Source organism: Marmota marmota, unplaced genomic scaffold (genome assembly GCF_001458135.2).
Source record: "Marmota marmota marmota unplaced genomic scaffold, marMar, whole genome shotgun sequence".
Classification (NCBI taxonomy): domain Eukaryota; kingdom Metazoa; phylum Chordata; class Mammalia; order Rodentia; family Sciuridae; genus Marmota; species Marmota marmota.
In genome coordinates, this window is record NW_025999977.1 from 36,722,750 (window position 1) to 37,011,107 (window position 288,358).

At 46.1% G+C, this 288,358-nt stretch overlaps 1 protein-coding gene, 2 long non-coding RNA genes and 1 pseudogene across 4 annotated transcripts; 2 read left to right on the forward strand and 2 right to left on the reverse strand.

The window, feature by feature from the left end:
* Positions 1 to 23,581: 23,581 nt before the first annotated feature.
* Positions 23,582 to 226,030, forward strand: Galnt14 (polypeptide N-acetylgalactosaminyltransferase 14). 2 transcript variants are annotated; one of them, XM_015479484.2, is made up of 15 exons: positions 23,582 to 24,336; positions 149,092 to 149,261; positions 176,142 to 176,240; positions 183,899 to 183,966; positions 186,171 to 186,236; positions 186,342 to 186,463; positions 194,582 to 194,669; positions 195,370 to 195,454; positions 198,108 to 198,211; positions 208,852 to 208,978; positions 210,927 to 211,019; positions 213,951 to 214,034; positions 214,525 to 214,666; positions 224,697 to 224,816; positions 225,449 to 226,030. In XM_015479484.2, the coding sequence occupies exons 1-15, from the start codon at positions 24,208 to 24,210 to the stop codon at positions 225,605 to 225,607; spliced, it is 1,656 nt and encodes a 551-aa protein (XP_015334970.1). In that variant the 5' UTR covers positions 23,582 to 24,207; the 3' UTR covers positions 225,608 to 226,030. The 2 variants fall into 2 exon arrangements, with proteins under 2 accessions (XP_015334970.1, XP_048660544.1); XM_048804587.1 differs by lacking the exon at positions 23,582 to 24,336 and adding an exon at positions 78,994 to 79,017.
* Positions 82,569 to 84,237, forward strand: LOC107136953 (annotated as a pseudogene).
* LOC125617213 lies at positions 166,805 to 177,454 on the reverse strand. The gene is made up of 3 exons (XR_007348132.1): positions 177,390 to 177,454; positions 173,787 to 174,150; positions 166,805 to 172,040 (listed from the first exon to the last, which is right to left on the reverse strand). It is a non-coding gene; the product is annotated as an uncharacterized LOC125617213 (long non-coding RNA).
* Positions 226,031 to 247,959: 21,929 nt separating the features above from the next.
* On the reverse strand, positions 247,960 to 253,049 carry LOC125617214. The gene is made up of 3 exons (XR_007348133.1): positions 253,039 to 253,049; positions 252,987 to 252,992; positions 247,960 to 248,210 (listed from the first exon to the last, which is right to left on the reverse strand). It is a non-coding gene; the product is annotated as an uncharacterized LOC125617214 (long non-coding RNA).
* Positions 253,050 to 288,358: the final 35,309 nt, after the last annotated feature.

Sequence of the window (288,358 nt, forward strand, 5' to 3'; positions counted from 1 at the left end):
CTGTGACCTGCACCACCAGCATAAATGTCAACACTATGAGAAAGCAAAATAGCATCTCAGAACTATTATTGAAATAGTTGTGATCCTTCAGTCCCCCTGAAAGGATCCTGAAGCCCCAGGGGTTCAAGCACCACCCTTACATGACTGAGTTAAATGACTTGTCCAGACTCCAACATCAGGAAGCCACAGAACAACAATTTAGTCATTGGACTCCTAGCTTCAAACCCTGAGATCTTGCCATCAAACCTGTGGGAGTCCCTAATACATAGCTACCTCTTGCTTATCCAAATGCTTAGTAAGCTGACATTAACAAGTTAACATCATTCTTATATCTTGAAGAGACCTAGCTGGAGGATGTAGCATTAGTCTGCTAATCAAGTGGGCATGTGGGCTGATTATTGCAAAGCTCCATCCGTCAGCAGTACTGGTCTGGGATGAGGAGAGGGGCTGGGGAGGAGCAAGGCCCCAGAGAAGCCAAGCAGAACTGGGCCTCTCTGCAGCTGCTCACCCCCAGGAGGTAGGGGGCAGAGCTGAGCACGGTCTGTTGTTCCTAAGTTGGATAAGTCTCTCCACCTTCACAAAATACAGAAGGAAACTCAGCCTTTGCATAGAGTTTCCAGATGCTTCACTTTCCAAATGTCTTCACTTGCCATATTTAAGTGTTTCCTTAACTTCACCTCTGTATCCCCACCCTGCCTGGCCAAAAAAATGTCCCAGTCATTTCTTAGAGATGTTCAGCATCCTTTCTCTTCTTTTTGCAGCTTTTGACATCATCAATTTAAAATGATCACATACTTGTTGGGACAGATAAAAGACATCGGAAGGCCACAGACAATCCCACCCTCAGTGAGAGACCATGGTGAGATGGGAAAGAGAAGCAGGCCAGTGCCCAGATGGGCCTTCAAGGGGCCAACCTGTGATGGGGGACTTCACAGCTCCAGGCTTAGCTGGTCAGATATGCCTAGGTTAGGGCACCAGAAATGGCCAGTCTTTAGAAAACCGGGTCCCCACCTGTCCTGTTCCCATTCTTATAATGCGTCCTGAGCATTTGGTCCATCAATTGTCAATGGATGCTGCCGCTTTGGAGTGACCAAATGTTTACATCTCCTGCTAAGAAGAGCCACCTCTGGGCACCTGGAAAAGTAAACAAATCATTAGATGGCTAAGCAGACTTAAAGCCTTGGGAGTGATCGGCGCAGAACTGGCCTTTCTAGTGATTAAACATTTGTGCTGCCAGATGCGCACTGCCCTCGTCCCTCTGGACAGTCCTCCGCAGAAGCAGCAGTGAGCTCTGCTTTCCAAGACTGCACAGCGATGGGCTGTCAGTAGCTTCCCTCCATCTGCCTGTGCTCTCTGTGACATTGCCTCCTTCACTGGAAAACAGGGGGCTTCCACGGCAGGCCGCCCTTCCAGGTTAACGGATCATTTCATGTTGACTGCATCTTCCAGTGGCTGCTTTCTAGTGGCTCTCTCCCAGCCCACAGTCCCCCCTCCCCCCAGCATGATTGACTCCCAGGAGAGCTTCCTTTTAGACAGTTAATCCCTATCAGGAGCGTGGGTTCCCATTAGGCCTGATCAAAGAGCTTCCCACACCCTGCTCTTCCTTCATGTGCCACAACTGTTGACTTATTTAACTAATAGCTGCTGCCTTGAATGGTGCTAGGAGCCCAGGGGAATATAAATGTCTTTTAAGTCAAAAACAACAGATAGAATTCAGGGGGCTTAAACAGAACCAATCCTTTGAGTTTAACAGTTTGAGGTTTTAAAACAGTTTCCTATCCTTTGCTTAGACTTTGTGAAAAGGTAAGCAAACAATTAAATGTTGAGAATAGGTATTTAAGAGCTAATCTTTTTTTAATATTTATTTTTCAATTGTAGTTGGACACAATACTTTTATTTTATTTATATATTTTTATGTGATGCTGAGGATCCAACCCAGGGCCTTGCATGTGCTAGGTGAGCACTATACCGCTAAGCCACAACCCCAGCCCCTTAAGAGCTAATCTTTAGAAGAAACAAAACTTTTGTGATAAACCCCAGGACTTTGTCTTTCAGTGTGAATTATCCTCCCGTATTTAAAAAAGATTCTTTTGAGGATGGTCTGTCTGCTCCCTGTAGCTTAGTGTTTGAATTGTTTGTAAGAGTTTTCACTATAAAATCCCATTCATAAGGCAAGTGATTTAGAAATGGCGGCTCCTGACTTAATGGATTACTTGGTTTTAAAGAGTTGCCCTAAAGGGATGAAAATGGAGAACATCATGCTAGGTGAAGTAAGCCAAGCTCGAAAAGTCAAGGATCGAATGTTCTTTGAGGTGTGGAAGCTCCAGCAAGATAAGGGAAAGATGTCTGTGTGTGTTGGGGGTGATCAGATACCATCAAGATATAAGGAAGATCTAGTGGAGTAGAAGAAGGAGACTGAGAGGGAGGGAGGAAGGACAGGATAGGGGAGGAAATGTGGAGTGAATTTAACAAAATCATGTTCTATACAAATATGAATATATCACAGAAGATCACCTTTATGTATATGTAGGAAGTGCCAATCAAAAATAATAGATAAATAAAAGAGTGAAAGGAAGATGGATAGAGTAGAGAAAGAAAAATAGGGGGAGAGAGGAAGGGAAGTAGGGAGAACTGGTAATGAATCAAATTTCCTGTGTGTATGATTTTATCAAAATGAACCCAATTACTATATATAACTATGATGCTCTAATTAAAAAAAAAAAAAGAGTTGGCTCAGTGGGTCTGGGTGAGTATCATTTTGTCAGATACCCAAATGCCTTATTGGGTTTCACCAGTGATAGCAAAAATCAAAATCCCTGGGAAGGTTTTAAATAGCTTCCGGGGTTCCATAGATCAACTTTTCATCTGAATACGATGCACCTCCATGGCATGTTGTTGAGAGCCACAGCCGAAGGGGCCCCAGCAAACTTCCAGCTGCTAGCAAACTTCTAGCTGCCAGCTGATTGGCTCCTCTGCAGTGATGCTCATTGGGCTGTTTGCCCGCCCTTTCAGACCATGGAGCTGCTCATTGGGGGACTTTTTCTGGCTCCGCCCACACGACCCAGCCAATTAGCCTCAAGAGCAGGAGGAGTGAGAGGGTTGAGAGGCTTGTGGGAAGCCGGTGGTGGCAGTTGGGCTCTGAGGGAATTCCTGAAGAGCTCCTGTGGTGTGGCCTGTGTGTTCTTAAAAATAAAGTTCGTTTCTGCTTGGTAAGTGGCTCCTGAATTGTGCCCAACCAGACTGCGGCAGCATGTTGCATTCCTCAAGTTTTCAGATGATTTTGTAGTGGCTTAATTTTAAAGGGGCTTGTTCCCTGGGTGTGCAGGGAGGCACCCTAATTCACAAAAAGCTCCTGAATGATTCTGACTCACGCAGAACCCTGACAATGCTTCAGAAACCACCAGACAACTTTTCTTTGTCAGTTCTCATTTCTTCTATCCCTCTCCAAGATGGGCTGCAGCCATAGGTTTCCAGGATGTGACTTCTGTAAAATACTTAGCAGGTGAGCACTGGCAATCCTGATCTCTTGGAGTAATGCAAAGCACCAAATAAGTTATGCACGTCTGCATTCTTCTTCCTGCTCTGCTTTCTTGGACTTGCACTTTCTCCAGGACTCCCCAGCCCACCCCTGAAAATGGATCCCAAGATGCTGAATCTGACCTGAGGGCAACGCGTGTGCATTATGGAGAAGAGAGGGAAGGAGTAGGAGTGGCGTTCGGTTCGGTTTACGGGTGCTTGCATACACATATTAATTTTAGGGTCTTCATCTGCTTTGGTAGACAAATCACAAACATTTCCATGAATAACCACGTCTGTTATGCAAATTGGTTTCCGTCTGCTGGTCTGTTGAGAATAATCTTCCATAATTACAACAGTTATTTACTTCTGGGCAAATCAGCTTTCTTACCACCTTCTCCATTTGAGAGAGGCCTCCAACTGTCGCAGGAGCCCAAGAGTCTGGACAGTCTCTGGGCTCTGACTTGCTAAGCCTGTGGTCTGGGCTGGGGGTCCGGGGACAGGAGGGCCCTCTCTGCCTTCAGCCAGAGAGTGGGAATTAGGTTCTCTGGTGCTTCTCTGCAACTAAGGTGTCTGGGTCCTCAAGGGTTTCACAGCTAGTTGAAGAAACAAGTGAAATGGAACAAAAGGAAGGTAATTAAAGCCTAAAAGGTGTAGTTCTGTTTAGAATTAGCACAGTGAGTACTCAGCAAAGAAGACAGAAAGAAGACAGAAGCATGGCCTAAGAGTTCCGAGGTGTCTTCCTGGAAAGCAACATGTCCTGCCTGCTCTGCTGAAGATGGGCAGGATCCCTGGAGGGGCCTCCCAGGGGAAGGCTGTGCTGGCCCCCAGCAGAGGCTGGAGGAAGGAATTAACATAGCAAGGCCTACCTCTCTCAGTCTGGAAGGAACTGACATGTACTGCACAACAGCCCTCTGACCCATGTCCTGTCAGGTTAGTTTAGTTCACCGCTAACAGTGAGGTAGGCGGGGAGAAGTTGGAGTAGAAGTTAACTTGGATAGCCTAAGGTACCCAAACCAGGAAGGCTGAGAGACAACGTTGAAAACGTCAGCAGAATCAGAAGACAATGAAAGTCCTAGAAATCTAGGAGTACAGTCAGCCTTCCATATCCACAGGTTCCACATCCTTAGATTGAACCAGGACTGAAAATACTTAGAAAAATTTTCACCTGTACTGAACATGTATTGATTTTTTTCTTGTCATTATTCCCTAAACAACACAGTATACCAACTCCCTACAATGTATTAGGTGTTGTAAGTAATCTAGAGATGGTTTAAAGGACACAGAAGCATGTAAGTTACATGCAAACACTATGCCATTGACAAGAGGGTCTTCAGCATCCAGAATTTAGCATCTGTGGGAGATCCTGGAACAGATGCCCCACGGACACAGAGGGACGACTATAGTTGGAACATTACTCTTTAGGATCTTGATCTAGAAGGAACAGATTAGAGGTTTGGGGTGGGGGAAGATGCCGTGCTTTCTCTTCTAGATCTTTCGTCTTCCCTCCTCCCCATGTTTTTCACTTTGATTTTATAAATTGAGCCCCATGAGAATATCAACCTATAGGACAGGACAGAACTTATTCTCTATGTTCTACAGATAAGGAAAACGAGACCAAGAGGTGTGTCATCGTCATCAGTCATTTGATCTGTTACGGGATGACCCTCCTGGGATGTGGTCTATCACCCTCAGTTATAATTATTAATAATACTGATAACATACTAAACTAACCATGGGAGATTTGCTTCAGACTTTCTTGACTGTCCTTAGTATCTGATGAGATATATCCTTGTTTCCAAACAGCTTCCATTCCAACATGAAGATTTCAATTTTCATTGGACTGGGGTTTGGGAGAGCTACTAGATCATCTCCTGAGGAACCCTTCCTTTCACCTGGCTGCCAACTTGGGGGGGGAAGGGTCAGAAATCTGAAAGCTTGAGGAACCCAAGGGCATTACACGACATAAAGAGGCTGCTAACAAATCAACTACAATTTGAATGAAATGAACTAATCTCTTTCCTTCACTATCTAATAGACAGAAGGTAGGATTGAGAAGGGGAGGGGGCTTGTGAAGAAAATCAGCTCAGCTATAGAGAGATGAAGGATGGATGTGTTTTTTTGTGTAGTGGAGTTGTAATGTCAGTAGCTTTTTGGCCAGATCACACTTGAGCTCAGGCAGTTTTATGGAAGGAGGGATGTATACATTATTCACTTATATGTTAGCTCAGTGAGAATTTATTGAGCACCTACTTTATGCCAAGAGTTGTGTAAGACTGGGTATGTAGAGAGAAACAGACACAGTCTTTGCTATCCATGATTCAGTCTAGTCAAGAAGACCCAAACCCTCCCAGGATTAAAGCTGGTGTAGTGCTCTGGTGAGAGGAGAATGTGAATAGCTATGCAAATCCAAGGAGGGCCCCTAATGCAGGAGAACTTCCAGGAGGAGGTGACATTGACTCTCTATAAAGCAGCCACACTGTTCACCTGGAAGTTGCATGTTCTTCCCCTTTCAGGGCATTTGCGCTTGCTGTTGATTCAGTATCAAATGCTGTCCCTCCTCCTTGGATACTCCCACGTATCTTTGGGTTTTGTCATCACCCCCATTTTCTTGAAGAGGCTTCTCCTGACCTCCCTCCCCAGATCTAAGTGATGATTCCTCTGTATTTTCTCTAATATCTTATTCCTTTCTTTTACAACACAAATATATCTGTAACTCTGAATTTTTAAGCAATTGTTTCCTTTCCCCACTAGCCTATGAGCTCCTCAAGGTAGACGCTCCTCTACTCTGTCAATTACAGTGTCTGCCACACAGAGAATGCTCAGTAAATATTAGTGGGACACATGAATAAAATTACATGCAAAAGCAAGTTAAGGAATGCTCCGAATCCCAATTTCTTCATCTATCAGTGGGATTTATGTTTCTACTTCATAGTTTCTGTACCATGGTAGGCTGAACAACAGCCCCCCCCCAAAAGGTTCCTATCCTAATCTCTGGAACCCATGAATACATTACCTTCCATGGTAAAAGAGACTCTGCAGATGTGACGACATGAAGGATCTTGAGGTAGAAGCTTCTCCTGGATTATCTGGGTGGATCTGATGTAATCTCAGGTGACCTTCTAAGAGGGAGGCAGGAGATCCTAGGGATAGAGGCAGCATGATGGCAGAAGTAGAGACTAGAAGATACATGAATGACCTTAAAGGTGAAGGAAGAGGCCAAGAGAGAAAGGCTGCAGAATGGAAGAGGAAGAATCTCCCCCTTGAGCCTTCAGAAGGAACCATTCTGTTAACATTTTGATTTAGCCCTGTATGATCAATTTTGGGCTTTCTATCTCTGGAATTACAAGAGAAAACAGCTATATTATCTTAAGTCTCTAAATTTGTGGTAATTTGTTACAGCAGCAACTGGAAACTAATGCATGTAGAGATCAAATAAGATAAAGTGTGGGAAGACTCTTGGGAAAACACAAAGCCAGCAACCATTATTAGTTTATGACAGCTCATCCCTTGTTTATTCCATTTCTGCACAGTGCCGTGTAAGTTCCAGCTACCATAATGAGGGGGAGATGCTTAAATAATAGCCCTACACCTCAAGGAGGGATATTTTTTCATAGTTTATAATTGCCAAAGAGCTTGAAACTCTTCCAGGTCTTATAGTTCTTAATTATGTTCTCATGCATATGCATCAATTACCCACATGCTCCTACCTAGCTTGTTACTGCAAAGATAATTCTAAATATATGTATATTTGGAATGGTTTCCTCTGCATGCATCTCCCTCTGAAAATATCCTATGAAATATTTCAACTCCATTGCAATAATCTGCTCCACTTGGGAGGCACTTGCCAATCTTCCCCTGCACAATGGAATTAAACCTCCACTCTCATCTGCTCTACTCCCAGTGCCTGTTTATTTGACCTGGCAATTTTCTCCTTATAACTCCCAATGATTGAAGATTTGGTTCTCTAGGCTCATGTCTGCTTTGCTGGTAATGGTCTGTGATCTAGGAAGGAAAAGGGATGGTCAGACCCAGGAGTTGATATTTAAATGGCAGTAGAGGGGGAAGAAAAGGTGTTAACACTTTCACTTGCTGCTTCATTTCCTGTTGGAAATGGCTTTGTTGGGACTCTGCTTCTGGCCCACTGAACTCCAGCTGTGTCTCAGTGCTAGAGAGGCAGCTTTATCAGCAAATCCATGGCTTTGCCAACTGATGGCGTGGGAATTTCCCATGTGGCCCTTCTGGAAGCTTTCAGTTCCACATGGCTCTGTTTATCAGTCTGGAAGTCCACCCCCCTCTGCTTTCTGCTCCTTCTCTGGAGGTGAGAGGAGCCCATAGGAACTCTACCTGCTGGTTTGTGTTGGGAAAATCATGGTGGATCTTCATGGGGGCTTTTTTATAAGATAGACTAACATAGTCCTCTTCATGAACTAAAGTATGATAATCTGCCCTCAGTTTTTGACTGCTAGAGGACTTGATTTTTTTTCAGTGTCAGATAAGAGATTTCTCTTTTGCAGACTGCACTTAATAACACATGAGCTATATTGTTAGGTAAATCCCTTAGCCTCTCTGCATTTTTGTTTTCTTTCTGTAAAGTGAGAAAATGTAAACATGGGAGTGTCATAGGGAGGATTAAATGAATGAATATTCAAAATGCTTGTCACATACTGAACACAGTTGCTCTGAAAATGCTTGTTCCCTCCTCTGCCCCTCACTCCAATCTTCATCTTTGAGAAGGTATATGCACCACCACCACCCCAGGGGTTGAGAAAGACTATGGATTCTCTGGACAGAGAGGCAGGATCAATTGGTTTGCAGAGAAGGCTGGTGATGTGCAATCTGAGCAAGCTGCCTGGGGCACATTGATGCTGATGATCATCAGACTGTACTTTTAGAAACAGTTTCATGGGCTCCGAAGTGGGTGAGCTTGAACCATAAGAATTTTTAAGGTAGCACCTGTGTAGGGTTACCTGTGTATCGTCTCAATGCCTGTCATGGAGGAGACACCCAATCTATCTTGACTAATGTCAAATGAATATCTCTGTGCACTTTCAATATTACCTGACTTATTTCTTCAAATTTTACTCCTCACTGGATAATTGGAAGACTATGCATAAAATACAATATTGCGGTAACCCATCATTTGAACCTTGTAACATCTTCCTAAGGGATAGCTAAAGCTCCCCTTCTCCCACTTTATAGCAGCTCCAAATCTAACCATCTTTCTGTGAATCTCAGTCCAAATATCATGTTCTCTATGGAAACTTCCCTAGTGAGAGCTGGCCCTGCCATCTCTTCTAACCAGTTTCTCTGAATCCACCCAGAAAGCTCCTGGTTTCTCTAAGTCCTGGGAATCAGAATTAGGCAGTTGGCCTCTAGTTTATAAGTCAGACTTGAAATTTTTGTGAAAATTAGTATATGGCTTAATTAGGACTCTGAGTAACTACTCTGAGTAATTGTGATAAGACAATCTTCACTGCGCTGAAGCCCTCAAATTCTCTAAGAAATTATATTTTGATGACTAAATGACTTAAGGAACAGAATTTGGTAGACAGATGGCTATAGAGTACTATGACAATGTGAATTTTGGAAACAAATGTTTGAAAGAGATGGTGACAGCTGTGATTAGGAGTGTGTGTGTCTGTTTGTGACTGTGTGTGTGTGTGTGTGTGTGTGTGTGTGGTGGTGGTGGAGGGAAGACGTGGAGTCTCTGGATTAAAATCACATACCCTGCATTCAACTCTGAGATCTAGCAAAATAATGCAAGAGGAGATATGGCTGGCATGGGTAATGAGAAAGTTCAGGGAAAGTTCAAGTTGTATAAAGAAAATGTGGAAGAATAAGAAGGGGTGTTGAATGAAGGACAGCTGTGCACAGAAACAACAGGAAATGGAATGGGTCAGGAGGGTCTGATCATGTAACCTGCAGGTGAAATAGGTTGGGGTACCTGCCCTCACCCACAAACTTCCTTCTCAGGGGATTGTTCAAAGCAGTCCTAACTGCGACCTGCTCTGGGCCCCTGGTCTAGAGCAGGTTCCTGAGCAGAGTGGAGTCAATCAGGCCCCTCTCTTGAAGTATGGAATTGGACTATCAAGGGACTGAGAGAGTTATTCATCAGAGAAGCTGGGCCTGGGCCAGAGTCAGCTCCAGGCAAGCCAAAACTGAAATTATGGGAGCATAAACCACAAGAGGAAACAGTTCTGCAGAAGAGAGAGGCTGGCACAAGTCAGAGAGAGGCAGAGGTGCTGGCTTACGTTCATCGGGCACAATAGCTGCTTTCTAATTCCTTGGATTCCATTTCCAGGAGGCCTGCCTGGGTCAGGTCACTGTTACTATATCTCTTTGATAAGCCCTCCTTTGCATGGTCCAACTCAAGTGGGCCTCTCTGTGTTCTTACAGTCAAAAGATTTGAGAAGCAGTCAGTGATTATGTAGGCAGTAAGAAACTACTTAATTTCACTTTGGATTTGGGATGTTCTTGGGAGGACCCAAATTTGCCAAAGTCTAGTGCTAAGAACACAGCCTTAAAAGAAAGGAGGTAAAACTATCATGCTTGTCTGCTACTAAGCTGAAGGTTAGGTCTGGTGTTTGAGTGAAGGAGGTGATCCCGATTGGACATCTGACCTAGCAGGAGTTGGCCTACTGGCCTGGGAAGGAGGAGCCATGCTGTGGCAGTGCCCCCAAGACTGGGGTCCAAAGTGGAGAATCATCTCTGTGGCCTTGAGAGTTGATAGTGGAAGTGACCAGCTGGAAAAGGACAGCTCCAACTTTTCCCTCTCTCCCCAAGTGGTGACCTGGCCAAGCAAAGATCTTGTGATTCCTTCCCTGCTTTTCTAGGTTGTTTTCAAGGGGTTAGGACAGATTGGGACTCAAGTCACACTGGCTGCTCTTCTCTGTGGATGAAGGCTCAGCCACCAGCTAAATGCCCTCAGTAGTTCAAGACTGCAGTCTCGGCACCTACCTCATTGGTCTGGGTGTTGCTAGCTGGTCAGAAAGTAGTTTGCTAAACATCCCCTGGGTGCTCATTTCTGCAGGAATTGGCTTTATGTGTGAAGAAAACAGTTGACTGCTCGGTGTGCTTTCTCTTGGAAGGGTTCTGACGCTTTGGTGGGCATTGCCAGGGCAACCAGGCCAAGAGTCTAGTAACTAATTAATGCTATAGCAATTGCACCCAACCCTAGCTAAACACAAGAGGAAATGGGTGGAAATATCTTTCTTCTTGGTAAGGGATGGGTTAAAGAGAAGCACAATTTAAGAGTCTGGGTCTCATTTTAAAGCTATTAGGAAAAAAAAAGACACAGAGAAAACTAGTGTGGGGGAAGTTATGGATGAAAAGAGTTTATCTTATAAGGAAGCAGATGACCAGCAACAAAAAATTCAATCATTCTCTTAGGAAAGAAGGAAACCCCAGCATCAAAAGGTCTGTCAAGGGCAAAGCTCAATTGCTGAATTCAGATGCAGGTTCACTTCAACACTGACCATCTAATCAGGGATCCTGAGAAGAGCCACTTATAAGGGCTTTTATAGAAACATTGGGAATTCAGGAAGAAAGACATGCATATATATGTGTACTCTATGATTTCTGTTTTGTTTGAATGTGTGTGTGTGTGTATGTGTGTGTGTGTGTAATAACTACTCTTGGGAACTGTGAGATACCCTGCTATACATTTAATAAATTTCTCCTTTTTTGATTAAGTCAGTTTGAGGGGTTTTCCTTTTCTTGCCGTTAACAGATTTCATTTTTCAGTCGACAAGGAAAATCTAAAGCGGTTATAAGCTATCTAGAATTTCAGCCAAGGCTTCCTTATCAGTGCATGTGACTCTTTATCACCACCCCATGGCTATATCCTTAAAGTGCAGGGCCTGTAACAAGGGCAAAACCCAGCCTGGCAAAGGAGATGTCAGGAGATAATAATTCTGCAACTATTTCTTATTCCAGTTTTAACAAAATTTGAAATAGAAAGGAATTATATTCTCAAAAGTGTTCAAATACCATGCATTTGTGCCAAGCTTATTCCATTCCAGCTGGAAGGTTCAGGGAATCTTGGAGAAATGAGTTGCAATTTCTTGAATCAGGGGCCAGAACTGGTCCCTATCCTGACTTCAATTTATACAGTTGACTGTCTTACAGTTCTGAGCAATTCTACTTGTAATCCTGGGGAATGCTTTATTCCTGCTCTTCTCATGTCCCTTTCACTAAAAAACAAACCAATAAAGTGGGTTGTCTCTAGAAATATATGAATCCTTGAGGTACACAAACATCAGCAAAGAATATAAGTAGCACTGCAGCCTGAGGTTATGATTGTTGCCAAGCTTGTGTTTCGGGGAAAAATTTATTGAGTACCTTGGTACCAGACCCTGGACATACACTCAAGGGATGAACTTCATTCTGAAGATGAGGAAACTGAACTGCAGAGAAATAAAGTTCTGTGATGGATCAAAACACTTCTGGATTGGAAGCTACTGAGGATTAGTCTGGCTGATAAAGCAGGAGCAGAATATTAAAAGGATTTGGGGGAGCTCTTGAGAATCAGGGCTAAGTTTCCAATGCTGCACTGTAGAATTGCTCTGATTAGCAGGGTGTGAATCTGGGCTCTAGCTGCAAGGGAGGCTGGACAGGAAGTAGCTAGCCTTCTCAACTCTGCTGGGAGAGGCTGTGTGAGCCCCTCATTAAGGATGGGCGATTTTTGAGATAGGAAGCTGTTCAGATGTCAGCAGCCAAAAAAGTGTCACTTGCCCACCAGAGTTGCCAACATCAACATGTCCAGTGAAGGGAAGAGTTGATTTCCCAATCATTCCTCTTCATACTTCCCTCCGTAGGGCCACTGAAGTTGAAGGAGATTCTTGTTTTAAAACTATTCCTTGCCGTGTGCAGTTGTGCATGCCTGTATATATTCCCAGCAGTGGGAAGGCTGAAGCAGGAAGATCACAAGTTCAAAGTCAGCCTCAGCAAAAGCAAGGCACTAAGCAACTCAGTGAGACCCTATCTCTAAATAAAATACAAAATAGGGCTGGGGATGTGGCTCAGTGGTTGAGTGCCCCTGAGTTCAATCTCTGGTATCCTCACTCACCCCCACAAAAAACCAAACTATTCCTCAAGCATACTGTCCAATATTTTCAATGGGCCTGATGTCACTAAGTGATGGGGTTATAAAGATGCAAAAGACATGGTCCTTGCCGCCCCCCCCCGCCCCCGCCATGATAGCCTGTTCATCCTCACCTATCCTGAGCAAGAGTAAGGGTGACTAGTCTATGATGATCTCTGCGCCAGGTGCTTCCTGTACATTATCTCTAAATTCTGACAGCAAACCTACAAGGAAAGGTTCCCAAGGTCATTTCCCCCACAGATAATGAAATTGAGGCTCATAAAGGTATACGACGTATCAAGTCACACAGTTACTAAAGGTCAGATACTGGCCAAGAACCCGAGGTCTGTGTGATCAACTCCTAACTTGAGAAACAAGAATTCAGTGGCTTGGGGAAAGCCTGTGGGTTGTGGCAGGGCTAAGCCTGGAACCCATTCCTCGCCTGCCCCTTCTTGCCTTCATTGTTCTGAAAGCCTTCTATTTGGTCCTAATGTTTTAAAAATCTGTCTTTCTGGATCCATCTTTTTGAGGGATGGTGTTCACCTCAGCTGATTCTGAGTAGTGAGGTGTCACGAAAGTTAGAATACCCAGAGACCCACAGTGTCAGGCAAGAGAAAAGAGGTCCTCAGCCAACTGACCTCAAATGCCTGCCTCTCCATGAGGAGGGCTTGAATCTAGGCATGTGGGTCATGGAGAGAAACCTCAGGATTTCAATTTCCCTCTGTGAACCTGCTGGACTTTATGATCTCAGGCTTGTCACCCTGTTTCTGGCAAGTTCTTTCCCTAAAGGACACAGAGAGTCTACTACTGGTAATTAGCCTCCTAATGAAGGAAATGGACTTTCAAGGAAGGAACTTGCTCAATGAGCACATTATTGTCACTTGATAGGAGTATCATAAGGGACATTATGAGGGGATGCATTTCAGAAGTGTCTGGCAGGAAAGACAGTATTCTGAAAGAGGTCACCCGTGGCCAGCAGAAATAGGTTAGATGGGAGGGGGAAGGAGAAGGGAGGAAGAGGAGGAAGAGAAAGGGGCAGAGATAGAATATGAATGAATTAGTGGAGTTAGGTTTCATTTCAGATGTTTCTCCCCTGCCTTCCACCACTGGCCAAGGTTTTCCCATGGTTATCCAACCTTAGTTTTCATATTCCCGCTTAATATGCACCTGGTCTATATTTAAGAGCTTAAATATTATTATTGTTGTTGTATTGGTATCAATGGACCATTATCATTTGGCTCCTATAAATGGGATCCATATCACCTCTCTTCCCCTAATACACACTCTCTCTCAAATACACATACACACATCACCAGTGAAAACTTCAGAGCCATTTGCAGCATCCTGGAGATTGCTTTGTCTTTCAGAGACCGGAAAGAAAAACCTATCAGCCGTCAAGGATTTTAATTATTTATTTTTAATTACACAAGCAATGCATGAATATGCTCTGGTAGTAAAAAATTCACACAGTACATATAAAATGAAAGTCTCCCTGGGTGAAGAATTTTATCTAGCTCTGGTCCTCACCTGTCAGCCCTCAGCACAGCTGTGGAAAGTCAGTGAACCTGGCAGGGGTTTAAGGAGACAGAAAATTTATGTATGGGGAAAGGTTGGGGAAGCTGGGGTTACTTGGGAGATAAAGCAGGGGTTGTTGCAGAACTTTTCCTTCCTGCTTACTAAGTTGTTGTGACTTTGTTGGTAATGCACTCTTAATTCTTCGTTTTCTTCCAAAGGAGTGGAGAAAAGGAGGCATAAGCTCCAGATCCCTCTCTCTCATCCTTAAGGCAGTGAGCACTGGAGGCAGATGTTTGGCAGTCTGGCCATATTTGGCCATAGCAAGTGGGAAGGTTATTGTCAAATTCATCTCTTCCTCAATAACATTCTCATAGCAGGTATTTACCTTTTGACTCAATAAGCTCCTATATAAATTCGCTCTGGATCCAAATGGAGATGGATAAAGAGTTTTAGAAAAGGAGTCAGAAATGCATTGAATGAAAGATCGAGATGGAAAGGATCTTAGAGGCCACTGATTTAGTTCTTTGCTTTACAGATGAAGACATTGAAATCTACAGAAGTTTGATCTCTTGCTGCAAATCACACCGGCAGTGATACAAGCATAGTAAAAACACCCAGCCCCGCTATCTTTCCATGGCACTAGAGTTGGGATCCAAGCTGCCACTGTGAGCTACCTGGAGGACCTGGGGAGGTGACAACAATTCTTGGCTCCAATTTCCTCCTCACTCCTATTCCTTAGGGGGCCTTCACAAAGAGCATCAGAAGAAGTAATAACTGCTAAGTGCCACGCCAATAGCCAAACAATTTTCAAGCACAAAAGGTGCACTTTCAGTTATTGGGAAAACAAATATTCTTAGTCATCTAGGGCAGTGTTTCTCAAAGCACAGTCATCACTTAACTGAATCAAAATTTGGGAGAATCTGGCCCAGGGAGCTCTGCATTTTTTTTTTTAGTTCCCTAGAAACTTGATTATGATATATGATCTTTAGGCATTGCTTTTAATTAAGTAAACTGTAATAAGGGGATAGGGGTTGGGTTGGAGGATGTCATTAAAACATGCTGAGATATTTCTGGGTTGTTTAGGGTTATTTTTTGTTCATGTGTTGCCATAGCTTGCATGTGGAATATCCACCACAGGCCCCGGTAGTGCCAGTGTGGTGCTGTTGAAAGATGGCAGAATCTTTAGGTGGTGAGAGGTCTTTAGGTCAGTAGGGGCATGCCCAGTGAGGATATTATGAGACCCTGGCCCCTTCCTCTTTCTCTCTCTTTTGTTTCCTGGTCATGAGGTGAATGGTTTTGCTCTGCTATAGGCTTCCACCACCATGTGCTACCTCACTGCAGGCCCAAAGCAATGAGGCCAATTTATTATAGACTAGAACTTCCAAACTGTTAGCCACAATAAAACTTTTCTCTTTATATGTCAGTTATCTCAGATCTTTGTTATAGTAATGGAAAGCTAACAAGGGTTTTATGTACCATAATGCCTGTAATTATCTTTTTTTTTTTTGGTGGGGGGTACTGGGGATTGAACTCAGAGGCACTTGACCACTGAGCCACATCCCTAGCCTACTTTGTATTTTATCTAGAAACAGGGTCTCACTGAGTTGCTTAGCGCTTCACTTTTGCTGAGGCTGGCTTTGAACTCATAATCCTCCAGCCTCAGCCTTCTGAGGTGCTGGGATTACAGGGTATGCACCACCACACGCAGCTATAATTACCTTTTAATAACTCAGAAATTACATACACATGCATGTATGGGCACATACATATCTGCCAAATGCCGATAATTTGTGAGTCTGGGTTGGAGGTATATTATGCGTGTGTCTGAGTGTACTACTATTCTATTTTTCCACATAGATGCTTGAAAAACTTTAAAATAAAATGTCCAGTAAAATAAGTTCTCCAGGTGATTCGAATTCTGATGATTTGAGAATCACTGATGCAGAGTTGTGAGCCACTGACCAATGGCAATCTGTGAGTGGTCCCCTTCCATACAACTGATCATGAAATGTGATTGTCTATACTCCTGGTTCTAGTTTAAAAAGAAGATAGAAAATCTTTGAAATCTCTGCCTTTGTGTCTCATCAGAGTTGGAATCACTTTTTCTTAGCAGTGAGTTTTTGTTTCCCTTGGTTTTGTTTTCCCTGAGTTGTCACACTAAAATGCTGACACAGTAGACCATCTCCCCATTTCCAGAGCCTACCTACTCGACTTGAAGGTGTCAATTAGACCAGTGGGGTGCTAGGGAATGAATTCCCACACTGGGGTGCTAGGGAATGTCACCCATAAAATTTCAGTGGGCTTAGGGTGAGACGGAGGCATGTGATTTTTAACACACACACAGATAATTCAAATGTACAACTAGGTTTGCGATGGATTACTTAGATCACGGTGACGACAAAGCCAAGGTCATGGGTTTCATCCCGAATTTCAGAGCTATTTAACTCTATGTGAAGAAGATGTTCCTTGGTGACATTTTTACCCTATCTTTCAATTGAAAATCGGGTTCCTGGTGGAAATGGGAACCGGGAGAAAAAAAGGCAAAAAGAATCAGAGCCATGGACTAATGCATCAGGGCAATCACACCATATGTATTTATGTTATTATAGAAAAATATTTTTTTTCTCCTTGTGAGAAGCTGGCACATTCTCTTGTAGCACTGACCGCAGGTTATTGATGGGTGAAAAGAAGCTTTTATTCTTTCTTCTCTGATTACAAATGTATCAACTACCTCAGGAATTTTGGATGAAAAGGTAAAAATGTTTTGTCAGCATCAGTGAATCGTGATCAAAATGAGTGATGTTTTTAATGAGAAATACTTGATGAACACTTACCAGGCAACCATAAAAGGAGAAATTGAACCTCAGGAAACAGAAAAATTACTCCCTGCCATCATCTTTATTGTTAATACTTTCTAGGGCCTTTCATGCTGTAAGGAAGACAAGAGCAGCTTGTAGGCATAGCCTGGTTTCTGCTGCAGGAATCAGTAGGGGCCTTGGCTGGCCTGCCGTGAAGTAGTCTCCCTTGTTCTTATGTAATACGTCTTTGCAGCTTAAACCTTTAATTAACCAGAGATGTCATCAAGAAAAGTTTGCCAAGGAAGAGGATGCCTGGTTTAATTAAAAAGATCTTTAATAGTTATTAAGGAAATCAATTTGGAATTCAGGCCTGAGAGCAGTGATGGGGGAAGAAATCACTGAAAGGAACTTTCCCATCTCTGGGTTGGGTAATGGATTTTAACCCTTTGATGTGCACTGCTTCAAAATCCCCTAGGGTGGTGGTGGTCAGGGCACGGAGAGGGATGCCTATCACTCATCATTTTTGAATCTACATTCCACACCCAAGAGGCAGTTATGTCTTATACAAGGGAAGTCTAACCTTTCTGGAATGCAGTTATCCTGGTAATCAAAAGAAATAGGAAACCTTTATAAATTGAAAATCTCCTACCTCATAAGTATAAGCGATTTCTTTCCCCCAAAGAGATGTGTTATTTCTCTCTGAGGATTTGTGCCTGACTGTACATGAGGCTTCTTTCCATTACAGCTCAAACCAGCCTTCATTGGATCAAACCAGAAAAAGGGATTTGGCTCTTTGGAGCACAAGAGAAATATTATTTTCACTTGTCTCATGAAAATGATGACACAAAAGGTGAGATAGCCAGAGGATGGGCAAAATAAATTGTCTGCATGAAGGAAACTGCAAAAGGGAAGGCGTTTTTATTCAAAAAAAAAATCACAGCATTCTGCCAACATGGGGTTGATATTAATATCATTTTCTGATGCAGCCCAGTTGAGTTCAAATGCTAAAAGCACTTTTCAAATAATCTTATGTTTAATTAATATTTGTATTGCACTTAGAGAGGGAAATGGAAGACAGGTGCAGGGTATGGCTCCAAAAATGACTTTCCTGTTGCAACGTAGCTATTTCTCAGGTGGACTGAAGCACCTCCATCTAGTCATAACATCACGCAACAGAAACACAAGAAGAGGAACAAAGTTCTTTAACACCCAAGCTTTCTTTCAAATTACCAGCTTATACTTTCTGAAAATGCTGGGGGCAAGCCGTATATTTATTTGCAGCAAATTGCTCCGAGTGTGTGCTCATAATGTCTTTGTTGATTGTTTTGCTGACTATCTGGAAATTTCTGGGCTTAGTAGCCTCCCTTTCCCTGAATGTCTCAGCTCCCTGTTCTACTTGGCCAGTGAAACCTAGGGAGGGATGTCACCCAGGAACATTGGGGGATAAGATAGACAGGGTACAATCCAAGCTCTACCATGAATTTATCTTACCGTGGGCACATCATATGTCTGTATGTTCCTCAAATATAAGATGAGTAACTTGAACTAGATGATCTCCAAGGTCCCTCCTTGGAGCCTAAGATAACCTGGTCCACTTTCCTCTTTGTCCCAGCTAGGTGCATCTGTTCCCAAGGTCGGAGATGGTATCCAAGACTATCTCAGTGCTTATTAAACCACGTATAGCTGAATATAGTTTGTAAACTGGGAAGCAGCAGGTTGGATCCAGATTGTGGACTTGTTTAGTTTAGTCTACCCATTTGAGGAGGAAAGGGGAGAGGTGATTGAATTAGTTAACAACATTTAAATTCTAGAAGATTCCATAGCATCATCTGGACTTTTCTGTCTTTTGGGAAGGTGGAAAACTCTGGAACACTTGATCGGCAATGGCAATGGTAAGTTGGAGCTGATTTCTTGCTAGTCGTACATGGACACCACCCCTCCCTACTGTGTCCTCATCATGAAAACAGAGTAACCAGGTCCTTTGTTTTTGCTGTGGTTATGTTGTTGACTCCTTGATGACACTCCGTTTCATTCATTCACGTTTCTTCCATAGCCCATGCAGGCACGTGGGTGAGAGGAAGTGGTGCTGGGAGATGACTAGAACCTGAGATCAGGAGTCCCTCATCTCTGAAGAAAATCAGTTGCTTCTATGACTGGGTGATCTGCTACATGAGTGAAATATCTTCAGCTGAGTGGGTGGGATCAGATTACCATTGACTCATGTGCGCAACAGAGTTATTCCTTTATTTAAACCTGTCTTAATGTGTCCACATTGTCTCTTTTTTGAAGAGACATTTACATCATTTACTCAGATTACTGTCCCTCATGAACACTTAGCATACCCCAAACTCAGCACAAATATAACACAAACAGCAAAGAGTCATATTTTCAGTCATCTAAAGAAAGCAATCTTCCTTCTAGAAATATCACTGGGATATTGGAGCAACCATCTAACTTATTGTCTAAAATAGGAGTTTCTTGAAAGTGAAAGAGGCATTATTAATAATGAGTAGCAACCAGGATGGTCCCAAGCAAACTTGGGCATGGGGTTACCCTGCTCCATCTGTAACGTAGTGACATTGGCTTCCAGAAGTTGTCCTGGTTTTGTTATTATCTACTCCTGGGGCATATTTGGTCTCTCTTTTGGATGCAGTTCCAGTTAGATTGGCAAGGTCCCTGAGCCGTTTTGTTCCTTCTGGGACTTCAGTTATTCTTTTTCCTTTGACTCAGGCCTCCATGTGAAAGCCTGCCAAGAAGAACTGCCTTGGATCACCAGAGACGATGCAGGGGCTGTTAGACTTGGTCATCTGACATGTGGGACCCAGGGCATGACTTCCGTCATCAGATCCCTCTATTTCTTCTTCTGCTTGTGCTCTGCTCTTTCAGAGTCCCCCTTAGATAATTCAGGTTAAAGAATTTTCTTTCACTTTTTGTTAAGCTAATTGGGTCATTCCTTTATGCTAGAACTTTGCATTTTCTGTCTGGGTGGAGGAACACTGTCTCAGATCCCTAGGCAGAATACCATCACTGAAGATCAAACCACTCTCCACAACCAGCAAAGACCTATCATTGTAAAGGTTGTTAAGTTTTTACACTTGGCATTTGGGTGAGGAACAAAGAAAGTTTGGGGCATTTCAAATTAATGGAAGAAGCAGGGTTTTGAAATGCAAAGATATAAATCCCATTCAAGGAAGCAAATTATACAGTGGTACATAAGGAAAAAAAGGTGGAGGGAAGGGTTGATGGTAGCAGGAGGGTGAAAGGAATTGTTTAATGGATAGAGAAAGATCCAGAAAGGTGACAGTCAGACCCTTTAGACATCCCTTAGATAAACTCTCTCATCTACTCATCAAAGATGAGAGAGAAGTCGGCTGGCTTTATTCTGTTGACAAAGACGCACCCATGTGGCAGAAAGAGGGGGCACTGGGTTGATAATGGCACATTCTCATTTACCACTTGGCTTTAACTATTTTGTCCTCACTGTATGTAAAGCCCTTGCAGGAAAGCCGGGACATGCAGTTTTGACAGGATGTACAATGGAAAGAAAAGGGAGAGGAACGCAGAGTAAAGGGGGCCGATGTATTATTTACCACTGGAGAAACTAAACTGAGCCGAATTCAGGGGTTGGCCCAAGGACTTGCTCCTGCAAGGCTGTGGAATAAAGACAGGCGTCTTTGCATTCTTGGTGCCACTGCTTTTGCTGATGGGGAACACTGCCAGGGCTGGGCCAGCGTGTGGGTCTCATCTCTTCACTGTGCTGCCATCTGCCCGACCACTGCTTACCGTTCCCTATGGCCCAGGAAGGGTTAAGACCTCCACAGAGAACAGCCTGGGCCTCTGTAGGTGAGATTTCATTAGGCCAGCACTGAGGGCATCTTGCTGGGTTGGGACAGTTCTTATAAGTGTGCAGATGGCAAGATAAGCACACAGCCACATGCGCAGGAACACACACATACATGCTCCCTGAAGTGGCGCAGTGGGCAGACAGGAGGGACTCGGGAAATCTGATCTGAGAGGAACAAAAGGTGCAGCCTCTGCAACGAGAGTGATGGGAGGACAGCAAAAGGAAACGAAAAGCAAAGTGTGAAAACCTACAGCAAACGCCGCTAGGGAGCATATGCATCGGACTTCACAGCTTCCTCCTGTTTCCAGCTTACATTTGCTCCATATGCTGCCTTACACAGCTTTCCGGGGCCATAATGGGTTTTATTCCATAGTTTTTATACTAACATGAATGACTCACATCTGCTCCAATACCCAATTTGTTCTCTAATGTCTTCGGCTGTGAGGAGAGAGCAGCTTACCCAGGACTTGCCAATGGCAGGAGTGGAACAGACTCCTCATCCAGGGACTAGGAAGGTTACATCCCTGAATGGGGAAACTGAGACCATGAGAAAAAGGGCAATTGCTCAAGAATATCATGCCCAGGGAGATAGATCAGTTTTCAGGCTCCAGGATGGTCCTCATTCAGAGCATACTAATTTTTCTCATTTTCTGTCACGTTAAATCTTTTGCTAGGAGCTTTTGCTTCCCATATTGGCTGGGATGAGAAAAAAAGGAACTTGGATTAACCACCAATGATAGCTAATCTCCCGCTGGGATCAACTGTGCTGTGTTACTTAAGCTGGTTATAAAGAGTTTTGAATATCTTCCTGAGCATAGGGGACCCCTGGATAGGCTGGGTCCTGGGACAGACTACAGGGCTGTGCCCCGTCCCTGGCTTCCAGATGTTTGAAGATCCACCTAAAATCTACTTCAATCCTAATGTCACTGGTTTGACAACACCAATATGTCCTTTGGCTGGATAAGGTAATGGCACTTAGTGGATTCCTTGACAGCTTCCAGAGGCCCAGGGAATCTTCCTCACATGAGCAGAGCACAAAATGATAATTCAAGAAGCACGCACCTTGGAATGAAACCTCCACTCTCCTGGGCATTATAGGCCCCACATGGAGCTGCTGCAACTCCGGGGCTTTGGTTTCCCCATATGCCAAACAGTCAGAATGAGGCACCTCAGCACCTCAGCAGCAGGCTGTGTGGGGCTGCACCATCTCCAAAGCTTGGCGGTGGTGTTGTGTAACTGTCTGCCATCTGTTACTCAGAAGCGGCATCACAAAGCACTGAGCAATGGACTCTGGTGCTGCAGCTCCTGCCTGGAGCTGACAGCAGCTCAGTGTCTTGCCTAGGGGTCCCCTGCAGAGCCTGACGCAGAATGCTTTGCAGGCCTAGGCCTGCAGGTCCAGGGGGAGGCTCCTGGAAGAGACCCAGGGAGCTCAGGATGCTGCAGGGGTGGGTCCTCTTGCTCCCCATCTCCCTTGAAAGTGATTTACCTGGGCCTTGGCTCAGCAAAGCAGTGATTGGGGAGCCTACCCGACCTTTCAGTAGATGGGATTCTAATGAAGGCAAGTGCTGGACCATCCCCAGAGTTCAGTGTGGTGGTCTGCGAGCTCAGCTACGGCTGGAGATGGGCTGGCAAAAGTGCTCAGCTTTTTCTGGCTGTTTGATTTTCATGGCTGATCCTGACTAAAAACTTCTCCATAGCCTGGTCAAGGATTTTTGAGGCTGTGAGGCAGATCTGCCTTGTGGCTGAACGACAAGGTACCAAACACCAGAGGCTTTGTGTAGGCTCCTCCATTTCTGAGTAGGTCTTAGGGGCTCCATCTTACTGGACAAAGAATTCTGGGGCCTCCTGATTTATACCTGTCTCACCAGCAGTCAGGTATGGAAGCTTCCTCTATGCTGACCCTGCAGGGACAGAGAGAGGCAAGGAGAGCCGCTGCAGTATTGGGTTCATCGTGCTCACCTTCAGAAACTTGAGGCAAGCATCCCTACAACTAAAATGACACGGTTTTAGAGGCCACTGCTCCCCAGGCAGAGCAAGGTTTTCAATTTCCCTCTTTGAGCTCTCAAATAACAGCAGCATCCGGCATTAGGAGTTCACAAATATTGACACTCAGTTGTCACAGGAGCTATTGTCCTCCCCACTTCACAGATGAGAATCCCAAGGCTCTGGGAAGGTAAAGGGCTTACCCAGAATTCACACAGTTGAGCTAGATCAGGAACCCCTTGTCTAGTGATTTCACCATTATTCCAGCCTAGTCCAGGCCTATGTTGGAATTGCATTCAGAATTTTCTCTCTAGATTCAAGTGGTTTTCGACTGCCAGTGGAAAGCGGATGTACTTCCTAGAGGCAGTTGGGAAAGGGGCTTTTGAAAGATAACCCTCTGCACCCAGTATCCCCCTGCTCAGGATCACTTTTTAAGACCCCATACGTGGCTAGTCCAACTTTGCACCCCCTTTCTGGCAAGCACAAATCTCTGATGCTTACAGGGAGAGAAAACCCTTCAGGGAGATAATTGCACCTTAATTTTTAAGAGGATATCTTTAAAGTTAAATTTAGACCAACTCAGATTTCCATTAAGCAGAAAAAGTTGCCAGGCACCCTGCACGTATGCATAAAACACCCTGAGGTGTTGGCTGAGCTCGACCTTGGCTCTGAATGGCTGAACCCAGGTTGGGGCAGTAACTCTGCCAGTCTCACCATCCCAGCGACCGCTGCGAGCGGGCGGACACGGGTGTGAGCGCCACGTGCAGTCCCCAGTGGTGAGCGGGAACTCCTCCTAGGCACTGACCCGCCTGAGCGGGCCGGCCCTTCAGTCCGGGTTTGCAGCTGGGATGGCGTGCGTCCTGGATGTACCTATCGTTCCTGTCCCACTCTAAACCAGGAGGGCTGCAGAGCTGCGCTCCGGGTTTGGCGCGGGTGGCCCCTCTACAGCACCGTGTGCCTCGGTCGGCGGGCGGCGGTAGCGCCCCCTCCCAGAGCCCCGCTCGCGCCCGCTTGGCTCCCTCGGAGTCGGTCTGTCGGTCGGGCCCGCCCTCCCCCGCGCTCCCTCCTTCTCGTACTCCTCCGGGGGTGCCCGGCACAGCCTCGGATTCCTCCCTCCCGCCGCTCGAGTCAGTTCCCCTCTCCTCGGCATTGGGCTAGGCGGCGGCAGCGCGGCGTGGGGAGCATCTCTGCAGCCACCGCGCTTCTCCCGTTGGAGCCGGCGCCCAGCTTGACTGCCCCTAGTCCCTTTCCTGCCGCGTCTCGGGCGCCCGGCAGCCCCCGCCCCCGGCTCGATTCTCTCCTAAGCCGAAAGGGCGCCCTGCAGGATCTTGCCCCTCTCCTCTCGGTTCCTGGGGCTAGTGCTCTCCAGAGAGGGGCGCTCTCGGATACTCCTGCCCCGCCGCCCCTGACCGCCGGGGGGTGCCCCAGGGACGTCGCGTCGCGGAAAGGAGGAGGCAAAGGGGACCATGCGGCGCCTGACTCGCCGCCTGGCGCTGCCGATCTTCGGGGTGCTCTGGATCACCGTGCTGCTGTTCCTCTGGGTAATCAAGAGGAAGTTGGAGGTGCCGCCCGAACCTGAAGTGCGGACCCCCAAGGTACGTGGTTTGGCGGCGCGCTAGGCATGGGGCAATGGCTTGCGGGAGGACGCGCAGCCCGCTCTTGGGGTTTGCGGTCTCCGGGAAGCCAGGGTTGGGGGTCTGGGTGATGCGAGCAGGTAACAGACTCCAGATGCGGCCACCACGAGGTTGTTTCTTGAATTTAACGTGCTCCGGGCGTCTCCGGACCCGTGGTGTGTCTAAGTGGCAGCGGGTGTGGGTGTTGGGAGAGCGCGCTCGCGGGCGGAGCGGGGCTCCCAACTTGAGCGGCGCGCTGGGTCCCACGGAGGAGGGGGCGCCCAGGGGTTGGCGGTGGGCGGGCGCAGCCGGGGGCCTCTGGCGGTTGGGGCAGATGGCACCGCCTGCCAGGGTCGGCGCCCAGGAGAAGTCTGGCCGCTGTGCTGACCTCCTTCCCGCAGCTGCCAGTAGTGAGCTGGGGAGGCCGGAGGCCGGGGTGCGCTGCGCGCGCGTGAGCGTCGCGGGCGAGCGCCCTGCCGCCTCTGCGGCCCCAGCCCACCCGGCCTGTTGCTACAAATATTCCCCAGCCCCTTGGCTGCATTGGAAGGTGAATGTGTTGGAAGCGCTACTAAAGAGACTGTTAAGAACAGCCGCCTTGGTATTGGTGGGGAGTTGGAGAAATGGAAATCTAAGTGGCTTTTCCAACTCCTGCCCAGTCGGTGCATCTGTGAGGAGCAGGAAGGTTCTCCCTACAGGATCACTCTTCCCTTGAGCTTCAGGGCTCCTCTTTCTCCTTCTCTTGCACAGACTTGGTGTGGGACACAGAGGGAGGTCTCTGGGGGATTTGCTGGCAGCCAGGCAACGTTTATAAACTATGTCCAGAGCAGTCCTCTAGGGACTGGGAAAAAGCCTGGGAGAAGCTTATGGTCTGAAACTGGAGAGTGAGAAACAGGAGTGTGTGTGAGAATCCCCTTAGTATGCATGGAAATCCTACTATGTGCCTGCTTTCTTCATAAGTAGTTGTGTGGATTGGTATTGTTATTCCTATTTCGTAGATTAGGAAGGAGGTTGAGGGTCCTTCCTAACTTGCCTTAGTTTAACTTGATGGTTTGAACTCCAGCCTCCACACTCAGAATCTTTTTCGCTAAATCAAGTTGTTTCACAGATTCCCCTTTTAACTAAGTCCTCTGGGCACTCATATCTTGGAATCTTGCCAATGTTCAGCTGTTGTTCAAGCATTTATTTAGCACCTGCCTTGTGCCAGGCAGTGTGCTAGGTGTTACGGGTACAGTGATGCAGAATTTGCTCCCTGGAAGAAGGGGATTCATTTGTCATGGACCAGGACACGCAGGCTGGAGGGTTCAGATGGTTCATTGCTCTGGGCGTTCTGGGAGCCCCTGGGGACTTACAGCACGAGGTGTACTTAATGGAACAGAGTTGAGAAGGAGGTACAGGTTTGCCAGAAGTTAGGAGGGCATCTCAGGTAGAGGTTTGCAGGGGCAAGGAATGACACAGCAGTTGCGTCAGCCTGGCATAATTTGAGTACAAAGTATGTGGCCACTGAACCAATGAAGGGTCAAGCTGGGGAGGACCTTGTGGGTAGGATCTTGTGATGTTAGGGGTCATGGTAGATGTTAAGCAGGGAAGTGACAGGGTCAGGTTGGTGACTTCAAGTAGCTTTTATAGCATCACGTCCATTTTCTCACTCATCTCAGATCTAGAGAATTTTTTCTACCTTATCCCTAGGTGATTCTGCTCCTTGTGATGCAGTTAATGATGCCTGCAGGGACATGAACTTTCTGTTTTGCGTTGAACCTCATTACCTTAAGCTTACTTATTCTTAGTTTACTCCAGGGATCTAGGACAAGAGATCTGTTTCCTTCTGTGTGTTCTCTGTCCGTCCTCCTTTCCTACCTCTTCTCCTCCTGGCATGATTATTTTATTTTTCTCAAGTGTGCTCCTGAACCCAAGCTTGTGTGAGCATATGCACATGAGCTAAATAACAATTGCTGGCATTTGTATAGTGCTTTACAAATTCACAGATTCCATTTCACATATATTACCTCATTTAATTTTCACAACAACCCACATAAAGGAGGTAATACTTTTATGCAGATGAGATTGAGCGACAAACATTTGGCCCAAGTTAACAAGGCTCTTCAAGTGGGAGCATCAAGACTAGAATAAAATGGAATCACTCTGGTGATTGCCTGCTCTGTGTTTCTTTCCTGTATGGCTCTGCACTTGTGGGTGATACAGCAAGGTTGGAGATGTTTACAGCATGAGCTCCCCACCCACTTTCCAGAGCTTCCTCACTCTTGGAGAACTGCAAGGGGTTGGCATAATTGTTGAGGTGCTAAGACAGGAACCACTTCAGAGGGAAGTCCTTCTCTGTTCTCAGAGGAGTTCACAGGGGTTCAGGGGGCTTTTCTGCTTTACAGAGTGCACATTTGCAGGAAGGATCCTTCTGATGGGTGGTCGGATTCAATATTTGCAGCAGCAACATTGCTTTAGGAATCATCTGCCACTGCAAAGATAGTTCCCTTAACAGTAGGAATTCAGATGGTACACTTGCTGATTGTAAGGACCAAATTCAGGTTTTGAGTGAATTCAGTAGACTAGGTTTTTCTAGGAAATGCTCATACATAGTCGTGGGGAAACTTTCTCCGGGACATGCCAAAGTCTTAGGGAAATTTTCATGCTACTGAGGTTTCTTCCCAGGGTAGAGGTGAAAAAAGGGGAGGGCCATTTCCTACCCATCATAAAGGGTCATGGCTGATGCCTCTGTAACAAAAGGCAGGTTAACAAGAGAAGAGCAAAACACATTTATTTGATCATAGTTTTATATGATATAGGAGCCTTCAAGAGTGAAGACCTCCAAACCCAGGGTGAACTGTCTATATTTATGTTTAGATTTGGGGGAGACTGGGCAGCAGTATAGAAAAAGGACTGGACTGAAAGGGTACAATGTAGTGCTAATGATGGAGTGGGGAAACCAGCAAGACCTATTTATATGGCTTCTTTGTAAGGTTTTCTTCCCTCTTAGAACTTCTGGAATGGGGGTTATGATCTATCAGAAAAGGTAGGTCAGATAATTTTTTTATGGTCATCTTTAAGTCAGAAAGGTGGGGGAAGATAAGAGTAGTATTTTTGGATTTTTGGCTTGCTTTGGGGAAAAGGGGTTCTAGTTTCTATGAACTACCTTGGGGAAGAGAAATTCTAGTTTCTATAGCTTGCCTTTGGTGGGGAGAATGGGGAGCAGGAGACAGGAGGACAGAAAAATTTCAGAGAGAGACTCTACTTCTGAGACCTTGACTTTGGAGTGACATTTTTTGAGCCCCAGTACAAGTAGTGAAGAGGGGCAGCTGATTTTCCAAAGCAAAAGCAGTGGGCTTCCTGTGGAGATGGGGAGAGGGCTTCTGGGCTGGGGACTGCCATCTCTTAGGGCCTGAGGGACATTTGGTTCTGGTCTGGTTTCAGGCTCTGAGTCCCTGTCCTCTTTTTCTCACCGTGCTAGGACATACATGTCCCATTTAACCTAGAATTGGCACCCTCCAAGGAGGCCCCATACAACCTATGCCTAGTTGGTCACAATTCAAGTGATGTAAGGAAGGCATGCTGAAGTCCTGGTTTAAGAAAATTATTTTTTTTCCCTTAGTTTTAAGAAGGGTTGGTTCTATTAATAGCGCAGATAAAGATTTCTTTAAATTTGACTTTTTAATGTTGATTCGATTTTAATACTGGTTCCCCATTTCCAAATTATTCAGCAAAGCTCTAATTTCTAATTGGAAATCATGTAACAGGTTTGATGTTTTAATTCAAACTGTGTTTTAATGATAAATACTATATCACTGAAAAGGACCCGAAAAATGTTTCCATTTCTTTTTCTCCTGTCATTTGGAGAATTATATAATAACTGTCAGAATTAAGGGGGAAAAAAAGCAAATTTGTCTCTTATTTCCAAGAAACTAAATTTAGTTCAGGGGCTTAGGGCTTAGTACAAGCAAAAGAATTTTAGGCCCGAGGGTAATTTTTGAGAAAGGTATTAGAAACGTAAAAGCTTTGAATAAAGTGCCTCGGGCCCATGTAAATGTATTGGTCCTGTACTAGAAATATAGCAAATGTTATTAGAAAATAGCTTGTCTTTCTGTAGCATTTGCATACCACCAGTGTCTTAAGTATATGACACTGTTATTTTATTCCCCATTTAGTAGATAATTTCTCCCATTAAAAAAAGTTATGAATTTTAGAGGGAGACCCTATTAATCCACTGATGCTCAGTACGTGCACATTGGATGCTGTCCAGGGAATTTTGACTCTGGCATGAGCAGAAGAAGTATCCCAGTATCAGATGCATGCTTGGCCTTTGGTTTTCTGTGCTGATGCCCATGCAGAGGTCTGTGCTAGTTTCCCTTCTAACATGGATCCCTGGAGCAGGTGTTGCAGGTGATATCACCTGGTGGTATGGAACACTGCTCCTTTAGCAGTCTGGGTAATAAGCAAATAGGTTGGATTCGTTTTTAGGGAATAGCAAATCTTCACTTTCTAGATAGTAACAAGCTTTTATTTATTATTTATTTTTTAAACCCAGATGCCTTATTCCATCGGGATGGTGGGAAATTCACTTTGGGTCATATTTGGCCCACCCAGGGTTGTCCCAAGGGCCAAGGAGTTGCGCAGAATCCAGGAGTCAGCTCTTTAGAGTCTCTGCCCATGTCCCTGCTCACTCTGGCTGTCCTGGCTCCCCCTCTTTCCCAGGTCCAAGTGAGAGGTCCTATCCTAAGGACCCAGGGATCTCTGTGGTGGGGGGATCTCTGAGTCAGCCTGGGGAGCACCTGCTCTCCTTAGCCTTGTTCTCCCCTGTGACCTGGTGTTTTCTGGAAACATGGATCAGGCATTCATCTCTCACTTCCTCTCCAGATGCACGGAATGAAATCGCTCAAGTTAGGGAGGAGCAAAGCAGGAAGGAAGGTAAATTAATGCCCCTGTCACAAGCCTCTCCAGTCTGTCCAGAGAGTCCCCTTCTTCAGAGCTACCTGTCTGTTTGTAGCATTTAAAAGTGCTAATTTCCACTCATCAGAGTTCATTTATAAATGAACAGAGACAGAACAAGGCTGCCGTTGGCCGATGCCTAAAGTCTGGGATTTCTGCACAGCCTCGTTTCCATGCCGTCTGATTAGCTTCTTGCCACACCTCCCCATCCCAAATTTCCAAGAGTCTCATTCACATCAGGCTCCCAGGAACCAATTTTGAAGAAATGTGTTGCTTGTGCCTTTGTTTGATTTCTAATGTTTACAGTTTTGTCACTCTTCCAGAGTGTCTCAAAGTCCCCGATGCATTTTTGGAAAATAGTCTGAATTAGAAAGCAGGGATGGATCCTTGGCTCCACTGGTTTTTGGGGAGAGTGAGAACCCTGCCATGGCTTTTGCACATCTCACCCTAGAGACCCAGAGTGGTAGCCTCGCCATCTGTTTGGTAAAGTGAGTCTGGATGTGCATGGTGCCCTCTGCAGCTGGCTGCCGCCTCTTCCCAGGGCCTGAGTTATCCTGAACTGGTGGCAGGCCCTTTCCTGCCAGGGCCCTCAGGCACTCACTGCTCACTAGAGGCAGGAGACAGAGTCTGGCCCTCTCCATAGCTCCCATCAGATCCGAATCAAGCATGGTTTCACCTTCCAGTTTTTCTCATGGACGTGGCAGTCTGGGTGTCCCTTTTTGTCCTTGGCTATGCTAGGGATAACTCAGGTTCCCCTCTTCTTGGCTCAGTCTCCTCTCCTATGAAGTGGGAGCAGCACACTGTAGTACGGCCTGCCTCCCACCTGCCGGCCAATAGTCTGGGCTGGTTCAGGTTGGCTGTGAATACCTCTGAAGGAGACCTTATGGCTATAAATAATCATACCACAGATACTCTGTGTCTATTACTTATCTTTTAATTATTTTTACCAGAAACGCTAGATTAACCCAAAAATAAATCAGTGTCTGAGTCCTCAGATGTGGAGCTGATTAAGAAAGAACCCCTTTGGGATACTGAAGAATGAACACACACACAAACACACACACACAGGTACCCTGGGGAGTTTTGCAGAAGCTCCTGAAATTTGCTGGCTCTGGTATTTTGGTATTTCAGAATAAATGGCCTGATATGACCTTCTTGGGTGCAGTCTTTGCATTTGGCAGCAGCTGCTGCCATCACAGGACCTAATGAGCACTGGATGCTGCTGGGGGCAGAGAGGAAGAGATGTCTGTGGTGCGAGAAATGTCCGTGTCACCGGGCGTCCTCTCTCCTCCTGCGTTTCTGTTGTCACTCCCTGCTTGCATTATACATCCTTCCTCCTCCTCTTACTCATGTCTCCTGAAAAACTGGTGCTGCTGTAGAGCCAGAAGCCCTGGGGTGTTGGGTCGGGAGTGTCTGGAGGGACAGTGGTGTTGGCCCTGTGCTCTGCAGGAGCTCCCTACTTTCCCCGCAGGCTCCAAGGTCAGGAGCAGCTGCTTTGCTGGTTCCAGGAGTCACAGCACTGTTCTGGACACAAAGGCAGCTCTTTCTGAAGTAAGTTGGTTGCCTCTCTGGGCCACTCTGAGCCATTCAGTCTTTTATCAGCGGGAGCCCTTATCTCTGGAAATAAGGAGCCATCTGATCCACTGCCTCCTGGACGATGCTGATTTCAAGTACAAAGCCTCTCCTGCATACCGTTTCCTGGAGACAAGATTAGACACTTAAAAAAATAATTAAATTCTCCTTGTGTCACTTGTCTTCTTAACCGTGAGCACTACAGAGATCTTTTGAAGGAAACACAGGACAGCAGAGCACACACATGTTCCTGCCATTGGTTTGAATGCCCGGATGAAGAGAACAACCGCCCCATCTGCCTTCTGCCTAAGGACCCTGCTGTTTAAGCCCATTTTGCATCTCATTCCAGGCCTGGAGAGAGTGGGGAAGCATCCACAGAACGGGTAGAACCGTCCCATCTTGACAAGCTCTCTTCAAAGAGGTTCACTTACCCTTGCGTCTGTCCTCACAAAGGCTTGGAAATTAGGATTTTCTTCCACAGTTGTCTGGGTTGAAGATTTATGTGGCTTCTTGTATTCCTCTGAGAACACTTGAACCATTCATGTTAGAATGTTCTTTCCCCCCAGCCATAGAGAGACTGGTCCAATCAATATTTATGCACCCATCACTTGCAGCTGCCACATGCAGGCAGAATGGATGCCAAATTCCTTGATGGCCATTGAAAAATTAGCGGGTGCCTGTATTTCAGGCTCATTGTTTCCCAGGATCTTGGGGAGATCAGATCATGTGATGCACAGATTAATTAAGCTACCCTGATAATTGGCTATTAATAGATGGCCAATTGATGGCTGACAGCTGGGTGCCGAATTGACTAATGTCCTTATGGTGGGCAGGTGGTCTTCGCCAGATGAGGAACTGGCTGAAAGACTTGACTAATTAAAGGGCGAATCAGGAAGAGGCAGATAAGAGGTAGCTTCTTCCCCTGCACCGTTCCTGTGATGTTTTACGGTTTACAAAGCATTTATATTCACAGATGCCTCATTTGATCCTTACTGCACTCCTGTGAGGCGGATGTTGCCCTTCCCCTCTTGTGAAGTCTGAGGGATCCGAGGTTATAAATAAGAGGGAGGAGAGTGGCTCGCTTGCCTAACCAGCACGTGGGCTTGAGCCTGCTCTTTACTATGAAGCATGTGCTGTTTCCATTATGGCCCTGCTAAACTTCTTGTTTGTTTCTTTATCCTGAGAAAAATGAAATACCTACTGTACATGTGTATGTATGTATGTATATTTTCACAAAAACACTGGTGCTCCTGTTGAGAAATGATGCTCTGCTTTTGATAAAGCACCAGTGTTGCTTTTTTTATTCTAAATGGAAGTGAGGAAGGGATTAAGGGAAATACAGAGCCTGTCTCTGGAGAATCAGGAGGACTGTGGGTTTCTTCCAGGAGAGGCCAAATTTGACACACTCTTGGGGCTGAAGTTGTACACTTTGTGATGTGAGAAGCAGATAGATACTGTCCCACCTACATCCCCCATTCCATCCTTAGGCATCAGCTCTGTCCTGTGCTGGGAGCTGGCCTGCAGGGTATGACCGCAGGAAAGGAGGCTCACTGTCATTCATGAGTACATCAACTCGTCAACTCGGAAGTCAACAGGATTGTAGAATGAAGACAGAAACCACTGATTTAATCCCTTTCGTGATGAATGTGGTCCTTAAACAATCAGAAGCACTTCCCTTCTAAGAGGAAAAGTGTCATTTGAAAGAACCTAACACATCCTGTTTGAGATGCAAGGCAAGTGCAGGAGAATGACTCCAGGGAAGGGGCTTGGGAAGACACCCAGCATCCCCTTAGCTCCAGCCTTTTAGACTGCAGAGGGCTGGTTAACTGCTGGTTAACCTGGAAGGTCGACTCTTGACTGCTCAGTTCTGCATAGCAGACAGACTGCTGGTTCTACATGAGGCTGGTGTGGAGGTTGGGTGTGAGTAATGTATGTACTTAAACTTAGGAAAGCATGAAGCCAGGCAGCTGCTGGTGTCTTCTTGAGCATTTGGTCTGCAATTAGGGTAAGCTACCAAAGGGCTTATGGTAATGCTTTGTTAGGGAGGTTAATGACAGACAGGGTCCCTGCTCTACCCTGAGATCCTGGGCAGAAGCATAACTTTTCACTCCTGTGCACATGTCCCTAGCCTGGTAACAGTAAGGGGTGCTGTGTTTCTTGAAGACTATTATGCAGAGTAGGACTGAAAAGAAATGTAAACCAAGATAGCTGCTCAGAGGCCCTGATGGCTTTCCCATCATTTGCTCACTTCTGGGTCAGATCAGCTCTGTGATTCTCCCTGCCGCTCTTTAAACTGAGATTATGGCTTCTGCTCCAGGTTTAGCTTTTCTTTTTAAACTGAGCATATATTTTGGAAAACTTCTTGGCAGTGTCTGCTACAGCTGAACATATCTACAACCCTGCGATTTTACTTCTAGATACAAACCAACGATTTTATATGCAACCAAGGGTAGACTGTGCTCCAAAGAAGTTGGCAAACTTTTGTCAAGGACCAAATAATACATATGTATATATCTGTATGTGTGTGTATGTATGTATGCATGTATACACATATACACACATATATTTTCATTTACATGGTTTCTTTTGTAACTACTCAGTTCTGCAGTTGTAGGATGAAAGAGTATGTAAATGAATATGGCTGTGTTCCAATAAAATTTTTTACTTATGGACAATGAAATTTGAATTTCATGTGTTTTTCACATCTTTTGAGATATTATCCTTGTCTTTATTTTCAAATATTTGTGTATGTAAAAATCCATCCTTAGTTCACAGGTTGTATTAAGCCAGGTGGGGTTCTATTTATTAAAGTATAAATAAGCAAAACTGATCTCTGGTGTTGAAAGTTGGCTTCCTGGCTGCTCCTGGCTGGGGTTAGTAATTGGAAGGGGGCCGGGGGACATTTTGCAGGTCCTGGTGCTGCTTGGCTTCTTGATCTGGGTGGGTGACACAGGCATGTTCATCTTGTGAAGAGCTATCGGTGGATACGTATTCTTGTCTCTTTGTGTATTCCACTTCAAAAGGAGGTTCAAAATGAAAAATCCGAACTGCGTGTGTGGCTGGAGTGTGACTTCAGGTTTTATCACCTCATTTAAGGGCAGAGCCGAGCAGCAATCTCTATTCTTTTTATAGCCACTGGTTTCTGTCCCCTGAATAAGACAGTCTTTGGAGAAAGGACTTGGTTTAACTTTGCACTTTTCCAAATCATGCTCCCTTTTGTATACAGGGAGACATTTAACAGCTGGGGTGGTACAGGCTCCGGCCAACCAAATAGGTGCTGGGTATTAGCCCTTTTGTTGCTGAATCAGAGAAAGATGAGGTCCTAGGGGTTCAGAGGGGGCAGCAGGAAGGCATCGTAGGGCTTTGGTATGGTTGCTCTATGGTATGGCAGGGCTGAAATCTACCTATGTTCATAGGTTAAAATCTGTCATCACGCTTGGAGATTGAATGGCAGAGAATGTAATTATATGACACAAGCTAGTGGCTTGCACAAAACCAGGCTCTCTCTCTCTCTTTTTTTTTATGCGTCCAGGAAAAAAGGCAGGGAGCTATCACCCTGTGCCCCTAGTGAGAGCTGGTGCTTTCTGTCTTAGTTGTCCATGCTTTATAACAACCCTATGCAGGAGGTGAGTTATATTTGTTTTTCAGGACAGAAACACTAAGGTTTTGGGAAGTCTAGTGACTTGCTCAAGGTTAGTCTGCCCATAAGCAAGCAGAGGATCTAGATGCCAAACAGATCTGTTGGCCCCGGAGCTCCCCTTCTCTTTCCACTTCACCGTGCTCACCCCAAGCTTGCTTCTCTCCCCACAGTCACACTGAACCTGGTCCCTTGAAAGTGAGGATTTGAATTCACCTTTCCCCTGGCAACCAGCCTCCGGAGCCTGCGTTTGTTCTGCCTCCCAGAATTATATACATCTTGTTTAGATCAGAAACTCCTGAATGAAATCATTTTGTACCAGAGACTGTCTCTTCCAGGGGAAGTCACTTTAAAATGCCATTGGAATTGAAAACTTCACATTTTCAAAGAGGAAGTTGGGAGCTACCACCACTATGTGACCTCCCTTGTGAACACGACTCTGCTGCAGAGCCCTGGGAACGGCTCTGCTCCTAGGCTTAAACTGGAAAAAAGGAAGCTCCAAAGTGTCATATTCTTGAGCGCACCCAGGGGCTTCTGCAATGCTGCACACTGATTGCAGAGGGGCCAGTGAGGAATTAGTCAACAGGTGCTCAAAATACAAAGGCCGTGGCGGATGGCTAAAAACTCCCCAGCATCACCCCTCAGAGAGGACACGTCCTATATCTAGCATAATCACACCAATTATTTGGTTGTTTGTGCTGAGGAGTTGAAAGCTATCATGTGCTGAGGGAAAATACTCAGCATGGAGCAGTAATTATAGATCAGCTGATAATAGAGGATGCATTGGATTGACTGCTAATTAGATTATTAGCACTCAAAACAAATACCTGCTATTAACCATAAATAAGCTGCATTTATGATACTTTCTACTTTTTACATTTATCCCTTTGTATGGTGTGTCATTTATTATCTTTCTGTGCCAAGACGTTCTATTTCCCTGTAATACCAAGCACGTTTGTTTACTGAGCTGCCATTGAATTATTTTCTTGTTTCCTTCCATTCTCAGAAGGGGTTTGAGAGAGCTGGCATATGTTGAGGGTCACATGGTGGGTCCTTGATGAAATGTGAAAGGTCTTCTCGGGAAGGAGAAGGGGCTTCTTTGGGGATGGATGCAGGTCTTCCCTATGGGCCTAGAGTCGTGGTGAGAGGTGAGGGGGTCACAGAGTCTTCTCTGTGATTGGTGCTGGGATTAATTGCGAAGGAAATGACCTGGTTGCTTTTTTTGTGTGTGGCACTCGAGGTTTGGCCTTTGTTATTCTTGGTTCAGGAGGATGGGATGGACATCTGGATTCTTCAGAATGGCCTGTTTCCCCCATCCTTTCTCATCTGGGCACTTTCTACAACTAGATTGACTGTGTGTCCTCTGCAACGTGGGATGCCATCTGCTTCCTGCCCCTGGTGCCACTGAGCACTGTGGGTAGGTGATCTGGAGGAGCCCTGGGGAGCTCTCCGGGATGTCTGGAGAGGGAAGCTCCGGGGATGGATGCTCCCGCAAATGGTTCAAGTGACTGAGCTCCCTGATCTTCCTGCTCCACCTGCTTTCCACCTCACCATGCTCATTCCAAGCTTGAAGTGTGAGAGGGGAACCAGGGACCTCCATAATACACCAAGGGTCCATGCAGAAAGAGGAGGTTGAAGTGGGATGTTACTCTTTTTTACAAGAAGGGCTAGGGCTTCATCTGTGTTAACCTCTGTTGTTTATAACCACCCAATGAGATCAGCAGGCTGAAATTTAGCTGGTGTGTGCCCGGAGAGTCATACTGATTGCTTAAGGCAGGTGCTTTTCTATAAACAGTGTCTGAGCAGTACCAGTTATTAATTTTTTTTCTCTTTTGGATATTATCTTTGGATGATGTATTGATTATCTCTATTTTACTGATAAGTAACTTGAAGTTCCTAAAGGCCCAATAACTTATAAGTGGTGGAGCTAAGACAGGTCGTGTGATGCTGGAGCCCCGGCTAGAGTGCCACTGGAATATTGGACAAGTGAGAGAGACAGGAGAGCTCTTTGAAAGTCTCCCCCTTTGAGTACTTGTGCAATGTGAGAAGATGGGGTGGGCAAATCCGTCTACACCAGGATACTGGGTCCAATTCATCCATTCATTTAGCAAACTCATTCCTGAGTGTGAAACCCTGTATAGAGTGCAGGGTTGCGTGGGCGGGCCTGAACCAGGGTTCTGTTCTGCAGTCCAGGGCAAATCCCAAGGGAGCAGTGGAGTGTGGAGCAGTGGCTCTCACTGAGTCCTCCTTCGACTCTAAGGTGCATTGCTGTTTTACCGTAAAGATAGAATTGGTCCTGCAGACAACTGCTTAATGGAAGAAGGGACTTTAAGATGGGTAGAAATCTTTTCTCTCTTTTGAATCAAAGTAGATTGTGAAGCCGAGGGGCTGGAGAGAATCTTCCTGGGGCTTCATGGGGATAACAGGAGATGGCTGCTTTTGAATTGACTTGGAGTTGTTCTGCAAGGTTGACTCTCTTTCCCTAATCACGTCACTCTTCCGTTAGCTCGGAGAACTGTGGTTGAAGTTTAAGCTCATCCTTAAAGCTGTTTCACTAAAATAGGAACCTGTTATTCCACAGAGCCTCTTATTAGAAGAAGGTCTTAGAGCGGTCTTTTAAAGTCATTTTAGTGATTCTTGAAGAAGAATTTGCCAGGATCCACTTATCCCCAAAGTGTCCATATTTCAGAAGCCTAACACAAGAGCAAGGATATGGGGAAAGGAATTGAAAACAGGCTATCTGAGCATTCCACTTTTATTTAATCAGTCAAGGATGCCTGTTGTGGGTTCTATGTTCTTTGGGGCACCCTATACAGGGGATCAGGTTATGGATGAAATCCAGTACTAATTTCCTCTACTCTTTTTGTATCTGTGAGATAAGAATAGAATGTTTGTTACCTTTTTAGATGGTTGGGAAGAAATTTCAAAGAAAAATATTGCATGATAAAATTTACATGAAATCCAACTGACATTGTCCATCAATAAAGTTTTGTTGGAACACATCACATTCTTTACATATTGTCTATGGCGACTTCTGTATTGTAATGGCAGATTCGAGTAGTTATGATGGAGACTACATAACCCATAAAGCTGCAGTTTTTAGTATCTACCTCTTTATTCAACATGTTTAATAGCCCCTGACCTAGACCTTTGCTTCTCAAAGTGTGGTTCATGGGCCAAGGGTGTTGGTGTCACGGGTATGTTTGTTAAGAATGGCAGAACCTCAGGCCACTCTAAACCTCCAAATCTGCATTGTAACAAGATCTATAGGTGAGCTGTGTGCAGTTGAAGTTTGAGAAGCCCCATGTTAGGTAACACTTTTTGCTTATAATGAGCTCATGTGCTTCATCCTTTTTAAAATGAAACCTTTGGTTGTTGCTGCATTTCCTTATTTTCTGAGTTCATTTGGCTCTTAGCTTCCGTTCTTCCCTGGGTGTGGGGTCTACTCCTCTACTTATAGCTTCACAAGGAGACACGAGCCTTCCTCAATGCCAGGCAGTGTGGGGAGAGCCTGTAGTCTTCCAGGTATTACGGTCAGGGATGTGACGTCATTGACCTAGCCCTAGTCATCCTGCTGGCCCTCTGCTGCTGGGTTCCTGGTGATGCCAGGCCCAGGGACTGGCCTTCCTTGGGACACCACGCTGCCGTTTTTCTTGGGCTGTGCTGCCCCCCTGGGGGATCTACCACTCTCAGGATCTGCTGCCTCCCACTCTTTCTCTAAGCTGAGAAATTATCTTTTTCTCTGTGTGTTCCTAATGCTCTCCCTCTCCCTCCCTCCCTCTCTCCCTCTCTCCCTCTCTAGATCTCAAGAGCATTGCATTTCCCCCCACCCTCTGGGTTTGTCTGTGAACACAGGCTTTGGTAAAAGGTAAAGATGGGGTATTTCCTGACATCTCTGCTCTAAGCTCACAAATATCACTCCCTGGAAGGATCATCAAGTTCTGCTGAGGTTAGGGGGCTGGGGCAGGACCGGTGAATGGAGTGGTTGGGATGAAGTGCGAACAAACACAGACACCCTCATTCCCCTACTGCACCTACACGATGTTAGGATGCAGTTGAGGGGACATGGCCAGCACAATCTAGGACAGAACCTCATCTAGGATATCTTCCTATGGGACAGGAGATCAAGTCTGTAGGAGTTAGACAAAGGGGGGTTGTGTGGGTGCAAGCAGGGGTTGGGGGGAAGCTGTTCCTGAAGTGGGATGCAGCAAGCATGATCAGAGATCCGTGCAAACCAAATTGCAAAAGAGTTTGGAAGTCAAGTCATTTGCTTATTTTTGTTCTTAGATGAGACTCTCTGTAAGTAAACAGATTTCCCTAGTTGGAAGCAGATTGTACTCACTAGGGACTTTGTTCAGTAAAATGTTTAGGGTTTAAGGGCTTTAACTGCTCAGGGTGTGCCAGTTGCTTTTAAAGGGGAGAGTCCATGAAATCTGAACTAAGCCTTGCTTCTACCCCTCTAGTCTAAATGACAGTTGCTATGAATTGTTCCATATTTCTCAGCAATGTGGATTTGGGTTTTCTTGGACTACCAGTTTTCATCTTTAATGCATGTAGCTGCTCTTAGAGAAATGCCCCACGGGAAAGTCATCTTGCCTCTTTTGATTCCCTATAGATGAGGATTTGGCAGAGCCATGGCCAGAAGTCACCTAGAACAGTCTGTTCTGGGAGGGGCGTCTGGACTTCAGAAGTCCTGAGTGCCTGCACATGTTTTGGAGGAATTAAGATGTGAAAATGGACATCTTTCTGCTGTTATCAGGGCCTGGAAAAAATTCCTTCTCCTCATATACACCAGGTCGCCCAAAGCCTGGTGGATCTGCCGGTGTTAGCTGAGATGTGTGACTTATGCAGTGTGCTGTTCTCCAAACTGCCCCTTTGGGAAGCTGGGCCCAGGGAGGACGGAATGTGGCAGACATGAAAATACACATATATGTACCAAGTTAAAAAAAAAAAACAGTAGGATTCAGAGTTGGATCCATAATAGGATCCCATTTTGTTTAAAAGAAGATACAATGAAGAAAATCTTAGAACTCAAAATGGGTAACTTATGTTCATGGGGTATCACGGGGTATCATTCAGGCTCTGCTCCTCACTGCAGTCTATGTATTTATTTTCTTCCTGACTCCCTCCACTAACTCCTCTCCTTAACCCCCAATTGGGCAAACAGCATAACAGTGTGGACATGTTAACGACCATGTCTTTCTCTGTGTAATCAGTTTGTAAATATACATAAATATTTATAAATCTATTTTGCTTATGTTTAAAAAGGAGAGCAAGAGATCCATCATATATATACTTCTTTGCATTTTTCTCTTCACTTAACTACGTGTCCTAGAAATCTCCATCAGCCAGATTATTATTTTTAATGACTGTGTAATAGTCTGTGATATGGATGGGACTTATTCAACTATTTACATTTCATAGGTATTCACCTTCACTCTCTTCTCTTGTCTCTACAGGCGGTGTTGCAAGAAATATTTGGGTACCCGTGTTCTTACATATGGGAGCTCTTATTTTTCCAGGATAAGATTTTGAGTGGTGTGGGAATTCTGAGACAAGAGAGATTTGTAATTTTTATATCATGGATATTGTAAGATTGCTTCATAAAACAATCTACATTTCCAGTGGGAAAGTATGAGAGGACTCTGCTCAGCGTCCCCTTTGGTGTAAATGTTGTTGTTTCATCTTGTTAGTCTCGAGGGTATAACATGGAGTCCAGTTGTAATTTTATATTCCTATCAGAGAGGTTGAGTAAGTTCTCAGGTGTTTATTGAACTTAAGGATCTGCTCCCGTCTGAATGTCTATTCATATCTTCTGCCCATTTTCCCACTGGGCTGTTATCTTTTCATGACAATTATGGGAACGCTTTGAATGTTGTAGATAGCTCTTTATTGGTCATATGTTTTGCAGGATTTTTCTAATCAATTTTTTACACCATTGACCTTATTTATGGTCTATATTGCCATACTATTTTTCAGCATATTTTTATATGGTCAAATATGTCTTTCTAAGAAATTAGGTGATGAATGTTCCATTTTGGTTAAAAAGATATTCATGACTCTTAAGTTCTGTATAGAACATTGTCAATTTCCTCTTCTGTATGATTTTAAAAAGTTTAAAATCTTAGGTTCATCTGGAAGTTATTTTTATGACTTTTTTTTTTGTACTAGGAATTGAACCTGGGGTGCCTAATCATTGAGCCACATCCCCAGCTCTTTTTATTTTTAATTTTGAGACAGAGTCTTGCTAAGTTACTTAGGGCTTTGAACTTGTGATCCTTCTGCCGCAGCCCGCCGAGCTGCTGGGATTACAGGTGTACTCTACCGTGCCTGGCTTTTTATGTCAGATTTAAGGTAGGGGTTCAACTCTTACTTTCTTTCAAGTGGATAATCATTTGTGTCAACATCATTAATTACATAAACCATCATTTCCCCACTCACTGAAATACCTACCTGTGTCATATATTTATTTCCCATAAAATTAGATTCTAGTTCTTAGAACTCCATTATCTTCTACTGACTTGTTTGTTTCTTCTTAAGGCAATATCATATTTTTACCAGAACTTTAACGATTAAATCTGTGGCTAATTCTTCTCAATTAGTCTATTGGATTTCCAAGGTATATAATCATGTCATTGAGCTGGGGTATCGCTCAGTGGTAGAATGCTTCTCTAGCATGCACAAGGCCCTGCCTTTCAGTCCCTAGCACTGAAAAAAAAATCATATCACTATCAAAATAAGTTCAACTTGTCTTTCCTTTTTGAATATTTATTTTGATTATTCAGTGTGTTGCATAAAAATGAGCTACCAGAGCTGTATAGGACAGGATTATTGGTTTTTGATGCATATAACTTTAGTGTTCACTGTTTTTTTTATTAAGTATTCTTATCACATTTAGTAGCTTCCTTTTATTCTTGTTTTTAGGTGTTAAGAATTCTGTAGGAGTTTTTCCATCTTTTGATTGAATCATATTTTTGTTTGATGAGTGATTTATTTTGATTGCTTTGAACCATCCTTGAATTCTCAAACCAACTCTATTCAATTATAGTTTATTTGTATTTATGTCTCTGGATTTTATTTGTTGACATTTATTTGAAATTTTAACATCAATTTTCACATATGATTGGGTTATAAGTTTTTTGTATTCTTGAGATTTAAGAGTATAATTGCTTCAAAAAAGGGAGATTTTTCACTTTTTTAAAATGTGGAGATAGTTTAAATGACTTTGGCATCTCTGTCATTTAATGGCCTTATGACATTCAGTGGTGAAATTAGCAAACCCTTTGACTTCACTAGTGGGAGCCCTTTAATCACCTCCCTGACCTCGGCCATGATGTGACAGATACTTCTAATTGCTCGCAGCATTCCAGTCTCTCCTTTGGGCCCACAGCAAGATTGAATTTTCCATTCTCCCTGCATTCCGTAGAATGGGATGAAAATGGTGAGTTCTATCTACTTCCAGGCCAGGCCATAAAATCTCTCACATGCACTGCCTTGTATTCTTCTTCTGCCCCATTAATGCAGATGACAAAACTCTAGGAAAAAAGCACTGGTCTCCAAAATGATTAATGGAAGAAAACTCTGTTGACCAGAACAGCTGTCTGAGACGACTGCATGAGCAGGAACTCTTGTTGGTCCTGAAACGTGGGCATGTATTTGTTAGCACAGTCTAGCCCATGCTTTGATGACAACTGATATTTTCCCACAAGTTCTACTTATTTCATCAGTTTGGGTAGTACTCGTTTTGCTAGTAAGTTAACCATGTCCTTTGGGTTTTCAAATTTTACCAGTATTGCACATAGTATTCCCTCATAATTCTCATTAGGATTGTTTCTTTTGCATGTAACATGTGCGCTATCTTAGAGATTTTGGCAAGTCTTCTTCTCTTTCAATTTCTTACTAAATGATTTAATTTGCATTTTCTTTTTGTCCAAAAAGCTATTCAGGAACAGAGGGTGTTTCTTAATTTCCAAGTTCTTAGGGTTATTTTGATACTTTTAATTTACTTATTTTTAGTTTTATCAAGTTATGACTAGAGAATAAGGTATATCAAATCTCTACTTTTCAAATTTCTTCAGTTTTTATTGTTAATTATAAAAATCCATTTTTGAAGTATCTTTGGCACATATGTGGGGAAAAAAATCCCTGAACATTCTTTATTTGATAGTTATAAAGTTCTATTTATATACATATTAGATAGATTTTCTGGATTCAATTTATCGTTGTCTTTCTTTGTTTATGTCATTTTTTGGTCTATTGGGTCTGTCCAGTTCTGAAATCGTACACTGTTTTAATTTCAATGTTTTCAAAATCTCTTGCTTTCAGGAGCTTTATAATGTTTTAGTGCCATTTTATTTGGTTTTTAGAAATCAGTGATTCAAGCTGCACCTTAACTTTCTATCTCATCTGATATTAAATTGTCTGTCCTGCTTCATTTTCATTTGCATTTTTCTATTGTTGATCCTTCTTTATTGCATAGGTTTCTTATAAATCACAGCTCTCTGTTGACTGAATACCTACTTTTATTTTTCAATCCTATCTGTTTGAATTGTTTATTTATTTATTTATTTATTTCCAGTACTGGGGATGGAACCCAGGGCCTTGCACGTGGTAGGCAAATACTCTACCACAGAGCTACACTGCCTGCCCCTGTGTTTGGAATAGAATAGGAATGTTCAGCTTATCATAATTAGCAAATAACTAATATGCTATTTACTATTTATTTTACTTTCTCTAGTCCTTTCATTGATTTGGCCAATGACTATTTCAACTTTTTATTTTTTTTATTTGGCTCTTTTACTGCACTATCTGTGCTGATTGCTAACCTTTGTTTTCAGGACATTCAAGTTCATATTTCTATGTAAATAAAATGACTCCCCATTAACTCATTCATTCATTAACATTATAATGAATTGAGTCTTTTAGGGATACTTTACTCCCTGTGTTTTCTTTTTAAATTTTTTTTTTTTTTGTGAGCTGGGAATTGAAAACTAGGAGTGCTTAATCACTGAGACACATCCCCAGCCCTTTTTATTTTTTATTTTGAGATAGAGTCTCCCTAAGTTGCTTAAGGCTTTGCTAAGTTGCTGAGGCCTTGAACTTTTGATCCTCCTGGGTCAGCCTCCCCAGCTGCTGGAATTAACAGGTGTGTGCCATCAGGCCTGGCTTCCTTGGCTGCCTTACACTGAAGGCAGGTGGCCCTTTGGAGTCTGTTACTCATCCCGCCTTCTAACACCCTGACTCCTAGGTTTTACAGAGATCATTTAACACTTCTTGAACTAAATGTTAAGTTTTTCTTTGCAGAATGCCTCATATTTCAAGTACTCCTGTTAGTCACTCCTATTTCCTGTTTCCAGTCCCTTTCATGCTACCTATTTAGATTTAACTGTGCAGATTGCAAGGTTCATCACATCACTATTTCCTCTACATTTTAAGATTTCTGTTTGAATCACACATTTTTTTCTTTTTGGTTGGAATATTTTCCACAGATGGTGCATGTGAGTTACGTTTTCTGCGAACTCTTGTTTCCACTGATAATTCCACAGGCAATGATGCCTGGCTTGGGTATCTGGAAGTCTGTCAGTGCTCTTCTGTTGGCTTCTGGAGGTCAGTTTTGCAGATGGCAGGGATGCTTGAAGTCTAATTACGTTTCCCGTGTGAATTTCTGTTCTCTCTGTTGGGAGTGGGCGAGATCTTATCCTCAGAGCCTGGGCACACATCTTGGGGTGTGTCCTTCTGTGCATCTCCTGCACAGAGCTCAGTTTCACAAGCAGAATTATGTCTTTCTTCAAGTCAGAGAAATCTTTTACTTCCATTTGTTTAATTCTCATCTATATTTATTTGTTCCTTTCCCTCTTTCCGGGAACTGTTAACTCACAAATTAAATTTCCAGAATCCATTTTCCAAGTATCTCTTTGCCCCTGATTTTTATTTCTTTGTATTTTTGTTCTTCTTGTGATATATTTTTCTGCTTGATCTTCCAAGCCACTAATTTAGGTCTCTGCAGCAACCATCCTTTTAATCAACTCATCTGCTGAGCTTTTCAGTTTGAAAACCATGATGTTTGGTCCCAGAAAGGCTTTTTGGTGCTATAATTGAATGTCATTAAGTGCTGTTATTATTTTTTTGTTTGCGATGCCCTCTGTCTCCTCTCGCAGCTCTGTTTCATCAATGGCTTTGCCTTCTGAGTGTTTTGCTCATTCATTTCTCTGACTTGTGGTCTCCTCCGTGGGAGGTTTTTTCCTTTGTCTGTAGGGAGAGGCTCAGGGCTTCCTTGAGGTGAGCTCCACAGACCGTCTTGATGGTGTTGTGGTCTCAGCTCCTAGACTTTGGAGGAGTAGCACCCTTTGGCAGGTGTCAGTTCCCCAAGACACCTGAAAGAACCCCCTGAGTAGCTCAGACTCAGCAGGACTGGTTAGCTTCCCAGCCCTTTCTCTGGTCTATAGAGACAGGATAACCCCTAGAATGTTCATATCCCCTGGAGCTGCCCTCCTCCCAGGGGCTCATCCCCTCTGGGCCAAGCTGTGCTAAGGATTCAAGGATATCTGATCTTGTACCTGTATCTGTGATCTGCTGATTTTCTCTCTGAGACCTCCTCTCAATCTTGCAACCAACTCCTCCATCTAGACTTGCAGAGCCTCCAAAGTGTCTGTCCCACACTCCATGCCACCCCTGTGTGCTGGCCTCAGCAGCTGCCAAAATCAACAGAACAACCTGAATTCTGATTGGAGCCAAGAGAGAGACAACTCCATTGTTATTGGTGGCACCTTTAAGCCACCATTGCCCAGAATTGTTCATTGATTTCTGAAAATTCAACAGAGAATTTTTTCAGAATAATTTTAAGCAAAAACTCCCTTAACATTTCTTTGTGAAGTGATTAAGTTCTAGTAGAAAAATGAGAAGGTGGAATCTTTCCATTTATTTTGGATCCTACCACCTGCTAAGTGAAGGGTTTTGGTTTAGTTTTGAAATTTTTTATTCATTGAGAAGTGTTTCTACAGTTTTTTAGTATCTGCATATGCTAACAACACTATTTTTTTTTACCTGGTTTATTTAGACCAGGATTATATTCTTAGGGGGACATTTGAGGACTTCTAGGTTCAATTCATTGCAAAGTAAGAGTTCCAAAGTTCCATGGTGAGGAGATTCTACAACCAGAGGAAGGTAGATTTGGTGAAGCCTGAGAATCAAATAGAAGAATTTGGGGCTGGAAAACATTTGAGAAGATTTTGAAGTAAAATCAGGATAGCTCAAATGGTGTCATGGTCATCGAGGCCCCTACTGGATCCTGTTCCCTAGAGGAGACTGAGGGCCAACCAGGCACAGGGTGCCAGGTCGACTCTGATTCACTGGCCAAGATGTTATCAGATGTCCTTTCAAGTGAGAAGAACCAGAAAACAACCTAAGTCATGAATGTTGACCTTTTTCTTTGAAGGCTGTGACCTTTGATGAGCTCATGAAAAACAATTCTAGAGATCTCATCTTTTTCAAAACTTAAGCACCTGCTCCACACTAGCTCTTTGCCTGCTTTGCTGTCCCAGACTGCCCTGGGATCTCCCCCCAGCACTCTGTGTTAGGCAGTATTTTTACTCTCCACTGGGAGATGCTGAGATATTTATTCAAGGTCACCTGTGGGTCATTGCCCACAGAACTTCTTATGAGTTGATCAGGAGGCTTCACGCATATGTGTCAGCGTGGTTGGGGAGCATAGGTCTTGTTCAGGCTTTGCTCACACAGTGCTTTGGTTTAGAAAGCAATAGCAGTCTATGTCCTCTTGTTCCTTGGCTTGTTACTTTCTGGGAGGGACATTTCAGCGATCTAATGCTCCCCAGGCAGGAGCAAGAAGGCAGGAGAGTGACTGCTGGCCTTCCCCAGAGGACAGTCTTATGGCATTGGTGATTGAGAGGGGAGTCAGTACCCAGACAGTCCAGGGTTCTCTGTGGAGCAAGGAGGGATAGGAAGGGGAAAAAACAAAAAGAAAAAAACTAAGCAAGTACAGAGAGCTGCAGGGGGAGAATGCACCCAGCCTCAGCATTGGGGACTGTCACTCTTTGTTGGATTATCCTGTTGGTGATAGTGCATCTGATGGCCTATTTTAAAAATCAAAAGATGAATATACAGTGAATAGAGGAAAAGATCAAGCTGAAATTCAGAGTGCATAGGAAAAAAAATGACTAATACCAAATAAGGATCATTGTCAAAAAAAAAAAAAGAATAGAAAAGAAAAATAAGTTTCTTTTTGTTAGTATCTATTTACTTGCGTCATCTTACTTCATTTTAAAAGGCAAAAAGCCCTTACGGTGCACTTTCAACTGTCACAGTGATGAAGCCAGGATTCCCATAGGGATTGGTTCAAGGCTGAGCTTTTGTGCAGTTTGAGGTTGCTTGCTATAGTTTATTTTTGGTTTGATGGGTTGCAGTATGAAGTTGTGGATAAAAGCTACATGGGGACTTATAGGAAAGGTGTCCCCAAACCAGCTTGGAGAGCAAACAGTTAGTCGCCTCTGCCCCTGCCTTGTGGCTTTCTTGCTGTTGATAATGATTAAATTAAACTTTGCAAATATTTAGTGAATAGCTACTGTGCATCCAATACTGGGCTCTGCATTAGGGGGATAAAAGTGTAAGCCACACCCTTTGCCCTGGAGACTTATATATTGTGCAGAGTAATCATCCTGGGAGTCCCCTATCCTGGTGGCCTTAGGGTATACTCATGCACAACCTCTGGGTCTTCCTGGATCTCTGTGGGTTTGTGCCCTGCATGCTGGACAGCTCTGCTTGTTGGCCTTCCCCATCCCATCCCTGATGGTCCCCTGGGGCTTTGGAGCAGAAGCAGGCAGGCAGCCTTGTATTTACCTGATCCAGGTTAGTAAGTTGGAGGCTCTAGAGTTCCTACTGATTTAGGCCCTTGTGGCTCTGTTCCTAGCCTGTATGGGGCACAAGAATGAGGGAAGACAAAAAGTGCTTGACTCCTCGGGCCATTTAGCAATTTGAGGTTACTGTTCAAATTCCCACCTTTTGCTCTAACCCACTCAAGTCAGAATGGGTCATATCTTTGTAAATCTGACCTTTAAGAATTCTTTCTGTATGGAGGCAATGCCTGTGTGGGAACTGATAGAAATCTTGCAGGGGCCATTTCTCTTGCTCAGAGAAAAAGACCAATCAGTTTGATATTAATTCTCCCAAATTTTAGAACAGATGGTTTTCTGAACACTAGGGGATAAATGTGGTAATTACCACAGGGCTAGCTAGCTTGGCTCCAGTAAGAACTGAACATACCATGTGAATCTCAGTTCTTCTTTCCTATAGTCGTTCCCCTGGGAGGCCAGGGGACAGACATAGGGATGGGTGGCTGACACCTGCTGCTCCCTTCCCTAAGCATTTCAGTTGCCTGGTGAGCAGGATGTGTCTCCAGTTTCCCCACAAGCCAGCCCTGTGCTTGATGTTCCCTATTGTGCTTTGGTTTTGCTCATTGAAGGCTGCCCTCTGGGTAAGAAAGATGGTTCTTTCTTTCCACAGCTTTTTTTAAATCCTTGGGCTGTTTAATCTCCAAGATGCACGCTGTTTGGGAACAGTTTCCTTGGAATTGCTTGCTCTCTGTAGGTAGGACACACTTTGACTTGTTTGGCCAATGAGTGGTGAATAGGGTGCCTAGAAATGGGAGCTAGGAGGAGACTACCTGCCCCTGTATTTACAGAGAACACAGGGACTTAGGAGGTGAGAGGGGAAGAAGGAAGGAGCTGGTGTGGTTAATGCAGAGACCTGGAATATTTGTTTCCCAGAAAAAGGCAGTGCAGAAATTAAACCGTTTTTTGAAAGATGGGGCTCAAAGACAAGGAAAGAATGGATCTGTTTTTAACGATTTCAAGTAGAATTGAGGCCGTTCCTGCGATTGTTGGAAATAAAATTGGTTAGAAAATGATGTCAGCAGAGAGTGGGGACTGTGAACCAGGAAAATAAATGAGCTCTGAAATCACCTTCTATTTTATAAATATTGTTTCTGGAGCTGAGAAAATTGAGATAGATTATTCCTTTTTCTCTCTCCCAAGCCATGGGTAGAAGAAGCCCTGAGTATCCCATTTGGACCTTGTGAGGAACATCTCATCTTGTCCTGACGCACTAAGTGGCTTTGTCTGCATTTAGACACACTCCATTTCCCTTTCAAGGACCACTATCAGCAGCAGCCAATTACAAACACACCTCATAACACATTATTGAGACACACTGCACACAAATAAGCCAGAGAGATGTTTAATGATTGTACCACATCGTGTCCATTCCACTCCGTCCTCACTGCCATAGGACAGAGGGGACCGGGGCCCCTGTGTTTCTTGTGTCTGTGTGTTTCTGTGCATTTCATTTTTACTGCGTTGTAATTAGACATAACTCAAGCCAAACCAGTTTAGACTTTCAAGGAAGGGAGAAGAGCATCGTTTCCCATTCTGACAGGCTCCTTTTAAGCAGGAGACTCCTGGTCTTTGGTTTTCTAAAAGTACCCGTGCTATTAGCAGCCTGAATTCATCTGAGAACAAGGGTTGATGCGTTTTCCGACTCAATGGGTGGCTTCCTTCTGTTATCTGTTTCTCGTGGAGAGGAGAAAGGTGGGTAATTTAGAGAAATGTTACATAGGCAGTCACCTCCTCTACTTTTTCATCTGCTGGCTGGCTTTCTGCAGTAAGAATGTGCCATATTTTAGTTTCCCTGAGATTTGCCATTGCAGTTGGTTCTGAAGAGTGATTGCATTTGGCCACAGTGACAGCTGCACTTCAATCCTGGGTGACGCAGCAGCTGACTGACCAAGCACAAGGCCTTCTGTTGTGGTGTTAGGGGTATAGAATCTGGGACTGAGATAACAGCTCAGCTCAGAGGGTAGACCAGCTCCTCCCGTGTTAGCCCGGGAGCTTTTGAATTAATCAAATCCACTTGCCGTGTACCATAGTTGCTGCTGAGACTAGGGAAGGAAAGTTACTTTCTGGGAGTACTTGTCAGGTTAATGCCAGGATTTATCTAGGACCTGTCCTTTTGGTCCCTGGTCTGAGCTCTTTGCAAATGCAAGCCATGCTGTGTTTGCTACTAAAATGCAAAGCTTAGCAGACAGGGGTGCTTGCTGGACCCTCCAGCCATGGCAGCCATCACAGAGCATGCAAATGATTAACACTCCTATAGTCCTCATTCCCCAAGGACACTATTTCCATGCTGCAGAGACTTCTGAAAGGGCATTTGGTTTCAAAGGATTATTTTATCAAAGGATTGTTTTTATCCTTATTCTTTTAGAAAAACCAAATGCCCAGTGCTCCCAGCAGTGTTTCCTTTCTTGTGTGTTGCTCTTGTATTCTGGGCCTTCCTTGAAGAGGTAGCATAAGGAAGAGAACAGACTTCTCTGTTTGCCTGTAAGTCAACCAGAAATGTTTCTGGCCTGATAGAAAACTGGGTTAGGTCTTTTAGAATCTGTTGGTGTAGTTGAGCGGTGACTAGTCCAGCCTCCCAAACTTGGAAAAACTTACTGTTCACACTTCATTCATATGTTCCTTGGTCTTTGGCAAGCAAATTGCTTTTGAAGAGTTTATGTGCCCATCTGCGACTTCTGTAAGTAAGGGTGATATTTGTGACTGGTGTAGTGATGGCACAGTCCTGGGACCCTGGTGATTTGATGTTGCCCATTTGCAGCCTGAGTCTTCAGGGTTCACATGGGGTCAGAGGCAGGAGTCTGGGCTTGGTATTTCCTGAATCAGACTGCCTGGCTGAGGGAGCCTGTGTTTGCTCACAGTCAGGCAGATGGTGCCAAGTAGTGGCATGTTCCTACTGCTGATTTTGCAGCCAGCAAGAGAAATGTGACGGGGCAACTAGCAAATTGGTATTTTGGAGAATCTGCTTTGTCTTTGAGTGTGAGTCTGTGTGTAATAGGTAATAGGAATCTAAGATGTGGAGTAAGGTTCTAGTCGTGAACTAGCTGTTCTGGATGGTGGTCTGAGGAAGAGCAGGTTTCAAGAGCTGGGGGGCAAACTTAGGGAATAATAGGATGAGGCCAGCTGTGGTGCTGCACAGCTGTAACCCCATGATCTGGAAGACTGAGGCAGGAAGATCACAAGTTCAAGCCCAGCTTCAGCAACTTAGCGAGGTCGTGAGGAACTTAGGTTGCCCTAAGCAACCCTGTTTCCAAAAAAGGTATAAAAGAAAAGAAAAAAAGAGCTGGGGATGTGGCTCAGTGGTTAAGCACCCCTGGCTTCAAACCCTGGCACCAAAAAAGAATGAGAGATAACATGATCAGCACCACGGCCAGCACCACGGCAAGCATCACAGACAGCACCACAGATAACACCATGGACAGCACCAAGGTTACTGATGTTTGGGAGACTTTACCAGCTGAGAGACTCAGCCTCAGGTCTCTGCCTTCTCCACTCTGCTTTGATGAACTTCAGAGGGAGCCAACAAGAAGGACAGCAATTCCTTCTGCCCACTTCCTAATGGAAAGACTGGGTCTCAAAGGGTAACTAATTTGAGATGTGGTGAGTCAGTAGACCAGGCAAACAGGACCACCAGGGTAATGTGGCCATTGGTACAGAAAAAGAAAAACAAACAAACAAACAAAAACCCTTTTGCTTTCTCCTCTTGGATTCCATTATAGAAGCAATAAGGAGAATAACAGCAAACACCAAAATATTATTTTAAGTGAAATTAAAGGATAAACGCGATTTGTGGAATCTTAAGTGCAAGGGCTACCCTGAGCGGCTGCATATGAGAGAGGTCAAAAGGGGGATGTGGAGAGGATTGGGAGAGGGGATGGCAGGCTCAGGGGCAGCAGGATACAGGTTCTGGAGGTTCAGGGTGGAGGTGACATTCTAAAGAGCTTCAGCTGTGTTTTTACTCTGAAAATAATGGATGGGGTAAAGAATTGAAGGAAGGTGCCTTCTGAGCCTTTTGTTTTACAGAAGCAATGAAGTACATATCCATCTAGGGTCACCAAGAGGAGATCTGCTTGTAGGGAGTAATGTCCTCCCTCTCTCCCTTCGTCTTTCCCTCCCTCCTTTCTTCTTAAACATGTCTGCAGGGGCATTGAATATATTCAATAAAGTACATAAATATTTCTCACCTTGGCAAGGTTTTACATATATGTACCCTGTGTAACCACAAGCAGTCAAGTTATAGAATCTTCCTGCACTTAAGGGGCCTCCCTGTGCCTCCTCCAGACACTGACCTTCACCACAAAGAAAGCTTTCTAAAAAATAATGAAAGTCTACCCTGGCCCCTCCTCCCATCATAGAAACTTCCTGCAAAGAAGTGGTCCAAGAAAACCCCTGTACAACGATCAGTAACGAAAAAGACATTGAGGCTATCAGGAGAATAGAAGCAGCACTATTAGAGGGAAACATGTTGACAAGAGCCATGAAAAAATTACCCCCAAATAAGGAATGTTCCTGAACAAATATTCTTAGTGCACAGCTGAAAATTGTAATCAACAATTTCACAATGAATTTAAAGAATTCAATGCAGCAATCGTTTCTGTGAAGAAAGACCACAAAGCAGAAACACAAATTCTAGAAAGGATGACAGGATGGCAGTGGGTAGTGAAATGTGAGCTGGCAGAACTCAAGGAGGAAATAGGAAGAAATAGGCAAATCTGTTTCAAAAGTGAAGATAGAGTTGGAAGGCTCTCAAGGGTAAGTAGACACTGGAAAATACAGTGTGAAACATGGTGCAAATGGGAAAGGCAGATGCATGCATTTAAAATAAGGGAAGCATTAATAAAGATTAGAGAGAAAATGGTAGCTATAGGAGACAGGTAGCGGAGATCCAACATAAGCGTAATTTTATCCCCTGAAGGCAAACAAACACAAAATAATGGAATAAGACACATATTTAAAATACTAACTAGGAAGGCTTTCATGATTATAAAAAGAACACTCCAATCTAAATGTAGAAAGAGCACAAATTTTGAGCATCAGGGAAAATTAACTAGAGCAGTTAATACCAAGATAGCCTTGGAAAGTTTTAGCCATTCAATACAGGGAATAATCCCTTCCATCCCCTCACTTCCCATGCCATGAAAGCAGGGTAGAGAAATGGGTATGGAGACGGTGGAAAGGATTGTGGCTAGAATGGCTGGAAGGTTGTTTACAGGGGGCAAATTAGCTAATTTACTGAACAAGAAAATAAATATAGAGAGGATAACAGGAACTTTGGTTTTCACTTTTGAAAGGGGATTTATAAACATGGAAAGGGGGATGGCTAGAAAGAACCTAGAATGCTGGATTGGAGTTAGAAGTATCAGTATGCTTATATACCTACATGTATGCACTAGTGGAAGTATTAGTATGCATACATACACATCATGTACATATAGGTACTTCTTGGCTCTTACTGCTGAAATGATCTAGAGACAGTGGAACTCCAGTGGCAATGACTACATGCTGAATACCCAGATCATGGTTTCTAAATACTGTCCTACACTTAGAGTTACCAAGGGGCCCTCAGAGCAATGGTTGATTGAAGGGATCTGGCAGAACAAGTGTAACAAGTGAAATACCTCATTATATCAGAAAGCAAGAAGTGTTCGATGGGGGTCAAAAGTGCCAATTTGAAGGAGTTTCTACTGGCCAAATGGACAACATGAGCACCAAAATATGTAAGAGTATCAGATTATAAACTACCAAATACGATAAGAATCCATGAGTCTATACTCGTAGGAATGAGCAAATGAATGAATGAATGAATGAATGAATATATAGATAAATAGATAAGTAAGGAAATAAGTACATTGGAGAGAAGGGGAACGTTTTCCTTACAATAGAATTCCAATTGATAATGCAGAAGGAATGATGGAAATAGATATTCACCACTGGGAAATCATCATAATAGTAACTGTTACAGGTAGGAGTTGCCACAGGATGCTAAATCTTGGGGAGGAAATTTCATAAGGAGCAGTATATGTCAAAAGAATATAGCTTCCCACAAAACTGTGATCACATTCAGTGGTAACATGGTGAATTATCAGTGGCAATCGGTGTTGGGATGAGTTGTCCTTGTGTCCCTGGATATGGTGCACTGAGCATAAAGCTTCATTTCCATTGTATTCCTGACAAGAACACATGGCTTATGTCTGGTCATGTGGAGAGGTCTGATAGACACAGGCCCTGTGCAATGAAAGGCCTATAGTTTTTGAGACTTCCAAGGATTTGAGAAGCAGAAAAATCCCAAGGAACTGTTCTAGGTAGGAGGAAACCAGTGAGACTTGACAACTAAATGCTGCATGGGTTGGTTGGTGCATAGGATCCTGGACTAGGCAGGGAAAAGACATTGTTGGGACAATTGGAGAAACTCAAATGGGGTCTCTCTGTGTGCCATATCAGTGTTGACTCCGTGACTAGGATGGTTGTATGGTGATTATATAGGAGACTGGTCCTTGCCTGTGGGAGGCTGCACAGCAGTATTTAGAGGTAATGAGCATTATGCAAAAAATTTTTATCTGTGTCTATCTTTATGTGTGTCTATCTGCAAAAATGGGGGAAATACAGCTGGGGAATTTATGGAGGGGGGTATAAGAGTTTGTGCCTTTCTTGCAACTTCTCTTTGCTTCAGTGAAGGTTACTTCAAAATTAATAAAAGGCTGCTAAAAAAGAACAATAAATAAAAAGAAATAAAGAATCTATGGGGAACTCAGGCAAAGATATGAAGTCACTTATGAGGAGAAAAATACTACATTGGCCCCAATTTCCTCTGCAGCAACGGTCAATGCCCACAGACGGTGAAACAGTATCTACAAGATAAACAAGGAAAGAGAGTGCAAACCAATGACTTATATCCATTCTATCCATTCCTTTAAGTATAAAGATGATTTTGTGCATGCAGTAACTCAGGGAATATTATTCTCCTGAGTCCTTCCTGAGCAAACTAGTAGAGGATGAACTTCAGCCAACAATTGAAGATGGAGGGTGAGCACTGAATGTTTCCAACTGTAAAACTAAACTCAAACTAAGATGGACAGACATGAGGATTAGAACAACAGAGAAAAATGTCAGCATTCTGTGCCCTGATGATGTGGAAATCACACTACCAACAAATCTTGTAAAGAGAAGGGGGAAGAGGAAGTTCTCTGAATGCCTCATTCATAATAGCAGGGAGTCAAAGGATGTAATTAAGAATTGACAGATGAAGTAATAGAAGTAAATTATATTTAACAACGAATGGTAAACATTTAGAAAAATAATCTTTTTGACTAAAATCAGATGGTAGAAGAGAGGCTGCCAGAGTCAGTGGTACCCAGGGGCTATATAATATGTCCTTTCCCTCCCTGCATGTGGTCACCATTGCATTAACATCTCTGTGCACTTTCAGAACTAGCTCCCAAGGAAATATGTATCTTTTTTGTCTCACCCTAATCATGCCTTTGCTATGCATCTGCAGAAAGAAAAGGGGAAGAAGAGAAAATATAACAATTTTATTTTTGCTTGTATTATAGAATTAATAAATCATGTCTAAAGACATAGGTTAAGATCATTGTGTCATATGTAGTTATGAATGCAACCACTGAAAAATAATAACTTAAGCCTTCCTAGAAGGATCACACAGAATAAACAATCATAGAAAGACTAAAAAAATGTCAGAAACCTCCAGAAGACATAATATAAAATGAGAGCCAGGAAAAGCTGGTTTGCCTTATTGCTAAACATAAATGAGTTTAACTTACCTTTTGAAAAGAATTTCAGATTGGATCACAAATCAAAACCCAATTCTATATTGTTTATAGAGCTATCCCTAAAGGAATGCCATGGAGGAAGGTTGAAAATAAAAGGATGAGTAAAGGAACAACTGGTAAATTCTTAACAAGATTAGTAAAAAAATAAATATAGACATAAAAAGTAGTCATCATGAACTTGCATCAGAGAAAGTGGAATTCAGTTTAAAATGCATTAAAGAAGATAAGGAAACTTCAAAATGCTAAAGGGTACATTTCATAATAAAGAAAACCAGCTGCAGTATTGAAAAAACAGATTTCAGGAGATGTGAGTAGAAATAAACAAAACACACTAGTAACAGATCACTTTAATTTACATGTCTCAGTCTCCAGATAGCCAGACAAAAAAAATAAGAATCAATATTGAAGATCTAATTAACATAAGTAATAAAGTAGATCTGATAGATAAATATCAGATTGTGTAGACCAAATGAAGAAAATACATCTTTTGAGGTCCCATGAAGCATTCACAAATATTGACCATCTATTAGGCAACAAAGATAACCTCAGTAAATCTCAAAAGGGAGAAGAAATACAGGCAATATTCTCTGATCACAGAGCAATTAAACCAGGAATTAATAGTAAATCAGAAAACTAAGACCATTTGAATGAGAGTGAAATCAAAATGAAACAAAGCAAAAAACACTAAATGTATGGCTCAAAGAGAAATAAAACTGAAATTAAAGATTTTCTGGAAAACAGCAATTAATGAAAACATTACATATCCAAACAGATGTGCTATAACTAAAGCAATCCTCAGAGGAGAACTGGTGGTTTTAAATATTTACATGCAAGAATGATAGAACATGAATTAATCATCTGAGTAGGGAGTTCTAATAGAATAAAACAGAATATAGTAAAGGGAAGGCAGAAGGAATAGAGGGAAGTAGAAATTAATGAGTTAGAAAACAAAGTGGTTGGAATATATTTCAAAGTTGTTTTTGGAAGAGAAAAATAACAAAGTAGATAAACTTCTAGTAAGCCATATCCAGAAAGTGTAGGGCATGTGCATATACATAGATGAGAATTGACATGTGGGAAAAAATGACATAACCAAGAAATGAAAGGAATCATGAGACTACTTTGCTTAGTTCTATGGAATTACATTTGAAAGCCTGGTGAACTGGATTATTTTCCAAGAAAATAAAATTTACCCCAGTGACACCAGAAGAGACTCCAAATATTTCAAAGAAGGAGCTTAAAAAAATTCAAACAGGTATACCTTGCCCCAAAGAAAAAAAGCAATGATCCAAATGGTTGAATAGGAAAATTTTTAACAGAATTCCAAGGAACATACAATTCCAATACATTCCAGAGCATTAAAAAAAGAAGGGGAACAAGCATAACACTCACCAAAACCTGATAAAGTAAGCACAGATAGAAAACCAAAGAATAATATCACTTATGAATAGAAAAAACATTTAAAATCTAGAAAAAGAATTTCAGCAGTAAAAATAATGTCAGAAAGACTAAAAAGACTATTTGAAGACTAATATTATCACGATCCAGAGAGTTTTATTCCTGGAATGCAGATGTAGTTCTACATTAGTGAACATTAGGAGAAAGAAATATGAATATCTTCCTCCATGCTGAAAAGAACTTTGAGAAAATTCAGTGATCATTCTTTTCTACTAAAAAATACACTCAAGGCAGGAATAGCAAAGGTGATTTATTTAAGATACTTTCCTTAACATGCTGAAATATATCTATCTCAGGTTAAAAGCTGATATCATACTTAAAGGGGAAACAGTAAAGAAACTGTCACTCAGAAATAGAACAAGAATCTGCATTATTAGTACTCTTCATCTTCATACCAGTGAATACTTCCCAATGTGATTAGACAAGATAAATCAATTAGGAAAAGAGAAGTGGGGAAGAAACAATTGTTGCTATATGCAGATTCTGTGATTGCATGGCTATAAAACATAAGAAATTATACTAGAATTATTTCAAAAATAAAAGAATCCTATAAGGCAGGAATATGAAAAAAGTAAATAAACAGATAGCAATGCATTTCATATACATAGACACAAATGAAGTATACTATAGGAAAAGCCTGTAGTTGCAATAACAGCAAAAATATATAATAGCTAATAATTTAAAAAATAAAAACATGTAGATTCTATATAAGGATTTAGGAACATTATGGAAAAATAGAGAAGCTGGGAGCAAATGGAAAGATATATCATGTTTATGGGTAGAAAAGCAATGTCATCCTCTTTCTTATAAATTTAATACAATCTACATAAAAATGCAAGTGAACTTTTAAAAAATTACATAAGTTTATTTTAAATTTCAACTGAACAAAACTAAGAATAATCAGGGCAGTTCTGATAAAGAAAAGCAATGTGAGTGAGCTGGTGCTACTGGACATTAGAACTTCTTATTGTTAATACAGGTACACACATAGTTAAAAAGGAACAGAATGGATGGTTCAGAAATAGACCCAGATGCATTAATCATTTAGTATTTGATAAAGATAAAATCTCAAGTCATTGGCAGAAAAGATTAAATGGTGACATTATGGGGGACAAATAAAATTAGATCCATACCTCACACCATTTATTTATAAGGAAAAAGTTCAAAAGTTAAACTTTAAAATGTAAAAATAAGTCGACAAAAGTGTTAGAAGAAAATACAGAAGAGACCTTTCTAACCAAGACTTAAACCTAGAATCCATGAAAGAAAAATATGATATATTTGACTAGACAAAAATTGGGGGAGAATCATCTGAGTAGCAAAAGAAATCCCATAAGTAAACCAAAAAGACAAATGATAAAGGGCTAATCACTTTAATAGAAGAAGAGCTCCAAAGAATCAATAAGAAACAGAATTTTTATCCAATAGAAAAAGACAGGCAAAGAATACAATAGACAGAGAAGTATGAACAGCCTTAAATGTGTTAAAAGACATACTCAACCGTTCTTCATTAAAAAAATCAAATTAAAACTATGTGGCAATAACCTTATAGCTATATATAATTTCATCTATCAGATTGATTAATGAAAAAAAATAAAAGCAAGTAGCATAACAGTGTGTTTGTTATACCAACTTTAGTACCAAAGGTGGGTGGGGGTGTGTGGAGGGTTGCAGAATTCAAATCAGTATTTATATTTGCATCTATATGCATGAGAAATTCAGGAAGGTAACAATGGTTTACCTTTAGGAAAGGTGGTGTGAACTGGAGATGGGCAAGGGGAGAAGGGGACATTTTCATTGTATACCGTTTTTTTTTTTTTTTAAAGCCATGTGATATATCCATTTAAAAAGGATTATTATACTAATAAGATTCTGACATAGCCACTGATCTATTTATGTCACATTATACACACCTCAGGTCCCCTATCTCCAGAAAAGTATATAAATCTTCTGCTCCCACTAAATGTAATTTGCCCAAAGCCCTGCATTCCCTAATCAGCCATGAAGAATGGAGGCACAGCTCCTCGGAGTCCATTGCAAGTTTTTTGGGTAGAATCAGCCTCATCTCGAATCACTAACTTTTATTAGGCACTGGAGTGTGTGTTTGCAGAATGGCAGTGCATTTGCTGAGGGTGCAGTTTGCTTTTCCCCTGATGATACTGCATGGATCTGGATCAAGTGTTAGATGCTGGTTTTGCAGGTTTTTAATAGAGGTGTACAGTGTGATTGATACCAGCTTGGGATAACTCAGCTCCCAATTATAATTCTGAGAGGTGCTGATCATATAGAGCCTTGGGTGTAATGTGTTGGAGGAGGAAAAATATGAGGAAACCCTCCAGCCCAGGTTTCTAGAAGATACTCGACTAGTCAGTGCTGAGCTGGAACTACAAGCTGAGATCCTGAGCACCACTTCTGGGTTTTTTTCTATCTACCTATTTGCCTACCAGATCAAAGATCTTGGCCCAGTCAATACATTATTACTCCATGGACAAGACAGTGTTAGGGAGGGTCAGCACTGAGGAAATGAAGACCACCTTTGTTAGGTTGTGGACACAGGGAACTCTCCATCCCTATGGTCTTAAAATAAAACTTTAAAATATAAAAATAAGTCAACAAAAAATCAACGATGTACCTAAAAATTCCAGATAATATCTTTGCTTCCTCTCTGCATCATAAACCCAGTTTTTATTTTCTCATAATACTCTCCATATTTTGATAATTTTTTTCTCATTTGTTTGTCAGCTCCATAGCAGCAGGGGCTCTGGCTTATCAAAGTGCCCCTTGCCTAGAGCACATCTTTGGTGCTCAGTGAATACTTGGGGAAGGAGTTAATTCTCCACCCTTGGAGTGGAAGGTGGAGGAGGGAGCAAGCACATGGTTTGTGAGTGGAGAGAGGCATTGAGATGTGGCAGTGGATGCCAGAGGCCAAAAGATGATAAACCTCCACGGCACCAGCAAGACTTTCAGGTAATTTAATAGTCTCTTTTTGTTCTCTCAAAAATGCCTTTACTGTTCATATTCTACTTTCCACTGGAGTTTCTTCCATAACTGATTAGTTACTCTATCTCTCACAAATAGGAGGGCTGGAAACCGGCTGGCACTGCAGAGGACATGAGGCTGTCCAGCTTCTCCAGCTAGAGGCTCCCAGATGTCCCTGGTTTAGGACCAGGACGTGCTGATGGCGGGTAGTCTCTCATCACGGAGGGAAGAACATAGTTTGAGGAAAATGCTTTCAATGGGCACAACCAGACCAAGGACAGGGATCCAGAGTGGGGACCAGGCCTCTTCAGAGACCAGCACCTGCCCGTGCCATGATCAAGTAATGCTTTGGCTGAGAGGTGGTGGAATGTTGGCATTTACATTTTCCCTGTGTGTGCATGTCCATGGTGTTCACCAAAGATTTTCATGTAGGGCATGTTTAGTTAGACGACTTTGATTTGAAACCAGGACTCTTAGGGGATCTTCAATGATCTTGGACAAATCATTTAATTACTTACTGTTAGGTTACATATCTACAAAGTGGAGACCAATGGCAGCATCATCTTCTCTGTCTCCCAGGATTGATGTGAGGATCAAATGCGACAGAGCTTGGACAAGTGCTTGGAAGACTGTAACACACAAGACAGAGGCGAATCTTTTAATGATCTTGGTTTGTGTCCATAAAGTTTCAGATCTTAAAGATCTTCCTGGATGAAAGCCTTTAATATTAGATGAGGAAAACAAAGTGACAAGAGACTTGGCCAGGGCCATCTGCTTAGCTAGCAGAGAAAGTTTTCTCAGCCACAGGTGCTGTATTAGGCAGAATAATGCCTACCCCCCAAAAAAATCCCGGAAACTCTGAATATGTTAGTTCAAGGGGAAATTAAGATTGCAGATGGAATTAAGTTGATAACCAGCTGATCTTAAAATGAGGGGATCATCCTGGATTATCCAGGTGAATTCCTGTAATCACAAGAGTCCTGAGAGTGGAAGAAGGGGGCAGAAGAGGAGGCCAGAGTGATTCAGAGGGAGAAGAACTTGACCCATTATTGCTGGCTTTGGAGATGGAGAAAGAGGGAAGAGGCCATGAGCCAAGGCATGGGGCAGCCTTCTAGAAGCTGGAAAACAGAAGGATAGAGTTTCTGCTCTCCAGCCTCCAGAGGAACACACAGCCCTTGATTTTAGCTCTGTTGGACACATGCTAGACTTCCACAGAGCTCTTTGATGATAAACTTGCATTGTTTTAAGCTACTGAGTTTGTGGTCATTCATTACAGCAGTAAGAGAAAGCGAGTCCAGGGACTACTCCCTCCCATTTTACAAATGAGTAAATGAGGCATAGAAGGGTCAGTAGCCTTTTGCTAAGCCATGGATCTTGCAGTTACTTTGGGAACTCTTTCTAGGGAAAGAGATGTAATGAATATATTCAATAACCCTTCTGTGGGACATAATCTTGGAAAGATTAGGTTATCAAATAACTGGTCTTGGAAATAAATATTCCTTTCTTGTTAGCTAACCTGCACTCCCCCCTTGGAGAAGTAGAATTTTTAAAATTTCTTTTTTCAATAACATGGTGTAATCATTATTTGTCCTGATAAGGAGGCAGGTGACTTTTTTAGGACCTGGGAACATCCTAAGGGGAAGTAAAAAGTAGGAAGTCAATGCAGAAATCACTTTTGTATACACGGAAATGGAGACTTAGGTGTGTGTCATTTTGTGGAAATTATTTCTTCTGTGTTCCAGTTAGGTCTAGGTCAGAAAGGAATGGCTTTGTGCAGAACCCTTGGCATGTTGGAGACTTGGCTTGCAGTAGTTCTGTTGTCGGCACCGAGGTGTATCTTGTTAGCACAACTGGCACAGGGTTGAAGTGCATAGACTCTGAGAACTGGCTGGGACCCTACCGTCTCACAACAAATCCCCACTAAGATCCTCAAATCTCTAATGCATCTCTTGTGTTGTCCTCTCTGGACTTTTTGCCACCTATCTTGCTTTCTTTTAACTTCCATTATTGCTTTCACGACTCAACTGTGCTTTTGGTACGCCTTGGACTCAGCTCATTATTGGCACTCTGAGTGACTCTGCTGAAATTTGGAATGTTCATTGATACCACTGCACACTGGATGTTTGCCTGGTGCTTCTTTGGTCTCCACTCCTAGCCTTTTCCTGATTTTGATACTCTTACCTGTGGCTCTGACCTGGCACCTGGACCAATGTGCTTATTGGATAGAGGAGCCACTGTGCCAGAGAGTGGGATGATCTGATCTGCATGGGTTCCAATTTGATTGAGATAGCAATGGGGCCAGAGCCTGGTTCCTCCTACCCTCTCTCCTGCTCCCCTTCTGACCTGCCCCTGTGAGTCTTGGGAGGGCATTATTGCTGGACCAGAAACAGCGTATACCTTCTAATCTCCAAGCCAGCTTCACATTCTTTAGGAAAATTACTTAATGACATACTTTCATTCTTCATATGCAAAATGGTGAGAGTAAAGAAACAGCGGAGAGACACCTGACAGTGGTGAAAGCTGGCATGCAGAAGAAACTAGATCGAGGGTGGCCCAGAGCGGAGAGTGATAGAGAACATCTGGCTACATATTGTCCATGTCCATTTTCTGTGGCTCTGACCACACAAACAGCTGTGGCCTCCCAGTAGGGCCAGATCAATGCCTACAGCTGGAGTAGATCTTATTGCACCAAAACAAATATGAATGACCTGAATTCGATAGCTTCTCAGCCAACCAACGCACTTGAGGGGGCGGTCTTGAGTCCCGCTCAGGGTGGTGCAATCTAGGATTTGGGAGAACCTGACAGCTTTAGTGTGCTCATGAATGTTTTTCTTTATAGGAGGCTGCAAGTCTGCAGAAGTGTTTCTCAGTCCATTTACATTCCACACCTGCTGGATGCTACAGAAATAAAGTGATGTATACATGATAGATAATAATAAGAAATGTAGCACTTGTCATTTGTTAACGGTGCTATTCATTATTCTTCACTACAGCGTGGCATGATAGATTCGTGTTATCTTCTTCCTAAAGAGGAGAGATGCGAACACGGTGTGTGCACATTGGCATGTCATGGCTGTGGTCCCTGCTCAGAAAGTGCAGTCCTGGACTCCCCAGGCACTACTCTGAGCGTGTGGCGCCTCCCCTCCAGGCTGCCTGATAGAACCTTAGACTCTCAGGGTTGAAAGAGACGAGGCCTCTGTTTTTGAGCTTCCTTTTTCTCATAAAAGACATTAAAGCTTCTGCAACATGAAACTGTTTTTATAGTAACCCCGAAGTGTGGTCATGGAACTCAGCCCTCATGAAGAGATGGAAACCAGAGACGGCAAGGTGCTTGGGAATCCAGGAAGAACTTCTCCATCTCATCCCTCTTCTTCTCTCCATATATCTGCATTGTTCCTCTTTCCTAGCAGATCAGCTGCTTGGCTTCTCAGCCCACATGGTGGGCAGCAAAGTTACACTCCTAGCCACAAGCAGAATACCCTTGTCTTCTCCCTGGCTCTCACCCTGACCTCCACTCAAGCTCTTGGATAAGGGACCCAGGAGACATTCCTGGAACATGGCATCCAAGGGCCTACCCCTGTGGATGTTCATGGTGTAGTTAAGGAGGCCTTTGTAAGAGGAGTAGTTTTCTAAGAGGTGCCTACTGCATCTACCAGATGATTGTCTGGTCCATGGGTCCTACATTGGGATAGTCACAATGTTCTACTTCGCTCCTTTGAATATTGTTAATGACAGGCAACTCATCTTTTGTGACAGCTCAGTCAGCCAGGCTGCATTTTTCTCTTGAGCTGAAATGGGTCTTCCGTCCTGGGTTTATTTCTTGCAGCATAAAGAAGGATTCTTATTTTTGGATATTTGCAGGCACCTTCTGATGATCTGACTGATCATTCTTTCTGTGACACATGCCTGAGTTCCAGCACATTCGTGGTTGCCCTCTTGAATATGGTCCCTCTTGCCTGTACCCTTTGCTGTAGACTGTATGCTTGTGTCATTGCCCCCACCCACTCCCCTGTACACCCAACTCCTATGTTGAAATCCCAATCCCCAATGTGATGGTGTTGGGAGATGCAGATTTGGGGAGATGATTAGGTCCTGAGGGGTGAAGCTCTCGTGAATGGATTAGTGCCTTTATAAGAGAAGCCCCCAAGGGCTCCCTTGTGCCTTCTATCATGGGGGTGTCATAGTGAGAAGAGGGCTGCCTATGAACCAGGAAGTGAGCCTGCACTTCTCAGACTCTGGAATTGTGTGAAACACATTTCTGTTGTTTATGAGCCTCCAAGTTTATGGTATTCTGGTGTAGCAGCCTCAACAGACCGAGACACTCTCTTAAAGAGGAATTCTCAGAATCAAATCCTGATTCAGTCTAGGTTCTTTTCTAGGAAGAGTATTGGGGCAGGTGGAGATATGGTCAATATTAGAAGTTGTCATCTTCTTTTTCATTAAAGAACCAGTTAGTAGTGCCTTTTCAGGTCATGTGGTCTCTGCTGCAACTGCTTAGCACCAAGGTAGCCTCAGGTACTGTGAAGGAGCTGGTGTGGCTGTGTTCTCTAAAGCTTTGTTTGTGGACATTGTAATTTGAATTTCAAATATTCTTTTGATTTTCCCAAACATTTTAAAATGTTAAAACTTCTCTCAGCTCACCTGCTGTACATCGTAGGTGGTGGATAGGATTTGGGTGGTGGCCATAGTGCACTGACCCCTGGCCAGTCTTTGTAATTAAGGGCCCTGAGCATCTGCTCTAGTCCAAACAAACATAATTCCTTCTGCCATACCTAAAGCACCACTGCTGAAGTTTGGAAACCTTTCCCTCTAGAGAAGAGGTCAGAGGCTGTATTTACAATGTGAACTGAACTTTAGGGAGAGGTCATATGATCTGAAAAACTTAGGTCTGAATCAGCATTGACTTATATTTGCAAAACACCTGCCAGGGAATAAAACATGTTTTCTAATCCCATCCTCATAACACTTCCAAGGTAGATATTTTGAAGTTCTCTTCACAGCCGATAACATCCTTGAAAGATGAGGCTCCACAATTTGGACAGAACTAGGGTCTCCCAGGTGGGTCAAGTGTGCTGGCTACCTATGCTGTTGGTCTAGAACCATTTACTGGGGTGAGTGTATGAAGAATTCAGTGACTAAGACACAGCCCAGCCTCAGGGAGCCCAGAAAACAATGGGAGAAAGTCCTAAAGGCATTGGCTGCACTTGGATGGAAGGGAAGAATAGGCTGTGACCAGAAGCTCAGAAGACGAGACCCTCACTCAACCTCATTGTGGATTGGAAGGTAATCTGGAAATGAGGGATGAGTCGGTTTGAAAAATCTGGTGTCTGGAAATGTTGGAAACTTGGTGGGGGGTGGATTAGAGCCCTTGAGGGCATAGAGGAATGGGTACCTTCGCCTGCTTATACTAATGTGCCTGCTATGTCCCTGTTGTCAGGCAACAGCATTATTGGGACCAGTCCCATTTCCTCCACCTAGAACTTCAGTGGGTATTAAAGATGGTGGCCCAGGACCTTCTGAAACTGTCAGGCTGAGTTTCTGAGGCCCACTTGACTCAGCCTGACAGGGCCCCTGTGAGGATGCTTCTTTTGCTCTCTCAGGCATAAATAAGTCCACATAGTTGGGATGGAGTGAGCATACCAGCTGCTTGTTATTTCTGGGACCCCTTGCATGAAATATAGTCTCCCTCGCATCACCTGTCAGATAGGGTGCTTTTTGTTTCATTAAAAATAAAACAGAAAGCCCTTTGAGCAGTGGCATTAAACAACATCTGGAAAATAACCCTTCTGCTTTTCCAGGGAAGATGTCAGTATGTCCAAGGCGGGATTGATGAAAAGAATTTTTGAAGCAGTCAAGAAAAGAAAACGGATCAGGCTTCAGGGGAATTGGCATAAGAAGTGAGAAAAAAAAAATAACCCCAAACCAAAAAATATGTCTGTCTCCAGAAACAATTGTTCTGGTGGCTAACTCTTAACAGCTGGTCTCGCCTGATTTGTTTTGGTCCAAGCCGACACTCTCCTGTAAAAGGAAACGGTGACGAATACTTTTTCTTCTTGAGTCAGTTAACAAATAATTATTAAGTCCCCTCAGCGGGGCCACCACCATGTCATTGGTATTGTGGGGCACTCTGCAGAAGCAAACGACGTGCCTCCCATGTCTCCTCAAGCTCAAGTCCAGCCGACGGGAAGGGATGCTTAATCCTACATCAAACACGGAGAAGTGCTCGTCAAACGTTGGACTGCGGAGGAAGTGAAAAATGCTGTAGGAAGAGGGAGGGTCCTGGCAGGCTGGAGTAGTGAGGATAGGCTTTCCAGGAAAAGGAAGGCTTAGAATTTAGATAAGCAGAGAAAATTAGAAAGCATTTAAGAAAAGGCAAACAGCAGGCAACAAGATATCTGCTCACCACTGATAAAGATACTCTCTGTGGAAGATCTGACTTCGCTCATTGGGATCTGACCCACTCATTTTTCCTTCAGCAAACCTTTAGACTTTGTGGCATCTACACTCACCTTTTCCCTCCTGGTTTGGATGAAGTATGCACCCCTCCTCTTATCCAAAGCCAAACCCTTCGCCTTGTACTCAGGGTCTCATTCTCCTTTGATCTTCTCATGGGCATTGACCTTCCAAGCTCTCTCCCCTTTCTCAGGCATCAGAGTCCTCTCTTGTTTCAGCACACCGTTCCCATTAGTATACAAACAATCTAGTGTCACCTAGGCTAAAAATAGCCCTACCTCACTGTGTGTTTCTCCTTGTGTCAGTCAGCTGTGTCCACAATGATGCCGCATAACAAATAACCACAGCTTCTCAGTAGCATACATCAAGCAGTTCTTTTCTGCCATAGCTATGTGAGATTTGGGCAGGGTTCCACATATTTAAGCTGTTGGTTTTATGTATTGCTCAACCTCTTTCATTTAGAGTCTGCCCAAGTTCTGTTCTTCTTGTGGAGAAGGGCAGGAACACAGGAGGTCAGGCAAGCAATTTTAAACCCTTGGTCAGGCATGTCTGTGCATCCCATTAGCCTTATCAAGTTACTGAGCCACACCCAATATCAGTGGGTAGGAGATATACTCGTCCTGTGGAGCTCGAGGGAGAGAGTGTACGTGCTTAAGACCCATCTACTGTGTTCTTCCACTGAAAGCCTCTATTTTCTGCTTCTCTTGAGAGCCCGCCCATTCCTAGAAGGGATTGCCTTCACATGGTGTCCCCAATTTCTCACTTGTCAAGCTCTCTCCATCCTATTGCAGTTGTTTCTGCTCCAATGACGCAAGGCCCCTCTTTTCCTTACAGGATGCTATAACAGAACACCATAGACTGGGTGACCTACAAACAGCAGAAATGTATGGAGCTAGGAAGTCCAAGATCAAGGCACCAGCAGATCTGGTGTCTGTGAGGGCCCATTCTCACTATAACCAGAGTGTGTGTGTCACAGGAGGTCTCTGGGGCCTCTTTTATAAGGGCACTAATCCCCTTTATGAGGGCTCCACTCTTGTGACTGATAACCTGCCAAAGTCCTCACCTCCTAACACCATTGCATAGGGGTTAGGTTTCAACACAAGAATTTCAGGAACACAGACGCTCAGTCTACGAATTATCCAGATTGCCAAACCCAGTGGATGTGTGTCCATCCTCATCTTGCCTCCTCCATCTCAGTAACATTCCTCACACCCCCGCCTTGAATTCCTTTCTCTTGTGGGTTTTATGACGTCACCAGGCCCTGGTGTTCCTCCTCCTGCCCTGACTGCTGTTCCCAGTCTCTTTCCTGGTTTATCCTCTTCTCCTTCAGCTCAGTAGAGCTGATTCTAAGGACTTGGTCCAGAGGTCCTCCTCCTTCTTCCCCTAGGTCCCTTGCTTCTCACCAAGTCTGAACGTTGAGGACTTCTTCTCAACGTTGAGGACTCCCAAGTGCATGTCCCTACCACAGTCACCTCTGAATTTTAGCCTCTTGTTCAACGGTCTCAGCATTTCCACTTGGATGTCACGCATACTCCTCAAACTTGCTACAGCCCAACAGAATTGCAGCTGTTTTTTCCCTGTTACAATTTGTCCTCTTCCTGAACCCATCGCCATCCATAAAGGTCCTTCCACAGAGCACACTGGCACTGCCTCAGGGCCGTTGTGGGACTTGTTTCTTCTGCCTGGAAAGCTTTTTCCTCCTTCTCCCTGCCACCCTCTCCTCCCATGGCTGGTGGCTTGTCATCTTCCAGGTGGTATGGTCATAGAGCACCACCCCAGAGAAGGCTTCATTGACCGTTCTGTCCAAAGGAGGCCACGTTCCCCATGCTGCCTCATTTCTCCTGGGTTTTTGCCAGGCACCTTAGTTGAGTATTCTCTTCTTCATTCTCTTGGATTTTATCTGTCTCTTTAACTAGAATGTGCCCCTCCTAGCATGTTTTTCGTAAATCTTTGTTGAAATTAATGACCTTTGGAGGTTGTCTAGTTTTCCAGCCCGAAGTGAACCCAGAGGGGATTGTGGAATTATTACCTCGGATCCAAGAGTCCATTGTGTCCCAATTATCCCTTAGGAGAATGGAATAATACATCTCACTCATATGGATACACTAGTCCCCTCTTATCCACATGGGGTATGTTTTAAGACCCCACTGGGTACCTGAAACCTCAAATACACATGCACACAGACACACACACTCTGGTTTTCCTATACATACACACATATGTGTGCTAAAGTTTAATTTATAAACTAGGTATGGTAAGAGATTAACAACAACAACTCAAATAGATCTTAGTAACCTCAGTATGTTATTGAGATTTTTTCACTTAAAGAAAACACGTTATGTCTTTTCTTTGGCATATCTGAATTGCCATCATGACTGCTGTTGTGCCCTGTTGTTATTTTAACTAAAAGAAGGGTTACTTGAACTCAGGCACTGCAGCACCTTGATAGTCAATCTGATATCTGAGAGAGCTAAGTGACTCCCAGGTGGATAGCATACATCCTGTGTTTACACTGCACAGAGGGGGAATTGCTTCCTGGGGGGATGGAGCACAATGGCCCAAGACTTCATGATGCTGTACAGAGCAGTGCACAAGTGAAGTTTTAGGAATTTTTTTTTTTTTTTGGTGAAAATTTCCACTGAATGTTTTCAGATCACAATTAACCCAGGTAACTGAAATTGTAGAAAGTGAAACTGCAGGTAAGGGGTGACCACTATTCTACTACCGTCCGTATGATAGTGTGAAACAAAGGACAGATTCATTTGAAGGTGCTACTAAATTCATAGTGCCTTTTAATCTTCATGTGTTTTCTCAGTTAACATATGTAAAACTATACTCTTACATGGGTTATTTTTCTTTCTTACTCAAAGGTTGAAACACTGCTAATGCAGTTGGATTCCTGTCTTGACAGTGGCAAAAGCTGAGACCCAGAGAGATAGTTACTTGCTCAAGATCACATTCTTCAACTGTGGAAGGTCTGGGGGAATGGTCAGAGCATTAGGAAGCTAGATGCTTGGGTGATGAAGAGCCTGGCCTTGAAGCTGCTCTGTAGGGGACTGCTCAGCAGGAAGGTCCCTGGCTGTAGTCCTATATCCTTGAGTGGTTAAAGGACATGACTTCTTAGGGCAAGAGCAGAGGGAAGGCTTACTGTCTCTGTGCCTATAAACCAAGGCATAGCCTGGAATAAACTGTGGCCCTCGTTCAGAGATCCTGGGACAGAATGAAGGCCTGATGGCCCGTGGGAGTGACAGTGGCAGAGCAGATGTCACATGTGGGCAGGAACTGAGCATCTTAGTTGGAGAAGCATCAAAAAGGCACAGAGGAGCCGACAGGTCACTGTGATGCAGAGAAAGGAAATAGAGTGACTTCTAATGAGCCCCCTCCTATGAACACCGTGACTGAGGTGGCTGAAGTTGGTGTTGGGTTGTCCTGGGCTCTATGGCACCAAGTAGATCAGTGCCCAGGCCAGAATGCAGCAAAAACTTACTTCCCCTCCTTACCCTGTGTGCCCCTTGCCCGTGGCAGTGTGCTTTCCTGTGGCTAAAGCTTCCCTCACTGCCTCTTGACTTGGATTTGAACTCTTCTGTGGCCATTTTGGGAGCATATTTTTGAGACCCCTCAATCACATTTGGGCACCAGCTCCTTCCTCTCTCTGGGACCCCTTGTCATTGTCCTGCCGGCCCTGGGGTGCCCCTGGTGTTCTTGATAGTCAAAGTGCTGAGGAGATCCTGAACCCCTTCCTGGATGTCTGCAAGATGAGGGAAGTGAGGAATGGAGGCTTAGTGTCAGATTCCGAGTTAGACAAATTAGTCTGGCATGGTTACATGCCATTAGTAGGGAGCGGGAGAGCCTTTGTGTACCTTGCTCATTAGAAGTCACTTTATTTCCTTTCTCTGCATCACCTTGCGGTTCTGGTGGGTGAGCAAATATTGGCTTGAATGATGTTTCTCATGTGTTGAGCATGGCACTGTAACTGTACAGGACACAGTATAGCACATGTTATCTTTAAAACTCACACAAGCTGTGGCTTAGCCAGGTTATAGATGGAGACCGAGGTTCTGGAAGGTTAAGTGACTTGATCAAATCTACACACTTACCAAGGAACAGAGCCTTTATTCCAGTCCTCTGTGTCTTGTGTGTGGTGTCCAGACCCATGTTTCTCCTTCATGCTTCAGCTCAGCATCATTTCCAAGGATGTCGCCCATCCTGTGACCTAGGTGAGTCGAGCATTAGATCAGGGTGTTGGAGCCCTTTATAACCATGGAGGAGCTGGACACCTCAGCTGCAGGCTTTACACGTCACACTGGACAGCTGGCTCAGGAAGACTCTTCCCCTGGCCCTTGGGGTCCTGTTTCCAGCATCGGCCATCAGTGCAGTGCCTGTTCCCACTCCACGTCCCGACAGGTTTTCAACCAGCACACCAAGAGCTGAATTCACTGCTCTTCTTCTACGTTGCTATATACAAGTGACAACTAGAAATCACGTTCCTAAATCTGTCCTTAAATCTCTGCAGGAACCATGACATGCCCTGTAGTTTCCTCGACCACCCAGCCTTGCACCAAGAATTCTCTGGTGCTCCTGGCTTTCACCATATCAAGCTTCCCCAGCAGTGTGAGGTGTAGGCTTAAGGTTGTGTGACTGCCAGGTCCTCAGGTGACATGGGGGTAAGAGCTGGATCGTAGCTGGGGGAAGTAGAACCTGCCTGTGAACTGTGACTCTGTGGTGGTAATTCCTAGCTAGGGTCTCGCCTCTCCACAGGAATGTGCCTAGGAGGTACTGTGTCACATGTGGGCAGGAACTGATCATCCCTGCCCACCTCTTAGCTTATTCAGATGTGGTGCACACGGACCAAGTGCCCACCTTGTGCCAGGCTCACATAGTGAGGGGCTGGGTAGGGCTTAGGACTGGGAGAAGGCTGAGGGAATCAGTGGCAGCTCAGTGGCAGCTCAGTGGCCCGCAGTGCAGAGGACCCTGCTTCCTCACCCTCCTCTGACCCCAGTTCTGTTTTCTTTAACTGGAACTGACGCCAGGAAATGATTCGACCAAGCAGCTGGTTAACCATCATCGATTCACTACGTTCCCGTTAGCTGGTGCCTTGAAGGGAAAAGCCGGACCATGATCTTCATAGGAGAGCTCTCAGCTTTACCCCCAGGGAGATGTGGTACCTGGCTCTCAGCCTCTCGCTGCTGCTAATCCCCACAGCCAAAGACACTTAGGCCTCTGCAGGTTCTGTCCCACCCCATGCTCTGTGGTCAAGCTGGGTGCAGTCAGGGATAGAACAGGCAACCATTGGGGTAGCCTGCCTTTTCCTATACCAGTGAATGTCCCTTATCCTGGGAAGCCCCTCAATCCTGGGAATACTGGACAGAGTTTTACTGTAGCAGAGAACAGCATTGTTATTTCATCTTCTTCCTCCTCTGCCTCTTCCTCCTCCTTCTAAAAATGACACCTCTCATAGGCCACACACTTAAATTTTCCTGAAGTAGCTCCGAGAAGGCAGAGAGGATCCAGTTAACTCACCTGATCAACTCTTGCATGGTTCTGTTTCCCTGAACTCCAAGTTCATGCTTCCAGCCTCCTGCTGGGGTTGCCCAAATCTTATTCTGGTTCTATAAACTGGTTTTCTTCAAGCCTCTGCTTTGTCCAGGTCTCTGACTTTCAGCCTTTCTTGGACGGTGACCCATTGACTGTTACAATCCCTGGTGACTGAGGCCAGCCTTGTTCCTGATTTCTTTCATCCCAGAATTCTGAAAGAGCCTGAAGTGCTGAGTTTGAACTCCTATCACTGAGCCTTGGCCTTCACACCTGTTCTCTGAATCCCATGACCCTTGACCCCGCCTGCTGCCCGCAGCCTAACCTACTTTTATGCATTCTCTATCCATCAGGAAGCTTTCTTCTTCTCTGTTGCTGGGACCGTCTGCAGCCTCCTGACCATCCAGGACTTTGCTTGAGCCCAGGTCTTGGCATCGTTGGGACAGTTGGCCAGTCTCTTTTTAATTATAATTGGTGCTTGGGTGGCCTTAGCAGGATTGTCTGTAGTTGGTCCAAGTTTGTAGAAGCCTTTGCTCCCTACCCTGTTAAGGTGACATGGGGAACACAACCCTTTCCGTATCCGTTTGAGCATTTTATAACTTGAAGACAGACCACTGAGAATAACACCTTGCACTCCAAAGACATGTCTAAGTGACTTTTGGATAGGGTGGGCTCGATTAAAATCAAATTGATTCAAATCATGATTTGAATCCCTAGTCAGGAAGAGTCGATTAAATCAATACTCTCCCTTCAAAAATGCATTCGTTTTTGATATAATTTTAATGCACAGGCTTCACAACTCTGACAGAGATAGATGTGGTTTTCATTTTTAGAAGTTACATACCATGCATTTTTAAGCTGTGATTTATTTTGACATTTCGTTGAATCAATTTTGCAGCCACGTCTGAGTCGTGAGTGATGACTTGGTTATTTTATTTACCAAAGCTAATCAAACAAATGTGTATAATTTTCCCAACAAAATAAGCATGTGCACTTTTGAATGTTTAACTATTTTTTGCTGTAAATGTAAAAATGTGTTTTTGCTGAGATAAATTAGACTGTTTCAGGCAGATCCAACCCCAAACACTCGTACTAGTGTATTTTGGAGTTAACCCAGTCTTTATCTTTCCATGCTGCTTATTTACATGTTAGAAATGAAAGGGAAGCTTTTCTACTTGTAGAAAACAAATTTTAAGTTTAGGCAGAATTACAGTACTCTTCTTTCTACATGTGGAGAAGAAATAGCTATAATTACAAACTTGACATTTGTCTTAATCATTGTTGCAAATCCAATGTTCTTGACCTCTGTCAGCTGATTGGTGTAACCTCGTAAAGCCTTATCAGTATCTTCTGTGATTAACTGATCCTTAACATATCTGAAACAAAATTTTCTTCACTGGGATCAGTTAGTTGGATTTTGTTTTCAAAAAGTCTTTTCACAATAAACCAAACATTTGGCATCAGGTCTGATCTTAGGTAGGGTGGTATCATGGAAGGGCACACTTCTTTTGTTACATCAGCCGTAGTGTTGGGAGGGACCCTTACGCCTTGAGAGGTCCAAAGAATCTAAAGAATTGTCTGAGCCAGCTTCTGGCGTCAACCATGACTTATCTTAGTACAGGACCACCTCTCTACCTGCTGGGGAGCCATCATCTTTCAAGTTTATTAGGGTGCCCCTGGTTTTGTTTTCCTAGGACTTAGAGAACAGATAAACTTTGTTTAATTCCCTTCATGGACTGTAAAGGGCAGGGAATCCTAACACAGGGTAGGAAAGAACACAGGCATTTCTAGTCCCATCTTCAAATGAACTCTTTAACATAAAAATTAAGTGGCTTGAACAAGTCACAAAGCCTGAGATGAGAACCATGCCCTCTGAGACTCCCAGAATGGGATGTTTCTTGGAATAAATCATTCTTGGATTTGGGTCATTTCTCCTTCTTTTCTTCCTCCCTGCAAAGTAATTATTTTTTTAAAAAATGTTTTTCATACACCCACCTCATGTTTATTGTTCATCTATGGCTGACCTTTGCTGGACTTTGCAGAGCTGCATTTAGAGTCATGGTGGAGTGGACACCACATAGCTCTCCAGTAAGAATGCATATTTAGCAAATGAAAATAGAGTAAGTCCAGTTAAATTTGAATTTTAGACAGTGAATTGTTTTTTTAAAAAATATAAGTATGTCTCCTGTCATATTTAGGATATACTTATATTAAAAATTAATGTTTATCTAAAATTCAAACATGACCTCGTGTCTTGCATTTTACCTGACAATCCTGATCTCCCTATTATTCAGAGTAATGTGTTCTGTTTGGTTTCCCACTGCTGACCTGGAGGAACTGAATAACATAGTCCACTTTTTAAGTATCCAGACCCACTCAAGTTAATTTTTTCCCTGCATAGTCTGCTTTTTTGTGTCCTTTTCATTAAAAAAAATCTTCTTTTCATCAGCTCTGGTTTTGCATTGTTCTCATTAATTCACACTATTGCTGCCATTTGAGTGGGCATCCTGACACTTGCAGGGTTTATGCTTGCTTAAGCCAACCTGGGAAGGCACCAGGTTGCAGGGGACTAGTCAAAACCAGGATGGCTGGAGGTTGGAGCAGGGCCCACCCCAGATTTTCCTGGGTGCACTAAGAGGGCTCGACCTCCAGGGGTGACCGCCACGAGGGAGCAGCCATGATAGGGGCTAAATGACAAAAAATGTGCCCAGGGTGGAGACCTTTTTGGTGCTGTGGGACCCTGTGTGGATGAAGAAGCCGTAGGGTGCTCTTGCAGGATGCCATCACTTTGCTGGTCAATGGGAGCCTCACCCAGAAGCTATCATCCCTCAGAGTGTGACTTTCTAATCAGGAGAATCTCTTCCTGTCCATCTGTCTTTCCTCCTGATGTGGAGCCTGGGTGATGGCATTTGGTTCACACTGCTAGTGTCCCAAAGGAGTGGTCATCTGAGCCAAATATCATTGCACACATCTCCATGTCTTACTCCTTTATTTTCTAGAATTGAAAATAGTCTGCACCCTGCTCTGGAGCCAATGTGGCTGGCTGACCAGGAGCCCTACTTTGCTCTGCCTGTGTCCTCCCTTGCCTCCTTCTTAGCCCCTGACATTCTCTGATGCTGATGGCTCCTCTACTTTCCTGGGGTCCCACCACTTCTGTGCCCTGATGCTCCATGTGGTCCTGAGAGCTGTCTGCTCTGGCTCTCCTGCAGGGCTGACGCCAGGAGAGCTCCCAACAGCCCTGCTCAGCACAGGGTGAGTGGGACTAATGGATCAGATCCAACTGGTGGGAAGAGAGACCTTTCCCGAATCCACCTAGAACTGCTTTGATGAGAAATTCAGACTTAGGTCCTCTATTCTAAAGCCACTTAGCTGTCTTTAACTCGGGACACAATTTTCTGGTAACCTTTGAAACAATGGGGTTTTCTTATCAATCTATGTTCCCTTAATAAGGAAAAGGCTGATTAAGTTGGGGGCGGGGCCTGACCAGGTGAAGTTAGGATTGTCTAAGGTTATCAAATCTAATTAACATTTTCCCAGCCTTGCTGAAGCCCCGAAAGTTGTCCAGGAGGATCTAAATTACCGTGCGCGTTTTCTCCTCCTAATGAGCCTGAACTTTCCCTGCCGGAGCTTAAGCCTGATGCTTTTCTGCTGTTGTCCCTGTTGACTAATGAATGTAATTGGTCCTGGGCTTTTTTCCAGCCTCCTCATTTCACAACCAGCACTGTCTCCACTGAAGCCAGTCTTTTCTCAAGATCACCCTGCCCCTTCAACTGTCCCTCCTGCCCGTTCACCTCTGGCACACAGCAATGTACCCAGCATCTTCTTCCATCGCTCCCAGCTCCTGGCCTGCCCTGGTCTCTCTCTTGCACAGGGTCAGGCTCCGCAGCCCCCTTTGTCACCCGGTGTACACTTGCCCCTGGACGCTACATGATAAATCTTGATCAGGTGCCTCAGACAGCCCCAAACTGCCCGTTAACCTTGACCGTAACTGGAAAGCTGTGCACAGATGCCGGAAAACAGGAAGGGCTGCAGCTCCCCTGACTGTGGAATGGAGCCCCGAATGGTGGAGGAGTGTGTATGTGCTGCCGCTGCTCAGAGAAAAGGAGGCTCGATTGCAGACCAATAAGGAGGGAAGTAAAGATCTGGGGGATTCTGAAAAAGGGTCTCCAGGGCATTTTCAATGTCATTATTGGATGATGTCACTGTTTCTTTTTTACTTTAAATTTTATTTGACAAAGTAAGCTTTCGTTTGCTAATGGAAGTCTTGGACTTATCAGACAAGATTAGTATCTTTGGATTTTGGTAACAGGAATGGAGATGGGGAAAGAAATGTTTAGAGAGGAGGAAATATTTCCTGAGATGATCAAAAGGAAAAGAAGGACAGAGTTAAAGAGCGAGACAGGGGGCTGGGGCTGTGGCTCAGTGGTGGAGTGCTCACCTAGCATGTGTGAGGCCGTGGGTTTGATCCTCAGCACCACATAAAAATAAATAAATAAATAAAATAAAGGCATTGTGTCCATAATACGGCCCCAGCTGAACTGTGAAAGGTCTAAGATCAGATCCAACTGGTGGGAAAAGGGATTGTGTTAGATTTCATGAACTTCTCAAGAACTAGTGCTGAAAAGAAACCATGGGAAGACCTATTGGCTTGCAATTAAATGAGGTTCTTTAATAACCGGATCATCCTTTGAATACTCAACTTTCATGACCTTGGGCATCTCACTTAGCCCAACTCTGTACCCAGGTTCCTCACCTGTAAAATGGGTCTAGTAATGCCAGTCTCTTGTCATTGTGAGTGTCAAGGGAGATGATGTTTGTAATATCTTAGCACATTTTCTGTGACATCCAATAAAAGTTGCAGTTATAAGACTCATTAATACAAAAAACAGCAGTAACCATTAATCTTTCCTGAAAATTCTACAATTCGTGCTGTTGTCACAGGGATAGGGTAGCATTGTGTAAAACCCAGCACTTGGTAGGAAGCTTGAAAGGAACGTGTGTGACGATGGCTGGGACTGTGACTTTCTAGCTGCAGTGACCTGACCTCCCTGTCCATCCTGGCTAGTCTTAGTTTGCACCTGTTATCCCAGAGCAGGGCCTCTTTTTCATTCATAAAAGCATTCCTGTTTGGATGATAAATCGTGCCATGTCCTACCTATGGCTCTTATTGTCTAAATCAGTAAGACAGTATTATTGCATTATTCAGTTTCCGATTTTCTCAGATAGATGATGAGTTTCTTGAGACCACTAAATAATGTGTATGTAAATATGTGTGCACCGCCCCCCAGGTAGTGTTCCTTTTGCATTTTTACTCATGTTTCAGCTGTGCTCATCACAGAGATGTTGGTGACCTCTTTCTATACCTTATCTTTCTGGGACTCTACCCCCTGTTTGCTGATCAGTGGGCCGCTCCCAAAAGGGGATCTCCTCAGGATGGGGCGGGGGCTAATAGGAGGAGTGGAGACAGCATTCACAGGAGCAGAGTGGGCTCTGAAGTGTGGCACTGTGGAAGGAGAGCATGGATTGGCATCCTTGTCTGTCACTTAGGAGCCCTAGGCTTCTGGGCCAATCAGTGAACGTTGAGTTCCATTTCTCACATACAGAGAATGTGGCTCATAAAAATAGACCTTGAAATCCTGTTAGAAGGATTGCATTGTGCTCCAGGAGTCCAGGAAGTGCCATCTCAGAACAGGACACTTTGTATGCTGATTGTTTTGAACCAGGGCATTGGAGGAACAGCAGACGCAGGCAGAAGCTCACTCTGCACTCCCCTTATCTGCTGGAAGATGGATCCTCCAGAGAAACCAGTGGAGAGACGCGCCTCCCAGGGAATTTTGTCCACTTGGGCAGGGTAACAGTATCTCAGGAGAGGCCACTTGGATTGACAGCATGCCCAGGTAGCTGTTGTCCCAGGCTCTCACCCTTTCTTCTGAGAGCTCATTTATCTTTTTCCACACCATTTACTCCCCCCTCCGTTGCCTATTTCTCCTTTCCTTCTTCTATGAAGAGATCTAGGGACTTCTAGACCTCAATGGGCTTTGAGTGTTCACTTTTTCCTTCATGTGATCCCCCTGGGCACAGGAGGCACTAGTATGCTTTTTCTCCTGTTAATCTGCCTACTGTTGGTTTATTTTGTACACTCGACTGTTAAGCTCTCAAAGGATAGAGGGAATATTTCTCCACCCCTACAACATGATGCCTGGCTATAATGGGTGCTCAATAAGAGGTAGACTTATTGAGACTCTCTAAGAATTTGGGAAGCATCACATCCCTGCCTCCCCCTACCCAATACTCTTCTCTGGCTCTTCCAGCTGTTCTTTGTGCACAGTGAATTCCAGGGCTGTTGTTGACCTGGATCTGCTGTGGGTAAGACAGATTCTGTCTGGGTGGGAGGATTGGTGAAGTGAGTGTCAGACTTGATACTAGGCTTGGAGAATTCTCTGCTAAACTAGATGTGGACTCAGCTCTTAGCGAGTCCCACAGCTGTGAGAATTGTTTCTAAGGGGCTTCAGAAAAATCTCTCTCCCAAATTCATGCATATGTCTGCAGAACCTGCCAGAATGCAGAGCCCAGTGTGGAGGAAGGGTCTTCTTAACTGTGTGCTTTGAACTTCCTGTCTGCCTTGAAATGAAATCATGCTATTCAAATGGAATATTTGTGATTAAATTATCAATTCAACAGTGAAAGGAAAAGGAGTGGCTTGCCAGTCCTGGTGGAGTACATCATCCTGAAAGCGTACAAGGAGCAGCAGCCCCTAATAGCTCTTGTAAACATGCTGTCACTCTCAGGGTTGGGTGCAGGCCAGCAGAAGCCCTCCTGACACGCTCCTCTCTGCTTCTCGGAAGCACTGTGATATCCAGCTGTGACTCACGTTCTGCATCAGTTAAGAAACACTTTTTAAACCCCTGGTCTCTGGGACCGGAGATTGTTTCTGACCTTTTAGGAAAGGCTTCTAAGTGGGGGGAAGCTCAAAAGATGTGTGAGACACATTTGCATGTGGAAGATACATGGGGACAGTCAAAGGAATCCCTGATGTGTGCCCAGTTCTTCACGTATACTGTCACAAATGTTCCCTGCCCCTGGTCCTTGTTAGCTCCATTTTACAGATGAGGAAGCTAAGGTGTGGAGGTCAAGTGACTTCTCCAAGGTCATGCAGCTGAGAGTTAGATGGGGGCTGACTGCAGGCCGTGGTCTCTGGTTGGCACTGTCAGCTGTGTTGGTACTTTAGACCTGTGTTGTCTCCTGCAGTGACCTCCAGCCCTCTATTATCTAATTCCCTTGCACTTCAGGGTCATTGCTCATCCACATTGACCTCTTCCAGGTCCCCAGCTCCCAGACAGCTATTGGCAGTGTCAAATCCAGTTGATGATTATTATGCACAGAGAACTCTGGCCCAAATAGAATGCAGTGGGTAAGTAGCCAGCCAGGTCGAGGACCGTGTGAGGTGTTGGAAAATCTTGGTAAGCCACTACCATCGCTCCCCTGGCTTGTCCTAGTGGTTTCACTAGTGGCCCTTCTGTCTTTTGCCCACAGAGACCAATGATGCTTTAAAATGGGAAGCAGGTCAAACCCTAGCTTATGACCCTCCCACGATAATTTGTCACCTTAAAATAAAATGCATCCCTCATCCAGGCCTCCAGGACCTAAGCTGCTTCACCTCCAACCTCATGTCTTTCTGGACTTTCCTTCCCTCCCCCTGCACCGGCCCTGCCAGCCCGGGTTGGTCCTTGAACTCATACCATGTTGTGCCCCAGGATCTTTGCAGTTGTTCCACCTCCAGGGAGCTGTGTGTTTGATTCTCATTTCACTTTATGCAGAGGCACTTTCCCTTGCACCCACATGCTCTCTCCTTCCTCTCTGCCTTGATTTATTTTTCTTCATAGGGGAAGTAATTTATTTATGTCTCTCCTTTAGAAGGCAAGCTCCATGAGGCCAAAGTCATTGCTGATTTTCTTGGTCACGATGCGTCCCCCATGCCTAGAATGATACCTGCTTGCACTTGGCCTGCAGCACATTTTATATTTACTTAAATATCATGTTTATAACTCACATGTTTTGAGCCCATAAAATCTGCCAGGCTTGGGGCAAAGTTCTCATGTTATTTATACCTCATAAAACCCCATGGAGTGAGTCCTGTAAATATTCCTATTTTGCAGAGAGGGACCCTGGGCCCTGGAGTGTGTGCACATCTTGCCCAAGAGCTCACAGCTGGTTAGCATGGGGAACCAGGGCTGTTTTATTTCAGATCCGAAGTCTTCAAACACTGACCTTGAGTGACCACTTATTGACATCACTCAAACAGTTGGGGGTGGAGTTTTCCCTGCAAAGATTGCCTGTCCCTGTAGTTTCTGGTATTTCCCATGAACTTTGGTATTTCCCTTACCTTTATCTTCTTCCAGGTACCTAGGACTCAACTGTTTAAAAGCAAAAGCCAAATTATCATTGTGTGTAGAGAACATAGGGCTGGAGTAAGGCACAGGTAGGCAATTAGCAAGCCCAGTGTGGGGCAGAGAAGCCATGTGTGGTGGTGGCAGGAGCACTGGCTGGGAGTCTGGTGGTCTAAGCTACCCCGTTGGGTGCATCTCGGCATGGGGTCCTAGTGTGCTGAGCTTCCCTCCCCATCACCCTATCTAGAGGGCTGTGGGGAAGGGAGAGGTTACTGTGTTTCTTTCCATCAAGATGAAGGTTCCTGTTGGAGGGACATATATATGGGTCATATTTGTCTTGGGACCAAATATCCTCTGGGTCTCCTTTGGCTCCAGGAGTCCCAGTCTGTAAGACTGTGGGTCCAGTAGGGAGAAGTGAGAAAGGCAGAATTTTATAAGCAAACCAAAGCCAAGAGTTGTGAAATGATAAGGAAAGAAGGAGAGGATGAAGAGAGAGAAGCCAGGAGGCCGGAGGAGATGAGGATGACACAGAGAGAAGACAGCAAGGACGGAGCAAACAGAAAGAAAGAAAACATGAAGGGAGTGAGGAGAATTATATCTGGGGTGTGTGTGTGTGTGTGTGTGTGTGTGTAAGTAAAATAACCAAGGTGGAGGAAGGTGCCTGGGAGGGTGGAAGAGGAAGAGATTTGTTATGGTTTGAATCTGGAATATTCCCCAAAGGCTCATGAGTTGAAGGCAGCAATTTCCAGAGGTGGGGCTTTGGGAAAGTGATTGGATCACGAGGGGTCTGACTTCATCAGTGGATTAAACCAGTTGATAGAGTAATAATTTGATTGGACCACTGGGAGGTATGGAGACTATAGGCAGGTGGGGGCATGGTTGGTAGTTGCTGGAGGTGTGTTCTGGGGGACCATATGTTGTCCTCGGTCCCTTTTTCCCTACCTTCCTCTGTGTCTCTGTCTCTCTGTCTCTGTCTGTTCGTCTCTCTCTCAGCTTCCTGGCTTCCTTAAGCTGAGCAGCTTTTCTGCACCACCCTTCTGCCATGATGTTCTTCCTGCCCTCTCAGGCTCAGAGGAATGGAGCCAGTCGGCCATGGACTGAATCTCTGAAACTGTGAACCAAAATAAACCTTTCCTCCTCTAAGTTGTTTTTCTCAGATGTTTTGGTCACAGTAATGCAAAGCTGTCTCGCAGGAGCTCCCTCCAGGCCCAGTGCCACCTGTCCCTCCTTTGACCCTGCGGCAGGGGTGGGTGACTGCTGGTGTGTCAACCTAACACCCACCGTGCTCTTCCTCGGCTCCAACTTTGCATATCCTTCTGTGTTCTTCCCTGCGCCTCTATCTGCTCCCCTTTCTGGTCTTCCTCGTTCTCTCATCTTTCTCCCACATGTAGCCGATTCCTCCACAGTCTCTTTGTCCCTGGGCACCGTCCTAACCAGTGGTGGTGGAGCCAGCCTCTCCAGGCCCAGGGAGGCCAGCATCTTGGCTGTGCAGCCGGAAATGCCACAGGCCCTGCTCTTTTCATGCTCCTCTACTGTCTTGAAGTGCTTAGTGATTTTGGAACAAGTAGCCCCAGAGCTCAGAAACCCACTTCAGGGTCTGAAGGAACAAGGAGCTGTCAAGATTCAGAGGACAGTGGGAGAGAGGAAGGAGGCTCAGATAAGGAGGGGTTGAGAAGCAGCTTGGAAACCTTGGCTGGCAGATTCCTGGGAGCAGGTGAGCCAGATAATCTGGTAAGGCAGGAGGGCAGGCCAGAGACACACAGTGTCAAAAGCTTCAGAGCCTGGGCCACGTTGGATCTGGCTGCATGATGCCCTTCTTCCTGGGGTGGGTTGGGGTGGGGAGGCAGCTGGACCCTCTGTAATCAAGGAAAAGATGTTATTTGACACCATTTTCTGAACAATTTTCTCTATTTTCACCTTTGAGTTCAAATCCACATTGCTGTCCTCGAAGCCACTGGCTGTTCATTGTCCTCTGGGCTTTGTTCAAGAACTAGCTGGAAAAGTTCAAGTCTGGGGAGAACTGGGACTGATGATGGGCCTCTCTTTGGTTGACCCTGGTCTTACTTTAATTTTTCCAAGTTCCAGGAAGCCCTGTACCTTTCTGCTAATAAGGACACGTGGCCCTTCCTGCTCGCACAAGCACAGTGCTCATGCCTGAGTAGGGCCAGCCTCTCTGCATCCTTTAAACATCTAATTACCCAAACTTCCAAATTTGCATTTTTGCAATTGTACAAAAGGTCTTGCATCCATGGACTCAACGATTGGGGCATTCGACTATACACGGATATAACCTGGAAAAAAAATCCAGACTTCAGGATGTAGGATTTCAAATTAAAATGAGAAGTGTGGTTCCCAGCGTCGCTCTTGTTTGTTTCGGTGGCACTGGCTCGTGGCTGTCAGCTGCCTCTTCTCTTGCACACTGATAAATTGCTGCAGAGCGTTTTCCAGGCTGGTAGGAAATGGATGAGTCACAGGGATTTGGGAGTCTAGCTGCAAGCTTGTTTGAATTCAAGGTAAAATGGACACATGGAAGAAGATTCCTTTCCAGGCAGGGGCTCACCTAAGGCTCACGAACATGTGTGTGATGGAGGACAGGCCACCTGGGCAAGGCCTGGACGGTGTTGCTATTTCTAGGTTCCTTGTAAAGGATCGCTGGAGCCTACATGGCCCCCTTTGTAACGCTGAACTGATCTTGCAGGTTTGTTTCTGGGCTCCTTTTAGGAAGCCTGACTTTATAACAGACACCTGGGGAATGAATGGGTGGTGGAGCAGCCTGACTCAGCCCCTGGAAAAAGGCCTTGGCCTTGGGACTCCACTGTGTGTCCTGCCATGGGGTGGCAGGGTTTCCTGGGACTTCACTCAGGTGGTGACCGACAGTCTCATCTCTTGCCTCCTGGAGGTGCCTGGAGGATGCGTGGAGGGATTCAGGAGGGAGGGGCGGATGGACGGAGGGAGGACTGTGGCCTTGCTGCTGGTGGATTGAGCTGTTCTCCTTTTCCTCACCTGGGGTTGGGCCAGCCTTGGACATCTCTCCTCCCTGTCACCGTGCCTGCTCCTCACTGGGCAGGACAGTCCATCACCCCATTGGGATGTGGGAGACAAACGACAGCAGGAACGTGGACTGAGCAGGATTAGATAAAACCAAGGAGCTATCACACACACCACCGTGGACAGTCATTTAAAAAGAAATCCATCTCGCCGTTGCCCAGGGCCTTTCCAGAAGAAAAAGATGTTTCCCTATTGTGAGTTTAGCTTTTTCTTCCTGCTGGGTGTCAGTTTCCAGGAAGCTCAGGCCCTGCTGTGCTGGGAGCTGTGACCCTGGATGGCCTCAAGTGAGCTCCCCCTGGGTAGGGGGAGGGGGGAGGGCTCTGAAGACAGTCTTGCTTGCGCTCAGATCCCAGTGTCAATGCTCACTGCCTTCCTGTCCCCCGGCCAGGTGTTGCTGCACAGGTGTGGCCATTTCCTCATTTGTAAAGGGGCGCAGTAAGAGCATTTGCTTCACAGGGCCACTGTGAAGAATACATGCGGGGAACTCTTTCTCTTCTACAAGGCTCCCGAGCAGCCAATGCAGAGATATAGCAGATCTTTGTGAAGACCCTGGTGGGCAAGAGCATCACCCTTGAAGTTGAGCCCAGTGACACTTTCGAGAATGGCCAAGCCCATATTCAAGACAAGGAGGGCATCCCCCCTGACCAGCTGCGTCTGATATTTGCAGGCAAACAAACAGCCGGAGGTGGCTGCACTTTCTCAGATCACAACATCCAGAAAGTCCACTTGGTGCTTCACATGCAAGGGCGCATCATTGAGCCTTTCCTGCGCCAGCTTGCCCGGAAGTACAACTGCGACAGGATCATCCATTGCAGGTGCCACGCATGCCTGCACCCCATGCTGTTAGCTGCCACAAGAAGTGTGGCCACACCAACCTCCGCCCCAAGAAGAAGGTCAAGCAAAGCCCCTCTGCTAGCTCCTTTCCCCAAAAGGTGGCCTCCTGCCCAAGCCCCATATATGGCCTTGGGACCTCAATAAAGTTTCCTTTACACTGACTGGAAAAAAAATAAAAGACTAAATGAGGGGATATAACAAAGTGCTTAGTATGTAACTGGGATGTGATAAATGATGGCTATAAGGACCAGAGGGCAGGTTTGGGCCACCTCACATGTCTCTGGATAATACACTCCAATATAAACACAGTCCTTGTCACCTTCTGTGATTGGCCTTATAAATAAATGAGAACATTTAATGCAGTTTCTGACACATTGACCTTCTCATTGTCCCATTCCAGAAAGGAAGGCAAAGACAATGCATGGTCCTGATTTTTTTTTTAAAAATTGCTTTATTGACATAGAACTTACATACCATCAGATCCACCCATATAAAATGCACAGATCCGTGGTTTCTGTGTTTTCACAGGTCATACAACTCTCACCATAATCTCATTGTAGAATATCCTGGTCCCCCCAGGAGAAATCCTGCACCATTAACACTTGTGCCCCAGCCCCCTACCAGCTCCTGGCAACCACTAATCTGCTTTCTGTCTCCGTAGTTTGCCTCTTTTAGAATCTAGACCTTTCGTATAAACGAAGTATGCGGCCTTTGACTGGCTTCTCTCACTTCCCATGTTTTTGAGGCTCACCCATGTTGTAGCATGAGTCAGCACTTTACTCATTTTTACGGGCAAAGAATGGTCCATCGTAGGGTTATTCTACTTATCATTCACTGGTTGATGGGCAGTTGGGTTACTTCCACCATAAGTGAATGATGCAGTATCGTCAGGGACCCTGTGGTTGCGCTCGCCTACGTGTTCAGGAACATCACTCCTGTCCTCTGTCTGGTTTGGATACTTTGGAGGTTGGAGCCTGGAAGGTAGAACGGAATGTCTCTTGTATGTAGACTTTGTCTTTCCTCAGAAGCTTTCCTGGCTGGCCCCAGGGTCCTGATTAGTTTCTACTTTTGGACTTGGAGTCTCTTTCTGGGCAGGGCATTGGGACAGGATGAGGACCCATCTGGAAGCTGGGAATGGAAATGCCTGAGCTTTGGTTTGGGCACATCAACACTCACAGGAAGAAAGCAGATTTCAGAATTCCAGAAAGCAGATTCACACCTGCAGCCTGTCTGCCTTCTTCTCTCCCGGTCTCAGATCATGGGAGCAGCAACACGGTGTATGCCCACACTTCCTGATTTGCCTTAGCCACTGAGTGACACTGGGCCTATCACTGAGTCCTCCAAGCCTTAATCCTTGTCTGAAAAATGGGGCGACACAAGCCCATTTCATGAATTTGAATGAGAATTTTTAAGTGAGCCTGTGGTAGTGAAAGCAGAGCTCTGTGTCCAGGGAAAGGAGTTTACCCAAGTAGACTCAGGCTCCTTAGTCTTCCCTTAGCCACAGAGATAGGGGCTCCTGTCTTTGAAGCCGGGTAAACTCAGGTGTGAAGTGCAGCCTCGGTGACAGAGACACTGGGGCAGAGCTGGGGATCCTGCCATTTCACAGAAGAACGAGCCATCTGCGTGTGGATCCTTCGTGAGTGTGGGGTCTGTCTGTCTCCACTCTTCTCCAAGGAGGATACTTAAGGAGACATTTGCATCTGTAAATTCCTGGGGACTCCACCCGCAAGCCCATCTCCTGTCCCTGTACCTCCAGACCCATGGTGATGTTCCGGCCTCTTGGGGCCTCCCTGGGGCGTCAGGACTCTCACCCTCTTTGACCCCATGGAGACTTGGGCCTCCTTCCTGGACTCCCTGTGAGGCTGGGAGGCAGGCGGTTCCCACCGCACAGAATGAGAGGTTTGAAGGGCATCTCCTGTGTCCCGCTCACCCTGTCCTCTCCCATGTGACATACCAAACACCACAACCAGAAGGGCAAGGAGCTAGACCAGGCAGAGGTGACACAGATAACACAGCCATCCAGGGATGAAGGTGCCAGGACTGTGGGGCAAAGAGAAAGCTCCTGAGCGGAGACAGAGGCATCATAGGTCCACCGTGTCACGGTCATTGCCAAGATGACAGAGAGCTGGGGTCCACGCACCCCGGGCTGTGCGTGGGGAACATGGGCCTGACTCGAACTGGGAACTGAGTTTTCCGTGGCCTGGGCAGCTTCCCACTCTGACCAGATTTCTCCTTTGTGTTCCTGGAGGGCAGCTCAGGCCAGGAGGCTGGTGACTGGTGACAAGGGGGTGGCTGGTCTCCGGAGTGCCCACCTGGCCCGGCACCTCGGCATGCCAGCAGCCCAGCCCACAGACTGCTCTGCACATGGCTCTTCACAGAAACCAATATTTGCAGCGGTTTTATCTTTCCGCTGGGGTCCCGGATGATGATGTTGGGGCTGAGATGTACTTCACGTCCGGCTCCTGTCGACACTGCTGGGAGGAGCCCTCCTAACAGGCTCCCCGCACGGCCCCCTCCCTGCTTGCTCAGTCCGACTGGCATAAATAAGCCCCTTGTTTCTCTTTCACAAGCAATCTGAGACCCTTGAAGGTGGCTGGAGGCTCCCCCACTCCCGCCTTGCACCCCCTTGCAGCCACAGGGAGTCCTCAGGCAGAGCCGGTGAGGAATGGCCACTGTCAAAGCCCAGCCTTGTGCCTCTGGCTGCTGACAGGCTCCTGGGCTCATTACAGCTTCGGAGGGTGCTATGAATTCTTCCTCCGTCTCCCTCAGCAGTGGTGCTCTGGCTCCTACAGGGGCCTAAAATCTGCTCAGCAGAGATGCTGGCTGGGACACAGCATCCCACAGTTTGCTCACGCAGGATGGAAACTTCCTGTGGCAAAAAGGGGAAATGGATCATGGGAAGGGGTCCTTTCATGTGTGTGTATCCTGCTCTCACCTGGGCATCCATAGCTATTGACCCCTTCCTCCCCCAAGTCAACCCTGTGACTGATATAAGATGAGTGATTCAGAAAAGTTGAGCCACTTGCTTTAGGTCACACAGCCAGGGAAAGGATGGGTCAGGATTTGAATATAAACTTGAAGTCCTGCGCTAGTCACCATGTCTGTGGCCTTCCCACAGGGTGAGGTTTTGGCTGCTCGGTGGGGATGTAGTTAAGTTACAAAGCACAGCGACGGCAGAGCTGAAACCCAAACCTGGCTGCCTCCTGCTTCCTGCCTGGCTCTCCACTCTCCCTGGACAGCCAGGGAGGCTTTGTTGGATGCCCAGGGTTTGCCGGACACTTAGTGGGGGTTATTGCCATCTTTTTCAGGTCATAAAGCTTCACAGTGAAATTTGAATGTGACTCCTTCCACCCTGCTTCAGGTCACACGTAATTTTTTCAGTACGATACGGCGAGTGGTACCCATAAATCTGAGACCCCAAGGGAACATTGTCAAGTGGCAGGGTTGGCAGGCATGCAGCAGCCTCTGCTTACCTAGGTCCCTTCTCCTGGCCTCCCACTGGTCCTCACTTGCCCTCCCCAACCCTGCATCTTGCCTGCTGCTCCTTGCCGGCCACTGAGCTGAGCATTTGACCGATTGCATCTGATTTGCCTTCATTCCCTCCACTCTTCTGAAAAATCTTCTTTCCATTTTTCCAATGCAGAACACGGAGCTCAGCCAATGTGGAAGACTCACCTAAGTCCACACCGTGATGAAATCCTGGGGAGGGATTTAGATTGGGCTCCGCGATGCTTTTCTGTCATCTCAGCTTCGTGAGGCAGGAGAGAGGAAGGAGGAGGCTTGGGGAAAGTGTAAAACATCAGATGCTGGCTCTGCCCTCTGGGCCCTGGGGAGCCAAAGCATCATGTAGTTAGAATAATAAAACACAAGTGTGAACAGTAATGGGCCCAGGTAGACACGTCCACCATGGATTCTCTGGGAGTCCGGAGCTGGGGGGGGTCTTCTGAGCCGATCTAAAGAGAACTCCTTTGGGGTCCAACTTCCACCCTTCCTCCTTCCCCTCACCTTCCTCTTCCCCGCAGAGGTTCAGCCAGCCTGAGAGCCTGAGCGCTTAATCTGCCGCCCTCGAAGGGGGGGAAAGGAGACAGATCACCGTGAACCGCTCCTGGTTTTTCACTACCCCCTCCCTCCTCACCCTTGTTTATTCTGAAGATCGATACAGACAAAAGAAAAGTTATTCCCGGGAGAGGACCTGGCTATGCAGTTTTAAAAAATGCACTTAGTCCTTCTTCCCCCATCCTCCTTCCCTTCCCTCATCATATTTATTTAAAGCAGAGCCATTTCTGAGAAGTGACACGGATGCTGATGTTGGATGGTGAGCCCTGGGGGCTCGAGTCCATCTGGCTAGGGACCCATGAACAGGCGTAGTCTTGTCTGGCCAGATCCAACAGGTTGATCTCCAATTCTGCCAGGGTACTTTGCATAGATTTTGACATGTACACATCCAGTCTTGGCTCTTGCATGACCTGAGAGGTTGAGAATGCACATTAATTTTCAAATGTATTCCCAGTGGAATCCTTTGCGTTTCATTTAGTTCCTAGATATTACTCAGTTAAAAATAGAACTCCTCTGGTTTGGGGGGAACAGGGTTGGGGACACATGCTACACTTCAGTTTTCTTCCTGCACCATGGAAGAAGCAGGGTCTCTGAAGGAGACCTGGAGAGTATCAGAGTGGTTGACCCTGGTGGTGGTTGGTAGATCTGATTCTTTAGGAATTGACCCTCTTATTCTCCTCTCTCTTTTGTGCCTGTGACCGGAGTCTCTAGGGAGCCGGTGAAAGCTGTGTGGGCAGAGATGTTATTTTACTCTTGATTTGTGACCTCACACGCAGTAGGAATGGAGCAGCTGTACCAGTTGTGTTTCAGTCTCCATTCCCACCAACACCACATCTTTGTAGGAAAAGGAAAAGTTGATAGGAAAGAACCACCACCCACCTGTCTGGATATGACACCTATTCCAAGTTTTAGTGGAGCCATTAATGAACCTTTTCTCTTCTCTTGCCCTTTAAAATAGGGTCTCTCTGTCTTCCAGGGACAAGATGAGAATGTCCCTCATTTTGAAAGTGCCCTCCTATGGAGTTGTCTTCTCGAGTCTTTTCCATCTGGGAAAAAGTATACTTCAGTTACCATTGGCAAGACTTCAAACCATTCCCCAGAATCTATTGAGAACATTTTGTTTTAGGCACAGTACTAAATGTTGGGGTGTGAATAAATGTAAACCATGTTTGCATTTCTGAGGACAGTGCAGTGTGGGTGGTCACAGTAGGCACCTGGGGGCAGGTGACAGGAAAATGGCAGGTATGGAGTAGACTGTAATAACTTTGTTCTGAAAGGGGCATGAAACTGGGCTTCAGGGCTAAGGAATAAATGATAGAACATTCTGGGCAGGAGGAATAACATGAGCCAACACTTGCAGGTATTTTTATAGTAGTCTGGGAAACTTGGAGTACTGAGTTTGCTGGGGAAAGTAGCTGGAGGTGAAGCTGGTCAGAGAGTTTGGTTGGGAAGCACATATGAGGATGGAATTTATTTCCAGGATGAGAAATTTATAGTCATTACCCAGTGTTAGGACAATCATCCTCATAGCATTTTAGAGGATGGATATTGGAATGAGGAGAAAGGGGTCTCAGTTGTCCTTGGGAATAATAATAGAAGCCCAGACTGAGATGGGATGGTTTCATTCTACACTAGAGGGAGGAAGAGGGTGGGTGTGAGAGTTATTCAGAAGTAGATGGAGTTAGTAAACCCATAGATGGACATGATAATTAAGGAAAAGTTGGACATGGTGGTGCATGCCTGTAATCTCAAAGACTCAGGAGGCTGAGGCAGGAGGATGGCAAGTTCAAAGCCAGCCTCAGTAACTTAGCAAGGCCCTAAACAACTTAGTGGGACTCTGTCTCAAAATAAAACATAAAAAAGGGCTGGGAATGTGGGGTTGTGGCTCAGTGGTACCAGGTACCAAAATACAAACAGATAATAAAAACTAAGGAAGAGCCACATTTCTGGTTTGAGAAACTATGTCAGAGGGGAACTTGGTGTTCAAATTGGGGCTGGGTGGAGCAGGAGCACATTCCACATGGGAGGTGAAGGCAAGGTTGGACACCTTGAGAGTGAGTGGCTCACCTGTCATTCAGATGGGATGTCTGGTGGGGACTTGAGCTTGGGACATAGGCCTGGTTCGTGGGTGATCCCTGACTGCCTGGGTGTGGCTAAGCAGTCAGGGACAGCTTGAATATGGAAGAGAAATATGAAGATTAGAAAGGGAAGGGAAAGGAAGATCAGAAAGAATGCAGACAGAAGAGCCAGATGAGACCTGCCTTCTCTTAAAAGCCACCTGGAAGGAAGTCTGCAGTTCTCCAAGCAGCCCTAATTGGTCCTGCGGCAATAGGATCCACCACCCTGCCATGCCTTAGAGAAGGGGGGACTGGATGGAAGGCAGGCAACACACAGGGCCACCAAACAGAGCCAGGTGGTTCTGCAGAATCAATTGTCTCCAGGGCCAGCATCGACTTCCCTTGGAGAGAGGTGACCTGCTGGGCCCCAAGCACCAGAACTAATCGAGAGAGTTGTTTAGCTTAAACATGTTGCCCCAGCTGTGCCGTGGCTGGGCCCCGGGTGTCACGTTGGCAGCCACTAGCCCATTAAAGGTACAGCTACTCTGGTGAGGCACGGCTCTGAGGAGCTGCTATTAACAGCATTTAATAGCAGGACTGTAGTTAATGGTTAGCAAATGTTTTATGAACAGGTTCTTCGTGCTCTGTGAAGGCTGATTCAATTTATTTGGAATGGATTTGCTTTCCCCTATTAAGCTCAGGAGTGTATAATCAGTTCCTTCCCTCTTCTGAAGGGCTTTCTCTGGTGGGAGCAGGACTGTGTCACCCTGGTCCTATTTAAGTGAAATGGCGCCTGTTCTGAAGGAGGCCCTTGATGGCGGGCTTGTGTGTGTGTGCTGGGGGTTGAAGTAGATTGTTGGAAAAGTGGAGACCAGAGTGATTTGTTTCTGGTGGACAGAGAAAGCCTGGAAATGCTGGGTGGTTCTGAGAGATTCTGCCTGACCTGGGACCACCTTGATTCAGGTACAGCTGGTGCCACCCTGGTCTCCTTTGTCCCTGGGCAAGCAAGTCAGCCTTTCTGCCTCTGGTCTCCTCACCTGTGAAGTGCAGCTAATAACATCTGTCTTCCTCTCAGAGGCATTGTAGAAGTTAATGACCATGGAGCATTTAAAAGGCTGTGAGGGGAGGGACTCGGGATGGTGTCGATCTCAAGCATCAAAGAGAATAGGAATTTCCCATCACAAGGGTAGGAAAAATATAATCTGCCATTGTCTTTGTCTATGTTGTTCAAGCTGATATAATAACATACCATAAACTTGGCTTAAGGTCGAGTTGTTTGGGGGAATACCCACTTTCTGGCTTATTCATGCTATCTTCTTGCAGTGTCCTAACAGGATGGAAAGGGGTCTCTCTGGATCCTCCTTCATAAGAGCATTCATCCTACTTATGAGGGCTCCATCCCCATGACCTAATCATTACCAAGGACCCCTTCTTGATACCTTCACCTTGGGGAATAGGATTTTTGCATATGAATATGTCTTCTTTGGGAGACCCAAACATTCAGACTGTAGCAGGCATTATCAATGGATCACATGTTAAATTGAATTTCTGATAGTAGTTATTCAGGACGTGTAGCATTTGAGGATAGGTATATGAAATTTTAGATCATTTCTATTTAGAGTAGACATAAGCTGTGGTTTCTGTTTTTAATTCAAGGAGAACTTAGATTGTTTTCTGTTTTGTTTTCTTTTGTGTGTGTTTTTTTCCCTTCATTAATGCCAGATGAGTGAGGAGACACAGCTGCCAAGCTAGTTACTCTCAGCTCTGTAGCCGATGTTAAGAAAACGTTTCCCCTGAGAAATAAAGAGGCTGATATTTTCAACTCACCCACTTGTACTTAAGCATAAGGTGTTTCTTTTTGTCTTTATTTTTGACTGAAATTAATTTTCACTCAACTACACAATTGAACAGAAGCACTCAGTGACGGGTAGGCAGATGACTGTGTCTCTGATGACATTTCTGATTCTCAGTGGAAGGACTTCCTTCCAGCTCCCAGACTACTGGCGGTCAAGAGTTTTGTTGACCCATTTGTTTCTGTCCCCTTAGGTCTTCTGTTAGAGAAGAGTTTGAGACATGGCCCAGAAAACTCAAGGGCTTGGACCAGTTCAGGAGTTTGGCAGCTGTGGGCAAGACTCTGGTCAAGCCTTGTAATATCTGACCGTTCTGTCATCTAGAAAAATAAGTGGTGTCGTGAGGTCTAGTTCATAATGCTGTGGGGGTCAAATGGGGCATTCTATATGAAAACGGTGCATTTGTCAGATGGGAGGGCTCACTGCCAAAGTGGGAAAGGAGGCTGATGGAGAGAGAACCTAGAGAGTGCCCTATAACCCCTAAGCTCCCTGCGCCCTCCCTCCCCTTTCTCCCATGGAGAGTGCCCTGTAGGCTGCTGAGCACTTCCATAGGCCAAAGGCCTGTGAGTCCTTTATACCCGCAGAAGACCACCCCTAGACTGAGTCTGGTCAAGGGGTCTAGCAGATCAGTTCACCAGGATCATCAGCAGGATGACCTGTCCTCAGAGCCCATGATCAGTGACAGTCACCAGGAGCTCCTGGGTCCAGGCAGCCTGCTGGCCCCTGCCCCATCTGGTCCTCACAGCTCCTGTGAGGTGGGTACTGCAGTTCCCCTTCCACAGATGGGAAGCCGAGGCTCAGGAGAGACCCTCACTCCATGAAGGTTGTCTCAGCGAGGATCTTGTCATTGGGATCCACTGCAAGAGATGGCAGGACACTCAGGGGCTGTCTCTGAGGGTATTGTGATGAGGGGCTTTTTAAAGATCTGTGCGCAGGGGTGAGGCAGCTCCTCAGGGACCAGCCATGGCAGGAAGCATTTACCACACAGGGCTGGCAGGACGAGCAGGGAAGGGAGCTGGGGCCATCTTGGACCCCAACAGGAGGTGGAACCGCCAAGAAGAGTCAGGGAATAAATCCCCAGCCTTTCTCTCCTTGGGTTTCCTGTCAGTGCCTCCAACTGGCTCTACCCAGCCCTAAACCAGGGTTAGGATTAGGGAGCCCAAGAATGGGTTTGTTGTGGTCGGCCTCCAGGCCCTAGGGCTGGGAAGGAGAGCCCAGACATGGGGAGGTACCAATGGGTGACAGGATACAAGCCCAGGTTCCTGATGTCGAAGTCACCTCAGCACACCTCCATGGCTGAATTGGTGCTTCCCATCCTCAGGTAGAATGTAGTTTTATTGTGGTGATATAAGACTCAAGGGACATGAAAAATAAAGTGCCTAATGATTGTCCTTCTGGTGACCATGGAAGGGTCTCTGCCTTGGTCCTGGAGCTAGGCCCAGTTGCCTCCGTGGTGAAGCCGGTGCCCAAGCTTGGCCTGACTTCACCCTCACACACTGTGGCTGTTGCAAGGGTTTGGAAAGTTTCCTGTAGCTGTTGTATTGCTTTTTTTTTTTTTTTCATCTTGTCACTTATCTGAAATTGCAGCAATTATTAGATCTTGTGGGCTAATGAAGAAACATTATGAATTACTATATCACAAGTTTAAAAAATATTTCGAAACACTCTACTTCAGTATCATTTGTTTTCTTTGTAGGAATTTTATATTTATTTGTATTTTATTTTATGCACTGATCGGCATCTTTCTGAGAAGGGGTGCCCAGGCTTCTGGGTGGCACACACACAAGAAAGGCATGGAACCCCTGGGCTGGATGACCTTATACCTTCCATAGGCATGCTGACCTGTAGTCACAGGGACTGGATTATGGTGGTGATACCTATGTGTCTGGGTCACAGGGCCTGGCCAGTGGCTCTGGGCCCTGATGTCCCCTGACCCAAGCTCCAGGATATCCTAGGGATGATTTAGACTCTTTCTGCCTCTGGATTCACTGACCTAAACACTGATCCTGTCTCATAATCATGCTTCTGAGATAACTGTCCTAGGAAAGAGAGCAGAACAGATAAGCTTCAATCTACCAAATGGACATGGACAAAACAGAAGACTGCCACCTTCAATTTGCTGTTCCCTCAGTGTGTGAGCCACCTGTCACCTGCCTCCCTCAGCATCACTTGGGAAGCTTACTAAGGTGCAGACTCCCAACACCCCACCCTCAGATCTGCTGTATCAGAATTTTGGGAGCAGGGCCTGGGAATCTGTGTGCTAGGAGCTTCTTGGGTGATTTGGGGCACACTGATACTCAGGAGCGAGAATCTCTGCTGAAGATCGCCTGTACCCCCGGGGGCTTTCAGTTTGACCCGAAGTTCAAATTTTTAATTGGATTTTCAGTAGCACATCCAATTTCTAAACTAAGCTGCACTCCAGTTAGATTGAAAGGAGGCCAGCGAGGAGAGTCACCACATCCAGCCCATCCAAGTCTCCTCACGCTGTCCAGCACGAATAGAGATCTTGGTGTCAGGCTGAGCCGTAGCTCTGGTTGGCCTCTTTGGCTGGGCCACATTTCACAACAAAAATAAAGCCACCAGTGTGAGAAGGATCTTTCCCCTGTGGCCCTGGAAGCCAGGACAAGCAACATCCTCTGTTCAGTCCCCTTCAAGTGGCCATTCCAGTGATCTAATCCAGGGGCTGGCCAGCAGGGAGCCTGTCCCCTTTGAGGTGAGCCTGCTCAAAGCCCTTGTCATCACAGGAGGTTCCTCTGGTGTCCCAGTGCCCTGCTTCGATTGGTGGCACAGATGCTCAGAGGTAGAGGGCACACCAGGGCTCAGAAATCAGATAATGGCATCACGGGCATCTGGAGTCTTAGCTGACCTGGGCTGCTCTGTTTGGACCTTGAGGTTTTGCATTCCAAAGGCCAGTCATTTGATCAAGTGAAATGACAAGGCTGGGCTTTTATAGGACACCTTTAATTCAGGCCTTTAAAGTGCTATCCAAAGGTCAGAGCCTCCAAAGGGAGAAGTGCTTTGTGTCACTTAGGTTTTTAAAAATGTTAGAATAAATGAGAAGCAGCGTGCCGGCACCTCTCTGATGGGTTTATGCTTTCCAAATTTTCATTAGCCCTTCTGAAGAGTGCCAGTGTTGGAGAGAGGAGCCATTTGATAGCAGTGAGCCTGAAGATACGAGCTGTCTGTGCTGCGAATAATAATTTCAGCTTTCATTGAAATTACTCCTTTTCCAGAGCATGATTTTTTTTTTTTTATGAGCAATGTTTTCACAACTAAATCTCTCCTTTGTTCAGACCGGTTGGTGGACTGGACCCTGCTGTGGTTTCTGCCGTGGCTCCGCAGGGCCTAGAGCTTCAGCCTGGCCACCCAGCCTGTCCTCCACTGGGAGGACCTTATCTACTTTATGTTGTACTCCAGGGTCTCCTCACGTCCTCAAAGATGTTCTCCACTAAACAAATGGTTCTGATGTCACTATGCTTTTGTTTTTCCACTTTCATAACCAAAATCTGTTTACTAATTAGTTTCTGATTCGCATGGGAACCAGTAATACCGAGTTGATATCATTCCAATCCCAGGCAAAGAAATGTGACATTTTATTGCTCCTATGGGGCTTTATCCAGAGTAGGCAAACAAGTAAAGCCCGTTAGGCTCTGGAATATATTGAACGTAGCTCTCAGTGCCCTGATGTGACATTCAAAGGCCCCTGGAGGTGGGGAACCGTGGGGTGGCGGTTCTTTCTGTTCATTCGTTTGTGCAGCAAGGCCGCGTGTTGGGTGCTGATGGTGGAGCGTTGAAGGAGACAGACAAAAATCAGCTCTAAGTGGAGGACCCACAAACAAACAAGAAAAGGCCAGACGCTGCTAAATGCCATCATAACAATACGACACCCTGATGGCATGGGGAGTGACAGGGCAGCTTTAGATCAGGCCACTGAGGAGAGCTTCTCAGAGGAGGGGACATTTAAGATGAGACAGGAATGGTAAGGAGGAGCCAGCCACTCCAAGATGATCGTTGGTCACATTGACGGAACGGTCAGGATAAGTCCATACGTATGTTAATGTGACTTCAGTCTCATCTCAAACCACATTTTAAAAAAATCAGTCCAGCCGTTAAGCAGACAGTTCACCCCAGGTGATCGGAACATTTGTCACACTTCCTTGATGCAGCCAGTTTGCTTGTCTGTCTGCTTAAGTAATGGGTGACCTCCTTGTAGGCAGGGTCTGATGCAGTGCCTGGCATACCCTGGACCTTGCTGAGCTGTGCCTGGCATACATGAGGCATGTAGTAAGTTTGGTGGCTGGAGGGGTGACAGCTGGGCTCATTTTCACTTCCCTTGGGCTTTGGAGGACTGCATCCTGTGAGGTTCTTAGCAAAAAAATGGCTGGGCTCAAAGGTGGGTATGAAGTGGTAAAAGAAGTCAAGAGGGAACTTATCAGCCTTGATTAGATTTGTTAGCCTCTTGCCTGCTGTGGCCTACAGAAACACTGATATAAATAGAAGGGTTTAGTCTTAGTAAAATATTAATGCCCTCGTATATCTCTCACTAGAAAGCACAGATGCCAAGGTAGCTGAGAGGCCAGTCCAGGCAGGAGCCTGACCGTTTTTGGACTTGGGCTTCTGGGAAGCAGCAACCCCTTGGGGCAAGGCTGTGATGGAAGCAGGATATTGCTTCTTAGTCGGGATAGGACAATCCTGGGATTTAAGCCACCTAGGATTCAAGAGCTCCAGCAAATTTTGGGATTCCTGGGGTGGTGTGGTCCTTGGCCAAGATCTGAACCACAGCTATCAGAGCTGGTGATGGACAGGGCAGAGCAAGTGGGGGAGATGGGAGTTTGAGGAGAATTGCACTCACCTGGTGGAGAGCTCCCCCCGCTGCAGGGGCCAGGGAGCAGGTTTTCGTCTACAGTAAGCACAGGGTTTGAGGTCATAGCTGTCTTCAATGTCAGATCCACCAGAGAGGATGGTGGTACCCAGAGGAAGTGGCCAGCTGCCTTGGCTGTCAGGGTCTCCCACCTTTTATGCAGGGGCATAGTCAACAGTCACCAGGTCAGGGAAGGGAACCGAGAGTCTCAGGCAGGTGTCCTCTTGTGGAGCCCCAGCAGAGGCATGCAGGTATAAGAAGTGGAACACAAGATGGGGGGGGCCAAGCGGGGGCCAGTTGGGAGCACTAGGGCTTGCCTTGGTGTGGGTCTGGTGCTGGGTCACAGTGGCCCCTCTGCTCAGCTTAGGGTTGGGTGTGGGTGAGTGAGTGATTCCCAGCTGTGAGGAATGAGGCCTCGTTGTACTGAGGTTGGTGACAAGCAGGGTCTGGTGTGGTCACTGTCACAGCACTCTACCCCTTGAATCAGGAATGCAGATGAGACACAGGATCATTGAATTATTTGAATTTTAGAGAAACAGTCAAACAAAGGTTTTCTCAGGAAATGCCCCAAATGTTACTTGAGATAGATATTTTGTAGTTGATCTGAAATTCAAGTTTAATTGAGTGTCCTGTAGTTTTTAAAAATTCTTTCTTTTATTTATTATTATTATATAGGACAGCGGAATGCAATTCAATTCATAGTACACAAATAGAGCACAATTTTTTCACGTCTCTGGTTGAACACAAAGTAGAGTCACCCCATTCGTGTTTTCATATATGCACTTGGGGTAATGATGTCCTCTCATTCCACCATCTTTCCTATTTCCATCTCCCCACTTCCCCTTCTTTTCCTATCTAAAGTTTGTCTGTTCCTCCCACGCTGCCTGCCCCATCCCTGTTATGAATCAGCATCCTTATATCAGAGAAGACATTTGGCATTTGGTTTTTTGGGATTGGCTGGCTTCGCTTTTATTTGTGAAATCTGTGACCCTAACTTAAAGGTAAATGACACAGGCTATTAAGAGGCCCCTGATTTCGAAAGCATCTGCCTCCTGGCCTCCCCCTGAAGTCGAGGCTGCTTAAGGCTGGAGTTTCTCTTGCACTTGCCTGAGCACACGTCCCTTCCAGGTCAGCAGTGACAGTGGGCAGGAGCTGCAGTGGCAGGGCTGACACAGAGTGGGGACATCTGGCCGAGTGGAGGGTTACCCTGACATCTGCCAGGAGCCGCTGCTGCTCTTTGCTACCCCTCCTGGAGGAGGTGTCCAGGGTGGGGGGGCTTCAGCCCCTGGACAGCTCCCTGCTTCCCACACTATTGCTGGGCCTCTAAGGTGTCCTCTGGCAACCTGATTTCTGGGATGTCATCGTCCCACCTGGAAAGGTCTCTAATGTTTCCTTTGAGGAAAGTCCTCTGCTTTGCAGAGTGGGGAAGCAAGGCTCCCGGGAACACAGGGACAAGTGACTCAGGGCCATGTTGGGTGCTGAGGCTGCAACTCAGATCACCAGCCTCTGGGTCAGCGTCCAGCCCACGGCCGGAGCAGCTTTGTGGATGCCACTCTTTTCTTTGCCAGGGGGACAGTGGACAGAGGACACGCAGAAGGACTAGCCTGTTCCCTTGAGTCACTTCTGTTGCGTGCCGCTGGCTGACAGCGCTCAGCCAAGGCATCTCCTTGGTGGTGGCACATTTGTTCTCATCTCCGAGGAACCTGTCATCCTGGAGCACGCGTGTCTGGGGATGGGGGTGGGAAGTTGAGTGATGTGTTGTTATTTTTGAGTTGAAAATGAGAGATATTGAAGGGAATGTCCACTAAGCTGCTTCTGAAATCTTTGTCACTTACTGTCACTTTTGAGCGCAGGGGAAGACATCCTCTTAAGACAATCAATATGAAGTCTTTATTTCAGTGACTGAGTGATGAAGAGGTGGCTTCTCTTGTGGAAGGTATCTCTAAACCCTTGGAGGCAGTGTCACAGAATAGCAAGTGTGAAGGGCCCTGGGACCTCTGCGTGGGATTTTTTCTGAACCCCTGCTTCCCTTGTATTATTCGGGGTTCTTCAGAGAAGCAGGACTAGTATGAGGGAGGGAGGGAGACAGGGTGTGTGTGTGTGTGTGTGTGTGTGCTGGTTTATTTTAGGACATGGTCTCATCAGTTGTGGGGGTTGGCAAGTCTGAAATGCACAGGCCAGGCCAGCAGGCTGCCAATTTAGGTCAGAGTTGGTGCAGCAGGTTTTTTTGTTTGTTTGTTTATTGGTTCTTTTTAAGTATACCTGACAGTAGAATCATTTTGTTATAATTATACAATTCGGAATGTATCTTACTCTAGTTAGGACCCATTCTTGTGGCTGTACATGTTGGTAGGATTCACTGTGATTTTTTTCATATATGCACACACACACACACACACACACACACACTCACACAGAGGCAAGTTAAGACTGATTCATTCCACTGTCTTTCCTATTCCCATCCTTCCTCCCTTCCCTTCATTCCCTTTGTCTAATCTCATTCCCTTTGTCTAATCTACAACTTCTCTTCTTCCCCCCCACTTGCTTATTGTGGGTTAACTTCCACATATCAGAGAAAACATTTGACCTTTGACTTTGGGGGACTGGATTATTTCACTTAGCATGATAGGCTCCAGATCCATCCATATACTGGCAAATGTCATAAAGTCATTCTTCTTAAGGGCTAAGTAATACTCCATTGTGTATATATACCACATTTTTTTCATCTGTTCATCTGTTGAAGGACACCTAGGTTGGTTCCATAGCTTAGCTGTTGAGAATTTAGCTGCTGTAAACATTGATGTGGCTGTGTCACTGTAGCGTGCTGATTTTAAGTCCTTTGGATATAAACCTAGGAGTGGGATAACTGGGTCAATATGGTGGTTCTATTCAAGTTTTTTTCTAGAATGGTTGCATCAATTTGCAGTCCTACCAGCAATGTATGAGTGTACCTTTTCCCTAACATCCTTGCCAGCATTTGTTGTTACTTGTATTCTTGATAATTGGTGCAGCAGTTTTGAGGCAGGCTGGAAACTTAGGCAGGGTTTCTGCATTGCAGTTGTGAGGCAGAATTCCTTTATGGGGAAACCTGGATCTTGGCTTTTAAGACCTTTAACGGATAAGATGGGGCCCACCCCTATCATGAAGGGTAATCTGCTTGACTCAAGGCCTGCTGGTTATAAATGCAAATTGCACCTCAAAAATACCTTCACAGCAACATCAGGACTGGTGATTGACCAGACCACTGGGCACTGCAGCCAGTTGTACACAAATGCACTGTCACACCTACCCTTTGTACCATCTGTGACCACTGTGCCCAATCCTCTCTGAAAGTAGGAAACCATGCTCTAGCCTTAGATAAGAGAACCCAGGAAGAGCATCACCACCTGTGTTCAGAGACAGGATTTGGCAGGGTTGAAGCAGGCCCCAGTGGACTTCTTGTCAAGAAGGTGGTCTCATTAAGATGATGCAGCACCCCCCGCCCCAGTCCCTGGACTTACATCTCCATGGCAATGACTGCCTCTCTCTATCTCCCCTTGCTCATTTCCTCTTTAGTTACAATCTGTGGCTTGCAGGGTCCCTCTTGGGTAAGGCTGAGGCAGGGAAAGTCCCTGTGGGTGTGAGGCTGTCCCCAGGCTCCACCAGCCATCATGGGTAATCTCTCACCTCCAAGAAGGCTGTACATTGACTGTTGTAAAAAATAAAATTTAAGCTTAGAATAATTTTAAATTTACAGAAACGTAGCTAAGATAATATAGCGATTTTCCCATTCTCCTCTACCGGTTTCCCTGAGAGTTACCAAATGTGATGTGGACTGTCTCAAGTGGAAAACCAGCGTGGGTATATGACTGTCCACTCCAGTCCAGATCGCATTTGGATTTTACTGGTTTCCCACTGATGTCCTGTTCCTGTCCCAGGACCCAGGACAGGACCCCATGGTGCATGTGGTGCTCCTTAGCTTTTCGGGCCTCCCATGTCTGTGCCGCGGGCTCCCCGCTCTGCCCTCCCAGTTCTCCCTCCACCCTCCCCTGGTGGAAGGGTCACTGCCTGGAAGTTCCTGGTGAGGCCCATTGATCTTCGTTCAGGGCCTGACCAGGGCTGTCTTCCCCCTTGCATTCTGGGGAGAAGGCAGCCCTCCCAGCTGCTTGGTGAATATTTTACAGCATCTAATGGAATCAAGTTGTTTACTCTGCAGGAAATAGAAAGGCATTAGTTAAGGAAAGTAACAAGCGGGCTGGTTGCTGACGCCTCAGGTTCAGTGAGAGGCCTGGGAGCGTGAATGATTGCACTCGGGAGCGGTGACGCTGGCCTACATTTAGGACATCTCAGAAGTGATTTGCTTCTGCTTTGCTTAGGACAGGGCTCTGGCCACTGAAGCTCTAGAAGTTGGACGTGGGCACCAGGCTCCCTCAGCCTCAAATCACTGGGACCTTGGTTCTGTCCCTGCTTAGCTCTGTTCCCCCCAGTGTCTCTTTACCAACCCCATTTCTCAAGATTTCTATTCTTGGCCTCTTCCTCTTCAGCCTATTTACTCTGGGGTATCCACCATGAGGCTGTGGACCCCATCCTGAGCCTGCTTCCAAGGGGGCCCCCATGAGCTGTACACATCAGCACAGCCCCTCACTCCTTAGGACCGCTGCTTTCTTGTCTGTAATGGGAATCGTGGTGCTGAGCACTTGGCTCAGAGATAGTGAGATGGGACTTCCCTGTGCAGATGAAGTGGGAGCGAACAGGTCTCTGTGGCTGTTGGTGGCATCTGTTTCCTGCTCCTCTGCCTTGCGTCTCCCACCCCTTGGTCCCATACTCTTCCATACTTTGCCCCCTGAGAGTTTCATTTTGCAAGAAGAGGGAAATGAAAATGTTTATTATTTAAACCAAGGCATGTAAAGGCTGTCATAAATGGTTCTGATGTCTTTTGCAAGCTGTGTGTTGTAGTAAAATTTAATGCAAAGTCAGAAGGGAATCTGTAAAGGGGACCTGAGCAGAATCCCCAATGAAGGGGAACTAGGTGTATGGGCCCGTGGGTTTGGAGCTAGGTCTCTCCTTCCAGCCCTGGTTGTGTCCCTGACACTTTGAAAAGGGTGCTGTCCATTTTGGTCCCTCCTTCCCTGCCCTGGAGCTTCCTCTCCCTTTCTTGGCCTGAGCTCCTCCCCTTTCTGCACCCTCTCCCCCCAGTGAGCTGTAGGGTACCCCACAAGCCAGGGCCAGAGAAGGAGCTGCCAGTGTGCTTCCACAGGGCCCCAGCCCAGCGTCCATGCACCTGGATGTGGCCTGGTACCTGGGAGCCAGGCAGCTGAGTCAGCTTGGCTCTGGCTTGGAGCTTGAGAAACCCTTGATTGAACTTTGGGGGATTGCTGAAGAGCCTCAGGTCCTCTTTCTGAGTGGTCTTGAAAAATAATCACTCTCACTTTAAGCATTTAATAAGTGCAAGTGTGCACGTGATACCTGAGAAGGAGCTGAAGACATAGACCCTGCCCCTGAGAAGTGGGGGATCCCAAACCGAAGATGCTGATGTGGACAGACGGACCGCTGCACTGAGCAGAGCAGACAGGGACCAAAGAGAAAGCAGTGGATAAATGTGTCACCCTGTAGAGAATCAGCTGGGTGAAATGTCCACTATGGTAATGTGAGGGATTTGCAAGGATAGAGAGGGAGATTGCTCACAGCCTGTGCTTTCTGCCCTCTCATTATGAGGAAAGGCTGGCTGGAGTGGGGAGGGGAGGAGAGGAAGGAAGGAAGGTGGACCTGTGGGCTGGGGGGAGCATTTGGCCAGTGCAGGGCTCCTGGTGGGAAGGGGCCGGTCAGGCAGCTGGCTCAGCTCTGAATCCTGATAAGTAATGGGGCAGTCGAGTTCAGCCCTGACTTTTCTGGGGTTTGGGGTGGGGAATTGTCTACACAGAATGAAAGAGTCTACGTAGAGCTCTGGACAGATCACGTGGGCAAGGGGGAGAGGATGAGGTCACACTTTCACAGTAGTTCAACTGAGGAGCAATGAGAGTATCCACAGAAAGTTGGAGATGTGGATAGAAAGGCGGATGAGATGGGGGTTCCAGTGGGAAGGCTGAGCCAGGGCATGCATATCTCTAGAACTCTCTTTATTTTTGCTTCTGAGAATCTTTCCATTCATCGTTTGAGCTTCCAGGAAGAGGTCTCTCCAGCCTTAGCTGCCGGGCTAGGTCTTGCAGTCCAGCCATGATGAGGGTTCTATCTTCCTTTTCCTATTCTTTCTTATCAGGGTCCTCAGGAAAAGTGCCTGGTAAAAGGCACATTTGGGCATTTGTATATCCCCTAGCCAAAAACATGGACCCAGGAGGGTTCCAAGTCTATAGTTTCATATGGAAATATGAAAAAGATCAATATGGGGTTCCTACCCTCCACCCCTTCTCTTAGAATGGACAACACGTACACCCAAGGGTCCACCATGGAGTGATGAAGTTATCTCAGCCCTGGGATCTAGGCAGATGATCTTATGGCTTTCATGTCTGGGCTGTTTCTCCCAGAGGGCTGGGAACTGGCTCTCATAGGCTCAGCAGCTTTGGATTAAGATGTTCTAAATCCACCTATTGTGGACCCTAAGCTGGATTCCCAAGGGACTGGTGCTTGGCTGCTGGCCAATACTACCCAGAATGGATTGGTACTGGGCACTGAAAGCAAGCCTCCTGATGGAGTTTGGTAAGTGGTGTTGCCTGTGCTCTGGCTGGGTGTGTCCTCCCCTTCCTGGTCATGGGCAAGAAGATAACTCTATCCCAGCTTCGAGCACTTAAGGTAAGAGACTTATCTCTAGAGATGGTAGACATGCAGATGGCAGGGCCTGCTCGTGGAGTTTATGATTTGATATGTCTAGGGTACGGCCCAGGAATCTGCACTTTGTAGAAGCTGTCCTTGGTGATTCTGACATACAGCCAGATACGGGAAACTCTTGCTCAAGACCACCTCTTCTTCTAAAAGCAAACAATAACTGACTTTTGAATGATAATTTTTGATTGTTGGCCTTTGGCCAAATTTGGCCCATCGTTATGAGTTATTTGAGCCTCCCTAAGGCTGGGGGAGACCTCTCTGTGGAAGCTATAACAATGAATGGAAAGAGTCTTAGAAGCAAAAATAAAGAGTGTGGCAGAGATGCGTAGGCCATGGGACAGCCTCCAGGCTCCCATCCCTGCCTCGCCTGACTTTCCACCAACATCAGCATCCTTCCACACATCTGACTCTTCAGGGTCACTAGCTCAGGCTCTCCTGAGTTCAAATACTGAGAGGAAACTGGGGAATGCCTTGCTCCTCCCCTGCCTGTGCTTAGTTGTACAAAGTAAGACGTGTTACCTGTGGTGCACGTTAGATCTCAGGCTGGAGACTCCATTAGAAGACCCAGCTCTGGAATTGACTACTTAAAGTCCCGAGAGTGGCCTCAAGGGGGAAACCCTGGACCTTAGCACACTTATTTTCCTACTTTACTAGGAAGTAGGAAGGTGGGGAGCATCTTGGGGAAGGTGTGGGTTTGGGGTGAATTAGGATATTTTCAGCAGGATAACTGACTTCCCCCGGCATGAAGTTACCCTGTGGGAAAGCCTGTAAATAGCCCACTCGCTGACCTCAGGTCAGGTGTTGGTCACTTACCCTCCCCACTCGTCTTACTGGGGTCTGATTGGGGCCAAGGCTGCAGGGTGAGGTCCCCTGGATTCCCCTCTCCGTAGTCCAGCAGCTCAGCCTTCCAAGGTCAGGTCCTGCCCAGGTTTTGTCCATAAAAGTGCTCATTCCTCCTGTCAATCACTGGCACTGTGTACCCCGAGTTCTTCAGAACTCTGCAGAGAAGTGGATCTGGGAGGCAAGACTGAGCCCCTCAGGAAGAAGCAGAAAGCTGGGATGGGATCCACCTCCAGCCAGGCCACTTCTTCACATCTGACCCCAAGGGGCTCAACTTTCCAGAACCTTACTTTCTCCATGTGTAAAGAGGATCGTGCTTTGTCTTGTCTCCCTTGGAAAAACATTTCAAAGACTACATGAGCTGTCAGACGTGAGAATGTGGCAAATTCTAAAGCAAGCCTCCCAAACTTGAAATAAGGGGCATAAATGAGGGAGCTGGATAGCAAAGAATGGTGGGAACATGGAGAATGGAGAACCAAATTAGATTAGATCAGAAAAAAAAAATCCTGGAGATTCAAATAAGTCATATTTATGGGCCAAATTTAGCCTATGGGCCAACAATCAAAAAGTGTTGTTCAAAAGCAAGGTAGTTGACATAAATTTCCACGCCACAGTGTTCTATTACAAGATAGCAACGTTCCAACCAATGCCCTATAAAGTACTTTGTGCCTGGGTTTATGCGTAGCACTTTAAGAATGTGGGGCTGGGTCAGCCTGGTTAGATTCAAACCCTGTCTCTGGTACTTGGACACATAATTTTAGTTTCTACTCTCATCTTTTTTCCTTTCGTGTATAAAATAAAATAATTGCACCTACTATGTTGGAATCCTGTGAAGATTAAATGAGATAATCCATGAAAAGTGGTTAGCCCAAGGACTGCTCATAACTTGTTTAGTTTCAGTCTGTATCCTGTACCTGATCCCATCCATAAGCAACCTGGTCACTGAACTCTTCCCAGCATGCACAGGATTCCTGATGCCTGCCTGTACACAACCCCCATCTTGAAGTCCTTTCTGAAGAATCCCAGAGACTGCTCTCTTGTGTGAACTTATCCCATATGAATTTCTGATGCTTGACAGGATCTGACACCCCATACATCTGACTACCCAAATGCACTTGGGATGGAGTACAGTCAGTATGCAATTTCTAGAAGACTCATTTCTAGTTTGTGCAGTGTTAATACGGAGTATTGAAGTACAAGTTCCTAGACTGGAGAGACTATTTATCTGTTTATTTTGCTGTGAATTACATCCTAAGCACAATTGGACACTTAATAAATCAATGTCTCGATGAAGATGGTGGTGGTGGTGTCAGTCAATGATAATAATTGGGAATGTAAGAGGAAAACATTGCTTGCTTTGAATGGGAAACCTTGGGTTCTGGGGAAAAGAAAGCTGTCTACCCAGTGTGTTTATTTTAAGAGCACAGTGTGTTGAGTTTGCAAGCACAAGGCAAAGGCTGGATGAAATGAGTGGTGTATTATTTTACTGCCGAGTCCTTCCAAATATTTCTGGGAACTCTGATGGGTCAGGACAAAAGGCCTGTCTTTTACAACAATGTGTGGCTTTAAAAGGCTTCCTAATGGGAGCATGATGAAACAATCCCAAGAAACTAATGGATCTTTGGGTGATTAAAGGGTCTTATAATAAAATAAGTTACCAGCCCTTCACCATGTTGTTACGGAGTACAGTACACCACCCACTTGGCAGTCAGCAAACCTGACAGCAGCACAGGAAGTGGGTGGGTGGGTGGGCCTTTCTGGAGCTGGTCTCCAAGATCCAGGGAGGCCCACTTCAGCCTTGCTGGGCCATTTTCTCGTCATCCTTGATCCTTCCCCACACTCCCACCCCTACACTGATTATTCTATCTATGATTTCAGTGCACTTTCTACAAATGAAATGAGTGGTGTATTGTGTGACTGCCAAACCAACTGTATTCTGCTGTCATACTGTATTGGGAGTCTTTGTTTGCACACAAAGGTCTCTCTGGACTGAGGACAGACTGGTGTGGGTGGTGACTTATCTTTCTATGCATAGGACCTAGTGTAGTAGGTTCTCACTCTATGTTTGCTGAATGAATTAAACAATTTATGGGAAATACACAAAACTTTCACTTTCTCTCTCTCTCTCTCTCTCTCTCTCTCTCTCTCTCTCTCTCTATCATATGGAGATCCCAGAGAGTTTTCATACCTTGTCTGAGCCCCGCAAGACAGTGGCCCCCGCAGGGACTAGATCCCTCCCATCTTCAAAGGCCACGTGTTTGGCCGGAGTTGTTGAGTTGTGGTTTTTCCCCTCTTGCTTATCCTCATGGTTTGTTCTTCTTTACTCATTCATCGACTCATTCCTACATTATTTATTGAACAGCTATTAGGGCCTGGGTACAAAATAAAACAAATAAAGAACCCTGCTAGCTTTCATTTTTAGCAGGGGAAGAGGGCCAATAAATAATAAGCATAATCAATAAAGTAAGTCAGAAGGAAGTAAATGCTATGTAAAAAAGAAATAAGAGAGGAGAGCCAGAGGCAGGAGTGGAGCTGTGAAGGAGGGCAGGCTGCCGGTTGCAGCAGGATGCTGAATGAGACTGAGAAAGTGAGGATTTGAGCAAAGACGGAAGGAGGCCTGGGACCTGGTCTTGCAGGTACGTGGGGGAGTGTGTTCCAGGTGGAATGAAGAACTCAGGCCAAGGCTCCCAGGCAACAGGAGTGTTTGAAGATCAGCAGGGGGCAGGGGAGCCAGAGGGGTGGTGTGGGCTTGCCTGAGGGCAGAGAGGAGAGCCGGAGCCGAGAGCTGGGTGAGGGGGCCAGATCAAGAAAGGCCCAGTGAACCCTGTGGTGAAGGTGGCAGGAGGAGACAGATGCTCCATCAGTTTTGAAGCGAGAGCCAGCGGGGTTAGGGATGGAGCGGACAGGGAGTATCAGACAGCAGAAGCGATTGAAGGGTCACCACAGGTTTCTCATCTCCACAGATGGAAAGATGGAGTTAGGATCTGTGAAGATGAAGCAGGTTGGAACTGGAGCCGGATTCCGCATTTCCCAGCCAGCTCCACTGATTCCATTCCTGGATTCAGGAGGAGTAGGGAGACGGAGGCACCCCCATCCCAGTGAGACTCCAGACCCCTACTTTTGTGAGCCTTCAGTCTTTTCAACAATTCAGGACTGCCTTTCAGATTCGCCACTTCTTCACGATTTCTACCTAGATTAATTTTACCTGGCTTGGGTCTCCCCGCTCATTCCATATTCATACATAGCTATGCTTTACTTCACACAATAGATGAGTTTTTGAAAAGAGAGGTGTAAGTCACCTTTTAAAAAAATATTAAAGCCTATTTTATATTCACCAGGGGAGCTAACTATTTCAAGTACCCTATTATTAATGCTTTTGTAAGGTGAAGAATCCTTTGGTTAGATGACTGCGGATCTCCACTAATTTATCCGTTTTTGAAAGATCAGGTTATTGTGTATAAAACTGAGCACTCACATAATGTGCATCTGTACACGAGGTCCTCATTTCATTGGAGTGGTCCACTGGGACCACAGGCTCAGTGCGCCCGCAACCTGAGCTCATTTTCCTCTGGAATCCTCTTTCTCCTGTACTCCCTGTTCACCCAGGCTGCAATCTCAGATTTATCCCTGGATATCTGTCCCCATCATTCTTTCCCTAGCTTCTCATTTTTTTTTTTTTTTGCCTTGACTGTAGCTCACCATCTAGACACCTGAGCACAGTGTCTGTAGTCCTATCTGTGACCTGTACGTGTGCCTCAAGTACCCCAAAGATCATTGATGGTCAGGCAGGTGGGAGCCCTCACCTTCATCTGCCCTGTGGGCTCCTCACACCACCTCATTCTGTTCCAGTTCTTTCCATCTGCCAAAGCCCAGCCCAACCACTTTTTGAATCCTTCTCTTTCGATGGCACTTTATGCAGATCATTTTTGTGGCACGTGCCCCTGCTCTGGTGGATTGTGCTCCCCCCCATCACATCTTGCTCGCCTGCCCATATGCATCCTGCCCCCTGGGTCCTGTCTCATTCCGTGCCTTTTCCCCGGATAGTATGTGTAGTGAGTGCTTAGTAACAATGAATCAGATGACTGTGAGGTTGTTCTTTTTCTTTTTCGTATTTTATTGCTGACACATGCTATGTTAACTGTAAGCTGGGTCAAGTCTGTGACTTGTTTTTTCCCCTTCACCTCTCTTCCTTCCCATACATACAGTCCCTGCAGATGGTGTGTCCTGTGCTAATGCTCACTTCTCCCTTAGCCCTGGGTGTTCAAGGTTGTGGGACCCCCCGGTGGCGGATAAAGAGCCAATTGGGAATTCATCCCAAGCACTTTGGCCTCAGGTTTTTTTATTTATTCATTCATTTATTTATATCCCGTGTGGTGGATGTGAATTTCAGGCCACCACAGTAGGGTGCAAGAAATGTCACATTTCTTTATTTCTCTAAATCAAATTTAAACGATGCCAAGCTTCTACCTGCTGAGCTGGCAGGAAATTCAATCTGTCTGTTGAGAGCCCCTCCTTCTCCACCCCGAGGATTCAGCCTCAGTGTTCTTATCCCTTCTGAGGCTCTGGGGAAGAGCTCTTTAGTTACAGGTCTGGTCTCTTCTAGCCCTTGTGGTCTACAGTCCCCTCTGCTTCCAGATCCATGTTGAGAGGGCTCCAGAGCTCAGGTTGGGGACAGCAGGTGCCTGCTGAGATTCCTCTGTAGTCCCAGAGCCCTGTGAGAAGAGACCCGGTCTCCACTCCCCAGGGTACCTCCAAAAACTAGAGCCCTTCCCAGCCCCAGGGAGCACTCTCTAAACCCTCCTCCCCTGAGCAGCTCTACCACCCCGTGAGCACCCAGTGAGGCTGGCTTCTTAGCACCCAAGTTGGTAACCACTTCTGAGGCAGGGACAATCTAGATGAGAAAGAGTAATGTCTCTTGTTCCTTTCTGCCTCTTTTAATATCACCTCCCTAAACATACAAACTCACAAACAGAAACCCCCAGTCTGATTTTTCTGTTATGCAACTGAAGAAAATGATTTATACTGAGGAGACACTTGTCTTAAATACGCAATAATACAGCAACAGAAACAAAGAATTTGAACCAAGGAAAATATAAGTGTAGATAATCACAACCAAGAAGGAAAGAACCCCAAATTCTGTTAACTATAGTTGTTATAGTTAAGCTTCACATTTGGCTCTAAGCTTTCTGGTAGCCAAAGTGAAAAGGGAAATGTGATTTCAAAACTCTCTTAGATGCTCTCTGAAAGGGAGAAGCCATTTCTTAAGCAAAGCAAAGCTTTCCCCCTTCCTTGGTTCTAAAATAAATTTCTCATGTGAGGCTTCATAAAGTAGATAAGAAGCAAAAATTCTTCTACCAGGTTGTTGGAGTATTGTCTGCAGATCTCTGCATCTTGTAGTTTTTACCTCTTGATATGCACTTAGCAGGGTAGTGTGCATGTGGGCCAGCACATAGAAGCATTGGCCACAGATGTTGGCCCCTGCTTTTGTTGTGCTCTAGCTCCTAGATGTGGGCAGATGTTGCTGATAGCACCGCAGCACCAGAGCCTAAGCAGAACCAGCACAAGGCACACCTCTGAGAAGATCATTACCTAAGTCAGAGAAGGGCATGGTTGGACTGAGCAAGTGAGTTTCAATCCTGATGCCACTTCTGCTTGTGGAAGGCCTTGGCCATCCCTCCTCCTGCTGAAATCCACTGAGCACAGGCACTGGGACTCCATGTCCACTCCCCAATCACCAATGCCAAGCACAGAGCCTGCCGTTTATCAGCTGCTAAATCTATCAGTGTCCACTAAGGTGCTTGTTTTCTCCTTTATGTCAGTTCATATCTGTAACACGATCTTTTAAACTCCCCTCCTATGTTTTAGGAATAATCTGGAGCTAAATGAGAAATGAGTTCTTCGAAGGTGCACTCTTTCCCTTTGCAGGTGACAGGACTAGGAAAATAGGCCTGAGGCTCCATCAACGACTTAGGGGACATCTGAATAAGAGCAGAAGGCACTGTCAGGACAGCGAGCCCTGGTTGGCTGTGAGGTGGAAAGCATGAGGTTGTGTGTTCTTGCAGGGGGCTGTGTGAGCCAGGAGCCCTGATGCCAGTCCTGCAGCAAGACTTCACTATCCCGAGAACTTGGGCAGGTCATTTAGTTTCCTCATTTGTAATAGGAGGACAATGTCAGCTATTTGAATGGTTCTTGTTTGAAATAAAAAGGCTCCCTGCAAACAGAATTGCTTAAGGAATTGTGGCTTTTTCCTAGTGTAGTAGTGAGGGGTAAGCTTTCCAGACAGGGAAACTGCAGGACAAGGACTTAGTGATCAGAAGGAATAAAGTATATTAAAAAGTCAGTGATTGAAACATGCCCCCCTGCCAAAAAAAAAAAAAACTATAAAAACAGTGAGAACACTGGGAAAAAAAGTCAAAATTAACGTTCAGAACTTTGGAAATTAATCAGACTTTGAACAATCTGAGGAGCATTTGTTCAAGAAAAATGGCTGACTCTTCGTAAGAACCATGAGCTCTGTGGCATGTTAATTTGCCCTTTGGCCATTCGTCTCTCTCCAACACTGCAGTACTCTTAAAGACCACGCAAACCTCACAACCACAGTAGCTGTGATTGTTATAAATTGAGGTGTTAATTGTAATTGTCAGGTAAACTAATAAGAAAAGAAGAAGTAACAACAGGAGAATAAAAATGGGGTAATAGGAAACATCCATTTGACATAAAGTAAGGCAGACATGGAGAAATAGTGGAACAAAGATGAAGGACATAAACAAAAGAGGAAATGGCCGAAATAATTCCTCCTTGATAACTGATTATATTAATCGTAAATGATCTGCATATTCTAACAAAAAAGCAGAGACTGGCAAAACGGAGTTTGAAAAAATAAGATCTAACATTATGCTATCTATAAGAGACACTTGAGATTCAAATAGGTTGGAATAAGAGAATGGTTAAAAGGTGTAGCAGGCACACAGTCACCAAAAGAGAAGTAGACTAATAGTAAGCAAAATAAACTTTAAGACAAAATTTTTACTGGAGACAAAGAAGAATATTTTATGATGATCAATGGGTCATTATCATGGCCCCTGGGAAGTAATCACAAATGTAAACATGTGTGCACATGACAGAAGAGCCCCCAAAATACAGGAAGCAAAAACTGACCATCAAAGAGAAAAGCAGACAATTCAATAATAATAATAATAAAGACTTTAGTACCCCACTTTCAATAATGGGTGGAGCAACTAGACAAGATGAGTGAGAGGTAGAAGACTCCAGTGACACTTTAACTAGGCCTAACAGACCATCTATAGAATTGTCCATCCAACAAGAGCAGCGTACAAGGTCTTCTCAAGGATAAAGGGAACATTTGCTAGGAGAGGCCATGTGTTGGGCCATAACACAACCTTAAACTTAAAAGGATTGGAATCATGCAAAATAATTTCTCCAACCACCAGGGAGTTAAACTGGAAATTGATAACAGTAGGATATTGGGCAATTCACAAATATGTGGAAATTCAACCACACTCCTAAATAACCCAATGGGTAGAAGAAGAAATCAAGGGGAATTTAGAAAATACTTTGAGGTGAATGAAAATGAAAACACAATATGCTGAAACTTCTGACATGCAGCTGAAGTATTGCTTAAAAAGAAATGTCTGCCCCTACATGCCTCCATTTAACAGGAAGATCTGAAACTAATAACCTAAATTATTACCTTCGGAGATTAGAAAACGAACACATTAAACCGAAAACAATAGAAGGAAATTAATAAAAATATGAGAAGAAATATGCCAAATGGAGAATTAAATAAATAAATAAATACTAAAGAAAGATCAAAATGTTGGTGCCTGGAATGTCCACCGGATATTTAGGAGGACCCATTTATTAAAGCTGGTAAGGACAGCTCTGGTACTGGGCTGCCTTCTACTTTGAATTGTGAGACACAAACTTTCTCCTGGAAGAGTGACAAAATGAGATGACCATTTGGTCGCAGTGATCCAGATGTTTTATAAGTAGCTTAAGAATAAAATCAGTAAGGTGAAACAAGAGGCCCCCATCATAATCCAGCAAACCAGGGAGATAAGCCTGGGGTAGTGTAGTGGCAGCAGATGGTCAATTTCAGAATAAAAGGGATTAGGGAGGAGGGAAAGAAGGATGGCTGTTTGGATCTTTAAGAAAGAAAAACCGAGTTTGGTCCCAGCTCCATATTGCCCTTTGGTCTCAGCAATTCCTCTGAGTTCACCATTCCCTCACCTATGGAATGAAACCAGCAATGTTTGCCTGGCCTGCATCACAAAAGCTTTGTATGATTAAATGGAATAATGTGTATAAAATAGCCAGCTTCGAGCTCTCAAACTCTTGACAATGTGAGTTTGTTTGCTACCACCATAATGAGTTCAGCTTCTGACCAGGGTGCTCAGTAGTGAACTTCCAAGTGGAAATGTTGAGTGGGCAGGTGGAAATGTGGGCAGGTTTTCTGGAGAGAAATTAGTGCCAGAACAAGCTTTTGGGCATCACCTGTCTGTCTCGAGGAGAGGAGAGGAGAGGAGAGGAGAGGGGGATGGGGTAATGTGGGCAAGAACTCATCATGGAGAATCAAAATAGTTAGGGGTAGAGGTAGCCAGGCTTGAAGGAACCCAGAGCTCAGGTTTTAGAGTTGCAGGTTGCCAGCACCCTGAGATGTGAAAGGGAAAGATAGGGGTCTCAGGTGGAGTAGGCATCTGTGTACTGTAATAGGAGTCTCAGAAAACAAATTAAAAAGAGCATTATCAGAAGTTAGTGGGTGAGCCGGGCGCAGTGGTGCACACCTGTAATCCCAGAGGCTTGGGAGGCTGAGACAGGAGGATGGTGAGTTCAAAGCCAGCCTCGGCAAAAGCAAGGCCCTAAGCAACTCAGTGAGACCCTGTCTCTAAATAAAATACAAAATAGGGCTGGGGATGTGGCTCAGTGGTGGAGTGCCTCTGAGTTCAATCCCTGGCACCCCAACCCCCCCAAAGAGACGTTAGTGGGTGAATCATGCATAGGGAAAGGTAGGCACCAGGGTAGAGTTGGCCCATCAGATGAGTGGCTCAAATGGCAAGAGAACTGGAACAATTCAGAGTCTTGAGTTTGTGGTTCTTTGTTTTGAAATGGAAACTCATGGATCTCTTAGTAAAGTGCCAGGCCATGTGGGAGTCACTGAGGGGGACAGGTGACCCCACCTTGTCCCTGCTTCTGGTACTTAGGTGCTGCCATGCCCCACATGGTAGGTAGGGGGGAGCCCCTCTCCAGGGAAGCAAGGAGGGAAATGCCTGACATGTTAGATACCCCAAAGCTTCAGAGCTCAACTGGTTTGTTTTCCAAGCTCAGTGATGGAGACGTAGCCCACTCAAGCCAGCAGACTTATTTGGAGACCTGATCCCTCTATTGCCATCTGCCCCCCTCACCAGCTGGAGTGTGACCCATCTATTTCCAGACCCCAGGATGCTCACTGATCACACCAAGAGCACTAAATGGGCTGGGTGTGATTCCAGATCCTTCCCAGCTCAGGACTGTGCTTTGAGAGCTGACTGACTCAGTGGTCCCCTGCATTTAGGGAACGGGGTGCAGCTTCCCAGCTCCTGCTTCTGCTGAGTCCAGGTGTTTCTCTAGCATCCAGCAAAGTGAAGCCAGAAGTAGAGCTTCCTGGATCCCGAGGGCAAGACCTGTCTTCTGTTTTTCATGGTGACCTGTGGGAAGTTGACCCTGATTGCTCAGCAGTGCTGCAGAGTTGCATTGAGGAGAGGCTTCCTCGCTGGGAGCGGCGGGCTATGTGTGTGTGTGTTGGAGGGTGGTATTCTCCATAGCCTCCGTGGCAGAAAGATCACAGAATTCAGTTGTAGACCTCTGGGCTGCTGCAGTCATTTCCCAGCCCCCAGGGTCCTTCTTAATGCACTTGACCTCTGCAGTGAAGGCAGCAAGAGTTGAGCCCAGCTACTCTGAACTGCCTACTTATGTTTCTTGAAGCCTGGAAATAGAGTTGGTTGTGGTTCAGTGGCATTCAGGAGCTCCAGGCTGTGGTTTTTGTAGCCACTCTTATTTTCCCTGCCCACCCTTCGTCTTCCTCATTCCCAACCTTGGGCTCGCGATGTCAGCGGATGGAGGTGCCTTGAGTGAGTTCTCAAGCAGCCGTCACCACCAGGTCCCCAGGGACCATGGGCACAGAGGACTTGCGAAGAAAAATCCTTCTTCTGCAGGTTGGGACTTTGACCCTGAGCCCCTGATTGGTCCCCTACCTCAGAGTTGACCTCATCGCCACAGACATCCAGGACGCCTACTGTACCCTTGAGAGCTCCCCTAGGCTAGTCATCTCAAACCCCACCATAGTTCCTGGCCTCCAGAAGGACAAAGATGCCTCTCTCCAATGGAAGTAAGGTCCCTTGCAGATTACTGTGGCAGCCACACTGTGTTCCAGAGGAGCAGCAAGAAAGAGCAGGGCACAGCTCAGCAAAACTGGAGACAAGTTCAGAACAGGAAGAGAGAGGACATTCAGCCCCAGGATCATGTGCCCCACCTGTGCTCTTGCTCCTCCTTAGGGGTGTGGAGGGCAGTGGGTGCCTGTACTCAGAGCCACGCTGCATCCCAGGAGTCTAAGGGTGGCTGCTGTTCTCAAGGCTTAGGTAGGGCACTTTTTCCCCATGTGATCTTGTTTGAATGGGTCCTGGTGTCGTTTCATCAGCAAGCTGAGTTTGGGGGCTGAGTTTCCTCAACTTGGTGAGCCAAGTAGGGGGAGGCCCCAGTGGCATTGGGAGGTGAGAGGGAGTCTCTGCAAATAATTTGCAGAGTAGGACAAAGGTGAACTGGACCATATGTATGATTGAATGCAGAGCCTCAATGTAATTCATTACTGGTTCTGTGATGCTAGAATCATATGTAATAGTGATCGTTTTAAAATGATGGCCCAGTAACCTCAGAGTGAAAATGTACAACTCACGTGCTTTCTCTTATCAAGTTTCGCAGGAACCCACCAGAGGCAGTGTTATCACAGGGAATAAAAGGACCTTTTCCCCAGGTCCAGTGTCCGCCTATACCCGAGGGTCCCCTGATGGGACTCCTCAGACTAGCCAGAGACTCACTTCTGAAAGATCCCATAGTGTTAGAACAGGACTTGGGGTCCTTTTGAGAAAGGGATTATGTCACTTAAAGTTGACATCAAATTCTTTAACTCCAGAGGGATTTCCATTCCAGGAAACCCCACTCTTATATTAGAATCGTACAGTTGGAGCTTGGTGGTTTGGGGCACATGTGTGTGCACATTTATGTGCCTACTTTGTTCTGATACTTAAATATTAGTGGCTTTCCAGCCTGACATTGGGGATATCAAGATCCTTCAGTCCCCAGTGACTCCAAGTCACACAGATAAATAGGCATCACAAGAGAAAAGAGGTGCCTGCAGTCTGAGCTTTAAACCAAGTCTGGGTCCAGGCTGACAGGTGCTGACTGTTGGTGCTCAGCTTTGTCCCTGTCCTTCTTGATGTTTTCTATGTATCAGGGCTGGAAGCCTGCAATCGTTTCTCAGACCCCTCACTATAGAGAAACTGCCAGTGGGAAGCATTTGCCCAAGATTTGGAAGGTAGGAGAGAAGCAGAAGCCATGGTTGCCCCAGCAGCTTGGTGGGAAGGCTCATGGGCTTTGGCAGACGTCAGACATGAGGTTTTGCCAGTGTTTCCTGTGCAGGTAACACAAGTGACACCTACTTCTTTACTCTAGGTAGCTGAGATTATTGATGGCATTTTTCTGAAATTCCCATATTTTCTGATTAACACCAGCAGTGACTTTCTTGACTTTTGCTCTGTTAGCCTTTTGAGCAATTTCATGAGCCTCCAAGTGCCTTCATTAACCCCCTTTTGCTTAGCATACCTGAGTGGTGTCTGCTGGCAATGCTTTGATTTTCTCTGCTGTCCAACTCTGGTGCCCAGTCTGGTGCCTGGTTCCTAGGAGGTGAGTGGACAGATACTGCCTTTTCTTACACTGGTAATTTGCAGCAATCCCTACAAATCTTGTTGGCTTCATTCCTAGCATATCAGTTACATGCTGAAGGCCCTACTGCTTCCTCTTGTGCTGTTCCAGAAACTCAAAATGGTCCTTCTATCCTAACATAATTATTCCTGACCTAGTTCTGCTACAATTAGGACCCTTGACAATGTCCTGGGATAGTTTAGTAGGGAATTTATTCATTCATTAAACTATAATTTTGTGAGCATCTATTCTCTGGCAAACACCTTTTTTTTAAGGTTCTAGGGATATCAGAATGGGGAAGCCGTAAGCACTGCCCTTAAGCTGCTCATAGTCTTGAAGTCTCAAATAATTCATTTGATGTGCAAAGTACTATCATAGGGATGATGTACTGTGGCTGCACACAACAGAGGAGGGCTCACTCTTCCTGAAGGACAGTGGAAGTTTTATGAGTTAGCATAGAGGAGAAGCTGCTCTAACAAAGATGCCAAAAATTAGAGTGGTTGAGCCAAGATGGAAGGAGCTTCTTCTCCTTCTAGGGTGGCCTAGGTGGTAGCACTCTACCACCCAAGGCCATATATGGACAGCCAGGGTATAGTTGCTGCCTGTACCTAGAGTGTTGTCCTTGGCTGCATGGTTGAGACCATCTATCAGCATCACATCCGTGCTCCAGCCTAAAAGAATAGGAAAGAGGTGTGGGGACAGTCAGTTTCCATTTTAAAGATTTTGACCCGTGTGATGTGCACGTAACTTCTGGTCACCTCCTGCGAGTTGATGGTTCCATCTGGCTGCAAGGCGAGCAGAGAAACATGGTCAGCAACTGGGAGCTCATGCCTAGCTAAAACCCAAGGGTTCTGTTATCAACTGGATGAAGTGGAGAAAGACTCAAGGAAACAATGATCAGTCTGTCCAGAAAGCTCTCCAGAGAGAAGGAGCTGAACTGCTCTGTCTGCACGTGAGATGGGACCTGGGTAGGGCCAGATAGTCAGATTCTGGTGGTGAGGACAGTCGTGGGAAGATGATGGTGGCACAGGCAGTGCAGGTGGTGTCATTATGAAGGTGACACTAGTCCCTTTGACATTGCATATGGAGGTAGAAGAGGCAGGGTCCGCATGAATAGGCAGGTGGTTTTCCTGACTTTGGCTCCTCAACTTTAAGTAGAAGTCACAGAGCTCATCTATCCCTTCCTTCTGCAAAAGATGAAACAGAGCCAGAGAGGGATGAAGTGACGTGGTCACACCTCTAGTTGCAGAGACTCTAACACAAGTCCTTTCCTCTAGGCACATGGCCGTTTTGTTGGGGCATCTGAAAGAGCTGGGAGTGCACAGAAGTGCTGATCCATGCTCCTGATGCTTGCCGGGGCCCTGGAAAGCAGGGTTGGGTGTTTCTTTGGCTTGTGACTTGGTTGTCCCTCGACTTGAGCCACTCTCAGTGGTGCTGTTTAGCATGGAGCTGGCCCTCCCTTCTCCTCACCTTCTCCTCCCCACTGGATATCATGGCAATGAAATACCACCTTGGCTGAGTTGGAGAATTTGTCATTTTTACATCTCCACATCCTACTGTCTTCTGCTCCCGTTGACAAATAAATCCCCAGGCTGATGGCTGGCCCCAGCCATTCATTAAGCAAATAAAGCCCCAGTGTGGGAGTCAGAGGCTCATAAATAATCCCGGGTGTTTTATCCCCCCTTGCCTGCTGCCTCCCAAGCTTTGCATATTTATAATAAAGGAGCCGTATTTCTGACACAGACTATTATGTGTGGGAGCACGTGGTGGAGAAGGGCAGCAGCCGCAGCCCTGGCAAGATGCAGGGGGCCTGCTCATGGGTCTGGCTGAGGGCAGTTGCCCTGAAGCTCTGGATGGTGGTGTCATCCTCCAGCAAGACTGAATCGGGGCTGTCTTGGTCAGCACTGAGCTGGCCTGGGTGCCCTTAGAACTTTGAGCTGCCTTCCAGTCTTGATGGGAGGAGGGAGAGACCTGGGGTGAGTAGCAGCTTCGGCCTGTCCCATCCTGGGGCTTGGGGGTCATCGCCATCTTGGATGAAGGAACTGGCGGACATAGGGAGCCCTTCACACCTGTCTCCCTGGGCAACCTCATGGGTGGGGAGGTTAGACTTCCCACACGGGGGAGCAGGGAGGAGGAGAGAAAGTCCATCCTGGTAGTAACAAGAAGGATGAGAATTATTAACAAAGACTTTTAGTGTTAAAGATGGGGTTAGGACTTGTGAGCATAGATGTTCATTGTGTACCTCCCTACCTATCCTCATTAGCAATGGACCAAGCAAGCTTCTTTCACCTGATGAAGATACCGCCAATACAGACTCCTTCCCCCAGCTTGCACATGCACACACACGTGCACACCCCACCACCACCACAGCACACCCTGGCCCTCTAGTGTGTCAGACCCCCAGGCAGAAATTGTTGCCTAAAGCTTTCTAGAGGCAGAAAGTATTGTTTATGGTGGTATAAAATCTACGCTGTAGCAGATGTGATTTAATTTAGATTCTTATTCTGCCACACCGGGGAAGGACATGGAATTGTGGTCTAAACAGAAACACAAATAATGGTCAACCAGTACATATGTCAATCCTGATAGGAATGCTGAGGCCCCACTATTGTGAACCCATGGGTCTCCCTGTACCAGACTTTTTCCTGAAGTTGACAGGGTTGGCTGATAGCAGATGAGACCCCTTTTGCAATGTGCTAAGACAGGCCAGGATGAGGGTTAGGTCTCTGACGGGGTTCCCATTACTTCTCAGAGTATGACTGTGCTCAAGATGGGGCCTGTCTTTAATGCCCAGGTGAGAGCAGGTGTGTCCTGATTCTTCATCTTGCTCGATATGGTGCCAAGTGGACCGGGGTTTCTTTTTAAAAAATATGGGTTATGATGCATCAGTGAATTGTGTTTTTTTTAGGACCCAAGACAGAAGGAGAAAGCATTACAAGTAAAAAGGGAAAGTTTCATTCACAAATTGTGATTCTGCCATGCTCGTAGGTGTCTGTGCTGTCTTGGTGTGCTGATGGCCATGTGAAGTGTATCTCTTAAATTGGGTTGCACTCAAAAAAGTGGCAGCACTGGCAAGAGTGGGGAAGAAAGTGCCCTGGACTTGGAGTGGAGAGACCTGGCTTCATTTCCCAGTGGGACCCCTTTCATCCTTGAGCACACATTCATTTTGTCCTTGACCTCCTAGGCCAGACTCTTTGTATGAGTGTGGTAGAAATGAACTGCTGGGCTGGGGATGTAGCTCAGTTGGTAGAGTGCTTGCTTCACACCCTCACACACACACACACACACACACACAAATGACCTTCTGGGATGGTGTAGGAGAATTTTAGAGCTGGGAGAAACCTCAAATATTAGCCAGGTGTTTAAGGAAAGATCAGAAAATGCTGGTCCATGGTCACTTGGCACATTATAGGCCAAAGAAGACTGCATCTCTTTGTGATTTGGGGAGTAACCCACTTTCTGATAAGTGACAGGTGCAAGAGACCTGGGGATCTCCTTTCAAGCGATTGCCTTCGTGTGGTGTTATGATGACCTGGCTTCACTCGCTTCCGGCCTCGCCAATCTCCGAGCCAGGGCAGGGTGACCGACCCAACCCTTACAGGCCTCCCGCCAGCGTTCATCTGGGGAGAGAAGACAAGACACCCTTCACGCAATTAAAAGCAACAAGAGGGTGTAAGGGAGACGGAAAGTCATTCTCCTTCTTGGAAGCCAGCCAGGGCATCCTTGTGCCAAAATCAGCAAGGATAATAACAACAGCCATAGTAGTGGGAAGAAAAGGCTTCTACGAGGCCTCAGAGATTTGGCCAAGTAATAAAAGAGAATGGGAAATTAAAGATGGACACTCTGACCTTTGCAAGTCTCAGGTGGAAAAGTCGGTAGTCCTGTTCCTTACTGCAGGAAATGTCCTCCAGAAAGGGCCTAACCTTCCACGTGGGTCTCTGGCTACCCAGAATGCTCAGCTTGTCGGGGTCGGGGAGGACAAGCTCACTGGGATGGTCAGTGTCCTGGATCAACTCTGCTAAACTGGGGTGCCCAGTTGTTTGTTCAAACACCAGTCAGCTGTGAAGATATTTTTTATATGTTTAACATTTAAACCAGTAGACTGCGAGTAAAGATTAACATTGGAACCTGTAGACTTTGCACCTCACGGACTCCATTCTATAAAGTGGGTGGACCTCCTCTAATCAGTTGAAGGGCTTAGGAGCAAAGACCGAGGTTACTTGAAGAAGGGATTGGCCTCAAGACTGTACCAAGGAACCCTGCCTGAGTGACCAGCCTTCAGACTCAAAACTGCAGGGCCCAGTTTCCACCCAGCAGACCTACAAATAGCATGAGCCAATTAAAAAAAAAAAATCTCCTTCTCTGCATGTACACACACACACACACACACGCTCACACACGTTCATTTTATTTTGTCTGGGGAATTCTGACTAGCTTATTTTCCTTTTCCTTGTGTTTTACCTGTGCCTTTGATCCTATCCACTTGCAGGTTAGAGCTGTCCAGTTCACCTGGACTTTGGTCCTTCCCCCTCCTCTATCCAGTAGGCCAGTAAGCTTGTCATGTTTTCTGTGTCACCTGTCTCAACTCTAGCCCTGCCTCGTGATCCCTTTTAATCTTATTCTGGGAAATTGCAGTGGCCTTCAGAGCTGGCTCCTTCCAGGTCCCTCTCTGTTGGCTGTGACCCATGGCTGTCTCTGCCCCTCTCTTTCCACACTGTGGAGTGTTAGTGTGAGGCAGGCTCCTTGCAGGTCCCGAGATCCACACCCACTCATGGGCAGGCAGAAGCGGGTGGGGAGGGGCACAGGCCCTTGAATCAGACCTCTGCCATTGGGACCTTGTCTTGTGACCCTCCTGGCATTGGACTAGATCATTGTGCCGGACTCTGAAATGGGGTTCCTAATAATACCCACATCTCAGAGTTGTGGCAAGGATTAAATTAGATGAGCCGTGTAAAATTCTTCACTCATTCCAAGTGCTCAAGTCAGTCTTAACTATTTTAATTATTATTATCATGGAATTTTTAAAAAAGTGGTCCCAAATGACTGCTTGCTGCACCCAACAGTCCATGGTAGAACTGAGCCACATGTCAGATATTTTGACTTCTGGTCTGGGGCTCCTTATATATCATGCCACTTGTCTGCCGTCACTGACAGCTAGATTGACCTACAGCCCTGCTGTGCAGCGTCACTCTTATCAGAACTTTCTAGTGATTCCCCACTGCTTCTCCATATAAATTCTCTACTTTCAGGTTTGACATTTATTCAGTAAATATTTATTGAGTAGGACTATGTGCCAGGGTCTGGACTGGGTGTTAGGGATACCCAGTGGGTTTCCTGCCCTGAGGAGGCTTCTGTTCTAAAGAGAGGGACAGAAGCAAATAGATACATAATCTTTATGGTGGCAATGAATGCTCTGAGGAAAAAACAGCAGAACAGGGGAAGAGTGAGCCAGGCAAGCCGTTCGAATAGTCAATATTTGAGCAGGAGCCGGTGAGCCGTGCAGAATCTGAAATGAAGGCATTCCAGGTGGGTGGGACATCCAGGGGAAAGGCTGTCATGGTGAAGGAGTAGCAGTAGCCCAGCGTGGCTGGAGTAAAGAAGGAGATGAGGACACATGGGGCCTTGGCCCTTATAAGGACTTTGTCCCTGAGGGAGATGTGCAGTCAGGGGAAGGTTTGAGCTAAGATGGGACTTGACCTGACATCACTCTCATTGTCTGCTCTTTGGAGAATCATCTCTGAGAGTGTAGGGGAGCAGCCAGGGAGACCTAGTAAAGTTCAGGAGAGAGATGGTATTGACCTGAGCTCAGGTGATGGTGGCGGAGGTGCTGGAGGTTGCCTGGGGTGTATTTCAAGGAGTTCACAGGGCTTGCGAACAGAAAGGATACGGTGAGTGAGAAAGAGAGGATCCAGAGTGACACTTGGGTTTAAGTTTAGAGAAATGGGAAGAGCTATGAATTTGCCTCTGGATAAGAGGGAGACAGTTGGTAGTTGCAAGTTCAGAGAAGAAATCAAGCCTTGATTTGGGGACATACGCTCAGGGTATATTTTAGACCTTAATGTGGAGATGCAGGATCAGAAACGATGGGGAGAGAGGTTGGATGCAAAGACATAACTTTGGGAATCATCTCTGTTTCTAAATCCATGAGACTAGACGAGTGCACCTAGGAGACAGAGTGGGAGAGTGGATAGAGAAGGCAGGGTACAGAGTGGGGTGCTCAGCAGGGAGGAGGCTAAGAAGGACGACCAGAGAGGTAGGCGGGAAACCAGGCAAGAGTGGTGTCCCTGAGGTGAAGGAAGAGGGTGTTCCAAGGGAGGGGTGGAGCTACGGCGTGGCTGCTGCTGGGTCAAGTGTAAGAACTGTTGGTGGGATATAACCACATGGAAGTCACCTATCACCCTCATAATGGCCATTTCAGCCCCTCAGGACTTGATGGAAAAGAAAGCCGAGAAAGAAGAAAAGTGCTGGAAAGGACTCTGGGGTCCAGGGAGGGTATTTTAAAGAGGGGGAGCTCATGTGTGGGGGGGCCATTGGGGCTAACCCAGAAGAGGGGAACTTTGTGGTTGTGAGAGAAGGAGGGTGTGGTCAAGGGAAAGAATTCCTGGTGGGACGAGGTCCAAACCATGCACCAAGGCCATCCATACCCATTCTCAGCACTTTTGTTCATCCACCAGAGCTTTATCTCCAGGCAAAATTTAAAGGGTCGGCTTTCCTTCAAACATGCCTAATTTCTCCCCCTTTGTAACTTCACTGGGCCAGACATTAGGCAACCTAGAGAACTTCCTCCCACATCTGTCTGTGGGCTCCTTAGCTATTCTCCAAGGCACTCTCAAGTGTGCCCTTGCCCCACACGAGGTAGCATCCTCACGCAGCCCTCCGGGAAGTGGTCCCTCTTGACCAACTGTGCCCTCTTCCTGGGTGCTCCAGAGCACTTAATTATCATGCTCTTCAGTCAGTAGGCAGAGTGCCTACCATGGCAGGAGCACAGCAGGGTCACCCGTGGGCAGGGAGTATGAGAACGAATTTGGCTTCTATGAACATATCCAGAAGTTTAATGTAATAAAAGAAAGCTGCAAAGAACCTGTGTCCATTTGGATATACTCCTAAGTCTTGTGCTTTCATGGTGCATATTTTTTTTATTCAGAAATATCAGGAAGGGGGGGCCATGATTTCTCCTGTGCTCAGGGTCCCAGTGAGCCCTCTCTGGCCCTGCTCCCTCCCACCACTCTGCCTTACCTCTAGGAAGCTCTGCATTTCTGGATCAGGCATTGCATCCCTTCTGCCTTGGAAGCACCTCCACTTTGGCCAGAGGACAAGACATGGTTTTCTGGAAGTGTTTGACAGCACCTGTGGGCCCTGCATGGGAAGGTATTCTAACTCTGGTGACAGTAGGCTGTTGGTTAAAACTGGCCTTATTTCTTCCTGAGCTAGGAGCGGGCAATGCAGGACTGAGTACCAGGTCACGCTTCATCATACTTAGCTCAAGGAGAGGCTGATCACCAAGCCAGGTATGGAGATGAGGCTCAGCATCTCACTGTACCCGTCCCCCACCCCATGGCAATATCTCTTAAAAAAGCAGGCAGGTTTTGATTTGCTTGCCTGTCAGTATTTTTGCTGAGAAAACCAGTAAAAAAAGTACCAAAGAGAGGCTCTCCTGGTTTCCCGTTCCCTCCCTTTTCTCCCTCCACCTCTCATCTATGTACATATTTGCAAAACATCTTCAGGCTGTCTAAAGATATTCCAGCCCATGAAGATCAGAAGACTAGGATGCAAGGATATGTCCCAGAAGGAAGACTCTCTCTTCTGCCTACCCAGTTATTTTCTGGCGCATCCATCTTTGAGGCCTTCACTGCATATATGGCTTGTCTCATTTTATTAGTTATGATAACCTGTAAAGTAGATTTATATTCTCATTTTACAGATGAGAAATACTGATCTCGAGAGAACCTACTGAAGGCCACACAGTCGGCTGGGACAGAGTAGACATTTGATTTCAAGTCTTTGGCCTTCAGCCCCCGAGGCCCTTGCTTCTTTGGCTCCATCAGGGTCAGCAAACTTTCACTCTGAAGGGCCAGATAGTAAATAATTTAGGCTTCGTAGGCCAAATGGTCCATAGGGGAGTTGCAGCTCCTGAGCTCTGCTTTGGTGGTAAGAAAGCAGCTGCAGACAGCCTGTACAGAAATGGTGTGGCCTTGTCCCCCTAAAGCTGTATTCATGGGAGCGGATGGTAGGTGGATCAGGAGGGGGCCCCAGACCTCCTCCAAAGCTCCCTCTTACTTTGCTTCTCTTTAGCTGTACACGGCTGGGGGTGTGGGAGTGTTCCTTCCATAACTTTAAAATGGCCCATCTGCGTGGTGCCTGCTGGCTTTTCCAGCTCTTGTGTGAAACTCTCTTGGCTCCAGGATGGGCATTCTTGCTCCAGGCCCATTGGCAGGTGATTAAGAGCCCAGCTATATATTCCTGACAGCAGAAGGGGCCGGGAGGCTGAGATAAGCCAGTGTCTGCTGGGGAAGGGGGCTGGCCACGTGGGATGCAGGTTTCACTCCTGGAGAGGAGTAATAAGCATGTAATTGGCTTTTCAGCGATGCGTGAGCTGCGGGAACCTGCTTCTCCCGCTCACCACACTGTCTTCAGAGCAGCCGAGGCTGGCTCCCCAAGAGTGGGGTAGAGCTGGGTGGATTCTGCATCGGCCAGTGGCGGCCAGCTTGTCATAGATGATCTCTAGGAGCTGGACAACACGTGGGGCTGAGGACAAGGTAGAAGGCAGGTTGATCCTGCCAGCAACTCGCCCCCCTTCCCCAGGGACAGGAGGACAGGTCTGGGGGACTGAATATTGAGGAGTTGAGCATCAAACAGCTTCCTTAGAGTGGCAGGTGTCTTGGGTATGTAGAGGAAATCATCCTTCTGTGACTCCACAGGCCACTTGGGTGCAGGTGGGACCCCCCCACACACACCCAGCTTTGTGCTGCCCAGAGGAGGTGCTCTGAGGATGGGGGATTGGGGGCTGCTTGAAGTCCCCTGCTTCTCTGTAAACTTCTCTGTTCCATGCCGTGTCACTGACCCACATGAAAACTGTAGCCATGTTTTTGATGGAATAGTTACAGCAAAATCAGCTTTCACTTTAGGTTCATTTTAGATTCAATCCCCTTTTAATGAACACAGTTAAAGCATACAGCTCTGGAGATTGAATCTGTTTCCATGACACGGATAATGATCTGCTTTGCTCTGTTCTAGCAGCAACACCCATTCATCTAACATGCCAGTTCCCTAGTTTCTGACTATTCGCACTTTTCTGCTCCGCAGAGCTGTGCTCGCAGGGAGACTGAGTCACTCACCCTCTATCCCAGGACAGTCCCACACTTCACTTCTGGCACAATAGCGTGCCTTTACATTTGTAGGGAGCTGTTGGGTTGTCAAAGCATTTTGACCTGCATTCTTCCCTTAATTCCTGTAGTGACCCTATGACCTAGGCAGCCCAAGTGCCATTTTTCCTATTATTCAGAGGGGCAGAGTTTCCAAGCTGGTCTACCGGGAGTGGATCAGGCGTTGGGCTTGTAATCCAGTACTCCTTCCTCTGCCCCGACCTGCTGTTTTCAGGAGGCTCCAGGCTCCAGGCTGAAGCTGGAGTGCCCACCTCAGGGGCAGTAAGTGATAGCTACTCAACTCCTGCAAGAAGACCTCATGTTCCCTGGCTTCCCAGAGTAACCCTGTGGCCTTCCATGGTCCACTGCAGACTCCTTGAGGGAAATTATGTGATTGTGGGGTGGTCTTGTGTCTCCCTGCCTGGCCTGGGCCTGCAGGGCACAGGTAGCTTCTGAATGAGTGCCTGTTGAATGGGAGAATGAGTGAGTGACCACAGGCCGCCCTCACAGTGACAGCCTTGGGTGTCAGACACTAGGCTATGCAGTTCCAGGAAGAGGGATTCCTTCCAAGTAAAAATTAAAACATAACCCACTTAAAATAAACTCTTGCAGCAGCACATTCTCAGCCCAAGTTAGATTTGAAAGGAAGGCTACATTATTTTTGTGGCGGTGGGGTTGCAGCAGAAGGGTTGCAGAGGGTATTCCCTGGGCAGGTTCCAGCCTTGGGTTTCTGTCCCTATCCGTGAGGCAGTGAGGCACATGGGGTAGTGATTTAGGATGCCTGCCTTTGAAGCCCAACTGCTTTGTACCAGCCTGTGGCCTTGGGGACATACTTAGTCTTTACTGCCGCATGGAGTTGTTCTCTGGATTATATCAGATGGTGCCCAATAGAGTGGTAAGCATGGGACTTGGAGAGGCCTGACCCTCTCTCACCATATCCTGTCCGCTGCCATTGTGGGGGGCCTGGGGTCACTCCCTCAGTCTCTCACGGAGTGACCAGTCAATGAAAAGCCCCTGCAGGTCAGAGCTAGGCAGGAAGCCACAGAGCTCCACTACACTGAGAAGATGGCCACAGTGAAAGGTCACCAGGCCCTGAGGCCTCAGTGCTGAGAAAATTAGCCATGCCTTCCCCTCGTCACCACCCCTAGAATCATGCTCTCGCCTCCCTGAGGACCTGCACGAGTTTCCTTATTTCTGTTCATTCATTCTCAGAAGCCCCTACTCTTCCAGGTGTCATTTGTCAATTGTCTTTGGAAAAACAGCAGGACCCTCCCTCCTGGGTCCTTGGCAAGAGCAAATAAGGCTTGTAGTTAGTTATTCCTCTCGGGTCCTCCAAAGCTGGCTGTTCCTGTGCCTGCATCTCATCTGCCAGTGTGGGTGTCCCCCTCTTGCTGCTTGCTCCCCAAGGCTTTCTTCCTTTCATTTCCCTTTTCTCTCATGGAAATTGCCTCTCCCGAGGCTGCCAGGCAGCTGAGTGGCGGGCCTTGACCTCAGTCAGGGAATGAGTGGAGTGCTGCCCCCAAGGCCGAGGGCCTGTGGCGAGGGTAATTTCACCCTTGTCGCTATAACTACAGATGCCCTCATTGCTCACATGAACGTCTCACCCTTGTTTAACAACATATTAAACCATTAGTCTCCATGCCAGTGGGTTCAGCTAGTTCACAGTGGCAAAAGCTGATCATTAAATCCCCCTTTCCCTGCTTAATCTCTTTTAAATTGGTTGCCTTTTAATTTCCTCAAGTGCCCTCTTTCTCCGTGGTTCCATTGTGTCCTGCACAGCATGCTGCATTCCCCAAGGAGACAGGAGCTGGGCTTCCTGGGGCTTCCCTGGGTGGTCTCTACTGACTGCAAGATTTGGGGCACAGGCTCCCCCAGGGTCCTGTCCTCGCAGAGTGGGGAGAGGTGATCCGTTTTGCCCCGCTCCCCACTCACCTCTAAGTTGGTACCTGAGCACAGGATTCTAGTCTTTAAGCTTTTTGCTCCACCAGTCTGAGAACCTGGATCCTCTGCAGGTAAAAATAAAAATCTTGTGTGTTCTCAGTAGGAAATTTAAATATTCATAAAATGAACACAATGTTATATGCATTATTTACAGTAAATTCAAATGGCTTTAAGGTTGTTGTGGAGTTAGGAGAATTCTTATTGCTAGGTCCCAACAGCAGTGTGTGTGATGGGCAAGGGAACTGGAGATGGCAGGTAGATGCTAGGTGGCCACATCTGCTGCTAGAAGCTTATATGGGCCATGGGTGGAGATGTCTGAGTTTGCAAGGAGCTAGGGACAGGTCATAGCTGCTGAGGACTGTGGGGATGAAGGAGGATTCGAGTTTTAGGAACCTTTTTGAAAATGTGGGAATAGACGTTGTATGAAATGGAAATAGCATTAACAGATTGCGCATGAGGCCAGACAGTTCAAATTAGAAGGCTGCCGCAGCTAGCTTCGGGGCTTTGCTACCCCCTGAAACACACATCACATTATCCACCTTGCAGGGTTGCTAGAGGATCCAGTGAAGAATGAGTGTGGTACATCTGGCGTGGAGCCTGGCACGTGCTGGTGACGATGGCAAGCATCCCATGAGCAATGGCTGCATGCAGGCAGTACTCTGAGCCCTACAGGTGGTTCTTAGGTTTTGGGTCAGAGCCTTGTGAAAGTGATTTAGTATGAGTCCTGCCAGGAGGAGGAGATGAGGGAAGCAATACGGCAGAGGAAGATGCTATCTAAGGATGTGGACTTGGCTGCATTTTAGCTTTGGCCTGGTCCCAAGGGGAGCCCTGGAGCAGAGATTGTCCAGCTGTTGGCACTGTTCACTCTCATTCACTTTTTGGGGATTGAGATGTAACTACCCAGGACGGGTAGGTCTTGGTCAGTGGAAGGTGGACCTCTGGAGAAGAGGTAGCGGCCAACATTACCAGCTCCTGTGGGCTGGATGTGCAGGTCCCATGGAACCGCTCTGTGCAGAGCTGTAGCAGCACCCTCGGTGGAGCACCCTCTGTAATCCATGCTCCATCCAATGATAGCTTCTCTGGAATTCTGTAGGGCAAGGTGTTATGGATTGGATGTGTCCCCCTAAAATTCATACATTGAAACTCTAATCCCCATCGTGACTATATTTGGAAATGTGGCTGCAAGGAGGTAATTGAGGTTGGTACAATCCAGTGTGACTGGAATCCTTACAAGAAGAGGAGATTAGAAATACTGAGAGAGTGTCGGGGACGTATACACACAGAGATAATACCATATGAGGACCCGGGAGAAGGCAGCCATCTGCAAGCCAGGGAGAGAGGCCTCCGGAGAAACCAACCCTCCTGATTTTGATCTTGGACCTCTGTCCTATAGAACTGTGAGTAAATGCATTTCCATTGTGTTAGCCCCAGGTCTGTGGTATTTTGTGATGGCAAACGGGTGCAGCTGGTAGGACAAAATATAGACCCTGATGCTGCAGTTGCTCCTTCAGTGGTAATTAACTCTCACCATCCCCTTCCTCCATCTCCCATTCTAGATCCGTCTCCTCCACCTACATTCAGTCTGGCCCAGGCACCTTTCCTGGTGGGCTGATCCCTGAGACGCTGCTTGCCACTCCAGGATCCTGTGTTGTGTTATTGTTTTCTCTCCTTCCTCTCTCCCACTGTGGGACCCTTTCTCCATCTTTCCTCGATGACCTTGACACTTTGAAGGTGCCGATCGGTTATTGTGTAGAACGTATTTCAGTTGGATTTCTCTGATGTTCCTTCTTGATCAGATTCTAGTTAAAAGATTTTTGACAAAAATACCAGATGTGATGTCGACCCCAGCACATCATTTCATAGATATATCATATGGATTTATCTTATTGCTGATGTAATCTTGATTGCTTGGCTAAGATGGCGTACTTTCCCCCTTTGCACTAATAAATATCTCGGGGGATGTATTTGAGACTAAGCAAATATCTGAGTTGACTTGGGCATTAGTCAGCAGACTTTAGGATAGGAGGATACAGCTTTTCCTGGACCCTTCTATAAGGTGGAGTTATCTCCTTTCTTTTTCTTTTTTTTTCTTCTCTTATATTGGTTTGAAGCTTTTTTATTTCAGTTGAAACACAGAGGGAATACTGAGAATTACACATTTCATAGTGTACAGACTGTAAGACTTATAAGACTATAAGACAGTACCAAAGCTCAGGAGAGGCATCCTACCAATGTTCCTGGTCTTGAGATGAGACAGGAAATTCAGTATCATAAAGATTTTTCTTTTCGGTTCTTTTTTATTTGTATGTGTTAATTATACAGAATGACAGGTTTTATTGTGGCATGTCACCTGCATATGACATAATTGCATCAGCTTCACTCCCTAATGCCCCCCCCTTGCCCTCCTGCTCCTCTTCTTCCACCCTGTTGGTCTCCCTGCGACTTCATGATGACCTTCTCTTTCTTTCCTCTCTTGCCTCCACGTGTGATACTTCTTCTGAGTCTGGCTCACTTCAGCTAACATGATGCTCTCCCATTCCATTTGCTTTCCTCAAAATGACATAATTTCATTCTTTTCTTATAGTTCAATACAACTCCTTCGTGTGTATCTGCCACATTTCTTTGTTCCATTCATCTGTTGACCGACACCTAGACTGGTTCCACGACCTGGCTATTCAGAGCTGTGCTGTGGATAGGCGGGAACCTCTAAAGGAGGCTGACTTTAATTCTTCTGGGTAGATACCAAGAAGCAGCCTTCTTCCAGCAGCTCTGCAGCAGGTGTGGGTTTGGGGTGCCCTGTGCAAGTTGCAACTCAGGGACTGGTAACTCTCAGCTGTCCCTGGTAGGAGTGAACTGACACTTCTTTTAAGACTAGTGGCCAGGTGGATTCTGTCATGGGCCCCAGGGCTTAAGCCCCTCCCCACCTTTTCTCTTGTCCCCTCACCAGCTAATTTGGCCTTCAGTGTCCTGTTTCCTTCCCCTTTCTCCTCCTGTCCTCTGATTTGCTTCTTGAATTAATTATGACAGCAGAGACTCATGCAGGGGCACAATTGAACAGAACTCTGCAGACATGGTAGACCCAGAGGCGCTGTAGAGAGTCCTGATTCTCACACTCTTGTTTTACTGAAGAGGGGAGAGTCACAGAGAGCTTAAGCTCAAGTGACTTGCTCAAGGCCACACGGTTAGTGGATGCCAGATTGGGCCTATGTCTTGGCTGCCTGACCAGTTTCCAGCGGGTTCCACTCCTCAGGACTGGTTATACAGAGGCCCTCAGGAGGAAGTGCCTGTTGATGGGCACAGGGCCCTTTACCCTGCTCCTGCCAGGAGATGAAGTCTTCTTCCCATTTAGTCCTCAGCTCCTCTTCCTCAGTCATGGGCACAGGGATTTGTCTTCTGCCTTGTTGGAGACCACCAGAGGCCCAATGCTTCTCTGTGGGAATAGTTTCTTTCTCCCTTGGAGTATTGGGACAGGGACCTTAGTGAGAGCCCAGAGTCTCCCACTAGCTGTCTTGTGCTGGATCTGGTGTCTCCCTGCCCCACCACCTTCTTTTTTTTTTTTTTTGGGTGTGGAAGGAGTGTGCTCTTCTCTCTCATTATCATCCTCCTCTCTGGTCACCTTCACCTTATTAGTGGACAGTCACTATGTGCAAGTCACTATCTTCACATATGACATTTCATTTAATCCTTAAACCCAGCGACATAGATTATAATTCTCCCCATTTTGTAGATGAGGGAACTGAGGCCCCAGAAGCTAAGTAGCTCACTCCACATCTATTTTCCTTCCTCCTCCTCATCAGCCTTGCTGAAATGTTCACAGGGAGAGAAGCCTGAACCAGTTTCTTGCATTATCATTATTTTTAGGTTGTCAGAATCTGTAACACTTTCATAGCATTTCATGATCACCCGCATAGCTGTTTACTTTTAATTTGATAATTAAATAGATTCCCTGATCAGGTTCTCACCCTCCAACCTGGTTTTTTTTTTTTTCCATTTTGAACCATTCCTTCATGACCAGATATTATTATTTATCTTAGATTTCTTCAAAATTCGGGCTCACAGGTGTTGGGAATGTTCGTCTCTGGTCTTTGAGCATGAATGTCACTCAAGCTGGTTCCAGTGCTCTGGGGCCACACCTGTGCCTGCCCTGTGGCCATCATCTGGGTGTCCTCTGCCACTGGATGTGGCTATGAGGAGGCTTCAGGTCAGCTGGATTTTTCTTTTTGCAGGTGGCTTGATTCTGCCTCGGTGCCTGATGATTTCTTTCTTTAATTTCAAAGTGTGAAACCCAAATCAGGAAGTATCCTCATGTCACTGGTTGTGTGTTAATTTTTTTTATGGAGCATAGCTTGCTCTTTTAATGTGCAGCTTCAGTTCTTTATTCATTTTAGAAGACTTAAAAAAAAAAAAAAGAATACCGTGCTGTGTTCCATCTGTTTCTCTGCTTCAGGTTCACCGTTTCTCGGGTGCTGGATCACCTTCGCTGTTTCTGTGTATTTTCTTCTCTCCTCCAGTTGCTTTAATAACCTGCGTCCTTCTCCTCCACAGTTCCAGTGATTTGTCCACGGTTCTTCCACTCGTGGGTGGCAGAGCCTGGACTGGAAACCTTTAGATGGTATCAATAATTAGACTTCCTGCGGTGTCTGCTCTGCTTCTTGGAGTTTCTGCACTCATTATTGGTTTTGTGAACGTATTTTGTATTTCTCCATTTTTTTTTAAATCCTTTATTTCATTGCTTTGGTTTATCAGTTCATCTTTTTGCTCTTCTCTTATTAAATTCATACTCTTAAATTGTTCTATAGCATGAAGCATATTTGGGGATTTCCTTCTGTTCCAGACTAGAAGTTTTGTTCTGTGTGCGTGTGTGTGTGTGTGTGTGTGTGTGTGTGTATGTGTGTGTGGTGTGGTGTTTTTAATTTTATTTTCACTGTACTCCATTCTTTCTACGGTGGGAGGGGGCACATCCCAGTGACACATTTGCATCATTGTCCTGTGGTTCATTTTCATCTCTCCTGACTTACTACAATTTAGGACAAATCTGTTCTCGACCCCTTTCCCATCTTGTCTGAGAGTCTTCATTTCCTTCATGAGGCATGATGGAAGGGCTGGAGGTTCACTGTCTCTGCTTCTCTTGGCCAGAGTGGGAGAGCTGGCCTGAGGCTGTGAATTGTCTTCCTTAGGATACCTCTGCCAGGTGCCTGGGGCTCAGACAGGAAACCCACATTCCTGCCTCCAAGGCATAGGAGTTGGGGGCAAGTAGGCCCAATCAACAGGCCATGACATATGAAGAGGGGACACTTGTAGGTAGCAAGGACCAGATTCACTTAACTTACTTTGAGTCATGGTGGTGGCAGTTTCATGTAAGGATATGAGTGTGTGCGCATCAGGATTCAATCAGATGAGGCCCAAAGTCCAGGGCAGGACTTGCTGGCCATGGTGAAGAACTTGGCCATTATTTTGTTGATGGGATCCACCTGCGTCTTTGACAAGTCACTTCTGCAACTGTGTAAAAAGTTAAATATAAGTCTAAAGACATAAATCCCCAGCAATATCTGTTCAACTCTGCATACCATCATGCTGGGAGATAGGACACCAAGGGGTGGAAGGTTCTGAAACACACCAACGTCCCCATCTTTCTCTACCCACGGCCCATCTCAAACACCTTCAGCTTCTGGAAAGCCTCCAAGGGACACTCCACCTCCTCCCAGTGGGCCTCTAGAGGTGTGTTCCAGGGCCACCCAGATGATAGCCAGGGCCAGGGTAGCCTGTCAGGAGGACACATCACAAAGTTGTTGCTCTTTTAAATACAAGCAGAGCAGGGACCAATTATGGGGTTCCTGTGCACAGCAGGCCTCATTAATGCACTCAGCATGGGATGGACAGAAGCTTGTAGAACTGGAGAACCAGCTTGAGCCTCCTAAAGCAACTGGGAGGGAAGAAGGGAGGACATCATTGTCCTCTTTGGTGCTCAGGGGGTCTTTGCAGAGAGCCACCTCTCCTCTATGCCAGACTTGACTGCTGGGAGCCTCCTGTGGCTCCAGCATGGCATGGGATCCTAGATACTGTAAACAGAGTTTTGCATCTATATTTCCAAGAAAGTTGTTCTGGGAAGAAGCACTGTGGCTCCCATCACATGGGGCTGGGTGTCCTCAAAATAGTTAAGACTGCCTGATAGATGGGAGACTAACCAGAGACCCTGCAAGCTTGTGATTGGCCCATGGATGTGCGATGGGGAGGGGGAGGGCAGATCTGTAAGTGAGTTGTCCAGACTCCCTCCACGACTCCTCTCTCCCTCTCCAGGGAGATCACCTTACTGACAAGTAAGGGTTCAACTATTATTTATTGAGCGCTGAAAGTGTGGATGGCATGGTGCTCAGGGCTAGACTACCCTTAATGCATTTGATCCATAAAATGGTATCACTATGTTGCAGAGTGCACTGCAGAGGCTTTTTTGAGGGAGAGAGGTTAAGTCACTTACCCAGGGCCAGAGATAGGACCTGGAGGAGAGATGCAGATCTAGCTCTCCCGGGTATCTGTGCTTCCTTCCCTCCCTCTTTTGCATGCTCTTGTCTTAGTCTGGTCCATCCCTGAAGCTGAGCCATGACTTGCCTCCTCCCTGCACCTCCCTACATCTCTCCCTGAAGGGACCAGCCTTACTGGTCTCCCTTCCTGGATAGCAAGGCCACTGACAGTTGTTTGTAGGTAGATAGTTCTGATCCTGGTCCTGCCACTTCTCACCCTTGAGCACTCTTATTATCTTCCCTTAGCCCCTCTGCTTGTGTATGACACAGGAATAATGATATCCAAGTCCTGGGGCTTTTGAGAGCAGATAATGTCCATCAAGTCTTGATTCAGCACATATGTGAAGGCCTCCAAGGTGCCAGTGACACCATCACTGTTCTCAGAAAGGCCATGCCTGGTCCAGAAGCCAGGCATGAAACATTCCTGGGTAGGCTGTGACTGTGACTCCCAGGGGGCATAAGGGAGGTGTGCCAGGTTCAGGAGAGCATAGAGGGGACCTGATTCAGCCTTGAAGATTCTAGAAGACAGAACACTTAACTTCCAGCCAGATGAATGAGTAGAAATTGATCAGAAGAAGAATGTTCTATGCAGAGAGCCCAGCAGACATGGAGGACTGTGATGAGAGATCGCATCTTGCTTTATAAACAGAAGAAAGTCCAGGGGGGCTGTAACATAGGAGCTAAGAGGGAGGTGGAGGAGATGAGGCTAGAGATTTGCAGCCCAGATCAGGCAGGGCCTTGGGGTCACAGAAAGGAGTGGGGATGTCGGTCTGAGCACAGTGAGCTGTTTGAGCCAGAATGGCGACCATGGCCTTAGATGTCTATTTTTTTTTTTTGTAGTTTTTTTTTTTTCAGTCACAAGTACTTTAATTTTTAAAGACAAGTCACTTATTTAAAAATAAGCAAATGGTGACCTACTTTTAAGTTGATATAAGTAAAAAAAAATTAAAAGGCACCATTTTCATAGGTGATGTGCCGAAAGTAAATGCTACACTAGAAAATCTCAGCTACGACATACATTTAGCTTATCTGTAAAGTTGGGCACTGCTCTCTAAAGTAACATTTGACTGTCACAACTGTTTGACTTTAAAAGGTTAACCAGGGGCTGGGATATTGTGTCTCAGCAATAAAGCACTTGCCTAGCACATGCAAGGCGCTGGGTTCGATCCTTAGCACCACAAAAAAATATATTAATAAAATGAAGGTCTTGTGTCCAACTTTAAAAAAAAAATTTAAAGGTTAACTAACCCAAACAGTTTAAAGAGTTTTAGTTTCAAAAATCAACAGTACAGGGCATGATTTCTACATTACAAGTTCTTAACGTGCCAATAGAAGTTTTTCAGTACGATTTTCCTCAACAAAATTACAGCACCCAAGCCCGCTCGTACCCTTGCCCTCCCTCCTTGAACCATCAGCAGGCAGCGTCTTGTTTGTGTGGCTCGACCAACTCCTCTTCCTTCTCCATTTGGGTGGGCATCAGATTCTTTGAGGCGTATTCTTGTAGGTTGACAGATCCTCACAGAGGATCCTCAGGGACAGCAGCTTCAAGGTGTCCGGTGCCCACACCTGAAAGGCCAGTTGACTTGGCCAGAAAGACGGAGAACCAAGGAGTTCTGTCCCTCCTCACCTACCATTGCCTGGGGACTTGAGGGGTGGAGTGCAGAGCGTACGGAGAAGGCAGGAGGCTATGTCAGGTGTCATTTTAAATAAGAGGACTTTGGAAAATGAGTCAGAGGGATCAAGAATGGAAGTACAGAATGGTTAGTGGAGGTTGGCATGGTTGCAGAGTGGAGAGCAGGGTAGATGTGGAGACATGTTGGGGACAGGATGTGGTGATGGGTTAGTGTGGGAGGGGTGTGGTCAGGGTGAAGGTGAGGGTGAGGGAGAAGGACATGTCCAGAAGGACTCTCAGATCCCCTGGTGTGGGCTGCCCAGTAGCTTTGTGCCATCTCTTCTCTTGGCAAAGCCTGGAGGAGGCCGGTGGTGACTGGCAGGTCAGAGTCCCACTGGGAATCTGTTCAAGGGGAGATGCTTAGGAGACTTCCAGGGGGTCTGTCATATAGACATTTGTTTAATAAATTAAAGAGAAACAGCTGGGAAACTGTTTGAAGCCACAGTTATGGGAGAGTCTTCTATCCTTTGGTGAGCGCATAGGAAACCAGTGAGGGAAGGAGATGGAGAAGATTGAGGAGGAGAAGGCCAGAAAAGAGGGCTCCTGAGAGCAAGGAGCAAGAAAAAATTAGAAGGGGGCTTTGATGAGGGGTGGGAGTGGGGGGTGCTCAGAGGTCAAGGAAGATGAAAGAACAAAATAGTGCTCATGTTTGGCACTCAGTAAGTGTTCAATAAATGTGAGATTTCCCCCCACCCCTCTTACTCTGTCTTTGTTTGCTTTCTTATTTCTGAATATCCTTAGGCCTTTTCCCTCAGATTAAAATATATAGAACCCAAGAAATAAGGAATTAATGGCAGGACATGGTAGTGCACCTCTGTAATCCCAGCAGCTTGGGAGACTGAGGGAGCATCATAAATTGGAGGCCAGCCTCCACAACTTAATGAGGCCCTAAGCAACTCTGCAAGACCCTGTCTCAAAAAAATAAAAATAAAAACGGCTGGGGGTGTGATTTAGTGGTAAAGTGCAATCTCTGGTACCCCCTCACACCCACCCCCCCAAAAGAGGGAAGGAAGGAATGAAAGACTGCACACATGCAGAAATCAAACGAATGACAAGTGAAGTTTTTATTGGTGAGCCTCCAAAGTGGCACCCCGGCAGCCCAGGGCATTGATTTTTGTCCTAGGGCTGGGCCACAAGCAAGCTTCCTGGGAACCCATGGTCCCTGTCTAGCAAAAGGCCCTCGGGAAGCCTCTTTTCATGCTTGTCAGACATCCTGGCCTGAGCAGCGCCAAAATGGTCCCCCTGGCCACCCGGGCAGGGAGCCGCCTTCCCCAGCAGGTCGCTGGAGTCCCTGTCGCCTTCTCTCCCCAAGCACTGTCGACTGCACTGTAATCACACAATTATGATGCCATTAAAATGTCACATTTGAAGAAATCCATATAAACAGAGCATTAACAACCGCTTGAAAATTGTAGTCTTTAGCACTAATGACCTACTTTCTCTACGTGCCGCGCCCTCCCGCCACCTCCACTCCGCTGCCTCTTTCCCCTGCCTGGATTCCAGAGGCAGGTGAGGAGCTGCCTGGAGAGCCTGATGTTGAATGTGCTGGGAGAAGCTCTTTAATGGCCAGGAACAACCAGGCCCGGGAGGCAAAGGAGATGAGAGGATGGCACCTAAGCAGATCTGAGGTTCTGAAAAGAGGGCTCCTGAGAGGACTGGGTCCCAGGAAAATCCAAGAGCCCAATGGCATTGAGAAATTCAAGGCTTGGATTTATTCCATTGGCTTTGACTTCCTCACCCTGGGAAGAAGAGATGAACCCTGAGATCTAGTGGTCAGTCGTAAAGCATGACAAAATAGCAGGAGGGACATGCCCTGTTCAGAAGTGGTGGCCAGAGAGCTTTGCTTCCTAGCTCCTGGGAGGGGAGGGTGGGGCTGAAAGTGGGCAGAGAGGCAAGGGGGTGATAGGGTGTGTGTGTGTGTGTGTGTGTGTGTGTGTGTGAGAGAGAGAGAGAGAGAGAGAGAGAGAGAGAGTGTGTGTTTTTCATTTTGTGGCACTGGAGATTGGACTCAGGGTTGCTCTGCCGCTGAGCTACATCCCCAGCTCCTTTATATTTTGAGACAGAGTCTCACTAAGTTGCTCAGGCTGTCCTCAAACTTGTGATCCTCCTGCCTCAGCCTCCCGACTCAATGGGATTATAAGTGTATAACACCGTGGCTGGTGGTTTGGGGTAGTTTTGACCTCATTGCTCAAAATATTGCCTTGGAAAATTATTCAGATGCTGAACTTTGTCTCTGGAATCTAATTTTAATGCACTGAAGAAGCAGATTACCAAAAGGACTCTCCCAGTGAGTATTGTTGTGAAGTAAATCAGAAGCCAGAACAGGTCTGACAAAGTGATTTATCTCTTCCTGATGTGTTTGAAGCACATCTGGGTCCTGTACAGTACCAGGTTGGATGAAAGTTGAGAGTATGTCCCCTTCTGAAAAGCAACCTGAGGGCCACTGTGGAGAAAAAGAAGTTGAATAGGAGTGGGGGGAGAGGTTTTAAATATCCCTGTAGCACTTAACACCCCGACAGCTATTCAGATGGACATGCAGACCTTGTCCAAAGCCCAAGGATGGTTGGTGATGGTTGGTGATGGAGCATGTCATTTGTGACGAGCAGTTATTGGTTCTTCCAAGGACAGCATTGTTTATATAAGCGAGTATATCATAAATCCCTTTTTGTCAGTTCATGTAAATGTCCTGGAAGAGCCTGCTGCTGTGTTGTGGAGATGGCATGCATTGGGGACAGGCTCATAAGGATTTCAGTCCACTGCCATCATCACCTACCTGCACTATCCCCAGCAGCACTCAATTTGCCCTTGGCTCAGGCAGGCAGCCCATCCCCCTCCACATTCAGCAGGTTCACATGGTGTCTGGGAACTATGGGTCTGTTTTTGACATGAAAAGAGCCCCTTTCATTAAAAGCCAGCCAGCAGCCCTCCTGGAGTCCCCGGAGATAAAGTCGATTCAAAGTCATTGCTCCAACCCCACACCTACGTATTCAGCGGCTGACCTAGTTTCGAGGCAGCCAGAGGGCATCTGGATGTCACCTTATTTACTGAGCAGATAGGAAATGTGCGATGCTCTGGCCTTGCTGCACACAGTATCTCGGTATCTCAGGCGATCAGTCCTCCACCTCAGAGGCGCAGAAGAGAGGGGAACAGCTTCTGCTCAGCTGAGAGTGGGAGGTTTTTCACTGAAGTCACCTTTGGGGAATGAGTGACAAGGACTTAGGGGACACTTGACTCTGAAACTCTCTTTCTAGCTGTATTCTGGTTGAGCACCTTTTGGCTTATGGATGAGGGAAGGAGTTTCTAGGACGGCCTTGACCAGAGGGTGCAGAACTGAGCTTGTGGCCAGGGCCTCCCCACTCGGCCTACCTTTGTCTCTACCTGGGCTGGGGCCTCGCTTCCCTGATGATCCTGGGTCTGCCAAGCCCTGGCCCAGCATGTGCATGGAGTCAACCTGCCCAGGATTAAACCCAACGTCTACTTGCTATGTTAACCTTGAGCCACTCTAGCTCCCCAAACTTAGTTTCTTCTTCAGGAAAGTGAAATGTGGTAAATAATTAGGTTTGAGTTTTGAAGGAGTGACATTTTTAGGCATGCAGTGTACCCAGTGAGCGCTGCAAAATGATCATTTGCTACAGTGCTCATTGCTATTTGGGGTGATTGTGTCCAGTGTGAGAAAGTTCTTTTATTTGGGCTTCTCATAATTTCCCATCTTGATATCTCCCAAGAAATAAAATCTTCTTTGCCTGAGAAGAGGGAGATTTAAGGAAGCTTCAAATCCTGCTAGCCATGCTCTTTGTGAGTGGAGCAGTTAACCTGGGCATCCTGGCCCCAGGGGAAGCAAAGCCCAGGAGGCGTGGAGAAGATCTGCTGGGACTGACAAGGCTCAAAAAGGGGGCCAGAAAGTGAGCAGCTAACTCTGAGTTCAGGTTCCTGGGCCTTCTGGGTGCTCAGGGTCTCAGGCAGTTTTGGGCTTCTGATCCTGCCTGGTGTCTCCCCAGAATCACCCAGGACAGTTCCGCCTCCTTGTGCATAAAAAGGGAGTCAGCACAGAGCTCCATTTCTGGCCTTCTAAACTGCAAATAACCTTACCAGTACGTATTACAGTTGTTAAAATAGTTTCTTGTTTTATCATTCGCCTGGCACCGTGCTTCCCGCCCCGTGCTTGAGATGGAGACTTGGGATAGAAAAAAGACCTCCAAGCTGCAGGAAGCATCAGTGTTGATAATGACCCATCCCTATAGCCAGACAGTAAGGTGAAGAAGCATCTAGTCGCCTGTGGATGCTGTCAGGGACCCCATTCTCTGCCACAGGGAAGGCAGAAGCAGCTCAACATAAATTGGCTGAATGTAAATTGCATTTTCCCTCTATTAGCATTCAGCCTCCAAAATAAATAATACTGACCACAGCCATGTTGATGATAATAATATGTTACATATGCATTATGTCTTACCAAGCAATTTTTCATACCTTATCTCACTTCTGAGATCTGATTGGAGCCCGTAAAACCAGACCGGAGGTAGATTAGTGTTGCCCTTGGGATGGAGGGAGATACTGAGTGCAAGAGTTTGAAAGGACAGGCTAGGCAAAGCCAAGTTCAGGGCCTGGCTTTCTGGAATTAAAGGATCATCCCTGGGGCCCTGCTTCCCCCTCTTTGCTCACCTCCACTCCTCTCCTGCGCCCCACCCCCAACACACACACTCTTGCTGCTGCTTTTCTGTCCACAAGAATTGGATGGAAATGAACAAGGGACCCTTGAAGGAGAAAAGAAGTCACAAAAGCACAAGGCTTGCTACGATTCATTTCCCATTTATTTGATGCTTCCCCTTTTGGTGTTTCTTGACCCTTTTCCTTTTATCCCATTACTGTTGTAATCTGGTGGCCTGCAGGTCAAAATCAGCCCATGGGCACATTTTGTTTGGCCCAAAGGGAGGTTTAAAGCAAGGTAACTAACTAGGCAGGTATTGTGCAGTACCTACCAGATACCTCCGCTCTCACATTTCCACTCATAGGCACCCGAGGCCTGCTCATTGTGGCCCCCCTAGATACCCTGGTTCACTAGGGCCTTGAAAATTGTTTGGCCTCATAGCTATTTCTTGCAGCTGAAGAGCTTTCTGATGATGCCTGATGATATTTCCTGGCCCTGTACAGCAAGCTAAGGGGACAGATGTACAACTCTTAGAGAGGGTTCATCTATCATCAAGAAATCCAAGTCTGGTTTTCACTGTTTTTATTGTTGTTGTTTGTTTGTTTGTTTTGTTGTTTCTCTTCTAGAAGTGTTTTTTTGGAAAGGTGGACCTCTAACCAAGTGCTGGAGTCCACTCTGACTTTGTTATTGGGCTATACTAGGAGGGTTTGGCCTCCCTCTCTGGTACCTCTGCCCCTCGGAGGTGGCTGACACATCACCCTGTAGATACACAATGAGGTGACCCTGTGCCCACGATAGCTCAGCTCTGCACACCAGAAACGGCATGTCTCAGTGTCCAGCTGTGTTCAGCTGGAGGCTGCCCTTCCGGAGCCACTTCCAGCTCTTCCCCTACATCCAGTCCCTCCCTTTGGGCTCCTCTGGGTGCTGGTACCTATTGTTAGCAATGCTCTCCTCTAGCACGGGCCTTCTCTGTGCCACTATTGGGTCTACTAAACCCCCCTTCTCCCCTGCCGCATGAGGATACTTGTCCCCATTGCCCTTGACCTCCTGCTCTCTGGGTACTGGAGCTGGACAACGCTGACTTCTTGAGTTCCAGTGACCAGCCTGCTGTTCCAGTCCCTGAACACAAAGGGATGAAGAAATAAACAGCTTGGGCAAGGCCAGCTCTCTCCCAATTCATCAGCAATTGGGATGTATTCTTCAGGCAAGTGACAAGCGCTTCCATAAAGGAGCTGCGGGTCTAGTCTTTGGTGGTGGGATTTCGGGATGTTGATGGGCAGAAGCAGGCCCATCAGCACCGGGGCTCACGCGTCCTGACACGTGCCTGGAGCCGGCCGGCCCTCTTCCCCTGCCATGCTGACTTCCATTTCCCCTGGCACCTCCCTCTCATGCTAATTAGTAAGCAAATTAATCTCCATATAAGGTCTTAATTGTGTGAGCTTTCTTTTTTTCTATTCCAGAAACAAAACCTGGGCTTTCGTCCATTTAGCTAATCATATTATATTTCACAGTTGGAATTTTCAGGCAATTATAATAATTATTGGAACTTTTTCTTCTTCCAGAACGCTCGAAGCTCCCCCCAAAGTTGTATCTGCACGTGGCACTCAAATGAGATGTGGGTGGTGAGTGCAGACCAGAGGGCAGGTGGGGAGGACAGAGGGAGGCCGAGGTCACTCTTGCCCTCAGAGATTAAATGAGATAAAAATCAAAGGAAGAAAAGCCCAGCATGAGAGAGAGGTCTAGGCTTGGTGTCCCAACCTGCAGACGCCTCAGGGGCTCAGAGGCCCCACAGAGGGGCAAATCCCAGCAGATCCATTTTTTGGCACCTGAGTGTTAAGTTAGGAAATTGGAAAAAAGGACAGGAGGGGGGAGAAGAAGAGTAAACTCATCCCTGTTGAATGATATGCTATCTCATCTGGTCTGAGAAATAGCTCTTTCCTCCTTTATTATATGTCCATTCTATCTATCAAACCCTTTAAGGAGTGACACTCCTATAATTAATACCAACCATTAAACTACAACATTGAAGGAGCAATTGTCTAATTCCGTGGAAAATTTAAATTTATGACCAGCACCCGAGATAAAAATGAACACTAAAGAAAAGGAGAGAAAACCCTGCAGAAGATAAATAGAAAGCCAAGTGGGATATTGACTTGATCCTTCTCCAGTGCAGGGTAATTTGGCTTCTAAAGTGAGTTAGATCATAATAAATTAAATTTAGATTTCTGCACATCAGTTAAATAACTCCCAAGACAGAATTCCAGTGAGAAGAGGAGGTGATAATACATGGAGGAAATATTAAAATGAAGATCTGATCTAATAATCCATAATTGATGTGCCGTCCCTTGTGAAGGGAAAGGATTTTCCAGCTCTTTCCTTTGTTAGGAGCCCAGGTGGGCGAAAGGCTGGTTGCCCCTCCTTTGTTGGAGTTTGTCCTGCCCATTGGGGGAGTCTGTTACCAACAGTCATTCTTTCCCAGAGTATTCCCTGTAGGTAGGATTTACTGTAGCAGGTTAGAGCCATGTGGGACCATTTGTACTTCCTCCCTATGATAACTGCCCTTGCTGGCTGGATAAAAGTACAGGGGTGAGCAGATCATTAGGTACTTTTTGAGACTAACTGGCAGGAAGGCAAAATGGTCCTGTGGTTATATGGTAACATCTGGTGTGATGGAAGGGACACATTTTAAAGTCAAACGTCTTGGGTGAGAATTTCCGTAGTGGACCGTATTGATGTGCTCTTGAGGAAATTCCTCTATTTTCTCCAGACTCAGTTCTTTCATCTGTGAAGTGGGAACAATATGACTAGCTCACCCACTTACTAAGGGTAACGATGATAAGACATCCAAATGAAGATGAGCTGCAGACTGTAAACATTTCTCTTTGGCCTGGGTGGTGTTGACTTCCGATTGTTGTACTTTTCATTTTTAAAATTTCTGTTTGGTTCGTCTTTGAATCCGTCTGGCCATTTCTATAGTCGTATTTTGTTCTCTGTCTGATAATTTCTGTATTTGAAGCCCTTGGATGATGTCGATTTTTTATCGTTTCCACTGATTCTTGCCTGTAGTGACTTGTTCCCTTGTGCATATGGTTCATCTTTTGTTGAACTTCATGGGAGTCTTGGAGCCTAATTGGGGATGCTTTTCTCCAGATAGGATTTACATTTGCTTCTTCCAAGAGCCAGGGGTACAACCCATCTGGACCATTCCATTTTTTTCTTGGGGTCCTAAGTTTAACTTGTCCAATTTTGGGGGAGTCAGGGACCCAACTTCTCAATGGCCTTTCCCCCCAGGGCAGACTCACATTTTGTCTTTGCTTTTCATTCAACTACCCCAACTGTAATTGCAGCACCCTGTATTTTCCTGGCTTTGCATGTTGAAGATTTTCCTTCTGGAAAGCCCTACAATACATCAAAAACTATGCTTATTGTACCTGATTTAGGTTCTAGTTGTAGGTTGGCATGAGGATCCCTGTGGGTATCTGGTCTTCTGGGAACTCATGGAAATCAGGAGCACACTGGGTGGTACTGGGGATGCAGCAGCTGTGGTCCTGGCAGAAGCTTGGATGTGTGCAGATGAGAGCTCAGCCCCACAGCTGGCTTATAAACTGCATCTTTAAGAAAGACAAGCTTCGTGACAGACACCTGGCTGTTGTGTGAACTTGGGCACACACGCCTCAGTTTCCTCATTTGAAAATTGAGAATAGAGTTTGCTGTTGTATTGTAGATTTGTGGGGGTTTTAAATAAATTTCAAACTCCCCCCCTCACTACTTCCCTCTGAGGTTCTGACAAGGGGACCTCTAGTAGTTAGTTTTATGTGTCAATTTGACTAGGTCATGGTGCCCAGATATTTGATCAAACATTATTCTGGATGTTTTCCTGAGAGTATATTTTGGATGACCTTAATGTGTAAATAGGTAGACTTTGAGTAAATCAGATCACCCTCTATAATGTGAGTGGGCCTTGTCCAACTAGTTGAAAGCCTTAGGAGTTGTACAAGGACTGACCTTCCCCCAAGCACAAAGATATTTCACCAGTGGGGACTGCCGTCTGTCTCAGACTCCAAGTTTCAATTGTGTGAGCCAATTCCTTAAAATAAATCTATTTCTCTTTCTTCCCCCATCTTTCCTCTCCGTACACACACACACACACACACACACACACACCACACACACACATATGTGCACGCACACACACACACCCTATTGGTTTTGTTTTGCTGGAGAACCCTGACCAATACAGGAATTCACTCAATAATCAGCAAGTGGGAAACAACATTAATCATCTTAATGTCATTCCTTCAGGCCAGTGAGCCACCCTCCAATGGCCAACGTCAGGCTTCTGGTAAAAGCTGCATTGGACAATGTGGAATTGCCTGAGAATGAAGTTGGGCCTCATGTTTCCCCATTTTAAATCTAGACTGAGGGACCAGCACACCCAGGGGTGCCTCTAGGTGTGACCATGGAGCAGATCCCAAACGTACTCATCCAAACACCTGGGTGAGACCGGAGGCTTGCTTCTGGAAGTGGTGAGCACTTCCTGTGTGGGCATGAGCAGAGCAGTCCTGCCCATCAGATAGGCACGTGCAGCCCCTGCTGGTGAGGTTAGTCTTGCCTTCCCTGGAGAGGGGAGGCCAGGGCTGTGGGAAGCCCCTGACAGTGTTTCAGTGATCACGTTACCAGTGCCAGAGAGGGGGGAGCCCCTTGTGCACCGACCTCCGTGCCAGATTTCACCAGGCTTTATTTTGCCTTATGTGGAAACATGATGGGGTGGGGCTGGGCAGAGGAGGGTTCTTGCTATGAAAATAAAATATGGTATAATAATGAATGGGGGCATTACCATAGGCACAGCATGTTCATGGAACAGCTCCTATGAAAACTTGATGTGAAAGTTAGCCTTCACGGTGGGTGATGTCCCCTTCCTGCACCATGCGGTCGAGTCCTTTGCTGAACCCATCTGACTTCTGTAGGTATAGAACAGCGTAACCCTCTGGTGCACTTTTTACCCTTATAGTTTGTTCCTGTCTGTGGCCTTGGGGGCCTGCTGGAGGATTAATTAAATCAGTGCTTTCATCCTTCCCTAGCTGGCGAGCTTGGGCAAGCTGACCCCTGCCCCCGCACAAAGGGGTTGTGTGAGGAGTGTGTGACAATGTATGTGTAAGCTTCTGTGTAAAATTTAAAATGTCATTATTTTAAACACATCTTCACCATCGTTTAATATATTCAGATATCACTGTAGGAAAGCCCAGCTCCCAGCACAACTGACACCCCTCCAGGTGTCTCAGTGCAGCAAACTGGAAAGGGACTCTGCACATGTGACATCCTGAGGGGACAGTCCCCTGCAAGGACGCCTGCTACTGACTGTTCATGCGATTTCCCTTGCCAGCCTGGCTGCTGCTCTGGCTTTCCGGAGCCAGAATTCCAGCTGAGTTCTCATAGCAACTTCTCTAAGAGGCAGACCCTGCAGAGATGCCCGGGATGCTCTGCTTCCTGTGGGTGGTAAGAGCCAGGCTGAGCGAGCAACCACCGCCTGGTGCCATCTTGGCCCTGGGTCTCTGTTTGGTATGAATAAAGAGTAAGGGCTGGGATGAGACTAAGAGGTGGTTACACCTCCTCTTCCTGTCCCCTCATGTTGTCATGGGTGTCTGCCCTTCCACCTGATTCTCCAACAGATGGAAGGAACCATCCAATGCTACCCAGGAAGGCTCTGTTGTAAGGCTCAGGTTAGGTGACTGCAGCCAATGATCGACTGGTCTCATTGAGGGAGTTCTCTTCCCTCCACTTCCACTCCACACATGTGGCTAGAGACATTTTCTCCAGGGCGTACTTCATGAGACCTAGCTGCATTCTAGATTTTTCCTTCATTATGTCCTCTTTGTGATCCTTGCTCCAGCCTTACCCTCCTGAGCTAACCATGCCCTGAGCAGAGTCTCTGTCTCTGGATCTCCTGCCTGTGCTGGTTAATTTTATACGAGGCTCAACCTGACTGGGCCACAGGGTGCCCAGTCATTTGGTCAAGCTGTATTCTGAATGAGTTTGTAAGGGTGTTTCTGAATGAGATTAACATTTGGATTGTAGATTGAATAGAGCAGATTGCCCTCCATTGTGTGTGTGTGAGCTCGTGCATGTGGGGGTGGAACATCCAATCCACTGAAGAAGGCCCCATAGAACAACAAAATTAAGAGGGAACTCCTCACCCAGAGAATGGTGAACGCCTGTAATCCCCAAGATTTGGGAGGCTGAAGCAGGAGGATTGCAAGTTTAAGAATAGCCTGGACAACTTAGCAAGACCTATCTCAAATAAAAATTTAAAAGGGCAGGGATGTAGCAAAATGGTAGACCTCCCCCCTCCCCCCACCCCCTGGTTCAATCCTCAGTGCAAAAACAAAAAAAGTCTGCTTGACTGCCTTTGAGCTGGGATGGTTTTTTCCACCTAGGGCTTGAACTGAAACACCACTCAGCTCTTCCTGTGTCTCCAGTCTGACCACCGCAGGTCTTGGAATTTGTCAGCCTCTATAATCCTTAGCCAGATCCTTATAATCTTCCTACGTAAACTTACACACACGTGTGAATGTGCACACACACCTTATTGCTTGGTCTCTGTTAGCCTAGAAAACTCTAATATACTGTCTTTTACCTGGCTGTTGCTACACACTTATTTACCCCTCCTATTGTCCCTTACACAATGTAAAACCCCTTCTCATCCTTCAAGATCTAATTTATTTGACACATCATCCAGAGCTGTCCCTGTAGCCCTCAATCCTCTGTGCTTTCACAGCATGCCATGAAGCTTATGTGGTTAACTCCCTTTGTGTGATAGCATAGGGTCTCCATGGTATCTCTGCCACCTTGCAACCCCCTTGAGGGCAAGGGCCCTCCTCTCCACCTCCCTACTCCTTGGCTTAGAGCAATTTAAGGGATCACAACTTACTTTGAGAATTGCAATGAATTAAGCTGGAAATGAGCCAGTGGGAGACAGTTCCACGGCCCTTCCCAGGAAGATGGGATGTCAAGGTCACTCTGGGGAGATGTTCCAACCATAGGTGACAGCTGTCAGACTCTGACAATACGTAGCACAGGTTTGGGGTTTCACATGCCCACTTAAATTCTCCCTAGCATGTTCTGGAGCAGCAGTATCACAGGACATTAATAAAATCAATTATTGGATAAAAATCACTGGTTTCCAGAGCTTCATCTTGTGCTATTAGCAAGAGAATGCTGTTTCAAAAAGAGATAACAAAGAGGGAGAGAGATCAATTACCGGATAAGATCGCGGGTGCCCAAGATGAACATGCAGACTGGCGTGGCCCCTCTTACCTGCCACAGCTGCCACGTGCTTGCACCACTGTTGACTGAGCCTGTCCTGGGCCTTCCCACTCAGGTTCCCAGGTGCAGGAAGCACACCTGCTCTGTGATGGGGTGCATCTTTCTGCTCCCTTAAGACTCTGGCAGCATGAGACACTTGCATGACGATTTGGGTCAGTGACACATAAATGAGCGGCTCCATCTCAGTGACGATGCCAGCCCCAGGCCACCAGCCCTCCTGTACCAAGTCAGAACCCCATCAATAAGTTCTTCCTAGAGACACAGCATTCATGGTGCAGATGAACCTGAAAGGTCCCAGGTCCTTTTAGATACAGACTGTTCTCCCCAGGGGTAAAAGTAGTAACATCCCTTGGGAAATGGCATCCAAATGTAAGCATCTGTCTTGCCAGCCAGGAAGTCCAGCCCTGCTGGCTGGATAGAGAATCTCTATAGGTCGCAGAGCTGGTGAGTCAGGGGGTGGGAACCAGACATCCTGAACTCTAGTGGGAGGCAGCTTCTTATCTCCGAGGCTGGAGGGGCCCAGGAGGATGTTCTATGTCTTGGATTGCACCATTTTGGTAGTGTGCAACCCCACACAGCCCAGTCACCTACATGGAACCCTATCTTTCCTGCTCAGCCCAGAGGGTTATGGTGAGTATGATGTGAGATCATGAAAACCATCTGACACCTTCTAAAGTGGTGTGCCCACGTCCATATACAGTGAGGGTCATTACTCACTCTACCATTTTGATGCTTCCTAAAAACAGTCACAGATTCTTGGTTTGCCCAAAGAAAGGACCTGTCACGTGATGAGGACACACTGTTATAGGTGGGTCCCCTACTCTCTGTCACCACCTTTCCTGTGGCAGAGGAGGAGAGAATGGTGGTCATTGTGTACCTGCTCTGTGCCAGCCATTGTGCCAGGTGTTCTCAGATTGCCCTGGCGAGATGGCCTCTGGGGTCAGGACGCCAGAATGTCCCAACGCTCCCAATTGTGGGATCTTAGCCAGGCACTTACCTGTCTCAGCAGTCTCCTCTGTATGATGGGAATCTGAGCCATGTCCATCTCAGATGCAGCGAGGATGACATGAGATGAGGTGAGTCAGGGTCCCAGGACAGTGCCTGGTGTGTATCGCTCACTAACTGGTGGCAGCCGTTCTTGTCCTTGCTCTGGATGTTCTTGTTGCTGGTGGGTTTATTAATATTCTGCCTCCGGCCTCACCTTTGAGCCCAGCATTGCTGAAACCACCCTCATCTCCATGGTGGGGTGCTGAGAGATAGACAGGGGGCTCGTGGAGGGCAGGGAGCCATTCTTACAGACTTTCTGTCCTTGTCACACAGCCTTCCGATGCTGACTGGGAAGACCTATGGGAGCAGTTTGATGAGCGGCGGTATCTGAATGCCAAAAAGTGGCGCGTTGGCCAAGATCCCTATAAGCTCCATGCTTTCAACCAGAGGGAGAGCGAGCGGATCTCCAGCAATCGGGCCGTTCCGGACACTCGTCATCTGAGGTGCTTCTCCTTCTCCTAGGCCACTACCCCCACCCCTCCCTGCAGTCAGACCAGATCAGCAACAGGCTTGATTTGGGGGCCCACTGTGTGTACTGCCCAGTGCCACCAGCTGGGGCATTTGCTGCTGGCTGGACACTAAGGGTTCATGATGTCTGTGCAGCTATTGCCGGGAGCCACCCCTAGGCCCCCCACTTTCCACCACGAGGTTGGTGGGGTGTGCCTACCCCTATCCTAGATGACATTTGTCATGAACTCAAGGAACACTATAAGTGCTTGACTGTATATTTTTCCCTGAAAGATTCCCAGGGCCTGGCCTGCCTTTCAGAGTGGGGGACAGCAGGATGGACATACCCCATGGAAGTCAGGCTGGAGTCTCTCCTGTCACTGGGGGAGACCCTTCCTGAGATAGCTCTTGCACATTTGCCATGTGATCAGAGAAGCTAAGGGGCATCTCCACATGCCATTGGTTCTGTCCTCAGCAGAGGGGCCCATTCACCCAGCTTCCCTCTTGCCACCTCTTGATCGGGCCACCCCTTCATCAGGTGACAGTGATCAGGTGTGGCACTATGCAGAAAGCTTTGTTTCTCAACAAAAAGAGACTTTGTAGAGATGCTTGATCTCAGGAATGACCATTCCTGGTGTCATGGCATCCCTTCTGCTTCCTGAGGAGGCCTGAGCAAGCAAGCCAGGCCTAACTCCAGTCCTCCCTTCCGGGCTTCCTGGCCTCTGCCCTGGGAGTCCAGAGGTGCCATAGACCTGTGTGGACATATTTCCTCTCTGTTGCAAGTCACAGACTTCGTTCCAAACAGCAAGCTGCCCTCTGGGGATGGAGTTTAAGGCAGTGTTGACCAAGAGGCAGTAGTACTGGCATTGGATTCTTAGCTTCCTATATTTGTTTGGGTCTTTGGGTACCTACATATATAAAATTGGGATGTATGCACAGGGAAGAAAGAATTTCCATGACGTATGAAGCTAGTTACTTTGGTTGTTCGTAAATTGACACTGGGTAAAGGCTTGTGGACTCAGTTTCCTTGATGAGTTTGCACAACTCAGAAACCTTATCTCACATGGCATGTATTCATGGAGCCATGGGGCCAGTTCTTGGTAATCACCACCATTCCCAGAAGGAGCCAAAACTTGATTTCCCTGTGAATGTAGCAAGGGAGATGAACTCAATATTCTGGCTTCTTCTAACCCAGACAGTTTGCAAATTTAACTCTCCCCTCAAGGTACTATGAAACCTTCCTTAGGAGCAGCGCATGGCATCCCCTATAGCAGAATTCCCATGACGTGGGCCATACTGCTTCCATTCTGTGGGCCTGATATCAATTTAAAGTCGGAGCCCTAATTCCTCAGAACTTATCTTGCTTCTTGGCATTTTTGAGAATTTTATTTAAATATCAAGTTATTGTATTTCCCTGAGCAAAAATTACGTAGACGAGGCCAAGGAAGAGGGAGGACGCAGGAGGCTGAGAAGCCCCCTGGGTGTCATGCAAGTAGTTTGTCCCTTGTCCTAAATCCAGATACAGAGGCCCTCAGAGGGACAAAAGGAGGCCTCCTAGCCAGGAAAGCTGCTGATGCATCAGGACAAGAGCCCTTCAAGAGACACCTGAGATTGGTCCCACCTGCAGAAAGTAGGCTCCATGAATTCACCATGCAGGCAGCACCTGGGGACACTCAGAGCGGGACTGATTTCCACACTGTCACTCATCTCTGATCTGAGAGTGAGAAAAGGGCATTTTTGCAAGGGCTGGAGTATGCTGTGGTAGGTGATAAAGAATTGAGCCTGTTCCCAGAAGTCCAGCTCACCAGCCTTGCTCTGGGCTCTGCACCTCACCCAGGGACACTCCATCTGTTAAGGAGCTGTGTTCTGGAAATACTGCGAAGAGGGAAGAGAGGATTTGGACAGAATTTAGGCACCCTTTGGGAAGACAGAAAAGGAACATGTATCAGCCATATGTCTGCCTCAGGGCAACAACCTTGCCCTGCAGGAGCCAGGATTGTTACTTGAGAATTTGGGGTTTATAGAACTTACTCTGAGTATGCAGGAAGAAGAAGGGACAGGGGTTGAGATTCAGGGAAGTGCCTAGGACCAGCAGCTAACTTGGGGGTACCAAATACTAACTTAGCGCCAGGATAGAACTGGAGAGGCATCAATGAGATCGGCTCTCCTGGGGTCCGGTTTAGTAGAGTGCACCCCCTACTGGTGTCACCCGTAGTGATGAGAATTTCAGAGGCTGCCAGCAAAGCCTTTCTTCCCTCAGATGGGCCCTAGCTAGAGGACCTTTCTCTTCCCGCCCTTGCTACTCAGGGACACTAGCTGAGGTTGGAGTCCCTAATCCCTCCCTGATTCCAGCCTCCCTTTTGTACCCTGACTTCTTCCTGAGGCAGCACCTGAGGTTTTCCTGCCTGGGCTAATGGAGCCCTGGGGCTCATATTTGGACCCTGCCATGGCTCTGACCAGCCGTGTTTCCTGGGGACCAACAGCCTGCAGATCAGGGATTCTCAATAGCAGCACTACTAACATTTTGGCTTAGATAGTACTTTGTTGTGCATGTGTCCTGTGCATTGTAGGATTTGGGCAAAATCTCTGGTCTCTACTTCCTAGCATACCCTCTCCCAAGTTGTGACAATCAGAAACACGTTCAGACATTGCCATGTGTCCCCTGGGGGACAAAACTGCAGTAAAGATAACTACTGTAAATCTGACTCTACTTTTCACCTTGATTCTCCAAAACCAAACATAAATATGTATTACCAACCCCATCACCAGCAAGATAATGGGGCAAACCTTCTCAAAGCAGAATTTACTCAGAGATTCAGGACAGGGACTCCAGGCTCAGACTGTCCTGTTTCAAGTCCAAGCTGAACGAACTTAAAGAAGTTGTCTAACATCTCTGTACCTCAATTTCCTCTTTTGACAAACAAAGATAAAATTAACAATGATGATCCTGCCTAATTTGGATTTTGTAAGGATCAAATAAAAAATATGTGGTAAAGACTAGCCTATTCCAAAGTAAATAATTCAGAAAATTTCAGCATGCTGCAACCAGACCCCAAATTAAAGAAGCGCCAATATCCCAAGAACCAGGAAGAGGCATTATTAATAAGATCATTGAGTCGTTATGCATGGCAGTGGGAGCAGGGAGAACAGATGTGGGCTTCAAGGTCAGGCTCAATGCCAGAGAAATGGGAGCGAGTGGAATCAAACCCCTGCAGTGTAGAGTGTTGTTCACAAGCATTGGCCTCAGCAGTTCTCAGTCCAGGCTCCTTACAAGAGGCACTTGGGGAGCCTTTTTAAAGTGCTGATACCCAGACTCCAATCAGCTGAAGTATGTCCTTTCTAAGCTCCACAAGTGACTCTAACGAGTTTCGAGGTTGAGGACCACTGCTCTAGGTAAGTGCTTCTCAAACTTAAATAGGCAAACAAACAGATCCTCTGCAGATCTTGTTTCAGTCTGATTCAGGAGCTCTGGGTTGGGACTCTAGATTCTGCATTTATAAAAAGCTCCCCGTGATACCAAGCCACAGGTGTGTGGATCAGACTCTGAATGGTGAGGGCTTAGAACAATGGTTCTCAAAGTTGCAGAACAGCAGCATAGGTGTGGCATGGGAGCTTATTAGAATGCACATTCTTAGGTTTCACCCGGAATTCTCTGTGGATGCATCTCAGCAATCTGATTATTAGCAAGCACTACCAGTGAGCTGATTCTGAGGCTCCCTCATTAGAAACCACAGAGCATGGGCTTACCTTTGTGGCTTGCTTTTGTGGCCCACATGAAGTCCATGGGTGGAATGGTTCAGCTGAAAGGCCCAGGGTTTGAGTAGAGAGTAGAGCCCCTGATTAAGGCCACCGACCTGCCATGTGCTGCAGGTCTCTCCCTCTGTCCAGGTGATGTGGCTTCAGTCTCTCCCCTGTGGAGACTTTGACCTCTTGGGCTCCTTCTTGTTCCTCCCTCTTCTCCCATATTCTTCAGACACAGGATCCATGTCCTGCCATTCTCCTGGCATTTGGTATCACCTCTACCAAGAACCTGCTAAAGCAGGGCCACCCCTGAGCCCAGGTCCATAGGCCCACACTTGGCTTCTGGCTTCTTCATGGGACTCAATCCCATTGATGCAGGCTTTGCTCACCCCGGGGCCATTTTGTGTTCCCATCATGCCTTGCAGCTAAAGTCCTCCTGAGTATGATACCCACCAGTCACCAGCTGCCCTCTAGGGTAACATGCTGAGCATCCACCACAGTGCCTGTCATGGGATAGGAATTAATTATTTTTTGAACAAATGGAAGAGTAAGATTGGAAAGATCATCGGCCACTCTCTGCCACCTGCCTTACACGTAGAGAGGAGAAGAGGGGCTCAAAGAAGCTCTCATCTCATTATCCTTTGACCCTCAGGGGCCTCATAAGAGGAATCAAGTGAGCAGACACAGAGCTAAAGGAAAAAGGCTTTTTCCCTTAAAGAGTTCTCATTACTGAAAGGAGAAGAGTGAAGGAACAGCATGTGGGAGGGGTCCGAGCTTATTAAATTTGCTTCCAATTTTCTTACCACAGTAATTGGATTCTGATTTATAGGAAGCGTTTGGACAGTGCCTGAAACAGAGAACTATTAGCCGAGCATTAGAGCAGGCGCTGCCAAGAGGGCGGGTGTGGGGCGAATTGCTTAGGAATCTGCAGGTGCCATGTGACGGGGAGGGGAGGAAGGCTGTGGAAGTTTTCACCCGACAGGCCTCTGTGCTGATCGAATCGCCAAATGTATTGGCGCTGTCCTGGCATCCGGTGGCAGGAGAAGCCCAGGGGCTTCATTCTGTGCATGCGATATAACAGTTACCATTTCCCCTGTTTCTGTCGTGCGTCTGCGGCAGGCAGTCTGCTTTATCCAGAGTGTGGGAGGCCTGAGGCGAGGAACGCAAGATCACACTGGGGCAGGCTTGGACTCCCCCTTCTCAAGGTGTCCAGGGCCCAGAGGATGGGTCGTGGGTGATGTGACATCCAGTATGGTTACAAAGCAAATTTCTACAGCCTCAAATGGAAGCTGGTCCCCTCCTCATTCACACCGCTGAGCTAACACCCTTCCCACGCCCCCAGCCTACTCCTTACATCCGTTTTCCAAGATTCTCACAATCCCAAGGCTGGAACTGGCTTCTACTTTTTTTGTTGTTGTTGTTCTGGAGATTGAACCCAGGATGCTTGACCATTGAGCCACATCCCCAGTCCCCCCTCCCACCCCCCTTTTAAGATTTTATTTAGAGACAGGGTTGCTGAGGCTGGCTATGAACTCGTGGTCCTCCTGCCTCAGCCTCCCCAGCCACTGGAACCAGGCCCTTCGACATGCATGTCCTGGCTTGGTCTCATTCCCAGCACAGGCTGGGTGAGAGGAGTGGCGATGAGGGAACCCGAGTGGCCTTTAGAACGTCCCAGCTCCTCTCATCTGTAAAGTGGGCTATTGGTCCAGATAACCTCAAAGATTTATCATTCTGTGAGTTACCACACAGATGTGGATTGATGTGTCCCTCTGTGGTTGGTCTTCTCAGTGCAGATATGTACATATGTGTCCCCCATTCTGGTCCCACCTCCACTGAACAGATGGGGCACCCTGATTTCAACTCCCCACTCCCCTATACCAATGATCAGTTTCCACATCACTGCCCTGGTCCTGTGGAGTCACAAGGATGAATACAATGCACCTACATATGTCATATGGGGGGTGGTTCGTAGTAGGTGCCATGCAGAACGGTGTCAGCATCAAGATGGTGTCAGCGTCAAGGTGAGCAACTTCTAGCTGGGGCGAGGTCCCCAGAGGGAGCTTGCGGTTTATAAAGCAGTGACTGCTCTGACATATAGTCCTCCTTTCCAAGTCCTCCCGCCCCGACCCCATCACCAAGTACTGGTGACAACAGTTGGGTTTGCCATCATCCCAGTAGCACATAAAATATCTGGCAAACAAGAAGCCATCAGATGGAGACTCAAGCAGGGGGAAATATTTCGATCAAGCCAATGTATATTTTTGCTGTTGCCTAGCAATGACTATTATGGGGTTGCTTGGATGGCAGGGGAGCAGGTGACAGGGTGGACATGGCCTTTGAGCCGTGGTCTGCACCGAGGAAGAGCTGGGGAAGCTTCATTAGGTCACCTCCCCGGCCTGGCTGGGTCTGCCTGCTCCCTTGGGCACCTTCCCCCTGCGTCCGTCCAGTGTGGTGCTAAATGATTCGAACAGTGGGGCGCCCATTGCCTGCCTGGAGGGAAAATTCCATACTTGGATACATCTCACCAGAAAGACATTTTTCCTTTGCTCCTTTTCATCCTGGGAAATGAAGGGGCTGTGGCCGGGGCTCCCAACGCACTTCTCCCTCCCTGTATTTACTCGGTTGGAATGACTGCCAAAGATCATCATCATTTCTCTCCTTGTGCTCGTCACTTAGCAGTAATAGGATAAAAATCTTTACGGCTGGAACAGCTGAGCGTAAAAAATGCTCATATTCCCTGAGAGTCAAGGCTATTCCACTAGCTCAGCACAGCGTAGTGATTCCGCATCAAGGCCGAGGGGAGGGAAGGGGAAACCCATCACAGACACTTTTGCAAACAAGTTATCCCCATCTGCTACTTTCTGGTCCCTCCAGTGTGCCATTTTTCAATGCAGGATGTAAACCCATTGAAAGTGGCTCTGAGTGTGCTTCATTGAGGAGCATCGCAGAGTTCAGGTTGCCCTCGGGGAAGATGGGAACAACAGGAAGAGATTCAAAACATCCTGGAAGTGACTTTGCAGTAGCCCCAGTCAGGGGACCTTGGCAGCTGTTTGCACTTCCCCCTATAGGACTTCTGGATCATTCTCTGCAGGTGAGATAGAAAGACCTGCCTTGGGCTGCGATGGAAGGTGCCTCTGGGTCAGGGTTCCTCTCCATTCCTGGTGGCCTGATTCCTTGAACACTGAGCCTGCTGGTCTCTTCTGCATTTGCCTGCTCTGAGTTTCAGGGAGATTTCTCAAGGGGCAATCCCTCAGCCTTCAACCCCTCAGCCTTTCCCACCTGCGGAGGAGAATTCATCTGGACACACTGCCTTAGCCAATTTGTTTTCTTGCACTTTGTTTTCTATGAGATTCCGCCAACTTTGGCCTTGTGTATCTCATTTATTTATTTGTCTGCTTATTCATTCATTCAGTGAACACATTTACTGGGCATTTGCCACACTCCAAGGTCTATATTGGCAATGGGCCCCCACCCCCTAGGAGCCTGTTGGTCTAATAGGAGAAATCCACATGGGACAGATTCCTGATGCTCAAATGTGGATTGCATCAAGTCCCTACCCCCTTGACTCTGGTATTGATGCACTGACTTCTTGCTCACAGTGACCAGACACCCATCCCCCATCCTGGCCCAGGTTGTGGTGTGGCTGTTTCTATCTTGGTTGTGGAGCCAAGTGCAGGAGCTGGAAGCTTTCCTGAGAAGACAACAGCATGGCATAGGCTGGCCTGTGCAGGAGAAGGATTTACATGTGGACAGGAAGCTGAGGCCTTTTGAAGGAGATGGCATTTGGGCTGAAATTAGGACAGACATGTAGAGTTTAGGATTTTACCAGGTGGTAGGCATTCCATGTGGGGAGAAGGACATAAGAAAATGTCAGGAAGTGGTAGAACCACAGTGAATTTTAGGAACTGGCCGAATTTACCTGGGCGTATGGGGTGAGGGAGGGGAGGAGTGGGAAAGAACATTCTAGAAGGGAAACTCCGGGACATGTTTGGCTAAGTCTTGACTTCAGGATGAGGGGCTTAGATGAACTCAGTAAAGGTTGCGATACCCTGGCTTTCATGCTGCCATTGCCTCATTGCCATAGCAACATGGGAGATGCCCTGAGCAGCAGCTCCCCGTCCAGCATCACCTATGGGGTCTACTTACAGGGGAGAGGAGACCGACATGGGACCGAACAAAATAAGGCCAGGCAGCAGTGGTACTCCCTCCCCCAAAGGGCAAGCTTGGACTGACTGGGGGTCGACCCCAGGGGTAGAGTAGGCCGTGGAGACCCCAGCCTCCACAGTGAGACTCTAGCTCTTACACTGAAGAGTTTGTTCCCAGTAGGGTGGGAGAGGTGAGAAGCAAGAACTGTGCTGGAGAAGAAGGAGCTGTCAGGGAGTGGGAAAAGGGGTGTGTCCTTCCCTCCTGAGCCAGCTACTGGGTTTGGGGACTAAGCAGGAGGGTAGGCTGCAGAAACCTGGGCATGACAGCAAGACTAGAGATGAACCACTCACCTCGGTGGGAAGACTCGGGTTCAGGGAGGTTAGGGGTTTGTCCAAGTTCACAGCTAATCAATGCTTCGCTGAAACCCAAATTCAAGTTCAGATTCTAAGCCCATATATTTTTTTTTCCCTTCTATCACAAATATAAAACCACCTTGATGCCCAGGTTCCCTGAGATAGAGAGAGGGAGGAAGTGTGTGTTTGACTTATACTTTGGAAGCAAGGAAAATAAATGATACACGAGGATCCTGGGTTTCCCAGTTTTGATAGTTTGATAATTAATGACATTTTAGTTTTCTCTAAAAGAGCCCAAGAATGGCATTTTAGTCATCTAATGGAATAAAGAGTGTCATCTGGCTGGGCGTGATGGCACATGCCTATAATCCTTGCAACTCGGGAGGCTGAAGCAGGAGGATCACAAGTTCAAGGTCTGTCGAGGCCGGCAAGACCCTGTCTCAAAATAAATAAGAAGGGCTGGGGATGTAGCTCAGCAGCAAAGCACACCTGAATTCAATCCCCTGTAGCAATAGAAGACTGTCATCTTGTCTTCTGGGCCGAATCCTAATGGAGCAACCAGAGAACAACCTCGTGTGGCTTTGAAAGGTACCAAGTGGCACTGGTTCTGGGAACAGATTCCCCTTCCTTCTTCCTGAGATTTTGCCTCCGTCATTTCACATTGTCTGCAGAATGAAGCAAAGGACAAGGAGTGTGGAACGAGACGTAGACATATGTTCAGCGCCAGAATGAAAAGCGGAATGGGATTAAATATTTGTCATGAGGAATCCATTCTACAAATTATTGAGTTGAAGCCTATCCAGGATGTATCAGTGGAAAGGTACACTGAAAATTTACTCTCATGAGATGTAGATTCTCCACATGAGTAAATCCCCCGGCTGTATATTTAGGACCTACCTTACTGCCCTCCCCAGGCCACTTGGTACATCCCCACCTGCGGACAATTTCCCATAGTAGGCATGTTCCCTGGGGCTGGCCCTTGAGCTCAGGGGTTTAGTAACAATGAAAATCTGCACCCCAGGGTACTCTCTTTAATGCTGTATGGAGTTGAGAGGACAATATTGATGAGTTTGGTGGTGGCTCTCTCCTCTTTTCATAGACTGCATTGAATCTTTCCAGTTCCATGACTTTCAAAATCTTCCTACAAGATTAAAATCTGCCCAAGACCAAAATGTCTCTTCATCTTTTCTTAAGTAAATTTTGTAGTGAAGTATAACTAATACATACAGAAAGGACACACTTCTTATGTGTACATCTTGAAGAATTTTTCCAAAGAGAATACACCCATGTTTCTTTTTCCGCAATCAAGAAAAAGAACATAAGCCTTTGCTAGAGGCCACTCTGTGCCCAGCCCCATTGGTACCCGTCTGCGTAATACTATCTTGGCTTCAAATGGTATAGATTAATGTTGCTTGTTTTTGAATTTTATACAAATGAGATTACACATTATATTCTGTGTGTCGGACATTCCTTGCTTGACATTAAGGTATATGAAGTTCAGCCACATTTTGCAAGACATGGTTGGTTCATTTTGATTGCTGTCTAGTGTTCCTTTGTATGGGTATATTACATTTGATATTTCTGTTCAACTATTAGCTCTTATTTGGGGTTTTTCCATTTGGAGCTCTTAGGAGTAGAGTTCTGTGATTAATCTTTCACTTGTCTTTTGGTGACATGTGCATGTATTTCTGTGGGGTGTATTCCTAGAACCTTTCAGAAACACTGTTCCACATTTCTTTCACAAAATGGTTGTGCAGAGTTCCAGTTGCTCCATCTAGGTTGTCCATCACTTGCTGTTGTCTGAGTCTTCTATTGTAGCCTTGCTGGAAGCTGAGTCATGGTATCTTGTTGTGTTCTATACCTGCCAGGTCCTGACAAACCCTTTTTCATCAGCCTGTGGCCAGCCTCATGCCTAATTAAGTGTCGTGTCCTTTCTCTTTCTGTCTGTCTACGCCCTTTGCCCCAGAACCAGACACCAAGCCTGGCTCTTAGTCCCTCAGCAACCTGCTTCTCTTCTGGTTATTGTTGGCATGTTTTCCAACATTTTTGAGGCCGTGTAAGAAGATTAGGGGAGAAAAATGACTGGGCTGAGCATCAGGCTGCCTAGGTCTTCCTAGGATAACACCCAACAACCCTGTTAGCTCCCTGGTGTCCACTTGTGCACCTGTAATAGGTCAGAGATAACCATTAAGATGACTTCCAGCTCTATCTGCTGATTTGTACACACTTCCACCAGTAAGAACATGTGGGCACTGGCTTAGGAGAGGAATCAGGTTGGATGAACCATATAGTAAGTCCTTCGAATAAGACTGTTCCTTCCTTGTATACGTGTAGGACTTTAGGAAGTACTTTCCCATCTCTTTCTCATGATGTTCCAGTAACCTTCTGGGTGAAGGGTCATTGCCATTTCAAGGAAGGATACTGAGGCTCAGGCAAGGGAACTGGTTGACTGAAGTAGAACTTGATCTTCTACCTCTGTGAGCTTTGAGGCAAAACATCTCTGCCACTTTGCTCAAATTCTCTAGACTTCATTTCTTTATCTGTAAAATGGGGACAATGATGGTAGCCAGAGGGAGGTGAGATGATTCATGTCAAATGCTGGGCACAGTCTTTAACTTCTAGTAAGCACCCAGTGACGGTCAGCTGTGCCTGTGAGAAGTCAAATTAGTTTCACGTTAGGACCACAATGGGCATTGGGCCCGTTGATCTTCCTGCTGCTTCACTGATATGGGGGAAAGGCCCATCAGGGAAGCAGGGAAGAAGGGGCAGGTCTGGAGGTGAGAATGGGGTGATGGGGCCCCTGAGTTTGGGAAGGTCCTGGTTCAGCACCCACTGCCCACCTCTGAGCCGGGTACTGTGGCTCCTGCAGGGTGCCCTGAGCTGAGAACAAGGCCGGGTGGGTGGAGGGTGTGTGGGACCAGGCAGGCCTCAGACGGCTTTTGGCGCTGAGCCTTCCACTTGCCTGAATGTCAAACTTACTTTAGAACTGGAAAGCAAAATAAGTGACGAGGCAATTGTGACACCATGTCTGGTGAAGTTTGCACTTGAAAGATACTGAGGATAGAAGCCAAGGCCAGCCGGAGGAGTGATTTAGGGCCCAGGGCCAGCAAGTACAAAATGTGTTTGACAGGAGATGAAAAGAGCAGGAGAGGAGATGACAGCTGTGGGTGGGAGACGCGGTGGAGAGGAGGCCCCGAGCCCGCCATGGTGACAGACAGTGGGATGGCGCGAGGAGGGCCACGTGAGGCCTGTGGCGGCTGGAAAACCAACTGAGGAGCACATATGTGACAAGTGGAGGGAGGGCCCTGCAGGGGCCCTATCACTGGGCCAGCGAGGGACCTTCTGTGCTAGCAAGGGTGAGGTCTGTGAGTGCCCTGTCCCTGGATGTTATACCGTGTCCCTGTTGACTGAAGCTTTATTGTAGCTAAAATGTTCTTACTTCTGACCTTGACCGACCCCTGCAAGAGCCCTGAAGCTCCAGAGCAGACATGCTGTCTCTGCACTCCTGCGGCCCCTCCTCCCTGTCTCTCCTCTGTCCATCATGTGTGCGTTTCCTCTGCTCCTTACCCCAAACCTCGCGGTGCCTGCCTGGGCCACCTTTCTAGACAGCTGCTTCCTGTTTGCCTAACATCTGCTCCATCCCAGGAAGGCCCCCTCATTCATTCCCCTTTTGACCCAAGCCCAGGTCTGTGGAGTCATCTCCCTGTCACCCTCCTGTTGTTCTGTCTGCATCCTGGATCCTGTGGGTCTCTACGCTGGCAGCTGAACTCTGCCCTTCTCTCCTGCCTGGGAGACAGTGGCAGCCCCCACTGCCCTCCTGGTTGGCCGTGTGCCAGCCGCATGCCTTGTTCGCACCCCAGCCACCAGGAGCTTTTCTAACGTAGACACCCTTCACCTGCGGTTGGCTCAGGAGCCTGACTTGTCTATACCCCACCCAGAAGCAAGCCAGGCTTGCTCCCCAAGTGTCCTATGTACCCCAAGACTTGGGACCTCCTTTATTCTCTGTGGTCTGTTTTAGGTGCTCCTTCATCTTTCAGGAATCTAAGCGAAGGGGCCCATTTTCAGAAACATGCCTGTCCCCTTGGCCTGAGTTGGCACCTGCTCTGTACGCCGACGCCTCCTCTAAGCAGCACGCATCTCACTGTGTTGTGAGCACAGTTTACCTGCTGTCTCCTCCCACACCTCGAGTGACATGGGGCAGGGACACTGACTACCTGTGTCCCCAAAGCTGAGCACACTGCCTGCCGCTCAGACACCGTTCATCGCTATCAGCCCAGTGAATAGAGGTCCAGAAAATTCTTGAGTTATCTATTGAAAACAATGTTGGAGCGCACAGGAGTGGGAATGAATCCTCAGAACAGAGGAGAAAATCAAATCGCAGGAAATTTAAAGCCACCTTCACTCCTCAAAGAATTCTTGTGTTCACTCGTAAATCCAGGACCATAATCAGCAAACACTTATTGATCATCCTCTGCCCCTGACGTGTGGTAGGCACCTTATATATGTGCTCTAGGGTAAGCCTCCCAACTTTGCTATGATCCTGGTTTTAGAGATGAGGAAATTGACTCCAGTAGGTTGAGTAACTGGCCCCTCGGGGTGTCAAATGGTAGGAAAGCATCCCAGCCCACAGGAAGGCAGATCTAGCTCGGAAGATAGACGGCTTCGTGGAGAAGAGAACAGGTGCACCAGGCAGTCCCCGGGAAATGCAATGTAGGGAGACCCAGAAGGGAGGGCGGTGGGACCAGGGAGGTGTGTGAAGCCCTGAAGGTGAGGGGGTCACACGTGGGGAAAGCAGGCTTGGGGAGATGAAAGTGAGAGCAAAAGCAGATGGAAGAGGCAGATTCAGGGGCCAGGTTGTCTCAGCAGGGGGGTGACTGCCAGAAAAAGTAGGAGCCTGTGCTTTTCACCCTCTTCTGAGACCTTGGAAGGGCACACTGTTGGGAGTCCCTGAAGAAGAGGTGCCAGACACTTGGCCCTCAAGCAGACCACTGCTGAGCTGGAGGTGCCACGTCGGGCCCCTCCTGCAGTCACCTGCTACACATCTGATCTCAGCTTCTTCTGTGTGAGGAAGTTGCCCCTCACTTCCCAAAGGGGGGAGTGACTCTGCCCTGAGCCTTCATCTGGAAAGCCTGGGAAACGTCATGAAATCGTCCAGGGATCAAGAGGAGAAGTCATTCTTAAGCACGTGAGAGACGCTCAACCCCAGAAATCTCCAGCAGGCTACCAGTTTTCAAAACACACAATGGAGAGACATGTTGCACCCCCTTGCCCGCAAGGAAGACGCAACACTCAGGAATCTTCTTTCAGTAGTTTATTTCAGGCCCTTGATAGTTCTTCTTCTCCCCTCTCGGATGCCCCTCCCAGCCTTAATAAAGCATCTCAAGCCCCAATGCAAAGCAGCCACGTGGAGCTTTCTCATAGGGTGATGAAAAGTCATGCGCCAACTCTCCCAAATAAGGAGTTGTTTGTCACAGACCACAGCGGAGCCAGCGCCATCTTGTAATGGCGACCATAATTTGCATAAATGGCAGAAGCGGCTCACCACAGAGACAGGCCTATATGAAATAGGGTTTGAGAGAGTCGGGGAATCTAGATGGTCCTGAAGGGCACTCTGATGGAGCTGAGGACATACAGACAGGGGGCCAGGCCACTGCTTGAACGCTGAGGCTCTGCTGCTCACGGACTCCGACCCGCAGCCCCCTCCACGAGGAGAGGAGGCATCGCAGCACCCACCTCAGAGAAGTATTGTGCAGATTTAGCACTCTGGGAAAAATACCTGAGACAGAGTGAGGATTCAATAAGTGTTATCTATTATTACTGTTGTGATTCAAGCCGCGGCTAAAATAAGACATGAAGGAGCCGTGGTCCCAGATGCTGAGGAATCTTTTTCAGGAAACAGTTCAAAAATAAGTCTTGGCTCACCTCCATTCTCTATGGTCCCAGTGAGGTTCTACTTTTGCCTTTGGAAAATACTCTCCTTTGCACACACATGTACACACACAAACACACACATGCTCACATACACACTGCTGCGGTCTAGGTAGTGTTGGTACCAGATGATATGGGGCCTGGCAAGATCCCAAGAGGATCCTCTTCATGGCATCCAGAGAGCTCTGCAGGTCTTCCTGGGGAGAAGGACCTGCCCCTTCCCCATAGTTTCCACCCAGCTTCAGCATCTCACTCATTTCCAAGGGGCTGGTCAACATTTGAGACCAAAAGTAGTTGTCTGGGAAAGCAAAGGGAGCCTGGTGCAAAGTGGAGCAATGGTCTTTTGTAGAAGGTCTAACACAGCCAGAGGAGTGAGTCTGCATCCTCTAAGTTGGGTGGGCATTCGGAGCCCAGATTGCACCTACCTACACAGGCAGCAGAGGAGCCCAGGAGCTAGGCTGGGGCCAGAGATCAGAAAAGCCCCCTGACTGGTGAGCATTGGCAACACCAAGAACAGAGACGGGTCTGCTAGTCCCAGAACAAAGAGTGGGAGCTGTCCTTTCTTCTGGTGGTACTTATACTGTCTACTGAGCATGGGTAGTCAAAGGTGCAGCTTGATTAAGTGGAACACACCCTTGAACTATGCTTTCAGATACCAGTTGGTAAATGAGTGCAGGTCTGATTCATGGAGCTAGGAGACAGAGGAGATAATGAAGGACATTTCCTCAAAGCTAAACTTTACAATTTTAAAGGGCTATTAGTTATTCTGAGATTGTGGCCTTTTCTGTTATTTAAACACCCTTTCTTTTATGAAATGACGATGGTAGATGATAGAATTTTTAAAAATATACCCTTTCCTACAAAGTAAAATGTTGCAAAACTAATAATGGTTTCTGTAATGTTTTTATTTCATTCTTACAAAAGAATCTAATACCTGGAAACCATTGCCTGATACTCATGTTGGCATTTTAAATTATATACAATCTGAAATTCAGTGACAACTTAGGACAACAGCATCCAATAGAAATAGACGTGAGCCACACGTGTAATTAAAATTTTTTCTAAGAGTCATGTTTTAAAAAAAGTAAAAGAAGAAAGCGAGATTAATTTTCATAATTTATTTTATTTACTTCAACATATCCAGATGTTAACACTTCCACATGCAATCAGAGTAAAAACAAACTAGTGAATTATTTTACATTCTTTTTTATACTAAGTCCTGGAAAACTTGTGTGTGCTTATGCTTACAGCACAGCTCCATTCATAGGAGACACATTGCCAATGTCTCGGTAGCTGCGTGGGGCCATTGGCCACCACATCATAGGTGCCTGTCTATAAGACAGTGTCTGAGCCATAGTGGGATGGGATTCAGCCTCTCCTCACTTTGGAAGCATTGGTCACCTTTCCTGGGACTTTGGTAAACAAGAAACCCCTGTCTTTTAAATCCAGTGACTGTTCCTAACAGAAAAAGCCTAGGAGGACAAGTGCCATCCCAGGTGTTCTCCCAGGACAACTTTCACCCAAGATCCCTTCCTCTCCTCACCATAGCGCCCCAGCTTCTGGACTCTTCAGTTTCTTTTACTGGCTTGATCTCTGCTACCCTCCTGACCTTGACCCTCATTCTCTGTATCTCCCTCTTGCTTGCAAATCACCCATGGCATGGCAAAGGATATCCACCCCCATCGTGGCCCCATGAAAACCGCACCTACTTCCACCCTACTGTCCACTCATTCTTGAGACATTATTGTGTGTCAGCTGTGTTTAGTCACCATGCCAGGTACTGGGGTTACTGCCACAAAGAAGTCTTTGCCTTCATCGCAGCTGCAGTCAGTAGAGGAGACAGAAAAGTAATTTCACAACACTTGGTAATAAATTACAGCAATGGGGTTGAATGCATGATCCTAGAGAAGCACATTGGAAAAGCCTCAGGAGATTGAGAAAAGCTTCCCAGGGGAAGTAACTTCCAAGCCAAGATTAGAAAAGGGAAATAAAAAAAAATAGCCAGGCTTTGGAAGAAAGCAGAGTGCATTTCAGACACAGGGGGAAGAGAGGGCACTTGCAAAGGTCTATAGGGGACAAAGAGCAGGTTAAACAGAGTGTGACTGGTGCTTTGAAGGTGCAGCAGGCAGGGGTCTGAGGACTTCAGAATCCAGGGCATTCAAGGATGGCAAGCCATGATTAGGAGTCTCGACTTTATTTTGTGTTAAGCATCATCGAAAGGTATAAATGATAGTTTCAGAAAAATCATTCTATCTGCAGCACACAGGATAGATTGGAACAGGATAAAGAAAGGAAGTTGCTGCAGTCGTTTAGAAAAAAAATATGATGGAAATGTGGAGAAACAGCCAGATGGAGAGATAAGGAAGAAGGATTGACAAGATTAGGTTTAATTGGATTGGATGTGGGGGAGAGGAGGGCAGGGTGGGAGAATATATCTTCAGCTTGGGCACATAGCACATGCAGAGCTAGAGAGCACAGAGGGTCAGCAGTCTTGGCCAAAGTGTAGGAGACAGAAGGTGGGTGACCAGATCATTCATGGGGACATGCAGGGGAAGGTGTGCATCAGTATGTAGGTTAGATGTTGTTAGCAAACAGGTGAGGAATGGAAGGGTTTTAGACAAATAAGATGGTCCAGAGAAGAAGAAAATTGAGAAGTCCTCAGAGTTTTTTGCAAAACCCCACATTTAAGATGAGAGAAGGAAAAGGAAAGCCCAGAGGAAACAGCCTATGAAGAGAAGAGCCACGCCGGGGGGCAGAAAACTGAATGCTCAATAGAAGGCGAGACCCTCAATGCCAAGATAGAATTCAGTTCCCATTGGATTGAGCAATATGGAGAAGGAACAGGGACCTTGATCAGAGTGTTCTTGGAACAGAGTGTGGTAAAGGGCCATTGAAGGCAGAGGTGGCCAGTAACCCACCGTGGGCTGGGCCTGAAGCCTCCATGTGTTGTTGGATGGGGTCCCCAAGCCTGAGTGCCTTAAGGAAACAGCAAGTCCAGTTGCCAAGAAGCAGGCGAGCTTAGCCCTGCCACTAGGGGGCTCACTGCTCCCAATCTCCCTGTCTGTAAAAAAGGAAGCTGGAGCCAGTGTTTTCTAAACTGATGTCCCACAAATTTCTGTTTCATGGACTGTGTGGCATTTTGATAAACATATATCCAATAAGTATTTGAGTGCCAAATTTTATATGAAGAATCGTGTGCTAATAAAAAGGAAAGAGTGTAAGGGGACAGATGGAGGAATGGAGGGATGGATGTAAGGTTTGGGAACAGAAACTTGGTAAAGAGTGGGCTAACAGAACTCGCAAACTTTTTTAACAGGTTCATGAGCATTTGAAAATCATAAAAAAAAGTATCATCCAGTATTGAGTATTTATTGTTTCCCAACGACTCTTTTCTACTTTAATCACCAAGTGTGCGTAGACATCCAGAGATACTGCCATCAGCTTGACTTAATTGGGGATCTATGTGTGTCCCCTCCCCACCCCTGCCCTCAGTCTAGTATTGCAACAACCCAGTAGTTTTCTTGGAGCCACAGACAGAAGTCTTCTAGCTGTTGGTAGTTCAAAAATAAAAAGACTGAGCCTTTAAGAGAGTCTGGACAACAGGGCTTCATCATAGTGTTCCCCTTCTCTAGTTAGCATCTCAGTGTGTCCGGAGAGACCCCATGGGCATTCTTCCTTTGCCAAGAAAAAAAGGACTTGCAGATCATCATATTTGGGATCATCATTCTGATGGACCGCCTTCACTTAATCAGACAGTGGAAGTGCCCTAGAAGTGTCAAGGTGTAGCTTTTCTTAAGAATCAGATGTTATCAGAAGCAGACAGCGAAACATCCAGGAAGGGTCCTCCAAGGAGCAAGAAGTGAACAGCAGATGTGAAGCCAGGTTAGTTGAGAAAGACTCCACCAAGAACAGAGTGGTGTTAGGTGAAGGGAATGCATGTGTTGGCCTGAATAGGCTGGCCCTGAGTCCAGGTGCCCTGCAAAATGGACTTGTGCTCAGAGAAAGGAGGAATGTCTGTGTTAACACCTAGGACACCCTTTTGACTCTGGGCTATGGAACAAACTAACTTCTACCCTAGGCATGTGGAATGGTACTAGTTAAATACCATCCCCGGGTGAGAAACAGTCACTCAAATAGTGGCTTCCCTCTGGATGTAGGAGCCCCAAGGCATCCCTCCCTAGCACCATCTTGTAATGGAGGCCAGCAGAGTGTGAACAAATGGTCCCATGGGGAACCTGGGGGAGTGGGAAGGATGGGAATGCAATCACATGGCTCTTCCTCCGGGTACAGGGAAATTTGCCTTGTACCCTTGCACATGAGTAACCATGTTGAACTTGTTTTTCTTGCATAGCTAAAGGTGTCCTGGCTTTTTTTTTTTTATCTATGACTGTGTAACACATTACTTCAAAACATAATGGCTTAAAATATCATCTCAGTTTCTGGGGGTCAGGCATGGCTTAGGTGAGTCCTCTGGTTCAGGCTCCCTCCCAGGCTGCTATCAAGGGCTCCTCGGGGATTGTAGTCATCTCAGGGCCTACTGCAGGAGGACTGTCTTCCAGGCTCACTCCTGTGGCTATTGGCATGATTCAGGTCCTTGCCACGCGGGGCTCTCCATCATGGCAGCTGGCTTCACCAAAGCATGCATGCCAGTCTTTTGTGATATCCCCCTGTTTCAGCATATTCTGCTCTTTTGAAGCCAGTCAACAGGTTCAGCCCACACTCAAGACAAGGGGCTTCTACAAGGGTGAGGTTTTTAGAAGCTGCCCATCACTGTGCCCAGCCAAGGTCCTAAGCAGTTCGCCTCTCTGCTTGGACCCATTTATTCCTTTCCAAACACACTGGAATTTAATAACATGCTAAAAATGTGGCATCGTAATGGAATGGCCAATCTCAGCACTGCTTTAAGTATCTTTTATGGGACACGGGGTTTCTGCAGCTCTGAGTGAGGGTGAGTGTTGAGGCTAGAAGTGGGAGCAGTACGTGTTTATGTGGATGAACAAATTAATCTGCATGTGAAATCCCAATAAAATTGACGTGAAATAAAAATTTCATGCCTTACAGTGTATCAGTGTTGCCCATGAAATGAGATTAAAAGGAATTTCTGATTTTGCAGTTGTCATACTTTTTAGACTGCTTGCAATTTTTCCCTTCTGAGGAGTTGGGTTTGAACCTAGGAGGTCAGCCCCAGAGTTGGCGTTTTATATATTTTTATTCATCTTCCCTTTCCTCCTAGCTGAGAGCAGGTGTCCTTAGATAGAACAGAGCTGGGGGTGGATTAGATGTTCTCAGCTCTAAAAATGAAATTTGTGCTTCTAAAGGCCAGTAGTAACAAGTTCTCTGCTCCTTGTCCTGAGTGAACTGACATTCGGGGAAGGGCACTGGGCCAAGAGCTCCTCCTTGTCCCTTCTTCCTCACCCACATCCATCCTGAGTTGGGCTGTGGTGGTGAAGAAGGAGGAGAGGTGAGTCTGTGAGGCTTCTGCTGGACTAGAACAGATGGCAGAGGTAGGGACAAGAGGAAGATGCAGGGGACAGAGCATGTGTACCACCCTACCTGCACCAGGGATCCACAGTGTCACTCCATTGTGGACACACAACTCCCCTAGAATGTGAGTCCCACCCCCACTGGACATCCTCTGCCTGTGTTTCCTGTTGCCTCTGGCTGTGAAATCGAGGGACATGGAGCATATGGAGAAGATGACTTATTCATTTCCATGGCCTGGGTCTGACCTCTGCAGCATGTGCTGGAAGTGCAGAAATTGGCAGGAAACTCTGATTTCTGTTCAGGAACAGATGTTCATGAACCATCCCACCCAGGGCCTTTTTGTGGGCACATCCTCCCCACCCTTCCAGGCCTCAATTGGGCATCGTGTAGAAACCCCTGTTAGGATGTCCCTGTGGTGGCCCAGCCAGTATTTTCACCATCTTCCTTTGCAAGAGCAGGAGCCTATTCTTCCCTCTTGGGCAACAGCTGGTTTCTGGAACTCAGTAGAAACTGCTTCTCTAGATGCTGATTTGAGTAGGGGCATATGGGTACCCCCCCAGTATACAGGGGTGCAGAATGGACTTTAAGTAACGATTAGGACAACCCTAGCAGGGAGAGCATTATATGGGACAGAAACCCTGGAGTCCAGCAGGCCTGAGCTCCAGTCCCCTCTCCTAGCTGTAGAGAGTTGGTCTGTCTGTGCCTGAGTCTCCTGTAATGAGTCTATAAAACAGTGTCACCTCCCAGAGCTGCTGTGAGCATTAAATACTCGAGGTGCTCCATACAGCACCTGGTGGTAGGGGTCCCACAAGTGTAATTTAAACACACTCCACAAGATGGATAGTGCTGTTGCCATAAACCAGGGACTAAGTAGACCAGGAAGTCACTGGCGAGCTCCCCAGAAACTGAGGTTCAACCCAAGACGTCCCCACCCAGGCCTGTTTGATTCCCAGTAGGTCATGTTACATATTGATGCGATCTTCCCCCATTCAGTAACTGTCCTCCATCTCCCCTCGAGGATGCCAGAGCCCTGCTTCACGACTCAGAGCCCTTGTCAATTCTGGGGGAGCCAGTGTGGGTCCTTTTACACCAACATCATAGTAAAATCTGTGCTTTCTCTTCTGTTTCAGTGAGCAGCCTCCTTCTCCATCACTCCCTCCTGCTTTTATGCCCGAGAATAAAATTCTGAGTGTTTATAATTCATGAGCAAGTCTTTCCTTCCATGGAGGCAACATGCAGCTAGAGGAAGACCATATGTCCAGAGAGTCGCAGCTCCTGGATCCTGGCCCCCGGCTCCCTGGCAAGCTGTGGGACCACCAGGAGCCCCACTGATAAAATGGAGACAAGTGTGATAATCATCATCCTCTGTTTTCTAGGCGGCTGTGCTATTTCATGAGCTTGTGGGATAAACAGCATTGTGTACATCATTATAGAACTGCCATAACTGACAGCAGGGGTCACTGTGCAGGCTCTGATGTACTCATGTTGTCACATATTTGTGTACCAGGGTAGGCAGGAGGTGGTGGTGGAGTGTGGGCTTGTCCTTCTCAGGTCTCAGGTTAGCATCTCAGAACACCTCTCTGGAAACATCTCTGGCCAGTAAGTGGCACTGAATGCCCTGATCTTGTTGGTCTGGGAGGCTCATTGAGCCCACCTTAACAAGGAGAAATCTAGGGTCTCCTCTGAAGCTTTCTTTGAAAAGAACAAGAAATCACATGTTAGAAATCGACTTAGAGCAGCGTGCTATCAGGAGCTGCTGTGGCCATCTGCCGGCACCCCAGCCTGGGTCCCCACACAGCCAATGCCCCACCTTCCTCCCGGTTGCAGGAGATGGGTTTGGCACCCCCACCCCCACACGGATCCTCCCTGCTCACCAGCTCTGCTCTTCCGTAAAACCCCTGTATCTTTAATAAATTACCAACATGCTTTCTGTACTGGCGCCAGGGCTCAGCCTTGGCCGCCTTCTCTATTCCCCTGTGCCCCTGGGAGAGCTCACTGTTGGATTTGTCTTTTCAATCCCTCCCACAGAAAGCCCACTGTCTGGGCTGACTCTCCTCATGGCATCCAGCATTAAGGATTTTTCTCGACCTCAAGGCCTTTTGCGAGAGCCCAGTGCTCATAGCCTGTGGGCCGGACCTATTATGGCAGGTGTGCAGTGCTCAGAGGCTGATGGGCCCAGCCAGCACAGTACCCTGGGCTCCTTGCCTTGGATCAGGGAGAGTTCACAGGAGACACTAGGGATGAGCACCAGCTTGGGAGTCCCCTCACCCCATTCATATACCTGCCATTTGATCTAAAGTCAGTTCTGCCTCCCCTTACCTCATCTGCAGAGGGGAGGTTCTCACCTGTTGCTGTGACAGTCAGTTGAGGCAAGAGGTGAGGTTTGGCTCTGTGAGCTGCAGCAGGGCAGGGCGGTCCCAAGGAGTCCTGAGTGTGAGACACCACCCTGCCATCTGCCCTCCCTGGGCTTGCATGCGCAGGGGACCTCCCAGGCTTCCTGTCCAGTCTCCAAACAATACTTACTGAGTTACCAGTTCTGCCCATTCAGGGGGTTGAATTGGGTCATCTCCAAAGTCCCTTCATTTTCTACCCCGTGAGCTTATGATTCTGGTTAGTGCCCACCGCCCAGGGATGCTGCAGCCGTTCTGCTTTCTAGCTGGGATAACAATTCTAGCCCCCGTTTACTTGGTGCCTACTGAGTCCCAGGTGCCCTTTGTGCATTATCTGCTGTCTTCACAGCAAGCCTGGGAGGGAGGGAGGGGTTCATCCACATTTTACAGTTGACAACATTGAGGCTCAGAGAAGGTAAACAACAGGCCCAGGGTCCCCAGGCAGTTCTCAGCAGATCCAGATTCAAATCCAGGCATCAGGCCCCGGTTCCTCTCACTAACGTTGTTGCTGCATTCTTTGAACCCTCCCTCCTCCTGCCTCCCTCTGCCCCTCACCTGCTGTTGGAACAGGATGGAACCACTCACCAAAGACCCCTTCTCCCGTACTTGAAAGACCTGACCATGTCACACAGACAGGCAGTCACCTGCAGATTTGGACTGCTGTTAGAAATAATGATAGTTCCTATTTTTGAAGCATCTGCTTGGTTTGGATATGAGGTGTCCTCAGAAGCTCCTGTGTTAATGCAGGAATATTCAGAGGTGAGATGGTTAGGTTATGAGAGCTGTATCCTAATCTGCCCATCCTAGTTTGACTGAGTGGTAACTGTAGATGGGACATGGTTGGAGGAGGTGGGTCACTGGGGTCATGTCCTAGAAAGCCGAAGGGCTTTGGGCCAGCCCCCTTTCACAGATAAGCACCCTGCAGGCTGGAGAGGTGGGTGATTCACTCAAGGTCCCATGCTGGTGGGTGGAGTCCAGACCCCTAGGCCAGGAACTGTGAAATGCTATATTCCATTTTCTGTCTGCATACCCCTGCCTTACCCTGTGAGATTCAGCACCTCCTTTCTGCCTTCTTTACCATTCTAGATGACTCCAACCCCTGCCTAATTGTGTGCAAGCTTCTGTCACTGTGCATCGACACACTTGCCTCCCCAGCTAGCACCTCCAAGACAGGGAAAGTGGCTTCTGTCCCCCAAAACTCTTTCAGCAGATAATAACTCCAAATACTATCATTTTGCTCCAGCTTTCTCCTCAATAACCTGCATCATAAAAGCCAGAACTTGGGGACCCGCTGCCTGGTAGCATGTGGAAGAAGCAGCCAGTCCCAAGGCAGTGTTCACAGTCTGCCTGCAGGAGATTTTTCATAGCTTCTTTCCTGGGACCATAGCAGCCAGGAGGAGCTTGGGGCATGGCCACTGGGTACATCTGGGTCCTGGCACTGTCTGCCTGCAGTCTCTCTGCTCTGGGTCTCTTTGCCCTTCCTGTCTCTGAGTAAGATCAGGAGGCTCTGGGAGCCTGACTTACTACTCTCCCTTTCAGAGATGGCTCCCCTGACTTCCCGCTCAATCCTCATGGTGCTGAGCATGCCCACTGTTGTTCCCCACTGCATGGGCCTCTCCAAGCCCCTTCTTGCAACTTCCCACCCCTGACCAAAGGCCAATCCCATCTGCCCTCCTGGCTCCCCACTGTGCCTAGCTCAGAGTCTGGGCTGTGTCCAAACATAGGCAAGTCTAAGGCCTCTTCTCCCTGGGACTGACTCATAGCACTTTCCTTTCCTTTGTATGATAGTTCATTTTTTGTTTATTATATATATATAATTATATATATATGATAGTAGAGTATATTTGAATTATTATATACACATGGAGTATAACTTATTCTAGTCAGGAGCCCATTCTTGTGGTTGTACATGATGTAGAGTCACACTGGTCATATATTCATATATAAGGATAGGAAAGTTTACGTCCAATTCATTCTACTGTCTTTCATATTTCTATCCCTTCTCCCTTCCCTTCATTTCTCTTTGTCTAATTCAGTGAATGTCTATTCCTCCCCTTTCTACCCTCCTTTGTTGGGTGTTAGCATCCACATATCAGAGAGAACATTTGACCTTTGGCTTTGGGGACTGGCTTATTTCACTTAATGTGATAGTCTCCAGTTCCATCCATTTACCTGCAAATGCCATAATGTCATCCTTCTTTACAGCTGAGTAATATCCCATTGTGTGTATATACCACATTTTCTTTATCCATTCATCTGTTGAAGGGCACCTAGGTTGGTATCATAGCCTGGCTATTGTGAATTGAGCTGCTATAAACATTGATATGGCTCCATCACTGTAATATGGTGATTTTAAGTCCTTTCTATATAAATCGAGGAGTGGGATGACTGGGTCAAATGGTGGTTTCATTCCAAGTTTTCTAAGGAATCTCTGTACTGCTTTTCGGAGTGGTTTCTCCCTCTCCCCCATTAAACTTACTAGCATAAAACAAAAGTCCTGGGCCATCTTTGCCCTGTCTGTGCTTTAGGAATTTGGAGCAGCTTGGCTGGGTCGCCTGTGCTGACTCTTTAGGCTGCAGTCAGAAGTGTGCTACTGCTGGTGTCATCAAAAGGCTTGGAGGGGACGGGTGGGTCCACTTTGAAGGTGGTTCAATCAGATGGCTGACAGGTTGGTGCCAGTGTGGGCAGGTGGCCTCAATTTCTCTTCTTGTGGGTGTCTCTGCAGGACTGCTTGGGCATCCTCACAGCATGGCAGCTAGCTTCCCTCCACACGGCCAAGGCAGAAACTGCAAGGCTTCTATGATTTGATCTTGGAAGTCACTCACTGTCCCATCCACCAACTCCTATTTGTCATAAGAGATGCCTGATTCAGTGTGGCAGGGGGCTGTGCAAGGACACGAAGACTAGTAGGTGGGAATCCCCAGAAGCCATCTGGGTGACTGGCCACCACATCTTATAAAATCACAAACACTAAGACGGCTATGACCCAGGAATGCATTTCCTGACTTTGTCTCTCCCTCAATATGCACGTGGTATACTTAAAGCTTGTTCTAGGAACACAGATATAAACAAAGTCATGAGTCCTTCCCTAGAAAACTTCACGGTCAAGATGAGGAGACAGTCTCACTATGAGAAATGCTAGAGAACAGATATGTACAGAATTATGGGAGCACAAAGGACAGGTCATTGCCAATCCAGAGGAGTATGGAATGCCTTCTCAGCAGAGGGACTATCTGCTCTGAGTATTGAAAGATGAATAGGAGCTCCTTCAGGTGGAGGAAAATTTGAGAATAATGATTCATTTAGCATGAGCCATGGCTGCATAGGAGACTCCAATTGTGAAAAGTCTAAAGGCTATGATAGGAAGCCGGAGTGTACGCATCAGGAACCACGGAGGGGCTTCAAGCCAGAGGAGACCTTGGTGGGCAACACAGGCCTGCAGAAAGATTGGATAGGTGGCTGCTGCCGTGGTCCTGCTGCCGTGGTCCTACCACGGGGTGGACTGCCTGAGCTGGAGCCGTGGGGGTGTAAGGCAGGGTACACGCAGAAGGTGGGCTGGCAGGATGTGAGATGTTGTCTTGGGAGGTGGACCAGACAGAGAGGGCTGCATACCATGACTTACCCTTTCCACCATCTCTTGCCCTGGGGCCTCCTTCCCTGACTCCTGGCTGCCTGCAGACACTTCCTGAGCAGGACAGCCTGTCCTTCTCTGAATAACTTCTGTGCCGACCCCATGAGCCTTCAGTGTTTGCTCCCCTCAATCAAACTCCTCAGTCATCAGGGAGGCCACCGGAAGGCAGGACTATTGATTTAGGGCCGAGAATCCCTGAATGTTTTTGGCCACAGACTTCTTTAAGAATCTATTGAAAGCCATGAACCATCTTCCCAAGGGGGAAAAATTCACATTTGCACAAAAAGTTTGCAAACAATTTCAGAGGGCTCCACCCCCTTGAAGCCCATCCCTAGGTCTCTGGACCCCAAATTAAAAGACCAGGAAGAAATGGGGAAATGCGAGTAAATGTCTGACTCCCCAAACATCTGTTGTTTACTTCCTCGTTCACTGCCCCCACCCCTGCGCATAACTGGGTGACCCTAAAATAGCGAAACCGGAGGCAGCGTTTACCCAGGGATGGCCCCTCGTGGCACCAGCCTCACTTGGCGGGTTTATTTCCATTATCTTAGTCATTTTTGAGCTGTAGGCTACAATTTTCACTTGCAGCGAGGTATTAAATTGAAATTACCCTGGATGTAATTGTCATACAAAGTCATCCTGGGCACACGGAAGTGAACACTTGCTCAAGATGGGGGTTGATGACTGACTCTGGGGCTTCAGGGCTCTGCCTCTTTAAACACGCCAGATCTAGGTGTGTGTGGCAGGAGCTCCGCACAGTGTGGTAGGCAGAGGCTGCAGGCCCAGAACATTCCGCCATGAGGCCTCTGCCGCTGAGATCTGCTGGCTGGCATGAGCAGGAGGGCTAGAAGGGCACAAATGCAGGAGCAGAGCCCAAGACTCAGAGTTGAGAGTATGCAGCTGCTACGGACCACAGTGCACTAGCTCAGGTGTGCACCATTTGTTTGCTATATCTGAACTTCCTTTGGCTCTAAGTCCAAGTTCCTCACAAGGCAGCTGAAATCCAGCTCAGTCATTCCAGGTGCTCTCTGCCTCCCCTTAGGGCCAGGTGAGGCCCTGGGACTGACAGGGTGCTAAGTTACTGGGGCGGCCCCACCAGAGGCCAGGCTTCTGTTCCTACCAGTGGCCTCCCTGATGCAGTCCCAGCCCTTTAGGTCTGCTCTGCCCCCAACGGTCTTAAGTGCCTTGCACTTACCTTCCCAGGTGCACGCTGCTGGTGTATTGCACAGACCTCCCGCCCACCAGCATCATCATCACCTTTCACAACGAGGCCCGCTCCACCCTGCTCAGGACCATCCGCAGGTAAGGCAGCCTCCCGCCCCTTTCTCACCGGCAGTCCACCCTGGCCCCTGCTTGGCAACGCTGTGTCTGCTCACTGGGTCACCTGATAAGAGGACTGGGCCCTTCTGACTACACACTGGGTCACTTGTGTACCCTGGGAGAGGCCATCGCCCCATTTATGGAAAGAAAGTCAGAGGCCCAAGGTTGGGTAAGTCAAAGAAGCTCATAGAGAGTGAGCAGAGGAACTGGTCCCAGAGCCCTTACCCTTCACCTGTGCCAAACTGCCTCAGGAAGGAGTTCTTATTTTCACAACTGATGGAGAAACCAAGACCCAGAGACGCTAAGAACAAATTCCATTCCCATCACCCAGCTGGGATCAGAACCCAGGTCTGCCAAAGACTGCCCCTCCCTGTACCCCTCTCTCCACAGCCTCCCTCCTACCCGCAGGGCAATGGGGGTGTGGATCAGAAAGGCCACAGGTCATCACTTCCTGGCCACCTGCTTTTGATTCCAACTCTGTTGCCCTCTGGCCTTTCTGACTCTAATTGGTCCATCTGCTATGGCTGGCCTGTGGCCTGTGTATGGTTTTTCATGTGGTCAAACCCCTGTGAAAGCCCCAGCAGAACTCCCAGAACAGAGCTGGGACCCAGAAAGCCTGCCCAGGATCCATCCCCAGGTTATCAGAGGACCTTGGTGATTTCAGACCACTTCATACCCTTCCCTGCAGGCAGCTGCCCTACCCTTCCTTACACAGGCCCCCAACAGCGTCTGCATTGTAGTTGGCAGAGAGGGCAACTGAGCCCCAGAGCTCAGAGAGGTTCTGCCACCCTCAGGCAGACCTGGGCTCATGGCTGCAGCTGGGGAGGTGGGGAGGCCATTGCTAAGCGCACTTTACAGCCGAGGAAGCTGAGCTCTGGATATCCTAAGGCAAGGTCTGCAACACACGCCCTGGTGGAGCCCATCCCCAAGCTCTAGGCAGTGTATCAGATGGTTCCCTGATGCCACAGAGAAGAAATAAGATTAAGTGTGGGCCACAGAGAGCACCAAGCACAGCAAAGTCTCTCGTCACCTCTCTCAAACCAGCCATGCTCCCCCACTCTCCCTGCACACCAGAGGGACCCTGTGCAGGGCAAGTTCCAGGTGAGGGGAAAGGAGCTCAGCATAACTCACCCTGGAGGGAGGCACCAAGCTTTCAGCTCCGCCTGCCACTGAGTGATGAATGTCCACTGTACAGGATCAGTGCGTCCCTCAGAAACACAGGGAGGGACCTGCCCAGGCATGCAAGAGGCCGCTGTGTCTGTTGCTCACATGTCCTTGGCACTTGACAGCTGTCTGCCTCCAGCAGCCACTGGCTCTGTCCTGGTTCCCACATTCACACCATAGGTCACTGAGTCGAATTTGATTTCCCAGCAAGAAAGTGTTCGAGGTCACTATTGGATGTCACCACGAGTCTCAATGTAGATTGATAAATTGCCTCACTGACTTGAATACTGCAGGTGTGGGAGAAACAGGGATGAGGGGCAGCCTGGCATGAGCGGGTCTCCTCTGGTGAGGAGCGAGGAGAGAAGGGAATCTGTAGGCTTTCCAGGCCAAGCAGGTACCCAGTGGAGCAGAGGGGGCTGATTCTGAAGCACTGGGTTTCAGCCCTGCTACCAGGTCATCTGCTGGGCACCTGGGCACACTTATGGAGCAAATTCATGAAAGCTCCAGCCTTCCCACTGCCTTGGTGGCTGCTCCAAGGTCATGTCTGGGCATGTCTGCTAGAGGTTTCCATGAGGACACAGCCTTCCAGAGAGGCTCCTGCTTTTCAAGAGTGTGTGTATGTGTGCATGTGAGAGAGAGAGACAGCATGTGCTCACACATACATCGCCAGCAGAGTCTTTCTCTGGGCCCCTTTCTGCACACGACAATTATAGCAACTACTGCACTTTTCCCTCCTGTCATTTTCAGTGATCTCTGTTGGGACAAGGACTATGTCTTATTCATCTCTTAGTTAATCTCCCTGTGATTCAGGTTGCTAGCCAAGGAAATGAGAATACTCAGGCTGCCTAGTGCACAGGGTTGCATGAGTTAATTCCGGTAGAGACTGAGAACTGTGCCTGGTGCAGAGTAAGCGCTCCATCACTGTTAGCCAGCCCTCCAGCTGCTAGGCTAGTGAGCTCTCAAAAGAAGCTGTGGGGTACTTAAAGGGCACTTGGACTCAAAAGTCTTGAGTCAAGTCCCTTCCCTACCACCTCCTAGCTCTGTGACCTTGGCAGGTTATGAACCACATATGTAAAAGCGGTGAGGAAAATATTTTGTGGGTTTCAAGTTCTTTAACATTCCTGACAGTAAATTTTTCTCCTGGGATCATCTCAGATACTTGGGGGACATTATAAGATAATCAGGACCAGGGGGCTCCCAAAGCCCCAAAACACTGTGTTTATATTCTCAGGAGCATTTTAGCCGCTGCCCTCAGACCCTTCCTCTTTAGCTCTAACACATCTCTCCTCTTCCTGCTGCTTCTCCATCTCTTTGTAACAGTAAGAAACATTTAATGATTTAACAGGTGACTGCTTCCTGAGCCTTGTGGTCTACAGGAACCATCTCATCTCCCACTTGGCTTGGAGGCTCATGCCGTGCCTGAGCAGGGAATGTGCACAGGGTGAGGAGGCCCACAGACCTAAGGTGGGGAGCAGACAAGCCAGCCCTGAGCTTTCTGAGTTCCCCAGTGGGGCAGCCCCAGCTCTTCTGTGAGCTGGTCTGATGGACGGCTGCCCCATGCCCTGTACCTCACTGTTAGGAAGGGGCTTGGGGCCCACTGACACCATAACTTTCAGAAAGCACCCTAGAAGCTCCAAACCACTTGGTTGAGAGCCATGGGCCATTTTCTGACTCCTTGCAACTTTCAATATGACAGGCCTCAAGCCCCACCCATGTGTGATGCACACAGAGCACAACAGGAACCTGAGAACCATGTGCCAACGGACACGTGCTTACATCATCTGTAGGTTGGGTGGAAAAGAATTTTAGGGTGGGGACAAGGAAGAATATTTCTAGAAACTTCCACGCTTTCAGATTCCCTTCTACCCCTGGTTACAAAAATAAATTACTAGACGCTGAGATGCCATAAACAATACTTCCTATCTTTCTTTTGTCACTGATGAAAGGATGGTCTCTAAGAAAACTTCATCTTTAACTTTCTAGAATTCTGGATGGTTTTGCTGCCAGGCTCTCACAAGGGAAAGATGCTCCAGGAACCCAGGGAGAGTAGGATGCCCCCCTCCTCCCTCCCCACTGTGCCTGCTGCTCAGCACTTGGCTTACTTCTCTCTACCCATCCCTGCCCAGGCCCTCTGGTCCCCTGAGCACTTTTTCTTAGCTGGAGATCTGGGAGGTACAAAGGCGCACATGGGGGTTCTGAGCCAGGGTGATGGGGGTAGGGTGGAGAGCATCACAGCCTTGAGGAACGAGGGACTTGCCCATTTCAGGAGAGGGAAAACAGGCCCTAAAGAATGCTTTACCTTGACCACTTGTGTTACTCAGCTTTCTATCACTGTACAAAATACCCAAGAAAAATCAGCTTATTTTGGCTCGTGGTTTCAGAGGTTTCAGACTATGGCCACTTGGTCCAGTGGCTATGGCCTATGGCTTTGGCCTTTGACCTGCAGCAGTAGCATGTGGTGGAGGAAGACTATTTGTTCCATGACTGCCAGGAAGCAAAGAGACAGAGGAAGGGGCTGGGGTCTCAATATCCCTTCAAGGGCATGGCCCCTACGGCCCCTAATTTCTTTCCCTTAGGTCCCACCTCCTCCTCAAGTTTCCAATGGCACCATCAGCTGGGGACCAAGCATGCCACACACAAGGCTTTGGGGATGTTTAAGATCCAAACCATAACACTGGTGTTCCAGCCAGTGCTCATGTCTATGTGAGACCCAGGGCTCGTCCCTTCTCCTTGAGGGACCATTCAGCTCTGCACCTCCCATGGGGGTCAGGAGCATGTGTGGTCTACCGCTTTACATCCTAAATCTTCTTGCTGTTGCTTTTGCTTTTTGGTAATGCCCTAGACCTAGGGGCGCGTGTTCTCAGGTAGAAGTGGTGAGGAATTTGGACTCTAGGGCCAGGTTTGCCTAGCTCGGCCCCAACAACTGCATGACCCTGGGCAAGCTGCTTAACGGCTCGGCCTCAGTTTCCTTTTTTGCAAAACAGGTACTACTACTAAGAACTCCCGGCATGATTGTGGGGGAGACTGACTAAGTGGTGGTAGATAAAGGACTGGGAGCAATACAGGTGGTGACAGGTGTGACTATGGGTCTCCAGTACCAATAGACAGTAGTATTCTAATGCAGTAGCTTTTCAGCATGAGCAGGTGTCAGAAGCTCCTGGAGGACTTCTTAGAACATGGTTTCTTGGGCTGTAGCCCCAGAGATTCTGACTCAGTCTGGAGTGAGGCCCAAGAATTTGCATTTCTGACAAATCCCCAGGCGGTGGTGATGCTGCTGGCTCAGGGATCAGACTTTGAGAGTCACAGCTGTGCCTCATGCCTATTGCAGTCAGTGGCTTCAGTATTCCTACTCTCAACGCCCACGTTCTGAGAGCAGCTGCTGTGTGCCAGGTTTGGTGCTAGGCTCCTGTCATGCAGCCGCCGGGGGAGCAGCGGGCCTGAAGGCTCAGTCCTGCCTATAGCTCTCCCGCAGGCAAGTGGAACTACACAGACAGAGCACTTGAACCCCAATCTGTCTCACTCCAGAACAACGAGACTCAACTGTCAGCCAGCCTCCGGTCTTCATTCAGCTGGTATTTATGGAGCGTTTGATAAAACCTGCCTGCATATAGCACCGTGGAGTTCATGAAGCAATTTCAAATACATTTCCTCATTTCATACCCACAAAAGCCTGTGAAGTAGGTCAAGTATTAATATCGCCTGCTTTTACAAGGAAAAGGTAATTACAGAAAGAAAGGGAGGCTGGGAGCTGACAGGCACCTGGTTCAGGACTGCACAGCTGGTGGGAGGGGCCCACCTGGCCTGCCAGCCCACGCTGCCCACTTTGCCCTGCTGCCTCTCGGGGGCTCTGTGGGCCTCACAGTGAGGGCACAGCTGATAGCAGCAAAGAAGGGAGCAGAAGACATAAATGCTGCCCTTTGGCAGAGAGGTGAGCTATACATAGGAGACTGTTCCAGAATAATCCCAGGGAGAAAGTGCATATGCCCCCGTGTGCCAGGGAGGTGAACATTCACTGCCATGATGAGGTCATGTGAGGAAGGACATGGGGCAGCTGGAACAGGGGTGAGGCCAAGAGCAGCCACCCTAAGCTGGGGAGAACCAGGGACTCTAGCAGAACCGGAGAGAACCTGGCAACCCCCAGGGCTAGGGCTGTGGGGATGAGAGTGGGTATGCAGAAGGGAGGGCACTGAGGACCACCTGGGCCAGGCCACATCCCCTGGGCTGGACTTGACCTTCTTCTCCATCCACTCCAGATGCCCAAAGCACATGCTCATCTAAGGCCCTCTCAGCCTTTAGCCACTTTTAGGGAGACCCCACCATCACTTCAATTGCTCTGATTAGAGGAGCAAAGACAAGCCAGGTGTTACCAGGAAATGGTCTAATTAGCACTTACTGCTGACGATTCTTTTTTTTTTTTTTTCCTTTTCTGTTTTAAACCCTGGACATTTTTTATTCGCTAATCATCTCTCAGTTCAACCAGCGTAGAGCTGCACGCGATTTACCTTTTGATGTTCACAGAAGAGAACTCTTGAATTTCAAAGAGCCGGCAGGGATTTGGGGGAATCGAATGCAGAAGCTACAGCCGTAATCAAACCTCATTAGAGGTTATTCTTCAAGCGGATTTTTTTCCTTCTGTCTGCCTCCCTTTCCCCTCCCTTTCGCCCTGATTAGGGGGCTGGCGGTTGGGTTTGTTGTTTTCTTTGGGACAATCATGGTAAGCGATCTCCTCCCACCACCTCTAGGTGGTGGTAGAAGGAGGCTGAGGCCTCCTTCCCCTCCTCGTCCCCCACCTTCCCACAGATGGTGACAGTGGGCTCGCGGCTTTGTGTTGGGGTTCCTCTCTGCACCTTACACTAGTTGCCATGGTGAGAATTAAGGCTTCATAAATAAAGGTAGCTCCAGGCAAATTTCCCTTTTCAGGAGCCTCTGCATCCTGCATAGAAAGGGGGGCTGCACCAGAGACAGGCTCAGAGTAGGCAGGCGAGGAGCGACGCTCTTGACCCCTCCTCCAGCGCCCATTCTGGACCCCCTCTCCAACATACATGGGGTCTGAGCTGAGTGGCTTCTGTGGCCCAGGAATGCTTCTGAGAAACCATGAGATTTGGGGGTGTTCAGAAGAGGTGCGGGAAGCAACCATCCCCGGCAGGCTTGAGATCCAGAGTTAATATTAAGCCCAGCTCGTGCCCCTTGAATAGAGATCCACTGCACGGGATGGGTAACAGAAGTCAATTCAATTAAAAAATCATCAATGTTGCACAAAGTAGTAATAATTGCTATCGTTTATCATCGCTTAGTGCCAAATGCTAGGTTAAATGACTTATATACATTTTTTTCCTCTAAGTCTTTTAACAATCCTATGAAGTAGGTACTATTATTATTATTATTATTTTCTAGATGGGATATTTTGCTGCACAGAGTAGTAAAGTAATTTGCCCAAGATTGCACAGCTTGTAGAGAGCAGCTGGAAGGTGACACTCATTTCTCCTGTGCTCATCTTTCCATACCCAGTGCTAAGCACCATAGTAGGTATGCATTGAATGGCCCTTAAGCACATGGCTCTGGGCCAAAACCTATGCTGCACTCTGGCAATAGAGAGGACAGGATCCTCCACAAGAATCCTGCCCTGGGATATGATAATCCAGAGGGGACAGTAGGCAGGTGAAGTACAAAACCAACCACCAGGGTCAGGAAGTGATAAAAGCCATAGGAAGCTTTGGATAGAAACAGCTGAGGGATCCCAGAGGAGGAAACAATTAATTTGCTCTAAGTAGATTGGAAAGCTGTTAGAGAGGAAGTGACATTTGAACTGGTCCTGTGGGCAGCATTGGGCCATTTCAAGCAGTTGGAGAAATGCCCCTCTGTGAATGAGGCAGGACATGTTCAGATAGTGGCACTGGGCATGGGACCTGGTGGGAGGCCCTGAGGAGCATGCAGAGAATTTGGGGTGCAGATGGGGGGGAACCACCGTGGACTTTTTGTCTGTTTGCATTAGTGAGGCAAGTCACTAAAATCATGCAGATTATATCTGCATCTGAAAGCTTGCTGTGTGGCTACAAGGAAGAAAGTCTGGGACTGGGGGAGGCTGGGTCATGTCAAGCCTGAAGCAATAAACCAGATAGAAAAGGGTGAACAGGGACAGAGGTGGAAGAGGTGAAAGTGATTTGAGTGACATTTCCAAATAGAACCACCAGTCTCGCTCACTCCTTGGACATGGGTTTGGAGAGACGGTTGCCTGTTGAGGATGGCTCTTTGATTCTGATGTGGGGGGCTTGGTGTGTGGCAGCAGCATTCACTAAGAAAGGGAAGGCAGAATTCCAGCCCTGCTGGCTCACAGATGAGCAGTGTAACTGGACAAGTCCTTTGGTGCCTCTGAGTTTTCACTCTTCCAGTGCAATCATGTCTGTTTTAAAACTGTGGTTCATGTATACATATCGCCACTAGAAGTCATAATGATTTTTCTTCTTTCCTTCTCACAGCGTATTAAACCGCACCCCCATGCATCTGATCCAGGAAATCATATTAGTGGATGACTTCAGCAATGACCGTAAGTAATATAGCTCACTGGCAATGTAGGCATAGTGTCTGGACCCAGCTCCTGTGTAACAGGCAGAAGAGAGTTCACTGATTTTCTGGGTATGGAAGAAAGCCTGGGTGGATAATAAGCATGGGAGACTCCTGGGCTCAAAAAGGAGATAAATCTTACACTTGAGAAACAATTTCTTGGGTTCCCTGATGTCAGTTTTTGAGGATTCAACTAGCTAAACGTATAGATTCTTGAGTAGGTTGGTTGGTGTGTGAGTTTGCATGGGTAAGCATGCATGCACACATATGGGCAAGTGTGTACACATAGGCACTTGTGTTTGTGTGTGCACGTTTGTGCATGCACCATGTGCATGAGCATGTATATTCTGCAAGCACAGGCCCTCTAACCTACATTCTTAGATGTGGGAAAAGACACCAAAACTTCAAAGGCTCAGTGCTAGGACTGAAAGCCCAGAAACCATGACTGTTGTTGGAGGTTCCTGATTCTAATGCTGCATTAATCTGTAAGTCTGAGCTGAAACTGGCAGGCCTTCTCCTTTTCATTCCCTAAGAGGTCTGATGGAGATCTACCCAGGTGGTTGGGACCCCCCATGGTTCCTCCCATAATCTGCCCGTGGCACAGTGAGCAGCTGCCTTTGAACCTTCCAACTCACTGGTCATCACCATTTCCTACCTCATGTCCCCTTAATCTCCCATCAAAGAACTTGGGTCCCACTCAGATGTACACCCTAGATCTACTTTCCCCAAGAAAACATGCTGGGGTTTCCAGACAGCTGCATGTTAAGTTTGAAAGGCCCAATAACTGCACTAGCCCTGTTAGAATTCAGGAATTGTTAATACTGACACCTTCTCCAAGAGCCTTTGTCCCGGTAGCCTGGGTACAGTTCCCTATAGTCACTGTCATCTAGGCAGAACCACCTCTTTCTGGTGGCAGGGGAAGTTGGGTGACCCCTGGGGACAGCTTCGAGTCTCAGGAGAGTAGAGCCCATCCCCACAGCTGCTAGAAACAGGGCACAGGGAGCCCCTCCCACCACAGGGCTGTCTGTGCACACACTGGAAACCCACACCTGTGAACCGCCCCAGAACTTCTGGGACGCATGTCACAGTGGGCTGCACACAGACCCAGGGCACTAAGATCTGGACTCCCACTTCTGGAACGTGGTGATCATCTTCCCCTTCCCTAGTGAAGAAGAGCTTGAGGTGGGAGAGACATCAGCTCTGCTGGGGGTGCACTGGCACTGAAGCAGGAGAAAGGCCTGCTGTAGGACTCACTTAGGGGTGAATAGTCGAGTGGTTATAGCTGGGCTCAGGAGTTAGACTGCCAGGGCTCAAATCCTCAAGCTGGAACTTACTAGTTCAGCAAATCATTAACCTCATGTGTGTCAGTTTCTTGTCTATTGAAGGAGCTGGCTAGAATGGTATAGAGTTTATATAGGGATTCAGTGTGTTAACACAGCCTCAGTGCTCAGAACAGGACCTAACCCAAAAGAAGCCTGGGAAAGTGTCTTCTGTCACTCATTAGAGTCCAGAGTCAAGCAGAGAGGCCAAGACCAGTAAATGAACACAGCAAAAGCAAAACCAGAACGGTGGGGCTGAGGTATGGAGCTCAGTAGGGAACTGGCAAGCTGAGGAAGTATGGGGCAGCAGGAAGCTCAGGAGTAGGAGCCTAAGACGTGGCCTCTCGCCCAGCCTCACACATTGTCCTATGGCTGGAGGCCTTCCTTCCAAGAGCCATTGTCCGGGTTGCCACAGAAGGGACACTAGCCAATCCCTTCACAAGAGGGTCTCCATAATCTGAAAGCAAAGTCCAAAATCCTCATCTATGCCTGGCCTCCCCACAGTTCTGAACAGACCCAGAGAAGTGTACAGGACTCTGACCTTAGCCTTCAGTGGTCTGTAGCCAAGAAATGTCCCTAGGTGACCATGCCAAGATTTCCCACCTAGAATGTTTTCAAGCAAATACGCAGTTGCCACTATGTATGGCCTACACCAGAGAAGCCCAGCTGCAGCCACCTGCCCAGACTGACCACCTTTATAATGACAGCAGTGATCATCAGCCCCATCCAGGAGCACCCTAGTGTCAGGACCAGGCTCAGCATTTCAGGTTGGGGATGGTGAGCAGGGCTGCCTTCCCAGGCGGTCAAGTTCACTCTCACTGGTGGTCGCATCCCTGGGTGCTCACTGGCACAACCTTTGTCTTTGCAGCTGATGACTGCAATCAGCTCATCAGGCTGCCCAAGGTCAAGTGCTTGCGTAACACTGAGCGGCAAGGTAGGTCTGTGGTGTGGGGCAGGGCTGGGGGTCATGGGTCTGTGTCTGGGTGTTCAGGTGATGGAGGGACAGTGGCACCCACCTGATCATTTGTCCCTGATGCAGGTCTGGTCCGCTCCCGGATACGGGGTGCTGATGTTGCTCAGGGCACCACTCTGACATTCCTGGACAGCCACTGTGAGGTGAACAGGGACTGGCTCCAGCCCCTTTTGCACAGGGTCAAAGAGGTGAGTGGGGCCGAGGAGCTGAACTGGTTTTCCTTCCTTCCAGTTCTGCTGGGGTCTCTCAAGTTCATTACCTCACATAGGCCTCCACTTCTGAGAGTTGGGCAGGACAGATTGCTGACCCTATTTTTCAGAGGAATTAACTAAGGTAGCGTGGCCTTCCCAGGGTCCCTCCTCAGCCAGTAGAGGAGCAAGGATCCAGACGTGTTTGTTTTATCCCACTGTCACCTATAGTAGGTTTCCAGTTAGGGTTCCCAATGGGTTATATGTGACACATTCAACTTCCTGGTCAAGAGAGAACCACTCAGAACTATTTCTACCAAACCGGAAAGTTCCAGAAAGGGAATCCTCAGAAGGGTCTCTTGTAGGAAAAAGCAGCCAAGAATGAGCCAAGCTTCATCACTCAATTTCTGAGGCCTCTCTCCTCCTTCTACTTCTGCAGTACTGTCATCCCGAGGCCCTGCCCAAGCAGGTGGGCAGAGAGACCTGAAGCCCTTGCCTCTGCCCACCCTTAACTGACTCTGGAATTCTATATGTGTCTTTTCTGCCTGTGTCAGTTAATCCTTTGGAAAGTGAAAAAGAGATCCAATTTTTCCCTTAATTATTTTATATTTTAAAAAGTCCACTCACTGCTCTGCCAATCCACAGTCTACTCTTCTGTAGACAGTGGTGCCAGTGACCAGCATTTGCATTTCTCCACACCCTTATCAACTACTGACTCAAATAGAGGGTCTGTGCAGTAGGAGTCGGGTGTCAACATACCCATTTCACAGATGAAGAAACAATCGTGGGGCCTGAAATTCCTCAGCTGGTACCTCCAGTGCCAGAACCTTGGAGCTGCTTGAACAGCATGTTCCCTATACAAGGATTCTTTCTTACCTTTCACGGTAGCTGCTCCAGTCCTCCCTGCATTGCGCCATGTCAAGGGGCTGAGAGGACTGAGCATGTAAACCGCTCAGGAGAGAACCACGTAGTCCTTACCCACGCCGCTCTTCCCAAGGAGCCAGCTTTGGGGGCCTGCATGCACAAGACCAGCCCGGACTACTTCCCCAGAGATGCAGAGGGCCATCCCCTCAGTATTGTTAGACAGATCCCCTCTGCTGTGATGCAGACAAAGAGGTCTGAGTTGAGCAACACAAAAGTTGTAGACTGACCATTCGTTGGGGTAGGGCTTCTCCTGGCACCAAAGGCTCATTCAAATGCACCCCTCCTCTAGCTCTCATTCACAGCTCAGCAGCCTACTTGGCATTCCCTTCGATACAGCTGAGCTGCTCCTTATCCCTGAACTTGCCCCCTGGCGTCTCTGAGCAAGCCCTTCCATCCCTGGATGCACTTTGTCTCCTCTCCACAAACCTTCCTGCTGCATGCCCATCTCTCCTCCTCCAGAGGGGAAGCCTGTCCTGACTGCAGGGCCAGCTAGGATCTCTTTGGGCAAAAATTGCTCACTTACTGGGCCCACCGATTCCTCTCTGGGTTCTTTTCCCTATCTACCCTAACAAATGACAAACCTGAAGCAGGGGACCAGTTCTGTCCTTGGGACCACCCTGTGTAACTTCCTGTTTGGAAGTGATAAGAAAGCAGAAGTGCTGGGGTTGGAATTAGGAGGTGAGCAGGTTCAATGCTGGCCCCTAAATTAGCAGACACTTACGGAGCACCTATTTGGGGCAGAGGCCAAAGAACTGGAATGACCCTGTAACAGAAATCCACACCAGCTTTGTAAGCCCCTGCTGTCCTCATTACTGGGCCCACACTGCTTTGCAAGTGACCCCTAGAAAGGAGATGAAACAGGCTAGGGAAAGAGATGTGAACACTCTAGAAACAAGGACATTCTGAGATGTTTGAGCACCTGGATAACGAAGCAGGGAAATCCACTTCTGGCCAGTGACCTTTACCTCCCCCAAAAGGTCTTTCTGCCTGTCAGTTGCTGACATGAATCCAGGGAGGTCCTGCTGCCATTCATGCCTGGAGCTAGGAGGAGATGGAGTGGATAAATAGCAACCAACAAGGGTCAAGGTTGCAGAATCAGAAGGAAGGCTAGAAAACCTAAGGTAGTTAGTGAGGGTGGCCTTGAGACTCTGTTTACAAGGTTTTATACGGAAGAGATGAGGTTCCCTACTTAAATTAAGGTCATATGAAAAAGGAATAGATTTGAAGCCCAGGAACGTGGTATAGTGGAAAATCTCTTGGCCAGGGAGCAGAGGACAGGAGAGAAGAGGCCGGGACCTCTCATTTTCCATTACAAAAGTGACCCACAGCCATTGTAAACATTGGAAAATACGGAACAGTAGGATCAAAACTAATCAGCCGCAATTCTACCATGTGAAGACATGCAACGTTAGAATTTCTTTCCATTTAGGATCATTTTCTCTTTGCAGAAAGTGTCTTTTATGTAGTTGTAATCATGCTGTATTTATACAATTTTGTATCCTGCTTTTTTTCCCTTACACATAAGCTTTTTCTGAGCAATGACTCTCAGGCAATTTGCCCCTTACCCAGAATGGCAGATGTGTTGTAGTGTCCCCTGAAGAGTCAGGAAATTCATCTCCAAGGAAGAAATGAAGGGCTGGGGTACTGGGCACAAATGAGTGCCCACACTGCTGGCTCTGCCTCACCCCTCAGGAACCTCCTGGCCCTACTTGGCACCCCCTCCCTGTCCCTACCTGGCACCTCTCCCTGTCCCGGCTGGCTGACCATGCACCCTAGAGCACATGATCACTGGGTCCAAGCCCTAATGACATGTCAGGGGCCTGCTGGGCTGGCACGTGGTCAGGGCTCAGACCTGATCCTAGGAGCTCTTTATCCAGAGCTGTGCCCAGGCCCCTTAGGGACCGCCGTCACAGCAATGGACTCAGCCCCAGGACCTTTGCCCCTGGGCTGCCTCTGTGTATGTGTTATAAAATACATATAACAAGATTTGCCATTTTAACCATCTCCAAGTGGGCAGTTCAATGATGTTCACAGAATTGTACCACACTGAACCACAATCTAATTGCAAAACACGTTCACCACCTCAAAGGGAAGCCTCACACCCATGAGCAAGTAGTCACTCCTCATTTCCCTATTGTCCCTGCCCCTGGCAACCACTAATTTTCTTTCTGTCCCTATGGATTTACCTGTCCTGTACATTTCATATAATTGGAATCAAATGATTTGTGGCCTTTCAATTCTGGCTTCTTTCACTTGACATATATTTAAGCCTCATCTACCATGTAGCATATATCAGTATTCCTTTTCATGACTAAATAATACTTTGCAGCATGTATAGACCACATTTGGTTTATACATTCATTCGTGGATGGACGTTTGGGTTGTTTTTGCTATTGTGTGTGATGAGGCTGTAAACATTCATGTACATGTTTTTGTTTTTCAATTCCTTGGGGTATGTATATGGAGATGTAGAATTATTGAATCACATGGGATTTTGATGTTTCATCGGTAGGGACCTCCGGGCAGACTCTGTTCTTGTAGGATGTGTTAAAGGGACTTTGCTTTCCTGGTTCAGTCTTACTAGCCTTCGAGTCTTCTCCATCCTCATGGCTCTGAGCCCGTCTCAGAAGCCCTTCCTGAAAAATGCTTTCATATGTGCATTCGCAGCCAGCGTTCCCTGCTGGTCAGGCCATGCCTCCTTCCTCTTCCCAGATGTAAGTGCTGCCTGCCCCCAGATGCCTGATCACGGGGAGTCATTTGACTATAAGGTTGAGTTCAGCCTCCCAAGCTAAGCTCCTTGGTCCCCACTATCTGAGCTAAAGCTTTCATAGCAAAGAGATTAGTAAGACAAACTCCAGGCTGGATACAGCTCTGCCCCTTGCAGAGCTGTGGTGGCATCATTGGGCTGCAGAGGTTTCCCTGAGACCCTGCCTCTTGATGTCCTCACACTTCCCCTGGGACAGTCCCCTGGGGATGGGGAGTGTGGATGCGAATCTACTTGTGTTTGTACATGTCTCCGTGTCTTGGCTCAGCCTAGAACGTCATGTGATCTTATGAGCAGACGTGGAAATTTTTAGCTGTAATTGGAGTTTGGGATTTTCAAAAATAGAGATAAGAAAGAGGCGGGGCTTCGCCATCCTCAGCTGGTGTTTCCCACGTTGAAAATCTCCCTGACTTTCCTTGTCTTCACTTCAATGACATGATGATATGAAACAAGCACCAAGTTGTTTTGTTTTTGAATAGGGGATTCTTTTCTTCCCCTCCTTATGTACATACTTCTTTGGTAGGAAAATATTTTAAGAAATCTCGATCTCTGTAGCATTTAGTAAATTTACATAAATAATAGCTTACACACTCTTCAACGCCTTCTCACATACTCTCCTCCTTTGCTTCTCACAAGAGCCCTGTTTAAAAGGCAGGACTGTTTTGGAAATAGTAATTTGTCTTCGCTTTCTAGATGAAGAAATGGAGTCCCATGGAGCGTGCCAATTTGCTAAGTTCAAACATATTTTAGATGGCAGGGCCAGAATGGGAACCCAGGTGTCCTATCCATTTGTTCCTGCTGCCTAGGTGTCACATCCTTGGGGACCCCTCTCCCGCCTACTGCCCCTCCCTACAGACCAACTTAGAGGCCCCTGGGCTTTGTCTGTGCCCCAAATTGGAATCACCTACTACCTGTCCACCTTCCCTGGACTATGAAGTCTCTCCCTCATCCTGTACCTGCCACCAGGGATGCTGGTGACTACCGGAGGAGGTACCTCTAGAAGCTTTAGATTGCCCATTCACACGTGGTTTTAATTATGTCAATCAATGAAGAAACAGGAGACATGACAGCAGCCATGATTGATGGCTACTGCCTGAGGCATTCAGCCTCTGTCACTGCTCCTGGCAAGGGCCAGGAGAGGAGGGGGTGGGGTGCCTTAGTTTGCATGGGGGATGGGGGGAAGAGGGACCTGCCTGGGATTCTACCAGCTGCCTACCTGAGCCTAAGCGTGGATGTAGCTGTCAAAGTACAGCCTTCAGAGCACACAGGCCTCCGGTGGGTCCGGGTGTTTGTACTGAGAGTCTGCTTCTCCAGGCATCCAGGAGGCTGTAAATGGCCTACTATCCATATTTGCTGGCACCAACACAGTATCCTCAAGGGAGCTAATAGCCGCCCTCCTGTTGCCAAGGCTGATTGAACACCTGCTGCCCACCAGGCTCTGGGCTGGTGCTGAGGGATCCAACAGTGGAGCAGATGCCAACCCCCCAGACCACACAGAGAGTTTGTCCTGGCAACCCCTTTTCAAGGTCATGGCTCTGTATAGCACTTTGTCCCAGACAGCCATCACTGCCTGTCTGGTCTCCATGACTCAGCGGAGCAGTTACCATAGCTGAGTTGACAGAAATCACTGGACAGAAACCCTCAAAACCAGTAGGGGAGCACCCCAGAGCCTGTTGCAAGGCTGGAGGCAGAGCCCATGGGTGATTTGGGGGAGTCTGTGGCCAAGGTCAGCAGCCAGCATTTTATTTTACATTTTGGCTTTTAAATATTAAGGACAGTTTTTTTTTTTTAAATCAAAACAGGATTATAGTTTGGGGGGTCCCCAAGACTACCATTGGGCTCAGTAATTTGCTAGAAGGACCCAATCGAGGTTATGGTTTATTACAGTGAAAGGATACAGGTTAAAGTGTAATAGGAAGGGGACAGGAGAGGGTTCCAGGCACACGCTTTTATTTGTCCTCTCCCAGGTTTTGCAGGTAACAACCACTTCTCCCAGCAAAGACAATGTGGCGGCACTCAGGGGAGTTCACTCACACTGAGTGTGTCCAGGGCTTTTACTGAGTGTTGACCACACAGACATGGCTGACCTCCCTGTGGTCTCCATGCCCCTGCATTGCCCAAGGCCCTCACCCTAAATCGCTCTGTTAGCCTAGTGTTAGCACAGGTGTCCCAAGGCTTCCACGCAAATAATGACACTTTTTAGGCAGGACAACTCGAAGTCTTTAGAGGACCAGATGTGTCTGTGGGTGAGTTTATTCCTGTACTGCAGAAGGTTGGCAGGACTCAGTGCAGCTGCAGAGAGCTCAACCCTCAGAGAGCAAAGGTAAAATGAGACTTGGTCGGACTCACAGAAGATGCATCTGAACTCCTAAGGGCATGTTTGATGGTGTGTGTGTGTGGGGTGTCTGTGTGTATGTGTCATGTGTATCTACACATAGACGCTGACAGCAGCCCAAGAAGAGCCCCAGAGGACTGTGGAGGCGGGCAGGTGCAGTGCTGGGGGTGAATGAAGCATCTGTGGTGCCAAGAGGTAGAGGCAGCATGTCGACAATGAGCATCTCCTTCCGCGGGGCCCATTGGCTTTCAGAGCGCCTTGTTACTGTCAGAGGGAGCTGCATGTGGGAGCCTCAGGGCCAAATTAAGTCTGTGAACTTAGAATCAGGCACTCAGTGAATCTGAAGCTTGAAATAAGAAGACAACGTCATCTGGGGGAAAAATTGAACCAGGAAATTAAATGGCTTCAAGGAGAAACAGAGGTTCCTGCCTGTGCTGGCCAAACAGTAATTGCAGAGGAGAGGAAAGTGGTCCTGCCCAGCTCCCCAGACCTGCTGGCTTTCCCAGGTCACTGAATGTCACTGAGTTATCCCCAAGTATCCATGTCACAGCTCTGGCACACTGCCCTTAACCTCAACTTGACCCTGCTGCATACCTGGTGAGGTATCCACTTAGGATTGGGAAGCTTGACAAACATGGTAACCCCAAAGAGCTAGTGACTTTGGCTTGTATATTTTGAAAATATTCCCTGGATGATTTTGATGTGCATAGACAGTGTGGCCTGAAGAAAGCAGCAAGTGATGAGGCTAGGAAACAAAATACAAGGCTTCTTTTTTTTTTTTAATTGACACAGTGATTGTACATATTCACAGGTTATTGTGCGATCGTTGGTTACATGCATACAGTGAGTAATGATCAAGCCAGGATAATTAGCATTTCCGTCACCTCTAACATTTATCATTTCTTTGTGTTGAGAACTTTCAAAACCCCCTCAGTTTTTTTAATATATAATAAATTATTATACACTATGTTCACCTTACTATGCTATAGGGTTTATTCCTCCTTTCTAACTGTATTTTGATACCCACTGTCCCACCTCTCCTGTCCTCCTGGCTCCCCTGCTGTTCCTAGCCTCTAATGTCTTCATTTTTACTCAGACAGATGTCACATGTCCTCTGTCCTGTGGGAGCAGGCCTGGTTTTGGTGGTCTTGGATGCCATACTAAGGATTTTATACCTTACCTTAGAGGCGATTAAAGTTTTAGCAGTTTAGCAGTCATATTTAGATGGTGGAAAGATAGCTTTGGCAGCCATATGTGGAACCACAGGAGAGAGGGATTAATGGGATGGGGTGGGGGTTAGGGCCCATTGCTGAGAGGGGATGGAGACTGGCAGGGGAAATCAAAAGAGCCATTTTAGAGTAAGAACCAACAGAACTGGATCTAGTTGATGGACAAGGTGAAGCTTGCTCATTCAGTGCCAGGAGAGAGTGATTCGTGATGATCCAGTAGCAGAAATAGGGAAGTTGAGAAGGGAGCATGCGTGGGCAGAAGATGGTGAAGCCACCTGTTGAAGAGCAAATGGAGGTGGTCAGCGGCATATGGGTTGGGAGCTAGGAGGGACATTGGGCCTAGAGGTACAGATTTGTGAGTATCTAGCTACAGGGGACAGCTATTCATAAGCTGGTCTGGGAACCAAAGGCCTAGGGTGAAAATATCTAGAAGCTCTGAGAGCTTCCCCTGTGGGTGCGTGGCTTTGCTTTCTGAGGCTGGAGGCTGGGGTCACCTTGCCAGCTAACTGAATCCTCTGCCTCCTTGAGCCCCACTGATGGGAGAGGACTTCTGGAACCCCTTCCTCCCGGTGTTCCCCTTCTCTGTGTGCAACACTCCTCAGCCAAGCCCCACCATGCTCCTCCACTATTCTCAGAAGGCCACTGTGACTGACAAGGTCCCCAACAGACAAGGCTAGATTCTTGGCCTCTTATGCATCATAACCAGAGAGGTCACAGTGTCCAGCACCCCCTTCTACAGATGGTGAAGTTGAGACGCAGAGATGCAAGTGATTGCTCAAGGTCATCTTGGGAGGCCCTGTTAGGCTGCCTGACTCCTGGCCCGGCTCCTCCCCACAGGCTGGGTATGGGGGTCTTTTGTTTTACAGGACTACACACGTGTGGTGTGCCCTGTGATTGATATCATTAACCTGGACACCTTCAGCTACATCGAGTCTGCCTCAGAGTTGAGAGGGGGTGAGTGGGGCAGACACCTTCTCCTCCTTGTCGTTGCTTTAAGTGGGAGGGAAGTGAGGGGAAACTTGTTAGTGTCTCTGGGGCACCCCGTCCTGCACCCTATAAGAGAATTCACTCCAGTTTGGCTCTTACTCCTGGAACTGTGAAGGGATGGGCCAGGGGCACAGGCAGGACACCCCACCCCCACAGCTCTAGCTGCAAGCCAGGGGTCCTCCTGGGGCCTCCCTCAGCTACATGGGATCTCCATGTTGGCACTGCCCTCTCCTAGGGATTTTCCACTGCTCTCTGCCCAGGGTCCAGCACTGACCGCCCCCCACCCCAAGACCAACTTCTAGATAATTCAGGTGGTCTATAGGCCTCTTGAAAACCTGCTTACACCTTCCTGGCACTCAAGGCTGAAGGTCACACTCTGTAGCTGTCCATTTTGTCACCCTGTGTCCTACCCTGGGGTTTTATCCTTTGCTCTTTTTCTCCTAACTCTATCTAGCGGAGAAGCTTCACAGAGGCAGTAGGAGGTATGGCAAGAGAAGGAAGCTGGGAGAGAAAGCTCTGGCAGCCCTGCTATGGGTCAGCACAGGGGGGTCCTGTTGTCCTGGGGACCTGCTTCCCCCGGAACCTGAGTGTCTCCCTGAACTTGTGGGAACTAAACTCTGTAGGTGCCTTGAGAGACCAAATCAACAGGGTTGGTGCTGTGTTTTAGGGTTTGACTGGAGCCTGCACTTCCGATGGGAGCAGCTCCCCCCAAAGCAGAAGGCTCAACGCCTGGACCCCACTGAGCCCATCAGGTGAGTAAGAAGGGGCAGCACAGGGTGGGGTGGGCAAGTTTAGCACCACTTGGTCTTTCCTGATATCCCACTGTATGCAGAGGGGTCCATATTTGATGCCCAAAGGGCAGGAATGAAGAGAACCCTCTGCTAGGCCATCTCTACTTCTGCCCTTATTTTGTGAGACTTTTGTCTCCAGGAAACTTCCATTTAAGGGAATGGGTTCTGGTGACCTGTGCTGAGGAGTGGGTGCTGAGCATCGTTCACCCTCACACAGGCCATGATGGCCTCATGCTTCCTGCTTAACTCGAGGATCCAGGATGCCCCCTTAGGGCCAAGGGCCCCCATGTCTTGGCTGTCCACACTCATGGCAGGAAGGCTGAGTGGCTGCAGGCACTAGAAGTGGAGACTGACATCAAGACGTGGCTCCTGCCATGTGTTAATGAGCACATCTGTCCTATTCTTGGTGAGAGAGCACTGTGGTGTGAACTCTAGGCCACTTATGCCATACTGTGGAGGGCTCTGTCCTGCTCTACTTTCTCCTCAGGGACCCATTGTGACCCACAATGCACCCTGGCAAACTTTCTCCCTGGTGCTCAGTGCTCACACCCTGAGGGTGTGGCATAGAACAGAGCATAGTGATCCATCCCCATGGTCCACTCCTCAGAGGCCTGTGGTCTCTGAGTCAAGCGTGTATGGCCTTGAGGGCCTGCCTGAGACTGGGTGGTAAATGCACCTCAGGCCTCTTGGGACCCTCCAAGCTAAAATAAGTCTGCCTTGGGTCAGGCAGCAGGAAGATAACTGTTTAGAGAACCCTAGAGAAGGCCATGGGGTGGGGATTTCTGTGCCCAGGGACTTAGGGACACCTGGCATTATCCAAGGGCATCTGTGTCTCTGATGCCTGTCACAGTAACTGTTTGAACATCTTTATTGGATTGACATAAGTCAAACCGAGGACTGAAAGGGCTGCAGAAAGCTGAACAGTGTGCTCCAGGCAGATGGGTAGTGACTCCGAGCTCTCCTCTTCCTCCACCTTCAGTATCCGGAGTGACACCAAGAGAGAAATGAGAGCCAGGTGGCACTCTGGACACTGGGAGATGCTTCTCACCAGGCTGAGCACTGAGCAGACACATCAGCCTCTCAGCTCCTCATCCGTCCTGTGTGAAGTGGGGTGGTCATGGGAAGTGCCTGTCTAGACACCTCAGAGCAGTGGACCAAGTCCAGGAGGAAGCTGGTGCCGCAGCCTGGGTTTTCCCATCTCCCTCTCGCCAAAGGGCTTCTCAGGGTGGTTCTCCTCCTGTGGGATGCCTCTGCTCATCAGACAGGAAGTGTCTCCCGGGAGTAGGCCACTTCTCAGGGAGCAGCAGCCTGTGCCATATCAAAGGTACACCTGGGCTTCCATCTGTTCCCTATCAATTACTTGTTTCATATTGGACTTTCCCTTTACCCTTGGGACCCACTGAATGGGGGACAGGACCATGAAGGCTTACAACCTACACCGGCCGTTTGATCTAACAAACATATCCGAATTCTCTTGGGGTTGCTTGCTTGGATTCTGCTACTCTTGCCTGCCTTCTTATTCAATCCCTTTCCTTTCCAAGGACCTACTGTGACATCTGCCTCAGCAATCAAGAGCCAGGAGATTTGGGGTGGGACTCCCTAAAAAGAAAAGAAAAATGCGGGTATATGAGTTTGGTATGGCTGTAGTAACAAGTCCCACGGATTGGGTGCAGAAATTTATTGTCTCTGGTTCTGGAGACCAGAAGTCTAAAATTGAAGTGGGAGCAGGGTTTGTGCCTTTTGAGGGCTATGTCTCTCTGTGTCTCCACCATGTCTTGTTTTTGTGCATTTTATAAGGACCCCAGTGACATTGGATTAGAGCCCACTCTACTGATCCTATTTTAACTTAATTACCTGTAAGGACCTCCCTCTGAAAACAAAGCACATCTCAGGTACTGGGAGTTAGGACCCCAATATATGCTTCTGGGAAGAGGGAGACAAAATTAATTTAATAAAGGAGTAAGGATGGACCGGGTGTGGTGGCGCACGCCTGTAATCCTAGCAGCTTGGGAGGCGGAGGCAAGAAGGACTGCAAGTTCAAAGACAGCCTCAGCATCGGTGAGGCACTAAATAACTCAGTGAGACCCCGTCTCTAAATAAAATACAAAACAGCTGAGGATGTGGCTCAGTGGTCAAGTGCTCCTGAGTTCAATCCCGGTACTAAATAAATAAATAAATAAATGGAAAATAAGGGAGTGATCTGGGTTTCAGGAAATGGATGTGCTACTAACAGGTGCTGCCCCAACCCTTCTCTGCCTGGTCAGTGACCGCTGCCCCTGCTCCCAATAATGGAGCCCCAGCAAAGAGCCCCACTGGGCTGCATCTGAGGAAGAGGTTGGTGGGAGCTCTCTAGTCCCACAAGCAGCTGAGGTTCTGAGCAATCCTGGCCCCCATGGGAAGGGTGCTGGTAAACAAAGTTACTTGTCTGCAAGGAGAGATTTACAATCAGAGTGCAAAACTCTAGAGCAGGTTTTTGTTTTGGAAAACTGGACAAGGTGTTGACCATTCTGAAGAGGAACAGAAGTGGGAAGAAAATGGCCTTGAGTTTTGGGTACCCAGGGCACAGAGTGTCTCCTCCTTTCCTGATCCCCCCTCTTTCCTTCCGAATACACAGGACTCCCATCATAGCTGGAGGGCTCTTCGTGATTGACAAAGGCTGGTTCAATTACCTGGGGAAATACGACATGGATATGGACATCTGGGGTGGGGAGAACTTTGGTGAGTTCCCACCCTGTGCATCCTTACCTATACCGTTCTCCATTGCATCCATCCTGAGAGCTGAGGAAGGGAGCTCTGGGTTCTTGGGCCTAGCGTGGAGCTGAACTGTCACACATGCTGGGATCAGAGCCTGGGAGAGGGTAAGCAAGTCACTCCTTGGGGGAAGGCTGGATGATGCACCAGAGCAGTGATTGTTGGAGGGCAGCCACAGGATGATGGGGGGGAAACATGCCAGGGAGACTCTTGGGGGGATGGTGAAGGGCAAAGGCCAGGAAGGCCATGGGGGAACACCAGGTCCCAGGGGCCAGACCCAGGCTCAAACTAGGAGCACTGAACTTGGGAATTTGGTGTTAGAAGAAGATTGAAGAGAAAGAGAATGAGGAATAGGAAAGCGAGTAACATTCCTTCACCTCCATTAACCTCCCTTGGCACCCTTGAGTATAACACGCAGCATTGTGTGAATGAAGAGGGTCTATCATAATTGACATGGAAACCCTGGGGGCATCTTGCCCTTATCTTTTAGTGGGAGAGGAAAGGGTGAGGAGAGGGGCTCATTACAGGGCCCCAAACCCTGCACACAGATGGCCCAGATCTGGTCACAGTGGTGTAGGGCTGAGGTTGGCAGCTACAGGAGAAGTAGCATGGTCAGAAAGCCCCATGCCATCTAGCTGATGACCCCAAGTGACCCTCATTTCCCTCCTGTATTAAAAGTATGACTTTGGGATAAGGATCCTATTTCTTGGGGTTGTGAAAACCCAGTGAGGTGAGTGTGTGAAAATCATGGCACCTAGTGGGCGTAACAAGTGTGTCTCCTTCCAGCAGTGACACTTTAGGGGATCCCCCGAATGTAAGCCGCTCAAGGGCAGGGACCTGCTCTGTTTTGTTTATGGCCATCTCCAGCACTTAGTAAATGTGGCACTGGCCACTCAGGAGGACCCTAGAAACTACTGAACAAACCAACCCTGGTAGAGGGGAGCATGTTCGGCACGGGTCCTTGGAGCAGTGTGCAGGCCGAGAGGGATCCTCGGGGCTCATCTTGGCCCTCCGCAGTAATCCTGGGCATTGTCCACTGCTACTGTTGTCTCCTGCTCCTGCCCCTGGAGTGTTTTACAGCTTTCTTCCTCAGTCACTAAGAGTTATTTCCTGGAAATTTATGGCTCCTGGCCTGACCCACAGCATCTGTTCTCCCAAACTGGGCAGCGGAGAAAAAAATCTATCAGAAAAGTTGGTCTCCTGCCAGACAAGGGCCAGGCTGGAAGCACAACAAACAAAACAGAAAACCCCAACACTGGCCAGCCATACGGAATTCCCCTGTGGGACCTGTCCTTGAAGGCCTCAGATAGTGCAATAGGATCATGGCTGTGTTGGTGTGGGGATCAGGGCTGGGTCAAGCTGCACCAACCCTCCCACCCCGACCCCCCACTGGGAACTTGGGGCCAGGTAGATCCCTTTGTGTTCTCAATGGGGCAGGGCTTTCTGTCTTACTAGGCAGAGTTGATGGTATGTCCTGATGCTTGACCTATCCCTTATTTAGTAATGAGTTCCAGCCTTTCTCCCCATAGGCAAATGCATCCTCCCTGGAATACTTTTGACAGACAGCCATTCTCTACTATCTGCTCCAATGCTGCTTGTAATGTGGCATTCACTGTTTCAGCACATTCTGTGTTGAGATTTTTGTGTGTGTGTGTAGAATTGTTAGAAAATTCGTTGAAGCCCGGCCTCCTCCCAGCTTGTCTGTTGGGGTTTGTTCTGCCCTCTTGAACCGCACTAGGTGAGCAGTCGCATTTGGATGTAGACAGCATGTTATTTTCAACGATGGCACATTCTGGTCCAACTTACTAGTACCTTTCCTTTATAGCAGCGTTAACACACATCTGCTCAAATCAAGAAGCAATCTCATCTAGCCGACTTCCGCATCATTTGGCATTAACAAGGACTGATTTGAATAAAGAAGTTGGGAAGGGGTCCTGGGGAGGTGTGGGAGAGACAGTTTAGCATCCATCACAAAAATTTTAAAGCACAGAAAAAGCTCTGCAGACAGCCATCGCAGGAGACTCTCTGTTTTCTCACACCTGAACATTCCATTATGCTATAGCCAGCTTATAGCACTTTGAAAGCCATTTCTGGATTTTTTTTTTAAAAAAAGCATTTCATGTGCCAGAAAATGCAGTGCTTTTTCAAGGGACATGATAACACCTGCAGGTGGGGATTACAAGGCACCCGAGTATGCAAAGGTGGGAATTTGAAAGTGGGTCCATGTGATGATCAGGGATTGGGACAGGGTACATGAGCCATGCTTCAGTGACAAAAAAGAGATGCTGTGCAGAAGCAAAGGAGCTTGCCTGTCAGAGTAATGGGACCCTGGATCCCTGAATGAGGCAGAAGGGGCCGCCTCACCCCACAAGTTCCCAAGTCCTCAAGATATATTTCCTTTGCAGCCCCTCACACCTATTCTCTTTTTTCTGTCCCCACCAATCCTCTCCCGGTGATGCTCCACCTCTGTCTCATGCCTGTCAAATCTCTCCTCCCTTGTTACTGCAAAAATGCTCTCTGAGATGCAAACTTCCTGGGGCCACAGTGACTCCCTCTGGTCCTAAAGAGGAAGCCCACACTCACTCCTCCCCTGGGGCCTTGCCTACCTCTCCAGCCTCTCCTCCCTCCAGCCTTGGGTCCAGAGGTACTGACAGAGGCTCCTGCCCATCGCAGAATATTCCCCAGACTTCTACATGACTGTACCTCCCTTCTTCACCAATTGCTGATACCCTGCAGAAGGCAGCTCTGGAGCAGCCTCCTCTGTGAGTGACTAGGGTACCTTCCTCAGTCTCTCTCTTGCTCATCCCCTCCCTTACTCTGTATCCCTCAGCACCACTTCAGGGTGCTGAGCCTGCCACCCTGTTCTACTTCCTGCCAAGCCAGGAGCTCCTTAAAGGCAAGAACATGTATCCAACTCCCCATTCTTGAGACCCAGAACAGTAGGAACTGACCAATGTCTGTGCAAGAAGCAACAGACCCAATAAGGAAATTCAAGGAGGGAAGGGCAGTGTAGACACAGTCGCCCCTTGGTGACTGCAGGGGACTCCTTCCAGGACCACTCAACGCAACGAAATCTGCAGATATCAAGTCCCTCGTATAAAATGGTATAGTATTTTCATATAACCTACACGCACAGCACCCTGTGTGCTTTAAATCATCTCTCAATTACTTATAATTAATACGATGTAAGTGCTATGTAAGTAATTGCTCTTTATGGTTTAGGGAATAATGACAAGGAAAAGGAGTTCAGACGTGTTCAGTACAGATTGCAATTCTTTTTTGAACATTTCAGTAAAAATAATAAACCACAGTTGGTTGAATTCATGGATGAGGAACCCCACCGATATGGAGGGCTGACTGGAATATACGAGGTGCCATTTAAAATGGGTCTCACTGCATAAACGGAGCCATGCTTAAGGGTCCCCTTAAAACATGAAAATAATAAGAGCAGGCAGGAGCAGTTTTCCTTAACAGGAAACAGAATTTCTGTGTCTTCTAGATATGTTTGTATGTGCTGGGTTCACATTATTTCACAGCCCAGAAATACATGAAGATATTGGCCCCGGCAACCTTGACCTTGCTCAATCACAAGCCGCCCTTGCCCCTCCCATCTCACTTTTCATAGGTTCCAAGCAGTCACTGGTGGAGGGTGGAGTGGCTGCAGGGGCCCTGGGAAGGCTAGGCCAGGTCCTACCCGACCCCCACAAACGCTCACACCCTCTGACCCTGGTGCCACCTTTCCCACCAAGTATTTCTAAAATAAGCTGAAGAGTTTTGATAATTATATCCACAGTTTAGGATATGAGTAGGCTTTAGGGAAATGTGGCTTTTAAACTTTTTTTTTTCCCCAGAAGTTGATTTGCATTAAAATTGGATGCTTAAGCTCTCATTTGCATAACACAGGATCCATGTAATATATCTACTTACTTTGAGCTGCATCTTACTTTTAGCTTTTGGTTTTTAGAGATAAAGGGAATCTCTTGCCCAATAAGAAGTGTGTGTGAGTGTGTGCATGAGTGTGAGTGTGTGTACACGCATGTGTGTGGGGGTGGGGTGTGGGGGGGTACACATTTCCGAAAAAGGAGGCTTTGGCACACACAGGAAGGGAAAATATGGGATTCCTGAATTTAGAATGAGGGATTTCCAAAGCACAGCAGGCACAAAAGACAGAGCTGGAAAGAGAGAGAAGAGATGGGGCCCAGAAAGGACTTGCCACCACCCACCAGCCCCAGAATATAGTCTGGAATACCAGGCTATTCTGGGCTTGGTGTGTGCGTGAGTATTTGTGGAAGAAGGGGGGCTGTGGAATCAGACAAGACTACGTTTGAATCCCTCCCATAGTCCTCACTAAGTTCCCTCATTTCCAAGTATTAAAAAGGAGACAATGATCCCCTGGGAGGGAGAACAGGCCCCCAAAGACATACACACCCTAATCCCTGGAACCTGGCAGGATGTTACCTTTCATGGCAAAAGGGTCTGCACATTGGATTAAAGTGACTAATAAGTGGCCTGAAGATAGGGACTTAGGCAGGTGGGTCCTGTCTCATCACAGGAGCCCATAAAAGCAGAGAACAGTCTTAGGCTAGAAGCAGAACAGAAGTGACAGAAGTCAGAGATTTGGAGCTCAAGAGGCATTTGACCACCTCTGCCAGTTTAAAGAAGGAGGGGGCAACATGGAAGTGGCCCAGAGAGACCCCAGGCCAGCCATCTGCAAGGAAAAGGGAACCCCTGTACTACAGTGCCAAGAACTAAGTTCCACAAACAACCTGAAAGAGCTTGAATGTGGACTCTCCTTCAGAGCCTCAGAAGGAAGCACAGTCCTGCTGATGCCTTGATTTCAGCTGCGTAGACCCTGAGCAGAGGATCCATCTAAACCCACCCACCAACTTTGTGGTAATGCATTATTGGCAGTTCTAGAAAACTACCAGAGTCCCCATATCACAGGGCTGTTGTGAAGATGAGTAGGTAATGCCAGTGCCTCTGCTCCAGCAGGGTTGGCACTTTCCCTCCAGTCTGCATGGACATCTGTTAAAGGAGGCTGACATCCGCCCTGCTGGGATACTTTGTTCCTCCTACTTTCTCCTTTGGTCTCACCCTTTCTATGCTCCATGGCTCAAGGTTAAGGAAAGATCCTTATCTGGGAAGAGCACCCAAATCTGATTAAATCTCACTCCCCCCCCCCCCCNATGACTGTGTGAACTCTACGTGTGATTGGAAGCTCAGCAGCAGGTATTATGAGACCCCCTCCTCAAGCCCATCTCTAAAACTCGGACACTGTGCTACATCACCCACCGTGCCTGCCCCTCACTTCTTCGACCATTTACAGCTTCTTCCTCCTTCCCATCTTCTGCCAAGCTGCAGCATCTCACTTTGTTCCTTTTCTGGACTATTCTATGAAAGCCATGTGCCCAGGCACAATCCCACAAGGCCATCCTTCACACTGCTCTTGAACTGCTCCATGTCTAATCAAGTCACATCAGAGAGGACACTGGTTGTTGGTTATCTATAGGAAGTATGGAAAGATAAAGGGTGCCATCTTGGTATTTGTAGTCATTTGGCCACTGGTGACCATGCAATAACTCATGGTTCATATCTGTCAAGAAGCAGGGACCTGGCTACAGACTTGATTTCCCCAGATGTGGGTGAAGTGCAGCTTTGCTCACAGATTCAAGGCTGTCTTTTTGGGGCCAATAAGATTAGTCAAGTCAATGCATTCATGAAGAATAAGAGTGTCTAAGCCCATTTTGTGCCACTATAATAGAATGCCATAGACTAGGGAATTATAAAGAACAGAAATTTATTTATTATAGTTCTGGAGACTGGGAACCGATCAAGTCAGGGCCTTCTTGCTACATAATCCTTTGGTGGAAAGCAGAAGGGCAAGAGGGCACACATAAGGTAATGCAGGGGTTTGGGGTATGAACTCACCTATTTCTCACGAACCCACTGCGGTGATAACTCACTCTCAAGATAACACCATTAAAACATTTAGGAGAGCAGAACCCTTGAAATCTTCTCACCTCTTGAAAGGTCCCACTCTTCCTCTGTGTTGCTTTGGTGATTCAGTTTCTAGTACATGAATTTCGGGGGAGACATTCCAACCATAGCACAGAACTTGCTTCCAGGCCCAGTAAGCCTTTAAAACTTAAAGATTACTGTTGCACGAATGTATGTGTGGACATAGGAATCACACTCGTCAGGCAAGTCTGTCTCTTTCTGCCCACCACTGTCCTCTCTACTCCCTTGGTCCTCAGTAGTCTTAAAATTGGCCAGAAATAGAATGGTGTACACACACATACACACACACACACAATATAAGAGGCTCCATTTAAAACAAGGCCCATTGCATGAAGTGTTTCCCATGAGGAATGGTGCCCTTTGCCTTTGTTAGAAACCGAGCTAAGTTAGAACTTTGACCAGCACAGTGATCAGGGGCATATGAATAGCTGCAATTCGTTTTCCTGGGGAGAAAAAGCTGCTCATTCTCTCCCTAATCCCTGCCCATCACTCAGGGGCTCCACAGGTAGGTGTTGGTTCTGGTGAACAGAGAGGGCTCTAGGAGAGCTGGTAAAAAAAAAAAAAAAAAAAAACAGCTGATGGATTGATGAGGGGATAGAAGGAGAGAGATGGGAATGGAGGGCAGGAGGGCAACTTACTTTCAAATATTAATTTGCATCTCAAAAGAAGTAGGACCATAACAGTGCCCTGGTGAGGATGCAATAATTACACATCTCTCTGCTTGGAATGCAAGCAGATCTGGGTCTGCATGATACTCATCACTGGGGAGATGATGCAGGCCCTAACTCTAAGAAGCCCCCTTAGAGTCCCTATGCAAAGTCTTTAGCTCTACTCTCCTTCTTCATTTAAGAAATGATGTCATTGCAAGAATACAGGCCTGGGGAACAAGGCTCTAACTGTACCTGGGAGGACCCACTGCCTCGACCTCAGTCCATGAAATTCTGTTGGTACTTTTCTCATAGCCCCCTGCAGAGGACTAGCAAGACTCCCAAAAGCTTCAGCAGAACTCTGCCAACATGGGGGCCTGGCTTGCCGGCCCAGGAGGATGCATATCCTTATCATGAAGTCAGTGGTTCAGATAAGGGCAGGGCAACTACATATCCTGGCTTTTAAATAATCCACACTGTAGTGCCAATAAATCATCGCACTAATCTGGAAACTCTAAACTGCATCCCCCAGATTGCCTCTCGACTCAGGTGGGAGCACAGCAATCCATGTCAGGCTCCTAAAACTTTAGTTACAAGGATCTGGATTCCAGAAACCTAACTCATCACAGGCTGCCATCCTAAAGCAGAACTAAGACAGGCATTTTGTGAAATTGGATGAGGAAGTTAATCAGGTACAAGTGATCTCTCTGGTCATGTGTTAAAGGCTGTGGGGGCCTTGAAGTCAGTACCTGCATTAGCCAGTGGCAGATGTCGAGTGTGAGGACAAGGTGGTGTCAAGGCAAGAACGTGGACTATTTTGCAAGGGGGGGTGTACTTCAGCTTCCAGCTACTGGTGTTAGTTGTCCTAGCAGAGGTGCTGCCTTGTTGGGTAATAAGGACATCAGTAACCACTAAGCGAGGTTGCTAGGAGGACCAGTAAACGGCCCCTTGAGAAAGAACCTAACCATGCCTGGCCCAGAGGAACAGGAAGGGGCCATTTTCCTCCCTGGCTGATGTTGGTAGGACTGACATATTCTGAATTTTTACACTCACCCAGCAGACACAAGGAATTGAGGAAGAGGGAGAATGGGCCTGGAGAATAGAGGGTGCAGGGCAGCACCAGTTGAGGGTGGAGGCCAGGGGACTGTCACACTTCCCTGAAGTATCAGCCCTTGGGAGGGGGCACTGCTGCTCAGAATAGACCTAGGACTGGTGAGACAGAGGAGAGTCCTCAGCATCCAGCGAGCACTGGGATCAGACGAGGAAGGAATTTCAGGACAACATTCAAAAACAGACCCTCATAATTAAGGAGGAGATCAGGAGAGCAGAGGAAAGAGAAGAAGGACCATGCCCTGTGATGGTACTGTGCCAGGTGGGAGCCCGTGCAAGATGGTGGCAGAGGGGAGGGAGTCAGTGGATTCAGAGAGCAACACAATGCTGAGCAGAGAGAGCTCAATGGGGCTAAGCAGCTTGTGGGGTGGGGGATGGGGTTGTCCCCCCCACCAGTTGGAGGGATTTGCTTTGCAAATGAGTGGAGACATATGTCTCGTTTGAATACGGGGAAAGGAAGAGAGAAGCTAAGGCACATGCATATCTTCGGAGGAAAGCTGGCACCGTGTATGAGTTATATCTAGTAAGCGAGGCTGCCATCTCTCAATTGGGGGGGTTTAAGTGGTTTCCTTTTTGGGAAGTGAAGCAGACCCTGTTTGGAGTCCTGGGACAGGAGTTGATTGGAGCACCCACATCTGAAGGCAGACATACTGAGACTCCAATTCACACATGTACTGACACGATTCCCCACCCCATCCCTGAAGTCCCTCAGTGTACTCGCTGTAAGCTGGAGAGGTGGGTGTCAGGCAGTTGACTGAGCCACTGCTTGCTTGGTGACTCACAGAAACACCAGGCTGCATGCAGGACACATGACTCAGAAGGTGCCCCAGCCATTTGGGGCATTTGCCACCTCACTCTGTACTGAGGACCTTTATGGAGAGTCAAATTTTCAGATTTCCGGTCCACAAGTCCATGTGTCTCCTGCAGCTTGGCAGAAGATGGGAAGGAGGAAGAAGCTGTAAATGGTCGAAGAAGTGAGGGGCAGGCACGGTGGGTGATGTAGCACAGTGTCCGAGTTTTAGAGATGGGCTTGAGGAGGGGGTCTCATAATACCTGCTGCTGAGCTTCCAATCACACGTAGAGTTCACACAGTCATTCTCACAGTTCTATTTCATTTGATGGTGACGGCGGTCCTGCAGAGTATTTTTATGATCTTTGTTTGACATGTGAGAAAAAGCAGGCCTCCGCAAGCCAAAGCAGGTTTCCCAGGGACACAGCTAGTGGGTTGCTGCAGATTTGAGTCTGCAGAACCCCGAACCAATTTCTTCCTATTTCTCTCTTCCTCGCATTCCTGGGAATGAGCTGCAGCCTGCTCAGGAGAGAGCCTGGGTGGCAGGCAGAGGGGCAGGTGCAGAGGTGATGGGTCAGTTGGTGTGAAAGAACACTTGTCAGCAACTCAGTAGCCTATGCACAGAGACATGGGAGGAGGCAGGAGGGAACATGGAAGGGTGGCCAGGGACATGTGAAAGAGAGCAAGAGAGGATCAGGGTGAAAAATTTGAGGCCAGGTGCCTGCTGGGAGAGTTAGAATGCAGGGACTCTGCAGGCTAGTGGTAGAAGGGTCTGCAGATGAGAGAGGCTCAGTGGTGAGGAAACCTGGGGAGGCCTGGAGGTGTGGCCCAGGCTGCCGGAAGGCACAGGGCAAGCATTTGGCAGGAAGTTCCTTGAGTATCTGTAATCTTATTTCCTGCACTGGGACCCCCAGCCTATGGTTCCTTACCACTGGTAGACACCCCCAAGCATGGCATTTTCCTGAGTTAGCCTGTCTCCTTCACACTTAAGCTTGACTGCAAAAGCTTGGACCAGGAGAAGCTCCCACAGACCTTTCTACCAGTGAGTTACCCAATGGGTATAGTCAGAAAGGGGGTGCATTGTAGAGAATTGCAGAGTAATAATACAACTAAGTCATTCTGCTTTTTAATAGCACCATGCACTGGCAGTCCCAAACAGTGGCAGTGATAAAAATGTTCCCCTGCCCCACCCTGGTATGACATTGCTTCTGCTGATACAGAAGCCCTACTTGGATCCCGCTCCTGAGCAGTCCTAGGGTAGTAGACTAACCACCCCACCCACCACTTGGATCCCACAGCAGCAGCCAACCAGGAAGAAATGGGTGTGTGGGCAAAATCCACACACTGGGAAGCACTCCCAACAACAGCTTCGCAGCTTCTAGAATTTTCTCCAACTACTCTCAGCTCTGGGTTTGCTTAGCTTTCCTCCTCCTGGATCACCCTTCGGGTGGTAGAATTGCAGTCTCACTGTGGAAGGCATTTTCATGGACACCTTGTCCAAGGGCCTTCTGGGGACTCATTCTTCTCTGTTGCATCTCACCATGTGGTTTTCTAGCCTGTCCTGAGTCTTCTCTTGATAGACATCTGGTCCCTGACTTGGAAGATTCTCTTGTATTCTCAAATAGAAATTCCTTTCTCCTCAAACTGGATTTGAACCATCTGTGGTCACAATGGGGAGTGAGTCGAAACCATCTTCCAACTGATACCTGTATTTTCCAAAGCAACTCTCCCTACCCCAAGGCTTCCCTGTTCCAGGTAGAATCCTTCCTGCAGAGCACCCTGCCTCACCACATGGGTCACCCAGTGTGTGACCACATGCTGGCTCCTGGTCCTATATTACCTCACACTGCCCTCCAAAGTGTTACAACTGCCATCTCTATTTATGGATGTGCTTCCAGCCAATGGAGCACCCTGTCTGGCTGCACAATATTCTTAGCCACCCACAGCACCAAGGCCTGGTGCCAGGGCTCCCTAGTGCCTAGTGCCTCAAAGCCAGAGGAACCGTATTAGGAGGTAACCGGAGGGACATGGCTGTCTTGCAGAAATCTCCTTTCGTGTGTGGATGTGCAGTGGCAGCCTGGAGATTATCCCCTGCAGCCGAGTGGGGCACGTCTTCCGGAAGAAGCACCCTTACGTTTTTCCTGATGGAAATGCCAACACATACATCAAGTAGGTGCATGTTCTGGGCTCAGCACACGTGGGCAGCAGTGATGTCGCTGTGGCTAAGGATTGGCAGCTGTCCCTGGTGCCCTGTTAGGTGGCCTGTGTGCCCTGAATAGACACCAGCTGCACATCTGTCCCTTGAACTCTTCCTGAACTTCCAGTGTTAGGGCTAAGGCTTGACAGGGTCCCCATAGGGCCTGAGGGGCGTCAAATCACTGTTCAGCACCATCCTGCAGGACCCACTAGGGAGGGTCCTTGGGAAGCTGTAGGAAATGGGGCCACATAGGAGATACAGGCTGTGTGCCGGCACCAGAAGGGTCCAGGCTGGGGCACTTCCTGAGAACCTGGCCCCTAGCACAGTTATTCTCACCTCCTGCCTCGAGATAGCATGTCCACATTATAGGTATCAGGCCTCAGCCATCCACGAGCGCGTGTCCCTGCTCCCTCCTTCCTACGCCTGCTTTCCTTCCATCATTTCTCCTCTTTTGATCTTCTCTTCTTAGAAGATAATTCATGTATAGTCCTTTTTTCATCTTTTCCTCCTATTCTAGCTTCTCTCCCTTCCCTTGATCATCCACCCATCCCCTCTATTTTCCTGTCATTGGTCCATTAGGGTCAGGGGTGCTGTGGGCCCCTTTGGTGTGCCCTTCACTTGGGGTACTGTTGTCGTCCGTTCTTCCTTCCTTGGTTTTTCACACCCTGAGCACATGCACATCCTGCCAGCTGTCTCAGAGAAGGCATGGATCTGAGCAGTGGAAAAGTCAGCAATACCTTTTGTAGCAACATGGTGGGCAAGGGTAGGGTGTGAGAAAAAAATCAGCAGGCCAGGAAGCATCAGGGAAAGCAAGGGTGGGTCTGTCTTCACCTGCAGGTTTTCAAACTGCAAAGGGAAGCCAGGACATCAGGCCTGGCAAAGTCGTGTGGCCACCTGGAGTCAGGCCATCCTGGGAAGGAGGAGGCAAGATCTGGGACTCCAGACATTCATTCTGTTCCTTACTGTGCCCTGGCCAGAGAGCAGCAGCAGCCATGCCACTGAGCCCTCCAGTGTTAGGGAAATGTGGTCCAGTGTCTGCAGAGCAGCTTCCAGATAGCTAGGCCAGTGGGAGGGACCAGCAGAGCACTGTTACCTGCCTCCAGTGCCCCGAGAACTGGCTTGTATATGCATCATGTCATTTCAGGTCACAGCTCAGAAGGGCTTACAACACTCCTTTATCAAATGCCTCTGCTCCAAAATAGAACTGGAGTCTGAACGAGCATGCCCCTTCTCCCAAGTTCATGCCTCACAGGTGCTGCCACCTGCCATCTCATTGTTTCTGATCTCTTCCTGTCTACTCTGGGGCTCTTTATGGGATCCCTGTATCTCTAAGTCCTAAATGGTAACATCTTCAGTGTCTCACTGCCCTTCTCCCTGTGTTCCTTTTCTGTGACCTTTGGGGTCTGAACATGACCTGATCCCTTGTCCCTGCATGTACTCATTGCTTGGCCTTTGTGCTGATGTCCCCTGGAGAGCTGGGACCTCAGCATGTCCCCTATGGTAAAGGGGAAAACCCTGGAACAAGAGCCTAAGAACCAAGGCTGGCCAGGAGCAAGATGCTCAATACAGGACCTGCCTTTGAGCTTGGAGTTACTAGCAACAAATGAATGCCCAGTGGTTCTCCTGGCCCTTTGCTCTTTATTTTTTCTGAGTTCAGTTTCTGGTGTTATTTTTCTGATCTGGACCTTTTGGTGAAAGGTTTGTTGTTCCTGCTAAAATCTTGTGCCTTGGGGTAAAGGTGCCTTTGAAGATTGGGGAGGCTTGGCTGGGCTCAGTGTCCTGAAAGCCATAGTGCTAAGGCTCAGTCATGGTGGTCCCCACCTGTGGGATGCTGCCAGCTTTGCCCATGGGTGTGTATTTCAACTGGGTACATTATAGCTCCTCCCAGACAGCCATTCCTAACACTCCTTGTCTCCCCAGGAATACCAAACGGATAGCTGAAGTGTGGATGGATGAGTACAAACAGTACTTCTATGCTGCCCGGCCTTTCGCCCTGGAGAGGCCCTTTGGGAAGTAAGTGCTGCCACAGGACTGCCCACTCATGGGGGAGCTGAGCTGGGCCTTGCACAATGTGCTGATATTTCCAGCTCTTTACAGAAAGATAGGATGTTGGACCAGTTCCTTCAGGTCGGAGTTCCTCCTTCTACGTTTTAGTGACCCAAGATGGAGCCCATCACTGCACAGGAGGACCAAATCTGAACCAAACCAAATGACTCACACCAAATGAAATCACAGTCCACACTGTCCCTCTGGTTATCCTCACTCCTACCTTACTGAGCTTTGGCTCTCAATCTCATCATGGCTTCCAGTCTACTAGACACGCCCACCACCCCTCCTCTCTTTACCCACTTTCCTCTCCAGCTTGGATTCCACTGTTGCTTAAAGACAAATCTCTAAAGGCCTTGTCCACAGATCTTATGCCCTATGGCTCATCTAGCCATACCCTCCCCCAACCCCACACAGTTTTCTCAACTCTGGAGGAACCTGTCTCTGTACCTCTTCCTTCCCTGTGCACGAACTGCTGGACAGTACTGGGATCTACTTAGTGCTACTGACCACACTGCATAGGCATCCTTCTCAGGGAGGCCACAAGATGTCCACTGGTCCTGCTAACTTTCCCAGCCAGCAACCCCTCCATCTTCACTAAACCTCCACTCCCCTCCCCCAGTCTCCTTCTTTCTCTTGCAGCAAATGACACCTGTAAGATGAAATAGACAACACTGATTCCCCAAAACAAACAACCCATTAGCTTCAGCGCATCTACGCCATCCTTCTCGGTCTCTTTCGTCTCAAGGGACAGGTGTGTTTCCTGTGGTGGTAGGGTGCTAGGCCAGCCCTCCTCCTGCACTCCAGATGCACCATTCATACTCGTGCTCATTCATAAATCAACACTTATCAGGTTCCCACTGCCTGGATTGATCTCCTCCTGCCTCCTGGTGCAGGGCCTCTCAAACTTTAATGTGCACGCACACAGAGCTCCCGGGGATTATGTTAAAATGGAGAATGTGATTCTCCAGGTCTGCGTTTCTAATAAGCTCCCCAGTGATGCCGTGCGGCTGGTCTGAGGATCCAATTTGAGGAACAAGGTTCTAGCAGGCAAGTTTCCAAATTGTGTTCACAGTGGGGAATTTCAAATCCCCCCAGCTCCTGGGCTCCTCCCCAAGTGGGCTGATTTACTGTCTGGGGCATGGCCTGAGTTGTGGAATTCGTGGAAGACACCCCTGTCTCCACCTCATGATTGCAGTGTGCATATGGCAGGACTTGCTACCAGGAGCCTCTGCTCACCCTGACCTTGGCAGATCTGATGTAGCATTCCCAAGCACATCTACAATCACTCCACAGCTCCCACAGCTCTGCCGTCTTCGCTTTTTTGACCACCTTTTTTGGCCCTATATCCAACCTTAGTATCTTCTCCCCACCCATCGTATGTTGGCCTTCCTGCAGGGCCTGTCATAAGCCCTCTTCTTGGGACACATTCTCCCTGGCACTCACAGCCACATCTTCACTGCCCATACTCAGATCTCTGTTTCTAACCAAGACCTCTCCCCTGAGCTCCAGTCACTTATATCCAAGTTTCAACTGGGCCACTCCCTGGATGCCTCCCAGACACCTCCCACTCAACAGGTCCTAAACGTATGAAGTTCACTCCTAAACCTGCCCCACATCCCATATTCTCCATCCCCAGAGGCCTTCTTTTTGGGACCTTATTGGCCAAATCAGAAATCTGGGCATCACCCTTGTCTCTTCCCTTTGGTTCTCTGTCCCCATCACAAAGATCCCTGGGTCCTGACAATGCTGCCTCAGTCACACATTGAGCTTGTTCCATCCTGCCCTGAAGATCTGAGAGCTGGTGGGGAGGCATGGTTTGGGCTCTGTGGGAAGTTCTGGTGTAGCACTGTGAGTGAGGCCAAAAGAGGAGGGGTGTGGAAGGCAGCCATGCTTCGTGGGAGGCAGGGCCAGTTCTGCTGGCAGCCCAGGAAGGACAAGGTGCAAATGGAAATTAGGTGATTACCAGCAATGCAGATGGAGAGCAGTGGAGGATTGACCCTCCTGGGCCTCCATGATAAAGTATGATTGGCACCTGGGGTTCCACAGTCACTTCCCTCCTGTCCTCCCTGTCCCCCTAGCTCTGCCTTGCCAGGCCCATTGCAGAACCAACTGTGAGATGTTCTCCAAGTGCAAACATTGTCCTGTCATACTCTGCATAGAGCCCCTTGGTTTCAACCTGGTGCCCTTAAGATGAAGCCCAGCTCCTTGCTCTCTTCCCACTCACATCCCTCTTCACACCTGCTGACATCCCACCCCATCCACTTTCTAGTTTGTCTAGATGACGTCCATGGTTCCTTCCACATACCAGTGTCATCATTACCACCTTGGCCACCATGCACCCAACAAACACCTCTGCATTGCCCACAGCCTCCACAGACCTACCCAGTGCCACCATCCTATCCCACACTGGGTGCAATACCAGACACAGTAGGTGCCCAGTGAATATCTAATGAGCTGTCACATGCCCAGACCCCAGCACCAGTCCAGGAAGAGGATTCTCGGAGGCTGGGGCGTTGTGGAGTAGTATTTCAACTGCAGAATCCAAAAAGAAACTGTGAGGAGCAGGCCCAGAGTCCCATGGTGTGTGAATACCAACACACTGAATGTTCCAGCACCTTTATTTTTAAGGAAAAGTCAAAACAGCCCCAAATTCCATTTTCAAGTGGAAGCTCAAGTCCTCAACACCACTGCTACCTGGTCATAAGATATGCTTTAGTGTCCCTAGCCCTGGCCTGAGCTGTAGAAGTCTCTGCGTAGTTCATTTCCCCAGCACCTTCCAGAGACATGTGGGTGCAGCACATGTGCACTGCTTGTGACTTAGGCTCCCAAGCCTGGGCCACTGTGGCCAGTTCTGTCTCTGACGGTTGTGTTTTGTCTTTGTCCCCATCACCCCAGCATTGAGAGCAGAGTGGACCTGAGGAGGAACCTGCACTGTCAGAGCTTCAAGTGGTACCTGGAGAATGTCTACCCGGAACTCAGGTACCCCTACCCACTAGAGCCTGGGCTGGCAAGGAGGAGAGACCCTCAGCTGGCTTCACCTGGAGGAGACAGACTGGGGCCAACTGAATGAGGAATTTTAAGCCTAGGGAAGACTAAGAACCAGGGCTAGTTGGCTCCCTTTATCCCTGAAACTAGAAGGGGAATTAGGTCAAATCAGCAGCATGACGGATTGAGGATAGCTAGTAACAGTATTTCTCAACTGTTGGTGTTTGTGCCTTTGGTTTTATCCTAAAAGCATGGACTTACTGATGCAGGCTCCATCCCAGGGATCCCTCCCACTGTGGCTCCCAAATGCTCATTTGCTGCCTTACTCCTAGTGACATCTTTCTCTGAGCAGATGTCAATCTTTGTGACAGCCCAAGGAAAGGTGGCCCTGCCATTCTCAAAATACCCCACAACCTCTCCAGCTGCTAGTATTCTTGATCCCCAAGGCAGTGGGTTCTCACCTCTCTTTGTGACTTTCCTCCAGAGTCCCCGAGGATTCCTCCATCCAGAAGGGTAAAATCCGGCAGAGGCAGAAGTGCCTTGAGTCTCACAAGCAGAACCCAGAGGTCCTCACCCTCAGGCTGAGCCCCTGTGCCAAGATCAAAGGCGAGGATGTAAAGTCCCAGGTAAAGTCAGCTGGCTGAGTACACAGCACCATGTGCCACCGAGGAGGGAAGTGGCCAGATTAGCCTTGGTCACTTGCTCTCATGTGTGTCATCAGGGCCCCAGTTCTACTCAGAGATCAGTAGGGGAGTGTGAGAAGGAAGACCCCCACCACCACTCTGCCACGTGTTCACACTGCCAGGTTCCAGAGACACAGAATTCCTGTTAGGACAGCGTAAAAGGCAACATTTTACCAAAAGGAAATGGCCCGTAAGTTAGCAGGAGCTGAGTCTGCTGTTGATGTTGTTCCTGCTGCAGTGAACATGGGCTGGGTTAGGCAGGGCGGGGGTCATGTGACATGGGCACTGCCTCTGAGACCAAGTGCCCACTCAGTGAGTCTCCAGGTAATCTGACTTCTGAGCAGTTCCGTCAGATTTGGTGACAATCACATCCTCTGCCTCATCTCTGGGCAGTGTCCTCATTCATCCCGTCCTCCCCTCTGTAGACCAAGGGTTCCATTTCTCCCTCTCCTGCTCTCCCCAAGTCCGCAGGACTGCAGGCCAGCTCTTTTCAGGGTTGCCGACGAATTCACAACCTATCTCAACCTCTGTCGCCCTTGGCCAAGCACATCCATCACCTGACGGCCCTCTCTGCTCTGCAGGGTCCCCTTTTGCCTGCATTCCTGTCTCTCCTGTCTGATTTCTTAGCTGGCTCCTCCCCCCACGTTCAGGCCCCACCCCCAGTAGAAGTTCACCAAGGTTCTCAGGCCACTGTATTTTCTCTATCAACTTTTTCATGGAGTTTTTTTTTTTTTCATTTCTCCTGCTCTGACAATCTCCTCTGTTTATTGATTCACAAATTCTGTGTCTCCATTCATTCACTCAGTCATTCAGCAAATACTTCCCTGCTAACTTGAAGATATAGAGATGAACACCTAGTCCCAGGCATCAAGGGGTTGAATGCAGGAATAAGCAAGAGAGCAGATACCATGATATAATTCCTGACCTAGGGAGCTTGTGTCGGGTGCTGCAGGAGCAGAGACAGGTGGCATCTGAGTTGTGTGAGGACTGGGAAGTTGTCCCAGAGGATTTGAAAATGAGCTGTGTCTCAGGAGATAAGCAGTAACAGACCTGGTCAGGAAGGGAGAAAGAGTGGCTTAGGAAATAAAGCAGGTACTGAGACCTGGGGTCCAGAGCAGGGGTGCCACCTTTGAAGGGCTGCAGGGAGACAGGGTCTGAGCAGATATTGAGGCCAGCGAGAAGCAGGAGTCAAATTGTGCCTTCTTCCCTGCCGAGCTTGACCTTTATCCTCAGGAGTGGGACACCATGAGGTCACAGGAGAGGGCTTGGGGATGGAAGGTTCATGGTTCAACTCCCACGTGGGCAACTGGGTCAAACTCAGTTGAGATTCAAGTCAACAGATGGTGTGAGTAGCTGGTAGCACCCGGGCTGCCTTCCCATCCCTGCTAGTTCTCTCCACCTGACCACATTCTTCCAGGCACCATGATTCCAACCCTGCCCAGTGCCTGTGGCCCCCCTTCCTCCTGCAGTCCCCACGTCTGCCAGCCCCTGCACGTTTTCCCTCAGAGAACTCCCTTGCATTTGCTGTTTCTTGTTAGATCTGTGTTGCTCAAACTCAGCTCTATGGACGTTTTGGGCAAGACAATTCTTTGTTGTGGGGGACTGTCCTGCACATTATAGGCTGCCTAGCAGCAGCCCTGGGCTCTACCCATAGATTCTGGTAGTACCTGCCACACACAAGTCACAGCCCTCAAAAATGCCTGCAGAAATTACCAAATGCCCTCAAGGAGACAGAATGGTCCCTTCCAGTAGCCATAGTTAGGTTTTGGCAACAGCCACCAGTGGCTTCTCCTTCCCTGCTCCAATCCCTGCCCCTCATCCCCACCTTAGCTGTGATCACTAAACCATTGTTCCCAACCTCAGCATAGCCTTCAGTATTCCCCTATTGTCCACCACAAAAATCCAGAATCCTGGGCCTGGTACTTGCATCTCAAGACCTAGCTCTGGCTTACCAAAATTTCTCCAGGAACCATGTCTGCTCTAGCAGGACAGGGGAGGTGTCTTTCTGAGTCAGACAGGAAGAAGGGAAAGGAAACCAAGGTGTTGATTTTGTCTTAGGTGTAGTTGCCTGGTTGAGAGTGACACAATTTTTTTTTTTCGTGTGGCATTTTGTAGAATGTTGAGTAGGTGACACACATCCTTTCTTTGAGTCTGTATTTGGGTGGTGCTTCTGGGAATCCCAACTCCTGGGACAGGAGATTGCTTTTCTGGAACTTGCTGTCTTCGGCAGCATAGAGGATCTGCAGTCCTCTGAGAGGGGTTCTGCAACGCCCTGGCCCTAGACAGAGGAAGCCAGGCCTTTATTGGGCTGCAGGAGAACTAGCTCATGCCAGCCAACCTTCCAGTCCTCTGACCAGGCACCCCAGAGTCATCATGGCAAGGGTCAACAGGTGAGCAGAATTCTCTAAAAGTCAGTGTTAGACTGTGGCTCCACTCTGCCTTAGGAGTACCACAGTGTTTGTGCAGCAGCCTTGTGAATTCAGGATGCTAGTGGATCCCTGGGCAGACTGGAGTGCAGCGCCCTGGGCTCACACTGCTGCTAGGGAGGCCAGGTAGGCGGTTCATGCTGGATTAGACACAGCCTCTGTTCTCCAGGGCCCCACAGCAGGACTGGGCACTTGTCCAAGATTCTCTGACAGTGTTAAACCCATTTTGGATCCACAGAAATCCACATTACCATTTCAGCTAAGATCATCTCTCCAAGCGTGTGTGTGTGTGTGTGTTATAATATACACTCTGTAGAACTGATTGTTGTTTCCTTTCTCGTCCATCCATATTCCCCTCCCCCTCCCTCATAAACCACCAATCCTGACTTTCTGCTTTTCAACCCTTTCTGCTAATATTAGGCATCAACACTGTTCTTGCCCCTTAACCTTGCTTTTCCTCCACTGCTTGCATCTGTCCACCTACCTCCTCAGCCTTTGGCAGTCCATAGGACATTGCATCTGCCCCTCAAAGCTTGTGCATAACTCATTCATCCATCTCTGTCTGTACCCACCTCATCTGACTCAGAAGTGACATGAGAACCCTATTAAGTAAATATACAGTTATCCTCATTTTACAGATGGTAGAACCAAGGCCCAGAGAGGTTGTTTAAGGTCATATACTGGCAGTGGCCCCCATGCCATTCTCTCCAAGCTCTGCCATTGCTGTTGCTGGCCAAGGAATCATGGCTGATTTCAGAGCTCATGTGAGAAGGGGTCTGTCCCTAAGATTTCCTCTTTGAGATTGTGTATATTAAAGTCATAGATCAGTTCCACCTTGATAGGAGAGAGTTGGAGATAGCAAGAGATTCTTTTTTTATCCACAAAGAGTCTTCTCTGTGGCCAATTTCCGTTGACTGAACTTCTAAATAGGCAACAAACATAATCCTATGTCAGGGTCTGGGGTGGGCAGGCCAGAGAGTAGACCCTTCCCAGACTGGGGCAAGGTCCTGGGGCAAGAGGGTGAACGGAGCCTTTGCACCTCAGATTCCACTCCAGGCCCCCAGGGACGCACACTTTCTTCCTAACCCTGGGTCTGCCTTGCACTGCAAGCTCTCAGCCTCTGTAAATAAACATAGTCACACCTCCCTAAAGGTTGTTCTTGGCCTAGAGGTATGTGCTGGGGACACAGTCCACTGGGAGGATGAACACAGACATGAGATCCACACTGGTCCTGAAATCAGGAGGGAGGCACTGGGCAGGGGATTCTGAAACCCAGGACTATGAGGAGAGTGGGGACCAGGAGCTCTGAGTTCCACATCCAGCTGTCACTCACTCTCCAGGTGGGCTGAGCCCTGAGCACTGGGCTGTTTTGTCTTCCAGCAGTGGGTTGGCTCACATACCTGCTCACCCCCACCTCCACGCCTCACTCTGCCTCACCTGCCTTCTTGCTGGTTTGTCAACTTTGGGAGCAAAATGTTGAACCCACATGTGTATCAAAGGTGCCAGTGAACCCAGGTCCTGTGGGAGATGCGAGAGAAATACATCAAGCCTTTGAAAACCTGTGAAGCCCAACAAGTCTTCAGATTAACAAGTTTCCTCTTGGCTTTACTGAATTCTCTACAAAAATATCTGTGAAAGGTGGAATTTAAAAGAATTTAAAGAATGAGGAAAACATAAACTAGAAATTTCAATGTGCTCCTTCCCCTGTGCCCCCAGCCAATAGGCTCCTGGCCTGTGGAGCACACAGGTAGGCAGATGGAAGCCCTGGGGTGGGCAAAGACAAAAGCTCTCCCCAGAGCTATGCCCACCTGGGTCTGCACCCTCCAGTGTGACAAGCTGCCAGCCTGTTACCTCCCTGCCTGTGCTACCTTCCTTCTGGTGCTTTCTTGGCACAACTTTGGGAAGAGCCCCTCACGAGCCCCACACCAGCACCTCACCTGAGCACTTTCCAAAGTCAGATGTGAAGGGCCATCGCTCTTCCTTCTCCCAGTCACTGTTAGCAGAGCAGTTTCCTAAATGGAAAGCACCATCCTGGGAACACGTGTGTTAACCCATTCATTCCATAGAGTGACCTTCTGCCATAGTGACTGGGAGTATCTTCATTTTGCATTTGAAGTCACTCAGGTAGAGAGCTGAGTAGCTCACCCAAGCTCACAATGTTATGGAGCAAGTGAGCCAGGATTCCAGACCCACAGTCACCCCAAAACCCAATTCTATGACGTAACACAAAATGTGCAGCAGTTTTAATCCCGCATCCATCTATACTCTTGCAATGTGGAGAAGAGAACAGGATGAGCTGGAAGAAAAGATCCCAAATGTGAGTCCAGTGTAGGTCCCAATTGAAAGACGAGAATGTGTGATGCCTGCCAGGTCACCCTGTGCCTCTGGGCAGGGCCCTCCACCAGGGTGGGGCTGAGGCCCATGTTTATACACCTGATGAAGGGACCCCGCCTGGACAGTTGGTGCATTGGGGCTGTTGTCACCGTGGCTGATCCTTCAGAGATCCAGCACCTAGGAGTTTGCCTGAATTAAAAGTTTTGTTGAACCCAGGCTCATTCATTCTGTGTGAGAGAGCTCTAAGGATATGTTTCGTGGACTAACGAGTTGCCTGGTATGACAAATGAGGCTGGAAGCCCACTGGTGGCCCTGGGTACTGTCAATTCAGGTCCCATCTCACTGAGGAGGGATCTGCTCCTGGTATTACCCAGGCCACTCCCTGATCCCACCAGCAACTGGCCTCTTTGATCCTCAGTACCAACTTCCCTAAAATGGTAGCTTCTTCCCATCTTATGAGGATTGAATAGACCATGAATGTGAAACACCTACAAGTGGGCCTGGTCCTGAGAGAATCCTTTTCAAACAGGAGTCACGCTGGCTCTCTAATCACAGCATAACCAGCAACGCAGTCTTGTGCTTATTTTTTCATCTTAGTAGTTTAGTGGTCCCAGCTCAGAATCATTTTCTTTCTTTCATTTTTTTTTTTTTCTGTACTGGGGATCGAACTCAGGGGCACTCAACCACTGAGCCACATCCCCAACCCTTATTTTGTATTTTATTTAGAGACAGGGTCTCACTGAGTTGCTTAGTGCCTCATCATTGCTGAGGCTGGCTTTGAACTCGTGATCCTCCTGTCTCAGCCTCCCAAACTTCTGGGATTATAGATGTGCACCACCGCGCCTGCTCAGAAGCATTTTTGAACATGGAACTCACCATCATCAGTACATGACGTGGGCTCCTTCCTTACTAAAAACACTGCCACCTAACTTCCCTGCATTGGTTCATATTTCTCTTACTTCATCCAACACTTCTCCCCCTGTGGCATGGAAATCCAACTTATGAAGCACTTACTCTAAGCCAGAGCCAGGCTCTGGGCCAAGGGCTCACCAGGAATCACCTCATTTAGTCCTCCATCACCCCCTTGCATGGCTGTGTCCTGTTTTCATCCCCACTCGACAGATGGGGTAAGCAAGGCTTATTCTACCCAGGTTGAACATGAATGCTGCCACAGCAGGGGTGCGATACAGGCCTGCAGAGTGCAAGCCTGAAGACTAGGCTGGGGGGGTTCTCAGCCTCAGCACCACGGCATCGCATCAGAAAGGGTTTGCTCCTTGTTGTGAGGACTCTTCTGTGCATCAGAGGATGTTTAACAGCATCCCTAGTCCCGCCCACCAGATGCCAGTAGTACCCAATCATAATAATTAAAGAATGTCTCCAAACACTGCCAGATGTCCCCTGGGTGAGGATGGGAGACAAACTCTCTCCACTGCTCTCCGCTGATTCCCCCTGCCTATTAGAGGAGGGAGCCCTGGACCATTCCAAGACCAGACCCTCTTCCTGGTCTCATCCTCACCCCCGCCTCTCTTAACCTTTTAAGAAAAATCTTTCCTCTCTGCTTCTCCAGCCAGGGCAAGACAATGAGCCCCAGGCTGGGCGCTGTAACCCCTTGGATTCCCGTCCCGGCTTTCAGTTGTGACCAGAAGGGTGCTTGCTGGAGAGAGAAGGCACTGCCTGCCCCCAGCACCAGGCCACTCCCTGACCCCACCAGCCCTGGGTGTCTCAGAGACATGCCCTGAGCACAGGTGGTCAGTCTCCCTCCTCAGGACCGGTACAGGGGGTGGAGGGACAGCAGTAGGCCCTCTTTTTTGGCCCCTGGCTGGCCGGTCCCCACACCAGCCTCTGGGACAGCCTCTGGATAGCCTTCCCTGGGGTCAGCTGTGAGTGTATACACTGGGGGTGGAGAGGGATATCAACCATGGGCAGTGTTTTTGCCAGTCCCCAGATGGAACCATCAGCCTCAGAGGGCCCAGCACTTGTCAGTCGAGGCCAGACCAGCCTGGATGACATTTTGCCTCCCTGAAGTCCATTTCTCAATCAGGGTTTGTTTAACAAATTCATTCATCCCTGGCCCTTTTGGAAACGCTTATGGGTGCAGGGTGGGCCTCAGAACACCTCTCCCTGCTTCCCTACCACACCTGCTCCTGTCTCCCCTCCTCCTGAACATGTGGCCAGAGGTCAGCCCTCTCCCGGGAGATCATGAGGCTGAATGAAATCCCAGGAATGGACCAAGTAATGGAAAGCCCACTTTGTGGAAGGGCTTCCTCCCACATCTGCTCCCCCTCACACACTCTCTTGGGGATCTTTAGGTGACTTCCTCAGACCCTACCCCAGGCGTGTGCCATCTGGCTATTCCTTCCCAAAGGCATTTGTGAACTGGGAGCCTCAGACGTCAGGAGAACCCATCCCCAGCACTCCCAGGCCCCTAGGACATTCACAAAGAAATGCCAAAATGAGATTTCAGAAACTGGTATAATTTTATGTTTTTGTGTTTAATCTGTTAATGCTTTTATCACAAAAAAACCACAGTGTCATTATATTGTGGTGGTCAGGAGATAATGACAGGATTTATTTTTTAAATGCTAATTCGTGCTTTCCTACAGACTATATGGGCAGGTAATGGACCAGAGGAGCAAACCTCATCCTCTGTCCTCATCCATGACTGTTCAGCCTCATTTCCAGAGAATGGCAGAAATCTAAATTTGAGGGTGGTTGTCCTAGGCCTGGACAAATAGTTCCCTGGCAGCCTGCTTGTAGATCTGGGCCTTAGGCTCTCTTGTCTCCTCCCCATAGGCCAAGGAATATTCTGGGCTCATATGCAGGGTTCCCCTTGTAGGCCACACTCCAGATATCCAGGATTGCAGAATCCCCTGCCCGGTGGCCTCAACCTGATTTCAGGACCTGTGAGGATCTCATGCCTTAGTTTGTCCTCTGAGGTAGACTTTGTCACTAATACACACTCTTAGACCCCAAGGGGAGCTACGTAGCGGAGTAGCCATGCTTGGATATGGAGGCTACAGGTGGGAAGGGAAGGGAGAGCACAGGCTGGAAGCCCATGCTGCATGTGTCCCCTGTGGCCTGGTGTGGAATCCATAGAGCAGAGGCCTCTGTTCACCCTCAGTTCCCATAAACGGCAGAGAGGGGTAGACTCTCTGGCCTGCCCAACCCAGACCCTGACGTGGGGGTATGACTATTGCCTGTTTACTATACTGTCACTGGGAATTGGCCACAGAGAAGAGTCTCTTTGTAAATAAAGAAAAGATCTCTTGCTGTCTCCAATTTTGTCCTGTCAAGGTGAAATTGATCTATGGCTTTAATACTTGTAACCTCAAAGAGGACTCAGAGACAGGCATCTTCTCCCATGACTAAACTTGTCTAAAGGAGCTGCAGAATCAGCCAGGACTTAGTCAACCTCAGCAATGGCAGAGCAGTTGGCCCCCCCTGGTGTGGGGGCCACTGCCAGTATGTGACCTTAAACAACCTCTCTGAGCCTTGGTTTCATCATCTGTAAACTGGGGATAATGATAATATCTACTTAATAGGATCCTTATGGAGATTAAACTAGTCAATCCATGTAAAGCTCTTAGAACTGTGTCTGGCACATAAAAAGTGCTCGATAAATGTTAGCCATCATCAGCCACTTCAAGGTCATCGCACCACTCTGTGCAGACTTCCTTCCCCTTTCAGCTTATCCTGGAGGAAGGCAAATGGCTTGTGTGCAATGATGATGTTCTCAAGGCCACAGAGCTTCTTGATATGTCCCAAGGAATACATTTTGTGACTTTTTATTACATAAAATTTCAAACATATGTAGATATAGAAGTCGATGGAATAAAGATGGGTTCTCCCCATGTACCCATCACCAGGCTGCAAAAAAACATCAACTTGGGGATGATCTTGGCTCATCTCTAGCTATATACCCCTCAGGGAATACTTTCTGGTCTAGGTAGGTCTCCCAGCACCAGTAGTATGAAATGGGACAAAAGAATCCTCAGGCAGGAGCCTTCTCTAGGGATAGTGGCTGGTGGCCCCATTGAGAGGTTAATGGGCTAGGGATGGTTCTAGATCAGGAAAGGCAGTGGTCACCGTCCAGCAGGTAGGGCCAAACCAGGTGAAGATGAGCTGTGCAGACAGGACAGCAGAAGGGCCTGAGCCTGTGGGAGAAGAGGAGGAGCAAGGCAGGTCCCACACAGTCCTGAGAGTGTCCAGCAGGCCCAGGGGGGAGGATCTGGGTCTAGGAGCGGGTGGCGGAGGTGCAGAAAGAAAGGCAGATGAATGCCATGTTCTTAGGGCACACTTGGTTGACAGCAGGATGCTGGCCTGTGAAGGGACCCTTTTTTCATTCTCAGGCCACAGAAAGGTAGTCTATGAATGGCCTGGTCCAGAGGCGTAGGGCCAACTAGTTGGCAAGAATACAACTTTGACAGGGTCCTCTGCAGCTTCCCCAGGGTGGGGGTTGGGTAGGGGGGTGGTCTGGAGTCAACATCTTTGCCCCATGGTGAAGGCCAGGGTACCAGGACCTGGGAAAGCCTCTTCATGGTGCACTTGCTCTCCTCTGCCTGAGGCCTGGTCTCTGTGGTCTCTGGCACTTTGGAGGGAGTATGCATGAGAACCATTCCCCGTGCTGACCTCACAGAGGGCCCGTTTCTTACGCCATCGTCTCTGCTTGTCAGCCCAGTGCCAAAGCTTCTTTCCCTGAAGGAGTTCAGCAGCCAAACTGCCTACTCTACCGTGTTGGAGTATATTCATTCTCTTCAAATATTTTGATGTCTCAACCTCGGCTTCCAGGTTTGGGCTGTCTTCAAAGAAGAGAGCACATTCTAAAGACAGCGAGGGGGTGCTGTGTGAAATGTCAAGAGAGGGGAACAGACTCAATGTCTGGGACATTATGTCCAAACAGACTCTGGACACCACACAGCTCGGTTCGAGTGCTGTTCAGTCTCTTGCCCAAAGCCCAGAATAGTTCAGTGACTCTAGAAGCTGCCTGCATGCCAGGCCCAGGCTGCTTCATGGGATATGGGGACAGTGACTTGTGGTGGAGGCATGACCTCCCTTGCGTAGTATTTTCCAAGGTGACCTTGTTGATGGTCAGTGCCTGCTGGGCCCCTGGCACTTCTCACCCAGCTGTACTGATTCTCTCAGGTGGGCACAGTGGTATCCCGTGAGCGGTGGCTTCCTCCATCCTGAGTGCACATTCCCGGTCTCCCCCGTAGGTGTGGGCCTACACGTACACCCAGCAGATCATCCAGGAGGAGCTGTGCCTCTCAGTCGTTACCTTGTTCCCTGGTGCCCCAGTGGTTCTTGTGCTTTGCAAGAATGGAGATGCCAGACAGGTAAGGGCTCAGCAGGTCCCTGGGGCATGGCTGCCTTCCATAATGTGATGATCTGGATAGGACTAAATCTCAGGGGCAGGAAGACAGAGGAACTGTTGGAGAAGGAAGGGCGGAGAGGGAGGAAGGATGTTGCTTGGGATCCTCTCCAAGGTGCCAACAGCAATGCTGCTTTGACCCCCCTGGTCTGTTGGCTTATGAACACCTGTGACCCCAACTGCCCATGCCAAGCCCACACATATTGGCTCGCACTTCTTCACAGCCACGCAGGTACCCGGTGTGGATGGCTGCTTTGATTGCTCCTATGACTAACTCACTTCATATTTTCTGGCCTATTGCTTGGAAAGTTATTGCCTCCTAATGAGTTTTCCTAGCAAACATATTGATTTTGCCTTTAACTTTTTTTAATCTATTTAAAAAAAAAAGAAAAGAAAAGAAGAAGAAAACCAACAACAATACCTGGCAGAGCAATTAGTTACAGTTTCATTCTTCCATGAGACCATGAAATCAAGTCTCTGGCTGACCCTAGACACATGGTAGCAACCTTTCTGATTAAACCTGGAACTCTGATGTTATTGATAGGACCTGGGGCCTTAGCCAGAGAAACCCAGCTCATCCTTTCTCCTCCTCTCTAGCAATGGACCAAGACGGGCTCCCGCATCGAGCACGTAGCATCCCACCTCTGCTTAGACACTGATGTGTTCGGGGACAGTTCTGAAGATGGCAAGGAGGTTGTGGTCAACCCATGTGAGTCCTCACTCATGAGCCAGCACTGGGACATGGCGAGCTCCTGAGGACCCTGGGCAGATCCAGCTTGGGCCAGGGCTGGTGCTTGCCCAGGCCAGAACAGACTGGAAACCAGGCTTTGAAGAGCCACTGACTGCACCAGACGCCCTGAACTGGAGGTGGAGCAAAGCCCCCCCAGGACAGGAGCAGCTGTCTCAGGGAGGATGGAGGAAAAGATCACAAGCCAACAGGCTCAGTGACAATCCCATGTGTTCTCAATGTTGTGAAGTTCCAGTCCTGGCCATATCTTCCCCGGATTGGTCCCTGGAGACCCAGACCTAATGAGAAATGTTTGTTGTTCCCTCTGTGTTCCAAAGAGGCACCCATGGAGACCAGGGAGGAAAGTCTTTCTTGTCACCGGGCCAGGACTAAGTTGAGAGATGAAGGATGGAGGTGGTTTTCAGGAGAAATAAATAACCTTAGAAATTGTCCTTAAGTACCTAATGCTTTTCCTTCTCCCACTGGCCAAGGGATAAGCTGATTTCTCCTTTGAAGGTGGGCAGTGGGAGGGCATCTGGTGGAAGAGTGGATGAAGAAGACAAGGGAGGTGGGAGACATGCGCCTTTATCCTAGGTTGCCACCAACTAGCTATATGATCCCCAAAAGACACATCCCTTCTTTGGCCCATCATTTCCTCTTATGTCACATGGGGAAGTAGGGCCAGATCAGTGGTTTTTACTGAAGATACATACCTGACTCACTGAGGAAATTTGTCTAATTTGGAGGCCCAACATTCCTGATTTGTAGGTCTCTGGCCAATTCTGATGGCCCCTCCCTGGTTAAAACACTGTCTCTGTGGCCATCAGCATAGGAGGGTCTTACTCTAATAAATCTCCCCATCCCTGGTATGCTCCGCAAGTTGGTTGTCCGGTTGCCCCTTCTTTTCAACTAGGGCTAAAGAGAGAAGCAGTCCATATTGTTTAAGTTTCCTGTCCATCCTCTGCCAAGGTAAGTTCACCACGTGCTCTTTAGTAACTGTCTTTGTTATCTACTGCTGCATAACTAATGACCCCATAACTTAGCAGCTTAAAGCAACACACATTGATTTTCTGTTTCTATGCATCAAGAATCCAGGTACAGCTTACCTGGGTCCTGTCTTTCAGAGGGTCTTACAAAGTTGTGGTGGAGATCTTGGCTGGGGCTGCAGTCAGCTCACCTGGGGCCAGATCTGTCCTCAGCTCACGCCGTAATTGTTGGCAGATTTGGTTCCTTGCAGGTTGTTGGCCAGTGGCTGACCTCAGTTGTTGCAAGGGCTTTTCCAGCTAGCAGCTTGCTTCTCCAAAGCAAGCAGGCCAAGAAGGCAGAGTACGCACGAAACAGGAGTCAGAGGCTCTTAAAAGCAAATCTCACAAGTTACCGCCCATCCCTTTTGCCATATTCTACTCGACAGAAGCAGTCACCAGCTGCAGCCCATACACAAGCAGAGAGGATTACTCAGGAGAGTGAATGCCAGCAGGGATGATTGTGGGGAGCCATTTAGAATCCGCCCACCACAGTGACTATTAAATTCTAAGCAGGTGTCTATCCCCCTCATCCAGAAAGGCCTTCAGTAAAGGAAAATTGTTGGAGCTCATTATAAAACCCATTGCTGCAGACTACTGTGGACTGGGAAAGGCAAGAGTGGAAGTGTACAGACCCAGAACCTCCTCTGGTGGTTGCGTTTGCTATGCAATCTTCCCACCACCTTCTCTAGTTAGGATGTGGCTCTGCTTTGGGGGCTATTTCATGCCATACTGGGAAAAAAAGAGGAGACCATGGAGAGGTAAAGCCATCTATAGAAGACATTCTGTAGGCTGCATAAACTTTGTGCCTATAAAGCATAAACCAGTTTGCAGAGAAGAAAAGGGATAGGCCATTTGCCAGTCACCTTTCCCCTAAGTAACTGGGATAGAATAACATTATAATTCTACTACAGTCTCACACATTAATATGTGATGTCAAAGCAAACAGAACAACAGCTCCAAACCTCTACCAACTCAAGACAAAGCTAACAATACCTATAGGACAGCAGCCTGCAACAACCCAGGCTGTGGCCATGTCTTACGGGCCACCAGATCCCCTGGTGGGTGCTGGATTAGAGTCCTCAGCTTACTCTCTGATCATTGAACTTGAATGCCAAACTTTAGTAGCCTGGATTAACTCACTTAGTTGACCACCCGTAGCTATCTAAGAAAGTTTGTTAAATGACACAAAACTTTTCAGGACAAAAAAGACCTCTACTCAAGATCTTTAGGGTCCACAAGATTTGGACCCCAAACCATGCTTGGAGAGTCACCCCTCTACAGCAGTCTCACCACACTGGCAGGTGAGGAGGTCGCAGAAGCCCCTCCTAGATCACATCTGCCTTTGGGAATAATATAAACTTCTTTCTGAGTATCTGAATGTGACGTGCATAGTAAATGAGAAGGAATTTATACCTGTTACGAGAGTGTGTGTGTCTACAGTCTGCCTTCCACATCCATGGGTTCTGTATCCATGGATTCTATCAACTGCAAATTGAAAATATGCAGGAAAAAAAAATCACCTGTACTGAACATGTATGGGCTTTTCCTCTGTTGTTATTCCCTAAATAATACTACAAAAATTATTGACATAGTATTTACATTGCACAAGGTATTTTAAGTAATCCACAGGGGATTTCAAGTATGTGGGAGAAAGTGAGAAAGTGCACAGGTTAAGCACAAATATTACACCCCTTTATAGACAGGCCTTGGGCATCTGTGGATTCGGGATCCATGAGTTGGGGGGTGTACTGGAATCCACTCCCCATATATACCAAAGGTCAACTGTGTTCTCAGGAAGTAGGAGAAAAAGGCAGAGGCTTTGTGTACTGTCTGGTGTCTGGATTATAGTTGGGGCATGATGGTGTTCAGTGACTGGGGAGAAATGGGAGATTTCAGGTGAATCTGGGCTCCGCGTGGGTGTTTGAGCCTGGTGCCATGTTGAATCTGAGCTTAATGCTCCTGGCAGTTGGTTTCCATGGTGCTTTGTAATTTCTCTCTGTGAGCTCATCTTCAATGGGACTTTCTCCTCTGGGCTTCCCAGGCACCCTGGTTCTGGAGACGTTTCTCAAGGGAGGGCTAAGCTTGCCTCTGTAGGGTCCAGTTGGACTGAGTTCAGGCCCTTTTGTACATTGACTTCTCTTGGTGGTTTTTACATTGAGTGATGAGAATTAGGACCTGCCTATGCCTGGCACCAGCTCGGAGTGTGACCATTCACACATTGCTCTTTCCACCCCAAATGCTAGTCCTGCTCCATGGCATCTCCACTCACCCAGCTGGTTGATGGGCTTATCTAGCCCTTCCCCCCCAGCTTTATGGAAGGTCCTGTGTTCGGCCTCTGCCACCCATGAGGCTCTGGATCTCCTCCTGTCTGCCTCTGCTTGGATGAAAGCCCCAGCCTTGGTGACATGTTATTGCTTTGATTTCCCTCAGCTCCCACGCCCCACTCTCACTGAATTCCCATTTGATTTCGGAATCTGATATCTCTCCGTTCTCCCTTTCAAATGCAGCTGTGATTTCAAATTGTTTTATCCAATATTTATGTGTTTGGGGGGCGGGCTTCCTGTGTCAGCCCAGATCAGAATTCCTTGGTGCCATAATTAGCTGTCACCACTCTTTCCCACTGGCTGTGGGATCATTTCTTACTGTAGACACTCAATAAATTTCTGTGAATGAGTGAGAGAATAAGCCTGTGATTCTTTAGTACCACTTCCTAATTACCTCCTGGCTAGTTATCAGACTTTAGAGTTTTAAAAAGACAGCCAAGGCAGAAATGGAAGACCAAGAAGACAAATTTATAACAATAAAATCTTGTTATAGTACACATAGATTTAGAGATCATGCATATTTTACTTCCTAACGACGGAGTTTAATACTGAGAATGCTAACTGGAAAGAACTGTCAGTAATGGAAATCTTTAATACTACAGTAGAGCAGGCCAGAGAGAATTTGTTCTCATAAACTGCGGTCAGGGGGATGGTGATGGAAGGTGGGCAGAGACCTTTGTTTCATCTATGAGAATCTCAGGCACATCCACCTGCGCCTGGCAGCCTGAGTCCTGGAAACAGGTTTGCCTTGCCTTGTTCCCATGGTCCATCTGGTTGACCCCCTGTCCTGTCCTAGTCTGTCCATTCCCTAAAGCACATGGGACAGCGACTGCACACCAGAGTGCAGTGAGGGTCTGAAGGCCATAGGGGAGGTCTAGCAGCTGTGCACACGTAGTGGCCTCTGAACGTCCCACGTGTCAGGCGGAAGCCTATTTGTCCTGCCGTGCAGAGCTGAACGTCTGAGCTCCCTCGTGGGCTATGGTCTCTGGCAGCCCAACTCAGATTAGCCAACTCCAGAGCTCTGAGCATTTTTCCATTTGCCATGGAGCCGACTAATTTAATGAAGCCGTCAGCGTGCAAACCTCGGGGCTTATTGGAAAAGGACCCGAGCACGACATTATTTCTCAGCAGTAGATTGCATCATTTTCATTTCACAGCTTTCCAATGGGAAATAATAAAACAAAATTACAAACATAATGAAGAAAGAAAGAAGGGGGAAAAAAAACCTGTGGGTGAGAGACGCATTCTCTGTGCTGTGTCAGGGCTGGTTCCCTTACTCACTTGAGCCAGTAAATATTACCTGGCTTCGCTCTGCAGGAAGCAGCAGCCCAGGATGCCTCCACCTGCTGCGGAAGATAACAGGCTGCAATAACTCACTGTCCAGATGCAGTGAGGAGCCAGGAGCGTACCTGGAGATGGTCCAGTGGATGCCTTTCTAAGAAATTCCAGCCTCCAAGAGCACAGCCCGCCACGTGGCTGGGGTGAAGGGCTGCATGGGTGGGACAGGGGGAGCAAATGGGGTGTGGGCAGGCACCCTGTTCTCCTTTCCCTGGAAGACAGCTGCATCTCCAGTGGGTCTTCCCTGGTATGGAGAAGAGAAAGCAGGTCACTGCCTTCATCCATCCTGCAGTGTGACTATGGGTGATCTGACAGACAGAGGCAAAATAGGAGTCAACAAAGGGACAGAGCTCTTTCCAAAACCTGTTCTCATTAATTGCACAGAGGTGTACAGTTGCAGGGAGGTGACAGAGCTCAGCCAGGCCTTTTATTGTGCTCTGCAGACATGCCCTTCGGCTCAAGGAGATGCCCCAGGCCTATCCCATAGCAGAGACTGGACGCCTTCATTCCACCCAGCCCCCAAATTTCTCCCCAGACTGTTACTGAAAATAACTTTTCTGACAATGGAGGAGGTTGAGGCCATGTGGAATGAGGTCCCCGTTCTTTATCCAAGGTTCCCTGTGACTCCCTTCTTCCCTTCTCCATCTTCAGGTATACCTCCCCCTCTACCTAGCTTCTCTCCATCTCCTGAACAGCATTCAAATCTCTCCCACCCTGACTTACAGAAAAAAAAGCCTTTCCTGCAGCCTCATCTCTTCTTTTCTTAGACCAACTTGGTCCTCTAAAGCACAGTGATCAGTTCCTCTGCTCTTGAGTAATGCAGATTCGAATCCCAGCTCCTCTAGCTCTTAGCTGTGTGCTAGGGGCAAACTACTTAACCTCTCTGAAGTCAGTTATTTCCTCAGTAAAGAAATCAACAATCATACCTGGCCCATAATTTTATTGTGAGATTAAATGAAATGGCTGGAATGAGGTCCCTGCACAGAATGACGCACATACAAGGTTCTCCACATGCCTGTCATCCTCGTGGCTTATCAAGAAGATTAAACCTTAGGCACTGGAGCAGAGGCCAGGGCATGTGAGTATGGAAAGTGATCCCTAGTTTTAGTCCATTTGGGTGCTATAAAATAAAGACTGGGTATTTAAAATAGCAGACACTTATTTCTCAGTTCTGGCGGCTGGGGATCCAAAATCAAGGTGTCAGCAGTTCTGGTGTCTGATGAGACTCCACTTCCTAGCTTATAAATGCCAACCTCAGTCTTCCTTTCTTGCAGTGCGGATCTGAGGTATTACAGTTTCTACACTATAATCTTGTAGTGTCCCTGCAGATTACAATTAGACCAGAGACCCTGCACCTAATAGAGGAAAAAGTAGGCCCAAATCTTCATCACGTTGGGTTAGGCCCTGACTTCCTTAACAAGATTCCTAAAGCTCAAGAAATAAAATCAAGAATCAATAAATGGAATTGGATTCAAACAACAAAGCTTCTTCTCAGCAAAAGAAACAATCAATGAGGTAAAGAGAGAGCTTACATTTTGGGAGCAAATTTTTGCCACACGCATATTAGATAGAGCACTAATCTCCAGGATATATAAAGAATTCAAAACATCAACAAAAAAAAAACTCAATCAATAAATGGACTAAGGAGCTGAATAGACTCCAGAAGAAGTTATACAATCAATCAACAAATATATGAAAAAATGTTCAACATCTCTAGTAATTAAAGAAATGCAAATCAAAACTGCTTTGAAGATTTCATCTCATGCCAGTCAAAATGGCAGTTATCAAGAAAACAGACAACAATAAAGCAAAGTGTTGGCAAGGATTTGGGGGAAAAGACACTCATACATTTCTGGTGGAACTGCAAATTGGTGCAACCACTATGGAAAGCAGTATGGAGATTTCTCAGAAAACTGGGAATGGAACCACCATTTGACCCAGCTATCCCACTCCTTGGTCTATACCCAAAGGACTTAAAATCAGCCTACTATAGTAACACTGCCACATCAATGTTTATAGCAGCTCAATTCACAATAGTTAAACTGTGGAAGCAACCTAGATGCCCTTCAATAGATGAATGGATAAAGAAACTGTGGTATGTATACACAATGGAATATTACTCAGCATTAAAAGAAAATAAAATTATGGCATTTGCAGGTGAATGAATGGAGTTGGAGAATATCATGCTAAGCGAAGTAAGCCAATCCCCCAAAACCAAAGGCCAAATGTTCTCTCTGATAAGTGGATGCTGATCCATAATGGAGGGGGAGGCATGGGAAAAATGGAAGAACTTTTGTTGGGCAAAGGGGAGTAGGTATGGTGTCAGGAAAGATGGTGGAATGAGATGGACATTATTTCCCTAGGTACATGTATGACTGCACATATGGTGTGATGCTACATCATGTAAAACCAGAGAAATGAAAAGTTGTGCTGCATTTGTGTACAATGAATCAAAATGCATTCTGCTATCATATATACCTAATTAAAATAAATAAATACATTTTTAAAATAAAATTTAAAAACAAATAAATGGCCACCTTCTCTCTGTGGCCTCATTTTGCAGAAAAGGATGAGAGAGCCCTCTGGGGTCACTTCCATAAGGATGCTAATCCCTCTCACGAGAACTCCATCCTTACCACCTAATCCCATCCCAATGCCGTCACATTGGGGGTTGGGATTTCAACATACAAATTTGGGGGATCTATCAACTGTACCCCTCAATCCTTAGAAGTCCCTGAAAGGTCAGACTAGGCAGAGACTTCCCTGTGGCATTGCCTGTGGAATGGGTCCTGGAGAAATCTCAGATGTGAGAGAGAAGAAAACAGAAAAGAGCAGAGAGGGCCAGTGGGGCAGATGATGTCCCTGTGGTTACTGGTTGGGTGCAGGTCTCTGCCGTTTCCCGCCTGGTGCTTCCCCAGCCTGCCTGTTCCTTCCCCACCTGTGCACATGGGTCAGGCCTCTACCTCTGCTGAGCCCTGTGAACTATCAGCACCATGGAGAGCACCATGGTGTAGGAGGGCAGAAGACAAGCAGAGAACAGCTCCGCAGACCAGGCCTCACAACACCCAGGGAGCATCTGCAGCTCTGCTTCCCACCTCGTTAGGGACTTCTGACTCATGAGCTCAGCCCTGAGTGCTGCCTCTCATGGCTCCTCTCCAGCCTGGCATCTGCATGATTGCCGGGCTGGAGCTGGCACCTCATGCCCTGGGCCTCCACCTGCTCCCCATAGGGGTCACCTGCTCAGGGGTGGTGGAGTCTGAGCCATCTCACCAAACCAGGGACATTCATTCACCTGCAAATGCTATAAAAAAGTGTCTGCTCTTTATAGGACACTCAGTACTGAGCAAAGGGAAAGAACGAGAAGGACCGCAGAGGCTCAGGTAAAACTTTGCATCAGGGAAGAGTTTCAGAGAAAGTGCTCTGAGGCACACAGGAAGAAAGGAAGCCCCCTGAGATGAACTTGAAGTATAAAGTGGGATTTCAAGTGAGGACTCACCCCAGATGACAGGAAGAGCCTGAGTAAAGTCTCAGAGCAGGGGGATGGCCCTGTCTCAGGGAACAGACAGGTCAACCTGGGGGTCAGGAAAGGTCAGAAAGGGGCCCGTGGACACCAGGCAGAGGATTTGGAACAGGTATGTAGTTATGAGCCATTAAAGGTTTTGAGAAAGGGAACAATGTTGTCCAGAGTCTCAGAGAGTGACAGGGTGTGAAGCCGGGGCATGTTAAAGCCTCCAAAAATTCTACAAGGCCTGAAATAGTTCCTGTCCCTGTCTGTCAGGGTGGAAAACAGACGGTGGTTATGAGACACCAGGGTGGTGGCTGTGAGCTGCAGAGAAGAGGCCCTGCAGTGTAGTTGGAGAAGGGCCTTCATACCCAGCTGATTGGGCAAATGCCTTCATAGTACCTGCCTTTCAGTCATCTGTCTATCTGATAATCGGGCTCAATTTTTTAATTATAAAACATTATGAGTACACAGGGAAATAGTAATATATAATAACCACGTGTGCAGCGCTTCTTCTGTACCCAGCATTGTGCTGAGAGCAAGCTCTGATAAAGCGCCATGTTAACAGTGGCAATCCACTAATGGCTCCTCCTTTGATCAAATGATGAGGGAGTCCCTTGAGGGCCAGGAAGATTAGAACCATGCAACTTGTAGTAGAAGTGCTATCCAAATCCAAGAAACCCTCCCCCAGATTCTGGATCCATTACTACAAGGTGCCATTGCTTCTCTCAGGAAGGATAGAATAATAAATACTTGTGCTCTCAACAGAAAGAAAATACTAGAAATGCAGTTGAAATCTCTTGGGTCAAACTCACCAATGGGCTGATTTTTAAATTGAGTCATTCGCTATCTTCAACAACCGGTTCGCCACGCTGATCCTCAGATTTATTCTCCCATCTGCCATTTGTTAGGCAGGGGAGGGACCGGAAGTGTGTAGTGAGCTATTAAGATGTGCCCAAATGATGTGAATGTGCTTTCCATTCACTATTTTATTTAATGCAAACAGCATCCCTACAGGGTAGGTATTAGCATCACAATTTTACAGATGAGGAACTTGAGTCTTGGAGAAGTTAAATAACTGGTCAAGGTTGCCCAAGTGATAAATAGCACAGCAGGTGCCTCACCTCAGTGGTCATGCCTCCAAAGTGCATGGCAATTCAACCCCCAAATGTATATGTAAATCACTAAGCAATAAATATTTAGTAGGCACCTGTTATATGATAGCACTATGCCAGGACCTGGCCGCCAATCCTTGCCTTCAAGGACAACGAGCAACAGCGAGAGAAATGGGTTTTATGTAAGATGGGGGTGGGGTGTGCCTGGCAACATCACCACTACAACAGGCCACTTGGATTCAGAGGATGCAGAGGAGAAGGGAAAGTTTGCAGAGAACCGGATGGCTGCAGGGGTGTTGTGAGACTGACAGGGAAAGTGGAAGAGGCCGTGCAGTTTCACTCAGAGAAGCCCACATTTGCTTCTCTGTGCCATCTTTGAGGCCCTGGTTTAATTCTCACTATTATCAGTGAAGCATTCTCTTTATGAACAGTGGACTGTTTTGAGGCTGGGGAAGAGCATGGTACCAAAGAAGACTGAACTCCCCTCGAGGAACTGAGCAGGAGAGGTACACGAAGCTAGGTGTCCCCTTTGTCCCCAGGGAAACACGTGTCCTCATGGAATGTTTTGTGTCTCCACATCCTGTCTTCCCACAGCATCCTCTCCATGGCCTATCTTAACACTTCATTACCTGCATGTCCTTTCTAGGTCTGACTCCTTGCTCCTGTGAGTGTGCGCGTATACCACATGGAAGATGGAATGTGGAGAGTGGCCTTCTATGGATCAGAGATGTCACTACTTTGCTTCCATTTTAAAACATCTTTAGAAATTATTCTTAATTTGCTCAAATAGAGTCACTACTTAGTAGGTGCCCACTCCATGCAGGTAGTCAGGTGTAAAGAGCTACAGTGAGTTGAGATCCTCAGGCTGTGCCTATAACTGCCCTGGAAGCAAAATGGTGATATCTTGAATCCATAGGACAGGACATGGAGCTCAGAGCAGCAGAGTGACTTGTCCAAGGACGCACAGAAAAACGGTGGGCAGAAAGGACTGGAACTCTCTTAGCTCCAGATCCCAGGCCCCTGTAGGCTTTTCTCTTCTTCAAATAAGTTTCACCTCTAAAAATCTTTAATCAAGAAAAACATGAGAACAGTATTAAACATAGTGTAACTCAAGAAGCTTAAAAGGTAACACATTTTTAAAATTGCCTTTTCCACTCATGAGAAGAAAAGCTGAGATTCTGAGATGGTAATGACTTGGCCGATGTGATAGAAAAAAAAGTAGATACAGCCCACTAAAAGGCTGACCAGCTGTTTGTGTCTCTTTAAGAAGCTCAAATTCTGATTGCTATCAAAGCAATCATTGTTCAAAGTAAAGCCCCCATTCCAAACCCACTACCTTCTCCAGGGACAAACATTCTTCCACTTATAGGTCTTTCCCCTAGCATCGATGTCTATAATTTTTAAATTATACTATTTTTTGAAATATCATTTTTAGACATTTCTATTGACTTCGTGCCAGTGTAAATAAGGACTTAGTTTTTCCGCACCACTACCCACATTCCTCTCCTTTTATGCCTGTGGCATATTTAGAAATAAGTTTTAGAAAAATCAATAATCACCATTTACATGAACCAAACAGTGAATCTTGACCAATCTTCTTTCTTGTACAACCTTTTGTTTTTCTTGGAATTAATAATTGCCTCAAGTTCATTTTTTTTCACTTCCCCATTTTTCTGAGAATCTCTCACACTTTTCTCCAAATTTCCCAACATGTCATAATAATATTTTTTATAATCTCAAACAAATCACCCTTTCCTTTCTCTTAAGAATGTCACTCAGGGGCTCCCTGTTCAGATTCTTCAACATCATTCATTCCTTTCTGTGCATGTTACATAGCAAACATCATAGGAATTCCCTCCTCCAATCTCTAAATTTCAATTTGGAAACCCTTCTACCCTACATTTCTAGAGTTTTTTCTCATACTAGTTCTTTGATTATTAGATGGCTTCTTTCCCCTTTGTGCACCCTTATGAAATTCTCTAGTTCTTTTTGGATTTGTTTGTTTGCTTTGTTCTCTGTCTCTCCATTTGGAAGATTTTCTTAAATCTCCAGTTACCTGTGGTGGCCAGTGAGTGTATCTGAATGAATCAGTGAAACAGCTAGAGATTTGGTGTTCTCAGGCAGAGTGCACCATCTGGTGAGCTGAACCACAGCGTGGTCAAGGGCGACCTGTCTTTTCACTAGGAGGATCCAACTTTCCCTTCTGGTAGGGGTTTGCTCTTGGTCTCTTTGGTTTCTCGAGAGAACAGTTGATCAGTTTCCTGCCTGGAGACTTATGCCAGAATGGGCTTTCTGGACGCAAGGCTGGAGAAGATGGCTAAGGCGACCATGCTTCAGCAAGCACATTTTTTTATGAAGGAGAAGAAATAATTACAATGGATAACACAAAGTCCTTGACCCTGGTCCTCCCAATAGTCCTTCCCTCAGCCCTAGCCTCTCAGGGCCTGGGTCTTAGCTTAGAGCCCCCAATTCCATAACAGGGGAGGATACCATGGGGAAAGGGATGGATTCAACAGGGAGCCCAGTTCCGATCCTCACCGGTCCACACCGACTGAACTGCGCCCTCACACTCTGTGCCGTTCTTCGCAGGTCTGTTAGAGGGGGCAAATCTGATTCAGGGCATCCGAAAAGAGACCTAGAGCCTTTGCAACTAGATTTCCACATAGCCCTTTCATAGAAGATGTCTTATCTTCCTGTTTCTTTTGATATTACTTGACCTTGGTTTCTTGAGCTTCAAGGTGGCATTTGCCCTTCTTCAACTTTCTCTTCACGAAGTGTTTATTTTATCATAGTCGTGTGCCATGAGGAGCACCCTCTCGGTACATACACCTTTATTGCATCTCGGAGTCTCATGGCCACTGCCATTATGAGGCCTTCCTTGGCCATCACCTGCTATGCATGTGCACCTGCAGAGGAGATTCCATAGTCCCTTCTGATTTACACTCTCAGAATCTCAGTGGCTAAAATCTGGGAATCTGTATTTTGAAAGACAAAAAAAAAAAAAAAACCAAAAAAACTCTTTACATGATTCTGGTGACCTGCTAGGCCTCCATGCCTAATGCCTGAACCTAGGGCTGATATCCTAAGCCATATGTCCCTGGTGCCAACTACCTGCCCAGTTGAACCTCTGACATTCCACTGACCTGACTGGACAGAGCCTAAACCCCAGAATTTGGACACTGCATCATCACTCACCTGTAGTCCCCTCACCTTAAATTCTCTGTCCTCACACTGACCTTCCAATCTCAGGCTGGCTTTATGGACTTACCTGTCCTTGCCAAGGCTCATATCCTGACCCTTCACCCACCATCCTTCCAAGTCCTGATTTCCTGCCTAATCTGCCTGGACCATCCTGATGCTGCCTGGGCCTCAGGTCCAGTAAGTGGGAAGATGCTACTGGGCGGTGCAATGCTTGGCCCAATGAGAAATGCAGATGAGGAGCACCAAGAAGGAAGTGAGGACTTGGGACCTCATCTCAGGGAGGTTTCCCACTGCCATAGATGTCAGTAGGACTTTCAGTGGAAGAGTATTTTTGCATATTCATAGAGAAAAGGAAGTCAAATCCAGGAAATATCAAACACCTTCTGCTATTACAACACAGATACTACTATTGCTGTTCCAACTGATAGTCATACACGGCTCTACTGATTTCCTACTGTAGCAGAAGCACCACATGTAAACTTATTTACATATATTTTTGGGACTATTCAACAACCCTTTGAGGGAGGCATGATTATCCCCATTTTAGAGATGTGGAAAATGAGGTCCAGAGGAGAATGATTTTCTTGAGATCTCAATCAAGATCTTTAGGGGCCAGGAGGAAGAGTGGCATTCCAGTCTCAGGACAGGTTTCTTTTCTCAGTATGCTCCTGCCACTACCCTGACAAGAAATAATACAGCTCTCCCCTCCAGGAGGAGCAATCTCCTCGCAGGGAGACATCTGCAAATGAAATTCAAATCAAATCATGCTGTGTCTCCCCACTTAGCCAGGGAGAGCAGCGGAGACCCGCTAGCAGGCTCCTCCCTTGCTGGTGACCGTTATTCTGGCAGGTGAGTATGGCAAGTCGTGATGCTAATGATTCAGTGGCCACAGAGTTGACGGAAAGGCGAGCAGGAGGGCCAGGCTGCAGGCTTATTTCCTTCCACACCCCTCTCTGTCATCCCCACAGCTTTCTGTAACATTTGCTTGGAGACTAAAAATACTGTTCAATGCAGCCCCAGGTCCCAGTTATTTTGCAAAACTTGTTAAGTGCTTTTAGAGTTAGGCAAGCAAGAAAATATTTGACTTTTGTTCTAATGAAAGCTATTTTTAGCCTTGGAAATATACAAAGCAGCCATACTTCTGCGTTTCAAACTCCAATATTTGCCAGCGTGCTGCAGTACACAGCCCTTTAAGTACACAATACATGAAAATCTAGGTTTACAGAAAAATTAGAGATTACTTATTTGTTTACAAGGTTTTCCTTATTTAGGAATTCCAATAGTTTGGAAACCAGATCCTAGGTCAAGCCCCACCACTTACAGGAACAGCCTCTCTGCCCTCAAGTGTTATCTCTGTGAAATGGAATTAGGTAGGGGTAGGCTATTTGACCTGCCCCTCTTGGAAATCTAATGAGGTGTAGAACGTAAGCGCTGAGGTGCTCTAGAAAAGTAAGGCGTCTTTGATGAGAGAAATGGAGGGTTGGGTGGGGAGAGAAGTCTCTTCCAAGTTGTTGGTTCCCCAGGTTGTTGGGGAGCCAGCCCCCCACCTCCTCAAGCTTGTGAACAGTCTAGCCTTGGTCCCCATAGCAATTGGAGTGTGAGCCGTTTCAAGTTTCATTATCCTGCGCAGGATCACCCTGCAGCCCTGATGTTCAGTTAAACACCGCAGCTCCTGAGTACATTTTAATTTCTGATCATTAGTTACAAGATTTTCTTGTTAATTCTGATTCAGCAGATTTTGCTGAGACAGCTCTATTTTTTCCCCTTTATTTTGGTCTTGCTGCACAGAGCCTATTCAGACAGACAATAAATCCGGGTGGCTAACCTCCCTCCTAGGAATGAATCATCTGCAACTCTAAAAAGGACACTGCCGCAGGGGTGGTGGCAGGGAGGGGTCCTCCTCCCAGGCTTCTTTATAGGCCACCCTGACTCTGGGGGAACCTGACTTGTGGGGGATCTTTGTAATTCTGGCCCCAGGACACAACCCTGCAGGTAATTAACATCAACCGACAAAAAGATTCCCCCAGAACTCTACAGCAGGCAAATCAAGGGGGAGGGGGGGCTGTTAAGTAAAACAAGATTCCTGCTTTCTGCCTCTCATTAAATCACAGGTATCATGCGACTGAATTTGCATATTCATGTAACCTGGGAGGAACCAATAGAATTTTGCAACCAGCAAGATTGGTTTAGGGCCCTGCGCTCTTCTCCTCTCCTTCCTTGATGATGCCTAGTTGCTTGCAGATGGCCACTGGCAAGAGTAAATTTATTGCTGTCCTTGATCTGGTAGGCCGTCCTCCTCCCAACCCTGGACCTAGCAAAATGAGGAGCTCATCCATGCTGAATTGTTTTTTCTAGTTATGATGTCTTTTCCAAGGACCAGTGTCTTATTTTTTAGATATTGTTAATAAGAACCAAGACTTATGGAACATTTACCATGTCCCAGCCACTCTTCTGAGCCCTTTATTTGTATTTTTAACTCACATTATTGACGCCCCAGCCCCATGAGATAGGTGTAACAATTTTACCCATTTTACATATTGGGCAACTGAGGCACAAAAAGATTAAACTTCTCCTTTTAGTGATGCATATAGTAAGTAGCAGAGCTGAGATTTGGTACCCAGTTCTAGAGTCCATGCCTTAGCAATTGAACTTTACTGACAAAACCAATTTTTGTCACAAGATACTTCTGGAGTGGCCTGGCAGAGTAGCAGGACAGCTCAGTCTCAGGAGACAGAAAGGGTCTGGGTTAGACCTATGACAGGGAGAAGACTGGAACTGGAGAAGCAAACCTAGCTGGTTGGCTGAAAAGAAGTCCCATCTAGAGATTTTAATCCAGGGCAAGAAGTAGTTCACGCAAACAACCTGAGAGCTGACAGAAGGTAGAAGGGTGTCCCAGACTAACAGGGAACGCACAAGAAACTCAGTAGAGCAGGCATCATCAACTGCTAGCAGGCTACAATGGGTTGAAACCCTAGCTAAGTGGGCTTGAGATCAGGAATCAAGAGTGAGTTATGAACCCCTACCTCACACCATATCGGCAAGTCTGAGGCCAGCCTGAGCAACTTAGCAAGACCCTGTCTCTAAATAAAAAATGGAAGGGCTGGGGATGTGTCTCAATGTTAGGATGTTTGCTAGGATATGGGAGGCCCTGGGTCAAATCCCCAGTACTGCAAAAAACAAACTAAAAGCTTTTGTGCATCAAAGGATAGTATTAAGAACATAAAAAGGCAGTCTACAGAATGGCAAAGATATATGCAAATGAAATATCTAATAACGATTTAATATCCAGAATATATAAAGAGCTCTTAAAACTCAAAATCAAAAAAAGTCAAACAACTCAACATAAAAATAGGCAGAATTAAATAGACACTTCTCCAAAGAAGATATACAAGTGGCCAACAAGCACAGGAAAAGATGCTGAACATCATGCATCATTAGAAAAATGCAAATTAAAACTACAATGAGATAGGCTTCACTAGGATGGCTATGATTTTTAAAAATTCTAAACTTTTTTTTTAAAAAAAAAAGCAGAAAAATTATACTTTCAAGGACGTGGAGAAATTGCAACTTTCCTACATTGCTGGCAGGAATATAAAATGATTTGGCTGCCGTAGAAAGCAGTTTGGGAGTTTCTCAAAAGATTAGAGTGACCATTTGACCCAGAAATTCCATCTTTAGGTCTACACCCAAAAGAATGAAAAGAGCTGCTTATGCAAACACGTGAATGAATATATTATGAATGAATGTACATTCACAGCATCGCTACTCACAGGAGCCAAAAGTGGAAACAATCCAAATAGCAGTCAACAGATGAATGGATAAGTGAATGAATTCTCCTAAACTGAGATTGTGGTGTATACATTCAAGGGAATAATTATTTAGACATAACAAAGAACAAAGTGCTGATCCAGGCCTCAACATAGATGAACCTTGAAAACATTAAGCTCGTGAAAGGAGCTAGTTACAAGAGGTCTCGTACCATGCAATTCTGTTTATATAAAATATCTAGAATTGGTAAATCCATGGAGACAGAAAGCAGACCGGTGACAGCCAGAGGGTAGGGGAGGAAGAAATGGAAAGTAACTGCTTAATGGGTAAGTAATTTACTTTCCAGGAAATGAAAATGTTATGGAACAAGACTGCTATAGTTTGGCCTTCAAATGTTCCCAAAAGGTCCATGTGTTAAAGGCACCAGGCGGTGGAACTATTTGCGGGTATTAGGACCTTTAAAAGGCGAGGCCTAGTGGGAGAAAGTTAGGTTGCTGGGGCCATGCCCTTGAAGGGGATATTGGTACTCCATCCCTCTCTTCTTCCTCTTTCTTCTTTCCACATCTGGCCATGAGGTGAACAGGCCTCTTCCACCATAAACTCCCATCATGATATATTATGTGGTACCAGGGCTAATCAGTCATGGACTGGAAAGTTCCAAAACTGTGAACCAAAATAAACCTTTCCTCTCTTTAAATTTATTTATCTCAGGTATTTGTTATAGTAACAGAAAACTGACTAACACAAAGGTAGAGGTGATGGTTATACAACATTATGAATGTATTAATGCCACTTTTCAGTGGTTAGTTTTATGTCATGTAAATTTCACCTCAGTCTAAATATATATATATATATATATACACACACACACACACACACACACACACACATACATTGGAACCTTAGAATAACCATGGCATCAGGCAGAGAGCAGGGTGGGTTCCCAGGTACATGCATAAAAAAAGAGTATCAAGTTCAGTACTTGGCAGCAGCACTGTTACTCCGCATAAGGGTGACCTGGTGCTGACCTCAGCATATAGGACCAGGGCTCTTGGAGCAGGCTTTGCCCTGGGAATGGGTAAGGGTCGGGGAGATGGACTGTGTCCAGCTGGGCAAAGAGGAACCTGAGATCTCTTTTCCAGGTGGGAAGTTACTAGAAGCTGCTCCATGTGAGCATTCAAGAGAGGCAAATGCCAGTGACCAGGGGACATAGGACAGCTTCCTGTGATTCAGGCTTTTCTGGCCTCCCTCCCTCTTCTCAAGTTGTTGTGTAAGCCTAGAGGCTTAGACCAATGCATTTGGCTGATAATGAATCTCAAGCACAAAGGAACAAGAGGGAGGGGTGGAGAGGGAGGGAATATTCTGTTGTTGTTTAGAAAATGAACAAAACAGCTGGAGGTAAAGCTTTTGTTGCAGGCTGCCATCTCTGATTCATGCATCTTTATAATCCTGACTGCAGTTTGAACGAGCCAGGAAGAGCGATGATTACCTCTCATGCTGCACCCACCAGCATGGGGTTTATTAGAAGTAGACGCCCATTTAGCAATGTCAGGAGTGTGCTCATCATTTCACAGAGCACAAGTAGAGAGCCGTTCTCCTGCTCGGATGCCCAGGGAGGTGTTCAGACAGTGCAAGGCTTATCTGAGGAATTCTGGGGCTCTGAGGGGGAACCCTTGCTTACTAGCTAGGATTGGGTGTCCAGCCTGAAACAATCATGGAAACCTTGGCCTGGACTAAGCAGGGAGAAGCTTTGGGGACAGGGAGTTGGGACCTTCCCACTCCCTCCTCACCATTAGCTGGGGATTTAGGAAAAGAAGGGGATTTAGGAAAAGAAAGGAATTTATAAAAAATAAAAGATGCCTTTGACACCCCCCTCCCATATTCCTGGTCTCCTTCTTCTTCCTTCCTAAGGCTGGTCCTTCCTCCTGCCTCCCTCCAGCCAGTCTTCTGCCCACAGATCCCTCTGTATTCATCCACTACTTCCCCTTCCAAACACTGATGCACCAGCCACGCTGAATGCTATTCATTTCCATGGTGATGCCCACCCCCCGGGGTTGTTTTGGAGTGGTCCTCTCCCTGTGCCTGCTTCTGGTGGCTTCATATTGGGACCTCCCCGACCTGCCGCCATCTTACCCTGTCTGGAATGGCCAGTTTGTGTGGCCTCCTTCTCAAAGTCTTTCTTCATTGTCCAATCAGATACATTCTCCCTTCCTTTGAAAAACCTGTTTGTGTATCTCTTGAGAGATTTTTCTATTTGGTTTTGCATTATGGTTATTTCTGGACTGTTCGGAACCCCCCTTGCTAGGCTCTGTGCTTCTACCTCTGAATCATCTTACACCAGCACAGGGCCTGACCCGTGTGAGATGGTGTTTGTTGAATGAATGGATAAGTGAATGAATTCTCCTAAACTGAGTCAGGGGAGGAGTCTCCAGGAGTCCCTGCACCACCACTGCATGCAGCTCCCTCTGAAAGCCTAGCTATAAAGTGTCATCTAGAAAGTATATTAGAAAGAAGTGCAGCAGAGACTTTAGGGCTAGGCTTCTGCCTCCCTGGAGAGTACCCTGGCCTCTGTTCTCTCAGCACAGGAGGTCAGGCTTAGAAAGCAAAACCAGGAAGTGCATGACCCCCCCCCCTTTTTTTTTGGTACCAGGTATTGAATCCAGGGGTTCTTTTTTTAAAAAATTGTTTTCTTTTCTTAAATTAGTTATACATGAGAGTAGAATGCATTTATGTACTTTCATATACGTAGATGGGATATAATTCAATTTTCTGAGTGTATTTGTTGCAGAATCATATTATAGTCACATATATACATAAAATAATAATGTCTGTTTCATCCAACTATCTTTACTATCCCCACATCCTCTCTCCTCCCCTCCCATCACTTCCCTCTACCTAATCTAAGGTAACACTATTCTTCCCGAGTGTCCCCGCCTTATTGTGACTTAGCATCTACATATTAGATAAAACATTCAGCCTTTGGTTTTGTGGGATAGGCTTATTTCGCTTAGCATGATACTCTCCAACTCCAACCATTTACTGGCAAATGCCATAATTTCACTCTTCTTTAAAGCTGAGTAATACTCCATTGAGTATATATATCACAGTTTATTTATCCATTCATCCATTGAAGGACACCTAGGTTGATTCCATAGTCTAGCTATTGTGAATTGAACTACTAGAAACATTGATGTGGCTGCTTCACTATAGTATGCTGATTTTAAGTCCTCTAGGTATAAACCAAGGAGTTGGATAGCTGGCTCAAATGGTGGTTCCATTCCCAGTTTTCTGAGGAATCTTCATACTGCTTTCCATAGTGGTTGCACCAATTTGCACTCCCACCAGCAATGTATGAGTGTACCCTTTTCCCCACATCCTTTCCAACATTTATTGTTGCCTGTATTCTTGATGATTGCCATTCTGACAAGAGTGAGATGAATTCTTAAAGTAGTTTTTGCATTTCTCTAATTACCAGAGATGTTGAACACTTTTTCACATATTTGTTGATCAATTGTATTTCTTCTTCTCTGAAATGTCTGTTCAGTTCCTTAGCCTATTTATTGATTGGGTTATTTGTTTTTTGCTGTTAAGTTTTTTGAGTTCTTTATATATCCTAGAGTCTAATACTTTATCAGAGGTGCACATGGTAAAGATTTTCTCCCAAGAACCAGGGTTGTGGCTTAGCGGTGGACCCTGGGCTTTTCTTGGTCAGAAGGCTTTTGATGGTGTTTTCTATTACTTGAAATTGATCTGTTTAAATCATGTATGACTTCCTCATTCAGTTGGGGTAGTTCATATGTCTCTAGAAATTTGTCAATATCTTCAATATTTTCTATTTTATTAGAGTATAAATTTTCAAAATAGTTTCTAATTATTTTCAGATGTGTCCATTGTGATATTTCCTTCTTCATCTTATATTTTAGTAATTTGAGTTTTCTCTCTTTTTCTCTTTGTTAGCATGGCCAGGGTTTTATCTATTTTATTATTTTTTCAAAGAGTCAATTTTTTGTTTTGCCAAGTTTTTCAATTGTTTCTTTTGTTTCAGTTTCATTCATTTCAGCTCTGATTTTAATTATTTTCTGTCTTCTAATGCTTTGGGTGTTGATTTGTTCTTCTTTTTCTAGGGCTTTGAGATGTATATTAGGTCATTTATTTCTTGACTTTTTATTCTCTTAATGAATGCACTCAATTGCCGCAGTCTGGCTGGGCACAAAATCACGAGCCACCACACACCTTGTAGATTCAAACAGCAACTCTTTATTCTCGAACTGTCACCGGCACTTTACACACACGTTCTGGGCAAATCCACGTTCTGGGCAAAATCCACACACTCAACCGGGCTCTGAATCCCAAATACTCTCTGAATCCCGCGAGAACTCAACGGGAACTCAAGGAGCGGGCACGCCTGAGGCAGCAGGATACGCCCTATTCCCAGCAGGGTACACCTTAAACCTGGAACCGCCCTAAACCCAAGAAGCAGGATACTCCCTAATCCCAGCAGGATACACCCTAAACCTGGATCCGCCCTGGTCCTTGAGCAAGGTCACCTTACATGCAATGTCACTGCAAATGACCTGGGTCATGCCATGCGTCATACCTACTTGGCAATGGCTCTCAGCATCTGGCAATGGCTCTCAGCACTCAATGCAATAAACTTTCCTCTTAGTACTGCCTTCATAGTGTCCCAGAGATTTTGTTATGTTGTATCAGTGTTCTCACTTACCTCTAAGAATTTTTTTACTTCATCCTTGATTTCTTCTACATCCATTCATCATTCAATTGTGTATTATTTAGTCTCCATTTGTTACAGCAGCTTCTATTTTTTATTTTATCATTAATTTCTAATTTAATTCCATTGTGGTCTGATAGACTGCAGGGTATTATCTCTAGTTTTTTTGTTGTTGTTTTTTTAATTTACTGAGAGTTGCTCTGTGGCATAAGATATGGTCTATTTTAGAGAAGGAGTCATGTGCTGCTGAGAAGAAAGTGTATTTGCTCTTTGATGGATGAAATAGTCTCTATATGTCTGTTAAGTCTAAATTATTGATTGTATAATTTAGTTCTATAGTTTCCTTATTTAGTTTGTTTGGAAGATCTGTTCAGTAGTGAGAGAGGTGTGTTAAAGTCACCCAGAATTATTGTATTGTGGTCTGTTTGACTCTTGAAATTGGGAAAGGTTTGTTTCAAGTACACAGATGCTCCATTGTTGGGTGCATAAATATTTGTAATTGTTATGCCCTGCTTATATATACTTCCATTAAGAAGTATGAAATGTTCTTCTTTGTCTCTTCTGATTAACTTTGAAGTCTACTTCATCTGAAATGAGAATGGAAACCCCTGCTTGTTTATACAATCCATATGAGTGTAAGTTTTTCCCATCCTTTCACCTTCAGTCTGTGGATGTCTTTGCCCATGAGGTGAGTTTCTTGAAGACAGCATATCGTTGGGTCTTGCTTTTTAATCCAATCTGTCAGTCTATGTGTTTTGACTAATTGACTAATTAGTTTAGGTCATTAACATTCAAGGTTACTATTGAGATATGATTTGAATTCTCTGTCATTTTGATTCATTTCTGGGTTTTGATTTGTCTTAGTTTCTCATTTGGTTGAATGTCCCTTTAGTGTAGATCTTTCCTTTGCTGGCTTTCACTTTTTTTTTTCACTTCATCCTCATGGAATATTTGGTTGAGATTGCTCTGTAGTGTAGACTTTCTAGTTGTGAATTCTTTTAATTTTTATTGATCATGGAATGTTTTAATATCATCTTCAAATCTGAAACTTAGTTTTTCTGGATATAAAATTCTTGACTGGCATCCATTTCAGAGCTTGAAATATATTATTCCAGGACCTCCTAGCTTTGAGGGTGTGGGTTGAGAAATCAGTTGAGATCTGAATTGGTTTCCCCCTATACGTAATTTGATTTTTTTTTCCTCTCACAGCTTTTAAGATTTTATCTTTATTCTCTGTGTTAGACATTCTCATTACAATGTGTCTTGGTGTGGGTCTGCTGTAATTTTGTACATTTGGGTTCGGTAAGCCACTTGTATTTAATTTTTCATTCCATTCCTTAGGTTTGGGAAATTTTCTGCTATTATATCATTGAAAAGATTGTGCATTTCTTTGGTTTGTATCTCTGCTCTTTCATCTATTCCAATAACTCTTAAATTTGGTCTTTTCATGTTATCCCATAATTCTTGGATGTTCTGTTCATGGTTTCTTACCATCTTCTCCGCATGTTCAACTCTATTTTCAGGATAATATATTTGTCTTCATTGTCTGAGGTTCTGTCTTCCAAGTGGTCTAGTCTGTTGGTGATGCTTTCTATTGAATTTATAATTTTGTTCACTGATTCCTTCATTTCTAGAATTTCTGCTTATTTTTCCTTATTTTTCTCTAACTCTTTATTGAAGTGGTCTTCCTGTATTTTGTTCTTTGATTTCACTCCTTATACTATCCTTTACTTCATATATCAATTTAACAATATACAATCTAAACTCCTTCTTGGACATTTCTTCTTCTGTGTTATCAGTGGCTTCTTGGTATGTTTGGGACTTTATTCCCTCGTTTTTTCATGTTGTTAGTGTGTTTCCCCATTTAAAAGTATGGCTCTAAGGCAGGATAAATTCTACCCTGTAGACCTATAGTGTCCCTGAAGGTTTCCAGCACTTTGCCTTTACTGGTGAGACCAATATCAATAGCACCCAGTGTACATAATATAAAGCCTTAAACCTAATATCTCCTACTAAGGTGTCTCCTGCTTTCTTGTATTATACCAAAATGATGAGTTCAATAACTATCTATAGTACAAACCAAATATTTTTAAAAACTATTTACAATTTCAAATGGTGGATGAGAGACCAGAGGTAGTGTAGTATGCAATATTCACGAAGGAAGAAGAGAGATGCTAGAAGTAAAAAATAAAAAAAAAATTAAAAAGAAGTAAAAAATCACAGGAAGAGTGGAAGAGGAGCTGACAGAGATTGACTGTTGGTTGGAGAAAAGTTGGAAAGAAAATAGATAAGAGAGAGGAAGAATATGAACAAAGAGAAAAAATTAAAGACATAAGAATACAACAAAAAATGCAAAACCCCATCCATATATCATTGTCCTCCACACACTGATGCATAAAAAATATCCTGTTCCAAATATGGTAGAGAGATTAGTGAATCAAAAAATAAAATAAAATAAATCTTGCTGGAAAATCAAACCGTCTCTGTTAATGTTCAACAGCTTCTCAGCCCTGTCTCTACATCTCTGAGGATCACCAAACCCAGATCAGCCCTTGTAAATCCAGTCTCTGTCCCACAGATCTGGGCTTCAGATACCTCAGTCTCGTCCACACTGCAGTCCCAAGATCTCAATGCTGCTCCTACTTGCAGAGAGACCAAAAGGGATACACTCACACAAAGGAGCAACCCCGAGATGCAGCAGCAGGACAAGGACCACCAGCACTCTCAGCAGGAAGACCCCAGGCTCCTCCAAACCTGCAGGCAACCCCACACTGAACCTGCACGTCCCAGCTAGAGTCCCCAGAGACTCTTGTGGTGGTAAACCTGCTGGCACCCAGGCCAAAATGGGTGCAGTCTCACGTGCAACCAAACCTGGAGTGTCCCCCGAAGCAGTCCTTTAGGTCGTGGTAGCTGTGGTAGTGGTGGTGGTTGTTGGCAGCAGGCAGCAGGTCAGCAGTAGCGACGGCTGCAGAGATAGCTGCAATTGCGGTTTTGGGAGCAGCGTCACCAGACTATCTCCGGGGGTCAGCAGCAGTGTCAGCTTCAGTTGCATCCGGGCAGTGGCTTCTGTGGCAGCAGCACCCAGAAAGAAGACCTCCAGGCACCCTCAGGCTGGCAGCAGCCACGTAGGTAGGGTGCAGGCAGCCACTGATTGACAGGAGACTTCCGATTCAGCAGCAGTGACCACAGAGGTAGAGAGGGAATTGGCAACCAGGGTAACCCAAGCCATGCCCGGAGAAGAGACCTCGGCAATGGCATCTGAGGCAGCAGCATGGGCCCCAGAGGTTCTTAACCCCTGAGCTACATCCCAACCCTTTTTATTTTTTTGAGACATGGTCTCATTAAGTTTCTGAGGCTGGTCTTGAACTTGTGATCCTTCTGCCTTGGCTTCCCGAGTTGCTGTGATTACAGGCATATGCCACTATGCCCAGCAAGATGAACTCCTTTTTATCTAAACTGAAGCAAATCAGTCCTTGGTACTCAGAGATTTCCAGGACATATGCCCTTGGGAAAGTGGGGTAGCCAGGACCACACAGGGAAGAGGCCAGGCAGCAGAAGTCCTCAGGGCCTATAGTCTCAGTTCTAGTCATCTACTCAGTTGGCAGAATACCAAGCAGGACTGTGAATCAAGGGGACAGAGCCAAGGCTTGCAGGATGTCAAGGGTACAAGTGAGCTGGGCCTCTTGATGGGGGTCCTCTCTCAACACAGGTGGGTGGAAGGCAACAGACCTGAGCTTAGGGCAAACACCTGAAAAAGGAGAGTTGCTTAACTCCTGACATGGACTCAAAGCTGGAGGCTTTAAAATGTGCCTGACTGTTGTCAGGGCTTAGCTCAGAAGGGCCAGGCCTGAGCTCATGGAGCTGGTGAAGGAGGGCCCACCCCCAGGACCCACCCCAAAGATTTTTCTTCCTTAACTCCTTGCTGAATTCTAAGAAATGAGAAAGCATCAAATCAGCAAAAGAAGAGGATGAGGGAAAGACAAGAGGGCATGATAGGGGAGTCACAGGACAGATGTAGGTTTATAGGGACTTGAAGATTGAGCAATGGAGGAACACTTGAAAATTACAAATGCAAGATTGAGCATTGAGCTTCAATGCTCATAGTGTCCCTAAACCTAAGCTTTATTGCCTTCCAAGTAGATCAGCCTCTGTCCAGCGGCAGTGTGTGTGCTGGAGGAGAAATGCAAACATCCTATAGAAGTGCATGAGCCTGGGACTGCGGATATAGCCCAGTGGTAGAGTGCTAGCCTAGCATGCACAAGGCCCTGGGTTCAATCCCCCATATGACAAACATGGAATTTGAGAGTTCCACGCCACCCTCTCTATCTGCCTCCCTGACTCCTCTCTTAAAAACCCAGCTGGACTGCCCAATCTCCCTCCCTCTTATCTTCCCTCCTCTCCCAATTAAAAAAATCTGTTCTGTATTTCCTGCGTGCAGCACCCTTAATATTAGGTCTGAAAACAATTTGCAATCAGTTGCACTAATTAATCTAATTGAATTTAATTTCCCTTTCTTGGTGTTAGGGGTGAGCGAACTCCATATGCTGACTTATGTAAAGCAATATGCAAATTTGTATCTTGAGCTCAGAGCCCTGCAAATGTTTTTGATTACAAAAAAGGGCTACACTGAGGCCCTGGATAAATGAACTGTTAACTGCAGTTTCTGGCCTGACACCTTGTCTTCCAGAAGTCCAGATGCAATAATGTCCCTCCTGTGACACCTACAGCTTGTCACCCTGTTCCTGCCCCAAACTACTGCCAGGTCCTTCCACCAGGTTCCTGGGCACCTGGATCATGTATTTTCTACCTTAACTCTTAAGAAGATGGGTTCCTCCCCTTTCTTGTATTTGTCCCTAGGCCGCTCATTAAGCTCAGATCCGAACATGGGCAAGTGTTTTAGTCAGCTTTTCCACCACTGTAACCAAAAGGCTTGACAAGAACAATGAGTGAGGAGTTTATTTTGAGACTCACAGTTTCAGAGGCCTCAGTCCATAGAAGGCAGACTCCCTTCCTCAGGGCCTAGGGTGATGCAGAACGTCATGGCGGAAGAGTGTGGTAGAGGAAAGCAGCTCTACCACATGGCCACCAAAAAGTAGAGAGCTCCTCACCAAGGACAAAATATGTACCCCAAAGGCATGCCTCCAATGACCCAGTCACACCCTACCTGTCTGCGATTACCGCCCAGTTAATCCCTATCAGGGATTTATGCACTAATTAAGTGAAGGCTCTCATAACCAAAGCAGTTCCCCTCTAAACCCTCTTGCATTGTCTCATATGTGAGTTTTGGGGGGATCTCTCTTATCTAAACCATAACAGTGGGAAAGGAAGTCTGATGAACACCCTAATGGTGAGAGGTTTCCTTGGTCAGGGATTGAGCAGTGTATTCCTGGCTGTTCCAGTTCCATCCAGCAGAGGGCAGTTTGGGGCTTGGTGGGGAACCTGGCTCAAAACAGAAACTGGCCTTGTGGTCCCCAACTCCTTATCTAAGCTCCCAGGGAGAGCAGGTGGTGTCACAGGGAATAGCAGTGGAGCAGAGGGTCCTGAGCCATGATTAGCCGCAGCCTGAGTCCCAGGGTCCCTTGAGAGCCCTACCTCCCAGAGCCACCAGACAGAGAGGTGCCGAGAAGAGACACACACCTGAGTACCTGGGCTGTGGCTCAAAACAGGCCACACTCCTGGTGCTTCAGCTTGGTCAAACCCCAGCATCTTCAGTTTGATTTTCTTTAAAATACCCCAAGGTGGTGGGGCTGGGGATGTGGCTCAAGCGGTAGTGCGCTCGCCTGGCATGCGTGCGGCCCGGGTTCGATCCTCAGCACCACATACAAACAAAGATGTTGTGTCCGCCGAGAACTAAAAAATAAATATTAAAAAAAATTCTCTCTCTCTCTCTCTCTCTCTCTCTCCCACTCTTTCTAAAAAAAAAAAAAATACCCCAAGGTGGAAGAGGAAAATTGGGCCAAGTAGAGAGAAAACAAGATGGACCATGAGTTAAAAACTGTTGAAGCTGGGTGGTGGGTTCACTGGGGTTTATTATACCTTTCTATTCTTTTAAATTTTGATATCTGTTTGAAAATTTCCTCAGTGAAAGATTTTTTAATGTTCTGATGCTGAAACTGGATCTAAAAACTAGTTTGTTTGTTTTTTTTGTTTCTTCTGAGTAGGAGTTTCTAGAGGAAATGAGGAAAATCCAGGGAGGCTTTTTGTCACCACCTGCCACACCTGGATCAATGAAGATGAAGGCTACACTCTCCCCTGGTCTGCCCAGGGTCAGGGAGGTACAACTGAAGGTGCAGAAGGACTTATCCCAGCCACTTGCTTGTGCTATGGCTCCCTGACTCTACTCAGTTGTCCACAGAGAGGACAACACCACCAGCAAACTGGCTCATAAAATCGCAATAAAATGGACCAGGATCTTCAGAACAGACTAGAGGGGAAGGAGTAGATGAGGGGAGGAAGACCAGTTGGGGTTTTGCAAGAGAAAAAAAAAAGTGAGGGGTCAAAATCAGGCAATTTGGAAGACACAGATTTGGAAACAAGCCTTGGGACAATTGCTAGGGCTTCCATTTCATGGAATGTGAGAACTGAATGGGCAGGAAGCCTTGGAGACTGCTCTAGAAATCCTGGATCCGCAGTGAATCCCTGGACTGAGGTGAGGGTAATGGAGAGGAAAAGCAAGTGTTTTTCTAAGACAAATTTAATTTCAAGACAACAATAATCCAACAGGCACTATTCAAGGAGCCCCAGAAAGAGATGAGAGCCAGAGAGGAGGAAGGGGAAGTCACAGGAGCATTGGACCAGTGTGGGGGAGAGCGCCATCACCCTGGGAGAGAGGAGGGTATGGAAGGGATCTCAGGGAAGCCAGCTGTCACAGGGCAGGAGGGGAGACCATCACAGAGAAGATGGAGGTAGGGAATAAAAGGAGCTGGTCATGTGGAAGGAGAACCAGAAATAACAATGGACCGAGTGTGGTGGCATATGCCTGTATTCCCAGTGGCTCAGGAGGCTGAGGCAGGAGGCTTGCAAGTTCAAATCAACTTCAGCAACTTAGTGAGACCCTGACTCTAAATAAAATATTAAAAAAAGAGCTAGGGATGTGGCTAGCATCCCTGGGTTCAATCCCCAGTACGAGAAAAAAAAAAAAAAAGACCATGGAAACAATAATAGAAGAGAGAATTGCAAGAAGTGTGTCCAATGATGTCCTGGCAAGAGTTTGAACAATCTGTGTAACCACATCTCCTTTGTGCTCAAAACTTATATAATAATGAACTTATATAACCATTAAAAAAATAAAACCAATTTCCTAGCCTAGGTCTGTTATGCATGAACTCCATCTTCTCAAAATACAACTTTCCCTCCAGCAAATCAAATAGACTTGAATCATTATTCAAAGGTATTCAAGAACAATGAACAATGGTAGGCGGTAATGAGACAAAGAATTTATTAATAAGATTAAATCCAGTTGAGAAGACAGGAGGCAGAACAGAACACAAGGACTGATTAGTTAGGCACAACTAAAAAGGTCACCAGAGCCATGTCTGGACCCTCCCTCTTTTATGTAGGACTTTACTTCATCATTGCCGTTTTTTAAAAAAATCTTACCTTTCATTCAGCATTTCATTCAACCTAAATTTATGAAGGATGTCCTTTGGGCAGAGCACATGCTCTACTCTAATTCTTTTTTTGGTACTGGGGATTGAACTCGGGGACACTCAACCACCGAGCCACATCCCCAGACCTATTTTGTATTTGATTTACAGTCAGGATCTCACTGAGTTGCTAAGTGCCTTGCCATTGCTGAGGCTGGCTTTGAACTTGCAATCCTCCTGTCTCAGCCTCCCGAGCCGCTGGGATTACAGGCGTGCCCCACCATGCCGGCTATGCTGACTCTTATTCACATCAAAATCTTTGGCCCAGCACAAGATCCCGCATTGTGTCCTACAACAAGAGCTGCCCAAGTAAAGGTGAGAAAATGAAACTGACACCAACCCAGGGTAGCCAGTTCACACTCGATGTGTTCTGGAAAAGTTAGATCTAATTAAAATTGAGCAAATCAAGTAATATTTTAAGGGCAGCAGGAGAGCTCACTGCTTAAAGGAACCCAATGGGGAACCTTACTATAGAAAGAGAATCACCCCCTCCTGATCCTTTAGTTTTCAATTTCCATGAGCTAAGTCAGGTTTGTCCTAAGCCTTGTGCATTCAGAGCTCTCAGAGGTAACCCATCCTCTGCCCTGCACAGGTTTTCCTTAGACCCTGAGAAACTTGGTCATTGCCCCATTTGTATATTTTGGGAGAGTCCTCTAGCTCCCTTTATTTTTTTTCTTTGCCTGAGAACACATATTTATGGGAACCTCTGATCCATGAAAGAGTTTCATTTGATCCCCACTCAACAGGGATAGGTGGTATTTTGGTACCACCCAAATACCTATGGCAGACTGACTAGCCCAGGCCAGGACCCTGGGCACAGTCAGGCACTGTGTTCATCAGGGTCCCTGGTTCGCTGTGCTCTTTGACCCTCTCCAGACCTCTCCTACTCATCCCAAAGCTCTGACTTTTCCCATCCTACAAAGACTTCCCCAGGGTCTTGTGGGTCCGACAGCTGGAGATGAAGGAGGAAGTGAACTGGTGTTCTAAGTGTCCAGCCTCTCTGGAATCATTGCCCTGGGCCCAGGGACCAGCCCCACCCAGGGCAGCACAGTCTGAGTGCAGAGAAGCAGGGTGGCCTTGTGACTAAGACTGCCCCCAGTCTGAGCTTGGCATGACTCATTGGAAGATACTCACAAAGAAAGACAGATTCAGATATTAGAATTTATTGATCTCATCTAGTAAAACAAGTTCTCGGTTAGGTATATTTGTTTATGTGAAAGGCTCGGCATTGTAGGTAAGACAGGCCAGAAACAGAATCCAAGGCACACCTTAGTAGCAGTTTTGCATTAAGCAAGTCACCTGTTTTTGTTTTCTAGTCCCACAATATTTCTTCATGAAAGGCCATCTAAAATTGAAGTTTATTGGGCTTAAGCTCTACCTACTTTTACTTCTCCAGAGAGCAAATGGAAACTCGAGTGGTTGGAGAAATCCAGCCCCAAGTTCCCCACTCCTCCCTCATATATCTTTGCAGAGCTGCTACCTCAATTCAAAATCAAGTCTCTCCCCACGGTATAATTGTGCCACCTATTGCCATGAATTCTTCACCTCTATTCTCCATTCTGGGGTAGGTCAGAACTCAAGAAAGAATGCAGACTCAACTTTTGTTGAGCTTTCCCTATGTGCTCTGTAGGGTGCTAGACAAAGCCTAATACTCTGCTATTATGACTATTTAAAAGTTGAAGAAATTGATTCCTACAAATTGACTATGGTATATGGAAGAATCCAGTTTAAAACCCAGGTCTCCTCACTCCCTCCCTAGTCGATAATCTTGGTTTTGCATACACTATAGTGAGAAAAATCTGTCTGGGCTAAAATAGAAGTTACAATACTAAGTAGGAAAAATAGCCTTGTCAAATTGTTCTGGGGCAAAGATGATTGTGTCATTGTACCCAGAAGTGAGGACATTATAAATTCTAAATACAGAACGTTACACAATACTGTGTAGGTAGATAGCAGTGTACAGTGATTTTTTTAACTCCATGTTTGTATTTGTCTTTCATCCATTTATAAATGTTCTCCTAGGTGCCCTCTGTGTTCTTTTTTAAGCATGAAATAGAAGCCATGTTATTTACCAATTCAAATAGGTTATGATCAGTAGAAACAAGATGTAGAAATAAGCTCACAAGGTACATTTTATAAATTAACAAGAGAAGATTGGGGCTGGGGTTATGACTCAGTGGCAGAGCACTTGTGTAGCATGTGTGAGGCACTGGGTTTGATCCTTAACACCACGTGAAAATAAACAAATAAAATAAAGGTATTCTATTCACCTACAACTACAAAAAAAAAAGAATGAAAGAATGAAAAAGAAAAGATAAGAAAGATAAGAAGCAAAAATGTGGAGGATATAAAACAGGCAATTCACATAGGAAAAAAAAATACCAAGGTATTTGCTTTCAGTAGTGGCAGTATAGCTTGCTTTAGACTAATTGTTCTCTATGTGGAATTATAAATGCTGGGAAGCAAATAGCAACTAAAAACCACTTGAAAGCACAGAAAAGTGATTAAAAGCAGGTAGAAACTGTGGGAGCATTAACTCTTGGAATAGGGAACTGTGCTGGTGAGAGTAACATTTGACAGCATTTTACTTAATACCTCCTCTCAGTCCCTAGCCCACGAGACAAAACAGAGAGGCTTTAGTTCATCCAGTGAGCCACAATCTTACAATCCTGAGGAGTCAAAGGACAGATTTTAGGACTTCCAAAATAGATGGAAATTGAGGAGAGAAATCTTGGAAAAGAGGAAGCGACAAAGTACAGATACCCAAAACATTCTCATAAATTCTTCCCCAATTCTGAATTGACTCAGAACTGTGTGTGTTTTACGGAGGCTCCAAGTAACCTGGCTAGAAACTTAAAAGAACTGAGCAATGAAACCAGCTGCTGTCCACGTCAGGAAAGACCGTTTGGGATTTGAGTTTGGCCACACAATTCAAAAATTAGAGAGCAAGATAGCAAAACAGAGTTCCTACAACATGTCATTCACAATATCTGACATACAATTAGAAGATATTAGACATGAAAAGACAGACACAGAAAAGATAGTCAATAGAAAAAACAGGCGATACAAACTGACTCCAGTTGTTATGAGAGCAGAAAAGGGCTCAAAACTTACATTAAATCTGTTCAAGGACTTGAAAGAAAATAACACAGATAACAAATGTAAGCCCATGGGATGTCAGCAGAGAAAATGCCATTTTTTAAAAACCAGAACCAAATTGAATATTCAGAGTGAAAAAAATATAACAATTGAAATGAAGAACTTACTGATTTGGTCAATAGAAAATCGGAGATGATATAAGAAAGGATTAGTAAACTTGAAGTCAGATTAGTAGAAAATATCCATGGTAAATAATACAGAGAAAAAGATTGATGAATATTAACAGAACCTCAGAAGTCTGTAGAATAATATAAATCAATGAAACATAGCATAATGTAGCATGTATAAGTAAAATCCAAAAAAAGGGGAGAGAAAGAATAAGGCAGAAAAACTACTTGAAGAAATAATGGATGAATATTTCCCAATTTGATAAAAACAGAAATTTACAGATCCACAAATTTCAGTGAATCTCAAAAAAACTAAATACAAAGAAAAAAATAGGAATTGGATCTATTCATTTCATGGCAAAACTAATGGAATTCAAACTTTTGAAAGTGAACCATTTCATATCAGGAGACAATAATATGAATAAAGGCTGGCATTTCTGAAGAAATAATGGTGGTGACAAGATAAAGACACATAGGCTTTAACATGAAGAAAGGTAAAATTGCCAAACCAAAATTCTCTATCAGCAAAATAGCCCTCAAAAATTCAGGATAAATAAAACTAGTTTCAGATTAATGGAGCTGAGAGAATTTATCATTAACAAACATTCTCTAAAAAAAAAAAAATGTTAAAGCGATGTTGAAAGGTTCCAGGTAGAAACTACAGAAGGAAATAAACTGCACTAGAAATGGTAAATTGAAGGATAAAAACTTTCTTCCTTCATTAATGCTTTTTAAAGATGCATAACTAATTAAAGGAGAAAATGACATCATCTGAGGAATTTATTATATATAGTTCTAAAATATATGGACAAAGTAGCACAGAAGAGGCCCTGGTAATTATAATTAAAGGGTGGGGCAGGCTGAACATAACTACTGTTGCAAGGTTCTTACATCTCACGTAAAAAGGCATTTGCTCTAATTTCTGTGATAAGGTTGGGTGTTCACACTGTTATCTTAGAAAGTCAATTTAAATGAGTATATTTTAAAAATCAATAAGTAAATTACAAAGAAGTAGAGAGAAATATTTAATTATCCAAGAAGAAAGAAAAAACAGAATAAAAAAGATTGACACATATCAAAATCATAGCCAATATTAATCAGTACTAAGAATTATATTGAAGTTATACAGTTTATCATTTCTACTAAAATGAAGACATTCTAAGAATGAATAAAAACCAGTACTCAATTATATGCTGCCTACCAAGAGACACATTTTAAGGATAAAGAACAGAAAGTTTGAAAGTAAAAAATCTAGAAAAAGATAAATCATTAGAACATCAAAGAAAATTAAAGTGACTCTAGTAATATTAAACAAAGTATAATATTATATTTTACAATGATAAAAGTATGTATTCATCAAGAATGTATGTATGTGTACCTAATTGCAAACCTTTATAGTAGATGAAGCAGAAATATAACATGTCAAAATTAGATTAAAGGCAGAAATGGAAAAATTCAATATTCCTCCTGTTGTGGTTTAGATATGAGTTGTCTCTAAAAGCTCATGTGTCAGACAACACAAGAAAGGTTAGAAGTGAAATGACTGAGTTATGAGGCACTTAACCTAATCAGTGCATTTATCCAGTTGAATGGATTAACTGGGTGATAACTGTAGGCCAATAGGGTATGGCTAGGGGAAGTGGGTCATTGGTAGGGACTTGCCTTTGAGGTATATATTTTGTCCTTGAGGAGCAAAAGCTCGCTGCTTTCTGATTGTTGTGTCCATAGCTTCTTTCCTCTTCCACACCTTTCCATCATGATGTTCTGCCTAACCTGGGCCCAGAGCATCGGAGTTGGCCATCTATGGACAGAAACCTCTGAAACTGTGAGCACCAAATAAACTTTTCCTCCTCTAAAATTGTTCTTGTCATGTCTTTTGGATAGAGCAATGGAAAAGCTGTCTAAAACACCTCCTCTCCCTAACTGGTTGACATTGAGACAAAAATTAGCAAGGACATAAAAGATCCCAATAATGCCATAATCCACTTTGGTCTGACTGACATTTTTGTACTTGACAACTACAAAACATCTCTTTCTCAAGTGCACATAAGAACAGTGACCAAAACCAAGCACGTAAACTACAAAATAAATCTCAATAAATTCCAAAATGTTTAATTCTTTCAGTGTATGTTCTCTGATGAAAACAGATTAAATGAGAAATTCAATATGATACATATAAAAGCTTTGAATATCTAGAAATTAAGCAATATGCTTATAAGTAAGTTGTGAGTTAAAATTAGAAAATACTTCAAACAAAATAATAATGTAATAATATATCAAGATTTGTGGGGGCTGGGGTTAAGGCTCAGTGGTAGAGCATTTTCCTTGCATGTGTGGGGCACACTGTGTTTGATCCTCAGCACCACATAAATAAATAAATAAAATAAAAGTATTTTGTACATATACAATTAAAATTTTTAAAAATTAAAAAAAAAAGATTTGTAGGATGCAGCTAAGGTAGCACTAAGAGGAAAATTCATGGCTATAATTGTATTAGAAAATCATCAAGCTTTAAAATTAATGACCTAAGTTTTTACGAAAAACAGATTATATTTAGATAAACGGAGCGGCTTTACTAGATCTAGAACTACTGAGATTTTCTATTTCATCTGTGTCCATTATAGTATATCAAGAAAAAAAAATCTAAATCTAAATAGCTTTAGTGTTGAGTGTTATCAAAATTAAGGAACACATATTGACACATCCTATACAAATGCTTTCAGAAAACAGAGGAGGAGGGAACGTGTCCTACTACAGTATATGACATCATCATAAGGCTGGCACGGAAATCTGACAAAGCCTTTACAAAGAATGACTCCACATGGACATTTAACTCTCCCATAAAGAATAAAGAGCACCAGAAATTGATATTAAATAGTGGCTATTAAATAAAGACATATGCATATGTGCATACATGTATACATTTACGTATGTACATATAAAGCTTGAAAGAAGGATACCTACCCAAATTCCGATATTAACTTTGGGTAGTGGTTTGATGCATGAAAGCTATTTTAATTTTTGCTTTCTTTTTTTTACTAATTTTTCTATTAGAAGCATTTTTATATTTTGAATGTGGGCTCCCGAACTGGGTGCTAAGCAATTTTCTAGGTTCAATTCTATTCAGAATTGAATAGAACTGACAAAATGCCCATGCTCCTGTGGAGTCCAGCATTCCATCAGGAGAGAAGGGCAACACACATAATGAAGACCTGTCGGCTGTGAGCTGGAACAGTAGGCCCCCAGCTTGGCTGCGGATGATGTGCACTAAAGGAAAAGAGACAGATGGACATAAGGGGAGAGTCCAAGAAGGTGGAGCTGGCAGCTTTTAACAAGCTGGTGAGGGTCACCTGAAGAAGGAAGCATTTGAGCAAACACCTACCTGAAAGAGATGAGCGAGTGTCCTCAACTCTGTGGGCAAGGAGTGTTGCAGGCAGAGGGGATGGCTGCCCAAGGGTGCTGTGCCTCAGGTTGGGCCTGCAGGCTGAGTGGACTTAGAGCAGAAGGAGAAGAGGTCAGAGAGGAAAGAAGGAAGCTGGTCCTGAGAGGCCTTTTACTCTCCATGAATCCAGAGTCTACTGGGAATGGAAGTACCACAGTGTGCCCTGTGTTTTAAATGGTCACTCTGGCTGTGACTGAAGAGAGGTCAAGGAGAAGCTGGAGGCCGACTAAGAGGATACTGCAACAGTTCAGGCGTGGACATAGTTGTCTTGCCATTTTTTAAATCCTCAATAGGCTTAGCTCTCTTACAGTCGCACAGTTAATAAGTGGCTGCACTAGAGTTTGAATCTAGAACCATCTGATTCCAAATCCAGGGTTTTTCTGCCCAGAAAGGAAAACTGGACTCAGAGTCACAGTGAATTACTTGGTTGCCAATGTCCTCACACCTGGGGGGGCTCTCACCTCTAGACCATTCCCTGTCCCAGGCAGACCCCATATCCTTTCCTTTCAGCTCTCTGGCCCCTGCTGCCAACCTGAGAAACTGAGGTAAGCACCATAACAGTGTCTTGTTATTTGACATCCCAGCGTTGGTTTCAAGCATTTTCCAAACCCTTAAAACAGCATGGGGTCACAGGGGACAGCCATTATAGTATAGGTTGGAGAAACTGAGACTCTATGAAATCAGGAAAGTCCCCACACAGCAATTTGGACATGGGGCTTCCTCTTTCTCTGCCCTCATCCTGGTCTGGTCACTAGCTGTTAAGCTGGTGCTGCTCTCCGTCTCCAGTGTGGCTCTGTTCTCAAAAGGGTGCCTGAGCCCCTTGGTAGGGGCGAGCGTCACAGCAATCCAACACAGCTCTGGTGAGTGATTGTTATTTTCTTGCACAACATCCATCAGGAGACCAGCCTGGCATTTATCTAGCAGCGAGTGATTGTTATCTGGTGGCAATGTTCTTCCCACTGACAGTATCTTCTAAATAAGGGTCAGCCATCCAGCCGCCTGCCTGCTGCTGATTAGTTCCTGTGGGATAAACCACATTGAAACTACGATGGCAGAAGGTGCTGGGGAGAAAGGGTGGCGGTGAGAGAGAAGTTGGTTAGGGAGGTTGGTTATCCCACAGCTGAGCCAGGGAAACCGATCCCAGCTTTGATTCTAACAAGTTTGGGGGGAAGACGCAATGCCAAGGAGAACCCTCATGTCTGTTTCAACAAACCCTGTGTGACATTGATGTGAGAGGCCACCCATTAGACTACCTGGATGGCAAAGCTCTGGGTGTTGGGTGGTAAAAAGAAAAGGCTTTTTAAAGCTCTTGGTCTCTGTGACTTGTCTTCCTATCATCAGACCATAATCTGGAATGGGTTATCAGACTGAGCTCATCAGAACAAGCCCATCCAAGTAGCCTAGTACTGGGCATCAGAAAACCCAGGTTTAAGTTCAGGGTCTACCAACTCCTGCATTTTGGCAGGAGGTCAGGCCCTAAACTTCCCTGAATGTAGATTTGCTCATGTAGAAGGATGATGATCCCTTTCCAATAGGGTCATTTGAAGATTAGTGGAGTTAAGAATCTATAAGAAAACATGACATGGGCCGTGTAGAGCTTCACACAGGTAAATTCTGCTCTTGCTCAAATCCAGGCCTCCTGCTGATGTCTGTTCAGCACTCTCTCCTCCATCTTGCTGACTTGAGTCTGGCCTTCTTTTTATTTCTTTACCTCTTGTGAACTTAGATTAAAAGTTATAGTCTAAATGATGAGTCCATTAATTAACAGAGTCCTACGTGGCGTAGGCTATGCAGGCTGATGGGGAATCAAGAGGAATATATGATTTGGTCTCTTCCCCTCCTGGCATTTCAAATGTTCACCCTGGGACACGTGGAGCCCAGTAGAAGCCAAGCTGTGATCATGAGCAACTCTGCAGTTGGATCAGATTTACTGAGGGTCTGATAGGTGCTGGATGATGACAGGGGACTCTGTGTGTTATTTAGTACTCCATAACAATTCTGGGTAGACCAGGTCTTCATTTTACAGTTGAAATCACCAAAGCCTGGCAGGTTGGATGACTAAGCCAAAATCCAAAGGTTGAAATAAGGACTACATCTGTTTATTCTTGTGCCCAGGGCCTGGGCCCTATCCTGACTGTAGCATCACCTGGTGTTTTAACCTGCTGCTTACCCAGAAGTGAAAACCCCTGGCTCACATCCTAGGTGGCTGAGGCTTTGGGTCTACTGCTCATCAGATTCTGCCCTGTCATCCCTAGGGGCCTTACTACTACTGGGTATTGGGACAGGGAAGGTCCGCCTGCGGTACTTGGATATTTAAAACCCAGGGGGACATGCAAATCAAAACTACAATGAGGTATAATTTGACACCCATTAAAATGGCTTTTGTGAAAGAAAGAAGGAAGAGAGAGGGAGGGAGAGAGAGAGAGAGAGAGAGAGAGAGAGAGAGAGAGAGAGAAAAGAACAAGTGTTGGTGAGGGATGCAAAGAAATTAGAACTCTCATGCCTTCTAGTAAAGTTGTAAAATGGTGCAACCTCCATGAAAATAATTTGAGATTTCTTAAAATGTTAAACCTGAGAGTTACCATATGATTCAGCAATCCACTTCTGCACATATATCCAAAAGAATAAAAACCAGGGACTCAAACAGATATTTGTATACCCATGATTATAGCAGCATAAGTCACAGTAGCCAAAAGGTAGAAGCAGTCCAAATGTCTATCGATGGATGAATGGATAAATAAAACATGGCTTATACATGCAATTGGACTATTATTCAACTTTGAAAAAGGACGATGATTCTGACATATTTTCAGCATGAATGAACCCTGGAAACATGATAAGTGAAATAAGATAAAGACTGAATAATTCCACTTATGTGAGGTCATATGGACTCATGTGAGGTCTGTCTACTGCAGAGAATTACCTGCCCCAGGACCCAGTAGTATCAAGGCCTCTAGGGATAGGGCAGAACCTAATGAGTTGGAGCCCCAGGACCTCTGCTGCCTAGGGTGAGAACCCGGAGTTTTCTGAGAGACAGAAAGCAGAATGGAGGTTAGCAGGGACTGAGGGAAGGGAAGTGGGAGTTATAATTTAAAGGATTCCGATTGCTGCGGGGATGATGGAAAGTTCTGGGAATGGATAATAATGGTGATGGCTGCACAACATCACAAATGTACTTAACGCCATTGAACTGCACATTTAAAATGGTCAAATTGGTAAAATTTATATCATGTATATTTTGCTACACCAAAAAAATAAAATAAAATAAAATAAAACATGCAGGAGAAATTTTTCACTTGAACAAAAGAAATGGTATGCGGCCAAAGGTTCCCTTCCCTGGTGGCTCCAGGAGGGTTATGATGCTGGTTAAGAAATCATGACCCTCTCACCAAAGAAGGGAGTAGCTAAGACACTCAAGAGATGTCCCATGAAGAGAAACAGCTCTGCAGTGTCAATGTAACTCAGTACAGGAAACGAGGATTTGATTTATTAAAAATCTGGTGTTTATGAGACTTTATCCAGAGCCTTCCTAGTGCCCAGTCCAACAAACCTGTGTCAGCATTCAAAGGAGCTAAGAGAAAAGGCGATGGAATTTGACCATGGGTCCTTTAAGTCATTCCATGATGCACATTTATGCCACATGTTTCTTGGGCTTTTAAAAGGCAATGTTCTGTGCTGATGGTCCCCCCGGCTGTATAGATAATTGTAAAACAAACTCCATATTCCACTGACACCCTTTCTAATTACATCTCACCTTCATTCAGCTATTAAAGTGATAGATGGTAGCAATTACATTGAACCCCACTGAAAACTCTCTATCTGTGACGCGCAGTGACGAGAACATGAGTTATTTACCCAGAAGCCAGAGAAAGAAGGCAGCCAAGCCGTGGCTGAGGAAAGAGAAACCTCAGGTGACCACTCGCAGGATCAGGGGCCCTAGAGCAATGGTAGGAGGCAGATACAGAGAAACTCCTTGTGTCAATTTTTGTGTGCTTTCCACTGTCCTCCACAGATGGCTGGAAACAGAAAACAATGACTATTATCAGCTCTTTTTTTTTTTTTTTGACTGAGGATTGAACTCAGAAGTGCTTTACCACTGAACCACATCCCCAGCCCTTTTTATTTTTTTATTTTGAGTCAGATTCCTTTAAGTTGCTAGGGATCTTGCTAAGTTGCTGAGGCTGGCCTTGAACTTGGAATCCACAGACTTTATTTAGCCTCCTGAATTGCTGGGATTACAGGTGTGTGCCCCCATGTCCAGCTACTATCAAGTCCTATAAAATTATTTAAAACAAGTTTGAACATATTTATAAGACAGCCTCCAAAATACTGAATGACTCCCCAGCCATTTCATGAAGGAACTAGACAAAGGAACCAAAGAAGTTGAACTTGGGTAAAAGAAGACACAGGGCAAAGGGTGACTATCTCTAGAATTCCATTAGAATGAATTACACTTGATACATCCATACAGCCCAAGAGGCATGAGTCAATTAGTGGGGGCAGCAGAAACCTTACTCTAATTGCTTTGACTAACTAGGGTATATGCTGGTTTGCATTACAGTAAACGCTGAGGTGGATGGTCAATTCAGGGACTTGGTGATATATTCCACGCTCTTTCCTTTCCTCAACTCTGCTAGCCAGTGTTGGCCCAATCCTCAATTGGTCCCCTCTAGCAATAAGAGTTGCATATTCTCTTTTTAGCTTCTGTTAGGAAAGCAAGGACTGTCTTCCCGTAAGTCCCAGAAAAAATGGAGAAAGAGCTTAGAGGCCAAAGCAGACACCTCCAATCACATCTCACTAATGGGCACTGGGTCATGCCCATTCTGCATGGCTCTCTGTGACTAGGAGGATGAGAGTATTCTGGTTGGCCAAGACTGATCCTGCACACCCTGGAGCAGCACTCTGGTCAGCTTCCATTGGAATTTCATGGAGGAACAGTGGCAGTGACAACCTGAGCAACGTGGGGCTCTATTAGGAAGGACAAAGTTGGGATTGATATTTGGCAAAACCACTAACAATGTTAACTTTAGGGAAAAACAGGACCAATCAGTGACAGCAGATTTGACTCACAGAAAGAAGAACATCTTAACACTGGAGGACGGAAATGGTGCATCTGTCCCACAGCTACCCCCTTGGATACCAATGGCAGATAAAGCTGATCAATTGCTCATTACCACAGAGCCTGGACACAGCCTCGGAATCCCCCTTAACTTAGTCTTCCAGGCAGTAAGTAATATTAAATTAGAGACAGCTACCAAGAAGAACCCCCTCATCCTGCTGTTATAGCTCTGATGGCTAGACTGAGTAAACTCAGGAGGTAGTGGGCTCTAGGTCACTGGCAGTGTCTTAATACAGAAATGCTATTATGGGGATTTGGTAGCAAGTGAAGGTGGAACCCAGCTGTCCCTAAGATTCTGTAAGTGGCTTGGGAAGAAAGTTGAGGTGTTAGAGCAGGCCTCCAGCCATAAACAGAGGAAGGACCTAAGAGCCTTTTCCAGCCCTTTGCTTTGCTTTCTCTCCATGGTCCTGAAACCCACAGACTCCTACATGGGATATTACCCCAGACAGCTGCCATTCTCCAGAGAAGCCCTTCTAGTGACAAAATGTCAATACCTTTACCTATGGCTTCAATTTGTGCAAACCCTTTTCTTTTAGATTTCAAATTGTTATTCACATTAAAAGGTATGCACAAAAGATAGGGACCATGGTCAATTGACTGATGCATGAATCTGAGACGTTGGTTGCTTTGCCCAAGATCACACAACTAAGCTGATGGCAGCAATAACATGGGAATCTGGTCTCCTCTGCCTCAGTGCAGAGCCCCACTCTGAAATCACAGGGCTATGGGGCTAAGGTGTCCTCACCTGGGCACACACATGATGGAGAAGGGCTAGACAGGCCCCAGTATCCAAAAGGTGGTCCTCGTGGGCCATGCTGGCTCCTGCGGGAGGCCTGGGTACCAGGGAGTCTGACTGTGAGTGGGCCTCCTATTCTGCTGGGCTTCACTTCCTCCACCCGCCTTCTCTATATTCTCTGAGTAGGAGATGCTAACATGGCTAAGATGCTCTAGAGCCAAGATGATAGGTGGAGGCATTTCCTTTGGCTTCTCCCTCCAGAGAAGATCCTCCAGGTTCTCCTCAGCAAGGTGAGAACTCCTATGGCTGCTTCTCTCCACTGGTTCCTGGAGCTGGTTCCACCTCACTGGGCAGGGGTAGGAGGGCAAGGAGGAGACCTAGGGTTAGGGCCACATCTACTGGTATGTGTCCATGTCCTTGCGAGGACACACAGCTTCTGGTTTCCTGCTGTGACTCTTCTCTGAGCCCTTTTTAGCTTGTGATGATGTATAAAAGACCAGCAAAGTGTGAAAAGAGAACCAGAAAGGAGTTCTCTGGAAGGCATTCTTCCTCCACTATGGACAGCACAGTTAGCACATTAACCACGTTCCTTATGCCAAGTGCAGTGGAAGGCACCCAATGTGGCTTATCTGGGTGGTTCAGCACTGGCACACACTAGTGAGGGTGTTGCTAGAAACTTGGCAGAACCTGTCTTTGTTGTTCACAATGTAGGGCTCAGCCTAAACTGAGTACATGATTTTAAAATAGCAGACAGACAGACTGAAAAGATAATTAAACCCAATTTTGTAAAGGAAGCAACAAAGACTTGTAAGGTATGTGTGAGTGATGGCAGAGCTGGGACTGGAACTTAGGTCTTTTTCATCCTGGTCTGGATTAGAGGTAAACCTAGATAATGTCCAGTATCCCTCTGTGCTAGATTCTGGATTAGTCTGGGCCAGTGCTATCCTGTAGAACACTCTGCAATGATGGAAGTGTTCTGTACCTACACTGTCCAATACAGTGGCCATCAGCAGGATGTGGCTATTGAACACTTGAGAGGTGGCTAGTGCAACTGAGGAGCTGAATTTTTACCACTCTGCATACACAGCTCTAGCATTTTCTCTCCCTCAAGGCCCAGCACCACAGCCCCTGCCAAACATTCATGCAGTGGAAGTTTGCAGTCGTTGATGGCACTTGGAGACGCTTTCTTATATCCCTTGGCAAAACACATCAGATGACCCAAATGCACCATTCTTCAGTAGCTGTGCTTCTTTCTACAGAAGGGGGATGAAAACAAAATTGAAAGAGTTGAAGCAGAAAGACTATTGATTTTTAATCCTTTTTATCATCTAAGAATTTCAAGGTGTATTTCTCATGTCATTCCATTTCTCCCCTGGGAGCCGGGAGAAACTGACCCATGGGGCCTGGATAGCATGGAGTTATATGAATTAAATGCACTTTAAAGAAAACCTTTCTAGACAACATCATTTTTTCCCCAGTGATATGTTTGCCTCTCTAATAACTATTATTTTCTTTTGGGTTCTTGCCAGGAGAGGATTTTTTTTTAAAGTAGATTAAACCATTAATCCATTAACCAGCGATTTAATTTCTGGGCCCTCATTCATCACATAATAGATGGAACCACAGCACATCAGAGCTGGGAGAGAGCTTAGGCAATCCCAGTCCATAGAATGGACAAGGACACAATGGTCACTGCTTATTCAATTTTGTGCCAAAATTAGTACATGCCTACACTTTCTACCCCAAAATTCTATAGGGTAGGTAAAAAGTCTCCCCTTTTTATAGTTGGATGAGTTGCTGAGCATCAGGATCCATCTGAGTCCACAGCTGGAACTCTTCCTCTATGCTCTTAAGCCTCTGGTTCTTTCATAGGCAAGGAAACAGAGACTCAGAGAGCTACAATAACTACAGCAACCAGGGCCTGACTCCAATCCCTGCCTAATCTCTCAGTCTCGTTCAGTCTTGATCTTTGAACTCAGATTTGTCATCCCACACCCAGTGTGCACATAGCACCCTCCTTTCTTCTTTAGCAACACCCTATTTCCTAGGAAAAAGTCAAATATCTTTACTTGTCATTTAACCATTGTCCTTTTGCAACTTAGAAGCACCTCCCCTGAACTTCCCACCACTGCCCAGTCCCACTCAGTCAAGAGAGATTTCAAAGCAAGTTCAATGTCCCATTATCAGAATTTAGGGTTTTTTTTTTTTCTGCCATGATAAGAAATACATAAACATAAATTATGTTCCTATATACCAACAAAGATATTTGGGCATTAAACACAAAGATGTTTATTACAGCAATATAATTTACTGTGAAGAGTAAAAACAGCTTGCATGGTCAACCATAACAGAAATGTTAAGAATAAAGCACTTCTATTCTGTAGGTTAGAAAAAGGCCCCTAAAACAAGTAGGAGCCCTGCCACGGGGAGCATTTGTCTCCCCACAATGGGAACAGCTAAAGGACAATAGATTTTTTCGCCCTGAGGCTTCTTGGACAAAGTAATGATAAGGTATATCAATGAAGCTTTGCTTTATTTTATGACATAAAGTGTCTAGTACTTGCTAGTACCTCCCTGAAACAGTCTCTGAAGGCAGCTGGTAGAATAGAAGCATAATGGACTTGAAAAGACTTATTCAAAGTCTGGCCAAGACGCGGGACTTCAGTGTTCCCATCTGTGGAATGAGAAGATTCTGTTCACTATAGGGCCCTATGCTCCATCCCTAGTATTGTCTCCACGTTACTCCTTAGGTGAGGAAGCAGCACTATTTGGGCTTTTATGCAGGCACGGGGAGTGAGGGCAGCTTTTCTGGCACTCTGGGCAGAGGGGGAATAAAGCCGAGCTGTTTGGGCTTGCTGGCCCACCAAGCTAGTCACTTGGGTCAAACTGATCTGCAGCAATCTGTCCACACAGTGCAGGAGTGGAGAGGTAAGTGCCTGCCATGCGCTCCCCTTGGAGTCCTGCTGTATCTGTGGCTTCTGCTGAACCAGAATATTAGAACTGGACCCAATAGTAATGATGATAATTGCCATGGAAACCTTGGAGGCTTCTCATCCTTCAGCAACCATTCAGGGGACCATTTTTAGCCCTGGTCAATGACAAGGTAATTACCATTACCATAGGAGATTGTCACCAATTACTCTTCTGATTGTTTAATCCAGCTGGATGTGCTAGTAGGAACCACTGTGGAATATGCTGTGTTTAAACACTAAACCTGGAATTTGTCCACCAAAGCCATGTGTGTTGAGAACCAGATCAGTATCCGAGTATCTGAATTTGTTTCTTAAGTCTATAACTCAGAATCATGTTGAAACGACTAAGGAAACCTTTTTCCCTCAAATATGGATTAAACATATATAGAGCTCAATACATATGAAATGGATAAATAATAGTTATTTTGTGTATTTTATAAAATAATTTCTAAGTAGTAGAATTCTTACAAAGCCAACCAGTGACGATAATGACATTATTTTAATAAAAATGATTAAGTTGGTAAGGGCGTGGGCAGGGGAATGGAGGGAAGTTGGATAAATGGTACTGAAAAATAGTTAGAATGCGTTCTAGCCTTCTGCAGTATGGTGGGGTGACTATCCGTTACAACAACATATTGGCTATTTTATGAAGAACTAGAAGAGAAGAGCTTGAAGGCTCCAAGCACAAAGAAATGATAAGGAGATGAGAATGCTAATTATCTCGGTTTGATCAGGACATCTGCGTACATGTGTTGAAATATCACATTTGCCCCATCCATACAGACACATATTCCATATTAATAAAGTGATTCAGTCAGGGATCATGGATGACAGTTGCATTTTTGTTTGTTTGAGCTTCAGCATCTGACACACCTGCATTTTGTTTTGATATCATTATCTTAATAATGACCAATGACCGTAACCTTTAGCCACTGCTCTGAGTGCTTCAAACATGTTAACTCATTTAAGCCTCAGAACTCTATGAGGTTTTATTCCAGGTGAGGAAATGGAAGCCCAGAGAGCCAGACATGTGGCCCAAAGCCATGCGTCAAGCTAAAGGGGGGATATAAACATAGGAAGACTATTTCCATAGTCTATGATCTGAATAACTACTTTCTTTTGCTGCCCCCAACTGAAAGCCACACTTTGTATGTGTATACACAGACACATGCACACACATGTGTGGGCACACACGTAGACATGCATAGTTATAAGTGATAACTTCTTATTTGCCTGGTTGGCAAGCCAAAGCTTTTCTTGGATTAAACTGGGAGGGCCAAAGGTTTTAGTCTGAGTTCTGTAGAAAATTTAAAAAGTAGTGATAACCTAGCTCTGCAAGCACCCTCATTAAGGTTCAGGGAACAGTTTGAAAATTCCTGACCTAGAGTACCTGGGAACTCTTGAAGAGCCAATCGGGCAGTCAAAATCTACATCCAGAGAACCCGGGGGAGTGGTAAAGACAAAAGACATTGGCTGGCATTTTACCAAATGGAAATCTCTAGTCTCTGGCGCTACCAATATTCCCTATTACAAATCTTCCAGCTGGTAAACAGAATGATGCCACTGACATTTAATTGAAATGTCAGCACATTTAGAAAGAGCCCTGATGGAACTGCCAAGTTAAAGTTATCACTGATGACTTAAGCTAAATGGAAACAGAAAATCACCACTAACATCACCTCCCCCCCCCACACACACACATTCACGGTAGTGTAATATCAGATGGAGAGAAGGCAGAAAGATTCAGCTGTCCAAGAAAAATTTACAGATAGTTTTTAAATGGACTTTTATTCTAGTTATGGAAAACTATGGGGCAATTGGAAAACACTTGTGAAAGTAATCAGGTCTGAGACAGGCCAATGCCCATGTAAATCAATTCAACAAGCATACATTTTGAATTGCCTTTGGATAGTAATATGATCTCACATTTATTTGCATAGCTTACAGTTTATAGAGGCTGTGGTGGATGGCAAAAATGGCCCAATTCCTCATCACTCCTTATCTCCCCTCCCCTCCCATATGCCATTGTAATTTTATAAAACTATCCCACTCTGACGTTAGGCTTGATCATGTGATTTGTTTGGGCCAATGGTATATGGTTTCTGTTCATCCTTGCCCTATGCCATGGCCATCAGAACATGCCCATGGAACAGAGCCAAGACATCCCATGGCTCCAGTCAAGGTTGTCCTAGATCAGCCACAGAGAGCCCTCTCCCAGGCATGTCATCCGAGCCATTCAGGTGACCTGCATCTGAGCAGCCCCATGAGCAAGCAGAGCTAAGAGCCGCCAAGCCCACATCAACTGGACCCAGACATGTGAGCTCCTGTGGTTTTGTAAAGCACAATGTAGCAACAGACTTGATGAAGAGACCTCCTTTGTCCCCTCCTTGGGAAGAAATGTTGGACGGGGATATTTCCCCCACTTTGTAGCAGAGAACACTGGTTCACACAGCTTAAGAGAAGCGCCTTTATCCTCACAGCGGCTTTTGTGATGCCTGTTCTCTGCCATGCCTGCGTCCTGCAGCCTCTCTGAAATACTTAGCAAATAGCATTAACCTGGAGGCCCAATCCATTTTTCTCTTTTAGATCAAAGAGGCAGCTTTTATAGGTTGAAAGCACAGAGAGAGGGAAGTCTCAGAAGTCCCTAGGCCCTAAAGGCAAGAGTTTCACAGTGTTTGGCTTTGTGGCCTCCCTCCCACCCTGTCACCCTAGGATACCTCCCTCCTGCCCCGGCTTCCGCTCTGCTTTGAAGAGATAGGCAATCGGGCCCATGTCAGATGCAGGTTTCTCTCTTCATCTCTCTGTGGCTGATTCCTCAGGCACTCACAGGCATTCTTCAAATGCTTCAATGCTTCACAAAATCTCTGCCAAGTAGGAAAGTTGCTGAGAAGTTAGGACAAAATAGCAAAAAATAGTTTTGTTTTGTTTTTGACCTTGCAACAAGCTCACCTGAAAAATAAAATCTATCTACCTCCCAATTCCTCCACCCCCACCACCATGATGACCCTTTGCAATCTGGAACAACCCTTGATTTCAGTGTCCCCCCTGCCCCCTGCCCCCACTTTCTAAAGCAGAAATGTCCCTCTCCCCCTGGAGCATTTTGGGTTTTTGAGCTTTTACCCTATGTGTACTCCTCCATCTGTTCAAAATTCTTTTCCTTTCTTCCTCACCTTGTGAGCCTCTTTTCTTTCCTGGAGGATCACACTCGCTTCTTTGAAACACTTTAGAGACCCACTCATCTGTGTGAACGTGTGCATCTGTTTTGTCTGTCTGAGGCTGCAAGTGTGGGGAGACCCTGCTGCCAAAACCCCCTGGCAGCCTGTCCATGGAGCGCTCTCAGAAGCTGGAAATTGTGCAGAATAGATGTTCTAGTGTGGGTTGCGCCCACGTCCGGAGGGAAACAGGATGGGTCTCAAGGAGTTCAGAGGGAGAGCCAGGATTCTTTCCTTCTAGAAACAGGTAGGGTTAAGTAGATCCAGCCTTCTCAGATACTCCCATTCCAGAGTCTTCCAGCCTGCCCACATGCCACCAGGTTGATTCCAAGCGCCTCTTTTAACTGGTCTACCTCCCTCTCTTGCTCTGATCTCATCGAAGACAGATGTCATCTTGCTCATCTTTGTATTTCCACATCTCCCCACCAGCCTCCTCGCTCCTGACTCCCAGCACTTACAACACTTACAACAGAGGCTTGCACATATCAGAAACTCAGTGATTGTTTGCAAAATGAGTGGGCACCAAAACAAGCTGTTGGGCATTGGACTCCCGGAGATTCCTCTGAGAAGTAAATGTACCTCCTCAGACTCCTCAGAGAATTCTGTGAAAAAAATCTGTGCATATAGTAGAAACCGTAGGTGCTCTAGAGTCGGAAGATCCTGGGAATGTCACTTAATCTGTTTCCTAATTTATAGGGTGGAGATTGCATATGATCCCAGCCTGATAGTATTATTCTTTAAAAAAGGGTTCATTTTTTCAGAGACAATGGCCCCTGGGGGAGAGTGGCAGAAATATGTATTTAAAAGTTTTTTTCTCATTGGATTCTGAGGAACTAAGCCAACCCCAACATGAGAATCTCTTGTCTAGGTTTGAGGACAAGAGAGTGGATTTGGAATGGAGGAGAAGTGTAATTTGGGGACAACTCAGAAGCTCTAGACAGTGAAAATGACTCATTGACTTGACTTCTAGGAGAATGAAGGCAGAAAACTTGCAGAGAGAAGGAGAGAAGTAAGGGGAAGTCATAACTGGCTCTTTATCATGCATGAAGACCAAGGATGAATACTAAGAAAAGACTTCACCGTGAGTGCCTTATTGATGCTGTCTGTTTCTTAATTCATGGATGGCAACAAATGGATGTGAGAATATGCTCAGCCCAGTATGGGGCTCAGGGCAGGGTGGGAGATGGACATGTTGGGCGGGTGCTTTCTTTCTGCAAGTGCTCCTTGTCAATGGTAGCTCTGACATGCAAACACACAAACATACAAAGCCCCAGAGAGAGTGCCCCAGTAGGATTTAGGGAGATGCTCTATTTTTCTGTGGTGGTTGTAAGATCCTCCAATAAGCATCTGCTGCCAAAATGCTTCCCCCTGCCCTGTTTTTCAAGGCCTATTAAAAGTATAATCATGTACAGATTTATGTATACAGATAATGCATATGTACAAATATTGCTCTAATTATTTTATTACAATGCAATTGCATTATACCTACCATTATTTCTGTGTCTTTATTTTCTCATCCAATGAAATCCATGGAATTTTCTCTAAATCTTCAGTAGTTCTCAAATACATCCTTTTTAATGCTCACATAATGTTCTGCAGTGTAAATGTATAGCAATCTATTCTGTATGAATATCAATAAACAATTCGGCAACAATACACATGTCAATTTCTGTTTGTATCTTTAGAAACAGCTATTTTATTTATATGGGATAAATTCACAGAAGTAGGATTGCTAGATCACAGAATATATGGACTTTGAATACTAATAGATGTTGCTTGCTAGCTTCCAAAATATTGTAACTACATCACTATCCCAACCAACAATGTATGAAAGCACTCTTTATCCTGCACATCCCTGCCAGCAGCAGATATGATAGTTCTTTTGATTTTTTCCAGTCTGGTGTGTGCAAAAAGATCTCTCATTGTTATTTTAATTTGGATTTCTATGACTGTCAGTGAATTGAGCATATTTTGTGTCATTTGCATATGCCCTTCTATGAATCATATTTTGATATAATTTCCTCTATTTAGTGTGATTTAGTCTTTTTGTCAATTTACAATTTCTCTGCCTAATACAGAATTAACCCTTTAACTGCCATCTGAATTAGAAATATTTTTATACATCTGTTTATCTATGCCAAAATGCATAGACTGTATTTTTATTGAGATACAATCCACATACTTCACCTACCACAAAATATATGTATACCATAAAATTATACACTTCATATAATCCATTGATTTTTTTAGTACATTCAAAAGGCTTTGCAACCATCACCTCTATTTAATTTCAGAATATAACTATCATCCTAAAGGCACCCCATACCTGTGAGTAGTTGCTCCCCATTTCTCCCTTCTCCAATCCCTGGAAACGACAAATATGCTTTCTGTTTCTATGGATTTGCCTATTATTGACATTTCACAGAAATGAATCAGACACTATATGGCTTTTTGTGTCTGCTTCATTCAGTTGGTATGTTTTCTAAGTTCACCCATGTGGTAGCATGTCTCCAAACTTCATTCTAATTTATGGCTGAATAACGTTCTGTTGTATGGATCTACTCTATTTTGCTTATCTATTTATCAGTTAATGAAGGTCAGGCTGCTTCCACCTTTGGCCTACTATAAATACTGCTGCTATGAACACTCATGTGCAGGTTTTTGTGCTAAGATGTTGCAGTTCTCTTGGGTATACACCTATAGGAGGAATTATCGGGTCATTTAGTAATTCCAAGTTTAACTTCAGAGAAGCTGCCAAACCAGCTAGTTTTCCAAAGCAGCTACACCATTTGACATTCCCACCAGCAATGTGTGAGGGTTCTAGTTTCTCCATAATTGTCACTGTTCACCATTTTACTATCACTGCCTTAATGAATATGAAGTGGTATTTCATTGTGGTTTTAATTTGCATTTCCCTAATCACTAATGATGTCGACTATGATTACTGGCCTATCTACTTTGAAGAAATATCTTTTCAAATCTTTTTCCCATTGTAATTTTTAACATAATTAATTAATTAATTTGGTACTGGGGACTGAACTCGGGGCCTTGAGCATGCTAAGCATGTGCTCTGCCACTAATCTATACCCCTAGCCTTTGCCTATTTTTAAGTTAGGGCCTTTTATGGGTGAATTGTAATCATTCTTTATATATTATGGATACTAGACATATAGATCATGGCAAACATTTTTCTCTAATTCTATATATTGTCTGTATTTACCTCCTTAATAGTATCCTTTGAAAAACCAAAGTTTATAAGTTTAATGAAGTCTAATATATCTATTCTTTCTTTGGTTGGTTGTGCTTTTGATGTCATAGATTAAAAAAAAAAAATAAAACTGTTACTTACTCCAGGATATGAAACTTTATATTTTCTTCTAAGATATTTATAATTTTAGCTTTCACATTCAGGTCTTTGATTGCCTACAAAGGCAATGGTGTTTACGGCATTATGGTGTTTACAGCATTATGTAGAGTCACAGCTTTGTTCTTTCATGAGAATACCCACTTGTCCCAGTATCATTTGTTGAAAGAACTATTCTTTCCACATTTTATTGTCTGGCACCTTGTTGGAAATCAGTTGACTGAAAGTGGAAGGGTTTATTTCTGGACTCTCAATTCTATCCTATTGAATAGAAGTGGTGAAAGTAGGCTCCTTATCTTGGTGCTGATCTTGGGAGAAAAATTTCAGGCTCTTGCCATTAAGTGTGATATTAGATGTGGATTCCTTGCCACTTATCAGATTGAGGAAATTTCCTCCTATTATTGACTTGCTATTTGAGAGGATGTTGGATTTTTTTTTCAAGCACTTTTTCTGCATCTTTGGAGACGACCATGTGGCTTTTCCTTCCATTGCCTGATTTTTTCTATGTTTCCTTTTATTTTTTTTCTATGTTTTATTTATTTATTTCTATAGTTTCTATTTCTATTTCTATAGTTTCTATTTCTATTTATTTATTTCTAGTAGTTTCTTTGTAGACCCTTTTGTGTCTTCTAGGTATAGGATCATATCGTCCGCAAATAGCGAGATGATCATTTATTTATTTCTATGTTTTGTTATTTTTCTATGTTTCCTTTTATTCTTAGGAGAAACACAACATCCTTGTGCTGTATCATCCTTTCCGGTGGCACTGGATTCAGTGTTTTTCTTGGGATTTTTGTGTCTATATTCTTAAGGAATATTGGTCTGTAGGTTTTTTGTGATGTTCTGTCTCATTTTGTACTTTGCACCTGGGTTCAAATCCCACCCTCATCACCAGCTGTCTGGCATGTGTGGGCTGTCAGGTGGTCCTAGTTAACCAGGCTCCCCAGAGGTGACTTCTCCCCTTGGGTCCAATTCACATCAGGAATGAGTTTCAGTTGATTCTGGCAGCACACTTTACAAGATGAAGAGTGGCAGCAGACCAGTGGTATGGACCAAACACCATCAAGGGTCAGATGCCTGACGGACTGGGAAGAACTCCATCTGGAGAGCATTCTCAGAGTTTGGGGGATTGTTCCCCTTTCTTTTTCCTGTATTCAACCTGGATGGGTTGCCAAGTATTTCTATCACCAAAGGAGTTTAAGCTAGTCTTAGGAGTTTTGTTTTAAGATTCATGGGATTTGCTTTTGTGCTGAGTGGTCTTGTCTCCTGAAAATCCCCTGGCCAGGGTTAGGAATTCCCAAGCCAAGTTGCATCAGACTGCTAAGTGACATGTAGAGTTGGCCCTGCAGGATGTTTGAGTGAGCTTTAATGGCGTTCATTATTCTTAAAGCCACAGTATGTCTCTCATGATATACTACATCAGGGTAATACAGGTCTCATGGAATAATTTGGTGAGTATTTCCTCTTTTCTGTTTTTGAGTAGAGTTTGTGAAGAAATAGTGTTAGTCCTTCTTTGGTAGAATTCATTGATAAAAGCGTTTGATCCTGGGCTTTTCTTTGTGGTATTTTGATTATTTTGATTTTCATTCAATCTCTTAGCTTAATTCAAGTATTTTGATTATTAATTCAATTTCTTATCTTATTATAGGTCTATTCAGATTTTTTATTTCTCCCTGAGTCAGTTTACATATTGTCTCCTTCTATAAATATGTGCCTTTCATCTACATTATTTAATTTGTCGGTATTCACTTGTGATTCTGCTTATTAATGTAAGGTCAATACTAATGTCCCCTTTTTAATGGACAGTTTTAGTTATTTTTTTTCATTTTTTTTATTGGTTGTTCAAAACATTACAAAGCTCATTACATATCATCTTCCAAACATTTGATTCAAGTGGGTTATGAACTCCCATTTTTTACCCCAAATACAAGTTGCAGAATCACATCGGTTACTCATCCACATTTTTACATAATACCATATTAATGACTGTTGTATTCTGCTACCTTTCCTATCCCCTACTATCCCCCCTCCCCTTCCCTCTCATTTTCCCTCTCTACCCCATCTGCTGTTGTTTAATTCTCTCCCTTGTTTTTTTTTTCCCTTTCCCCTCACAAACTCTTATATGCAATTTTGTGTAACAATGAGGGTCTCCTTCCATTTCCATAGTTTCCCTTCTTCTCCCTTTCTCTCCCCCCACTCGCCTCTGTTTAATGTTAATCTTTTCCTCATGCTCTTCTTCCTTGTTCTGATCTTAGTTGCTCTCTTTATATCAAAGAAGACATTTGGCATTTGTTTTTTAAGGATTGGCTAGCTTCACTTAGCATAATCTGCTCTAATGCCATCCATTTCCCTGCAAAATCCATGATTTTGTCATTTTTTAGTGCTGCGTAATACTCCATTGTATATAGATGCCACAGTTTTTTAATCNCCTTCTCTTTTACTTGAATCAATATGTCTTCTCCTTCCTCTACCATTGTCTGAACTGAAGGCTTTGGACTAAGCAAACAAGAAACGAATGTCCACAATGGCAATGTGCCAACTGGCAGAGTCCCTGGGCTTTTCTTTTCTATTCTTTTTAAATCTTCACCATGATGGTTCCATTGTGATATATTTAACAACTCCTCCTGAAAAAGCCATGGGCTACATTTTTGATTTGTATCAACGTATGCCCTGACTGCTCTTGATTTTACTGGGATGCCTCCTTCTTCTAACAATTTACTTCACACTCTTTCAGTTTGTTTTTTACTAATTTCTGATCCCATATTTCTACTATAATACAACCCAACAAGATGACGCCAAACAAAGCCGAGACAGAATGAAACAAAAATGGAACAACACAAAATCATTATATCAGCTTTTCTATCCTCCTGAAATGTCCATCTGTCCTTTCTCCCTATCTGTTCCTCAAACGCAAATAGTTTTTCCTCAGATGTGAGCGGTTTTTCTTCCATCTCACTCATCTCCTGGGACAGGCAACTTAAAACAAAAGTAAAACGCCAAGGGCTGCTGATTTTGTACATTGATTTTCAGATTAAAAAAAAAAAAAATTACTCCAGGAAGACAGAAGTTGGATCTAGTAACTAAGCAATTATGTGCTGTGCCACTCTGTCACTGACATGCAATTGTATGTGGCTAATAACAAAGCACTAATCGGTACTAGTCACTACACTTGGCAGAACAGTCTTGGAATGGACTGATTCTGACATTTTTAGACTAAAAATACCAACAAATGAGACACCTTTCAGCCTCAAATTAAAAGGGTGTGCGGGAACCATTTAAAATCAATTGGTATTAAGGCTCAAACAGTACCCTTTTCTTCGAGAATATACTATCGTTTCCTACTTGAAATAGGATCGATTTTTCCTTCAGCATAAGTTGAATACTTATGGGACAAGGGGTGGAGTTGGCAGATCCCTGTCCTACTCTTGTCAGCTCTGTGACCTTCCATGTTCACTGTAAGCCTATCTAAATGCAGACCCCAGACCTACCCTCACTTTGTGGGTTTGTAAAGAACAATTGGTAAGTTTGTAAGTGCTTAGAGAAGAGCAGGCACCCAGAACGTGTGTGCACGGATACTTCTTGTTGCTGTACTGTCATACTCCTCTGGGTGGATACCTTTTGCACCTGGAGTGAATCATTGGGGTTAGGTTGGTACCCTTACCTTCTTTCTCTACATTCCCTTATCCTTTGGGAGAAATACCAACTCTGTTGCATGCATACCATGTTTTTTTTTTCTTTTTTTCTTTCTTTCTGACAATTGGTCAAAGTATAGAAGTAAAGCTGTTTAGAGGACTGACCCTGGCACTAGGGATTAACCTTAATTTATCTTCTGGTATATATTCTAAAGCCTACTACCTAATTCCTTAGACATTTTAAGATAAGCATAGACTTTAAAACCTCCTGTAGCATTCAGAATAGAAGCTGGTGATCCCTGTGCTCTAGGGTCACTGATAGAATTAAGAGCATTTGATATGCTTCACAATTTGACAACACAGGTACCTTCAGATATCAGCAAACACAGGATGTGGGCAAAAGCATGCACTTGCTGAGACCAGAGTTTGAAAGTAAACAATGTCAAATTTAAATCATAGTTCTTGGAATTCTTCTAAACATAACACAACTCTAAGTGTCCAATTATTAACAGTATTCATCTACCATGCCCTTTCTTCACTGATAATTTTAAAATTTAAAACAATGAAATCTAGGCTCAGTCAGAGTTAACTTCAAGATTCTTCAGTCTGAAATTTGAATGGAATACTTTTGATACACAAAATGCTCTAAAAATACAAGTAAAAATAATTTTGCTACTACACTAAGCTTTGCAGCAAGTATTTTATAAAACAATGAGCTCTCAGGGACCAGACAACATCTTGGTACTTCAAGGACACCTTATAAATAATAGCAGCACAGCACTTCAGCTCCTTAGGGAGAGATACCATGTCTGTTGAGGGCTTGCTATGGTTTACTCTGTCATCCAGTCCACTCTTCTTCCAAGAAGCAAAAGCAAAACCTTTTGGGAACAGGCCTTACTTCATATGGCAATGCCATTCCCTTTACTGATTCAGGAAGAGGTTCAATTCAGCACAATGAAATGTAAAGGGGTGAGGGTGGGCTTCCTGGGGCTTCCGGAGAAATGACATTACTCGCAAGAAAAGGCCCAAAGAACAACATTCACAGAATGAAGCTGAAACCACTGAGGTCAGAATGGAGAGGCAGAGGTGACCTGGTGCTTGCTGAGATGGTTGAGTACCAAAATCTAACCCAGCACCCTACTGCTGAACTTCTAGTTGTGTAGGCAGCACTTGATTTCCTTACTACCTTCAGTCTGGTTGGACACAGGTTTTCTGCTGTTAAGTGTCCTGACTGATACAGTGGTCTATCAGCAGTAGGAATTAAACATCAACTCCAATTTAAAAGAGAAATGGCATTCTATTGTGAAGTAGGATTTCTATTTCCTTTAAGTAGTCTATACATCTTACTGTTACCTGACAGCATGAAAATCATTGAATTATACATAATGTAGACCTTAGTATTTTTTCCATAAATCAATATAGGAATTGAGGGAGTATTAATACATTTGAGATAAGAGATTTATATGGGCCCATATGTCTACCCAAAATATTTTAGAGGATGTCATATATCTATTTATTTTAAAAAAGCTGATTACCTGATAGCAAGCATATTTAATTACATTTTGTAAAAGTTGAGATTTTATAATCCAAATTCTCACATCAAAATTCTATAAAAACAAAAATAATGATAAAAATATCCCCTTTAAAAACTTTTAGCTAACCCTTGGATAAGAGATTAAACTGAAAGGAAAATTAACCAAAAAGAAATAAAAAAGAGAAGCCAAGGGATACAGTAAAAGTCATACTCAAAGGAAAAATTTATGACTTTACATGCTTTATATTAAAGAGGAAAAACTTCACCCTGAAAAAAATGTTCCAAAGGAAATAGTAAGAGATGATTACTAAAGATACAGAAGCAGTAATTAATAAAACTAAAAAATAGTGATGGAATAAACAAAAGGAAAGTTAATTATTTAATAAGATAGTGAAACACTTACATCCTATGAATCTGATTTATAATAAGAGTATAAATAGGAAAATGGCAGATAGAAAAAGAAATCGACCATAAATATAGAGGAGTTGAAAGGATAATGAGAATGTGGACCAACATATGGCAGATTTGCACAGATTTGTATGTTGCATATACACAAACCACAGCAGATGATGCATGTGCAAATATGCTACATATAACAACACAGATTTGCTTCTAAGTATTTGTGTTCAAATAAAAATTATGTCAAGTATTAAATTTAGTCTACTTTCAGTAGATATGTAAATTGTTTTCAGTGGATACGCAAACTACACTGTTTCTGTTGTGCAACAGGGACAAAGCACACAAATGCTAATTACAGAGGCAGGTCAACCTAGCAGCTATGCTCATTGCAATATCTTTCCTCAATTCCAGGGATTTTCATACATAAATTACAAAGCAAAAATGGGTGCAATAAACAAACACCATAATGTGCTATGAAGGGAAAGGGCCAAGGAGACAACTTCCAAAATATTCTAATTCCCAGGACCTAATAAGAATGAATGCAACTTCATCTTGTCCATCTGTGCATTATATTATTGATGATATGGACCTTTATAGCCTGTTCTTTCAAAAATTCATATGCTTGCTTTGTTTTCATCATCGTTACCATTCTTTACAAGAAAGGATGTGCTAAAATGATATTGAGAGAAAACAAAGTTCAATGTGAAAATGAGAACAGTAATAAAGTATACTCTACCTCACTGTTGGGCTCAACAAATTTGTTTAGATGCCAAAACCCCTGGACATGAATCAATAACAGATTAAAAGATTAGAAGGATCAGTACATACATAATCATAATTTTTGTTGATTTTTTTCAAAAAGGCTGCTTTTGATTTTATTGCATTTTTTCTCTATGGTTTTTCTATTCTCTAGTTCCATTATTTCTACTATCATCTTATTATTTTCTTACTCTTACTTACTTTTTGCTTATTTTGCCCCTTTATTATTTTGACTCCTTTCTTCTTTTAAAATATAATATATTTATATAGTTTAGTGATTTTTCTCTATGCACTTTTTTTCTGTATCTGCTAAGTTTTAGAAATTTGTTTTCCTTTTTTATTTTTCTATTTTCCCTTTGATTTCTTTTTGACCCAATAGCTAGTTAGAAATATGAGGTTTAATTTCAATGTATCTGTTTCCCAAGTTTTCTTTTGTTGATTTTAAATTTCATTTCACTGTGGATAGAGAACATAATTTGTATGAGTCCATCTTTTTAAGCACAGTAAGGCTTTTCTTATGGCCTAGCCTATTGCTATCCTGAAGAATGTCCCACATGTGCTCAAGGAGAGAGTGTACTGTTCTTGTTGGGTGAAATGTTCTATAGATGTCATTAGGTCTGATAGGTTTTTAGTGTTGTTCAAACCTTCTATTTCCTTGTTGATCTTCTGTCTAATTGTTCTGTCCATCATTGAGGGTGGGGCATTGAAGACTCTAAGTACTAGTATTAAATTTTCTATTTTCCCTTTAGTTCTTCCTGTAGTTTGTTTCATGCCTGTGGGGGCTCTGTTGTCAGGTGCATATGTATGTATGTACCTGCTGGGTCTCCTTGCCTTTCTTTGTCCCTGGTAACAATTCTTGTGTGAAAGTCTGCTTTATGATATTTGTAAACCACCCCAGCTCTCTTGGATGCTGTTTGCATGATTTATCTTTTTCATTCTTACACTTCCAAAGTATTTGTGTTTTTTTTTTTAATCTAAAATGTGTCTTTTGTGGGCAGCATATAATGGGATAATTTTTAAATCTCTTCTGCCAATCTCTGCCTTTTGATCAGCATGTAAGAATTTGCGCTTAATCTTTAATCCATTTTCATTTAATGTAGTTACTAATGAGGTATGATTTATAGCTGCCATTATGCTGTTTGTTTTGTTCAAAGCATTTGTCTTTTTCCATTACTCCATTACTATTCTATTTCATAGTAGAGTTATTTTCTGGGTTCCTTTTCAATTCCTTTGGTACTTCCTTCATTATTTATATTTTTAGTTATTTTCAAAGTAGTTGTCCTGCTGGTTGCCAGGCTGCTGGGTTTATGTGAATGTAGGGCGTTGGTTTTCATGACTATTGCAGAGCTGGGGAACAGGAAGTTTAGAATACATGAAGTTAAAATGCTCCCGGATTGCCTGGGGATGTGGCTCAAGCGGTAGCGCGCTCGCCTGGCATGCGTTCGGCCCGGGTTCAATCCTCAGCATCTTGTGTCCGCTGAAAACTAAAAAATAAATATTAAAAAATTCTCTCTCTCTCTCTCTCTCTCTCTCTCTCTCTCTCTCTCTCTCTCTCTCCCTCCCTTAAAAAAAAATGCTCCCGGATGCTCACTGCTCTTAAAAAAATTCAGCCTCTTGTCTTGTATGAATGAACACTGGATTTCTGTATACCTTTGGTTAATGTCCAGTGTTCTGAAAAAATTGATCCTGACAATTTTTGCTAATGTTACTGTTGCCTTCATGGAGGAGAGACTTTTTGAAGGTGTGTACTCTGCCATTTTCACTGATATTGCTGCTATAATTTTCTTTATGCCAAGGTTAATTTAAATTAGTATTTCATATAAAGGTTTACTTTAATTTGTCTATAGTCAAATGTCTGTGGTTTTTGTTGTTGTTGTTATTGTTCATTCTCTGTATCTATTTTTCTTTTCTTTTTCTGTTATTGGGAATTGAACCCAGGGGTGCTTAACCACTGAACCACATCTCCAGCCCTTTTTATTTTTGATTTTGAGACAGGTTCTTGCTAAGTTGCTTAGGACCTCACTAAGTTGCTGAGGTTGGCTTTGAACTTGTGATCCTCCCGCCTCAGCTTTCTGAGCCACTGGAATTACAGGCATGTGCCATTGTGCCAAGCCTCGATTTTTCATCAGTAAAACCTCTCCTACTTGAGATCATAGTCTCCTAGATTAATACATACATAGATAAAGAAATTATCATTTGTATTAATACCATACATATTATTGCATGTACATATAAATGTGTATAAAACATATAATAATATGTATAGTATATGTGTATGTATACACATATTCAATTCATTGATACACTCATAAACTGATATGTGTATTGATATAATGATATATATGCTATAGTAATTGTTTTGATAGATTCATATTAAATCATGTATAGAATATACTTATTCATAATATATTATTCTTAGATCATTACCAGATTTTATCTGCTAATATTTCATTTAGGATTTGGCACCTACATTAGTAAATGATATTGGTAGATATAATTTTCCTTCTTTGTTGTCTTTGTCAGGTTTCAGGTTTCGTTATTGGAGCTTTGGGGGAGGGTTCGGTTTCTTTATATCATCTGAAATGTTAAATTGCATTGGAGTTACCAGCTCTCAAATGATATAAAAACTTAGCTCACTAAAGGGCTTACCTAGTTCTCTAAATGGTGATCAAGTCAAGATGCCCAACACTTCTTCATAAATCAATTTTAGTAGGATGTGTCTTTCTTAGAATTAGTCCATCTCCTCTAGTTTTTGAATCCTGCGGCTATACAATTCAAACATGTCACATGGTACATGTCTCCTTTTTCATTTATAATCTTGTGTGTATTGTACGTTCTTTTGCCTTAATTAGGCTTGCAAGAGAGGTATCAGTTTTATTGGCTTTCTCAAAGAATCAGCTTTCAGATTTATCCTATTTTTAAAATTTCAATTTCACTGATTTCAAAGAAGAAATCTAAAAAGAGATTACTAATTACCTAGATGCCCATGAAAAATACTACAACTCATACAACAGTAATACTAGACACTGCAAAAGCAGTACTTAATCATTAAAGAAAGACCAGGAAAAATGTAAGAACCAAGTCCTCCTCTTAAACCAGGAAAAAAAAAATGAAAACAAACAATAACAACAAAACAGTGAAATAAACCAATCACGAAAATGGAATCCATAAAATGTTTAAATCAAAGGTATTTCAAAGCCTAGAGATTTCCTTGCTTCTGTCTTTTCTCTCTACCTCCAAGACCCAGTCCTTAGTCTGAAGCATGACACCCAGCGCCATTTCTGTTGTCGACCCTCTCTGCCTTTGAGCCCCATCAGCTGACATGCCCAACTCACTTCATGACCCCCAAACACCAAATTGCTTGCAGTTCCCAAGACATATTCTTTCCCTTTCCTTCATTTTATTACTGTACTCTTCCCAGTCTTTGAAGTGCATCCAACCCTCTTCCACCTGGCAGACTCTTTTTAATCTTTAAAAACTGAGCTTTATGGGAAAATAACCATAGAAAGTTTCTCCAGCTTCTCTACCAGATAAAACAAAAATTTCTTCTCCTGAGATATGCCTGTAGTTTTATGTGCCTCCCCAATTGTCTTGTCTTCTTCATCTCTATGTGGAGCACCTTGATAACAGTAATATATATATATATATATATATATATATATATATATATATATAAATATATAAAACTTGGAATTGAACCCAGAGGCATTTTACCACTTAGCCACATCCCCAGCCCTTTTTGTTTTTTAGTTTGAGACAGGGTCTCATTAATTTGCTTAGGGCTTTGCTAAATTGCTGAGGCTGGCCTCAAACTTACAATCCTCAGCCTCCCAAGTTGCTGAGATTAAGGTATGTACCACCATGCCTGGGAGTAGTTGTATTTTACTAAACACTATGACGACCCCCAGCTAAGTGCCTAGAATGTGTAAGGACAAAAAATAATTATTGAATGAGTGAATAGATGCTAGGACTGTAGTACACAAATATCTCAAGTCCTTCATTGCTGGAATACTCTTCCAGAGTGTTTTTATGCCTTCTCTCTCTACTTTCTGGAATATTGTCCCTTGTGGCCTTTTACAAAATGCCTTCTTGTCCTACTATATCAACAAAATGAGTACACCCAGCATCCCAGCAGCTTTCTTATTAACCATTTATTGAGTGGCCCCTCTTCCTCTCCCTGGTTTTGTCAACCTTTAGGCAGTATTTCCCCAGTTAAGCCCATTTATGCTTCTATTTCCGCCCTGATTCTGGGACATCATTCTCTGGTTCATATGTGGCCAGAAGCTGATAATTTCTAAGTAGAAGCTGGTTAAAAGTCTGGTTAGAGATTTTACCTACTTGAGTTTGAATAAACTTTATAATACATGATAAAAATAGACACATTAAAAAGATTACACACAGTGGTCCAAGGATAGGCCATACCCATGCCAGAAGGGTAGTGGACATTAAGGAAGAGAAAAGGTTTTGACTTGTTGGGGTCCTTACGGTGGCCGCCAGGTCAGTGAGCTTAACAACATTGTCTTCTACAAGACCTGATTCATTGATATAATAACAGCCTTCTTCCCTAAGGAAAAGCCAGTTTCCACCCTTTTCGGCAGTGAGTAAATCTATGGCCCTGTGATACTGAAAGGTGACTTGTGCCAATGAGGTGACCTGTTTTTGTAAGGATGTTAGAGATTCCGCTGTGGAAGTAAGTGCTCCTTCAAGTTTTGAATTAATGTCCTTGACAGCCCATAGGGAATGACCTGTGGCTCCCCCTGATAACCCTGCACTTGCCGCTGAGGCCGTTAATGAAATGCCTATCACTAACGGAAGGAATGCAACCCGTTTCCCACGTTTTAGAGGGTTAAGGATGGATTTTATTTCAGAGTTGCTATAGAAAGTGAGTTGTGGAACTATGGTGACTAATAAACATGGGCTAGACAAGTTGGAGAGTATAATGGTGGTGAGAGTGCCATTGCACCAGAAGAAGAGACCCGGTGGGTTGATGGTTAGGCTATGGTGGCAAAAACCTGCCAGAAGGGAACTGGGAGTCGCGGTTCCCAGAAGGCAAACCCGAGGAATTATGGTTTGGTTATTTTCCTCAGGTTCCCATAAAGGAACATTCTGCAGGGGTGTAATAGGATCCTTTTTGTAGGATGAGTTGGGCAAGCTGGAAACATCCGCGCAGGAAACTCTTATTGGAACTGCGGCAAGTAAGAGCCGTGCTAGGGAAGCGCACAGAAAGCAATTTGCTGGACTTGCAGCGGGGAAAGTTTGGTTTAGGTAGGACAATGTGTCAGTGATGATCTGTAACCAGGTATAGATCAGTGAAGCCTGAGAGTCAGAAGTGCGTTGGCTTTCTAGGGATGTGAGCAGCCATTGTTCTGGTTGTTCTGAGTGTTTTATGTTGGTTGAGACAAGAGAGACTGGGGACTCTATGGAAACATATTCCTGGGTAATGGATAAGGAACCACAGAGAGTGGAAGCATACCCACCGCAATAAAAGGAAACTTTTACTCCTGCTGCCCAGCATGGGTTCCCAGGGTCTGGGATGGGCAGCTTGTATTGGTGGGAGGCATTTAATTGCCCTGAATATGCATCATGAATTCTGCATGACCAATAGGGGCAGCCTCCGTAGGTTTCTGGCCACTGTTTGCAGTAATCTTTATTTTGGTCATATAAAAAACATAAGTAAGGGTGGCTGGCTTGCTTAAT

Excerpts from the sequence above, each read along its gene's own strand:
- Galnt14 (XM_015479484.2), top strand. The coding sequence starts at position 24,208 with ATGCGGCGCCTGACTCGCCGCCTGGCGCTGCCGATCTTCGGGGTGCTC. Across the intron at positions 149,262-176,141 it reads CCGGACACTCGTCATCTGAG|GTGCACGCTGCTGGTGTATT; the intron begins GTGCTTCTCCTT and ends TTACCTTCCCAG. Across the intron at positions 183,967-186,170 it reads GGATGACTTCAGCAATGACC|CTGATGACTGCAATCAGCTC; the intron begins GTAAGTAATATA and ends TTGTCTTTGCAG.